Below are 268,192 nucleotides of genomic sequence, written 5' to 3' on the forward strand. Positions count from 1 at the left end.
CATGGTTTCCACGCACAGCCATGCCATTTAGAAAGCGTCACTGCGGCACGCAGGCGTGAGCGTGACATCAGCGCCTCTTCACCTGCGGAAATCGCCAGCGAAGTGAAGTTCGAAAGAGCAATTTTCAAACCCATCGTCATATCGTTTCTAACGTTTCCAGCAGTACGAATTTATCTTTTGGGTTCGCATATTTAGCGACCAACAATGATGTGATTTCCTTTTAAAGAACATGCGTTCCGTCGAGAGTAACTTTACCCTAAAACATCACATACTAAGTCACAAGCATTTTTTTCACACTGTGACAGTTTATTTTTACCCAACCAGAAAACACGAAATTTCTAGGTTACTAAATGACCGACAATATCATTTATACTAAAACTTATATAGCATGCTACCTTAGAGTGCTTCCTTCAAACGCCCTGACGTCAGGCTGGATTTGGCTTAGAGTGATATGCAAGCATATGCCCCCAACGCGGGGATCGGGTTGCGGGCGACTTCTTCATGCGCTTCATGTAAACAGCGATATGACATTGATGTTCATGTGCAAGGTTAGTATCTGCAACAGCCATTGAAAAGTGGCTGTACTGCATCAAAATCGCCAACCGGCGTGCTGTCACCGTAGGGCGCTACAATTACACAAATTGGGTTTCAGGACACACTAAGCATGATCTTCTTTGGAGGCAGCTCATAATAAGCTTTCATTATTCAGCAGTTTGTCTCACTGGAAACACAACTGCTAGAAATGTCTCCTAAAAGACATTCGAAATGCGAGACCACAGCCGGCACAGCAAAGAAAGTGCATGTCACCTCATGAAAAACGTGCCACGTGACATTCTCGCTCGTCCTGCCTTCGCTACTCGCCGTTGTCGCTGCTCCAGCCCATACGAGAAAAAGACGGTCACGTGAGCCCCGTACGACCTTAACTAGTGGGCGTGTCTGTGGGCGTTCCACAGATGTGAGGTGGGAAGGCCGGGGAGGACATGTACGCTGCCCAAGTCTAAGAATAGAAGCGGACGGAAGCCGGGGCACGTTCAGCAGCGTGCGCAGAGGCCACAAACTTGGGGCACACTTAAGGTGATCTTGCGATCATGAGGCGGTAGGGTTAGAGAGTATCCGTGGTCGTTTGGGGGCACCCTGGTGCATCCTTTCGCAGACACCGACACGCTTGTTGCCATCATGCACTGCTTTATCACACATCGTCGTCCTTATTAATTGGTGATGATAAATAATGACCCCAATTAACTAAGTGTTCCTGTAATGTAATTTCTATGCTGTGTGGTGTGAGGTGCTCATACAAAGCTCCCATTTTTCCCAAAGAACGAATGTTTCTCGGTGGTGTAGTGGTAGCGTGGCCCTCTCTCGATCCAAAGGACAGTGGTTTGATTCTTTTTGAGCAGCCTTTTTTCTGTCCAGATAAACTGCTATTCTACGTCACTACACTCTCCACCAATCACGATTGATTTTCTTGTCACACCGATGCCGGGTTTTCCGCCGAACGGCACCTTTCACGCTGTCGCGTCAATATCCTAGTGTGGTTACCGCTATCTATTAGCCGCCTAGAATGCGTCACGCCTTTCCTGTAAGGCCTTTCCTACAATCTGTCTTACTATCGAAAACGAGGTAGACTACACAAAAAGAGTATTGAGGAGATTGCAGTTAGCTTTTCTTGATTTGACCGCTTTTGATTCCTTCAAGACACACTTCAAAATCACATGCTGAGTTTTTCGACGTGGATGGTCTGAATGTAATGATGTTTTCTCTGTATGTGACATGCTGGACGAGTTGTTTTACCGAGTGCGTTGATCAGCGTAACTGAAGCGCGTTATTTTTAGTCGTAATCAATAACCCAGAAAAGTCTGAAATTCCATTCAAAGCGCCATTTATTTGCCTGAACATCACCTATCGCCAAAATGTATTTTCGCTTGGATTTATGAAGTAGCAGGCCGTCACTTCTAACCATACGATGAACAGAAATGGCACATTTATGGTGTAATGCATCATGGTGTTATTTTGCTATAAAGATATGACATTTTACTTCTATTTATTTCTTGGCATGATAGTTCCACGGAGCAATTCTCATTGCAGAGGAAAGTCAGGACAAAATAAAACGAAAAGACAAAATGTAAACCAAACATACCAAAAGCATTCAAAGCAAGGTCAAAGGGAAACGCACGGAAGTTGAGGTATATAAAAACTTACTGACCAGGAAATTTCAGACAAGTAGTCCAAAGAGACGAAAAATGCATTTCCCAAAGAAAACAGCAATAACAGAGAAAATACAGTGAGTTCGAAAATTAAATCACAAAAGTGGGGTATAAAATAAATGCTTACATTACAGATATAAGTTGAACTTTCCCCTAGAAATTTTTCCTCCGCTATATGTCGAGAGCGTGCACTTTGTATTCTCTATGCCGCAGCGGCGTTCGCACTCTACAACGCGTGCATCTCCGACAACGTCGATTCCGCCAGCGAGAGCCGGTCGGTGGTGTCCTTCCTGAAGGAGATCGGCCTGCCCTGGCCGCACTCCCTGGACGCCCGGCACAGGCACGTCCTCGACGTCGTCCTGGACCTGAACATCAACTGGGGCGTCCAGCTCTGGTTCCAGCTGAGCCTGCGACGGCTGCCCCAGGAGTTGAGGCACGTGTACAGAAACTTACGCCATATTCTTGGAAGTATTCGGTGCTTTCCACAGAGAAACGCGATGCCGTGGGAATCACTGCAGGTCGAGGGAGAACTAGGCTTCGTTTCAAATTTTAGCACTGGGGTGCTGCAACACCTAAATGCAATGAGAAGTGGAGCAAATTTGAATTATCAATAATAACCGTCGGTTCTTCACGAATTTTTTTCTATTCTGCGCCACAGCGAGTATGGGCTCTTATGGACTTTACAGCACAACATCATACAACACGCAGCTTTTTCATTTTCGCTTCCAGCAGGGCCTTACTATTTGATAGGTAAAACCATCTGAATTGGCATCTCCTTCGTGACTGTAAAAAGTTGTCTCCTTTAAATTTCTTCCTGGCGCTCAAGTGCAACTAGAAGCTGCGTTTTTTAAACAGCAGTTTGTTGGGCCGGCTGCCAATCCATGCTTTCGAAGGTAAGACGGGTGACACAGCAGTGATGAAAGCAAGGAAGAAGACGAAACAAGAAAAGAACGTAAAAAGCTCCTCATTCTTACGCTCCTCAGTTTAAAAGTTTTCCAAAAAAATATGTTATTGATCATCGCTTCAAGAATAGACACAAAACGGCTAAAGGCCAAAACGGCTGTAGACACACAAGTGTCCAGGGCACTTCAGGTCATAATTCGAGTGGCGTTCAATGACTTCTCCGTCCTGGGTGTGACTAGTTTATAAAACAGCAGAACTGAGAGAGGCTATATTTATATACAATTTCAGAATGTCGTCCTTCGCAGGGGCACACCATCTTTCCCACATGATCGCTGTTGATGCTACTAATAATGCAGCTGCGCTGTTGACCTCCTCGCCAGACGCGAAGCGCGTACCTTTCGGACGTTCATCTTGCGAAGTAGCCGGCGGTACATTTGGCTCTGGGTTCGAGCAGTAAGGCGGGTGTGACAGAGTAGTCGCCATCTCTGTTCTCAGGTAGCAGGACGTGTCTTGCGCACCGCCGCTACCAAAAGAAATTTAGCAAAGATGACATATGTGCAGTGTGTGGTAGATTTGTGGAAACAATTGAACACCTCATACTCAAATGTGATGGTATCCATCCGGATGTCGATGCACGCACAGTCACTCTTTCTGAGGGAAAAGGGTTTGAAGATAACGATGGTCATGTAAATAAATCTGCAGTGGAAGTTAGCAAATAGCGATTGGAGAATTGGTGGCTGAAAAGCAGAGATGTGACATAAGCTTAGAAGTGTAGAAAACAGTTGGTAAAGAAGATGACGAATCTTAATTAGAATTGACAAATACAGTTAAAAAAGAATAGATAAAGAAAAGCTGAGCATGGTGGCAATTGCCACCACCCCCTTTCAAAGGGGGCGCTCCTATCCATCCATCCGTCCGTCCGTCCGTCCGTCCGTCCGTCCGTCCGTCCGTCCGTCCGTCCGTCCGTCCGTCCGTCCATCCATCCATCCGTCCACCCACCCGCCCACCGGCGACTAAAGCATAACCAGAAATTCGGGAAAACCGTATTTTTTCAACAGAAGGTTCTTTATGAACGCAATACTTTCGCTTTTTATAAGATAGCGCCATAACAATCAATACCCCCGCAAATCCGCCCCACTCACGCTTGTAGCTTGCTGCTATTTATTGTCAGAAACTTACCCCACTGGTTTTCTATGGGATCATTAACTACTTGGTGCAATCGCAGCACGAAGTTAAAAAGCAAGATTTTGCTAAGCATCGGAAGGTCAGACCATTCCCGTCAGTATGGTCACAACAGTATCTTACAGTATTCCACGGTTGCCTGACAATTAAAAGTGTTGTCCAGGACAGCTGGACACTGTGTCTCGTCGCTGTTGGAGACCATACTAAGAATTGGCGTGCTGCTAGGGAGAAAAAGAGCCTTCCAAACTTTCAGTTAAATGTAACTCTTCCAGTTTCATCACCGTATAAACTTTTGGCCCAGAAAGAGTGCTCATTCATCGTAATTAAGCTAATACTCCCCTAGAAACTACTCCCTCAGAAATCTAACAATTTTTAGACTTTTTTGAAAAGTTTCTTTGAAAAATTGCCCATTTTTACGCTACGCTGCGTGAATCCCGAAATGCAATTGCAGCGAGTAATTGAGGGGACGATAAGAGCACCACTGGTTCGTCGCTCGGCGTGAACAGTGCGTTGACCCAGTGGCGCGCACTAGTCTATTTGAAGCACTTGTGCGTGTGATAGTGGTGCTGCACCCGTAATCGTTTAAACTGCGCGAAATCAACGAGACACTCCTGCTGGCGAATCTGGATTCACGGTATCGCCCTTCCCTCGTATTCTCTGCTGTGCTTCACTCTCATCCGCGCGGCCAGTTCGATTTCTACCTCTCCTCCGCTACATATTCTGGGCGCCACCGGCAGCCATCTACCCCACGAGAGCAGCAGCGCCATACATCGGCGCTATGCAAGACTACATCCACTGTGCTACGTATGATCACCCGCAGTTGGCATTCCGTAAACAGCTCCCACTAAAAAAACAAAAAAAACCTATTGCAGTACTCGCGCCGCGCTGAGTTTTTAGATGGGATGGTCGGTGAGTTATTTATCTGCACTTGAAAACAAATGTTTGTGATAAAATACAGCTTACTGTTTATCAATGTAATTCCACTAGACCAACGTACTTTTCTTATGGCGCCTTCAGTGACTGCATGGCCTACGACCACTAGGAGACTTTTTACTGCAAGCAGGATCCCGGCTACGCTTCTTTGAATGTGTTGAATCGCTGCCTGCTCTAAAATTTCTTCAGGTTAAGGCTGAGAAAGATAACTGCATACTGGGTCTGACTGTAAGGTAGATTGTAAAGCTCTTTGAAGCCTATATTTCTTGATAGCAGCTTGTGATTTCCGAGACCCGTGAGCTGCTGACAGCTTCCCACGGCGTATCTCTGACTACTTCGCGTAACACCTTTATTACTGAAGAATAGGAGTCTCCAGCAATTTTTAGTTTGTGTGGCATAAACGCATACTATCAAAATGTCTTTGGATCACAAGAAACTGTTGCCATAACTTTTGGACCGTACTTCGGCTGAAAAAAAACTTTCTTGGACTCCTACCAAGCTCCGCAGCATGCAGGTTAGAAGATGTTTCATCGCCCGCAAAAATTCAAGAAATTCCTGGCGTTTTCCACAACACAAAGAAGTTTTCTTGGCTGAAATTCGGTGTACCTGTTTTTGCTCATTCATTTACAGTCAGTACCGCGGCCAACAACCCAACTTTACTGTCACCAAAATATCACGAAAAATACTTCAACCGTGCCAGTTGAAACGCCTAATTTAAAACCAACGACAGCTACTTTGGCCCGACAACCTTCCAAACCCATGCCTTCAATTTTCTTTGATATTTCCTCTGAAGATGCTTCAACAGGTCACACCGAAGGGGGACCATCTTCTGTTGATTCCCTCCCGCACTTAAATTGTTTGTCACAAAACTCTACTTTCTGCTAGAAAGGTGCATCATCACCATATACAGCAATAATCCTTTTGTAGATTTATTTACTCCTATTCGTTTGCAATGAAATTAATCATGGAAAGAAGCTATAAATCCTTCACTTTATTTTCAGTTAACACTTAAACTTGGAAGCGTTAAGAGAATGCATTTATTGAGGTCGGTAGCTGCCGCAAATCTGGACCACGGGAGTGAAATAACCAGGAGAATAAGAATAGGGTGGAGCGCACTTGGCAGGTTCTCTCAGATAATTAGTGGCAGTTTACCAGTACCTCACAAGTTACAAGTATTTAACAGCTGTATCTTGCCGGCACTCATCTCTGAGGCCGAAACGTGGAGGCTAACGAAAGGGGCTGAACCTGAAGACAACGCAGTGCAGAGTGGGTCAGGTAAAAAACGCGAGTTGTGACATTCTAGTCAAAATCAGTAACGATTGGGTATGGCAGAGCGCGTAACGCGAAGGCAACATTACCGATGGTCGTTTAATGGTAGCGGACTGGAGCCCAAGGGTAGGCAAGTGTAGCAGGAGGCGGCAGAAAGTTAGGTGGGCGGATGAGATTAGGAAGTTTGCGGTGACAAGGGGGACGCAGCTAACACAAGGCAGGGTTAGTTAGAGGGTTTATTGGAGATTCCTTTCTCCTGCAGTGGGCGTATTCAAGCTGGTGATAATGATTTCATTTGCCATCCTGTCATATGCAGTGGTTTCATCAGACTAAACTGCTACGGCGTATTTTTCATGTCCAAACACGTGTCAACGCACACAGACAAGGTCAGGTCTTTAACACTGACAGAACATAGCGGGATGGACAGCTTATTGAATACTCCTCGCGTATGTGGCAGATAGCGAAATTAACGGATGGCAGGAACTGAACAAAGGTGCGTAACATTGCCTGCGTATACGGCAGAACGCAAAATTTTCTTGGAATGCAGGCCTCTTGAGTAGCTTTACAACCCCATCGCTCCAATGCGCCGCTGCAATTGTTGTTCCTTTCTTGGCTTCAAGACACTCCGATGAGATCAAGTATTTTAGCCATTTGAAAAGTTGTTTTGCCTAGCTGAAGGGTAAAGCACCATTTCTTACTAACAGAACAGCCGCAATCACATCGCATACAAAAATTCCGCGCTGCAGTGAAGCAAGTAGGCTTATTTAATTGACGTGCTTATTGCGGTTTGGAGAGTATCACGCCAAGCCGTAACGCGCATGTGGCATCTTTCTGCAAAACGCGTTGTACGAAGCAGCTCTAGGCTGCGTGCCAAATGTCCGTGGCTTGGGAAAAAATGGTGCCATTCGCTGCTTCTAGCAGCCCAATCCCCTCAGAACTTTGCAAAACGTTGTAGGATAAATATAAATTATTTAAACTCACCGTCATTCGTCAAGATATAATCAGCTATACTGGGAGCGTTTGCACTATAAAGCTCCAACAGCAGTGGCAATTCGAGAATTCTCACTAGTGCAGGTTTTGTTTTCGACGTCAAACGTGCACCCAGAGATCTGACGAACCCTCAAAGCGCCTCATTTTTCTGGAACATACCAATTTTTCCTCAGGATTTTACACATCACACCGTGGTAACGTGCTTCAACAGCTGTCTCACGGCCTACGTCGGTTTGGCATTCCTAACCTTATCGCAAATCCCTTTTATCGGCTGTGCGAGTTTTCTACAATATTGCATGTCAAATCTCCGTTTATCTAGAGTGGCCATTTCGGCCGCGCCTAAAATAAAGAACCCTCTTGCGTACTTAGCGTAGGCGCTAGGAATCGATGAAATGTGCCAAGGGATCTCACTTCAGCGCACTGCCTCTCCAGGTACAGCCTGCGCGTGATCGCCGTTCCGACGAGCGTGCACTGGCAGCGGTGGCTCAGCTTGACGTCGACGCGTGGCGCACGGCTCCGCTACGCGAAGACCTTTTACGCGCTGTTCAACGCCGACAACACGCCCACGTCGCGGATCGAGGACCTGCTGGAGACTGAGGACGCTGTCAACAACATTATCTCGAGGCACGACTCCGTGTTCATGCGTGTATATGCATGTGTACTTCAGTTATGGCAGGCTTGAACATTTCTTCACCTTACGCATTTCAAACTCCCAAAAACCTAAGGTTCTAAGCGAGCAGGGTATGCTTTGTAAACAGGCTACGATGCTAAAATGAAAGCAGGTATTCACGCCCTACGTGAAAGCAGAATGACATAGTCGCTTAACTAAACTTTTTGCTCATTGCGTTGGAGGAAATACTGCTCTTTTTTATTAACAAAAATTTCACCACTACACGGGAAGGTAGTAACGCGGTGATTTATTTATTTATTTTTTTTTTTTGCAGGAAGAAATACGGTGTTCATACCGCGCTTCGTTATCTATGACTAGGCAGCCTTTATTTTTCGGCATGCCTAGCTTATCCCTATATGGAATTCATGGTGCCAACAAATGCAACTTACTTGAGGTTTGTCGAGTGATCTTATATGCGTTATTTCATTTTCATTACCGAGAGCATTCCACGATGTTTTCGTATCTTGGAAACACAGCACCGGTCCTGTTGTACTCTTTTTCGTTGTCCTTTCGTTTAGCGCTGTTTTTTCCAAGAAACATGTACCAACTAGCTCAACTCTCCGTTTTATTGATGTTTTCGTTAGTGATGCGTGCAGTCGATGTTTTGAAATTCGGCCGCAGACCATCAGACCTTGTTAGTTTTTCTTTCTTTTTTTTATATGAAACGCTAGCCTGATGAAGAAATAAATTCATGTGTTGCAGATTGTCAGCAAAGCGGCGCACTCGAAGGTACCGCAGCTGCTTTAATGAGCTTTAGCGGATAACGCACAAGTATGTACTGATATACGGGGCGTTTACATGAGCTCCATAGACAAATACCAGTGCGACAGGGCCACTGGGCAAGGTGTTATCAAATTCATGTAAACTCTCAGATTCGACAGCCCGGATACCGACTCGACATGCTCATGTCGGATTCATGTAAACTAGGATAAGCACAGGTCGAACTTCGAAACAGGAAAACCCAGGTTCAGTTGTTTATTAGTAGTAGTAGCATCCAGGCGCAACACGTAACCGCCTAAGACGTCCATCGCCTGCTACACGAGTAGGCGCTGTTCGCCTTCACCTTCAGCTGCAAGCCAGTCGAGCCAGGTCCCGGCAGTATGAGAGGAGGCGGGAAATAAACCCGATTTGAGAGCATCCGAGCAGAAGAATAAACAGTGGGAAAGGTTGGCATAAGGGGCAGGGCAGTTGGGACATGGAGGATCACGACGGAATTAGTATAGATAAAGCCACGCAGGTGTGACAACATGTGTGTTAAGTTATATCTGTCGAAGGATGTGAGCCCCCCGCACAGAAAGACAAGGATGAGGGTCAGGGTAGAGTTTACAGTAGAGGCGGAAAGCGTCGTAATACTTTTTGATGGTGGCGCGAAGGGACAGGCTCGAACCGCTTTCGAGGGCCTTGGCCAGGGGATCAACGGTGCCCGGATGAGAGTTTCACGGGCGAGGTGGCTATTCAGCTCGCTGCCGTCGATCCCCGATTGTCCAGGCATCCACCGGAAAAAGACGGGGCAAAGCTGCAGTGAAGTGGCGCGAGTGCGGCCTCAAGTTCCGTGGACAGATGTGGTGGGAGTGTTCTTGATTGAATGGCACGAATGCCTGCCTGGGAATCATTGTAGATGGTATAACCAAGCACTGTCGGGAGCGAATGACAGTGTTGAGTGGCGTGACATGTCCAACATTCTCAGACAACAATTTTGAAAAGTGGAAAATTGTAAGATACTAGCTGTTATGTAAATATTGAAGGTAATGGTCTATTCTTCTGGTATGTAGCAAAATCTTTCTTTTAAAGTGTTTCCATCGATCGCATCGAGCAGTTCAGACTGCCATAGAAAACCAATGGGGAACGCTCTTGTCGATATCAAGAACGTTAATAGAAAAAAATATTACAAGAATGCCCCTGGGTGATCTGCGGATATATCGATTATTATAGTGAAGTCTTACATTATATGAAAAAATTTCGTTCATAAACGGCTTCTCGCTCAAAAGTGTTTTTTTCCTAGAATTGTTGGGTATAGATGAAGAGGACCTCGAGTGAGAGAATGTCGGGGAGAGTAGAACGGACTACAAGTGTGAGTTACAGGGGCAAAAATGGGTTGAAAGAGGACTTGGCTAGTGGAGCCGCGCGGTGCCACGTGAGAGGCATACGTTTACGCCACTATATGAGTAATGAAAGGTGTACTTTGATGAAAGGCAGCAGGATGTCGGCGGCCAGCATGCAAGATTGGTAACATATTGGAAGGAAGACGAAGTATGCATAGGTTAGGTGCCTCCAAAGGGCGGGAGTGAATAAAATAGGAGCCGTCCTAATGGTAGAATAGCAACCTGGTTGAGAAGCCAGCGCCCGTGAAGAGGCGGCCCACTTGTGAATCGCGGTGAAAAGAAAACAGAGTGCGGAGAAGATGGAATAGACCAGGGGACCAAAAGTTGATCGGTGGAGGTGGCTGTGGAAAGGCGGAGAGCAGCCTTATAGAGGCTGTGGAAGTTGTGGCGAGTGTGTTCATCTGCATCTGGGTGAAGGAATCGTATGGTACGAACTAAAATATTTCTTTTAAGCAAGCGCATGTGCCAGTGAACATGCGTGCGCTTCCCGAAGGTCGGAAGACAGCCTCACGACTCGGCTAAGTAGGTGAGGGACAAAGTTACAGGTAGAAACAGCCGCATGGAGATCCTAGACGTACCTGGTGGCACGCAATGGCATGCCAACAGCGCGGCTCTGAGAAACCTTGGGGACTTGGGAACCGGCCAGGGCGATGGAGATCAGTGAGTTGTGTGCTCGTTGATAGGCAGAGTGGATTAGAAGTAGTAGGTCAGATTATTCGGGCGCGGGAGAAAGGCCTGCCTGGTCAAGGAAGGAGGAGATGAGATCCAGGCCCTTTTGAACAGTGTCTTGCACATGGCCAGGAGAGCCGCGCGAGTACCACAGTTGGATATCGTCGGCATAAAAGAAGTGATGAAGATCGGAAATGGATGACGATTTAACAGCCAGGGGAGCCATGGCAATAATAAAAAGAGTAGAAGAAAGAACGTCACCTTGAAGGGTACCCCAGGTGAAACGATGAGGCAGAGAAGTGAGGTCAAATACCCGGAAGCATGTCTTGCGATTAGAGAGGAAAACACGAACGCAGTTATGCATGCGGGAGCCACAGTTAAGTTATAGACAGGAAAAGATGGACTCGAAAGAGACGCAGTCGAATGCCTTGCGGACATCGACTGCGACAACGGCACGAAGTTGAGAGCTGCCGCAGGTGAAGAAAGTTTGCTGGGATGAGAAAGAGGTCCTGGGCAGACACGTGAGGACGAAAGCCGATGCGGGTTTGTGGAAGCGAGTTAGAAGCCTCCAAATGGCGGCCAAGGATGCCATACGTTTCATTGTCTCATCATGTCAGACCTCCACTGGCGACTAAACAGGGTGCACATTTGCATGAACTCGACAACTTGGGCTCAAGCCGGTCTGACGTGCTGAAAATTTCCTATCGGGCTCATGAAAACGCTAACCGGTCGGGCTGAGCGGCCGTCGGGTCGAACCAAGTCGGCCGGCAGGGCTCTGGCTGACTCAGTCCGACCCACCTAGCGAAGTGCACGTTAACTCTGTAGAGTCAAGGAATCGATTTAGCAGGAGGAGAAAGGAGGAATGTCAATCTGTTTTGTACTTATATCTGTTTTGTACTTGCGTATTAGCGACTCCGAGACTCCGGACGCCGCCTTTGCGCCGCTGCAGTACCCTGAATCCAAGAACTATAGCAGCGCTAAAACATGCAACCACAGAAGAAAGAACAGGACACAGGCGCTGACTGTCAAGTAAATTTTATTGATGGAAGGCAAACACCTTAAATAAGGCGAGGAACAGAGGTGAAAAGGAGGTTATCATTCCCGATTGTTCACGCTCCTCCTTTTCACCTCTGTTCCTCGCCTTATTTAAGGTGTTTGCCTTCCATCAATAAAATTTACGTGACAGTCAGCGCCTGTGTCCTGTTCTTTCTTCTGTGGTTGCAGGCTTTAGCGCTGCTATTTTTCTTAGATTCAACATGCACCAACTAGCCCAAAAAGAAGTTTTGATGGAGTACCCTGCTCTAGTAAGGAAGTAACTACTCATTAGCGTCCACCTAAACGCATTCGTACAGCTATTATCACGTGGGTCTATTCGACGTCACCCTACCATCCGCTAGCTGTGCTCACCAGTTAACTTAGTTCGTTCAGCGACGCCCCCGAACAAGCGCAGGTCCAGACTTCGGTCTCCAGACCGGGAACTTTTTTTTCTTTAATTACGAAATTTCTGTGAAAGCTGTAGAGGTTTGCATTGACTGTATCCGTATGGCGGCGCATGGACGCTAATTAATACTAATCGTTTATATGAAATCTTTTCGCCTTGAGAAATTCCCCTTAACACATTAGACGAGCATTGTCCAGCTCGACGCTAGGCGCACTGCGGGCTTTACTCATGAAATTCACGCTCATGTAAACAACCAGTGCTCGACTTCACGCAAACGAGAGCAGTGCCATTTCTCTAGCGGACTGTGAAGCCGCTTCTCGTAGCATCAAACGAAGGGGTGCGACATTGTGCGCAGCGCATGGATGAAGTATAGCTGTCAGAGTCACTGACAGGAAAAATTATTTGATACTTGAAAAACGCCGCACGAATGGCGTTAAAGGTTAAAGGTATATGATACAAGGGCGCTTGCGTGAAGGAGTGAATTACCCGAACTCACATGCGCACCTTGATCGTGATGGTCCATTAAACCTTGCGACACAAGTTAACCAGGGAATGTTGAGAGCAAAAGGAGCAAAAGGTTAATGTTTTTTGCTTAATCGTGCCCTAGCGCTGGTTATAGTAGTTTCCCTAAATATGAGCCACCTAGTACTCCATTTCCTGCTACCGCCGAATGCGCTTACTTGGAATGCTCGATGCGTAGCCCGGAGTCTCTTCCGGACAGTTCTTGATAATGACCATGTTTAGGCCCCAGTGGCCCTAAACGAAACACTTCTGCGGCATTGGTATGTTTCCATCGAAGCCAGCAATTTTCACATTTCTATTTTTATGTTGCAATTGCTCAGGTCTCTACACGTTTTCCTGTTGGGCTCGTGAGGTCCAGTTGGTCTTTCTGAAACCTCAGTGAGGGTCCAAAATGGAAGAAAAAAGCAGGGACTCTGGGTCACTCTTGCCGCAGGTCAGTGCACGGTGCCGCCCGGGAAGTTCGGTCGGTGCGCCTGGGCGCTGTCGGCTTGCACACCCCCAACGTGAGCAGCGCCCAGTGGATGGCCTTCCTGGGGGCCCACCTGCGGCCGCACGAGCTGCGCGCCGACGACCGGATGCTGCTCACGGACGGCGCGCCCTTCGCGGCCCTCAACCGCCTGCTGGCCCGCTTCACCAACCGCGAGCTGCTGCGTTTCGTGGCCTGGTGGTTTGTCCAGGAGCACGCGGACATCGCCCGCAGCCAGGCTCTGCACACCATCCACAGGCTGGGGCCCGCTGCCGAAGACGCGAGGCACGTTTTCCGCGACGTCGCCGAGCTCATGCCTGCGTAAACTCGACCTCATTAAGGAGCACTTGAGGTCAACTAGACCTAATTTTTGCTCTTTGTAAAAAACGGATTCTGTGCCTTACTAGAGAATTTGACGTTTTTTTTTTCTGCTGTAAAGGACGCACTTGTTCTTCCGCAACATTGATTTTAAAATGAAACATTCTTGCTAGCCGCTCGACTCAATCTCTTAACGTCGAGATGGAAAAGTATTGGTGGTATAGTGTACCGTCACATATAGGCACGCAGATGTTTGTCTGAACGTCACCGTTGTTAACCTGCGGAAACGGCTAGTGGTAACGATAACTGTATTTCAATTTTGAACCATTCTAACTTACAAAACCTCCGTTTTCAGTAAGAGTAGATACTTTGTCTTTACAACCCGCTACTCTATCTATCATACAGACAAACTCCAATTCGTACTCAGCATACTCAGCAAGCATCATTGATACTGGATCACAATGGTGGACAAAAGCAGAGGTGACAACAAAAAAAAATAAATGAGGCATGTGGTCCTATGCTGTGACAGTTAGCTCACAAAAGCCAAATAACAAGATGGATTGCACAATTCTCACCGGAATTGGAAGAAACGGAATCTTCTTTTGTCGATAAGCTAAGCGACGTGCCACAAGTTGCTTGATTTTGTGGCTGAATTGCGTGCAGCGATTTCCTGCCTTCACAGTGTTATTTGGTTTTTCGTAGCTTGTCCGACAGAAAGCGCAATACAGGGGTCGGTCGCGGATAACTTCCACATAGGTACATGCATTTAGTTGCGTCACTGCCTACCTACCCGCCGCGGTGGCTCAGTGGTTACGGCGCTCGCCTGCTGGCACAAAAGACTCGGGTTCGATCCCGGCTGCGGCGGCCGAATTTCGATGAGGGCGAAATTCTAGAGGCCCGTGTACTGTGCGATATCAGTGCACGTTAAAGAACCCCGAGTGGTCTAAATTTCCGGAGACCTTCAACCCCAATAAACCAAACCAAACCATTTCACTGACCACTTGTCACCGGCCGTAACATGTCATTATTAGTGGGGGTGGCATGCGTCAAATGCGGCTGTTGTAGGCGCCCTAAGAAGGCCGGCGGCGCGACCGCATTTGGTCGCTGTCCACCACGTTTAATGCGGCTTATACAAAGTTTCCTTAAATCACTGATTTTCCAGCTCTGCTATGTCCTGACTCTTATTGCACTTGTAATGTAGCCTTTCACAACGAATTGTCGGTGGAATGAAGTTTAACCTTGAAAAATGCTTATGACGGGCTTGTTCAGGAGAAACCACAGGTTGTCTCCTCTCGATCGTTTTTAATGAAAATGTGGTACAGGTTTGTTCCAGCCTTTGGCCGTGGGTTTGAACTGAGATGCCATTTTGACATACCTCCATACTGCAGTAGGGTAAAATTGCACTTGGGAGGTGCGCGCAAACGACGGTACAGAGAATGTGATAGCAACAGATCTGACATTATACGACACCATGATTCGCAATTGACATCAGCACCAATGAACTTCCTATCAACGTTTTTTTTTTCTTCGCGTCAGACCTGTCACCTGCTATGCGGCAGCCGAAAGCCGCTACGAGTCGGCGCTGCTGCTGCACCGTGTCGCCTCCACTCTGCAGCAGTCAGGCCTGGACGCGGTGAAGGTTATCTTCCGGGACATCAAGTCGGCAGCGTCTCGCCTGATTGCATCGGCTGCGTGGATGGACGAGGAGGCGCGCAAAGAAGCCGTCGCCATCGTCAGCAGCGTGACACTGGAGCCCTGGTCCTCACTGTTCTTGGGGGGATCACGCCTGGCCAGGGACCAGCCGACCCCACTTCCGCCAGCAGTCGTGACAGAAGACCAGTGGTGGCCTCCCCCACACCGCACGGTCTTCGACAGATGGCTGGACGCTGCGCGGCAGCACAAGTTACTCGAGGCCGACTGGCCCCTGGATGACTCGCTGTTGCAGCGCCACTCGCGCCTTCTGGAGTACGACGCCTGGTGGAATAGCGTGCACCTCGATCCGAGCGTGGTGATGGGGCTGATGGTCGACGCTGGCGCGCCGCCGCCGGCACTCTATGGAAGCCTGGGGGGTGTCATGGCGCAGGCAGTGGTGCAAGCCTTGGACTACAGGGTGACTCTTCTGTAACATTGTTTTCACTCAGAAACGCTCGCAGGGCTAGTCTTAAAAGTTCACTGCTTTGAAATCAAGATGAGCACGCTCCCCGTGCAGAGGCGTATATAACGTAGAGGGGTGCTTTCTCTGTTTCGGCACCGGGATTGCATATGGCGAGCGGTTAGATTGTATTGAGAGAAAGATTAAGTCTTCAGCCAGAGCGATTTTGATTAGAGAAATAGTAATTAGGTAATGAACATTTAAACGTTAGTTACTTTTATGATATTGTGGATGCTAATTACTTCCGAATAGAACGAACAGCTCCTCATACTCGCGCACATAAGGTTACGATAAGGCTGTGGGATCTTAATCAGCATACCCCAAATGAAGGTGCGTGTTGGGGCAGAGGTGTGAATTAGATACTTGTCGTAACTGGCTAGCAATTTCAGTAGCACGGAAAAGGGTAAGAGAGTCTTCGCTCAGATAATAAGGACCCTCCAGAGAGGATATAGACAGTTTGCGTGTTATCTTTTTATATGGATTTCGGAAGGCCGAGCAGCCGAAGAAATCACTGCGAGCATTCCTGTGGCGCACGGCCTGAGTTTAAAGGGGCGCTAAAGGAGAATACTAAGTCAGCCTAGACTTTTAGGTTAGCGTCACGTGATAACAATTGTCATGTTTATTGTTAATGAAGTTTTGATAAGCCAGAAAATTTCGTAAATGCGCACTATACATGGCACCCTACGTGCGGACTTGTACAACTAGTGCTACTGACGTATTTATGCTCTTTCTGGAAGAACGTTATTTCGCCATGAATAGGCAAATTCCGTGGAATCGCGGTGAGCGTACCCATGAATGCAAAGAGTCACATTTGAAACAGTGCAAAACTGACAACGGAGAGAAAGGCTAGGCGTAAAGACGAACGCTGAATCTTTCGCCTCGGATTGTCTGTGTCGAGGGTGCGTGTGACCATTGTACGCGGCAAGTTCAGAATCGAAGGCCTCCAACGGCGTTCACACTTTGTTACGTTGGTTAGTTGGTATGCGAAGCTGTTTTGTTATTCCTTAAGACATCTAATAGGCTACTTTGTGTCGAAATGGGGAGCAACAGCAATCCCCGCCTTCCTGAAGTCTCTCGCCTCGAATTCTCCTTAAAGTAGACCGTCACATCTCGGCAACCTTAAGTGGGCTCGTTGATGACCCCACTCCTGGTCACCGCTTCACTCGGGGGCGCCGCCAAACGCTCGATGCGCTCACAAAACCTGTCAGTTAAGGTTTGATCTTGATTACACCTCTGCCGGGACAGCGCGAGGTACGCAGTTCTCAGACACCTCATCTAATCCAATGTATGACCCCAGTCTTTCTCACTCCAGACTGAGCCCGGCCCGGCGCCTTCTGTGCCTCGTGTAAAGAACCTCTGGCGTGCTCTTATGACGTTCTTCCTAGGTGTGGCAGCGACAGTCTGCGATGTCTGCCCCGCATCTACTGCTTGGACGCATTCAGCACCATGCAGCCCACCTCTGTACCACGTTTCTCCCACGTGATTCCCACTGCTTCTTCTCTAGGCGTTACTGTGGTGCAGCAAACGTGCTTCAATCAACTAACTCAACGGCAATACGGCAAGCGTTCCCAAGCAGGAGTTGTCAAGGACAAGACTGGTTTTGTTTTCGGAGTGTGAGAAGTATTGTCCTAAAGAGACTGCCGCTACAAAAGCAACACTTTTGTGATTTCTTGGCGTTCTACAATTACGAAAACTGTTGCCGCCTCTCCGCCCGGTTAAACTGACATGAAGGCATAAGTGTTCAGCGTACTGCAGACAACTGCCAATTTCTCTCTGATTTCCCACGTTGCTCTTTCCTTAGCATCTTCACTGACTTGAAGTACTTTCATCGCACCACTCGCTTGTTTCTTGTTCCACACAGCGCCGTGTCTGTCCTCGTTTCTCATAGCTGCGTCTGCTGCTTCATCAAGCGCCAATATTGTGTTATCGCTGGCTCTTCAACGAATAGCAGCGCGCCTGCGTCCCGCTCCGATCGAAATGCCATCACTGCGCTTGAATGACTCTGAAGGCACTCGAGATGCTACTATATACACGGGCGCCGCTGCCGCACGCACAGCCAACAAGGCTCTCTGGCAGATTCTGTATCATCGATGTCACAAACGTGATCCTGTAGCACCTGGATACAAGCATGGCAATTCAGTGGGATGACATCGTGCAAAATACCTCGTAACAATCGGTTTGTTGTGAGCAGTGCATTAAGCTCTCCACACCCCTTAACTCGCTATGCCCTTGTATATTTCCGATTGTCCTCCATGTGCCATACTTTTCTTGCTCTGCGCCGGCAGGTGGGCACCTTGCTGGACCACGATCGGAAGTTGCGCGACTGGCTCTCCCCGGCCAGCCGGCGGGCCTTCCTCGACAGGGCGGTGTGCGCCGAACGCGAGGACGTCCTGATGGGCGTTGCGGCCCTGGCGGTGCTTCTGGAGGCATACCGCACCTCCGTGGCCAACGAGAGCGCCTACTACGACGTGCGCGAACTCAGCACCCGCCTGACACCGGAGATGATGCTGTTCGTGGCATTCTGCCGAACTCGCTGCACGCTAGGCCGGGGTTGCAACGAGCTTGTCCGCCACGTGGCCGCCTACTCCAAGGCCTTCGGCTGTGCCACGCGGGCGGTCAAGTGCTCCTTCTTCGGCGAGTAGTGCTAGCACCGAGGTTGAATTGTCATCTTCGGACACTGCTGTCTTACAGCGCACAGTACCATTTTACAAGCATATACGGATTTTGTGGCTGGCTAGTCAGTTGTATCCCGAAGAATGGTGAACTGAATAACCACAAAGAATGACAGATATGAAAAAGCATGTAGTCCGTGTGCTGTTTCACTCTTTGCAGTGTTATGTCTGTTTCAAATATATTCATTTTCCACGTTTTTTCTTCAGCATTTGTTTTGTTTCTTCTTGTACTTCCTAATGCAGGTGTCTGTATCAACAGTTTCATTGATCATTTTTATAGTGTAGTTATGTCAATAACTTCGATTCCTTTTTCTATGTTGCCTTAACAGAGCTTGGATAACTGATTGCCTTCACAACAGTGGTGGCATATTTCACTTTTCGCTTGTCGCATCCCTTTACCGTGGCTACAGCAAACTTTGTTTCACCTTGGGTGGTAAACTTTTTGCTATATGAAGAACCAATTTGCTGCACTAAGGCGTGCTGCCTCGCATTCTTCTGTGTTCGACGCACTCTGCCTTCCAGCTCTTGGCGGCGCAATAGAATGGTGAAAGGCTACTCAGGAGCGAACTGGGTCAACACACATGAAATACAACAAACTTTAATGTGTTTTAAAGAAGTTCGAGTGATAATGGAGGAGCTGTGGTGGTGCAGGTGAGAGTCTCGCTTCAGTACGGTAGAATTAGGGCCCTTTGTTTTGGGGTAAAACTTCGTTTTGCCTGATTCTTGCGCCCAGAGAGTACTTCTTAGAAATAGGTTTAAGCCCGATTTCTCCCCGAAAATAAGCCTTATAGTGGATGTTGGTTTTCTATTTCACAAAGCTGGAGACACCGCAAGAACGTCTGTGAATATCTACTGCTCATTCGAGAGCAGTGTCTTCGGTGAAATAGTGACCTTCAACATCTTTAACGCTCGTTTTCATGGGCGGATAAATTTTAGGATAATTTCGAAAACGGAGATTTTGAAGCCAGAGGCCGAAACATGGCTGCCGACAAGACTTCTTAACAGAGTCTCTGCACAAAGCGTTACCCACGCTAACGACATCCAGACTCAAGGACCTTGCGCGTTTAAAATCGCCGCTATGGTGCTGAAGGTTGTGACTGTACACATAGGTGCAGACTGGTCTGCCTCAGATGAGGGAGTGCTCCGCAGTTGGTGACGTACGCGACAATTTAACTGTAATAGATCGGAAAAAAATTTTAACGTAAACGATTTGTTAGTGGAACCTGTGATTTCCATGTTTACGAAATAATGAGCAAAACATAAGACATTTCAAGTCTACCAGAACAACAAGCTGTTTTAGTAAACTATCGTCTTGTACAGAAAAGAAATGACCCGAAGAAAACTCCCGGAAATGACCCGGAAGTTTTTTTTTTTTTTAATATTGCCACGTGTCATTGTACTGTCCGTTCGTTCGCGCAAGGCCGCAGGAAAGGGGTGTTATCAATTGTGTTCGTGACGCGAGAAGAGACCAGACTAATCTCGATTGATCACAGCCATGCCGAGCTGCATCTACGTGCTTCCTTATTATCCTAGACGATCTCGACCTGTTATCTCGAAGTTTCCTTGCCGGCTTTAAATTGAACGATGCCGCGAGCAGGGGGCATTCGTAGTTCGACGACTGACGAGCACGTTTGTTGCTTACGCCGCCGCCGAGTGATTCAGTTCTTTTGCGGGCGCAAGTCAGCCCAAATAAAGAGCTTCGTTTCCAAGTCTTGTTGGTGTTTTCGCGACCGCTGGACTGCCGTCACTACAACGTGACAATATTCAGGTTTTCACCCGAATTCGAGCTCGAAAAATATCGCCTGATTTTTACCCCCCAATTAAGGGGAAAAAAACAAAGGGTCATAGGTATATGATGTATGTATGAATCTCATGTGCAGTTAAGCTTACCCGCATGTCTCAGATCGATTAGAGGCGTCTATTTTTATATCAGCGGCATTCTTCCGCTCTGTTAACAAAAACGAGAGGCACTTGTGAATTGTAACTGAATTGTAATTGAAAATGAAATCAATAAAACATGCAAAATTTAAGTGAAATATCTCTGAGGCCCGTACAGCGGCAGGCTGAACATCTTTTTAGAGGCAACGGGTATCACTGTGCGATTCGGTAGCTGCAACTAGTCGCGATTTTCGCGACTGACCTCTCCGTGATGATACGCGTAGACGGCAGCGGCGACGGCTTTCAATTCCCAATGTGAAATTTTTTATTCCGCGCAGGTGGTTTTCCTTTAATTCATAAATATAATTTTGAGAACTTCCTTGGTAGTGACAAACTATTTGAGGACTAGTAGACTTCTGTTTTGACTAAACACTTGTAATAGATGAGATGTGCAATGCTCACTGCAGAAGTTGTTGTGAGCCCGCTGCCTGAACAGGGTTGATAAACCAGGTGTATTGTGAGTGGAGAGGACGGGGAGGAAAAATTTTGCTCATTAGTCATACACTCCCGGGAGGGCCCCTTAGTCCAGGAACCCTCTGGCTGCTCCCTCCAGTATGGCCTGCTCGATCAGCCGTAGCTGCCGATCTGAACTGTTCGCCTCGAGGAAGGAAGTTGATGAAGATGACGACGTGCAATGCACAGCGCGAGTGCGAGTGCATGTGAGTGCGTTTGTATCCGCTATGCACCCTGGCCAATCCCCCGCCATGAGTATGTGCCATTCAGCCCGAGGACATCTTCATCACCATCATCTTCACAGCGCGAGAGTGTGTTGCAGTTTATCTGCAGCAAACCCTGGCCAATCCCTCACCGTGGGTATGTGCCGTCGTTTTTGAGGCAACAACAACAACACGAGGCGTAATCGGCCTCGACTTGATGATGAGCAGCGTGCTGCAGTGGAGGGACCTATCACTTTGGACGAAACTAAATGTGCCATTCACAAGCTAGTTGAATAAACATTTTCCCCTTGCCTTGCGCTTGTTCTGCTGGAGGTTTTTCAGGCATCTTATGATGGTTTCTCGCCCCCCACTTTCTATTCTGGGCATACTATATTAATTCTAAGAAAATCAGAGATACTAATCGGTTGAAAAGAGTTGAAGGATATTGTCTAGTTTCCGTCTGTAATGTAGAGTACAAACTCTTTGGTACGCTACTTTGTGGTCGTCTTATCGCCTACCTAATAGGCTCGCATCAGGTCTGCGGTATCCGAGGCCGCGGTATCCAAGCCCATATTCATATTGCGTATTAGATATTGGAGACATAATCACATGAGACTGGCCAAGTCGCTCTTGTTTAGATTGACCTTGCAAAGGTATTTGATATAGTTCGTCACGATTTCTTGTTGACGTTCTTAGAGCATGGAAATAATGGAGAGGTTTTGCTCAGCGGCTTAAGACAGTGCTATAAGGAGACCTATACAAGGCTAATTGTTAGCCAAGAGCTAACCAAACCTATGCCACTGAAATCATCTATTCGCTGAGCCTGTCCATTGTCGCCTTTGTTGTTTGCCCTATATCTTAAACCCTTTCACCTCAATATTATTAACAGCGCAACTATCCATGGTTTTTCTTTGGCTCAATGTGAAATTTAGAATTTAACATCTGCTGGTGACGTCCCCTTCTTTTATTCCGACAAAAAAGGATATTTGAGGCATTACATTTGACGGAACAATTTTGCGAGATATCCGGTGCGGCTCTGAATTTAGATAAATTCTAAGGGTTTTGGCTGGGTCAAGGGGGTGTGAAGCTAAGCCAAGTGAAAACAAAACAAGACAAATATGCGTCAAGCGCCAAGCTAGCACACTGAAAACATGGCGCAGGCAGACGGCGTGCGGCCGAAGAGCTCGGTGCGAGAAAATTTGAGGGAAAGAAAACGATCCTTCTGAGGAAGCTTGCTGAAGTTCGGCGTTTGAGAAACGTCAGGGAGCCAGTGGGGCTTAACTCCGCAGAGGTCGGGTGGGAGAGTAGAGAGATTGATTCCCTAACAACCACATAAGAGGTCGTAGCTAGCTGTACAGGTCAGAGTTTGGTTGTAGAATAGCCAGTTCCTGCTGCTGAGATTACAGAGAGTGAAGACCAGACCGGAGTGTCGCTCCCTCAGTAAAGTAAAAGTGTACCTACTATTGAGGCAGTAGGCACTGAGGAGAAGGCAAGCCTGACGCTTCAGTCAGAGTGCATCTTAAGGAAGTCGTCTTAAGACGATGAAAGAAGTTGGAGCTACACGACAAATCCCAGTGCAGCGCGTTTGGATGTTGCAGTAGTGACCATGGGGGCCGCAGCGGTGGCCTAGTCATTTAAGCATCCGCCTCGCATGCGGAAGGTGCGGGGTTCGATCACCAGTGCCGCCGGGTACCCGCCGGTGACCCATTGGGTGCAAGCTTTCCCTTGTCTGGTGCTCGGCTTCTTTAGGGTGATATGCTTGGCAAATAGGTCTTTGACCCCACTTTGAGTAGAAAAAACAATCTTGTGCCACGGTGCTGTTTGGCCAAAGATGCCCTTGCGCCATAAAAATTCATCATCATCATGAGTAGTGACCGTGAGAAGGAGCGCTCAAACGTCACAGAGTGCGAAAGCTCTGGCGTAATTGCAGCTGAGGAGAGCATGCTCGCTGAAGAACCGCAGACTGCTCCGAGTGAGCCCTCGAGCAGCGGGGATGTCTTTCCCGATGAGGGCGAAGGAAATTTTGCCTGCGAGGAAGGCGAAAGTACAGTGCAAAGAGTGGAGCATGACTGCATTGAAACTGACGAGCTCAAGAAAGAAACCAAGAAAGCAGAATTGAGTAGAAGTGAAAATGAGTCTCGAATGTCTAATAAGCCATCTCTAAGCGCTGTACTCGAGGAAAAGTTCGAAAGAAGAAAGAGAAAAGGAAGGACTTGGAAACAAAAGAAATGTAAATTTATGAAAAACAAAAAAAGGGACTGAGCCAGAAGCTTTATCACGCAAATGCAGCTCGGATGACGTGTGTGAAAATAAACCGGGCTATCTCCACTGAAGAGTAAGAAAGAAAGTGACAAGAAAAAGAAGCGAGGCGAACACTGCCGACGCTGGTGCGATCAAACAGGACAGGCCCTGGAGAAAGTTCAGGAAGAAAACAGGACAAAAGAGAACTAAGCTGACGAAAGCTGACTCGGCTGCAACCAAACTGCATCAACACGGCATAAAGGTGAAAAAAGCTGAGAGAATTAAAACAGGCCAGCTTTCAGTGCGGACTCAGTCTGGAGGCGCAAGCGCAAACAGAAGAGCGGGAACATGTCGACGCACGCCGTCGAACAATCCAGGAGTTGACAGTCATCATGATCGTCAGCCTGACTACACACAAAGCGGGGCCAAGGCCTCTCCCATATCTCTCCAATTAACCCTGTCCTTTGTGAGTTGCGGCCACTGTATCCCTGCAAACTTCTTAATCTCATCCGCTCACCTAACTTTCTGCCGTCCCCTGCTACGTTTGCCTTCTCTTGGAATCCACTCCGTTACCCTTAAGGACCATCGGTTATCTTGCCTTCGCATTACATGCCATGCTCAAGCCCATTTTCTCCGCTTGATTTCAACTAGAATGTGATTAACCCGCGTTTGTTCATTCACCCACTCCGCCCTCTTCCGATCTCTTAATTAACGTTACACCTATCATTTTCCTTTCCATAGCTCGCTGCGTTGCCCTTACCTTAACTTGAGCTGAACTCTCTTTGTTAGCCTCCACATTTCTTCCCAATAGGTGAGTACCGGTAAGATACAGCTGTTGTATACTTTTCTCTTGTGGGATATTGGTAAACTACCATTCACGATCTGAGAGAACCTGCCATATGCGCTCCACCCCATTCTAGTTATTTCCCTCTCATGATCCAGATCAGCGGTCACTACCTGCCCTAAGCAGACATGTTCTCTTACTACTTCCAGCGCCTCGCTACCAATTGCGAACTGCTGTTCCTTTCCTGGGCTGTTGAACATTACTTTGGTTTTCTGCATGTTAATTTTTAGCCCCACCATTCTGCTCTGCCTGTCTAACTCGTTGATCATGTTTTGCGTTTATGTCCTGAGTGGCTTAGTAAGGCAATGTCATCAGTGAATCGCGAATTACTCAGGTATTGTCCATTAACTCATATCCCCAACTCTTCCCATTTCAGGCCCCGAAATACCTCCTGTAAGCAGGCGGTGAATAGCATTGGCGAGATCGTGTCTCCCTGCCTGACAGCTTTCATATTGGAATTTTATTGCTGACTTTGGGGAGAACTATAGTAGCTGTGCAATCGTTATAAATATCTTCCAATATTATCACATAACACTATTCCACAGCCTGATTCCGCAATGCCTGCATGACAGCTGAGGTTTCCACTGAGTCGAATGCTTTCTCGTAATCAATGAAGGCTATATATAGGGGTTGGTTACATTCTGCTCATTTCTCAATCACCTGATTTAAACTGTGAATACGGTCTATTGTTCAGTATCTTTTACGAAAGCCTGCCTGATCATTTGGTTGCCTGAAGTTCTCCTGACTCTATTAGCGATTACCTTAGTAAATACCTTGTAGGCAACGGACAGTCAGCTGATCGGTCTGTAATTCTTCAAGTCCTTGACGTCTCCTTTCTTATGAATTAAGATAATGTTAGCGTTCTTCCAAGCTTCTGGTACTCTCGAGGTCACAAGGCATTGTGTATACAGTGTGGCTAGTTTTCCTAGCACAATCTCTCCTTCGTCCTTCAACAAATCTGCTGTTACTTGATCCTCACCAGCTGCTTTCCCCCTTTGCATTGTTCCTAAGGCTTTCTTTACTTCATCCTTCGTTACTGGCGGGATGTCCCATTGCTGTGCTCGACTGCGTCCCTCAGTCACTTGATGATTATATTCGCTACTGTATAGATTCGTGTACAACTCTTCGGATAATTCAACTATCTTATCCATATTGCTGATGACATTGCCCTGTTTGTCTTTTAGCGCATACATCTGGTTTTTACCTATGCCCAGTTTTCTCCTCACTGATTTTAGGCTACCTCCGTTCCTTAGAGCATGCTCGATTTTCTCCATGTTAAACTTTCTTATGTCGGCTACCTTGCGCTTATTTATTAACTTCGATAGCTCTGCTAGTTCTATCCTGTCTGTGGAATCAAGTTAGATGTCCTCATGCTTTGGCGTTTCTCAATCAGATCTTTAGTCTCCTGAGATAGCTTGCTGGTATCCTGTCGAACCATCCTACCACCTACTTCTGCGGCGCACTCTGTAACGATAGCTGTGAAATTATCATTCATCGTTTCAACACTACGGTCGTCTTCTTCAGTTAAAGCGGAAAATCTGTTCTGCAGCGGCATTCTGAATTCCTCTACCTTCCCTCTTAATGCTAACTCGTTAATAGCCTTTCGCTTCACCAGTTTCCTCCGTCCCCTCTTCAAATCTAAGCTAATACGAGACCTTACCATTCTGTGGTCGCTACAACGGACCTTACCGAGGACCTCCACATCCTCTACAATTCCAGGGTGAGCGCACAGTATGAAGTCTATTTCATTTTTAGTCTCACCATTGGGGCTCTTCCACGTCCACTTCCTCTTTGCTCGTTTGCGGAAGGAGGTATTCATAATCCGTAAATTATTTCTATCTGCGAACGCTACTAATAACTATCCCCTGCTATTCCTAGAACCTATGCCATAGTCGACTACCGCCTGGTCTCCAGCACGCTTTTTACCTACCTTCGCATTAAAGTTGCCCATAAGTACAGTGTACTATGATTTTACTTTGGTGATTGCCGATTCCACATCCTCATAGAAGCTTTCGACCATCTGGTCATCATGGCTTGATGTAGGCGCGTAGGCCTGCACCACCTTCAGCTTGTACCTCTTATTAAGCCTAATTATGATAGCTGCCACTCTTTCGTTAATACTGTAAAACTCCTCGATGTTGCCAGCTATGCCCTGATTTATGAGGAAGCCCACACCTAGTTCTCGCCTATCTGCTAATCCACGATAGCACAGTACGTGCCCGCCCTTTAGTACTGTATACGCCTCATCTGTCCTCCTAACCTCACTACGCCCTATGACATCCCATTTAGTACCGGCTAATTCCTCCAGCAGCACTGCTAAGCTAGCCTCACTTGATAAGGTTCTTGTATTAAACTTTGCCAGGTTCAGTTTCCAATGGCGGCCTGTCCGGAGCCATAGATTCTTAGCACCCTCCGCTGCGTCACAGGTCTGACCGCCGCCTCGGTCAGTTGCTCCGCAGCCGCTGGGGACCGAGGGCCGAGGGTTAATTGGTTTGTTCATAGAATGTTGCGGCCAAGTAATACACCAGGGTGGCCAAATCCTGTTCTGGTGAAGAAGTGCGTTGTCGGTTCTGATCACCAAGATCAGGCCGCACTCCAGGCCTGGTTATAGAATTCCATCGACACGCAGAGTTTTTTTTTAATCCGGTGGAGAATTGCGCGGCACCGAGATTCGAACTCCGGGGCTCTTGCACGCGAGGCGGATGCTCTACCTCTACGCCATCTCCAGCGCGCCATCGCTGAGTTTACAGTACATTATACTTAATGCCGACGGAGAGGGCGCAGCCTTGGCCGCGTAGAGTGACGCCCTGTCCACTTCGCTAGCGCACTGGCGGCGCCGGGTCGCAAGAAAGAACTCGAATGTTCTGGAAGCCTGTCTCCACGCCGGACCAATGGGGACGCGCGCCCGGCACGAGAATGAGAGTGCAAATAAGTTAATTTTGTGTGTACGTGCATGCACGCCTGTCTTGGCGCGAAGAAACGAACAGAGGCGGCGCGCGCCTATGTGTAAAAGACGTTGGCCGCTGTGTCAGCCCGTGCCGCCGCTTAAGCTTCGGAGAAACGCGGCCGCACAGCTTTCCGGTGGGCACCACTCACCCAGCCACGGTCCAGCGAGGCAACGTGCGCCAGTCTTTGGGACGGCCCCGTCGGATCCTGCGATCATCGGACTGTCGCATTGCACCCCGGTGAACAAATTGCGTTTTGTTTATCTCTCTCCTGTGTCAGTGCACTCTAGGTGCGCTAACACAGTTAACGTAACTCGGCCCTTGTAGGGGTCGAAGTAGCGCCGCAGAAGTTTTTCGGAACGACCCCGCAGACGGACTGGGGTCCAAACTTAAGCTTGATCGCCAGGGTGGTAAAGCACCGCCCGGTGATGAAGGTTGCAGCGGTGAGCATCACTTTCTTGCTGGGTACAGGTTCGCTGTCTAGCTAGCTGGCGGTCGGCTTCTACGTGCCGAACGAGCTGTTGAGCGCCAGCGATGGAGGGATATGCAACATCTGGCAGGAACATTGCATCAAGCGTAGTCGGGGGTTCGCGACCGAGCACCGAACGGAACGGCGTGAAGTGGCGCGTCGTCTCTTGACGAGCAGTGTTACAGCAACACCCTCTCAATATACTAAGGCCTCTCCACGAGCCGCGTGACGTCACGCCAAGGGACCGTGCCGGCGCTGCGCTCCGCGATTTCAGCGGGGCCGCGCGCCGCGCCCACCTGCACTATTCGGGTACTGCCGCACGTAACTGCTAAGAAGTTCCTAGCTGTCTCATAAGTGATTCCTTCATTGTTATTTTTTTCGTTGCTGCAGGAAAGAAATGCGCGAGTTTGTGCGCGCCTTAGAATATCATTTGATCAGTCCGTGAACGTTAAAAAAAACACCGTCTACTGCGCATCGTGATAGTTTTATTATGTATTATGTTTTGCTTAAAACTTTCACATACAGGTATAATGACGCTCACAATAAAGTTGCCCTGTTGAAGAGTATTTTACAGCTAGTCTCACTCCTACAATAACAAACGACGAGACACCAGCAATGAAGTGTTCGCAAAGCATTTTTATTGCTTTGGGAATAAAACTTACTTCTTCTTAAGCGTTGCTGCTTTCCGGGCGGCAGCCTTCTGCTGCGCATTGTCTTGTATGGCGTCATTTCTCAGTTTGCAAAAGTTGTTTAAAACAACGTTGGTTGCAACGCGAACCACCAAGCGCACGAGAGTTTGTGCAGTGTGGCCATTTTCACATGTCTCAATGTCATGTTCTTCCAGGAGGGAAATCGTCTGTGAAATCACGACACCACGTTGATTCCTACAGGAGAGAAAATCTTCCGCGTTTGCTCCCAAAGACAACTTCTCTGCAACTAGTTTTGCCATAAGTACCATGTGAACTGTGCATGGCTGGGGAAACTTCAGCCCTCCTCTTGACAGGTTAGCTATCATGGCAGTGTTTTCCGCTTCGATCTCTCGATTTTCAATCACCAATGTGCTGAAGCAAGCAGAACATGAAAGCTTCTTTAAAGCAGCATGAGCAGCATATCCTGCAATATAAACAATAGCATCCATGTCAGAGTGGGCGCGTGTTATATCGTCGTCGCTGACAGCCACAGAAAAGTTGCACGCCACAGGATCCTCATTTACGTCTTCACATTCTGTTTCCTCGCATGGAAATGTCAGAAGTTTTTGAAGACGAAGCTTCTTTTCACATTCGTAGAGCTGACGCACGGAAATGTGGTACTGTGATCCTGCTAGCTGGCGGTAGCGGCCGAACCGGTCTTCTAGCGGATCCGTCTGAAATTTGCCCAGCAGCACGTACTTGAAGTGAAGCTCTTCTAAGCAGTATCGCGAGAGTTCTACCAGGGAATACCATGTCAATCGCAAAGCACTGTGTGTCCCTTTCGTCAATGAGCCACTGGTGATGTTGATTCTCGCCCAAGCGTCCAACCAGTCGACAATGCCACTCAGGAAAGCCAACTGTGTGTCATCAACAGACCTTACAGGGTCTTGCATGCTGTCCCTTAGCCTCTGGCCTTTGCAAGGGGTCTTAACATTGACTATTTGCCACCATCTGAGTATGATGTCAATGAAGAGAGCGGTCGACTCAGCTTGAGGAATCTTGAACGCGGAACCATGTGTTCTGAGGGCATTTGACACAAACTGGTTAATGACGTCGAGAACGAGCTTTACATTTTGCCGCTCCATTGAGGTTGGGTTCACGGCTTTTGCGTTCAGTCTGTAAGCAGCCTTCACAAGCGACGTCTTCTCTGAAGAATAAAGCTGCCGCACACCTGCGAAAGAAGCAGCTTTCATACGAGGAGGCCCTTCAGGCATTGCTCCACTCAAGTCCATTTCAGGGAAATAGAGGCATGTTCCAGGGTTTTTCTGGTTAATCCAATTGTTCCTGATGCACTTCAAGAGATGCACAGGATCGACCACGTAGAAAAGAGGGCGAGCGTTATCGGCTGGATGGGGATAGACAATGCTCACCTGAGGACTTGCAGCAAATAACGACATCATCTTGCGGTTCAGAGCATTGTTGTCGGTTATCACAGCGATAATTTTAAGCCCCATTTTCTCAACGTTAATGATGATGTTTTTAGAATGCTCGTGCAAAATTTCTGCGCTCAGTTTGCTCACAGGTAATATGTGAATGACGTCATTGTTTGCAGAAAGGAGTGATTGCACCATGAACACATGGGCTGTTGTCGCTGGTTCCGTGGAATGTGCCGACGATCCTACGATTGTGCCCCCTTTGTAGTCGAAGTATGGTTTTATGTGGATCTCATCGATCATCAGGGTCACTGTCTTCTCGTGGTCTTTCATTGATTTGACTCGTTCTCGGATGTAGGAGAGAGAGTGCGGTTGATTTTGCTCCAGAAGAGGGTCAGCTTTGTAATTTGAGCAGACACGGCGCAGTGTAGAAGGATGGGGCAGAATGATTCTTGATGCAGCTCTCGTGAAGTGATATGCGTGAGGAGAAATTGAATTCAGAATACTGGCGAATACCAGCAGCTTTGCGCCATACACAGGCTGTTTCGCGAGGAGAAGATCTATCTGCTCAACCAGAAATTCAAGCAAAGCAGAGTGCTCTTTCGTCGTATCACTGTCCTCAATGAGGTCTGCAAGCAGTGAACTGACAAACTGCAATACTTTAGTATGTTTCGACACTTTCGTCACCTCAGGTATATTACTCAAGCCTTTCTCGAGTTCCTCTAGCAGTAAGGACAGGCTGGAGATGTCACATTCTTGAATTGGCAGAATTCTGCCCGACGGAAGCGACAGAAGCTTCACTCCGTTCAGGAAAACAGAAAGTGACAGATCAGGGAGAACTACGAAGGCGCATTTCACATTCGGTGAAGGATCATTCTCGATGAGAAGAAACCTGACGCACTGCTCATCGACAGAAACGGTCCAGAATTTCGTGTTGCAGATCCCAGGCAGCTTAGATTTGAAGTCCTCGTAAGATGAAACTGTTTTTTTCTCTGTTCAAGTTCATTAGACACAAGTGACTTCCTCATAGCCTCCTGCAAAGCAGCGTTTTCCGTTCTTGCTTTTTTTTTTCTCTGGCGATTCACTCCGTCCTGGCGTTGAGGACAAGTATTTTGGACAGTTTGCAAACACAGAAGGCACAGCATCATTCTTCAGCTGCAGTCTATCACGCTTCACCTCTATTGTCTTCCCTGTCAATTCATCTTGGTGAGACAACGTCGTAATGAAGTCGCCTGCGTGGAAGTGCTGTTCACACACCTGCACGAGAAAATGACGCAAGGTCATTCGCCATGACTCTCCATTGCCTAAAACACTAAGTAAAAAGAGTTTTAACAGTGCACAGCTTTTACACATTTGCCACACAAACAAGAAAAAATCGCAGCGCGGAGGCCAAAACAAAAACTTATACCAAGCAGGACAAACATCAAGTTATGCGAGCTAAAACATGAGAATGACGTTCGTCTAAGCTACGGCAGCGAAAATATTCACATCCCTGACCAAATGCATCGCAAGCCTTATGGACATCCACAGAAATAAATGTTTCCTCGACAATTAATACATAAGTTAAAGTGCTAGCATGCCTATAAAGCCAGCATGCCTTTCCCGGAGTCACAGCCTTTAACAATCGCGAAAGCTCACAACTAAGATAATTACCAGCGCCTACTAAGCAATATTTCAGAGTCTTACCCTCGAATGCACTGTCGGTGTGAAATCCTTCCGTGGAATGGCTCGCAACCAAGCTTTTCTTCGTGCTTCGTCTCTTGGGAAGCAATAAACGCGTACTTTTGGGCCATTCTGGTAGTTTCCGCGGCACCCGGGAACACAGCACCGGCCCATGTTTCACGAAGTTGCACTCACAACATGGCAGGCATTCAGCGATTAACTCCAGGCGAGAGCTAGCACTGGTACGCACGCCACACAAGGAACGGCCACACGGAACCGATACAGTCGTGCGAGGACCGAAAAGAAATGAAATCAACGCCAGACTGAAAGACTCTGGCAGCAGCTAGACGCTCACTGCAAGACTGCGTTCGTGTCTGTGCTTGCCCGGGCAAGCGCGAGCACATCGAGGGAGACAACCGAGCGGAGCCGCGCTCGGCGAGCAGCCGGACACTTGGCGTGACATAGCACGTGTGGAAAGGAGGGCCTGGAGAGGCCTTAAGAGTTTTTAGAGGGTGTTGGTTACAGGCGAACGTGACGTAAAGCAAGATCCGGGCCCAGTTCTTACGGCCAACGTCAACGTACATATAAAGCATGTCGGCAGCGGTCTTACTGAGCCGCTCAGTTAGTCCATTTGAGGATGGTAGGCAGTGGACCTACGGTGACTGGTCCAACTGAGCCGCATAACTTCCTAAAGGCTGATGTAAATGTCTTGCCTCTATCAGTTAAAAGAACTGCAGAGGCACCGTGACGGAGGACTATGCTAAAGATGAAACAGTTAGCAATTTCAACAGTGGTGCCGCAGCGAAGGGCTTATGTCTTACTATACCGGGTCAGGTAGTCGGTGGCAACTATAATGTACCTGTTTCACGATGATGGTGTCGGAAATGGTCCAAACAAGTCCAAGCCAACATGAGGGAAAAGGATTCTAGGAGGATCATTAGGCTTCAGTAGGTCGGCCGGCTTGATAGGTGGTGTACGACGTTAGCAGTGGCGGAAATTTTTAACATAGCGCTGGACAACTAATACAAGCCTGGGCCAGTAATACTTGTGAGGTAGCCGTTCTAACGTGCGAGAAAAGTTGAGGTGGCCGGAAGAATGGTCGTCGTGACATGCAGGCACAACTTCGTCTCGAAGCACCGTTGGAACCACGAGCAGGTACAGAGTGTCCGTGGGGCCGTAGTTTCTCTTGTATAGGATGCCACCCCGTAAGCAAAATGACGACAGGCCGCGCGTGAAGAAACGGGACGGCGACGAGGCGTGGTATTCGAGGTTCTATATGAGGTGTCGTAGCTTGGCGTCGTCTCTCTGTTGTTGCGCGAGGACGGATGCGGTTAAAGCGTCAAGAAAAGCGGGATCATCATCTATGTCAGCTAGCAGTGGTGTACGGGATAGGAGCACGGGACAGGCAGTCTCCGTCGTTGTGTTTGTTGCCAGACTTGTACACGATGGTAACGTCGAATTCCTGCAACAGCATGGAGGCTCCACCGTGCTAGCCTCTCCGTGGCGTGTTTAAGGTTCACGAGCCAACAAAGGGAGTGGTGATCGCTCACGACTCGAAGACTCGAAATTGGCGACCGTACAAATATGCGCGAAATTCCGTTACAGCCGAAACGATAGCAAGGCACTGCTTTTCCGTGGTAGGATAATTCACCTCAGATCCCGACAGTGTGCGACTTCCATAAGCACTCACGTGCTCAACATCGTCTTGCCACTGAGCGAGGACGGTACCCAGGGCAATGTTGCTAGCACTGGTGTGCAGTTCCATGTCCGCCTCCTCGTCAAAGTGACCAAGGATGGATGTAGTTTGGGGGCGATTTCTGAGGTCCTCGAAGGCCTCCTGCTGTTCTTGGGCCGAGATGAAAGGTTGCGCGTCCTTTTTCAAGCGAGTTAGAGGCTCGGCTTGTCGGGAGAAGTCTCGCACGAAACATCTGTAATATGTGCGGAGATCCAAAACAAACAGCGCACAGCACGCTTATCAGTGAGCGTCGAGAACGCAGCGACGGCGACCGTCTTGTCGGAGTCAGGGCTAACACCCTCAGCGCTCACGACGTGGCCCAGAAACTTCAGCCGTTTTTAAGCAAAGTGACATTTTTTTCGGGCTTCAGTGAGAGGTCGGCCGACCGTATGGCCTCCAGTACTGCACTCAAGTGTTTGAGATACTCGTCGTAGGTGGCAGAAAAAATGGCAACGTCGTCAAGGTAGACGAGGCAGGACTGCCATTTGAGGCCAACTAGAGCAGTGTCTATCATTATTTGAATGGTGGCAGGAGCGGAACGCAAGCCGAAGGGTAGCACGTTGAACGCATACAACCCTTCGGGAGTAACGAACGCTGCCTTGTCACGGTCCCGTTCATCATCAAGAGGTGAAAAGAGGAATAGTAGCTCGCATGACGCAGCCGGTCGAAAGAGTCATGGATTCGCGGTAAAGGGTACACGTCCTTTTATGGTAATTTTGTTAAGTCTTCGATAGTCGACACAAAATCTGAGTGTGCCGTCCTTCTTGGCAACCAGCACAAGTCCATGGGCTTGTAGACGGTTGCATGATATCATCCCGGAGCATTTCGTCAACCTGCAGCCGTCTCGCCTGACGTTCTTTTGCCGATACTCGATAGGGGTGTTGATGGATAGGCCGTTCATTGTCATCAACAATGATGCGATGTTTCGCGATTGACGTCTGCCTGATCATAGAGGTGGTCGCAAAGCAGTCATGGAAAGAGTGAAGGATAATTTTCAGGCGGCGTTTATGATCAGGGTTCAAATCAGGATCCAAGCCAGCCTTAACTCTTCGGCTAGGTCCCCTTCAGGAGTGTCCCTGGACGGTGACAACGCACAGTGGGCGGAGGGCTCGCTAATTTCATCCAAATAAGCGATGACTATATTTTTTGGGCAAGTGGCGGTATTCGGCGCAAACGTTCGTGACTAAACACTGAGTTCGCTGGTTCTACAGGGCAACGACGCCCGGAGCGCTGCCGACTTCTTGGCTCAGCAGTAACGGCAAGCTTGCTTCTGCGATGCCGTCTGCCGTGCGGGGGTTGTCGCACTCCACAGTAACAAACAAGCTGGCACGCGGTGGTAGAGTGATGTGGTCGTCGGACACGCGAAAAACTGGCCTGGTGTACTGTCGTCGGCTATGAAGCACGGGATGGAGAATGCCACCATGAGTCTCCGGAGGTCGATGATAGCACCATTTTCGCGAAGAAAATAGAGGCTGAGGATAAGGTCCTTCGAGCACTGAGCCAACACAACGAAGCAACCAGTGAAGATCATAACCAGAATCTCTATCCTAGAGGTGCAGACGACGAGCGGCATCACCACACGGCCGCCAGTTTGTATCCGATGCCACGGTGTCAGTACTTTTCTCAAGAGAGTACCAAGACCAAGACTCACAACATAGAAATCGGAGCCGGTTTCTATGAGGGCAGTGAAATGGTGGTTGTCAGCGACGACTGTTATTTTGGCGGAAATAGATCAGTTTCTGGAATGTGCATCGTGGAAGGATCCGGAGTTGAAGGCCGCGCTGTTCGTCGAAATGGGGCATTGAGCAGAGACTGTTCTGGGCATCGGAAGGTGGTCGGAGCAGACGGTGGAAGGTCGGGGTGAAGGGTCGAGTCGGCGATAGGAGCTTTCCCGGTGTTGACTAGAAGACTGCCGGAGGGACGGCTGACAACCTGGGAGAGAAAACCGTCGGGGCGACGGCGACCTGGACTGGCTCTGTGGCCAAGGGCGCAGGGGGGATGCTGGCCGTCAGGTACTGGTCAATGACAAGGTGTTGTTCACCATAACGTGGCCGGGGTGCGTCTGGTGAAAATCCTTGCAGGTTCATCCGGCGATACGGACAGTGGCGCAGTATGTGGCCGGCTTCACCGCAGGGGAAGCACAAGGGCCGGTTGTGCGATGTGCGCCACGCATATGCTTTGCTGAGGGGTGGTCGTGCGTCAGAGAGAGCAGGCGAAGTCGAGAAGCGTTGATGCGGTGCAGGAGGAGCACGGCAGTAAAACGCCAGTGGTGCTGGCGCATAGCTGCGTAACGCTTCGCTGTACGTCATGACCACGGTGATCATGACATACGGCGCAGGCGGCGGCTAGGGACAGGTCATTGGCTGCATCACTCGACGTTGTTCGTCACGAACGACACCCGAAATGGCTCCGACACCCGGGTGTTGTTCGATAGGGCGAAGCTTCTAGAGCTTTTTGCGCACAAGGCTCTTGACAAGCTCACGGAGGGCCTCACTCTCGATGCCAGGCAGCAGCATGTGGGCGCCCATAGCGGTTATGTTTGCCGGACGGCCGTAATGCGTGAACCTCCGCTGCAAGGCGCGCTCCATGCTTGGCGCCTCTCGAGCAAAGTAGAGCACAGTGCTAAAAGGGTCGCGGACAAGTCCTACAAAAAGCTTTTATTTGACCCCTCGCTTTACATGGCGTACCTTCTTCGTTTCAGACAAGGAAGGATCAGCGCGGTTGAAGAGCCGCATCATTTTTTCTACGAACGTGGCGACGCTCCCATTTGGCCGCTGAGCTCGGGACTGCAGGGCAAGTTCAGCTCGCTCCTTCTCAATCTTTGCTACCGAAGGAGTCCAGCAGCTGTCGCCGAAAATCTCGCCAGGTGGTGATGGCGTACTCGTGGTTTTCAAACCATGTCTTGGCGGCGTCTTCAAGGGCAAAATAGACATTCTGTAGCTTGCGATACGCGTCCAACAGGTTAAACGCAGCAGCCTGGTAGTAACTGGCCAACCAGACCTCCACGTCTTCAAACTTGTCGCCATGAAACGACGCTTGAGTCTGGGTGATCTGGCTGGATGGTCTGGCTGTATTGCCTGGCTTGCCGCAGTGGACGTCATTGTGCACGGTTTTATTGTCAGAGGTCGGAACTCAGGATCGAAGCCTCACAATCGGAGGGCTTGCCTTGTGGACAGGTGTCGTGTCCACGGGGCGTAGCTGTGTGTCGTCGGAGGCTCCTGGGAGTACTTCATACATCAAGAAATCACCCCGAACCTCCGCCAAAATGTCACCAAAAGCAGGTAGAGCGTTAGCAAAAAGAGCAGAAGGGCATAGCAGAACTTCCACAGCAGGCACACTCAGCAAGGGAAGAGGAGTAAGACCAGCGGGTGCTGTCGTACCGAACGGCAGCGCCAATAAAAGGCCAGCAGTGTGGCAATATATGCCTCACAATTCATCTTTACCTATCAAGCCTGTCGTTCATGTACAGTAGGCACTGGTAACAGAGTACCTGCCCATTCTTTAGCGTGATATATGCTCACATGTCCTCCGAATATCGCTTCGAGCTTTCACATCCCGTCTGAGTTTATCGAACAGCGTAGCTGAGGAAGCGTCACTGTAAATTAATGGCGTTAAAAGTCGTCAGGAGGCATTTTGTACGCTGCATTTTCCTTTCGTTAATATCCCTGCCATTGGTCATGCCTGGCAGTGGTAAAGGAGCCGGCGAGCCACATTGCTTGGAGATGTCAGCTGGAAAATTACAGGCGTTCGCTACCAGATAAAGAAGGAGAAAAGAAAACAAAATGCCAGCCTATAAAATACGGTTCCGATTCCGTTTCCAATTCCGGCCTGTTAAATCCTAGGTTCGTAGTACCTTGCAATGTGCCGGAGGCCTGACAAAGTCTGTGGTCAACTGCTGAGCACTCTGAGGGCCGATGGTTCATTAATAGGTTCATTCGATGAAGGTAGCTGTGAGGATACTCACATACTAGCTCGTTACATACTGCCTGATGATGTTTTCATCGAACGGTAGGAAAAAATTACAGGTACTCAACCCAAACTGTGAGGAGACAGATCTCCAAATAAGTCATTCTGTGATGAGCAAACCGCCGGTAGGAAAGTGTACCAGGCGTTTCAGGGAAGACTTTAAGCAAGTCTCAAAAATAGGTTTTTTGAGGTCGAGATTTTCTCGGCATAGTATTACCATTGTTATAAATACGAAAATTGGTTTGAGGAAAAGAAATGACGCAGTAACTGCTTCAAATATCTCGGTGGACACTCGAACCGTGCCGTAAGGGAAGGTATAATAGATGTCATATTTCTAGATTTTAAGAAAGCTTTTGATTTAGTTCCGCACAATAAACTTATCCATAAACTTGAAACTATAGGTCTTCCTTCTTTTATTGTTAATTGGGTTGCGGCTTATTTATCTAACCGATTTCAATATGTTAGTATCGATGGTCATTGTTCTAACAAACTTCCAGTCACTTCTGGTGTCCCGCAGGGCAGTGTCCTTGGGCCATTACTGTTTCTTATCTATATTAATGACATTACAGACATCATCTCTCATCCTGTTCAAATTAGGTTGTTTGCCGACGATTGTGTTTTGTTTAATGAAGTTAAAGTTCAAGGCGACCAGATTTTACTTAATGATAACCTACAGAATGTTAGTGAATGGTGCGTTAAATGGGGGATGGAACTAAACGCTGACAAGACAGTATTTATGCGGATCACTAATAAAAGAAACAGTCATTCCTTTTCATATAATCTTCCCACTCGGCACCTTTCAGAAGTCAAAGAATACAAGTACCTAGGAGTAACACTAAAGAATAATCTTAGTTGGAATAAACATATTGAAACCGTATGCTCTTCTTCGTTTCGCAATCTCTGTTTTCTTAGGCACAAGTTAAAACAAGCTCCCCTAACGTTAAGCAATTGGAATATTACACCATGATTAGACCAAAACTTGAGTATGCATGCACTTTTTGGGATCCTCACACAAAGACTAACATTAATGCCCTTGAAAGAATTCAGCGCAAAGCAGTTCGCTTTATATTTTCTAAATATCGCACCACTGACTCACCATCTGCTCTGTTGCTTCAACATAATATACAGTCCCTTGAAACTAGGCGTAGAATACTAAGGTTAAGATTTCTCTTTCTATTGAAAACTAACAAACTGTCAATGGCCCCCTATTTGTGTCTCCAACCGATAACGCCCAGATCAACCAGAAAGAGGCACACTGAATCGTTAAAACCTTACTTTGCCAGAACTAACATATTCAAATTCTCTTTTTTTCACCGCACCATTACCGAGTGGAATCAGTTACCACCATAATCAACAGTTGACATTGATGCCATTGAACAGGCCGTTCATTGATTTTTTTTTTTACTTGCCTCGTACTTTTTGTATTGTGTTTATTGTGCCCCTCCTGCCAGGGCCCTTCACTAGGCCTGCAGTATGTCCTAAATAAATAAATAAATAAATAAATAACAAACGGAGTGAAAGAAGAAAGAGAGAAAGGGGTGCGTACTGGAGGTGTCCTGATTATTTGGACCACCTGTGGATCGTCAACGTGCACTGACACCGCACAGCACATGGGCGCCTTTTGCGTCTCGCCTTCATCGAAACACGCCGCCGCGGTCGGATTCGAAACCGGGTATTCCGGCTCAGTAGACGAGCGCCTTAACCACTGAGCCACCACGGCGGGTTCAGTGTTGGCGGACACCGGACCTCAGAAAACCGGTGAATCGTCGTAAGTAGTACGCTGGTTAAACAATTTTTAATAATTAGCTTTTTAATTATTAGAGTTAGGCACCTAGTTGTAATCAGAGATTTGTAGCCGGTTGTTAGTAATAGCCATATCAGCTTCTAGAGTTTAGAAAACGCGATTACCCTTGCCGCTGTGGCCCGACAATTACGAGCACTGGAAAGGTTTCTTTGCCTGCATGCTTTTCGAAACCGCGTGTATTTTGGCACGATGCAGCCAAAATTTGTTGGTCCAACAGTTGAGGATAATCGCGTTTTCGAAAGTCTAAAAGCCTACATGGCTGTTACTAACGGCCGGCTGCAAATCTCCATTTACAACCAGGTGCCTGTGACAAAGTCAATTATCGGAAATTAGTTAACCAGCTTATTACTTAAGAAGATTCACCGGTATTCCGATGTCAGCCAACACTGGTAATACTATGCCACAAAATCCATAGTTTTACCTAAAAAAGCCTATTTTCAAAAATTGCTTGAAGTCTTCTCTGTAACACCTAGTATAATGTTACAGGAACACGACTGCCCAACGCAGTTTACAGATCTTCGACGGTGCGAGCCCAGATACAGCAGAAATAAACAATTTTGCAGAGAAAAAATAAAATCCCATGAGTGTCGTTGCTGTTGTTCTTGTTCACCTAACAAAAAACGGCACAAACCCAGAGTGCGGGATCGCCCAACGATCAGGAGGCATAGACAGCCAATCAGCTGTACAGTGACGCAGTCAAAAATGAAAAAAAAAAGGTAAATGGCAGAGCACACGGTAGTGCAACACCGGTGGGTCCTAATTCAAGTAAGGCGTCAAATGAAAAGAAAAATAAAAAGGAAAAATAACGAATAAGATTATACCAAACCGCTTCTTCTCAAGGGTGCCGTATGGTCTACGACCAAACTGTATTTCGATTTGGTGAGAAACACTTGCACCGGCAGTCGCATGGTTTTAGGTGCACAACGAAAAAGATTTTTTTGTAAGTATAAAAGCAATAACGCTTCTCATGTCGGGCAATCTCGGGCAAGAGTTTTGAAAATTGGAAAATTGTACGGTACTGTTTTCGAAATATCTAAGGTAATGGGCGATTCTTCTGATATGTATCAAAGTCTTTCTTTTCGAGTGTTTCCATCTATCGCATCGAAAAGATAAAGGGACACTGAGGAGAAATTGAAATTGACTTGCATCGGGAATACCAGCTCCTGATTACAACAACGCCATTCATACTGACAACAAAGCTCTTGTAACGTAGAAAAGAGCAAGAACCAAAATACAGGTATCGCCGCCACAGGCCAAACTCGCAAGTACAAGCTGCATGACGTCATAGGACAAAACAGTGTTGCTAGAACCAATAGTTCTAGCAACACTAGGACACGAGAAGCCATGAATCACTGAGGCGCAGCAAATGCATGCGCAAATCTTCTTGACGTCGCCAGATGGCGCCGAGTACCCGACAGCAGACAGCTACGCGCTCCTGCAGCGCCGGGACCAATCAGCGCCTGCTCACAGCGGTATGCGGGCTCCCGGTATTCCGCTAACGGTAACAAGGTACACGGAATGCTAAAGGTGTCTATTTGCGAGAACTTCGTTGACGACTTCGAGAACGGGATCCATTGTAACGCTGGCAAAACGCCGGTGCAAACGTAAACGAAGCGACGGCCGCAATAGCCGATAGATGCCTTCAACGTGCGGCCGGCGGTAGCTTTCTTTTCGGCTGCTGCTGGGCCGCACTGCTGGCCGCCAGAAATCACGGAGTCTGCGTTACGTCATGTGCACGTCATGTTTCACGTCACTTAGTCCTGTGTCGTCATAGGAGAATCCCAAGTTTGAATCAGAGCAGCGGGAAAAATTTTTTCAACTTCGAATCCAAATTTCTTAGAAATAAAGGCATCTTTCGCTGCCGGCTAAGTGGCAACAAAGCCATGAAATGCCGAACTATCGGATTTTGCTATAAAAAAATATTAATAGAGCTCTCCTCAGTGTCCCTTTAAGATAGCCATAGAAAGCTCATGGTGAACGCTTTTGGCGATAGCAAAAAATGCAAGACTGCCATCGGCTGATCTGCGGATATATCGATTGTTATAGTGAAACTAACATCATATGAAAAAATTAAGTTCATGAACGGTTTCCCACTCAAGAATCCTATTGTCCAGAATTGTTGGGAATGCTTATTAAACATTTGGCCGAAAATTGCTTCTTCCATATCGCAATAAAGAAGAGCGCTAGCAGTTCGCGCGTGCCATTTTGAGACGAAGAGGATGACGTACGACTGCTGGAAAATGGGCAGATCACAGGCGTCTTTGATTCCTTCCGTGGGCGGCCAAGCTCCTTCGCGGGTATGTGCACAACAACACCACAGCAGATCACAGAAGCCCAGCCGAGGCAGTCCCTCTGCTCCCGAAGACTCAGAGATCGGACGCCCAGTCTCTAAGGCCAGAAAATATTTCGTCTTCGTGGTGACAGTCGCCGCCGTGTTGTCTGTGCTCAGCGTCATCCTTCTTGCACTTGTCCTCCACTCCATGACCCCCCAGGTCCCGCAGAAGGCAGACCCGGAAGAAGACCTGACGAGGACACGCGGCTTTTGCTGCGAGACTGAGGCCGTGCAAGTTGCGTCCGTGCTCAATGCCAGCGGTGACCCCTGCAGTGACTTCTACGACTACGTCTGCTCCAGGTCAGGGGGTCCGGACTCCAACTACGTGTCGCCCATGTTCCGGGTGCTCACCAAGTGGCGGCTCGTGCAACTCCTGCGCACGCAGTCGAGGCGCAGCCAAGCCGGCGCGCTGCTCACATTCCTTCGCCAGGCAGTACCTGCAAACGCGCCAGACGTGACACCCCAGGCAGCCGTCGCCAACTTGACGTCTGCCATCGCCGCAACTGCAAGATCTTCTCTGGCCGCAGCGGAATTGCGCCAAATAGTGCGCTTCTTTGTTGAAGCCAGCATAAAGTACGGTCTTCCGTCGATTGTTTCATTTGTTGCTATGCCCTCCTCCGCTTCCCAAGGCTCTTTCTCGACGCAGAAACTGACAAGAAACACGAACTGTGGTCCAACTTTGGCGCACTGGAACATGACGGCAGCTGCTGCCGTGGTCGCCTTCAACAAAATTTGGAACGCTACGGTAACGGTCGAAGAGGTGGTGCATTTCGGCCGGGCTCTCTCCAAGCTTAGCGGCAATAACGGTTCCAGGAACGTTACGGTCGTTACCGTGGACACGCCTGTCTTGCCCCTATCGCACCACGAATGGGATGAAATCCTGAAGGAACTCGTTCTGCCCGTGTACCCTAATGTAAGCGCTGTGTATCAACTACAAGAGGAGGGACTGAGCGATGTTCTCACTGCCATAGCAGACGCCGCTAATCGCCCCGTTTCAGCTGCCTACATTGTCATGTGCATGGCCCTGAACACTTACGAGGCGATGCGACCACTAATGCGCAAATCTACTGTTGTGAGCTACCCGCCATCGTGCGAGCAGCTGGGTGTGTGCGAAGTGGAAGAAGTCTTCAAAGCAGAAGCCATATCTGCGCAGGAAACTGACGACTACATTCGTGATTACTTCTCCCATGTCGTCGATACAGTTTCCACTCAATCTCTGATTTCTTTAACACCAGGCATATTTGCCCGGAAGGACAAAGCAGTCGTCATTCGATACTTGAAGAGAATGAAGTTGATGTTGCCAAAAGAGATAGCGGGTTGCGATATCGTCGTCCCCAAATTTGATCCCAAAAATTCATTCGCCGAAAATCTACTGCTTGCCCGCGCGTACGCTTACGATCTGAAGAAAGCCAGAAACGCTCGAAGCATCCCCAGTTCAGAAGACCTGTTCAAACCAGAAGTTACGAGGCGTGAAGATATTGTCTTCGTTCCTTCTAACTTGTATATGCTACTGAAGGTAGAGGCGAGCCCACAGGACACCATTCACATCCCGACCATCGGTGTGGGGATGGCCGCAGCAGTGTGGTCGTTCCTCCTGCAGAAAACAACGTGGTCGCAAGAAACATCAACGAACATCGAAGCTCACCTTCGCTGTTTTGGAAACGGTGACCACTCGAGCCGCAGTACCAATGGGAGGTGGCTTGGCGCATACAGCACCGCACTGGGACTCGCTTCGGTCATCGACTCGGAGCGCCAAGAAGGCTGGAGCAACAGCTACAGAGTGGGAAGGACGACCTTCACTGAAGGACAGCTCGCGTATCTTCTCTGGGTGTATAACCGCTGCGAGTCACCCGTAAAAGTAATGTCTGAGGAAGATATTAACTTGGTTGTGCAGAACTCTGCAAGCTTCGCGGAAGCCTTCGAATGCCCAAGTGGTTCACTCACGCTATCAAAGAAGAGCTGTCTCAAGCCGACGCTAGCTACAAAGGGACGAAGTACGTTCAGCTAACTGCAGCGTATAGATTTTCTGAACATGAAGCACAGTAAAAGTATTGTCTAATTTCGTGTCATGCGTCCATTTCCAGTCCCTTATTGATTGGCAGTTAGGTAAGGCAGTGGATACTTTTGTCTGCATATCATACCTGCAGAGCAAAAGAAATGTTCATTGGCGTCCGGTTGTATGCGACTATCAGCGTAGAGTAGAAGATAAGCTACGACAGTTTACGGTATTTAGAGCTCTGAAAGACCCCAGATTCAACGAAGCAGCCCTGATCTCGGCCGCCATATCCCATCACCACTTTGCCACAGTGACCTGCCAGTGTGTTTTGGAAAAAGTCTTCAAATATCCAGCCTTGGGTTGTAGCACGCGGCTCATCAGTCACCTCATATGGAAAGACAAACGCAATAGAAAGAAAAAACTTCGAGCAGAGGCTGATGAGGAAGAAAGACATTTAGCAAAAGAACAAAAGGACCCCAAGTCTACTTGTCCAAGAGTCTACGGGCCTGGGCTTCACGGAGAGCTCTGTCCACTAGTCATGCATGGCCAGCTCGTTGAGCAATTCGCAAAGCGGCCTGCCATGAGGAGGGGGATGGTTTGGTCATGAGAGGAACTGCCATGGGTTGGGGCACTTCCACAGGTAGTGTGTGAAGGTGTCCTTGGCTGCTTCACATGTTGAGCAGAGTGGGAGATCCAAGGTGGGGTGGTAGCGATGAAGGAGGTAAGGTGAGATGTAGCAGTTTGTCTGCAGGTGCCACCAGACCGCTCTATATTTTGAATCAAGAGTACGGTGAGGTGGTAGGAGGGTGAAGCGGCTGCTTTTGTAATGAGGGGTGATTTAGAGGTACGTGTATAGAGCCTGTGAGGTTTCCTGCGTGGGTTTCCAGGGCCCGGACGGACGCGCTGATTACCGGGGATCGAGGCATGCCCAGCAACCCACGTGAGGGTTGCCTGTGCGGGATGTGCGGCCCCGCCGTTGGCATGGCAGCCTTGGCAGATGATTCACTCGTCGCCGACTTCTGTAACGCATGTTCCTCGGCTTCACCACAGCACACGAATAAACGAACCCCTACAGACAGAAAGACAAAAGGTTGGTGTCTTTCTTTCTGTAGGGGTTCGTTTTGTGGTGCGTCGTGGTAAAGTTAAACATATGAAACCAACTATAGCTGGACACAGCTGAAGAACGAAGGGGCAGATTCCTGTCAAAGGAAGCTGTCCATTCAATTATGTGAACAACTTTTCGGGACGCCGCGGTTAATCTTATTAAGCCGTGGTTATTCTGAATTGATATGCCACCTCCTGCAATTTCACGCTAACCGGTCCAAGGGGATCAGTCAACAGGGAGACCAGTGGGAGAGAAGAGAATTAGTCCATGCCATCGGCTGAGGCAGCTCTTTTTAGGGACATTTTCCGCTCCGTTCTTGAGCTCTATCTGACTATAACCCAGCAGTTCGCCATGCTGCTCGTGCCTTCTGCAACAAATTCTGCGAGCTTTTGTCTAGAGCAGAGCGACGGCTGTGCTGTTGTTTGTGGCTGGAAGAACGCAGTCGCTGTACAGGCGCTCTTCTCAACTCACAGGAAACCTCACACGTAGTAACTTTAATCTGCCACCGAATAATACCATCTACAGCGAAAGATTGGTGTCGTTTTCAGGAGCCAAGGTATGGAATGCTTTAGCCTCGGAAATAAACTGTCCCGTGAAAAAAATAAAACATTAAGAACATACTTTATGAGCTTTTTTGACCTTGTGACAGTCGTTGTCGGTTTGTGTTTGTTGTACCGTGTTTATGACAGATTTCTATTCATTCTGCTGTAAAATGCACATTATGCACATTATTTTAACATGCACATTAGAATCCAACCGCTCTACATGGCTAGGAGGAGAGCAACAGAAAGTTCTGTGAGTTTCTTTGTGCGTAGTTCTAAATACTCTTGGCACTCCCAAACGATGTCGGAAACGGTCAGCGGGTTCGGCAGCCACGGCGCATCTCTTCGCCAGAGTCATTGTTGGAAATATTTGGCGTAAGGCCGCGGTTAGTGCAGCATTGGTAGCAAAGCATCGGATTAGAGTGTATACGTGCAATCAAAATTGCCGTTTGGGTGAGTTGGTGGAACATGATTCGAAATGACCAGCGCGCGTCCTGTTGTCAGTGTTTCTTCTCTTGTCTCCGTCTGTTGTCGCGCTGATCATTTCGAATTATGTATACGTGCCCCTCGGTAGGTACTCTTGCATAGGTGGAACAGGGCATCTCTGCTCTTCAGAAAGTTTCTCACCTTCACTGAGGAAGTGCTGAACAGCCTTTGCGCTCCGCTTTTTTACGGCTTCTTTTAAGGTTGAGAGGTCCACTGGGGACGTGTGTGTATATGCTAAGCTGGTATGTGCTTTCGGCGCGGTTTCCATATTATATACTGCTTCTCGCGTCTCGATGTAGGCCCAGTCATTTCCTTCGATGCCTGCGCGTGCAGGCACCCACAAAGTCATTGCAGTAACGCCGAGTTTTAGTCTCAGTTCTTGAAATGTAGTGGCTTTATCACCGACGATTCTCGGGCATGTAAGCGGGCGCGCGCTACCTCGGCTGCATGTTTAATTTGTTCGCGAGAAGCGTACATGAAGAAATAATCTGTGCCTGGAGCCCTGTCGTGTAAATATTTGCACGGCAAACTGCGCTATTTGAGAGGAGCTGTAAGCTCTGCCTCCGCAATGTCGGCGCCTTCGACGATGGGGTATCTGCTGCCGTATTCACTACGCGATGAGTGATATCGACCCACGCCATTGCCCGGACATGCTTGAGAACTCCATAATCTCTGGTACTGTTGTCACCAGCTATGGGAAGCACAATCTCTACCATATCGGTCTATATGATAATTGGTGGCCGCGAGGCAGTTTGCTAAGCGCCTGCGTCGCTCCGCCACATCGTGTAGCCATATATTGCGGCAATGGCCTTCCATCTACGAGTCTAACTGCAGCGGACCGTGGAAAATGGAAGGGGCGAACTTCTCTCTTAGGAGCAATCTGATGTTACTCTAAGCCCTAAGGCGTCGTGCAGCCCATATGGTCCCTATGGGCAAGGTTCGCCCCTTCACCAACCTCCGAAAGCAGGTTCATTCCTTCATGCGCACAAAGCACTTTAGGAGGTGTGTTTGCTTAGGCAGAACCGTGATAATGCAGAAGGCTCCACGGTTAAGCTTGCCAAGTTTGTCACGATGTTTTCGTGTGATGCGAGTTTAATTATTTATTGCAGGAGAATCAGTACTTTGAGTATTATATCCCGAGGAATAAACATACTGGAGGACATCCTGTTATAATAATTATTACTTAGCTCAAAAACACTTTCACGCAGCATTTACTATTTTTGTCGGAAATTGAGGGCACGCTGCTTTCTTAAGAAGCTCGGTGACTAATGTGCACCCTAATGAGTTGTTTACGCCTTGCTGCTTTTTTCAGCATTCTTTCTAGTTTATTAATGTTTTTTTTTGTCACAGTTCCGGGGCAGTAATCCGGTCTGTCTCCAGAGAAGTGGAGGTGTTTATATCACCAGGTTCCAATGAGCTCTGGTATAGACACCTAAAGGATGTCGCTGGGGTTGCCGAGCGTGTTCCCGACTGTCGTTTAATTCAAAAGTGCGATTCTCGAGGAATGGCTTGATGGTATTGATGGGGGACTTGAGTACAGCTTGAGCACAGCTCCTTGAGTACAGCTCCAGTCCCTTGAGTACAGCTGCCCACAGCTAAGTCAGCCTAGAGAAGTCATCCCGCTAACGGTACGAAGGTACGCCGAGGCCGGGACCGCACTGCGGCTTCCCAACCGGGTAGCAGACCGCAACCATCCCTTGATTGTTGCCTCTGCGTCGAGTATGACGTGTGGGATGCCTCGGAGCGCGCGCACCACATCTTACTCTCGGCGCGTGTTCCATTGCCATGAACACATTGGATCGCCGTTTGGAAGTGCACCTCGTAGCGGCTGATGGTAGGGTTGGTGCCTTTCGCGCACGTGGCCAACTCAAGGCAGTTCCACTGCAGGAGTGTTGGCGAAGCCACCGTCGCCTCCTTATAGTTGAAAGTGACGGCAGGCTTGTGACGCTGTTGTGCTCGTTCAGTTCATGCTGCTGCCGCGTCGCTCTGCCACACTGTTGGAGTAACAGCTCGGTTTGTTCTATTTGCAGTTGAGTAAAGAAATGCTGCAATGCTTGCTCATGCATATGCGCTTGAGCGTCCTTATAGTCTGGGTCGCAGTGGGATGTTAAACCCCAGAAAGGAACCGCATATGCGCTTGAGCCTAGAGCCAGTGGTTGTCTAGAATATTGACCAGTTTAGAGTTCGTTCTTCTGCTTTTCTTCGGACGTTTCACGTTCTTCAGCCCCTCGTCGTCGTAGTTGCCCTGGCTTCGGGATTGGAATTACTTGCATAGTATTTTTTCCTGGTGTGCAGACTTCGTAACACTGGCGTATTTGGTCAGTTACGAGCCGAAACTTGCCACCGAAGTGCTGCTTTGTGTCTATTGCGCAGGCAAACGAGAATGAACGTTGTGCTTCTTTGTTTGGTTTCTAGAAGGTCTCCAGTTTCTCCGTTCATGGCTACGGGAGCAGTGTTCTGGAGACTGTTTTTTGGTATTATGTTCATGTTGGCTGCGTTTCAGACATTGACGGTCGATTGTTAAGTGTTCTTTACTGCTCCAATGCGCGCCCTTTTTGTGACATCTGCAGGGCATCCGCCGCCTTTCTCTTTCAGTGGGGTATGAGTTTCTCCACGCGTCCTTGGGATAGATGTCTCTATTGTGGCCTAGCATTTGGCGCCTGAAGCACACAAAGGATCGCTATTCGCACATGGTAACTTTTTTTGATGAAATCGCAGTGCTTGAAAACGCGGAGCAGCCTCGGCGAAGGAATGTGATGCACAAACTGTATTTCCTCTCTATGGGTAGGCAGCGAGGATCTTGACACTTTCATTGTCCGTTGTTTCGGACAGGGACCCTTTTTTTTGTCTGCAGACAGCCATCAATAACTCTTAGGCTCATGCCGCCGCTTTAAATTGGGCTGATGGTCACAGGTAACGATGGCGTCTGTTGCCGTCATTTTAAGTACTCGAGCTGCTAGCACCAAATCACACGTCGACACAGACAAGGTGTTCGAGGGTGCTCTGAAGCAGAGAAGCTGACGCGCAGAAGACCTTCAGCAAGCGTTTCTACCCCTTCGGTGAGCGGTAAAAATGTCTGCGCATGTACTGCCTTGGGATATTAAGCCCCACGAACCACACACCAAGCACCGCCACCTGGTCGCATATTACTGGCGCCGAATATCAACGGAATTTAACGAAAAAAGAGGGTTCTAACTAATACTAATAAGGTTGCTTGGCAGCATTCATCGGTAAAGAACAAGCATACATGAGCATGCCCATCACGTGATCTGTTGCTAAATGAGTTGAGCTCCTTTCGGCTGAATGTCGCTGAAGGCAGAGTGGTGCGCATGCATTAAGACTCCGATGCATATTTTGCTCGATTTGCTTATGCTGTAGAAAATTAACAGAGAGTTAAAAAATAGTGTAAAGAGGAAGATGGGCAGCGGCGGCAGCCGCACCGCCAGCGCACGGCGCGAGATCGTTGGGTTAATGCCCCGGAGCTCGGACCGCCATTTTGGCTAGCTGTTCTTAGGCTGTTTCCCCGGAAATCTCGCTACAATAGAAATAAACAAAAACGTAAATATCAGTTCCACACCGTTGTTTCGATACAACAATACAACTATTCAACTCATACCTTTAGCCCCGTTCCCTATTTCAGTCACCGATCTCACAGTATTTGTCTAGCTTATTCCAATTTACACATCAAGATTTGTTTTATTTATTTCCTAATTATTACTATCAGCAATATTATCATTACATTTTTTGCTCATTTATTTAATTGTTTAACATTCTGAGTACCTGCCAGTCGCCGCCTGTGTCTTGGCCAATTCCCCGCAGTGGGTACGTGCCATTATTTAGAGGACAACAACAACAACAACAAATTCCACTGTGAGGATGCAATCTAGTGCGAGCGCTGAAGAAGAAGATTAATCTGTTGCCTAGGCAGGGCGGTTTGTCCAGCAACCACTTGGTCCTGACTGCTGCCGTTCCACCCCATTCGCGAGATTCGGGAGCTGCGTCGGCAGCTAACAAAAGAAAACGTCGCTTTCGGCAGCCAGTAAAGGCGGCCCCTTCCCTACCAGGACCGGTGATGCTCATCTTCCGAGGCGCGGTGACGCAGCACCCTCGCGGCAGCTCGTCGGCGCCGGCCATGTCCCCGCACTTCTGGCTGCCGCCCACCTCGGTCTCGTGCAGCGGTATGAGCGAGGTCCAGTCCCTCCTGACGCCCTTCGCGACGGCCGCACGGCAGCCCGGCGCCATATTTCCGCCGCCGAGCCGCCAGGTCGGCGTGCCGACTCAGGCAGATGCCGCCGGCGAACCAGGAGCCATCCTGAGCAGCGCCTCGCTGGAGCGACCTGCCACCACCAGGTCCCCGAGTCGCCGTCTCGGTTTCCTCGTCCCGGCACTGCTGGCGTTTGGTGGGCTGCTGGCAGCTACGCTCGCCGTGAGCCAGGTGTTGCTGCCCAGGGAGCTGACTGAAGATCCGGGAATGGCGGACGCGGCGCAGCGTCCACTCGTCCAGAAGCCAGCCTCGGCTCGAGGAGTGGGGGCCGCCGGCGCTGCAGTTGTAGCTGCGAAGGCTATAAACCGTAGTCTCACTCTCGACGAAGCAGACCATTCGTCTAGCGGAACAACATCTGCCTTACCCGAGAACCACCCTGTTGCGGGCGAGCGTCGTGGAAACTCTTCCAGTTCCAGACACGGCCTTCGCCGGCGCAGGCGTCCTTCGCCGCGATCCATCAGCGCACGCCGGGGCCACGGAACACCCACTGGTGCTTCAATGTTTTCGCACTCGTATACCAGGCAAAGTCATTTCTCATCGAGAAATGCAGTTAAATCTAACGAGCACCAGGTCCGTGTCAACGCTTCAAGGAGATATTTGCACAAAAACAGGAAAATATTTCGGCGTTCACGCCTTGGTGACCTCCACCCAAGCAGCACGGTGAGCAGGGCTGGTGCGAGTCAAACAATCAATGAGTTGTCCAACGTAACAGAGGAAGTTCAAGGAATTAACGTGGCTTTCCACAACACAAGCACTGCGTTTTCCGAAGCCAATCAAAGCCCAGGAGAGACGGAAGAAGTTTCGGCATGATTTATTTCTCACTGATGCCTGCAATGCTACAATCTTTAAATTCGCCACTACAATGAAACATCATGCTGCTTTGCCTCTTGTACAAACTAGTCAAAGACCTAAGATTTGACGGTGCTGGCGATGTTACCGAATGAAATAAATTATAAAGCCGAAACATGGGAGGCTCTCGGCAAGCTTCTTGCTTTTTGTTGGTTGGGTGTCTTCGTCAGGATGTTATCTTCACATTAGCTTCATAACGCTGAATTTTTCGTCATGAATTCATAATATTCTCGCCCGGGCCTTAGCCGATATTCCCGACCTTCATTTCGTCTTCTATGCAGACGATCTCACCTTTTGGGTCACCACTGGCTCACCGGGAGAGGTCCAAACCACACTCCAACATGCACTTAACACCATTTCCTCACACCTCTCCCAAGCGGGCCTGCAACCCGCTCCGGAGAAATCTGAACTTCTACTCATAACACACAGTAAATATCAACGGACGATGAACCCCTCCATCTCCCTCACCCTTGCTGGAAAGCGCATCCCCCGCGTCGAATCTTGTCGCATCCTGGGTATGCCACGCAACTCCAACACTTTCACCTCTGCCATCAATCAGTCCGTACGCACATGCCACTCAATAACACACTTACTGCGCCGGTAGTTTAAAACATGCCTGCCTCTCCGAGACACACTCCAGCCGCCTTGCTCAAGCGCTGGCTCTGAACAAATTCTACTGCCCACTTACAAGTACACAACAAAACAAACTAACTCGGGCCCTCAATACACTATATAAAGCAACACTAGGACTCCTCCCTCAGGCTTCTACAGACACCCTGTACAGAACAGGCATTTTCCACCCTCTTCAAGCCCTCCTTAACCTCCACCGGGAGAGACAAATCATCCGCCTGTCCAGTACACCAGCTAGGCGGTGGATTCTATCCCAGACTCCCTACGAACTCATCTCTTTCCCAGACCCACCGCAGTCTCCGATCTACCCCCCTAACCTCCGCCTCGCACCCATTCCACGCAACATGTCCGCGCACACACACGCAGACCGCCGCCAAGCATACGCATACAACCTCAAGCCACCTTTGGACGCTGCGGCGGTGGCCTACACGGACGCTGTTTCACGGAAACCGCAGTAAACGGACCGCGGTGGACGAGCCCACCGACGGATCAGGCGGTCAGGGCTTACAAACGCACTGTCGACGAATACTACGCGCAGCAAAAATTGGACTTAGCTGATTTACCACCACCACACCCATCCTTATCGACCCGTGAAGCTCGCATTCTTCGCCGAATGCAGTTTAATCTCCTACGTACACCAGCCAAACTAATTTATCTGTACCGGCGCACTTCCACACCTCAGTGCCCAAACTGTCCACACACATATGCAGACATAGAACACTGCCTTACACAGTGCCACGTAGCCTTCCAGTCCCCCTCCTATTCTTTCCCCCCACCGCCACCGTGGCCCATCTGGCTTGCCTCCCTGGATCTGAGGTTGCAACGTGCCCTCGTCGCCTTGGCCCAGGACGTACTGAACGCCTAGTAGGAAGGATGTTCTAATAAAAGTGTCGCACTACCACCACCCCCACCGCATTAACTGCGCGTGGGTGGCAGAGGGGCGCTTTTTCTACATCAGCATCCGTGTCGTCGTTATTGACATCCTGTAACGCGCAGTTTGACATTAGGTACGTTGTTACACTGTCAAATATTTTGCCGCTGCAGCAAATGAAAAGAAGATAAATGCCATTTCGCTTACGAGCAGCTGCTGTTCCAAGGTCACATCGTAAGCAGTGATTGAATACGCCAGGACGCGTGCAGAAACACTGCTATCGCGCAGTTTCGCACAGTCGGCCGATAAGAAAGCTTGGCGAAGACTCCTGGGGCTGTAAGCGTACTACGATTTGTAAAGAGAATTTCGCGCATCGCCTAACGGAGTCGGATGTGTCATCCAAGTAAAAGAAATGTGAAGCATTCCAGGAACTTAAAAGGATACTGAGGTGGCTTTTGGATCGGCTAACCTTCTAGCGTTTTTTTTTTTCGATTTTGGCTAAAACACAGGCGCAATCATCAATTGAAAGCGCGGCGTTCAAATCTCCCGCGTCCCGCGCGAGCGCAGGAGAGGAGAGCAGCGGAGAGGGAAACCTCGTCCATGCGCATCGGCCCATGTTACGTCACACTGAGGAACCGGAGTACTTCGAGTCACCCGAGAGAGCTTTGAACGAGCGTTGTTTCTCGTGCTGCATGCGTTGTTCCTTGCAATGCATGCGTTGTGGACGCAAGTGCCCAACTCGTCATCTGAGTTTGAGCACCAGGCTCAACTCGAAGTACTCCTCTGCGTTCACGTGCACGAACAAGTATACGGCCGCGATTGTGTCGTCTTCCACTGTTTCCCACAAAATCAAAGCTCGCAGCGTGGACGTGTCAGCTGCTGTGAAGAGGGAGAATTTCAAGCCGATCAAAAGCAAGCGCACTTTCGTCAGAGCGACTGTATGAACAGCTTGTCTCTAATGCGATCTCCAGAGCTTTCTGTCAGAAAACTGGAAGGGGCACTCAAACTCCGCCTTAAGGGCATGACGTGGCAGCGTAATGGGCTAATGCCCATATATGCAGAATTTGTTGTTCTGTTCTTTACATTCATAAATCCCTGAGAGCCGCCATCGCGGTGGCGCTTGTGAGAACCAGATTGCTCTTCCCGAGCAACCCCTCGCGACCAATCATTTAAAATTGAACTTCCACCTGCCACAATGAGCAGTTTACTAACAGTCCGGTGGGCGGGTTGTGGTGACGCCGCAAAGTCACGTGACCTGAGTGGCCCACCTGCCATGGGGCACCTAGGCCGCTTCAAGGTCAAGCAACTTTTTGCAAACCGAATCGAATACGAGTAGTAAGGATAAAAACCAAATCGAATACGAATCGAATACTGAGACATCCGACACGAATACAAATTGAATGTTTTCCATTGAATTGAATTTTTTTTATATTGTTCCTTCTATATTTTCTGCCCACTCCCCTCTGAAATGCCTGCAAGGCCCTGAGGGTAAAATAAAATAAATAAAATAGAAATATGTTGACGAATGTTCGCTACTTGAGCGAGTATTGAATGAGCAATCGTGTGGAACAGAGAAACGCTGCGTTCGCAGTTATAGCTGTATTTGTTAAAAGACGCAACATTGATCTTCATTTTTTTTTTTGGGGGGGGGGGGGGGCGGGGGGTGGAGGGATGTAGTTGGGGTCGCCGCATGGAGTCGGTATATTAGCTTTATCATTGCCCTGTTATACTCATAGGAAAAGTACCTTTTGCTGTTGATAACGGCAGATTATTAATAAACTAGCCCCACATCTCAGAGCATGACACTGGCGAGAGCTTACGTGTGAAGCATGGCCTCCGAGGTCAGGCATAAAAGTCGGGTTTGCTGGACCTGTCTGGGCCCTGCCGCGTCGGTTTGTGAGGATTACAAACACTGGCACACGAACTGGACGCACTGCGGCGCTGAACCCTCCATTCTGCGCATACCGATCGCGGCAGCATGGTAACGAGGTGTGTACGGTCCTTGTTTTTGAAGTAGTCATGGAATAAAAATACGGCAGGCCTTACTCCAACTTCGCGCCAATTATTCGAAAAGCATCCGAAAATTTGGTGGCATATTCTATTCGTTTTGAATAATTTTGAGCACACGATATTTTATTCGTCTGAGTAATCGAATACAAGGATATCGATTCTGTATTCGAAGCTTCCGAATATTGTACACCCCTAGTCTTTGGACAAGTAGTAGTAAAAACATTTATGTCGGAAAAGAAGAGGTAGGGCATAGGGGTTGAGGAAAGATAGATTTGGAACTTCGGTGGTCGGTCTTCCCTAGGATCTCGTTGGCCTCCGCCGCCGCCTTGGCCCTCGTCACCAGCATAAGCTTTGTGCTCGGGTCGGAGTCAGTCAGAAGGACCTCCCACTGCTCTAGACTAGGGCTAGTTATCTTTGGTAGTAAACGGCTTTTCTGACAGCCCCAGGTCACGTGGTACGTCGTGGCGTAGCCCCTGCACTACACGGTCTTTTGCATATATATTCGGGCCACATTTTATGATACACGGTTGTGCTTGGGTAGGTGACTGTTTGCAGTCGTCTGAGCGCGGTGGCCTGATCTCTGTTGAGGTTGTCCCCCGGAGCCGAGCACTTCTCGCGCGCTTCCAACAAGGCCTTCATTACTTCCCCGTAATATTCTGGCGAGCTGAAGGGTTCGACCGGCAAACCCGCCCTCCGGTTCGTGAACCCTCGGACAACGGTGTCTACCGTGACATTTCCCTCAACCATCGAGGATCCTCCATAGTTGCATTTCCCTCAACCAAGAGAATACTCGTGGTTTTGTGGCCGATCTTTCCATCTCGGTATGTCCTAGCTGTCGCCTGATAATCCGTCGCTATCCAATGTTCCTGCTGATTGGCCAGTCAGGGCTAGAGCTATGGCGATCTCTCCCGCTGCCTGTGTTGTGTTTGTGCGCACTGACGCACCGGTGATTATTTTTTCTTTAGCGTCCATTAGCTACTGTTATCGCCTTCGTGTTTCCCTCCGTTCTGTACTTGGGCGCGTCCACATACAAAACCACCTGTTTCCCTTCTTTTTTTCCTTTAGGAACCTGTCCAACTCCGATGATCTCTCCGCTCTTCTTCCTTTGTAGCACGGTCCATGTTTCTGGGCGCCGGTTTAACAAAGAAAGTGCTCCTCGTTTTGCTGTCATTGTTTAAAGGGACACTGAGGAGAGCACTATTAATATATTTTTTATAGCAAAATCCGATAGTTCGGCATGTCATGGCTTTGTTGCCACTTGGCCGGCAGCGAAAAATGCATTTATTTCTAAGAAATTTGGATTCGAAGTTGAAAAGGTTTTTCCCGCCGCTGTGATTCAAACTTGGGATTCGGCTATGACGACAGAGGACTAAGTGACGTGAAACATGACGTGAAATGACGTGATGCAGACTCCGTGATTTCTGGCAGCCAGCAGTGCGGCCTAGCAGCAGCCGAAAAGAAAGCTACCGCCGGCCGCACGTTGAAGGCATCTATCGGCTAATGCGGCCGTCGCTACAGTCGCTTCGCTTACGTTTGCACCGGCGTTTTGCGAGCGTTACGATGGATCTCGTTCTCGAAGTCGTCAACGAAGTTCTCGCAAATAGACACCTTTAGCATACCGTGTACCTTAAAGGGACACTGAGGAGAGCACTATTAATATATTTTTTATAGCAAAATCCGATAGTTCGGCATGTCATGGCTTTGTTGCCACTTGGCCGGCAGCGAAAAATGCATTTATTTCTAAGAAATTTGGATTCGAAGTTGAAAAGGTTTTTCCCGCCGCTGTGATTCAAACTTGGGATTCGGCTATGACGACAGAGGACTAAGTGACGTGAAACATGACGTGAAATGACGTGATGCAGACTCCGTGATTTCTGGCAGCCAGCAGTGCGGCCTAGCAGCAGCCGAAAAGAAAGCTACCGCCGGCCGCACGTTGAAGGCATCTATCGGCTATTCCGGCCGTCGCTACAGTCGCTTCGCTTACGTTTGCACCGGCGTTTTGCGAGCGTTACGATGGATCTCGTTCTCGAAGTCGTCAACGAAGTTCTCGCAAATAGACACCTTTAGCATACCGTGTACCTTAATACCGCTAGCGAAATACCGGGAGCCCGCCTAACGCCGGCGAGCAGGCGCTGATTGGTCCCGATGCTTCAGGCGAGCGCGTAGCTGCCCGGCACGTGGCGCCATCTGGCGACGTCAAGGAGATTTGCGCATGCATTGGCTGCGCCTCAGTGATTTGTGCTTCTCATGTCCTAGCGTTGCTAGAACCATTGGTTCTAGCAACACTGTTTTGTTATATGACGTCATGACGCTTGTACTTGCGAGTTTGGCCTGTGGCGGCGATACCTGTATTTTGGTTCTTGCTCTTTTCTACGTTACAAGAGCTTTGTTGTCAGTATGAGTGGCGTTTTTGTAATCAGGAGCTGGTATTCTGTCGATACAAGCCAACTTCAATTTCTCCTCAGTGTCCCTTTAAAGGGCAACTCCGGCGATTTTTTGATGTGCATCGATTGAAATGAAATTTTAAGTCTGTATTCTTTATGATAGTCTAATGCCTCATGTAAAATTTCGCACCTGAAACCGGCGTAGTTTTTCCGCAAGCGAATTTTGAATACAAGCGCTGCTCGACGCGAGCTGACGCGAGCGGCACCCACGGATCGAGCAACTTCTACAGGCCACCCTGTTCTGTGACGTCACTGGCGGGGCGGCGTGTCAAGCCGGTTGGGCGCGCGCTGGCGCTGGCAGTGCAGGTACAGTGTACTAGAATACTTATGTAGTGCAGGGGAAAACTGAAAATTGATTTTGAGGAAAGTAAATAACGCAGTAGTGGACACCCGAACCGCGACGTAAGGGAGGAGTGAAAGAAGAAAGGAAGAAAGAGGTCCGTAGTGGAACTCTCCGGAATTATTTCGACCGCCTGTGCAATTTCGCGCCATCTCAACGTGCCTGATGTGATGTGTACGCCAGAGTGATAGGTAACGGCAACTTCGGTTGTGTTGGGGGTGCACAAATTCTTGATCTGTGACAACGGGCGTGATCTAGCGTAGGTTTCCTAGCGATAAGAACCTTCGCGACAAGTTGGTGAGAGCTGTCCGCCGTGTAAACTGGTCTCCGAAGAAGCATTCCCGCTTGTGCTCGGAACATTTCGCGCCAGATTGCTATGAAGACAGCGTGTACTTCAAAGAGAGCTGTGGACTCGCTAAGGCTCCGTTCAACTGGCGCTTGTAGGCATATTCTGTGCCAACGTTATTCTAGTACAACCGTCTATCGCAGCGGCCAGCTGAACGAAGCGCGGCCGTCAAGAAGAAGCGGTATGTTGGATTGTAGAACTGTAACTGGCATGAACTCTCTTCCAAAAGCTCGCCGTCGAGACAAAGCTTCGCAGAGAGGACTGTTGGTGATGCATGCCCCTGTAAGGACGTTGTGCACCGCGGCAACGTTCCGGCAGCAGATTCTTTCATTAGGCTGGGTCGGCCGGCACTTTCCACACGAACAGCTGTCGGCGGGAGCATCTCATTAACTTTTGTTCTGACGACTCTGTCACAAATGCATGCACGAGAAATGACTTAAGTAATCACTTCTCCGAGTTCGGGCCTTCTCCGTGCTGCAGGTGACGCGGCCTGTGGTGTTACTCGGCTGGCTCGCGCGGCGGTGGATCATACTTGAAAGGCGACTCGTCCAGACCAAAATCGTCGAATGAGTCGTCTTCTAAAGACTCGCTGGTCTCGGAAAAGCTATCCTCCGCGCTTTCAGTCATGTTGACAGCGCGGCTCAGGGTAGTTGTGATATCTTCGGGAACTTCACAGCGCGGCGAACCCACTCGTGACGTCACAGTCAATACCCCCACGAAGGCACCTCCCCGGTTTCGGTTTTGCGGTTTCGGTTTGGAGTTTTGGGTTTTTGCTGTTTAAAAATTATTTTACGGTTGCTTTTGAAAACCTTGTATCGTGCACATTACAGGAGGTTCTTGGGAACACAAAGGAGGAGGAGGAGGATATAGAAGAGGAAAGGCAGGGAGGTTAACCGAAATAATAATCGGTTTGCTACCCTACACGGGGGGAAGGGGGTGAGGGGATAAAAAAAAGAAAGAGAAAGGAGAGTAACAGAAAATTGAAGTCACTATAAAACGTCACTGTTCGTTAAAGTCACAGCCTATCGTGCAGGCCCCCTCCCCCCGCCGTGATCACCTCACAAAACAGCCATTATAACTTAAAATGGCTGAAAAATCGCCGGAGTTGCCCTTTAACCCGCTTCTTCTGCCGGGTATCCCAGCTTTACCAGTAATACTCTACCAGCGGGCGTTCTTTTAAGTCTTTCTAATTGAGATTTAAAGGGCCACTGCCCAGGGTCCGGACATTTTTGAAAAACAAGTCCACTGCATAGATGAGGCATCGAAGATAACCTCTGCAAAATACTAGAGCCATGCGCGCCCCGAAAATTGCGAAAATTCAAATCAAAGCCCGCTCGTTCTTTCAACAAAAACAGGCCCGGCCCACTACTCTGAACACCGCTGACGTAATGGGGGACTACTTTCGCTAAAGGCACTCCATTGGTGCATCGTTATGACTGACGGGAGAAGGTTGGCCGTAGCCTTGGCGTCGCGTCGTCTGCACAACGCTTTCCGCAGCGCCTTCGTTCTGGCTCATGCCTACAAACCCGCATGAAGGAACAAAAAAAAAACTGCGGAGGGAGCGTGCGGCGACAGCCTTGAACCCTTGCCATAAAAAGTAAAAAATAGTAAAACTGAGGGAGTTGGTTCGCCCCCCCCCCCCCCACCCCCCGCCGTGATCACCTCACGAGACGCTCTGCGTACGCGCTCCCTTCTCAGATTTTTTCTTCTATGCAAGCCCCCCAAAACAAGGTTTTAATTACTAGTGCAGCAGAGCCTTTCCCTCGCTCGCCCACTTGACCGCTCCGCACACACACCGCTTATCTTTCGTGCATCTTGCGTACGCCTTGACTCCAATGAATGACATATGCTTTGTAGCGGAGAAAAGACACAAACACACAGAACACAAACACGCATGGAGAAAAGCAAACGGGCGGTTGCCGGGTCCGCGCTTCGCCGTGTGTTTCGAACACAACCGACTTCCGCCGCACCGCTCGTGAAACGGTGGGGAGGCCTAAAAGAAAATGAAAAGGTGACTCGTTAACTGGGAATGACAAACAGATGTATGAAAGGATGCGCTCGCTAACAAGTCTAGGTGGTCGAGCCGATCGCGCCTCTCGATCGTTCAGTGTGCGGAGAAAATGCAAAAACCAAGAAAAGAATTCTATTGAAGGCGGGGCCATGACGTCGCCCTGTGACGCACTCCACAGACACCACGCCTCCGGCTTACACCGGAGAACGAAGGGGTGATTTTGCCTTGCCGAGCCTACTCGACGAGGAGCGGGAGAGAAAAATTTCGAGGAGGGAATGGAAGGAGAGGAGGCTCGCTCAAAGTGAGGTATAGAGTGTTTGGGACGATGGGGTGGGCAGGGGCCCTTTAAGCATGGTTTCGCTCTGCTCCTCATAGTTGCCGTACGGCCCCATGTTCATCGCGTTCTCGGTCGAGCCGCAGTTCATGACGCCTATAAGCATTGCTTATACGCCTTTCTGATGCATGTTTCTATTTTGTTCTTTTCCCTTCGTTAGGTTGTAGGTACGGGAGTGCATACGTCATCCTCGATATAGTGAGCGCTGAAGTGAACCGCAACGCCCCACGCTCTTTCACCCCTCTTCTCTCGTTCGTAATCCGGCTTAGCATCCTGCGTATCTGTTTTGTTCAGTGTTCTAGAGGCTGGATGGTGTGGTCCCGCTTTCCTTTCTCCTGCAGCCACATTCCCGAGATGCGAAGTTCATTTGTCCTTCTTGCGGGTTGTCCGTCGATTTCCAATTCTATCGTTTCCCTGTCCTGTTTGTTTTTGTGAAGTCTAATAAATTCTGATTTTTCTGGTGAGCACTGCATCCCGCTAAATAAAGCGAGTTGGCGATTTCATTCCCCGCTCTCTGCAATTTTTCTTGCTTGCATCCGGTCGATCCTTTTGTCGTTCACACCGCTATGTCGTCCGTACAAACTGAGTGTTCTAAATTGCTGATCTTTTTCGGTCTCCTCTTCAATCCAATCATTGCTATTAAAAAGTAAAGGTGAGATGTTTCCAGAAAAGGGTTGTAGCGCCGAAAAAGACAACACACAGAAAGCTAGACGGGACAGGCGCGTGTGTTGTCTTTTTCGGCGCTACAACCCTTTTCTGGAAACATGCACCAACTAGCCCCCCAACATGTATTACAAAGGTGAGATGATGGATCCTTGCTCTGACCCTTTGTTCGGCGTTTCCTACGTGATGTTTCTGACGCCCATTATTGCTATTCTGTTAAACAGGAAGGCCTTTAGGTACGCAAAGATCCTCTTCCCATGGTTTGTTGCCTAGAGTTCTCTAGAATGGCTTTGTGGCTGATGTTGTCAGAGGCCCCCTTGAGGTCCGCAGCTAAGATTACGCCTCCTCTAGTTTCGGATATTTGCCTTAGTCCCGTATCTCTTAATTGGAACTTGACGTCTCAGATTTCAACAGTGATCGGCGAAATCGCTGAGTGCAGGCGTAAGTGCCAACGCACTAAAAATGGCGGGCGGTTTCAGTATTGCTAAGCCCGAAATATTGTGCGAAAGTACAGTGGGTCAATCAAATTCTGGGAATGAGTCAAACCCATTCTAATGGTGTTCCAGTTCGGTTCCAAACGTGGGTGAACTCAGTTTTCGAATTTTCGGTTATGGCCGGGCCACCAGAATTTAGGAGGTGGGCACGGGGTGGGCCAATCCGATTATTGGAGGTGGGCCAATTCTATTTAGAGGCTAGGTCAAGACTGTCATTCGCCTGAGCACACCAAGATTCACATGCAGTCAATATCGGCAAAGGTTATTTCAAAGCAAATTTCGGGTGGCCCATGCCATATTTGGGCATGGGCCACGTTGGGGACGTGCCACGGTACCTCTAAAGAACCCACGATTCAATTTTTGTCGATTTCGTCAAGGTCGCTGCAAGGTCAAATTTTGGGTGGTGCCACAAATTCGGCGCATTTATTAAAAAAAAAAACAGCGCTGCGCGAAAGCGATCTCGCCAGCAGCGCCCTAGAACAGGAGAGAAGGAAACCCCGTAAAGCGCCTAGCCTTTGTGTGTGTTGCTTCCCTCTCCGCCATCGCTCGCCGGCGCGGCGCCAAGGAATCACGTCAGCGCATGTCGATTCTTCCAGCATGTCGGAGTATTTTCTACTCAATGCTGACGTAGAGGCCGTAAGCATTGAGTGTTCTAAATGATGCCCTCCCCCTTCACTCGCGCCCCGGCGGCGGCGCTACACAAGAAAGATCTCGAAACATCCCGAAGCCAGTTTTCGCGACTGACCAATGGGTCGCGCGCCCGTCGCGAGAGCGAGAAGAAATTGCACAGATGATACTGTGTATATGTGCGCGCCTGCCTTGGCGCGAAGAACGAACAGACACGGAGCGCGCCTATATATGAAGGGCGTTGACCGCTGTCTGTCAGCCCGAGCCGCCATTTAAGCTTCGGAGATGTGCGCCCGCTCGACTCCCGGGACAACACCACTCGCCCAGCCGCGGGCCAACGAGGCAGCGTGCGCCAACCTGCGGGACCTTTGGTCGTCGGACTGTCGCAGTGCCCGGTGAATAAATTGTGTTTTGTTTCTTTGCCTCCCTCTTGTGTTAGTGCACTTTAGGTGCAATATTTCTATTGTATTGTAATCTCTCTAGAGTGCAACTTTGCACGAATTGCATTGTCTTGTTAATCACTTTGTATGTGCTCGTACGAGTGATTGGGAAATCCTCTGTATCGACTCTTCGCTGTATAAAGTTTGTTTTGTTTGTGAACCTTTGGCTCCGACCCATTATCTGGCTTGCGACCGGCGAAAGCTGGGCACCAAACGACAAAACCCGTTGTCACTTGATAGCTGGTCTCTGGGTGACCTTGCCACGCTGAGTCGAGGGAAGCTCCTTTGAGATCGAGACCGCTACCAAAACACGCTCTAAGGGTGTCTGGGAACGCACGCTAAAGTGCGCGAAGTGGTGACAGGTGGTCCGTGCCATATTTGGGCATTGTCCAAGTACGTTACGTGCCACACTACCTCCTAGAACCTACCATTTAATTTTCATCGATTTATAGTGGCCCATGCCATATTTTGAGTATGAACCATGTCAGGGTATGCCATAATAGCATCCACAACCTTAAGGGCCATTGCCTATCTCTTCAGAGCTGTTTTTACAGCCCCCTCAAATTGTCCCGTCAGGGCTTCACTCATCCCATGGCTTTCACTGAGAATGCAGTTTTCCTCCCTCCATGACTTACTCGGATCAAACTCACTACGCATACATGAAGTTAGCAAGCCGGAGGATTGCTCTATCCAGGACCGTCATGTCTGCTGCGGGCTAATTGACCGTTCTTAGAAAACATAGCGCAAAAAGGACAGGGACGACGCAGAACTGGACGGGACAAGCGCCTGTTCCGTCCAGTTTTGTGCCGTCCCTATCCTTTTTGCGCAATGTTTTTTTAAGAACTGTTACCAACTATCCCAAACCAAGCTACTGTTGCATCTAATTGACCGGCACGCAAGGAAAAGTTTGTTGGTCCGTTTTAGCCGCGTCGAACCTGACAATCTTCAAATCGTACTAGACTGTGCGGCTAGAGGAAGCGATGGTACAGCAAATGCGGCTTGGCAAGACCGGAAACGATATTAACAACAACGCAGTACCGTATTGTCTGCACAGGTGCGCTAAAACTCTAACGCTCAGATCTCCAAAAGTTCACAGTATCAGTGGGCCGGCATTTCGCAACATATAAGGTGCGCTACCATCATAGATTCCTGCACATGATTTTTTTCCACTGGTATAACCATAAGAATAATCCTGTCACCTACAGCGAAAGGTAGACTGCTATCAGAAGAAAGTGTGAGTCAAAACGAATCTGTAAAATGTTCTTGCTTTCTCGCTGCTTCCGAGAGTGTTCTTCGTTTGATACCCACCTGGTTACGCACTTGCTTGAATCACTAATCTCTACGTTTACGAATCCCAAGGAAATTTCTGAAAACCGCTCAGAAAAAATTTAGTACCCACATTTTGTTGTGCACAGCCGTCAAATATAGGAACGAAACTGAAACTGCTGTAAGCGTTTGCCAGAATGGGTAAAGGCAACACTGTGCGAGCGTATTCCCGCGATTCCCGCGGAAACGCGGTGCGCTGGAAGTGGATGAAAGATGCTGAAAGCACTGAAAGCTTGAGTCTACGAGCGAGGTTGGAGACCGCAGAGACTATTGCCATTTTTCTCATTTATTATCCCAGTACCGTGTTATTGCTGGGACGTGCTCCTGGTTGCATTTTCTGGATAGTAATTACACCCTTCAATCTTCAGTGATGGCTCCACAGCGCAACGGCGACATATCTTTGCGGGGAGGTTCCAAGGAGCCGCTTAGAGTTTTCGTGCTGCCAGGTGCGTGGACATGTGTTGCGCTTGTGTACTGTGTATTACTGGTTCTGCTTACGAACCAAAATAAAGTCCGTTGGCTGCGTTTACGAAGCCTAGTCTGAAGTAAGAACAGTTGCGATGCTTGTGTTTTCGTCATGATGTGCCATTGTCATAGCGTGGGCAAAGTTCTCAAAACAGTTGAACAGATCGATAAACCCTTAAATGCACACTGATTCATAGCTGCAACGAGTTTTACTTCAGAGTTAGGCGTTCTGTCATAATCTGAGAAAGACTTGGTTCAAGTGGCCTGTTGTGAAATTGTACTGCGGTTTCCATTGATCGCCATTGGGACCAGCCGCAAAATTCATGACACAAACTGTTCTATACTATTTCGTCACGAAACTAACGTGTTTATTTTTTCACCTTTCTCATCAAGCGCAAGTGGGCAATGCACAATGTTTGTTATGTCATTTCACTTTAGTAGGCATGCATGCTGTGTAACTTTTCGCAAGCAGCGAAATTTGCTTGAAGTGACGCGTCCAAATGTTTGCTCACAGTGTATTGCTGTTACTGTTCGATTGTCGGTTCAGAAGCAGAATCAGAAATAGGGGAGTATCGCCCCCCACCAAGCGAGAAATCTGATGAGAACACCACGCTGATCCCCATTTTTCGAGATTAAAAAAAAGAAATGCATGGTTCAAATGGGGCTGGCCCCTCCAAGGGTTACCCATAGATCCGCTCCTGCAGTGCAGTTTGCCTTCTATTAAGGCTGCGATTTGGGCAAGCTGGTTTAACAGTGAATCAGTTAACATTCTTAACTTCATTAGTGCGCTACTCATGGGAACGAGCAATACTGGCCGCAAAAGCCACACACAAGACAGGGCGTCCAGTATTGTTTGTTCTCCTGAGTAGTGCACTAAAATTAGTAAAATATGTACCAACTAGGCCCATTTGCAGCTTTAATTGCGTTCAATTAGCCTTCCTCGGTTGAGGAGCAGAAGGAAGGTTGTTCTCGAAATGTTTCGCTTGGATAAGGGAAAGGTGGAAGGCCTTAGTCATTTGCAGACTGATCTTTCCTCCACTCCCAGGTTGAAGTCAATACCTTGTAGAGTTAGTGAATAGATAGTCAACATTAGCGCCGCAGTTATGTTACAACTTTCCCGTTTGCTTCGTTTCATTTTTCAGATAAGCACGCAACAGAGGATGGAGAAGTGCACAGTGTGGTCCGGCTGCCACATCCAAAAACTGGTGACTTCATTTTTTCAGTTGGCAGTAGCGTGTGGGCTTTGTTATGCCGTAGGTAAATATGTCTTCGCGTAAACTAATCATTACAGTGTGCTGCATTTGTAATGGATGATTTGCCTGCACAATCAATCTCTTATGATATTTCTTTATTCTGTTTTCTTTTTCAATACCTCTGAACGTGCTTTCAAATAATTGTCACTCTCATGCTTTCTCTTTATCTTTAAGGCCTCCTTTATGTATGTGTAGCATTTGTTTTCTTCCTTATCTAATCAAGTTCACTTTGGTAATTGCATAAACAGTGCCTGTTAAGGCCTTACAAGGTTAGACATGGTGATTTCTTAAACCTTTCGCTTACTCTGTTTTGCATTTCTAGAAGCGTCGTCACTGTACGTTAAGGCTGACTCTGGCGAATACCTGGAGCTGGTCAAGTTTAAGGAGAAACATGCATCCTGGATTGTCGACGATGTTGTGGAACCAGGTAGTCGCAGGCTGCTTGTTGCACGACCTGTACACATCCACGTTTTGCGCATTGCTTTTTTTTTTAGTGCAGAAATGCATTCTAGGCATCCACTTTGTATATTTTCGGTTTGCAAAAAGTCATGCCAATTTCTCTTCGGTTCTCTATTGGCGTGATAAATACTGCCTCTGGTTAATAACAGAGTGTGTCATAAATCAAGTAACATGAAATGTGCCCAACAAGTTTTAAAGGAGTGCTGATACTGAATTTGGGTAATGTGTCCTTTCTGTGTAATTGTGTGCAAGAAATGACATAACGTGTATCACCATGTGAAACTCACTTATGCTTGATAAATAATCTATAATTGAATTTCTTCAGTCAAGGTGAGCTCACGGGCTAGTTGGTTATTCATTATTTTTTCAACAGCGCATGCTACACAAGGACACAAGACGAGGAAACACACACACGAGCTCTGAGCACGAGCGCATCAGCACTCGTGTGTGTGTTTCCTCGTCTTGTGTCCTTGTGTAGCATGCGCTGTTGAAAAAATTATCTTCAGTCAAGTTGCTTCAATTTCACTTTTATCATCCGAACAGTGACTATCACATCAAAGTCAGGTTCATACTGGGAGACATATAAAAACAGTGATATAATGACTGCTTCCTCATTCACTGTCATTCTGGCCTGTGGGGCAGACTGGCATAAGAGTTGTGCTAATTAATACAAGGAAGTAGCTTTTATATATGGCTGTTTTCATGCCTTACACGACCTGAACTGAACTTCGATGTCAAGCAGTTATTTCACTGTTGAAACCAAAACTGAAGCAACGTGAGAGAAGCAACTCAGTTATAAATTACTTGCCAGGCATGTAGTGATGTAGTTCCATGTAGTGATACATGCATTGTAATGTCCAACACAGTATTCCAAAAAAGCAAGCACACAGTCAAAATTTGGTCCCAATGCTTTTTTTTTTTTAAGAAAGTTATTGCATCATTCCTCTCATTTAGAGAAAAAGCTTCTAGCTTATTTTGACAAGCGTTACAAAACAAGTAGTAAGTGACGCTAATGTTTTCATGCGTTTTGTTGAGTCAGCTGTCAGACTGTGCTGCCATGTGTTGTATGTATGTGAGTTACTAGGCCACCAAGTTCCAGCACTGTCCAAAAGAGTGCATAAGATTCCTGAAATGATGTAAATGCAAGATGTCACCCATTTCCGAGCTTAGCTAGACAATAAAGACCACTTAGGTCTTTAGCCTCCTAGCGGACTTGGACAAACAATGGTCGTCATAAGCTGACTGTCATTTCTGGCTCTTGGAGAGTCCAGCTTGTAGTATGTTTTCTGGCACTCTGTTTCCTGTTTAGGGCGAGTATGGCTCATCCGAAGCATTTTTTTGATTTACTGACAGATTGCAGGACGGGTACTAAACGACCATTCTGGCGCGATTTTAAAAACTAAATTTGACCGTTACGTGATCAAGACCATGCACACATAGGTAGGAGGATAAAGTATTCATGTTACCCAGGTGGGCTTTGAAGAATATGAAGAAAGTAGCATTGATAGAATACTCAGGTTATGGGAATTGAGTAAGAATGCATTTCTATGGCAGTTGCACCCAATGTTGTGAAGTTGTGCAGAAAAAGTTAGTGCTGCATTGTTTCGCTACCCGGTCAGCTGGTGCTCACTGCAGCAGATTAGCAGGCATGTCCCCTCATGCGTTGAGTTACTTTGATCCATGCCTGTACATTAACGAATGACCTACCAGCGGGGTGGGTTTGTTTACCTTTTTTAAAAAGTGTTTAAGGGTCCTTTCAGAAAGGCACCTTTGGCCATGCAGCACATGTTGAGCTTGTTTGTAGCAATGCTGCTGCATTTTTCATTCCTTGTCAAACCTACAAAACTCGGAGAGTTCTTGTGGTGAGTTGAACCAGTCGGTTCTTTGCCTCTGGGAACGAGCTTTGGCTAGTTAAGAGTGGTGTTGAGTCACATCAGCAGAACAGCCAAGCAGACAACGATGCAAGGGGCAGTTGTGTGCGCATGCTCATAATCTTGTCCGTTTCGACCACTGTGGTCATTCGCGGGATGTTCAGCGGCCATCTGGTCGACACTGCCATGATAATAAATAATTGGAGAATAGTACATTCGACCTCATTAATTAAGAAGTCTGCCTCTGCAGTTGTGTAACATCTCTGAGACAGCACCTTGCTGTTATGTATCAGTGGTTAGAGCACTAACCAAAGAATGCGTGCGTGGGGTGTGCATTTTTTCTAGACTTTGTTTGGGAAAATCTATATATCAATTCATATTTCCTGTTTCTTTTTGTTTCATTTTGCAATTTAAGGCAGTGTCTTGCGGATTTGTGTGGCATTTTGTTTTCATGTGGCATTAAATTTGGTCTCTTCATTACACTTGATTTCGCTTCAAGTGGAATGCGCATTGCATGTCTGTTGTTTCCTCGTGTAAACAGATGGATCGCTCTGCGTTGCCACTCCGATGGATCCACTGTTCTTCGCTTTGGCCCTGCTCCACAAGGTACTGCAGTCCCATTCTAGACATTGGTTACGCAACAGCTTTCTGCTAGCTTTATGTCGTCAGCTGCTGAGAGAGTTACTGATTCTTCTAGATGATAAGTGAGAACAGTCATTATCTGCACACAGTACATGATACATGGAAACATCATGCTTTCTGCATGGTTGTTAATTGCTGGGGGAAAAAGACTAGGGACATGGTAACGATGGAGTAAGCCAGTGTTCAACAAATGCACCATCATTGCTAATAATGCACAGCAAGTAGCCCGTGAAATGATCAGAGCCCAAAACATTGTCAGATTAGGGAATGATGGCATCAGCATTGTGTTCATTGCATTGACAAAACGTGAATTGGAGTATCTGACTGACAAGTGAATGAAGTGGGACGGTGCATGTGCTTTTCATATTCTTTCTGCCCTTAACGTCTTTTAATGATTGAGTATTCACGTTTTGTTTTTAGATGCTTCTTACTTTTATTGCGTCTTAAGTCCATGCCACACTTTGCCTTCTACATGTTTTACTGCTTTTGTCTTCTGTTTTCCTTGTCGTTGTCACTTACACCTGCTATCAATGTTCATCTCATCAACTGCACCTTTTTGTGTCTGGCCTCTTGTCTTGTTAACTTCCTAACGGGTGCTTTTGTTTTTAATGGTAACAAAATAGTTATTTAGTACTAAAGCTACCATCTATTGGCAAACCAAAACATGTTTTGGACGAGCTCAACTTGCCCTAAGACACCAAATTTTTGCTTGTGTGTTTTCTTATTTCAAATGATGCTTTGAACATTAATTGCATGGATATTTGCCTATTAACACTAAATAATTTATAACTGAATTTCTTCTTGACACTCTTTTGGTTTTCGTTTCATCAACCGAATGATGGCTGGGACATGTAGTTGGCATATAGGTCATGTGAAGCACCGAAAAAAATGGCAATACAACTGCTGATACGTCGATTGCTGTCATTCCAGGTCTTGGCGCAGGCTGGTTCAAGTGTTATAGTAAATTAAAACTGCAGATTTTTGTTTGTGTCTCACGTGACCTAAACATCAACTACAGGTCGTAGGTCACAGCCACCGTTTGGTTGATGAAACCAAAGCAGTACGAGAGAGAAAATTCATTTACAAATTATTTAGTACCCATAGGCAAACACTATGATCCATGTATTCTAATGTCTAACGCATGATTTGAAAGAAGAAAAGACGCTACTAAAATTCAGTGTGCCTGTAGTTTTTTGAACCAGACATAGAGTGCCAGACAACACTCGCCACGCTGGAACTCGTCATGAGCCAGAAATTACAGTCTGCTCATGAGAAGCCTGGCTTACCCAAGCCCTCTTGGTGGTTAAGCGAATGCAGCAGCCCTTTGTTTGTTTTTTATTTGTTTTTTGTTTTTTATAATGTGATAGTGTTAAGGGTTCCTTTTAGTGGGAAAAGCAGCAGCTTCCCATTGACAGCATGCACCGAAATTCGCATGCATCTATGGAGTGACAACAACTAATAACTATGACATGTAATGCGAAGTAAAGGTTGCCACATGCCTGAAATAATATAACTATAAAGTAAATGATCTTCACTTAAAATAAAACTTCAAAAGTTTCAGTCGGGATTCAAACCTGCAACCCTTGGGTTGCAATCCAGGCCATGCAGGCATACATACGGCTTTGGTACAGGCAAGGGTTTAACGTATGTCTTGTGGTCTTTCACGTAAAGTGGTATCTTACAACTGTATGCTAATGAGTATGTGCTTAGTTGGTTAGTTAATGGGGTTTAAAGGTCCAAAGCAACTCAGGCTATGAGGTACACCATAGTGGAGGGCTCCGAATAATTTAGACCACCTGGGGTATGATAACGTGCATTGACATCGCACAGTCAACGGGCCTCTTAGAGAGGTTCTAATTACGGAAATAGTAATGAAGCCCGTAGCAAAGTGCATGCTGGCATTGCATATCCTTCTTGCTTGATGTGGCATAGTGACGCCGGCATGTGGCAGCCACTGGAAAAGCCCTGTGTTCTGATGAACGCTGCTGCCCCAACCAATGACACACAAGCAGTGTAAAAGTATTCGAGGGCAGAACCTACGTCTAAATGAACAGCGTCCGTGTCTGCGAAGTGATATGCAAAGGACCGCAGGCAGCTGAACAGGACAGCAGCTTGGGCATGTTGGTTATTCATTTGTGACGGAACAGCGCTTGTCTCTTGTCCCGGTGTTTTGCGCTGTTCCGTCACAAAAGGCAGCTGAAGAGACCTATGAACACTATCATGTTATAGGGTGTAAAGCCAATACCCTTCATTTTTGTTCACGCCCTTTCTTCTGCCTATGCAGTGCTTCTCCTCAGACTAAAATGATCAATTGAAGTCAGCGTGGTGTTGTTGGTCTCTTGTATGTTCCCGTCTTGTTGAACTGTTTTTTCCATGCAAAACTTGACATTGCTTTAATGGTTTTGTATTCACTCTCAAACGTGCTTTGCATTGACAGAGTGACACAAAGTTCAGGCCGCTCGATGATTTTGTGGAGGACAATTCGTTTCCACATCTCATCAGTCTCATCCGCTCCTGCAGTAGCCACTTGCAGCACATTGCAGATGTCAAAGGTACGTCTTCCTTTTGTCCTACTCACTGGCTGCATTGCTGCTGGGGTGTGCGTTGGGTGTTAGCGGGGGGTTCGTGTGCGACCATGCTTCGGGCATGCCTGACAGTGGAACCTTGAATTTGAAAGATGTGACAGGCCTATGACTGGTTTCTATGTTTATGCAGGCACGGCAGCGTCTTGCTAAATCAGATAGCTAAGTTTGCTGTCTACTCTGTGTTGAGAGTACAGATGTTCATGCAGATATCTTGACTGAAATTTTGTGCAAGTATTCCTTTAAAAGTCAGGGGGCACTTTGTTGACCTAAAGTGCGGTGAGGCGAAAGTCTTAAGCGCAGTGTTGCTGCTTGTGTCACTGATGTGGGGTTAAGATGTTAAGCTTCGCCTCTAAGAGCGGAACGCGACAGCGTCTTGCAACGCTCCCGGGGAGTCCACTGAACGCCATCGCCCGTTCGGTTTTACGCCTTGCTCGTTGGTAAATTGGTTTTTGAGGAAAGGAAATGTGTCTCGCATGCCTCGGTGGACACCTGGCCGTAACGGGAAGGGAGGAAGATGGGAGGGACGAAGACACCGTATTCACTTGACGCGCCTTTGTTCATTCCAAACCATCGAGCTGGCATGGCGAAGTGGTAGCGTGCTCGTCTCGCACTCCGGAGGCCGGGGTTCGATTCCCGAGCTCGACTAGTTTCCTACTCGGTTTTATTTATTTATCTGACCTGACTAGAAAGATTAATTTGGCTAATTAGGCATTAAGCAATTAACTCAACCCATTCCCACTTACTTGGAGCATCACTATACGATCCCTGTGATTGGTTGCATGATTACTAGCCAAAGTACAATTGGCCCCGATTGAAATTCGCATGCTGTGACGTCACGACCGTTTCGACCAATTGAAAAACGTGACATTTCTGTCGACAACTTCTGCTTACAACGATGAGGCATTAAAGGCTTCCGCCTTAATATCAGTGCATGTTTGCGTGCTGCTTTATTTCTCAGTGGTTTGCCTTGAGTGTCATGTGGAAAGAATAAAACGTTTGCCGTCATGTGTTAATTACGGTAGCAAAGAGGGTAGTTTTCGGAACTACGCAGAGTTTTCTATTAGTAAACGACACTGAGTAAAAATTGAACTTGGCATGTATCAAAAGATTACCACATCCTAATGACAGAGATGGTACTGTTACTGAAAATTAAGCTTTTGTAAGCTAAAAATAACCAAGAAGTTCAGTACAGGTTTCGCCGCTAACAGCTGTTTTCTCAAGGAAACTGCGATGACATTTGTTATTTTGCTTTGTTGCCATATCTGAGACTAGGATAAATGCCATTCACTTCATAGGTGATCATGGAGTCCTTTTGATATGACTTAAAAAAAACAGCAGTTGCTAACACTCATTCACGATCCACAGCATCCTTTATTATTTATTATCTATTTATTATCAATACCTCAAATGCCCCAGGAATGGGGTATTACTTGAGGGATGGGCTGAATGTTTCACTAATCAGAGATCGGATAGCAGCCTTGAAATGCAGTGGGTCGGAGTGGTGCACGGAGTTGATTGGCAGGCTGTTCCAGTCTCAAGCAGTTTGCACAAAAAATGAGCGAAGATGAGCTGTAGTCTGTGGTGGAGGAGGGTAGACTGCTTTGGGATGGTTGGTACGGCTTGATAAGCGATGAGCTGGCAAGATAGCTGAAACATCAAGTTGGCTGTGAAAAAATTTATGAAAGAGGCGGAGCCTAAAGATGCAACGTCTGGACTCGAGATTATTAAGATTAGCCTCAGATTTAAGTGCAGTGACGCTGGTGTGATACGAGTAGTCCGAAGAAATAAATCTAGCTGCGCGATTCTGAATTGATTCGAGGGTGTTCGAAAGGTTAGATTGATGAGGGTCCCAGACTGAGCATGCGTATACTCCAACCTCGGCCTGACAAATGTGAGGTATGTTAATGTTTTAATTGAAGCAGAAGCGAGTCGCAAGTTCCTACGGAGGTAGCCAAGAGTGCGATTGGCTTCGTTTGTTATGTTTGTTATGTGTGCTGACCAATTATAAGTGTGTTAGAAAATGTGATGCCGAGATATTTATACGACTTAACAGATGATATTTCAGATGCACTCATTTCATACTTGAAGGGTTGATAGTTTTGGCGCCGATGGAAAGAAAGCAATGACGTTTTATTAGTGTTTAAGGACATTAACGAAGTGTCACACCAGGCTTCAACACGTTTAAGGTCGTCTTGAAGTAAGCGAGAGTCGGAGGTGTTATGGATGGGGCGGTAGATTGCACAGTCGTCTGCAAATAGGCGGATATGAGAAGTTATATTACTAGGCAGGTCGTTAATATAGATCAGAAAAAGCAAAGGGCCAAGCACAGTGCCTTGGGGGACACTGGAAACAACCGGGGAGCAAGATGACGATAGTTTATTAGCATACACAAATTGTTTCCGGTTAGTGAGAAAATTGCGTATCCAATCCAATACAAGAGGGTTAATGTGTAAGCTTGAAAGTTTAAGTAGAAGTCTTTGATGGGGAATCTTGTCGAATGCCTTTTTGAAATCCGAAAAGACAGCGTCCACCGGAATGTTTAAATCAAGATTAGAGCTTATGTCGTTAATGAATAAAGCTAGTTGTGTGTCACATGATAGCCCTTTGCGAAACCCATGCTGATTAGGATGAAAAAAAGTGAAAGATATCAGGAATTTTACTATGTGAGAGTAAAGCACATGCTCCATTAGTTTTGAACAAACGCTAGTTAGTCAAATGGGATGATAACTAGAACGTAAAGCCGGAGGACCTTTTTTCGCAACTGGAACAACCTTGCCTACTTTCCAGCCTTCCGGCACCACTCCTGATGACAATGATTGCTGGAAAATATGGCATAAAATCACACTGACAGTGTTTTTCGTATGTTTTAGTACCTTGGTGTTAATGTCATCGACACCTACAGAAGATGAAAGCCTTAATGAGTCAATGATTTTCACGATGCCGGGAGGATTAAAAGTGATCTCAGGCATAACAATGTGATCATAATGGGGAAAATCTGTTATAGTTTTAGTAGGTTCTTGAGTGAAAACAAAACTGAATGCATGGTTTAGTTCTTCGGCCGTTTGACTTGCAGGAATCGGGTTATTGCAGTGATCGTATAATTCTAATGGTTGGGAGCGTTTAGAGTTTATAGTACTCCAAAAATTTTTAGGGTTCTTTTTTAGCATGGTTGGCAAAATTGATGAATAGAAAATACGCTTTGTTTTGTTAGCAAGTGACTCAAACTCCTTTTCCGCAGTGTAATACTTTTTCCATGAGCATTCGTTGTTAATTCGTTCTTTTTGTTGTTGAGACGTTTCAGCGTGCGTGTGAACCATGGCGATGATTGCTTATTGGTTACAGTGATAGTGGGTATGTATGTCTTTATCAGCTCATGCATTTTATCCTCGAGAAGTAACCAGTTAGTCTTGGCGGAACGTTTTGAAAAGTCCTCAAGTAGCCAAACGGAAAATTCCTCAAGTGCAGTATTGATTGCGGAATAGTTTCTTTCATATAATGTTATTGTTTTCATTATTGTTGGTGTACCCGGTAGATGGCAATGGAGCGAACCGTGCACGATGGAATGGTCACTAAGACCCGGTAAATATGTGAGCGAAGAAAGCTTATCGGAGTCAGAGGTAAGGATCAGATCGAGTGTATTAGATGAATTGCTGCTATGACGTGTTGGTTGGGTGACTACTTGCGTTAGTCCAAAGGTTAGGCACGTGTTTACGAAGTCACTTTCAATGTTATTCTTTGATAGTGTTTTGGCAAGATTAGACCAGGTAATAGCGGGAAAGTTAAAGTCTCTGAACAGTAGAATAGGTGACTGACGGTGCGTTGCAGTTACGCGTTGAAGAACTGCGTGGAATTCGGCAACAAAAGAAGCGTTGGCGTCGGGAGGGCGATAACAGGCGCCGATTATTATAGGTGGGTAAGAGGCGTTGGAAATAACAATTATAATTTCTAGGGGCGATGATATTTTTAATTCGATGCATTGAAAATTTCGGTGGGCTGCTATCAGTACGCCACCCCCACGCTTGTCGATTCGATCCCGCCGGAAAATATTTAAATCGGAAGAAAGCGAGAGAATTTCAGAGTCGGTGATCGATGATGTGAGCCATGTCTCGGTAAGAACAACAAGGTTAGACTCTGTTGTGTGAATTATGTTGCTAAGAGGATCAAGTTAGGCAAAAGGCTTCTGATATTAGTATGTATAAAGGATAAGTAAGAACTCCGATAGGCAATCGCAGCAGGAAACGAAATCAGCTTTTTGATGTTTGACTTTATCGATAAGCCAGACATCAGAATTCTAGAGCTTATATTTTTTTTCTTGTGGTTAATTGCTTGCTTAGGTAACAAGAAAAGTTTTATCGGACTACTTTTTTGTCGTGAAGGAATTCTGTGCGGCGGCTCTGAATATGGGCGCAGCTTCGTTGCATACTTAAGTTGTGTTTGACGTTTCAATCAGTTGGTGAAAACAAATGCTCCATTTTTAAGTCTGATTTAGTTAGTGAGAAATCTGTCTTCCACTCCTGAGCATATGTCTTCTTGTGGTCACAGACAGCCCGTTAGTCAGTTTATATTACGAACAAAGTTTGATTGAATTGTCCTCATTTTAGACCTGTTTCGCACTTGTCCAGAGCTTGGCGAGGACCAAGTGTACCGCTACAGCGAGTCCAAGTGCCTCGAGTGGCTCGCCAAGAAAGTGAAGGCCGTGGCAGCCGCGCTGGAGTCGGCCAACATTCCGGTGGCTGCAGCATGCATGAGCGCCGCCCTGGTGAGAAGCAAGCACGACAGCCGGCCCACAGGAGGTGAGGCTCTCGTCATTTCCTGCCCCCCCCCCCCCCCCCCCTCTTTCTTTCCTATGACTCCCTTATCTTCTGGGAGGGTTTCGCCATCTTGACGGACTGCACTAAAGGAATATTCAGCACGAGAGTAGCCAGGTATACCGAAACCTGATGGGGCCCCCCTGCCTTTTAAATGAGACTGCATGGCAAGCCACGGATGAACTGTGCAAGCTGTTAAAGAGGAAATGAACAAGTTATGTTTATAGCGTGTTATGATAATTCTTAGGATTCACTCCTGAATTCTGCATCTCTGTAAGCTCATTGGCTAAAATCTCTTGCATTGTGCTGATACTCAGCCCCGAAGGCTTCAGTCTTCAGAAAGATAGAAAATGCTTGTGTGTGATTGCATCATAGCACACGAGCAGGCAGATGCACTCTATTAACCACGATTGTTGGTCCACGTGACAGTGGAATGTGCCGGGTAGCTCGTTGCTTGGAAGCACAGTCATAGAAGCCAGATTTTGGAACAGTGACTTCTTAGTACAGAGTGCCTTCCAAACGTTGCTATGCAGACACTCTGTTCAGCAGATAGTGATGTGGTCAGCGCACTGCTACGCATACATACAAGTTGCACTACACCAGCTTTCACTTTCGTGATGCACTTGGATGTCACTAATACTAGGCATGTGGGAATATTCGGTAATTTCGAATATGCAGTCAAGTAGTGAAGTATTTGATTCGATCCGAATATTTGGTATTTGGCACAGGAGCGCATTTGAAACACCCGAAGTTTGTCACAATGTGCACAGTGCGCTTCAGCTAGGAAATTGAACAATTTTGTGTCGGGTTTGATGTTGTCATTGAGATTCTATTGCATTGAAACCATTGTCTTGCGACCTCCTTCGGTTATTGCCTGCGGAGGAAGTTCTTAGTTTTGATCTTTTTAGTGTGTCCAGCATTGAGAATTGCATAGAGGACGAGTGGTTGTAGTAGTTATTGATTAATGGTTACTGGCAGTATACATTTCTGTGTGCATCGTTCTTTTTTTTTAAAGAGCTGAGTCAGTATATTTCAGTTTATTTCATTTGCAAGGACTCTATATTATTTTTAAAAAATAAAAATAAGGACAACAACATCTGTCTATCATTTTCTGAATGTTTTTTTTTTGCATGCTGGACAGTATTCGATTTGTATTGGGATATTTCATTATATATTTGCTCACTCCTAGTTTACAGTAACCTGGTTACTGCACCATGACATCTTGTTGTAACAAATGGCACATGTATTAGCATCCGTTTCACTCTGTGCTCTGATGTGTCTTCTTGCTGTATCCATTTCAGAGGAGTACATGCTGACGGCGCATTCCATTGTTGCCGACTACGTGCCACCCGCATTGAGCTTGCTGCTGAAGTCGTCACTCGGGTACGTAGTCCCAGTAGCAAGAGCCAGAGTGTTTTGACTCTACCACTCATCAGCATTCCTCCTGAGACCTCCAAACACATTTGCTGAGGCGGCTTTCAAAAAAGAAAACTCTTGCAAGTTTTGTTATCAGTGACGTGTGCCTAGGGTGTGTTTACTTAGACGGCCCATAAAAACTGAGTGCCAAAAGAAAACAGGGGTCTAGCAACTAACATTAAGAGTTTTGCCAGTCAGGTAATTGTGGGACCACGTCAAGCGGTTGCATTTTCCCTCATCCAGGCAGCTCTTGTGGTGGACAGTACTATGCACCAGAGAGGTTTATTAGTTGATTCCTGTGACAAATGGTACCATGCCAGCTGAACAGCAATAGGGAGGCGGCTTATGGCCGACGACATCGACGTATGTCAGTGAAGCAGTGGATGGGTGGGCAGAAGAGCCTCGGCAACCTACTCTTGGATGGCATGTCAAGAGCTGGAGCCAAGTATGCAGCTCGCTGTCTAGAGCTTAGCAGAAGAGAGAGCTGATGTGCCACTTCGTCATGAACAAAGTCTTTGATCTATTGCTGCAGCGAGGAGGTGTCAGCTGCTGGCGTCAGACCAGCAAGCGACTCATCCCGTCTGGGGTGCTGACGAGTCAGGACCCTCTGTTTGCGCAGCTCCTCACAGCTTTCAGAGAGGATAACGACTTAGCTGCGGTGCGCAAGTTGCGTGCTAACAGCATCTGAAAGGCAGCGGCGTCAATACCTTTCAAGACGTGTTTAATCTTGTCAGACATGTTGTGGTTTACATGTTTGCATAAGTTAAGGGCATGTTCGATGTAGCTTGTGAACTTTCGCCAACCTGCTCAGACCGTTCATGCTAGCGTTGTTCAGTGCAGAGTTACCGGACAGCAGAACGACTGAACACTTCGGAGAAGGTCGTCTTGAAGGCAGACCAAGTTCAGATGTCCACCTCGTGGTTCCAGTACCACAGGTTAGCCACGCTAGTGAGATAAAAAATTATGTTATTTAGTTTTGTCGCATCGTCCCATTTGTTGTAAAGGCTCACCCGCTCGTAAGACGCGAGCCAGTCTTCGACATCCTGCTGATTGGTCTCGCTGAAGATGGCTGGGTCCCGCTGGCGAAGGGAGCCGGCGCAGATAGCAGCTGGGCCCACTTGCACGGCTTGATGATGAACGTCGTCAGGCATTGCAGGGAGCAGGAGAGTACGGCTGCGGAGTTCCAGGGCTATTGTTACCCAGCACCACGGGGGTTTGTTTGTTGAAAGGAACTAGGAAGACGGGAGTGGTGGCGAAAATAGTCTGAGGTCAGCCAGGTCGAGCACAGACATTCGTACCGATAGCGATACAGCTGAAGTGCATGGCCATCTCATGAATATGCATCTTCTTCTTTGCATAATAAATAAAAATATTATATAGCTATCACTGCAAACCATCGTCACTGAATCTTGCACTACACAGTGGTAGCCACCCTGTGAGTTCTTTTTTGTTTTCGTTTTATGCATAGCACTGGAAACCGTTTTGTTCCTCATGAACTAAATGGTAAACGTCCCACAAGTTCAATTCAAACTGCGAGTAAGGCTCTTGTGGCAAAGGAGTCGTGCCATATGCATTAGGTGAGCATATTGTTCATCTTGAGAAAAACAGCGCTTGCAGACAAAGGACCAGAACGAGAAGGACACACGACTGCGCCAGCTAACAACTTTGTTTCGGAAGGCAGCTGATCCGCACCATTTATACAGAACCGGAGGGAGTGATGCGCACGCACAAAGATCAGCAAAGTGGAAGCACGGAAAGAGCCAACAGATAGGCCGACTATTCTTATCATCACTGATAACCAATAATGCAGCCAAAACAAGCTAGAAAAAAAAGGAAGGGGAGGGTGGAATGAAAAAAGTGGGAGAAACAAAGGCAGAGAGCATAAACAGGGAATTCCAAAAAATTCTAAAAAGATCACGAAGAAGCCAACAACCAATACGGCTAAATGAATGACGATGAACGGTGACAAAGATAAAGGCGCTAAAAGCTGAACTGACTGAAGCATAAAAGGTGCAGGAAAAGCCTGCGGAAGATGTAAAAAATCGGGAACGGCTAAAAGGTGACGGAATTAAAAGCATTAAAACTGATAGAGGCAAAAACCTGAGAAGCCAGTGAGAAGGGAAGGTGGTCACGAAAATGAAATTGAACAGACAACAGATCCCTGAAAAGAAGCGATGAATCATAAAACGTAACGGTGATAAACCTATGATGAAATAACAGAGAAGTTATTACAGAAAAGTTTAGATGGGAAACATCGTAAAAAATGGGCGCCAACAAAACATCACGGGATGAAACCAAAAGAATGCACTGAATCAAATCGAAGCAGAGAGGAATGAACACTCTTGGCCTAACAGGGCAACTGACGGTGTGCTAAGGCACTCATCTTTTAGCTTGCTAATAGTGGCTGCTTCAATGATTTCTCGGGTCAGTTGATTTATGTTTTTCGCCAGAATTTCTGTTTGTTTGAAAGTGGGGGAGATGCGTCGGTGAGGACTGTAATCACGGCAGGGGATGGCCAAATTACCGGACCTTTTATCCTCAGCATTAGCTTTATGTTTGGCCGATGTACTTCCTGCCGCAGGGTAAAGGGATGGAATAGATAACACCCGACGAGCATGCTACGAACGGATCCCGAGGCTTAAACTTGCAGCATTAAGAACTAGAGGTCTGCAGCTGTGAGCACCTTGAGGTCTCGGTGGGTAATGCCAGCAGAAGCTGTCCCCATGGGGAGCGCTTGAACTATATGTGTCTGCCACTTGCAGCCTGGACACGAAGCCAGTGGCTGAGAAGAAGCAGAAGGTGCCTGGCTCACCTCCACCAAAGGTACGATCACGATTGTTCATTTCTCATTCTACTTCCTTGCTAGTGCAGAGCGTACAGAAATGAACTGGGACAAAGCAAGAAGCAGATGTGACGTGTACTGCCAAGGACTTCATTATTCTTTCTGGAAAACCAAGGAAGGCGTAATTGCAGCAGCCAAATCGTGTCCTATCAAGGCACAGTCTAATCTGCAGACTTTTGCGGGATGCCACCAGTAATACAAACTGCGAGAAGGAAGCAAAACGCCACATAGTCTCCAATTGAAAAAGCAAATGGTCTTTTATTAGTCTGTCCCTTTGTTCTATTTGATTTGTCTGGTATAAATTCACCCCGTCTGGTTTTCTCAAATAAAAGTGGGAGCCTGTACCAGTCCACGTTGTGTCCGTTGGCATTTGTTTTCTTCTGCCAAAATTCCTGCCAAAAATCATTACATTAAAATGAACGTGAAATGAGAAAAATGTAGTTTTCACTTTTTTTTTCTTTTCTTTTTTTCAGAAACAAAAGACTGAGCCGGTGGAGCCGCTGGAAGACTACACCAAAGGTGCATCGAAGGATGCCATGCTCAAGACGGCCAAGGTAACCTCAGTTCAGGGCAAGCTTGCATTGCAGATTGAACGGAAACAAGAAGTTTGATTCCAGTTTGGTTCCAGAAGTTTGATTCACTGCTGCCGTCTTTAGCAAGAATGCTCTTTACTGTCATTTCTGACGTAGGAGTGATCTATGCTCTCTGGAGTCCTCCGTGTCATGGACTTCATAACGCCGTTTTCACTTGCTGCATTTCGTCATATCTGCATGATGGGCACCTGCCTAACTGTGTCCATTGAGCTGCGTACTCATCCTTTGCATTGATGTGTATCGCCACACAGAGAATGTTGGCTGTTGAGCTTTGGCTGGGTTCGTCCCTGATCCCCCTTTTTGTTCTGTACATGATGAGCCACAATGACGTGCAGGTACTTTTCATGTAGAGCTGATGCCAAAAGCTCTGCATTGTGAGTGATGAAAGTTCATGCATCGACGTTTGTTCCTCTCATTGATGTGACATGTCATGTCATGTAACGATGACCATTGATGTCTCAAACCGTATTGGAACTTTCAGGATCAGTAGCCAATGCTTAGGAAGTTCAGAGCATTCCCACAGCAGTTTGCAAGACCTGCAATCAGTGCAGCCTTTTCTCTCGTGGATGAACTTTCCCGTGGGACCCACAGGCAGCTTGGCCAGAACAGTAGCCATGACCGTGTGTTGTGCTTGCATAACTTGAGGCTGCTTGGTGCACATACAATATGGTTCCGCATCAAACGTTGTGGTTTGTATCAATGATGATATGGTCCTCACATTTTGCATTGGACATTATGGTGTGGAGGCAGGTGTGTCCTCCATGGGAAAAACACCCTAGATGTCAGTGGACGGGATTTAAACTGGCACGCAAGGACTGTTTACTGGTTGGGCCTTCTCACTGGACTACATGGTACGTGTCGTGCTAAAATAAAAAATACCTGGTGCTACGCCATTTCGTGATGTAACTGTGCACCTCTTAGGGGGAGACGCGGGTCTTGAAATGATCAAAAATGTGAAAATTTCGATTTTGCAAAATGGCATGTTCGAGCTCGTGCTTAAAAAATTTCAAGGCGGAAATTCGACCTCGAACTACTGAAATATTTATATTTCACACCTATGAAGCCTGGAAATGGCGATATCGGGGCGGACTGTGGCAGGACTTCGCACCCATTGCTTCCCACGACCGTGTCCCCAATGGCCGCCATCTTGGTTTTGTTTGAAAGCTGGGCCCCTTCTTCACTACCTGCTAGTACTTGGAACATTCTTGGAACATCTGCATTCTGCAGTTTTTTTTTTTTTTTTTTGAGGCCTCTACAACAATCTCTGAATGGCTGGTGCTCGCACTTCAAGTGCGATTTACTCAGCTTCGTGTCTTTTGCCAGCGTGACTAGCCTTACGGAAGTGTTTATTGCGTTTTTATGGCACAGTTTCAATTAATCTTATACCGAGTAATTCAGGAAGAACAGAACTGTGAAGCTATGCCGTTCTTGTTTGGCTGAGTCAAGCATTTCAAGTTTTGTGAACCATAATGCCACCTACCTATTCTTCATAAATATTTATTTATTTATTTAGAACATACTGCAGGCCTACAGTAGGCCCAAGCAGGAGGGGCGAATACATAATAATATGCAAAAAAGAACAGGTTTAGCAAAATTGAAAAATGTTAAATACAAGTTGTAACACAAAATACAGCAATAAATACAAGGCTCAGATGCAAAATACAAAAAGTAAACGTAGAAATAAATGGCTCTCAAATTAAATGCTGTGAAGAAAACATTGAGTCAAAAGAATCAGCTCTGGTTAAGAGATCTGGCGGACACCTGTTCCACTCCTCAATGGTACGTGGAAAAAATGAGTATTTAAAGGCGTTAATCCTATGGCACTTTGACAAAGCTGAACATTTTTTTATGGTGTTGTACTTCAATAACAATATAAATAGCGTAAGCTCCGCGTGGCAGGTATTTGGCTACAGCTGCATTCCAATTGGAATGCAGCTGTGCAACCGTGTTACTTGTAATGTGTCAGTGTGAAGCCAGATTGGCAGAGCCAAGCACTCAGTATTCAGAGTAAAGTTTATTAAAGAGAGGATTTATAGAAGAGTAAGGTACAAGCTGACCTCTCACCCCTTGCACATTTCACTGTTTTCCACTGAGTTTGCACTGGCATTCATTGCAGCATATGTCTCTTGTTTGTCATTGCAGGAACCAAAGCTTACAGCCAGCCAGAAGAAACTGCAAAAGGCAGACAAGACAGGCATAAAGAGTATTTCAAGTTTCTTCACTAAGAAGTGAAGAAAGACGCCACGTTTGGTGCTTAAGATTAGGACGCGTCCTTACATCACCTACCTGCGGCCCACATAAGTGCTGTGGTCTGTGCACCCCATACGCTTACAGGTCAGCCTTGGGGAACTGCAGTGCACTGGAACATTGGTGGACCTGCATTAGCCTGCTGGCATTCAAGTCCTATTTGCTTCTGACTGCAGCTCTGTACAGGATAAGCCAGCCTGCTGCAAACACTCATTTTTGTTAATTGTCGCTACTGTTGTCAGTTTTGTTACCGTACATTAAAAGTGTTGTCTCATCATTGCAAAGTGCCCGAAGTTGCTCAAGAAGGGATGTGTTGCTCTCGATGATGTTGGTTGTCGCTGGCTTTTTTCAAAAGCAGGCAAGTGTTCCACAGTGTGCCTTGTTTCTGCCCAAAAATCCTGATTTAGTCGTTTTTGGTCTTGAACTAGACCTTCCTGGCAGTTCTGCCGGGGGGAACTTGGTAGCGCTTTTTAGTACGAAAGCACTGCTTCAATGGGTAAACCCCATGCAGGGTCCTGCGATGTTTTGGGTTTGTGCCAAGTGAAGTAAAAAAAAAAAATATATCCGTGACTTGGATTTGAACTCGCAGTGGCACAAACAGATCAGCTTCCCTGGGCACTGCGCGAAAGCACTAGGCTATTGCAGCAGCCGAACACGCCTCGTGTTAAACTGCAGCACTCTCTCACACTCTGCAGTTCACATCGTCTTCTTCATGAACTATAATACTGCTATCAAACTAATATTCACGCTTTGAGCTATGCTGCTGTAGTGACTGACAGATGTGCGCTGCATGCATGCAGGAACAACGCTGTGGTAGAAACACGGCACTATAGAGTAATGCACGTTGGCGTTGACAACATTGCTGTGGAAATGTGGCGCTGGAGTATGGGCTACTGGCGTACATTGGGTAAATTGGCACTGACAAAGAAAAAGTTGGACTTCTATATATAATTGGTTCCCTGGGTCAGTGGGCACTTCAGTCGCGCTTTCAGGTACCCGGTGGTGGTGTCCACTTGCCAAAAAAACTGTGCTTTCGCACAATATTTCGTGCTTAGCAATGCTAAACTGCCAGCCCTTTTTTTTTTCTTTTCAGAACTTAAAGGCATGTGAGTTTCTGAAATCCTGAAAGATGCAAAGGAGAAAGGTGGGGTTTAAGGCGTGAAGCTGCTCTTAAAAAAATATTTTATTAATGGAGTTACAATTCTGAAGTCTGCTAGGAACATGTATATTCTATGTTATTTAATTTCATGTAAAAGTCCTTATGCACTTATCTACTATGCTATGTAAGTTTTTGCCAAGAGCTTTCTTGCTGGAATGCCATTGGTTTGTGTTGACATCAAGGAATGCAGTAACTGTAAAATTATCATTCTGCATATCATAGAACATCAGTTTTGGAGTTTTGAAATTGCCACGTCATGAACAGCAAGAAGAGTTTTTGTATTCGTGTTTCTAGACTGGCAACTTCAAAACCCTATTGCCTATGATTGGCAGAATATTTTACCTTTATTGCATCCCTTGATGCCACAAAAAAGTAATGGCATTCATTTGAGCAAGTTCCTTGCAGCAAGATTTCTTAAATTTCCTCGACAACATGTTACATAACATATTACTTGGGTGTAAAAGCACAAGCTTTACATGAAATTAAATTACATATTGGAATCAGCACAGAGAAACGTGTTCCCTGAAAATTTCATAGTTGCATCTATGATATTAAACAAATTTTATAAGACCGGCTTCCCCTTTAAAGTAGATGCAAAAACTTTTAGTTGTTTTTTTTTTCTTTACAATGATGCGCAGCACACAGGAAACAGACTGCCGCATGGAATTTGTCAACGAGAGGTAAATAATTTTTGAATTTTTTTCTCCCATGCTCTTTCGATTTCGGTTTCAACAGCCGAATGACGGCTGCTTTCTTCGTTTCCCTAGAGATGGAATGACAAGAAATCAACAAGCAGTGATTATATTACAGTTTCTGCAGGCCACGCGTGACCTGAATGAGTCTTTTACGCCACAGCCACCATTTGGCTTTTGAAATTGAAAAGAAAAAGCAAAGAAAATTCACTTATAAATGATTCAGCTTTCTTGGGTAAATTCCACGTCATGACTCGTATACCAGTGTCCAGCGCATCACCCCAAAGAAAAAAAATTTCGTCCAAAAATTTGGTGTCTAAGTAGGCGTGTGTCCAGTTAGCCATCCTGCACATCCGGAAAGGTGACAGAGGGACAGCGTTCATCCTGCATACATTTCCTTTCTTTTTCGTGCGTATTTCATGCTGAAAAAATGCATTTGACATACCAATACCAACTAGCCCGTATTTCCACTCTAACGTGGCCTTGAGGTTTTGCATTGAAGGAGTAGAGCTTCCACTCTTAAAACCAGTTTGCACCCTACAGGGACCATTTCAACCAGTGGCAAACCAGAGGGCTTCCTTTTAGAGCAGATGCAACCATTAGAAATGGGCAGATTCCTGTTAACAAATTTTCACCTGGGTGTGGTACGAAGACACTGTTGATGCATGCGCCACTCCGGTGGCGGCGCAACACGGAAAAGAGTATGTTAACTAGTACACTCTAACCAGGGGTGAAGGAAAGTTTCGCCAGTTTTCCTTAAAGGTCGGCTTCGTGTTGTCTGCACTGGCACAAGGGCGCACCGAGGTCATCCGCAGCACACGCTGGTAATAGGAGATAAAGGCATTTCATGTTAACAGAATTGGTTTTAAGAAAAGGTGGAGTAACTCATTTTGAGTCACGCTGTTAGAAAAGGGAGGAAGGTGGGAGAGAGAGGTACCGTATTGGAGGAGTTGGGAAAATTACCGGGGGGGGCCGGGACTGAAAGCTTGGGCTTCAAAAAATTCGGGATCACTGCAGTAACCCGCATTGGAGTAATGCGAAAGCAATGATGCCTCCTCATTTCAAGTCGCTTTTTTGTTTTTAATTGGTTCCTTATTTACCCACTTCATTCACAATCAATTCATTTTAATTCACTTATTCTACTTTAATTCACCTTCATGTACCACTAATTCACATTCAAATTGCATTAATTCACCTTAATTCACAAATAAAATCACCTTTATTTACAATTAATTCTCTCGACACTTTCATTGTATTTCGATTAACTGCATATTTTCCCTCGTTTCATCTCAGTATTCATTCCGGACTTTCAAATTTGGCGCCATGCGTTGGCTCCGCCCACACTTTCGGCATTTTCAAATTTGGCGCCACTTTTGCCCTAGCTCCGCCCACTTTTTGAACATTTTTTGGTCTAACTAATGAACTATTCATTAGATTTTTTTTTTTGCAGCACCCTCTCGTGATCCTCGTTCGATTACAACCATTCGTTTGACGCTACCTCTTCTGAGTTGCCCACAACTGCTGCCGACACATTTTGCAGACACGACCCCGCCGACATAGCCTATTATAGTAATGCTTTCGCATTAATAAAGTTGCGGTATGCCTAGGATGTTAAAGGGACAGTGAGGAGAGCTCTATTAATATTCTTTTTATAGCAAAATTTGATAGTTCGGCATTTCATGGCTTTGTTGCCACTTGGCCGGCAGCGAAAGATGCATTTATTTCTAAGAAATTTGGATTCGATGTTGAAAAAGTTTTTCCCGCCGCTTCAAACTTGGGACTCTCTTATGACGACACAGGACTAAGTGACGTGAAACATGACGTGCAGATTACGTAACGCAGACTCCGTGATTTCTGGCAGCTAGCGTTGCGGTCTAGCAGCCGAAATGGAAGCTACCGCCGGCCGCACGTTGAAGGCATCTATCGGCTATTGCGGCCGTCACTACCGCCGCTTCGTTTACGTTTGCACCGGTGTTTTGCCAGCGTTACGATGGATCCCGTTTTCGAAGTCGTCAACGAAGTTCTCGCAAATGGACACCTTTAGCATACCGTGTACTTTGTTACCGTTACGTTAGCGGAGTACCGCGGGAGCCCGCCTATACCGCCGGTGAGCAGGCTCTGATTGGTCCCGATGCTGCAGGCGCGCGCGTAGCTGCCGGGTACGTGGCGCCATCTGGCGACGTGACGTCATGGAGATTTGCGCATGCATTGGCTGCGCTCGGGCTCCCGGAACTCAGGTACCGCGGTAACGGGAACACGGTATGCTAAAAGTGGCTAATAACTTCGGCCTGCACTTCAGCGACCTCAGCCCCACAGAACCTGAAGTAGTTGAAGTTGACTGGCACAACCGGGAACGTTTCGCCGGGCGAGCGTACGAAGACTCAGGGTGCTCTTTACACTGCAAACTGCCTTGTACGATCACCGAAAATCGTGCCATCATAGTTTTTCATCGACCATGGCGATCATCTGACCAACATTAACAGGCTCCTTCAAAAGTTAACTAGCATTTGGAGCGGCACTTGGAGTTCCTCTGCTGTTCCGCGCTTGTAAATCGAGGCGTGTCAAAACCACGCGGGCATACAGAGCGCATAGACGCGAAGCGCCATGACATACCGAAACTACACTGGCCGCCTGTGGCGCCGCTAAGTATTGATTTTCTTCGCTTACAACATTCAGGTTGTCTTTTGTCGGTCTTCCTTGTGTGATAAAAGCGCACTATTGGTTTCAAAACAAAACTTATTTCAGTACTCAACCACGCAACCTTCGTTTGTCAGCCTCAGTGATTCGCGGCTTCTCGTGTCCCAGTGTTGCTACAACCATTAGTTCTAGCAACACTGTCTTGTCCTGCGACGTCATCACGCTTGTACTTGCGAGTTTGGCCTGTGGCGGCGATACCTGTATTTGGGTTCTTGCTCTTTTCGACGTTACAAGAGCTTTGCTGTCAGTATGAGTGGCGTTTTTGTAATCAGGAGCGGGTAATTTATCGATACAAGCCAACTTCAATTTCTCCTCAGTGGCCGATTCACAAATATCCTCCAGCAAAAATTTATTTAATGCGTTTGTGGAAGCCGAGTTATCTGTAGTCAAATTATGAATTTACTCGTCTTCGTGCCTTTAAATGTCGGCGCTCCTCCGCCGGCCCCACCCACTCGGTCCCTCCGCGCTGCCGACGCAAGCGGGAGGGTGGTGGGGAGGAGAGGGCAAAGCTTCCGGCTGCGACCATGATGATACCAACTTTATTTTCCACCTGATAAAGAGGCCCCCTACTCCCCGGCACCCAGGCCTGGGCGAAGGGCGCCGCGGGACCTCCGCGATTAGAAGCAGGCAAAAAGGTCTCGACTCCTCGCAGCTTCCGCCAGGCGGGTGGCTTGTTGCTGTGGAGCAGGGGCCTCGCTCCGCAGCAGGGCTTTCTTTACAATTTATATTTGCTTTGAGCGGCGGAGACGCCCGAATAAAGAGAAGAACGTCTTGTCAAGCGGAGACGCCAAGGTACCTCTTGCTAAGCATATCCTGGCATAGCTGAGCTAAGCCATTGCCAATTTTTAGTTTGTGTATGAATCGCATCTCTCCATTTGTATTTCATTGGGCCGTAACAGTACTCATAGCTCAGCAGTACAATCGAGTAAGGCATGCATGTTGATGGTGGCTGTCATGACACATTCAAAATTCAAAAGCCTTATGTCTGCTTACACTCAGTGACAAGTTTTTACAATTTTCTTCCCAAAAGTGACACAAGCATAGTACAAGCAGAGTGACACAACACACAGCAGATAAAAAAAGATGTTCTCTTTTAATGACATGCCTTCGGTTACACATTTGCACGAGACGCCTATGTACAAAAAGCTTTCTTACAGCAGCGAGCAGTGAGAAACCCGCCAAAGCGACCATGACCAAACCTTGTCGTCGATGGAGATGAAATGGCTGTACAATGTGGAGTCAATCTGTGACCACCCCGGAGGCCATCACACGCGCCTGACACCACAATTAAAGATATGAGATGTATGCTGCCCTTTCCCCCAGAAAACCCATGTCTCCCCCTTTCCACTGTTCTTGCTGCCAGATGCCCACCAAGAACAAGATTAGGTTGGTGAGGATGGATTGCGGAAGAGGGAAAAATTCAATTGCTTTCAATGTGTTCTGTTTTATGATTTGAAAAAAAAAAAAAAAAAAACTGAAGTGCATATGTGGTAAAGGAAAGGCAATTTGCTGCACAAGCTGCTGAATTGACATACACAATGCACTAAAAGCAGCACACACATACACACACACACACATCCCCACATATGAGCTATATCCGAACGCCTCACGACACTCAAGAGAGACAGACTGCTGACGCCCGTAGTGCACTTCGCAGGTAGCTGGCAGTGCTCTGTGGGGCATTAATTGAGGTTTGCACATTTTCCTTAGCAGTGCTTGTGGCATTCCACTGAAATTCAGCACTGAAGCAATGCTGGCTACCCGTGACGTGGACTAATAACAACAGCGACGCTTCTGCACCTAATAAAATAAAAGTATGCATAACTTAAGGAAAGATGGTATGTACACAATCTGCAGGCGCTTGCTGAAGCAGTGCTGTAGAGCGACAGAAGCACAAATTGGGTAGGCTGCCACCGCTTCAGTGGTGCAACGTCATGATAGCTTTCTTTTGTTCTAAATAAGGCGAGTCACACTGAAGCATGAGACCGCGCTCTGAAACTGTGGTTACAGTTTGACTTCAATATCGCGAAGAAGCAATGAATTGTGATAAAAACATGCAGTGCCTTCTGAAAAGCAGAAAAAAATGTGAAAGGTAGCCAGGGCCAAAACCTTTTTTTTTTCTTAAGTAGCAACACGCAAGCCGTAGAATCTGCATGACTCCCCTTTCCCCCTTCAAAAAGAGGAACAAAAATAATTCACTATACTACTACCTCTTTCCTTGAACCGACTTTCCTGCTTAGCAACTTTTTCCCTTGCCTTGTGTGGAGCTGTAAGTCTGGACACAGTGCAGATGCCACGGCTTGTGTGTGGCAATGATGCTGCTCGGTGTGAGCTCTGTGAATTTTCTTACATGATCTCAACACACGTTTCATCTTCACCCTGCTGTCTCAGTTCATTATTCTTCTCATGGTTACAAGAGCTCACCTAGAGGAAGGCGGCCACTGGCAAAACCCAGGGAAGTAAAGGTCCCCAACCACCCTTCCAAACTCCTCCCTTCAAAATCGTCACGAGTACAGCACAGCAACATTTCTCAACACGGCCCAGTGCCCGGACAGTGACAAAACGGCCACTGTGCAACAGCACGTGAGCCACACATGCGCACACACACACAACAGTCCTTCCACCCCATAAGCACACTCCACTTCAGCTGTGTGTCCGCACCAGCGATGAAAGCTGAAACACTAGCCGGCTATCAACACACGCACACACAGCTCCTCAATGAGTCCAAAGTTAAGACAGAAAACTGCAGCACGAATGCAGGCTCCATTTGGCGACCCAAGCAAAAAATGGAAAGCCAAGCACCCACCAAAGAGGTGCAATCCCCGCACAGGGAGTGTGTCACTACTCCTGGGTGATGTATGAGACAATGTCTGTGACACTCTTCAGCTCGTCTTCTTCGCCTCCGTCGGCAGCGTTCCTCTGGCGGAGGATGTTGGTGATGGTGAAGCCACCGTCCTGGCCCTGTGGGGTGGCACCGGGGGGTGGTGGGGGACCAGCCCCCGCCCACTGGGCTGGTGGGTCAGGGTGCCCTTCCGGGTAGGAACCACCAGGGGGAGGATGAGGAGGGGGAGGACCGTAGCCCCCTTCACCTGGCGGGGGTGGCCCATAGTAGCCAGGTGGCCGGTTGTAGTACCCTGGAGGCGGTGGTGGATGCTGGTAACCCGGAGGTGGAGGTGGGTGATGATGCGGGTACCTGTAAGGACCAGGTGGGCCTGCAGGCGGCGGTGGTCCTCCACCGTAGTAACCGGGAGGTGGTTGGTAAGTGTCAGGAGGCCGGTACTGGTCCCGGTAATGACCCCCGTCCAGGGGCGTCAATTGGCGGCCCCGACCGGGAGGTGGCGGTGGGTGCGGAGGAAGAGGGCCATCAAGGCTGGTGAACTGGGGTGGGCTGGGTGATCCTCGTGTGTATGGGTCCACTGCTGCGGGTGCGAGTGGCCTCCCGTAGACCCCGTCCATGGGCACGCAGTCACCGTATGGGTCCTGAGGCCCGTATGGTGGCCGGGGACCCATGTAAGGGTATGGTGGCCGCACTGGTGGGAAGTGCCCGGGCGGTGGTGCACTGCCCCGGCTGCTCCCGGCTGGTGGCACTTGCTGGGGCAGTGGAGGCTCTTCCGGAAACCCTTTCTCCTCCAGGTCTTCCTCCTCGGGTGGAAAGCCCTTGGAGTCCTCCTCCTCTTCATCATCTGGGAACCCCTTCTCATCGCCCCCCACCCGAGACGGAGAAGACGAAGCACTGTGGGAAACTTCTGGCACCGTGAGCAGTCGCCGGCTCAAGCTAGGCGAGTCCTGCCTTGGCACAGCTGGTCGCCTGCTGTTTGCTTCGACGGGAGTGCTATCCTGGGGTGGGACAGGCTGGGAAGGAACACGCTTGGTGGGGGTTGGCTTTGTTGTAGCAGGTGCAGACTCGGTAGAGACAGCTGCTGGCTTGCCTGCATCAGCTGCTTCCTTGCCAGAAGCTGGCTCTTCTGCCTCCTTGCTCTCTGCACTCTCCTTAGTCTCTTCCGCCTTCGCTTGCTTCCCCTCATCTTCGCTCTCATCATCGGATCTAATTATGCGGCGGTTCTTGGCAAACTTTTTGTCTCCATCATCGGAAGCGGCATCACTGCTCTCCTCATCCTCTTCCTCCTCGCTCTCGGTCTCCTCCGTTTCCTCTTCCGAGCTGCTTGGCAACCGCTTCTTCAACTTCTGCGGCACTGGCTTCGTCTCGTGCTTCCTGCTCTTCTTCTCTGGCTTCTGAGCCTTCTTCTTCTTCTTCTCCTCCTCGGCGCTGCTCTCCTCCTCCTCACTGGGCCCCTCCTCTTCGGAAGGAGGCTGACGCCGGCCGCCACTCCTGCTGCGCTTGCGCTTCTCGTCCGAGCTCTCCTCGTCCGTGAACTCGGCCTCTTCTTCCGAGCTGGAGCTGGCCCGCCAGGTGCGCCGCACTCGGCCTTTCCGTTTCTTGCTGCAGCGCCACTCCTTGTCACTGTCCTCCGAGCCGCTCTTGGCCCGCCGCCGCCTGGAACTGAAACAGACACACACAAAAAAGATTGGGGTCATTCAAGGTCACGACCCACCATGTAACTCTGCTTACAATGTTCCGATACCACGATCCTCACTGCGCACATGGACTATACTTAGTCTCGCAAGCTTTTTGCAGCACTGTGAAAAGTGGAGCTCTTTCATCCAATCAGGCCCAAGGAAGACAACAAACAGTCCCTCTCATATATCTGAGCAGTGTTGTGACTATGCCTCTAACAATCTTTTGTAGAACGGTACTCTTTAGCACGGAGCTCACGACGAAAACAATGCCTGTTCTCTTGCACCAAGGTAGTTGAGCCATGAGACAATTCACATGGTTTGGCCAATCCATGTAGGAATCAAAAGTTGCAAAATAAGTTGCGGTGTTTCTACCAGCATGAGTACCTTGGCAACAGGATGTGGCATACTGACAGTCCACAAGGCATGGCAATGCTGAGCAACTTTGCACATCCCATCAAAAACACAAGGGTGAGGGGACGCGTCAGTATGTCTGCATGTTTCTGATGCACTGCACGGAAATACTCGGCAACATTATGGTTGGCTGAGCCCAGTGCATTTTTGCATCCAAACTTGTAATCTCTGGAGTGTAAGCTGTGCCGAATCTGAAACCAGAGGGCTGCTTCACAGGATAGTGAGCCAGGCTGCGCACGAGTGTTGAAGGAGTGGAGGATGTGCCATTCTGTCGCCTTTTACCTCCACTTGATTGCATCGCTGTGCATCTCATTGCTCCACGATGCCATCCCATGGGAACTAGTGCCGTATTTACTTGTTTATTTAGTGAGGTGGCATTATCAGGCACTTTCCGATTTCAGGCTTACATACGTACGCATGCCCGAAATCGACCTTCCATCAACCTCCCAACTAGCAGCAACCCTCACTGGCCAAAAAAAAAAAGTTGATTCCAAATATAAGTCGACACACACCTAACCCCTCCGCTTCGGCCACCCCATTATGTAGCAATAAATGCTCACTGGCACAATCACAAAGCCAGTAGTCAGAGGCAAATGGAGATAGAAGGCCATTAGAAGGCGATAAAACAGCTCCCTCACATACTGCTCGGCTGGCTGTCAGTAAACAAACGGTAAACAAGTAGCAAACTGTTTGGTACATTCAAATTCAGGTGCGTGCCGCAGGCTACCAGAAGTTTGCGTTTACAACTGTTTGTCCGAGAAAGCGACCGTTAGCACGAGCGAGCCTGATATATTGTTTGCAATTCAAATTTTTTTTTTTTAAGCAGAGGCCATTTAGAAGTACTTGTTTCTTTTTTTTTTTCACACATGGAACTCCATGTACCCTACCAGGAATGGGCACTGGCACGAGGCGCATACTGCCCATGACCTAGGTGAAGCTATGTTCATCATCATCATCATGAGCCTGACTACGCCCACTGCAGGGCAAAGGCCTCTCCCATGTCTCTCCAATTAACCCTGTCCTTCGCTAGCCGCGGCCACCATATTCCCGCAAACTTCTTAATCTCATCCGCCCACCTAATTTTCTGCCGTCCACTGCTACGCTTGCCTTGTCTTGGAATCCACTCCGTTACCCTTAAAGGTGCACTGAAGAGGAATCTGAACTCGTCTTTTTGCCGCGGGAACTGAATCTGCACGTTCCGAGCATTCTTAGAAACTTCGATTTATTGCCCTGTGTGGCTGATTTTCCTAATTAAATCGAATTAACGTCGGGCTCCCGCCTTTTCTTTTAAATTCTCCCTCGTACAGTAAAACCTCGTTAAAACGTACCCGCTTAAACAGTACTTTCGTTTTAAAAGTAGTGAAGTCAAGTCCCCGACTGAGCACCCATTGAACATAATGCATTTTGCATCCGCATAAACCGTACCAGCTTATCGCGGTCGTATCGGTTAGCACGTACCATTTTCACTTTTCGTCGCACTCGCGCGTGACGAATTCACGCCGGTAGCACCGACCCAAAGGACGGTTCTAATGACAAATTGGCGCCAAAGTTGGTAATCATACAACTAGCGCCATCTTTGGGGGTTTTATTGCCGCGGCAGCAATAACTACCCGTGGCCTCCGCGACGGCGAGCCGCCGGAGCCCATCGCGGAGGCCATAATTCGGAAAATCGGATAACTCGACGCGCACGCGAGGTCCCTACAATTATACATAAGAGTCTATGGGGCGAAACTCTAGTTAATTCGAACAAATTTTGTCGTGCGTCGGTTAATTCGACTTCACTCCGCAGCCCGCAAAGCCGGTGCGCCGAGAGCAAAAAGAAAAAAATACTGCCACGAGCGGCGCTACTGTACTGCTCATAGGCGATCGGTATGGTCATCGTCATCAGCAGCGAGAGAAAGGGCGAGGGAAGCGAGGTTAGCGGCGGCCGAAGCAGCTGGCGTCTTTTTTTTTTGTGCTTTGTTGTGTCGCAGCAGTCGTGCGCTGCTTGTTGCTGTTTTGTTGCTGTTTTGTTGCGACTGAGAGAAGGGTGAAAGGAAATTGCACCCTGCCTACTGGCTCAGCCGAGCCACCACCGCTGCCTAGTGCAGATAGAGGAGAGTTAAAAGATCAGAGGAAAGATAAAGAGAAAAGATAAGACGCGTGTCGCGGCAACAACCGCGAAGCCGACGCTGGCTGAAAGAACAGATAAGCGGCCAAAGCCGCGCCCGCTTCACCTCCTCCCCGCGCTACTTTCGTGCCTGCGCGCCGGACAGTAATGACAGTGATGAGGACGACGTGGAAAGTGAGGGTGATTTGGGCCCAACAGTGGCAGAGGCTGCGCGCGCTGTAAACGTGATGCGGCTGTTCGCTGAAAAAATTGGACTGGCCGAGAAGCTGGCTCGCGGCCTAAATGAGTTTGAGGCTGCTGTTGTCGCTGCCAGAACACCGCGGCGTCAAACGAAGATTGCCGACTTTTTCAGTGCAAAATAAAGGCTGCATGTTTTTTTTCCTTCTTTCAACTACTACTGATCTCTGGTTTTGTTTTTTGGTAGGTAAGTGGGCGATTTTATGCTACTCCTGTTAAGCGGTACTACCGTTTAGTACGTACTTTTTCCGGGTTCCGGCCAACTACGGTTTAACGAGGTTTCACTGTACAGCGGGCGGAGTCGACCAACGCGTGGAGTGCCTTTCAGCCAGTCCCGTGGCGGCTTGCCGCTCTGCCATCGGCGGAGTAATACATAGTAGTCCGTAGAAGCAAATAGTCCGCGCGTATTTTTATTTCTGCGGGCTTATTTTGTGGCTATATTATCTGCGAATGAAACTATTTATTCACGGAAACCTAAAAAACAAAATAAAGCGAAAGCAAAGCCTCCACGGAGCTGGCTGCAAGGCACTCCATGCGTTGGTCGACTCCGCCCACTGTACGAGGGAGAATTAAAAAAAAATGGCGGGAGCCGGACGTTAATTCTTTAATTAGGAAAATCAGCCACACAGGGCAATAAATCGAAGTTTCTAAGAATGCTCAGAACGTGTAGATTGAGTTCCCGCGGCAAAAAGATGAGTTCAGATTCCTCTTCAGTGCACCTTTAAGGACCAGCGGTTATCTTGCATTCGCATTACATGCCCTGCCCAAGCCCATTTCTTCCTCTTGATTTCAACTAAGATGTCATTAACCCGCGTTTGTTCCCTCACCCACTCCGCCCGCTTCCGATCTCTTAACGTTACACCTATCATTTTTCTTTGCATAGCTCGCCGTGTTGTCCTTAACTTAAGCTGAACCCTCTCTGTTAGCCTCCACGTTTCTGCCCCATAGGTGAGTACCGGTAAGATACACCTGTTGTATACTTTTCGCTTGAGGGATATTGGTAAACTGCCATTCATGATCTGAGATAACCTGCCATATGCGCTCTACCCCATTCTTATTCTTCTAGTTATTTCCCTCTCATGATCTGGATCTGCGGTTACTACCTGCCCTAAATAGACATATTCTCTTACTACTTCCAACACCTGGCTACCAATTGCAAACTGCAGTTCCCTTGCTAGGCTGTTGAACATTACTTTGGTTTTCTGCATGTTAATTTTTAGCCTCACCGTTCTGTTCTGCCTGTCCAATTCGTTGATCATGCTTTGCAGTTCTTGTCCTGAGTGACTTAGCAAGGCAATGTCATCAGCAAATCGCAAATTACTTAGGTATTCTCCATTAACTCTTATCCCCAACTGTTCCCATTTCAGGCCACGGAATATCTCCTGTAAGCAGGCAGTGAATAGCATAGGCGAGATCGTGTCTCCCTGCCTGACACCTTTCCTTATTGGAATTTTATTGCTGACTTTATGGAAGACTATGGTAGGTGTGCAATCGTTATAAATATCTTCCAATATTTTCACATAACACTCTTCTACACCCTGATTCCGCAGTGCCAGCATGACTGCTGAGGTTTCCACTGAGTCGAATGCTTTCTCACAATCTATGAACGCTATATATAGGGGCTGGTTATATTCTGCGCATTTCCCTCGCGCATATATGTTTTTGAGTGGTCACTTTATTTGTAAAAAAGAAAACTTTCCCAGCTGCACACGGCAATGCGGCTGCACCGATCTTCCAAAGCCTGTCTTCCGTGAAACCGCATGCGTGCTGGTGGTTTGGCCCAGGAGGGAGTGTAAACGGTGCGAGAATTTCATTTTATTTTTGTTTGTTTTTCTAAACTAGGGTAATAAACTAAGCACACACAAATCATGTGAGTAAATACGATAAGAACGTTAAATGAAAAGTTTGCGACTCTGTGAGAAGTCGACGAAGGGAAGTTGAGCAAGCACGGAATCGTGAAGAACCACATGTCAAAGAACACAGTGGAGGCATACATCTTTCTTTTTTGACTGGTGGGGTGCAGTCGACTTATACGATTTACACAGTGGTAACTTGGGCAAAGTTACCACTGTACTTCTGGAGCACCACCACTGTGTAGCGAATGCAGCAGAAAGGTGCGAAACGGGCACCGTTCATACTTACAGCGGCCACTACCCTTCACCTGAAACAACACGCACAACACGGAGGAAAAAAGCAATTAACACCCTCGCTAGCGTCAAACATGACAACATGAACACGAGAGAGCAGCACAATAAACTGGGCTATACACTAAACAATTTGACTGAATAATTAATTCTTTCCTTACCGCGCCCACTGAGCATCGTTAGCCAGCCCACTAACGATGACTTTGTGCACAGATTTTGGAACCTTGCGTGCCGCTTACAGGTACGCTGCGCGTCTGGCTTGTAGTCAAAGAACCGAAGTTTCGCTTCCGATGTAGTTTTCTTTTTTCCCACAAGGTGACGTTTTTATAACGCACTGCGAATATGTGAAGACGTGGTACCGCACTCACTGCCCGCTAATGACGACTCTGCCGCTAGAATTCAGAGCCTTCCAAGTTGCTTACAGGCACGCTCCATCATATATGGCTTGTAATTAGACATATAAAATTTTGTTCTCGATGTAGTGCTTTTCTCGCAAGGTGGAGATTTTTTTTTAATGCACTCGAAGATGCAGTAGTGTCAGTCTCTTGGCAGCCTCCGCATCTGAGACATGCACACGAAAACGCGGCAGATCTCAGGACTTTCATTTGTCTGTGATTGACGTGTACATCTCATGTCTGTTTCAATACCAAAGTTGGCAATTTTGATAAATGCTGTAGTGGCGTTCTACGGCGTGCTCAAGCTTGTTTTTATTTCTGTTAAATGGACACTTTCGACTCCTGTTTAATGAATGCCGATTGGCCCTCAGTTATGATATCAGTGAAATGTAGTTAAAAGTGCATTGGAGCGCACAAAAGTCCATTCTGGCGTAACTTCGGAGTACCTGATTATTCAGCTCTCAAATTAACTGACTAGGCATGAAATCTGCCATGCTCAGCTTGCAGCACATGAAATTCAGTTAAATAGCATGCTCATGATAATATATCCCATATACTTACTTATTGGTCACAAGCACTAGATTCCAGTAACTGCACAAATTTGTGATTGCACCCACCAAATATGCACCCAACTATAACAATCGCTTTTCGAAGAAAAGGCCACTGCAAGTGCTAATAACTATGAAGCAAAAAAAAAAAAAAAGTAAGACACCATTGGCAAAATAAATCTCCAGTTTAAGGCCAAAAGAGAAATGCACAGCCACGAGTGATCTTGTTAACTATCTGTGGGCGATGTTTTCCAAAAGGATGTACTATCGGGGACAAAAGTTTGCGGGGGGGGCGAGCTCACGGAAAAACGTTTATTGTAGCTTCACCTCGCTACACAGTTGCCTGGCACTGTTATCAGAGGAAGGAGCATTTAGGCTTTCAATACCTTCATACAGTATCAGGCGACTGGGTAGCGAGGTAGAGCTACATAAAACGTTTTTCCAAGAACTTGCGTCCCGCAAACTTTTGTCCCCGATAGTACAACCCGATGAGCCCGCATAAGATTACTGTATGTACCTACATGAGAGCCTTTTTGTTGTCATCATCGCCACTGTTTTCCTTTCAAGCCGAGTTTGAATTCAAGTTAAAACCATTTTTAGACAGCAACCTGGCTGCCTTTTTAATTGATAAATTTCATGTTGGCTTCCTCAAACCTACTCTGCAAAGAAGACACAAGGTATTTGGAACAATTTACCTGCGCACATAGCCATTGAATCTAACACCTCCTCATTTCCTGATCTCATCCGCAGCGACGTTGGCATCTGAAATGGTTTTTTTCCCGTTTGCTATACTTTCACGTTTACTTCTGTTCTTTTTGTGCCTTACACGTACACTGTAGTAGATTTCTGTTATGCCTTACAGTCTTCTTTAAGCCTATAATTTGCGTCGTACTACAGTAAAAGCTCGTTAATTTGAACTCGTGGGGGACTGAAAAATTGTTCGAATTAAGCGGAGTTTGAATTAACGAGCGGGCGGCAAAAAAAAAAAAAAAAATGGCCATTGCATTTGGCTGCTAGGGCCGAAGCCAAAATAGCCATATCTGGGATCGTTATCGAGGAATACGCACTACTACTCTTTGAGGTCGGCGATTGCGGGTATTAAAATCATGCGAGTCCAAACACCAAAGGAAATAAAGATATCCAATCAATTTATGCGCCTGGAACTAATGATAAATGTACCCACGTAAGCGTCAGGCTTAATGATGAAATATGACACTATTTATGCTTCAAAAACATGTTTATTAACAAAAGAATAATGATCGAAGCATATCAACATGAAAAATAATCGGTGATTTGCATTTGTTTGCGCTTTCTTCGCCGCGACTCGAGAAGCATTGTCTGCAGCTTGCCCAACATCTCCAGCGCAGCATCCGAATTCTCATCGGTGGAGAAATAGCGCGCAGCCAGATCGAGTCCCGATGCTGCTTCACATGCGCTCGGAGGAGGCAACGGATCGTCCTCTTTGTTGGACTCGTCGTCGCTGTCAGGTGTGCTCGCCGCGCGTGAGTCTTGCTGCTGACTGGACGCAGCCTCGATAATCTCGGCGTCAGTTAAAGGCCCCGTTGTCTCCACGCTGTTGTCTACGTCGACAAAGCTCTCGAAGTCCACACCCTCCGATAAAACAGAGTAGGCAGGGTCCAGCACGATGGAGCCATCACCTTGATCCACTTGAACATCCAAGTCGGCTGTGACACAGCAGGCTTCTGTGGTTTCACTGAAGCCACACTTGCGGAAACAGTTAGCGATAGTGTCTGCCTTGACGGCGTTCCACGATGTTGCCAGCATGTGGCAAGCTCCGAGCAGGTTGACATCATACGGCTTCCCGCTTTCCATGCATACAAGAATCCGCTCTAGGAGGTGGTGCCTGTACAGAGTCTTTAGATTTTTAATAATCCCGAGGTCCATAGGCTGCAGCACAGCAGTAGTGTTTTTTGGCAAAAGTGCCAGACGAATCGCCTTTAGTCCGTTGATGTCACAATGCGCCGAACAGTTGTCGATGAACAAAAGAATATTTCTATTCTGTGCCGCGAACTTTCTGTCTAGTGTGCGCAACCAGTCCGTGAATATTGCTCGCGTCATCCACGACTTCTTGTTCGAAGTGTACTCAACAGGGAGAGTCTTCACGCCTTTAAAGCAACGAGGCTTCGCTGCTTTGCCTATCACGAGCAAGCGGCACCGTTCCGTGCCCGTCACATTCGCGCACACTATTTATTTATTTATTTATTCAAAATACCTTACAGGGCCCAGAAGGGCATTGAGTAAGGGGGGCAAAACCAATAGATTAAGCAAATAGGAAGAATAAATTAAAAACAACACGTGATACCAGGCAAAAATTAAACACAATTATAAATATACAGGGCAAAACGAAACTACAAGACATACATCACCCACTAGCACGGTAACTCTTTCCTTGCTTCGCTTTCCGCCCGAGCACGTATCACCTTTATAGCTCACAGTCTTGTTTGGGAGCAACTTAAAATAAAGTGTGGTTTCATCAGCATTGAAAACATCGCTGAGCGGGTAATCGGCAAGGTACTCCTTCAATTCACCTGAGACCCAATTTTCGCAGGTTTCTTTGTCGACTGCGGCTGCCTCTCCGCAGACGTTCTTAAACGTCAGCCCGTGGCGGGCCTTAAAACGAGACAGCCAACCTTCCGATGCATTGAAGTCGCTGATGCCCATTTGGTCGGCGAAGTCCGCTGCCTTCGCAGCAATTATGGGTACACTTAATGGAATATTCCTGCTGCGAACATCCTTTATCCACGTAATGACAGCAGTCTCCATCTCGGGGTGAGCCGACGTCCGAAGTCTTTTCCGCGAGGGCTCAATCTCCTTTTGGTAAGCATCGATGATAGAGTCCTTGTTCTTGATGTAGGTAGACAACGTGCTTTTTTTGATGCCATACTTCTCGGCAATCGCTGTCTTCGTTAAGAGACCACGTTCGACCGCCTGCAATATTTCAACTTTAGTCTTTAAATCCTTTGCCGAGTACTTTCCACGGCTCGCCATGATCGGCACAGTCGATGAGACGTCAGCGGCGAGACACCACACAAACGAGCAAGCTGATGCAAAATGCGACAAGACTACTCGTGCATTCCACCGATCGCAGCCGCCTCAGCGCAACGAAAACCTGAAACGGCTTGCTCCGGAGCATCGGCGGCGGCGGCGCCCGCGCGTCAGAGAAAACCAGCTTCGGCATGCGCCGGAGAGTGGTGTGCAGCGAGCGATGAGCGAGCGCGGCTTCGGCCGCTTATCTGTTTTTTCAGCCAGCGTCCGCTGCGGCGTACGTGCGTCTTTTCTTTTCTTTCTTTCCTCTTATCTCTGAACTCTCCTCTATCTGCACGCGGCAGCGGTGATCGCTCGGCCTGAGCCAATCGGCAGGCCCGTGCACTTTCCTTTTAATCCTTCCCTCAGTCGCAACAACAACAACGCCGGAGGCTCCAGCAAGGAAATTGGCGGCTCGCCTCGTGCGTGCAAAAATGCGCGCTGGCTTATTTATTCTCATCGCTGTTCATATTAAAAAAAACAAAAACATTTCAATGCATTGCACTCGTTACGAGGCGACTTCTATTTACGAGAAGCAATGTCGGCTGCCGGCTCCTAGTTCGAATTAACCGACGTGAGTACCGGTATGTTCGAATTATCGGGCGTTCTGGCCCATTGATATACATAGGGCTTTGCAGGGACCCGGGCATCAGTTCGAATTAACCGGCGGTTCGAATTAAGTGATTTCGAATTAATGAGCTTTTACTGTACCGTATTTTCGCGATTCTAAGCACCCCCCCTATTTTCGGAAAAAAATTTCTGAAAAAAAACTTTGCATGCGAATCTAAGCACCCCCTTTTTTGCGCGGAAGAGAGCGTTGCCGAGGCCGCCAAGTGCACTTGCTCTTTTTCGTCGAGCCTGTGCAGTCGGAGTCCCGAGGAGGCGCGGCCTGCGCGTTGTTGTTGTTGTGACTGAGAGAAGGATGAAAAGGAAATTGCACGGGCCTGCCTACTGGCTCGAGCCAAGCCACCACCGCTGCCAAGTGCAGACAGAGGAGAGTTAAAAGATCAGAAGAAAGATAAAGAGAAAAGATAAGATGCACGTCCCCCACCGGAGCGCCTCCGCCACAGGAGCGGACGCTGCTGAAAAAACAGATAAGCGGGCGAGGCCGCGCTCGCCGAAGCAAGGACAGCGGCGTCCACGGCGCTTTTTGTGTTGCTGCGTTCTGACACTACAAGACAGATGGCGGCACAGAACTGTCTGCAGCTATTTTTCTTTTGAATGTTTCCTAAATAAAATGTTTTTTCTCGCGCCCGTTTCATCGAGATTTCGCCACGAAAAGAGGGGCCCGGGGGGGGGGGGGGGGGGGGCGGGGGGTTCAGTTTAGATTTTTCGAATCTAAGCACGCCCTCTCACTTTGGGCATCACGATCGTGAAAAAAAGGGGGTGCTTAGAATCGAGTAAATACGGTAGTTTTCTATTGCCTCCTTATTTGTTTACTCTGTTGCGCTTAATTATTTTCCATATTATACCTAGCCTGTTTACAGTTCTTTTGCATGTTAATAATGTTCCTTATACACATAGTATTTTTTTACACTGACCCCCCTCCTTTATGTAATACCCTTGAAGGAGGGCCTTAGTGGTATGTTGAATAAATAATTAAATTGCTGCCACACTCACTTGCTCTTCTTGGTGCTGGGAGGAGCGTCTTCATCATCTGACGAGAGCTCTCGGTAGTTGACCTGCTTGGTGGCCGCTCGCCGGGTGCCGTAGCCACCGTCGCTCTCCGACTCGTAGTCGTCGTCCATCACTGGCACACCAGGAGAAAGAGCGAAGTGCGCAATTAAGCACCACCAACCCAAACTAACTACAAGAAGACAATGTTCATGCTCAAAGCTATGTTTCTGAACCCACCCCCCAGTTCTACGACGACCCTTCTTGGCAAACAGATGCCCTACTGTCTTGTTCTGTCACACATTTTAGAATCCAAAACACCCACACACACAACTGGCAGGGACCAATGCACCTAGTTAGCGCTATTTAAAAAAGAGAACAGGTAATAACTGAATTGGTTTGGTTTATTGGGGTTTAACGTCCCGAAGCAACTCAGGCTATGGGGACGCCTTAGTGAAGGGCTCCGGAAATTTCGACCCCCTGGGATTCTTTAACGTGTACTCACATCGCATAGTACACGGGCCTCCAGAATTTAGTCTCCATCGAAATTCAGCCCCCGCGGCCGGGATCGCACCCGCGTCTTTCGGGATGCGGGTTCGATCCCGGCCGCGGGGGCTGAATTTCAATGAAGGTGAAATTCTAGAGGCCCGTGTGCTGTGCGATGTCAGTGCACGTTAAAGAACCCCAGGCGGTGGCAAAGATAGTTAGTGGCAAAGATAGTTAGCTAAAACCATTTTTTTTTTGCATTTTCTTCTTTCTTACGCATGCAAACGCTGACTTATGTTCAGGGCAGCTTACACAGTTCACGGAGAATTCCAGAATAGGTGAAGCTGCAGTATACATGAGCATCTGTGGCTGTTTCGCAGTGACCGCTTATATACAGCCTACGTAACTTTTATCTATCAGAACCTTGAAACTGCGCACAATAAAAGCTCGTTAATAAGAAATGCAAGGCGATGCCAATGCAGATCTAATTAACCAAAGTTTTTAACTGACAAAAGTGAACAGGCAATAAGGTACGCTCAATCCGGAAGCAGCTGACTAGTGGGATCACCCTTTCGCCAATGCAGTTCTAATTAACCAAAGTTTTAACTAATAAAAGTCACGAGGCAATAAGGCAGACTGATTCAAGAAGCAGTCGACTAGTGAGGTTATCTTTCTTTTGTTGTTCCTAAAAATTCCGTGACCACACACTTTCTTCCTGGAAGTCAATGACCAACATTTTCTGTTCGAAGGCCCGAACTAAGCTGAAGGCCTCCTCTTTGCCTTCAAAACTGAAGAGCAGACGGCGTTCAGCACCTCCTAACTTGCGCAGTGGAAGGCTGAACGTACCGTATTTACTCGCATAATAGGTGCACTTTTTTTCCAGAAAATCCGGCTCAAAGTTCGGGGTGCGCCTATTACACGGGGTAAAATTTCTGGAAATTTTTCGACTCGCAAAATTGAACATACCGCATAAACGCACTTGTGTACGGGCCGCACCCCGTTTTCCTGAAGAAAATATTTTAAAAAAAAAAGATCCGTGTAAGGGCCGCACCGAAACTTTCCACGACCCACGCGGGAGTAGCCTTCGAAATGCACGCGCCGAGGCCTCCGCGATCAGCTCCAGCTGCGTGCAACGGGCGCTTGATCGCGGAGGTCACACACGCGCACAGGAGCTTCCAGACGCCGCCCACGGAGGGCGCCCGAGGCCAAGCTCATCATCATCATCAACGTTTTCCTCCGCCGCGAGCTTTCGCTATACATATCGCCATCAGCATCACCAGCTCCAGTCTTTTTTTGTTGCTGTCAAGTGCCGGGATCTGCGGTAACGCGTTAGTTCATCGTGGTTTGTGGCTTTGCCGCCGAGCGTTGCTGTTTTAACTTGATGGACAAGCACTTAAAGGGGCCCAGAAACACAATTTTAGTTGACTGCTTTGCCTGTTGATCGCATACAGTGAGTTATAATGGTGGTATTAGCTTCGGTAGTACCGCGCATATTCCGTTTTTTAATATTTTAATGTCCTCCTAAAAACAAATTCATGGCTCTGATGGTGTCGCCACAGAGTAGCGGGTTTTAGCAGCAGATATGACATCACCTGGCGCAAGCTTGATGATTGGACAAACAGTAAATATACTGCAAATTGTGTGAATAAATAGAGACACATTTTGTCACCTGTCTGCGTTTTATATTAGATCAACGAAAACAACTTGTTTGTCTTAGATAAAAGCCCTGCAAAGCAAGCAAAATAAAAATACACCACCAGGGGCTCTGGCATGGAAACGACGCTGCCAGTCTCAGCAAGAACGAGTAACAGAGAGCAGGCAACCATGGAGTACAAACTTCCGCGACGTGCTCTGGCTGGCTGTTTAGATTGGTTGCGCCAGGTGTCGTCATCGGGACAGCGTAACAGGAGCGGGAAGCCCCGCCAAAATCGAGTTGAGGGCAGCGTTTTGTTTGGTTATATTTTGAAATTTCTTCACTGAATAACTCCCGTTCCTGTGCATCGATTCCTGTAGTTCTTTTTAAGTCAGCATCTGTGTGACATAAAGAATCCACCTGAAGTATAGCTGGTATCCCCCCGAGCAGTGTTTCGCAGCCCCTTTAATAGCTGCACGGCTGGGAGTTTGCTCTCGAACACAGCAAGCGTGCGGCAGGTCGGAAATTCGACGTGGCCGAGAAGTGCGGCAGTTACGACTGCGGCGTGCCTAAATTTTCGTACGCGACTCCAAGCGCCGAGGTTTTCGAGGGCCTAAGTCGGGAACGTTTCTGGCTGGAGATGAAGCTTTCCAAACAGACGTTGAAAGTGAGCATCCCTGAAAACTGTGTGCAGCTGTTCTATGCGATGTCGTTGTACGTGCTGTGGGTCCGCAGCAGCACTTGTGAGGACTAGTACTGTATTTACCCAATTCCAACGCGCACCTTTTTTCGGGGAAAATACATCTCAAAATCGCATGCGCGTTGGATTCGAGTGCAAACCGAAACTGCCCCATAGCTGCCCATCGTCATCGCCATTATGCGATGTGGGAGCTCACTAACTGCTGGCAAACATGGGAGCACGTTTGCTCATCGTTTTCTACGTCGCAGGAGCCGTTTTCAACCGGTGTGGCGCTTGTCATTGGTCGCGTGCTCAGCGACCACGGACCATGTTCACGGCGACGGTATCCCATGCACTGCTGCGGGCGGACGCCTCATCACTGCCTTTGCACGATCGAGATACGCGGCTCGAAGACTATGTTGATGAAACAACGGTTGTCGGAAACGCGTCATTTCGGCGGTAAAGTTCCAAAAGCGATGAGAGTCCTTTCTGTTTTGCAGCCGATTCTCTGACAGAGATTACATCGTCCGTAGGCAGGGCACGCCGCGCCGCTGGTGAGGTCGTGCATCATGCTGATCTCACAGATAACAGCGCTTCAGCGCTCGTTTTTACGCTTCTTTTGGCCGTCGAACATCTTTATCTTTCGCTCAGATGCACTGACAAAGTCATGGATGCTCCGCAAGAAGCTTGAAGGATCCAAATGGTGCATCGCCGTTGCCGCAGTTACGCCAAGCAGCAGACGAACCTCCCGTCACCGGAGCTCTCCGCTTGCGCTTGGGGCGTCTTCCTTTATACTGATGCTTTGTCAGGAACTTGCGTGAACGAAAATCTCGTTTCTCTGTCACATCCATAGTGGAGAAAGAAGAAAAACCCGGGCAGAAGCGTTGGTTCACGTCTCGGTGGCGGCAGAACGAAGAGCGTCTGCGTCCGACCGTGCGGTGGAATGCTCGTAGCCAATGGAAGGGCTCCGATCGTACCACGTGATTTTGAAGGGCCAGTCGCGACGCTTGACTCGGGCGGGAAACAATCTTTTTTTCATATTTTTATCAAGAATGCGCCGCTGCCGAAGTGGCTTCTGGTAGAAGATGGGTAGGCCTACTTACTCGCGAAAATTCAAGAGCGGGCAACACCGAGGAGTGAAATGCCACGTTCCCGAAATTCGGTCAAATTCGCACTTTCACGAGCCACCGCGAGTGCTTTAATTGCATTTTTTACTAACTTCCCATTGATTATCGGCTTTGATTTTTTGTTATACATAAAAGAAGAAGCTTGGGGGAATACAAAACGCAAGAAAATACAAAATCAACTTTAACGACAAAAATCACGGTTTTTTCACCCGCATCTCTGCTTAAAATATAGAAACGGTTGCAAATTATTTTCATTCGTGGAAGTCACATGCACGTTAGAAGCGGGGCTTGTAGTTTTTTTTTATTACCAATATCGGGCGCGCGTTAGAATCGAGGCTTGAAATTTTTTATTTTTTTTGGTGCCGTAAATTGGGTGCGTGTTGGAATCGGGGGGCGCGTTGGAATTGGGTAAATACGGTACAGTAGAACCCCGCTGTTACGTTCCTCACTGGTGCGTTTTCCCGGCTGTTGCGTCGTTTTCTTCGGGTCCCGGCATAGCTTCCATAGGATCCAATGTATTGGGAACCCCGCTGTTACGTCGTACTCGAGGAAACGATCCCGCATGATACGTCGCAACCGGGCTCCCCGAACCCGCCCGGGCAATGCGCGCCAACTGCCATTTTGATTTTTGACGAGTCTTGGCCAGGCTTGGCTATGGAACTGGCTGCGAGAAGCCGCAGGCGAGTTGGAGAGGCCGCCACTAGATGGCTATCTGCCTCGCGAACGCCGAATGCCACGATCTTTATCGTGGGAGGTGGTGACGAGGAGGCGCGGCTGCGGTCTCTTATCTGTTTTTCTCAGCCAGCGTCCGCTTCGGCGGACGCAGTTGTTGCGACGCGCGTATTTTCTTTTCTTGCACTCTTTCTTTTTATCTTTTAACTCTCCTCTATCTGCACTTGGCAGCGGTGGTGGCTCGGCTGGAGCCAGTAGGCAGGCCCGTGCAATTTCCTTTTCATCCTTCTCTCAGTCGCAACATCTTTATCGTGCTTTGATGGCGTGATAGCGTTGCGTAAGCGGAAGGCGCTTCCCCTTGAGGAAAAGCTGGACGTACTAAATGCAGTCGACAGGCAGTCAGGGCGGCCTACGCGGAGCAGCGCGGCGAGCAGCCTATGAACATTTCAGTGCTTGACGCTGTGCACAACGTCGCTTCAGCATGGACTGCAGTGAGCGCGTGAACTGCACAGCACTGCTGCATGCGGTATGGCCGCACCGCAAAGCAACGCTGACAGCAATGCGGCCTTTGCTATTGAGAAACGCGTTGTTCTTTCCAGCGAGCAAAAGAAACTGCAATCCACCATTCTCGATTTTTTAAAGTCCTAGGGTCAATTTGCCAAAATAAATTGTTTCAAGTCAAAGCTGCACTGTTTTCATTAATTTTCGGTGCTTTCCTCACTGTTGCGTTTTCCCGGCTGTTACGTTTTTTTTTCCCGGTCCGGTGAAAAACGTATCAACGGGGTTCTACTGTAGTCAGTTCAGCAAAAACTTTGTTAAAATAAAGATTGGGGGGTGGGGGGTGGCGAGGGGTCGGCTTGCAATCGTGTAAATACAGTATTGATCACAGTGCCAAGTTCGGGGTGCACCTATTATGCGAGTGCACCTATTATGAGAGTAAATATGGTAGTTACTTAGGACTGCGATCGCCTGTGAGCATGGTTGCATGGTTGGGAAGAAGAGCAGCGTGCGATTGTTCCGCGACTGCCACTTGTCGACCAAAATGGTCACACAACCTCCACGACTCGCTGATTCACACTTGCGAATTGTGGAGGTTGTGCAGCTGTACAGTACGGTCCACTGTTAAAGGCAACATGCGATCACGTGGCCTCTGCGCTTCGCGGAGCGCTGCCGCCGAGAACTTGTGGGAATTGTCGACACAAGACGCATGCGCAGCAAGAACAGTGGCTGGTCTTTCCAAGCATGCGCCTGATGCCGCATATTCTCGCCGCATCTAGGCAGCAGGGCTTCGTGAAGCACGGAGGCCACGCGATCACATGTTCCCTTTAACAATGGACCGTGCTGTACACGTCACAAAGCGAAAGCTATCAAGGACAGTCAAATCTTGCCCGATTACCCTGCCTTCCGAACCACTAAACCAATGAGCATGTTTTCAGGAGATACATCCTGTTTCAATAACGGACCAGCACCGACTTCAAGCATGGTTCCAATCTTCTGTAGAGGCATTTTAAGACGGTAACTGCTGCAGACAGATGACATTTCTAAATCAGTAAACCATACGAGATGGGACGACTGCTGCAACCAATCGCATGGAACGTGATCCAAGGGCAATGAAAAACCGAGCGAAAGGTGTGCAAGCAAACAGCAGTACAAGCTCCACACGACCATGGTCTCAGAGTGCCGGAGAAGATGTGCGGCTCCATCCAACTGCTGTATCTCAGCACTGGTCATGTTATCAATCGCTCAAAAACAACAAAAGCTAACACAGCAAGCTACTGAAGACTTCGAGATCAGTGACTACATATCTTGGTCACGCAGCAAGTTGCTGCCACCATACTGCTGTTAATACGGAGAGAGCCCCAACCATGTATTTAACGCCTTCGTATCTGCCTCAAAGAGGTGGTGCTGCTTCGCATTGCTTGACTGGTCGCTTGCCCAGGCCGCCCAGGTGTGGTAGCATGTAGTTCGAATTATTGGTGGCAAAACCAATTCGCATTTGAATTACCAGGCTTTGTCTTACAGCTCCAATGGAGCATGGACGGACTAAGTCATACAGTTCGAATTACCCAGAAATTCGAGTTAATGAAGTATCAAAAGTCAAAAGTAGACTGCAGAAGCAAGAGACTTGGAGCCAGCCCAAGTGCTATGTCACGGTATGGTTTTGTTTTTTGTCTTGAGGCATCGCGAGGGAGAATGGGACAGTTCGGTCCGGCTTGTTTTGTAGCCCGAGCTGCTGCTGGCTGCCCATTTCACTTTGGTGCATGACGATAGCAGAACACTGCGCGATGCCTCTCCGGTAGCAACATACTTTGCGGACACTCTGCCAGTAAGGAATTATGTGGCTACATTACAATGCTTTATGACAATTCAGTAAGCTCGTTTCTACGCAAACAGCAAGTCAAGCTGTCATGTCAGACATTTGAATTAAACGCATCGCACATTATACCGGGCGTTTTTTTTTTTACCTGTTTACAGTTCATTATTTTAAACCCTGTGAGAGGTACGTCAGAGCAGTCTGTGCGGGTGGATTGTGTGTGTTGTGCGTAGTGTGTGCAGAGCGTAGTGTAGTGTAGTGTGCCCAATGTAGTGTGCACCGCAAAGTCAACACAATGTAGTGATCACAACGACTCACCAAAGTCGTCCCTGCGGTAACCTGACCGGGTGGTCTTGCCCTTCTTGCGGGCGGGCGCGCCAGTCGTTCCCCGGCGCCGTCGTCTCGAACTGGCCTGCCAGTCCGAGCCTGATGACGGGGGGCCTTCACTGACCACGGTCGACGCACTTGCTTCCGACTGGCTGGCACTGCATACAAACAACGGTGTGACCAGCCTGATTCTGGGCGTAGACAACCGGGCTAGTTTGTTCGGCAGGCCAACAGGAAACAGCACAACAAATCAAGAACAAAGACGAAAAACACAGTGGCTCTGCACACATCAGGAGGAAGAGTACCATTGCGTACCTTGCAGTGAGGCTACTGGTGAAATACAATTTAGAGAAATTTTTGAAGCACTAAAAACTTCCAATCAGGAGCACTTCGACACGATAAAACATTGCATTAGAGGCACTCCACAGCATGTAGCTGTTAGTGTCCAAGCCTCTCATGGTTGGCAAACACTGCTGGAAAAGTCTGAGTGTGATGTAACAGTGTGCAATGCCATCAAGTCTGTCATTAATGGCACCGAACTGAACCCAACAGGCATTCAGTTCCATATTTAATGCTGTATAATTGAGGAGAACAAATCCTTTGCAAAATTTGTCACACATTGCAAACTTGAACAGCAAATACTATGCATATACTTGTGAGCACAGCAACTCAAACGTGCCGGTGCTTGGCTCTCTACCTTTCTTTACAAATCTTGAAAGGCGTTATTAAAGCTTCCTCACAATAAAAACCTCTCTGGTTTTTTCTTTTGTCAGCCAGCTCTGTCACTTTTTTGTACACCTGTGACTGCCTTACACAGCAGCAAATCGTCAGACTGAGTTGCCTCCATATTCTTATCAGCCAGGCCAGTCTTGACCATTCCCTGCGCTGGCTGAAGCATCATTGCTGACAATTCTACCTGGGGTGCGCACAAAGCCTGCACTAGCCATGTGCGATGTATAGTGCTTCACTTTTTTTTACGAATGGTAGAGCGCCGGGGTCACCTTGTTGCACGACTGAAATGAATGCCGAAGTGCAAATGCAGCAACTCCGTGTAACCGCACCCATTTATAATGAAAATTGGCTTAGAATGAATGCCCGCGGATGTGGTGCGAGCTCGGCTGCAACGAAGACGCGGGCATCAGAAGCCCGCACACAAAAAGCAAGCCACGCAGCCATGGTCTTCATCGTGAACGTACATGAACATAAACCATTCTCCATGCACAACATGCGAATTACGGGCATTGTGCGTACTCGACCGAAAACAGAAAATAAATCCTCCACGTGAGCCCCGCACTGCCCTGTCTCGCAGATGTTCTGAGCTCCCTGCAAGCCTACCCGAGTTAGGTGTGAATCTCACAGGACGGATACGGAGTGGAGCGAGGTCCACATATGCTGTCAACGCTTTTTGTCCTTTTCTATTACCCCAGTCTCTGAAACAGAGAAATGTGCATTCTTTTTCACCGGATGATAACAGACCACATTGGGTCTCAACTGGACAGCGAGAAGCGACGTAATATCACTCTGTGTTGGAGCGAATTCGTCGGTACTAGTTATTGCCCGAGCTAGATGCACCGATCACAAATTTCTTCGGACTGAGATAAAAGTGTCGGACAGTTGAAAAAGCTTGCTGCCAAAGCTGCACACCTACATGACTATCAGCCTGAAGTGAATGGGCAAAAAGCGCCTAAAGGCCATGCTGCCTATGAGCTTTTCACAAGTGAACATTACAAGATTACTAGCTAAAATTTATTTGAGCCAAAAATTTGACTGCATAGCATGGAATGCTGTCTACGTATCACTGCCATATCCGCACTAAGAAAATAATTGTAAATTGTGTAACTGTGATTATACATCCTGAAGTGACACATGGTCTATGAAGAATGCTGCAATGGAGGGCTCCTTCTGGATTTAATTTAGACTGTGGTTCCTCGACATGCACTGACATCACATGGCACATGGGTGCTTTTTGCGTTTCACTTCGACCGAAACGTGGCTGCCACGAACCAGGATTCAAGCCTGGTCCTCCGACTTCACTGAGCCACTGTGGCCGGTTTTCAGTGTACACTCTCCCCACAAGCTGTCACTTATCAGCACTTAGCAAGGACAATAATCTGGTAGACACAGTGTGTCGTATACGCGAAAATCGCCATATCTGCCAGTGAGCTATAGCACCAAATGATACTTGCATCATAAATGCAACCTTTGATCGTTCCACTCACGCTAGGCCTAATTAACTGGCCAGTCAGAATCATGAAGACGAAAGGCAGATTCTAAAGACATGCAAGCCTGAGGACTGGCTTCCATCTTGATGCGTGTACTGCTCATGGTTTCTAAGTGAGGAAGAAATGGGCAATGGCTCAAAAATGTGTTTCAGAACTTTGCCAGACCAAATGTGGCTCGCATATATGGCATGAAAGGTAAACTTAGAAGTCCACGCTGCGACGTTCATTTTTATTAGTCCCATAGAGTTTCTTACTATATTACCTAGAGGGAAAGCTGGCGGCGCTGCCCTTCAGCCACCATGGACGCTCAAAGCATCATGGGGCGGTGAGCTACTTGTTGCGGAACAGTCGTAGTTTTTCGGGAACACGGAGTAGCACTACTGAGATGTTTCATTCCGAAAACGCTGTTCGTGTGTGCGCAGACGACTTTCGTGCGAACGCAGTGTGCAAAAACTATAGTAGTAAAAACGCATAGACACACGACGCCAATAAGGTTTCACTTTTCCGAAATGCCATTAAAAAACTTCTTGAAGTATCTAAGCAACAACATTTTTTTTAAAAACATATTTACTTTTAAAAGTGCGCTTGCTAATTACGAAATATTAGTTTTTATAGTGTTCACTACTTGGCCAATAGGAGAGCGAGTCGTCTCTTATTTTGGGCAAACTTTGCACTTAAATGCTTTTCTGCTCGTTTGTTGCAATCATTAGACAAGATTTTGAATGTTAGGACGTTTGTAGTTATCAAACAGCTTTATTTTTCTATTATTTTTTGGCCAAAACTTGCTGTTCCGCAACAAGTAGCTCACCGCCCCATCATGCTTTGAGCGCCCATGGTGGCTGAAGTGGTCTCGAGGGGTCGCCATGCAAACTCCCATAGACGGGCTGCCAGCTTTCCCTCTAGGTAATAGTAAGAAACTCTATGATTAGTCCATTTACTGCAAACTTCGGAACATAAAGAATGAATGCTGCGTGACAGTCACGTTCGTTACAAATGGGCTTTAATGAACTTTGACATTAGGAACAGTTTAAAAGAACGTCTCGCTGGGCAAGTTGGTAACTGTTCATCTTTGGTTGTGCTGTGTCTTTTTTGTGCCTGTAACCAAAGATGATTAGAAACAGTGGTGACAACTAAGGTCACGTCTGCTGGATAGCCGGTGAAAGGCGCTGCTAAATTTGAAAACAGTGAGTTTGGAGCAGTTTGCCGTAGTTTTCCTAATTTTTATCAGGGCAGTGCAGCTTATACGGTTTGGCGCAGTTTGGTGCATTTGGCGCAAGGGGATGTCACCTGCCACCGTTTTTAAGAATTCGACACGAGTCGAAACACCTGACCTAAGGGGTGTAACGAAGACACAATGGGCCCACTGGCAGCTATAACAGCCTCGCACTTGGACTTCCCGAGACGTCAGAATTGAACGCACCAAAGCGCCGCACAAACAGAGCCCTCACCTGGAGCCCTGGTACTCGTCGGTCTCGTCGTCTCCTTCCTCCTCGGAGGTGAAGTCGAGGCTGGTCAGCTTGCGGGGCCGTTTCCGCTTCTTGCCACCGGCCTCCTCCGCCATCTCCTGCTGCTCCTCCTCCTCCTCCTCCTCCTCACCCTTCTCCTCTTCCTCTTCTTCTTCCTCCTCGTCGTCCGGGCCCAACAGGTTGGACATGTCCTTGCCCCGACTCACCCCCGGAGCCCGTGCCGCTGTAACGGAAAGAAGGGCACTTCACTGCGATGCCGCCCCATCTCCCATCGTGGAAACCGCAACCGCTCACCAAGCGGAGTACCGCTGGCACCCACTCTTTACAAAGCAACGCTCTAGTTGACAAAAATTTGAAAACATGGTGAAGCCTCATGTGGACGTTCCATCGCACAAACACCAAAAAGCCTGTGGAAGAACGCGGATGTAAGCAAGAGGAATGCACACAGGTGTTGGAATGGGTTGAGACTGCTTTAAAAAAGGTAAAATAAAGGACCAGCAACGTGCCAGTCGGTGTCCGACAGCTGCTGTCGCTGAGGCTTGCAGCGAGGCTCAGAAACCGAAAGTATGCACCGAGACAGATAAATTTTTCAATTTTCAAAAGTTATGAAATATGCACAGAATAACAAACATATGTGGTTCATACTTAAAATTTTGGACATTCATACACCGTCAGTATTTAGAAAAAGCAAGGGAACAAAAATAAAAATATTCTTTGCTTGCTAAAACAATTCGGTTAACAAGTAAAAGAATGTGTATGCATGGCCAGCTCAAGCAGCGTGTATGGTCAGGACGGGTCATTCTAATTATGGACATCTTGACAACAGCAGTTGTGCAACAAGAGACTGTGCTTGACTACATACAGATAGGAATCACTGATGATACACTAATGCCGGTGCAAATTAGGAGCCAAAGTGCGTGCTGCATGCACGAACGCACACAAAAAAAATAAAGAAAAGATACATAATTCAACAATGCCATAACGGGCTTCGCAGAAAGCCTGGTCGGGTTGCAGAGAACTCCGGTATGGAGGTCATTATTCACATTACACACAAATATTCAGCCATGGGCGAACATTTAAAGATAGCGAACTTTGGTTTCATGAAAGGAATGACAAGCAATATTTGATTCATATTCGACCCCTCACACGTTTGTAGGCCCCCTATCAAACTGACTGACAGAGTCAATGCAAGAAATGAAGCTAGTTGTTTCAACACGACAACTTCTTTCCCCATTCGACCTTTCTACCACGGACTCAATCCCTCATGCCCAGATTTTAAGAGTATTAGCTCTTATTCCTCACATTTTTCGATTTCTTGGAGTCTGCCCTTTGGTGTGAAATTTTCTAAGTCCGACAAATTCCAGCTGGCGGCCCCCGCAGTAAATTGATATAGCAACCCAACTGGTGATTGATTGGTGACGTCATAATTCACTATCCCATGACTATGTTTAATCGCTTTTAACTCAGTAATTAATGAGACATCATAAAACAAATTAGATACTTGGAATCCTCTACATGAGTAGAACAGGTTAGACACCAAAATTAATTAATGAAGTTAATATTTAGTTATGGTTATGCTTTTATTTAATTGCTTACAATTAACTAACCGATGTCATGATCTAACAATGGATATTTGCAATGGGCTTGATGAGTAGGACATGTTAGACACCAATATTGTCTAATTAGGTTAATATTTACTTACGGTTAGGCTTAACATGGCAACCATGTCCTCAGCACTCGGCAGCTCACAATTTCACACCTCATGGCGACCGGCACCTACCGCCTTGAGGTAAGGAAAAATGGCCCTTCAAAGAGTCGAAAAACTTTTTCGGCCCAAAGTGGTAAAAAATTCCGACCTCAATGTGGTAGGCGCCCACCCGCTGGCCGTAAGGGATGGAAAAGTAGCCGAATCACGTGGCAATACATCACATGGACGATAGATGGCGCCACAGAACAGCTAACGCTCGTTACTTCGTCTTCCAAACGGTGGTGGCATTTTTTTCGACACACACGTGCTCAGGCCCTTTTAGCCTAGTGTGCTCGCTTGTATGTGCAGCTGGACTGGCGGGCGAGCTTCCCAACCCACGGATGCGAGTCAGCCGACACACAAGGCGAGGAGAGGCGGGGGAGCTCACCCTTGGCACTCTGCGCGGCGGCCACAATGTCGGGCTGCACGGCCTGGAAGATCATCTCGTCGTACTCCTTGAACTGGTAGCTGATGGCCTTGCGCTTGCGTGACGACCGCTTGGTCAGCAGCAGGTGGTGCCGGCTGTCATCCTCTTCCTCCTCCTCCTCTTCTTCTTCCTCCTCCTCCTCCTCTTCCTCCTTCTTCTCCTGAAAAGTGGCAACACGACCGACGCACCCTCTCGTTGTCAACTGCAACAGAACTCCCCTGGCAACCAGACAGCATTTTTGACTGGTTGATGGGATTTTAAACGTCCCAAAGTGACTCCGGCTATGAGCAACGGTGTAGTGGAGGACTCTGGATAATTCCGATCAAACGGGGTTCTTTAATGTGCACTGACACAAAAATTCAGGGGTGCACAGGCAACGAAGGCCAGAGCAAGCCTGGCTGAAAGGGTCATGCGCGAGAGCGCAGCAGTCTGTGCCCGACCCTGGTGATTTTCGCTGTCCACAATTGCAGAGATTGTGTTTATCGAAAATATTTGTGTGTTCGTGCTCCTCGACTCAATCCCGTATAAAGCTTTCCTGGAGCTCCACTAGGTATGAGACAATTGCCTGACTTGCAACTGGCAGCGCACCGAGACTTCGCCCCCGGTTTTCTTGCAGATTGTATATGTATGTAGCGTTGCATAACTTCTCACCTTTGTATGGCGTGTCAGTGCTGAAAAAATCTTTCAGTGCATTAAATTTGTCGCAACAAGAACTGCAAAACAAACAAAAGCTGGTCCTCCATATACCGGTCGAATGCACTCAGATGCAGATGGTAGGGCTTTGCACAACCCAGCAGATGCATAGCGGTTGCTCTTTAGCATCATTTTTTCTGTCGCATTCATTGGAAAGCACAGGAGGCCTATTCCACAAACTAGAATGGCACACACAATCTGTCTGCCATGTTGGCAGTCAAATGAAGAGCAGATGTTAACACCCAATATCACCACAATGCTTCTGGGAGCTCCCAAACATTACAGTAATACTTTCAATCTAATGATGTCAACAGGTGCTGAAGATTACAGTGATGTGCTCAGCCGAGGTTCCTTTGGTGCAGACTTTAAAGCAGCCCTTTTGGTGCAGAGAAGTGAACGTTTGGCGCAGATGTATACCGTATTTTCTGGTTTATAAGTCACATTCTTTTTGTAACGATTTTTTACCTATGCAATTTATATACAAAGAAAAATAACGTGTCACCAGATGCCATCTTTTGCTGTCCCTAGTAACTATGTCAGAAAAGAAAATCTATGAATAAAGGAGAAAAGAAATTGATTTCATTTGATTTATTAGGGTTCAACGTCCCAAAGCGACTGAGGCTATGAGGGACGCCGTAGGGAAGGGCTCCGGAAATTTCGACCACCTGGGGTTCTTTAATGTGCACGGACATTGCACAGTACATGGGCCTCTAGAATTTCACCTCCATCGAAATTCAGCCACCGCGGCCGGGATCGAACCCACGTCTTTTGGGCCAGCAGCCGAGCGCCGCAACCACTAAGCCACCGCGGCGGGTTCAAAAGAAATGGAGTTATTACAGTTTTAGCGAGGCGCAATCCACTACCGTGATATGCCTATGCCTGCACAGTGGCAGGTGTGTGCTCTTCGTGGGCATTTGCGGTGGATGAGGTTCATGATAATGGTTTGGTTTCATTTATGGAGGTTTAGCGTCCCAAAGCAGCTCAGGCTTAGTGAAGGCCGTAGTGAAGGCATCCCTCATAGCCCGAGTCGCTTTGGGATGTTCAACCTAGAGCTGTGCACGGGCTCGGGCCGGCCCGAAAGCCCGTACCCGGCCCGGCCCGCGGGCCGGGCTCGGGCCTTGCGGAAGTCTATTCACCCGGGCCCGGGCCGGGCTCGGGCCACGGTATATTTGTCTCGGACGGGCCGGCCGGGCTTCGCGATCGCGATTGCTCCTGCGTGGCTCCAGCAATCGGAGTGCCGAAAGAGACGAGCTAAGCGAGTACTTGGCCACAGAGTCGACCCCTTGCTCAGAGTTTGAGCTATCACAGTTTTGGAGAAGCAAGGCAGCGACGTATACCCAAAGCTTTCTCTTCTTGCCAACAAAGTGTTAGCCATTCCGGCTACCAGTTCAAGCAGCGAGAGAAATTTCAGCGCTGCCGGGTTCATTATGCAGGAGCGCTGCACTTGTCTCAAGCCGTCATCAATGGACGATTTGTTGTTTTTACATAATAACTTGGAGTGATAACTCTCTACATGCGCCGTGTTTGCATATACAGTGAACTCTCACTTGAGTGAACTTCAAGGGACCGAAGAATTAGTTCACTAAACTGAAAGTTCACTAAACTGAATATTCACTAGACCAACACAAGACATGGCATAAAGAGTCAAAAGTTTGAAGTGCAATTCAAGGAGCATAAGACATGGCATCCATAGTGTCAAAAGTGTGAAATTTATACATATCACCTTATACAAGGTGCATAGCAGTTAAAACGCTGCCTTTCTCACTTAAAAAATTCAGTAATTTTCTTCTGCACTTGTACATTTAAAGCACAGGAAGTAACAAAACTGTCGAAAGAGTCAATGTTTAGGCTGAACGGAGCCGATGAAAACACACACCACGTGGGTCGTTTGTGTGGACACGCGGAAGAGACGAGACCGGAAAGAAAAAAGTGACGTTCACGACTAGCCGATCGGAAAAGAACAGGCACACCACGTGGTTTGTAGTGTGACACATTGCCGCGTCGCTCCGGCGGTGCTGTAAACGCCAGCGATGTTATTTTGTTCATGGCCTCTGAGATCACTTGCAAGTTTACTATTGATCTCGGAGGCCATGCCTCCTTGCCGTTTTTCTTCCGCACCGCCGCTTTGCCCCATGGGCGCTGTAGCACGAGCGACGTTACACTGCCGCAGGAGCGGCGGTTCGATGAGGGCGGGCATCGGTTGCGCCTGCAGTGGAGGGCTCAAAACTTCGTTGAACTGATCGGAAAAATAAGCCTGGGTCCTCTGAGCGAGTTCGTTAAACTGAAATATTCACTATTCCGAAATTCGTTTAAGTGAAACATTTGTGCATAGAATCTATAAGAAAACTGCCGGGGATTTTTAAAAAGTTCGTTATTCTGAAATATTCGATAAACCGGCGTTCGTACAACTGAGAGTTTACTGTACTAGTTTTCATCTAGACCATGAGAGCCAAGCATTTTAAAAACATTGAAATAAACTGATTTTCCTTAAATTATCTCTTTCTGTTTCATCATCACTTCAATTTCAGTTTTGCATGTCGGGCCGGGCCTTAACTCGGGCCGGGCCCGTGCGGGCTTAGGTTTCTTCAGTGTCGGGCCGGGCCGGGCCTCCGTCAGTAGTTTAGGGCTCGGGCCGGGCGCGGGCTGAAATTTGCGGCCCGTGCACAGCTCTAGTTCAACCCCCATGGAACGTGGATCCTACTACACTAAAACTGTATTTTTAAAATGCTGTCCTATGGCTAGTATCCTATAACCTCGCAACAAATGGACTGAATGCACACCGCATCCAGTCCACAGTCCAGAATGCACAACACGTGCGTTGCGTGTTCTTACTCAATATGATGCTGCCTATGAGGCGAAGATGCTACGATGATAAAATGAAGCCGCGTGCCTTTGAGTATGCGCTGTGAACCGCGCAGTAGAGAGACAGTTCAACGCGAGTTAAAAAAATTATCCTGGACTATCCGCCACTTTTTGAGAGGGCACCAAAGCAAAACCCCAAAATCGACGCCCACTGATAACTTTGTGGTACCGTTCCGTTTCCCCACTTTGGCCGAGCAAGAATGTGGAACTCAACACCAGTGCCATTTGTAAATGTTTGTGCCACGCATATTTTGGCATGCCCTCCTCACCATGGTATGACCAGAGTAAATCCCTCAGTACTGCAGGCCCATTTTGCTTCTCTGTTTCCATTATGCGGGGTGACAACGTGCCTGCCCAGCATAATACCCATTCGCATACATATATGCTAAGGACCGACTGAAGGATTCTCCGAAAAATTGCTATTTTTTCAAGTGCTGCCTAACGCAGAAGTAGAACAACACATGGCACCCAAGAATTTTGTTCGTAAGGAAATACGGAGTTGTGGCGTAGGCTTGGCACAGATTACTTGTACTTTGTCATAATGCAGCAGCATGCAGTAGACTTTGCCTTTCGGTGTAGCTTGGCACAATTGGCGCAGCAATCAGATCACTGAGATTACTTATAATAAATGCACTACTCAGTGCTTCGTCTCCCGGCGCTCCTACTGTGTTAAAGGGACACTGAGGAGAGCACTATTAATATTTTTTTTATAGTAAAATCCGATAGTTCGGCATGTCATGGCTTTGTTGCCAATTGGCCGGCAGCGAAAGATGCATTTATTTCTAAGAAATTTGGATTCGAAGTTGAAAGAGTTTTTCCCGCCGCTCTGATTCAAACTTGGGATTCTCCTACGACGACACAGGACTAAGTGACGTGATACATGACGTGCACATGACGTACCGCAGACTCCGTGATTTCTGACGGCCAGCAGTGCGGCCTAGCAGCAGCCGAAAATAAAGCTACCGCCGGCCGCACGTTGAAGGCATCTATCGGCTATTGCGGCCGTCGCTACAGTTGCTTCGATTACGTTTGCACTGCCGTTTTGCCAGCGTTACGATGGATCTCGTTCTCGAAGTCGTCAACGAAGTTCTCGCAAATAGACACCTTTAGCATACCGTGTACCTTGTTACCGTTAGCGAAATACCGGGAGCCCGCCTACCGCCGGTGGGCAGATGCTGATTGGTCCGATGCTGCAGGCGTGCGCGTAGCTGCTGGGTGCGTGGCGCCATCTGGCGACGTCAAGGAGATTTGCGCATGCATTGGCTGCGCCTCAGTGATTCGTGGCTTCTCGGGTCCTAGTGTTGCTAGAACCATTGGTTCTAGCAACACTGTTTTGTCCTATGACCTCATCACACTTGTACTTGTGAGTTTGGCCTGTGGCGGCGATACCTGTATTTTGGTTCTTGCTCTTTTCGACGTCACAAGAGCTTTGTTGTCAGTATGAGTGGCGTTTTTGTAATCAGGAGCTGGTATTCTGTCGATACAAGCCAACTTCAATTTCTCCTCAGTGTCCCTTTAAAGGACCTCTCCATACTGCCCAGAGGCAGTCAAACATCTCGGTCTATAATCTAGTATTCCAAGCCCAACAAGGCGGATTTAAACCAAGAGGGAACTTCCGCAGACCAATGTACACAATCTCAAAAGAACATGCACTGCAGCGAACTGTCCGTGATGCGGACTTTGCAATAAAGAAGTGAAGTTCACCTCTGTCTCCACACCCTAGTGAAAATTTTCCATTTGAACTCCACTTGTCCTTGATCATAACACCGAGAGTAACCAGGAAAAGTACCTGCAACACTAAACTGTGTTTCTGTTTCTTCCTCTCACAAACAAAATGAGGTCTAGCTGACTGCAGGGCCAAAGCTACTTTAATGTTAAGAAATCTGCAAACAAAATACACAGCGGCACTGAATAATGTGCACGGTTAACTCTCGCGCCAAAACTGTGCTACACTCCCCAAGACAGGACGGGCCAACCACAATAATGACGGCCGGTTTGCGTAGTTAGGCCAAATCTGAATTAGGCTCATTAGCGCTGTATGACCATTGTTTTGCACTGTTTATCGACTATCTGCAACGTAGGTCACACGAAAATGTGACGTCATCAAGCCTGCACATGCGCTCTCTCTCTCGCACGCACGCATGCACGCATCATAAGGACTGGACTCTGCCAGCATTGTGTTCCCCCATGAGGATTTACATTTGGAACGCATGAACACGGGTATACTCACCGGCTTGAGCACATTGTCCAAGCTGATGCCCACGTACGCCAGCCGTTGTTTCCTGCACACAATGTGCCAGCAAAAGGTGCATTAATGTATTTGAGAACAGCTCGAGTGAAACTGCGCATTTTTTTTTTATTCGACTACATTTCCTGCCTCCTTGTACAAAGTCAGGACTGACACTGGGAAAGTAAGCACTGAACAGCTACGAAAGGAAGAAAAAAAACACTCGTTTTGGAGCATGCCCAGGCCATGTGAGCCCGCAGTGGATTGGAAACAGTACAAATGTTGTCCAGGAGCAACAGCTGATTAACATTTCATGGAATGATTGATTTCTGATTTCTGGGGTTTAACGTCCCAAAGCGACTAAGGCTATGAGAGACGTCGTAGTGGAGGGCTCCGGAAATTTCGACCACCTGGGGTTTCTTTAACGTGCACTGACATCGCACAGCACACGGGCCTCTAGAATTTCTCCTCCAAAGAAATTCTAGCCGCCGCGGCCGGGATTGAACCCGCGTCTTTCGGGACAGCAGCCGAGCACCGTAACCGCTGAGCCACCGCGGCGGCTTTTCATGCAATGTATTAGCCACAAATGAAAACATACTGCAATGTGCCTGTGAAACAAACAGCAAATATCGCAGGCCAAATAAGGAACAGTGACAAAATACGTGGGCAGATGTCACTGTTATCACTAATGCATACTGTTTTTGTTGTGTTGAGAGACTAATTACATGCCGTGCATGGATCGACCGCCAAAGAGGAGCCCGCAGAGGAGCCAAAGCAGGCCCCCTTGCTCACCTGAGCTCCTCTCGGTCCCTCTTCTTGGAAAGTTGATCGTAAAGCTTGAGCTCCTCGACAAGTTTTTCACACAGCTTCCTCTGCACAGAGAACGAGGCAGCAGGTGACTGGCAGAAGCAGCAGCAGGAATGGACACTGGAATGCTCACACGCAAAACCAAAGTTTCTGCTTGCGTAGAAATACGTCCCACACCGTGAACTTTGTGCACCGAACACCGCGTTTAATAACAACAAGTTCTTTTTGCTCTATTGCCAGTGTTTGCCCCCTAATTTTACATTGAAAACAGTTTTCACAATCCTCTGGGCCAAGCTTGCTTAAGACTATCATTGGCCCAATTCCCTCATGTTGGAGCTATGCAAAGCCACAGAAGACTGATGAATTGATTCCTCCAATATCTGTGCAGCACCAGTGGCATCACAAAATCCAAAAAAAGAGCTGCCCTCAGAATGCGACCACCTGTTTGCACATAATTTCCATACAAGAGTGCCGTGAAATATCACACCCTACCAGTCAGTTGCAACTTGGGAACGCAGGAAAATCTCAACCCCTTAGCACCTCTCAAAGAGCACTAACACTGCGCACTGAGCAGTTTCGCATTGCTCGGTGTGGCAAGAGAAGTTCTGAATGAACGACTTCAGTGCATACAATGACATTCTATCCTAAATGGTGTAGCACTTCTCATGTTGAGGGGGGACACTGGTCTTGAAAAAAAAATTTTTATTAATGAAGTCACAGTTATAAAATTTTCAGGCGACATGTATTTTTGTGCGCTGATTCTAAATATGTCATTTAATTTCATGTAAAACAATTCCTTGAGCACTTATGCACTTTTTATGCTAGCATTTTGTGGAGAGTTTTGAAGAAAATTTGCTGTGGGAAACTCGCTGAAATGTATGCCATTGGGTTCTCTTGACACCAAGGAATACAATAAGGGTGAAAATTTCTTCCTGCCTATCATAGAACTTAAGTTATAGAGTTTTGAAGTTGTCGCTTCAGAAATAAAAAGGAAAGTGTGTACTCCTGTTTCTGAAGTGGCAGCTTCAGTACCCTATTAGTCGAGTTCTATGAGAGCCAGGATTATAATTTTACCCTTATTGTATTCCTTGGTGTCAAGAGAACCCAATGGCATACATTTCAGCGAGTTTCCTGCAGCTAAGTTTCTTCAAAACTCTCCGCAAAATAGTTGCATAAAATGTGCATAAGTGCTCAAGGAATTGTTTTACATGAAATTAAATGACATACCTAGAATCAGCGCACAAAAATACATGTGCCCTGAAAATGTAATCACTATGACTAAATTAATAAAATTTTCTTTTCAAGACCAGTGTCCCCCCTTAAAACTCTCTTTTCTGGTCCATTCTGGTTGGCTGCTAAAGACATCCCTGAAATGACTTTCCATTGATGGAAAAAAAAAAAAAAAAACCCACATCTGTGCAGATGATGCAGCTCCACGCAGCAAAGCATGAAAACCTACAGTCCTCATTATCTTTTGATGTGGTGATCGGATTTTAATAATTCTTAATGCATATGAAAGCTTATACATCTTTCTGTGCAATGAAATAAAAAGTACTAGCTTTCAATACAAAGATTTAATTAATTTAGCACTTTAATTGAAGAAAAATTTCGGCCAATTCATAAGCATCTTAAAAAAGGCTATAACTTTTACACAACTGCTGCTAAAATTAAGGTGGTGGTATGGTTGCAATCTAGGGTTAGTACAAAACAAATATACATGAAATTTTTACCATTTTTCATTGCCCAAATTATATAAAACTTGGGCACAATGTTCATTCATTAAAAAATTAATATCTTGAAATCTGTTCAAGATAGAAACAAATTGATTGCATATTTGTTTTCAGGGTGCCCAAATGTACTAGACAAGTAAGCTTCATCTCTGTAGGTCTAAAATTAACAAAATTTGTCTAAAGACCAGGGTCTCCCCTTAGGGTTGGCTGCTACAGACATCCCTCAAATGACTTTCCATTGATGGAAAAAAAAAACACATCTGTGCAGATGATGCCGCTCCATGCAGCGAAGCATGAAAACCTACACTCCTCATGCATGCCACCTGGCAGTAGCACAAGTTTTGACGCAAAAGCGTCAGACTTCCCGTCGGAAGCGCTCTCTTGGTCTTTGCGATCATTGTTGCCTACGGTAATAACCTCCATTCACGCTTCTCGGGACGTGCACTGTGGCGCGTTCGTGGCACGACCTGCGGACGTGGTGTGACTCTGGCTCAAATATGATATGATAATATATTACGATCTGCAAACAGAACATGGGAAATGACAAAGTTTGCGATTTTTCAAGCTGGTTTCTTGCAGCAGAGAGATTTCTTTCTAAGCTCACGGAAGTTCCGGACTGTTAGATTATAGTACAAACAATTTTTCTGTGTCCCACAGAGTGCCAAAAATCAGTTGACAACTGTATATCAATTAGTGCCCAGTGCTGCTGGCAGCCAGTCACCAGTTGTCACAAGTACTTTCTCAGGTATGCTGGTAGAGGGTACCCTGACAAAGGAGCACAGGTATAGGAAGAGGCAGCTCACGTGGTCGCATGGCGGGCAGAACCAGTCTCCGTCTGGGATGATCATCAGGGCAGGCTTCAGGCAGGAGGTGTGGTAGCCCGCATCACACACGTCGCACAGGAGGATCTGCAATTCAGGCGTAAACACTGATCGCAAGCTATGGCCTCTGGCACATACTAGCTGACTTTGGCCAACACATTGTGCAAAGAACACCCTCCGCTCATCAACTCCATAGTGTATAGTATTATGGGCCCGCAAATATTAATTTAGTTACTCATCAGACACCTCTTGAACAGCCCCCCCGACAGTGTCAACCAGAGTACTTTACAGAACTTGAAAAAAAAAAAAAAGATGGTCGATTTACGTGGCTAGACCAAACGTGAATTAGATGCACTAGCACTTAAGTTTTCACTTTGGTTCCGGTGTTCAGATCCACTGTTCACGGATGGAAGTTGTTCATACAGCAATAATGGGTGAATGCTCATAAGTGTGGAACTGGTCAATCTCTACGTTACCCCCCACTTTTGTTGTTGAGAATTGATTATTTTTTTAAAGCGTTACCTTTTCTTGGCGCGTTCCTCCATTTCATGCGTCCGTTAAGTGCACACCTTGGCAGCACGCCAATAAGCTGTGTGCCAACAACATAACAGCATGATTACTTTTGATGCGAGCTGCTGGCCAAGTTACCTGACAGAGCACCAAGACACTATGCGCCATTGACAGGAGTGCCGGTGGCATTGGCTACATGCACGGGGGAATAAATGGGTGCATTGCTTTTTTTTTTCTTGCCAGTCCAGATATAATGATAACTGGTTATACCCAATCAGATTTTCCCGTTTCTGGTTTTCCAGGGACATGTTCTGCAGGGAGCTATCAGACTTCGACAGCTGCCTGTGACACCCTGTTTGAACATGCCAATAACAGTCGCCGACTGAAAATTCGGAGCTATGTAAATCATCTCTTGATGAAAACAATGCTGCTAGTAGTTTTTGAGATGATCTACAACTTTTGCACTGCCACCTTGTTCTTCAAATCCATTATTAAACTAATTATTAAATTAAATGAACTAATTTAGCCCTGAAGAACGAAAAAAATACCACAGATTAGGCCATGCGACTCTGAACAACCGTCAGCTGGTCAGGGCCCTTCCGTCTTTCTTAAAAGCCTGGTTACAATTAGCTGGGATGCCTGGTATATACCTAGCAACCTGCCCACTGTGGCAGGTTGCAGCTCACTTAATCACGAGAGGTTGCTCAGGGAGAGCAATGGCGCATCGCTGCCAGAGTGCCAGAAGTGGTATGAGGACTCCCAGGGATACCGTATAAACGCGTGTTAAGGGTGCACCTGTGTATGGGTTGCACCCTGTTTTCCCAAAGGAAACATTTAAAAAAAAAAAAAGATCCCTGTAAGGGCCGCATGCGAACTTTTCACAGCCCACGCGGGAATAGCCTTCTAAATGCATGTGCCGTGGTGTCCGCGGTCAGCTCCGGCTGCGAGCAATGGTGCACTTGATCACGGAGACGGCGCACATGAGTTTCCAGGTGCCGCCCATGGATGGTGCCTGAGGCTGTGGCTCATCATCATTGCTGTCAACTTTCTTCTCCACTGTGAGCTCCCACTATCCATATTCGCATCAGTATGACCAGCTACAACTTTATGCGGCCGTTGTGGCTGTCGAAGGCATGGAAGTTGTGATTACTTGTTAGTTCACTGCAATTGTGACTTTCGTGTGTTGCCACCAAGCATTGCAATTTTAGCACGTCAGACAAGCACCTTAATAGCTACACGGCTGGGAGTTCGCTCTTGAGCACAGCACGCCTGGGATGGGCTGGAAATTCGACATGGCCGAGAAGTGCAAAATGATGCATTGAGGAACACAAGCTGCAAAAAGCGTGTCTCCTGAGCCAAGCCGTGCAAGTTCCCCGGACTAGAAGAAGGGCTGCTCTGCTATGTGATGAAAAGTGTGGAACAGTGACTGCACGTTGACAGCGGACATGCTGCGCGACTTCTTGTAGGTCGAGCATGCACCAGAGCACAGCACCAGCTCAGAGTCGGAAGGCTTTGTGAGTGACAAATGAACAGAGATTTCCTGACTGGTGCTTTTACTTAAAAACAAAATTTTTTTTTCACACATCGCGTGATAGACTGCACCCCGAAAATTGCCACTCGAATCTGGAAAAAAAAAAAGTGCGGCCCTTACACGCGTTTATACGATATATGAATGTAAACTAGAGAATGATCAATTCCGCATATATGTGCACTAACCCATTATCGCTATCCGAACAACTGCCATCTATGAACAATGGTTCTGAACACTGCAACAAAGTGAAAACCGAAGTGCTAGTGTACCTAATTTGGATCTGGCCGGACTACGCAAATCGACCGTAATTTTCTTCACACTCACCCACTCCGGGTGGTCCCCTTTGCCACACTTGGCGCATGGCTTCTCGTCTTGCTCCGGCTCGCTCTCCTCACTGGCACTGCTGCCACTGCTGCCCCGCTCCTCCTCGGTGCGCACTGCACGCATTTGCACAGCACACAGCACTCGCACGCAACCACGGGAGCCCCATAGTTCCGTGCACAAGGCAGCAACACACAGGTGGCGAAACACCGCTCTCTGGCACGGCAAATAGCGCTGCATTCATTTCGGACAACTAATAGCCCGTACCACAATGGCGACAACTGTGGGCTGGAAGGAATACTTTTTGGATCTTCATGGTCCGTGCTGGCATTTATAGCAGGAACTAATGTTTTTAGGCGTGCAAGAATGCTCTGTAAGTTGCACTTGTTCCCAGCACTCCACTGCCTGCCAAAACAAAGAAGTGACAATAGGGGATATTCAAAATTCCGCAAGTGCGCTTTCCCGCATAGCAATGTTGCCCCTAACAAGATGGCCGACTTCGCTATAAAGGAACTACATGGGCTTCACGACAGACGCTAAAGGTGTGGATAGAATGTAAGAAACGTATTTTGGAAGAATCAAACAAAAAACCAGTCTTTCTTGCTTTGTTTCAGCTGGAAACGCATGGCCCGCCATCTTGTTGGGGGCAACATTGTTAAGTGGAAAAGCGCACTTGCGGAATTTTGAATATCCCCTATTGCATACCACACTCACTCACAAGGCCCCTTGGACCTCGCGACCACAGACAGCCCACGCTTGAGGGTGGCTATTCCCCAGCCCACAGTGACCCGGTCGTGCTAGGTAACACTCAGCAAAACTTCAAGCTCAGGCAGATATGAATGCGAGAGTTTTCTATGCACTCCAAAAGCAATGCCAGCGCTGTTTAGCCAGAAGAAAGCCCCTTACCGAGCTGACAGTGTAACAGTAAAAAGCAAACTATGAAGATAATCTGGCAAACATTGCACAGCTTTGGATGCTATTAGCAATCATTGACAACTGATGCCAACATCACCGTGTCGTTACTCACTGCTCAGCACATTGGAAAGCAATCATGTGCCCCCCATGAAAGCCAACAACCGGCTCCCCATGAGCTTTAAGGGGGGACGAGGGTCTTAAAACTAACTTTTTTATTTATGGCTAGAATCTCATGAAATTTTGCACACAGATGCGTTTTTCTCTTCTGATTCCAAATATGTAATCATAATTGAGCTGGTGGTCTTAAATCTTGCAAAGTCTAGAATATAATTTTAGGTAATTTCTTACGCAGCTTTAATGAACTTTCTCATTGCATTTTGTTGCTTTTATTTACTTGAATTGATAGCCAGAAAGTTCCCTTACTCGATGACATTCTTCGTTTTTCTCTAAAGGCATGTCATCCTGACATACTATGTCGAGAGTAAAAGGTCGCAGTATTTTACACTGCAACTCATTAAGCTAATTGTACATTGCTATTTGTACAAGGCCTAAACAGAAAAAGTAAGAATGTCATTGGGTATGGGAACTCTCTGCCTATCAATTCATGTAATTAAAAGCAACAAAATGCAATGAGAAAGTTCATTAAAGCTCCGTAAGAAATTACCTAATAACACTCTAGAATTTAAGATAACTTTTGATCTAAGACCACCAGCTCTATTATGACTACATTTTTAAAATCTGAAGAGAAAAACGCATCTGTGTGCAAAATTTCATGACATTTGAGCCACAAATAAAAAGGTCAGTTTTAAGACCCTCGTCCCCCCTTAAAAGGGACACTCCCACAATGCACGTAGCGAAAAGAAAGCAAAGACTACACTGCATGCAGAGGAGGGTGGAGACTTGCCCTTCTTGACGGTGCGTGCCCTCTTGACCACGACCACCTCGGCATTGGGGTCCACCTCCTCGCAGGCAAACTCGTCCTCGTTGTCATCGAAGTGCAGTTCCTCGTCCTCGTCGTAGGCCTCCTCCTCGTAGGGCTCCTCCTCCTCCTCTGGCTGCGAGGACGAGTCCGAGTCCGACGAGGCCTCCCAGGGGTTGTGGTGCGACCGCCGCCGGTACGTGCCGTTCACCCCCGAGCCGCCCCCGCCGTGCTTCCCCCCGCGGCGCCGCTTCTTTTTCTTCTTCTTCTTCAGGGACTTGCGGCTCTTGCCCCCCTCTTCCTCCTCCTCCTCTTCCCCCCCTCCACCACGGCCAGCCTTGCTGCCTCGCTTGGTCGAGCCCTTGTCACCCTGGTGGGCCTCGCCCTTCTGCACGCATTGCCCCCCAACACAACACCCGAGCAGGCAGGGTTAAGATGCATTGACACTCGCAAGTTGCGGAGGTTGCTCGCGCAACCACAATCGAGTGACACAGTCAAGTGACACAACCGCATGACCCAACTGCGTGAATTAAGAGTTCGTTACAAATGCAGAGCACAACAACCACGATTAAGTCTGACAACTGTGATTCAAAGCTTGCCTACAGTCAAGGTGCTCATTTAACAAGGGCACCAGAAACAACTGGTTTTCACAACACAACCTTCCAAGGTTGGGCACTTTATCTTCAAGCACCTCTCTGAGGAGCTCAGCGAACCAAATGGAAAGCCATGCACCATTCACACAAGAATTATAGAATTGTCTTCTTTGGCGGCACCCCCTCTCCTGTGTTTCTTCGATCCCTCGCCATTATTTGTGGCATTAACACCGAGGAAAGAAAGCCTCCAAGAGCCGCATCACTGGATCAAGGCGCTTCGGAGCCCTTCTGATTCGAAACACATGTGGCATATACCGTATTTACTCGCATAATGATCGCACTTTTCTTTTCCAGAAAATTGACGCAAATTTTTAGGGGTGCAATCATTACACGGGGTAAATTTTTAACTAACATTTTTGAGCCCCGAAAACGCAAACAAGTTCCAGGTCAGACTACCCTTGTCACTCGGATGCGCTACCCGCGGTTATGCCACTAAACGAGGTTATCGCGAACCGAGCTTGGCGATCTCGGCTTACGTTGTTAACCGAGGAAGAGTGCGAAAAGCGCACGAGCTGGCCCGCTTCAAAAACATAATTTCTTCGCACTAAATCACGCTCCAAGAGCAACGCATCAAAATGGGCAGTGTGTATAGTGCTGCGCGACGGCGCTTTTATGCAGCCTTCGATCTCGTCCAATGGCGCAGCAACAGCGTACAACAGCAACGTCTCGCGGCACTTAAGCTACGCATTTTACCGCTGTTACGCCGAAAAAATGTCCGGTCCCTGCCGCATCGTTAAAGTAGGCGACAAATTTGCAATGCTCGCAGCACCAGATTCCGCGAGCTTACCGCAGTGATGCCGCCCGTGAGCGCAGCGGACGACAGCACTCTGTACTCCCTAGTCATAGCTAGGCCTAACTTGTTTCGTATCGAAGCAACAGTGGACGGCGCTTTTGAACTGACCAACGCTATAATGAATGCTCTACTTATGGCGTTGCCTTACTGATAACCTAATTGTTTCGTATTAAAAGAAATATTTAAGATCGATTTCAGCGACACCTTAGCAGCGGAGCTGGCCAAGCAGATCGGGTCACTCTCGCTGCAACGGCGGCAGCTGCTACGCGGCTGCGAACGTAAAACTAGCTTGTATCGCAGTTATTACTCCTACCAGCAGCTCGGTACAGGCCAGCGATCCTCAAGGAGGATTCATTTTTGACGTTCCCGTATCGCAGGGCTTATTATTTACGAGAACAATAAAGTTTAGCTGGATAACCGCGTCACTTCGTCGCACCGCAACCCAGACGATGGTGAGCCTTGCGACAATGGCGAACTGTGATTCGAGTTTACCGCAGATAAGTTTGGTATCCGTGATTAAGCATAATCGCATTTAGACTGCCCGTGTGACTGCAGGTCAGCCAACAGGCGGCTGCCGCTGCAATGCTGATAGAGCAAGATGGTCATCTGCACGTGCCATCTGTCAGACAGATAGCAAGTACGATCATCGTCGGCTAGACTCGACATCGTCGACAAATTGCAGCGACAAGTTCGGGGTGCGATCATTACGCGGGAATAAAAAAAAATAAATTTTGCCGACAAAATTCGGGGAAATTCGGGGGTGCGATCATTATGCGAGTAAATACGGTACAGCATTGCACTGCTTTGCTGTTGAATGCCACGTCTTACCCTTTGCCAACCCTTACAAGCATTCAGTTGAATTCCACGACTGCATAACAAGGGATCAACAATGCTGAAAGTGTTTCTTCTTTCGTTGTTCATGCATATCGGTAAGGAGACAACAAGAAAATGACATCACAGTACGTTAGTGCAAGAAGTTGGGCTAGTTGGTTTTCCAGTGAAGTGAATTCAGCGCAAATACGAGACACAGGTTTGTTTGGTTTGGTTTATTGGGGTTTAACGTCCCAAAGCAACTCAGGTTATGACAGACGCCGTAGTGAAGGGCTCCGGAAATTTCGACCACCTGGGGTTCTTTAACGTGCACTGACATTGCACAGTACAAAGGCCTCTAGAATTTCGCCTCCATCGAAATTCGACCACTGCGGCCGGGATCGAACCCGCGTCTTTCGGGTCAGCAGCCGAGCGCCGTAACCACTGAGCCACCACGGCGGGGCACAGGTCTGTGGTGTGCTTGCATCTTTTCTGATTTATTTATTGCCTTGTCTGCAATAAAGCTTAAGTTGCTAGCAGCACTTGTGTTGTCTGCTGTTCCGTCTTGTGTCCCATTTTTGCCCTAAATTCACTTCAACATCCCAGTACCTCGTAGCTATTAACTTGACCTGCGTGCACGTACATCCGCGGTCACTCTCACCTTTGACCTTCGCTTGTTCTTCACCGGAGGAACATAATCCTTGTCAGCTTGATGACTTCGTTTCTGGAAAAAGAATACCATCACGAATGAGTCCTCAGTGCACCGTCTACCAGTCAATGGGGTACCATGGCATGCAGGTTTTGTTGAAAACAGGAGCAGAGTATGCAAATGAGACCAATGCTAATGTCCCCAGAGGGGCCAATGGAATGGCACGATAGACTGCTTCCAGCACTGCACACATGCTAGACAGGTGATTCACTAGTAGGAATACTGGCTGGGGATAAAATAGAAAGGCTGACTTCAAGGCACCTCAAAAATAACTCTCAACCTCTAAAACAGTTTTGCACTGACAGTGAATTCGACAGCTCTGTCATCTTTTGTGCTAGAGAAGAGTCGCCCTTTAGCAAACAATTATCAATTAAAAATAACTACCAGTCATTTAGACTATTGTGTATGAAGTTTAAACACCACCAACAGGGTCTCACAGTTAAGACTTTAATGACTCTGCTAAAGAACGACATATACAATGAAGCAGCTGAGCTGAGCTTCACATGCAATGTTCTCATGAAGGATAGCAGGAAAAACTGTGCGAGTTGCGCATGTGCACCTGAGCGCCTCTGTGAGGTTTATTAAAAGTAAGAATTGTCAGTGAGGCAATTTTCTCGGTCACTGAGGTACATCTTGACAGGTTCTCACAAGATTTAAGCTAAGGGGTGCGTGAATATTTGAAATTTTCGAATACGAATCTAATATCTGTTCAACACGAAAACAAATTTCCAGCAAAAAATAAATAGCCAAACGGCTCTTTATTTTTTTTTCAAAAACAGAGTATGGTCTTCGCCGCCAGAATCATTTTCTTACAAAAAATTGCGGATGAACCTGGAAAAAAAACTGCGGACGAATGGGGGCATACCTTGGGGCTCTTGGTCTTTCCCTTGGCTGCCTCCTCCTGCAAGATGGTCTCCTCCAACTGCTGCTCCAGCGCCATCTGGTGGGCCAGCTCCGAGAGCCGCTTCTGCTGCTCGTGCTGGATGCGCGAGCTCCGCCGACGGCCCTGGCTGTCCTCGTCCGCCAGCACCCCCTCGGAGGGCACCAGGAGGCAGGCCGCAGCAGCGCCCAGTTCCCTGGCCAGGCCACGACCCCTGCCCCTGCCACCACGACCTCTGCCCCGGCCTCGCGACCTGCCCCTGCCTCTGGTGGCCTCAGGGGTGGGGGCGGGCTCGCTGTCTGTGGGCGCTGCTGGCACATTGTCACCGGTAACGACACCTGCTTCCTCCTCACGGGGTCTCTTGGGAGAGGGTGCTCCTGACACAGCTTGCGAGCGCTTCTTGATGTGGCTCCAACGGCCTCCGCGACCCCGGCTTCGACCCCTGCCACGTCCTCCGCGACCCCTCGCACCGCCGCGCTTCCGACCTCCCACCGCTGCATCCGAAGCGGCCTTCTCAGGCTCCCCTACGGCACTGACCACCTCCGCGTGGCCTTCGTCATTCACTCTTTCAGCCCCGTCATCACAGCCTGGTGCCAGTGTTGGTTCGGCCTCATGGTTGACCGCAGGAAGTGAAGTGACTTCACCCGTGCCGCTGGCCTTCTCCTGCGATGCCTCGTGGCTGTCCTCCACTCCAGCAGTGCTTTCTCTGCTCGCTCTCTTCCCTTTCTCTCCACGTAGCCTCGCCGAGCTTCGCGAGTTGGTTCGAGCCCTCGACTTGCTCTTGAGGTCATCCCTTGAATCAGCCTTGGTCTGTTCGTCTGTGCTACCTGCATCCTTGTGACTGATCTCGGCTTCCGAGCCAGCTTCGCACTTGCCCTGCACTTTTGCGCTGCTCTCAGTTTCAAGCGTGGCTTCTGCGCTGGCATCAGTTTCGTTTTTTCTGTCGAGGCCCGCAGCTGCTACAGTTTGATTTTGACTTCCTTTCGCGTCTACATCGTTAACAGACGCAGCGGAACGCTCACTCTTCCCCGATGGCACCCCTGCAGCAGACACCTCGCACGTATCCACCTTTTCTGTGCCACCCGAAGGCAAAACAACGTCGCTTTTCTGTTCGTGCACCGTTTCCTCAGCACCTTGAGCAGCGTCCGACCCCTGCCTGCCTTTCCTCTGTCTTCTGCTTTTCTTCATTTCGGTATCTGGTGGTGAATCTGTCTTGCCTTTCTTCCTCTTGCCCATAGTGCAGTCTTCTTTCTTTTTTGGTGCCGACACTTCACCAGCCTCCTCGTCACAAGCAGATGCTTTCGTCAGTGGTGCTTCAACAGCGCTCTCCGTTCCTGCAGTACTTGCTCCTTCTGTTTCACTGGGCTGTGACTCATGTAGACCATCCTCAATATTCATGCTTTTATCCTCAGCCTCACATTGACCTGCCTGCGTTTCACCCATGGGACGGGCTTCATCGGACGAGCGCCCACATGGAGCACCACTTGAATCGTCTTTTGCCTGCTTGGTCACTTCCTTTTCAACGCCCTCAGTTTCAGTACTAATGCTTGCTTTTCCGCTCTTTGCACTCGCTGTGCCTGCTGCTTCAGCGACGTCTGCATCTACTTCTAGGATGGTATCCTGCTGCTTTTGACTCGACGTTGGGTGAGGAATGTCCTGCATTTCTGCGATGGCACTGCTGTCTTCTTGTTTTTCATCCTTCTCACCAGATGGCGCAAGCTTTGCCCTTGAAGACTTCTGAGCTTCGTGACTCACACTTTCACCAGTGGGACCAGATTTATTGCCATCAGATTCCTTGCCACTTACTTCACCCTCCTCTGGCCTTGCCATCTTCGTTGAGCCTGGAATGCAGTCACTGTTTCCTTCACTGGTTGCTTTTTTCGAGTGTGACTGTTTATCCACAGTAGCTGTTTCATCCCTCTCGTGCAGTGATTTTCTGTGCTTGTTACTTGTGGTTGTTTCGCTTACTTCGATGTCTGGTTGAGTACTCCGCTGCTCCTCAGCAACTTTTTTCGCCTCACATTTTTCAGCAATGGCATCTACACTTTTAGGCTGGCTGCTGTCTTGCGGTTTTAGTGCCTCCACAGTGGATTCACAGGCACTGTCAACGCTTTGCAGAGCTTGAGGCAATGGCGGAGCTTTGCCGAGACCTGACTTTTCGAGGCACGGTTTTGAAAGGTGCTTAATTGCTTTCTCAAGACGCTCTCGTTGTTTGCACCTGGCCGAGCTTGCTACCACAGCTGAAGATTTCCCCTCCCCTGCACCGGGAAACTGGTGCTGTGGTTTCGCAGCAGCCATTGCAGACGTCTCAGAATTTCCGTGAGCATTTGAATGAGCATTTGGGTCGGCACTTAGCGCAGGCCCTTTTGAAAGAGCTGTGCCCGAAGAATGGGCACCAGAGTCCTTTTTTGCTTTTACCTCGTCAGCTGCACTTCCATGATGTGAGCTGCTCTTAGCACATGTAGCTTCAGCCATGGCGTTGTCATTCTCAGCCCCCGCTCGGTTCACGTCACTTTTAGCGCTCGTAATGTCTCCCTTCTTGCTACATAAGAGCTTGTCAGCAACAGACTCTGCATCTACGGATGACACTGAAACTCCAGCGCTTCTCTTCTCGTCAGCACTGGTTGATCCCTCATTACCACACGCAGACGCAGCTGAAAGGTCAGCACCTTTTGTTGCATCAGACAAAGCAGTCGTTTCGAGTCGCGTTTTTCGCTCAGTTCCTTTATCAGCGCCGCTATTTACTGCTTGGTCTCTGTCGGACTGACCTGCCTCTGAAGGCGGACGTGCACATTCAGATTGTTCCGAGCTCCCAACAGCGACTTTCGCATCGCCGGACTGTTCTGGAGTTGCAGAGGCCTGTTTGCCTGCTGCTTCTTTGCTTTCTGCAGCTGTCTTTCTCACCAGGCCTGATTTAGGCTGGCCGTCGGAAGAAGGCACCTGGTCACTGCTCACGGTCACTTCACTCCCTGTCCTTGCCGTGCTGGCCACTGAACTCTCTGCCCTGGCATCAGGCAGAGCTGTTCTCTCTGCACTGGTTGCAGACGCGATATCATCAGATGGAAGAGCAGAAGACGAAGTGCTCGCTCCACCAGTGCCAAGGGAAGAATCAGTGGAGGCGGGTGCCAAAGCTGAGCTCTTGTCTTTCGCAGGGGGTGAAGGTAGTTTAGATGGTTTAAGGGCAGGAGCATCACAGGCAGTTATAGGTTTCCTAGGTGTGGTGACTTGGGAGGGCAGCCTGCTGGTAGGCAACACGGTCGGTGCGGTCGTGTTGGCCAACGATGCCTCTGGAGTGGCCCGGGTAAGGTCCAGAGCTAGTGACTGCTGCTCCGTGACACCAACGCACTGACTGCCGCCGGTTGTCGTCGAAGACACCACTGGAGGATGCGTCACAGTGCCCTCGTGAGCGTGTGGAATGCTGCCCGGTGACTCGGGCCGACCGTTCTCTTCAGCCACGCGGACTTCCTCGGGCTTCTCTCCGGTTCGCAGGTCCTCGGCCCCAACGTCAACGACCCGCCGGACTTCTGCAGGCGGTGAGACCTCCGCGGATGCGTGCGGCTCATCAATGGGCGCATCAGCGTCATCCCGATGCACAACCGAGAGATCACACGGGAGGGCCTCCAGTGGCCCCGTGCCATTCCCGTTGGTTGTTCCAAACCCGTGAGTGGCAGCTGGCCTGTCGGAAAACGGTGCTGCTGCTCGGCTGGGTGGAGCATGCGCCTGGTTTCGCGGAGGTGATGGTCTGGAAGCGTGTGCCCTCGAGTCGCTGCCGTCACCCATGACCCGCATGGACAAATCCTCTGCATTGCTTTGCTCTGCAACAGAGCCTTTCTCGACCTTGCAGCTGGTGTCTGCTCTGTCAACTTCTATGTTGTTCTCGGTGGGTTGAGTGAGTTCCACTGATCCCTGGGAGCCTTCTTTATTCGTGCACTTTGCGTCCTTGTCTCGAACAATCTCAGCATTCTGAGACAGGTTTTGGTGAACCTCGTTCTCCGTGGCTGTGGCGTTTTTATCCACTTTGGTGCTCACTTCTAATGCCAATTCCTCTTCCGGTGGCTCTTGTTTGATCACAGTGGTCCTACGGACAGCATGCTCTGCAGTTCCAGAGGTGGAGAGGGTGATGGAGAGCGTTTCTTCGTGGTGTGTCTCTATTTTTTGCGAGGACTGTAGTTGCCCCGTGTCCGTTATTGCAGGCTTTTCACCATCCAGCAGCGCTGACCCCGGTTTTTCTGCATGAAGATCATAATGATTAAAATGAAATCAGGGGGATCATTGAGTGCACTGCAAAGAAGACGTGGAGCCTGCGCCTGACCTGCATGCTGGGCCACACAATACCACACGGCTTTCACTTGTGACAATGTCTTGTCTTCCATGTTTTCAGGCTGTCAAAATTACAGCTCTTTACACACTGAAGTGTCGCTCTCCAGTAAGCGAACACATGGTGCACCGACCTCCTGACATTAGCCAACTAATTTCTTGTACATAGTGAAGACATGTTACTGATCAGCAAAAAAAAAAATCAATGAAAAAAAAAGTTTAATGGGCCTACAGTGGATTAAAATGATTGGCTATGCTGTGCAAGATTACCAAAGCTACCGTACTTATTTTTGCTGACTCCATCCACACAGAAAAAGTACAGTGTATTGCCACACATAATTTAAAACCAAATACAAGTCAGCCCCCCAACACACAGCCATCGCTGTCACCTGGCTCCAGTGTCATCTTCGATATGTAGTTCTTGGCGATTCTATCTTTGCTTAACTTCCTTCGTGGGCTTACCGCTCAACTGCAACCTTTCTCTAAGCTCTTTGGCAATGTACTTCCTGTGAGGTGACACCAGCGTGCATACGCACCCAGTTCAAAGCAACAGACGCATTACAGTACAAGTGAAAAGCAAAAGAAATAAAAAAAAACTCATTCTCTGTTCCTTTCACCTTTGCAAGCAGCCCAGCCAACTAGCAAGGAAATCGGCAAACCGAACAGCAAACAGTCCAATAGTTTTGGATTCTGGCAAGATGCATGCACCCACATAACGGAGGTTACTGGAAGTAGCTGGAAGTTTGCACTCGCACTATCTTCTACTTGTCCAGGGAGGAGGCATGGGGCATGTACTACTACTGATCCACAACTCAAGGAAACTGCCCCAGACTATGCAAACAGGTCAGTTCCACCGACAGGGCAACCCCCACCACCTCGATTTCACATGGCCACCTTTGTTAAAAAGGGCCAACTGATACGCGGCAACATACGGTATTTCACCATCAATGAGAAAGAGTGCCTGACTGTGCCTTTCACTGCGGCAGTGTGCAAGCACAGTGATCTGCATTGTCCAGCATGCTTTTTCATACTGCTCAGTGTTATACTCCAAACCTTCAAAGAGGCCTCGAGAAATAGGAGTGATATCTTTATGCGGGTACTTTCCTGGGCACAGTTTACACACTGCTGCATGCTATGCATAACACACTAATAGACATCACAAATCAGATTACTTGCACAGTGCCACAGCAGCAGATACCTGCTTTGTCCAGGCAGACAGGTGTTGACTTTCACTGATTGTGACTGACTTTAATGGTGCAGATGGAGCCAGTGCAACTACGCAAGCTAGCTTTGACAGTGCTGTATGCTAAGTGTGTGAAATGAAGTAGAACAATTGAGGGACTCAAGCTATATTTGTTTCCATTTTTAAAGCTCTGTCCATTTCGTGAAGGATGACATGCACGTTTCAAAGGTCATTCAAAGTTCATTCAAAGGTCACACAATCAAGCAGCAATGACCTACAACACATTATTACAACACAATAATATACAACACATTATTCATGTCGTATGTTAACTACTGTTTCCTTGTTTGGGGCTCTACTACTCAAACTAACCTGCACAAGATGTACATGCTGCAAAAGAAAGCAGTACGTCATATAGCAAATGTTGACTACCTCACACATACCAAAGAACTGTTTAAGAGATTCAAAATCATACCCGCTCATAAGCTATACGAATTTTTCTTAGCCACAAGATATAAAAAATCCATTTCTCACCGTGACAACGTCTTGACAGCATTGTCATCCCTCGACACAAACTCAACGCCATACTCGTTTCGAAAACACGAACGTTGGACCATTCCCTTTTGCCGTACAGAACACGGTCGACAGATGATGCATCATGCAGTTCCAAGGTTACTAAACAAATTCATCTTTGAACGTTTTTCTCTTGAAACATCTAGTACACAAACTCTAAGAAATCATTTTTTGTAAGCCGCTGTATTCCCTTTGTGTGAAAAGTGTGACACGAATGACTTTTGCATCTATGTTAACACCAATTTATTGCGTATTATTGCGTACCAAGAGTTTATATCGATTGTTTTGAAATTCCTGTATTATATTCTGTTAGGTAGCGTGTGTGGATTTTGTACTTTTTTTTTTAATTTTTTGCCCTTGCTGTACGCCATGTAGGGGGGCTCGGGCTCCCTCAAGCGAAAATCGTTCGCTTTTTGCCTGAGCCTGCCCAGATCATAATGATGTAAATAAAACTGACTTGACTTGACCTGACAGCACACCTAGCTAGAACCTTCCAGTAGAGTCGTCCAAAACATAACGCTCCCCCCCCCCCCCCCCCCCCCCCCCCGGCCCCCCAAAAATCCAACCCTTCCTTGTTAAAAGCCAGCCGGACCTTCCGCATGCACTCACCTTCCGCTCTGCCTGCATCTGGCTCGGTGAGGTTGCTCTCCCCCGTCTCACTGTCCATGGAGGAGCTCTCCTCCTTCTTGACCACCGAACAGCCACCCTCGAGGTCGGCAATGAGCTTGGCCAGCTCATCCCGTGTCCTGGGCACACCAGCGCCAACGTTGTTAGTTAGCAGAGGGGAGAAGAGGTTAAGCTGAAATTTCAACTGTCACAACTTTTGCACAGGTCGCAACGTAAAATTTCTGGCCATACACTACAAGGCTTCTTGCAGTAAACTTCAAATCAACCAACTAATGTGGAGACCCACTTACTACTGGGTGACTTTGCTTCACATCAGTGGTCTAGCCACACGTTCCACAGCACAGAGAAAGGCCACCAATGTCTAAAGTGTAGGATGGCAACAGCAATAAGCGATGGAAGGGCTAGAGCCAAAGAACAAAAATGTTACAAACAAAAAAAGGTGCAAACCGTTTCTAAGGCCATGGAGGAATTTTACAAGCCCTACCATGAAAATTCCCGTCCAGCTTGTTGAAAAAATAAAAGTGCGAGCCTGAAACACTTTGAGGTGGGTCACCTGGCATCACTTAGAGAAACCTAGTTCCACTATACCTGCTAAGGTATTGCCACCATATATCTTGACGCAGCTGATGGTTTGATGGCGGCACATTTTCTGGTCAGGAAGAACATTTGAGTGAATGAAACTCCACAGGTCACTGATCAGTTCCATGAGGAGTCTTACAGTGAACAAGGCAGCTGTAGTGCTCTTGAAAGGTAATTTTTTCTCATGGAGCTCGTCAATGCCCTCCAACTTTCATCCACTTGACAGTCAAGCTTACAATATACCAGATTCATTAGGATTAAAAATAACTTCATATACCAATCATTTCACACATAAAGGCACTTTTCTTTTATATATACACTGAGTTTAATTTCGTTGTTTCTAAAATTTTTCTTCCCCTAGTTGACCTTGCGACTAGAGTAGCATGACAACATACTCAGCAGAAGCACACATGGTGGAAGCATGAAGAAATGGTCCCTTCAATACATGATATCTGTGGCTAGATCCAAGTCTGAAATTGGGGTACAGTGCCCCTATGCCTTCATAAAAGACTTTCAAGGGATTCTCTCTTCCGGCAGATGACATAGAGAATAGTTTATGGAGGTTTAACGTCTCAAAGTGACTCAGGCTATGAGGGACGTCATAGTGAAGGCTCTGGAAATTTCGATCATCTGGGGGTTTTTAACGTGCACACACAGTACACGGATCTATAGGATTTCGCCTCCATCAAAATTCGACCACCACAGCCGGGATCGAACCAATGCCTTTTGGGTCAGCAGTCGAGTGCCATAACCACTGAGCCACCGCGGTGCCTCATGACATAGAGAATAATTCGGAATGTCCAGTTCCTATATTAGCAGGTTTGAAATGTAGTTAGTCATATCTGAGTCCCCATATTTCTGTGCAGCCAGACCACTGAATGCTCCAAGATTATACTCCATGGGCCACTGGTTTGACTCGACTGCTTTAGGAGCCCTCTTTTGTGCCCAATTGGCACTGTCCAAGTAAAATACGCTGCAGGGCAACTTGACACATAGCTTGGAGAAGACAAAGCACAAAAAAGAGAGGACATAAATGAGAAAAGAACGACGGCACGTACGCTTGTCCCGTCATTCGTCATCTCACCTATGTGCTGTCTTTCATGTGCTTCACGTTCTCCAATCACTGTCTGATGTCATGTGCATAAAGTGATGCCCCACACTTCAAAAGACATCAGCCCCTGTATGTTGCTTGCTTACCTTCACCGAAAGACACATACAGGAGTTGGCAACATGCCTAATGACTGAGCTTGCAATATGGGGTGGTGAGCACAGGTAGGCTGGCATGATACCACAATTAGATGCCATTTTTGCATTCCTCATCCTCTGTCACTACCAGGAGCAGCGACATGCCTCCACTATCACTGGGCCTGAGCCAGTGACGAATCAGCTAATGCAGGGCATGACGTCGCTTCAATCAATGACAGAGGGTGGGTAATAGTACAAGACTGGAATGGAATCAATTTCGGAACTGCTATTATTACACCAACTCTGATGCCTAGAAGATTGTACTTAGTCACAAAAATTTGGCCTATCCCATCCGCGTAAACCCTAGCTTGCTGATCATGAACACGCTTTTACTGGGGTTAAAATCTGACCCTACCCCCTTTAGTTTTAGGAAGCATTTATGAAAAAAAAAAAAACAACAACAACAAAAAACATGGTTTACCTCCCGCTAAGCCTGGTCAGTTGCGTTAGCTGCGACGCTTTCCGAGTCATGCAGCGCGTTCTTCTGCTGTCTCTCGAGCGCGTTGTCTCTTTCTAGCTTGGTCCTGTCGCCGTTGCTTCTCTTGAGCGCTCTCCATAACGACAAGATTCCACCGAGGCCAAGCGCGCTACCTCCTCACCCTCTACCTCGGCGGAGAGCATGCATCTGACGGAAGCGAGCGACTACGCGCACGGCAGCGACGCCACCTGGCGGAGCTCTGCTGAAATGGTTGCTAGGCAACGGCTGTTCAAGGCCATTCATGCCTACCGGCCACGCGACGAGGCGGAAACCTGCCACAGTGTTGCTAACGCGACAAAAAAAGAAAAAAAACGGCCGGTGGCAAGTCTGCCGCGTGTGCACCCACCGGGAGACGAGTATCCAGGAGCGCTCGTCGTCGGGGTGCTCGCGGTAGAGTCGCAGGTTGAGCTGGGCATCGCGGTGCAGCCAGTAGAGGTGGCCGCGCACGTCCCGCCCCAGGGGCTGCAGCCGCAGCACGTCCGCCTCCTGCTTGTTGAGCTCCGCTTTGAACTTGCCGTTGGCGTCAAACTGCAGCTCCATCAGCCGCTTGAGCACTGCCAGCTTGACGGACAGCTTGGCCTTGCGGTAGCCAAACCGCTCCAGCTCCCAGCCGTCCACATTGGAGCCCTGGTGGCAGAACTGCAGAGAGGGAGAGAAGGAGAGAACACCAGGGAACAGCTTTCCCTCCGATTCTATTCCAGCCGCATGCTCCGACAGTGGTGATTCCGGCTTCAATAGTGGCATGCCGACATTTTAGCTCCCAACAAAGACTTAAAGGAACAGCCCTTAAAGGAACAGCCTTTAAAGGAACAGTGTACCAATTTACTGTTTTCTTTTTCTGAACATATGGATTGATAGCACGTGGGACACACTGTATAAATGCTTTCTAGAAAGTATTATGTGCCAAACACTACTTGCAATCTGTTTTTATTAGTCTCCACAGCATGTGTGCGCAGCTATCTGAAAAGTATACTGCCTTCGATAAGGAAAATTACTGTCAAGAAACACGGCCCCTGTATGCATAGCGTGATGCCCGCTATCTTGTGTGATCCTGAGCAAATTGCGCAGTCGTGAGAATGCGTCTGCTCCTTACAGCTGCTCTGAAATACTGGTACAATGGTGGTGCATTCATGTTACGTCAAACGTTTGACATGCCATGCAACCATCACTTGTGCTTGTGCCTGGAAATGTCATTGCGTACTCAACAATACGTTGCAACTAAAATGAAATCTGGCAATAATAAAGGTCGACTGAAGAAACTTTTGCCCATTTTTGAAATGAAGAAACACTGATGAGCAATGCAAAAGGACCTGGGCTGGGCATGGGAATGACCCTCACTCAAGGGCTTTTTCAAAACAAGCTCAAATGTCCTCACCAATATGCAAAAATAAATAAATAAATAAGCAAAGAAGTGAAATGAGTACCACCCACCCAGAACTTTTTCATGTCTCACCTCACAGAGAGCGGTAAGGAAGAAACACATCTCTTGGGTACAATTTGCAGAACAAGAATCGAGTTCGGTGAAAAAAAAAAAAAAAAAAACTCTAACATGGCGGTTTGACCAAATGCACATGTAGCGGCGCTGATGGCAAAAAGGAAGCTTGGCGTGCAACCTCGCTTGCACAGGATAGAACAGTCTTGGCTACCAGCCTGGCCAGCAGCACCAACACTATGCTCTGGCGGCTCATCAGCCGTGGCTACCGGGCCTCCTTCAATAAATGTGGATCAGCTTCCACACACAAGCCAAAGGGGTCTTAACTGAATGATGTCATAAAGTACTGCAAGATGTTGAATGTGTTCTGCAAGCAGATATCTTCTTCCTGGAAGAGCCCTAAATGGATGTTCAAGGTTGCTGACTGGACAGACATGGAGTGGCACGTTACTAGCGAAACTCAACCAGTTTACGAAATGGACGAAGAAAGGCTGCTCGTGGTACAACACTAACGGGTCAACCCTTCCAGGCTTCCTCACAACACCTGTAGAATACCAGCCCTAACGTAGCCTTCTCAATTAAACTAAGCACCCATGTATCTCTTCAACCATACTGTAAGCCCCAAGACAGGCCCAAAAGCGCTTCCACATCTGAACGAGCAAAAGTGTAGTGACTTTGGCAGCCACTCCTTCGTCTTAGCACATCACGAACGCTGAATTGGTTTAAACCCTTACCCTTGACAGCTCTTTAAAATTGTGAGAAACTGTGCACACACATTTCGTGCCGGTTTTAAACAGTTCACAAGAGTGGTGATCATATCTAACAGCATTAAGGCGTGCTTTCACAAGAATGCCAGCCAGCTTCAGTCTGAGGAACTTTCACGAAATTTTTCAAATGACATTTCCCACACCTACACAGAACGAATATTTTGTTGTACCTATTGATGAAGTCCCATTTTTCCAGTGTGGTTCGTGCATATAACCGAAAGTGCAAAAATTAAACTGTGTCGCGAGTCACTGCTGCAGTTTCCCAGATGGCGAGTGTTGAGACTGCCCCTGTGTGAGTGAGGATATGTGCAGCATATAACTGCAGTGTCTGCCATAAATTACAAGTAGTTGCTGCCATGGCAAACACCATGTGCCTTCACTGCGGAGCTTTCTCCATGTACAGTGGGTTCTCATCTCTGGCCATCGCTAGAACAGCACCCCCGACACCAGTACTGGGTCTTGACAGGGATGCGATGCGGCAGGCAAGGTTTCACCCGTTCCGCATGCCGAAATCCAACCCTGGTAGCGCAGTGCAGCACAGTGACTGACTGACTAAACGAAAATGATAGTGTCGCCAAAGTATTCGTAAATTTATAGGAAAAATGCGCCACACCTGAAAATCTTCTTGAGAGGAAATTTCTTCATTTTCAAACAAATAAATTCACCAGAACTCACTTACAACTGAAAACAATTACAACTGAAGACAATCAAGAACTGGTTGCACGTAGGCCAGCAAAATAGTGGAATGAGTGCTTCACACTTGACGCCCGCCTACTGTGAACTTAAGAATTTTTTTTAGTAACAAAAATCTGACATCTTCATATAAATATATAAACTTTAATTCTCAGCTCCATATTTTTTCAGATTCTACTCTACTATCAAGGCATTAAATAAGTAATGAGAGTTCGTCAAACACTCCATGGCACATTCATTCCATGGCCAATATAACTCCCGTTAAACTCACCGCAAACGGTTATATGGGCAAGCGACATGCTTGAAGTGAAACTCTGACTGCCTGATGAGAGGAGAGGACAGCAAACAATTTCCCCACTTGAAACTACAGGTTTGCACCTATGGCAGTCTACGGGATGTCTCATGGCATCTTCGATAAACTCGCACCAGAATTTCCCCAAAACCACTGCGGGGCTCAAGGACCCGCGGTAGCAGAGCTCCAAGCCGGGGCAACATCGAACACAAACTGAATCGCGCTGGTGCCCGTTCCGAGCGCCGCCTTGCGTGCGTAGGTGGCGTTGGCCCGGAATTGCGAGTAACGTCGTCTGCTTTCTTCGCACTTTTGCAGCGACAGCCCGAGACAACTTTTTCTTCTGAAATGTCAGCGGTAACCGTTGATATCGTTATGGACGGCAAGGCGCATCGTCTTACCATGTCAAATGAGCTTTTAGAAGGGCTGATGGCTGGCGAGTCGCTTTTGGTGCAAGAAAATCGCAGTACACCCTAAGTGGGCACGCTCGTATTCCGGTTTGAGCTATGCAATGTGTGGTTGCAAGACAGCTGAAATCCGCTATCCAGCATATGAATGCAAGTGTACCCAGATTTCATGATGTTAGGGAAATAATATAGATTGCATACGGCAACACCAAATAATGCTTTAACGCGCTGCAGCAACTGCAAGCTGCGCGTCTCGAGCGTATATGTGCTTTACTTGCTGTGGGCCGATATTCCAATAGACCACAGTCGCAGCTCCTACAAGTTTTAAATGAGTTTTAAATTTTATTTCTCCATAAGTTTCAAAACTTTTGGCCGTTCATTGCCTTCATTTTCCTTTATCAATGCCAGTATTTCTTCTTCGCTGTCAGAAGTGACTGAAAGGAAAATATCAATGATCGCGGCAATCAGATCAGGCCTTTCCCGTGCAGACGCCATTTGTCGTCTGCTTGTCTGCCGCAACGCCTGCTGGGAATGCTCCCATGCGCACCGCCGATTTTGTCGGTGCGCTTTGGGGCAACAAAAAAGTGCCCCCAGATGGTGCGCCCCATTTATCGAAGACGTCCGGTGCGCACCGGTGCAATTTATCGATAACACTTCGCACCGATGCGCACCAGTGCTGTTTATCGAAGATGCTATAAGTGTTGCTGCGTACACCTATGCACTCTGAGCCCTGAACTGCTCACAGTATAAAAACATAAAACAATAGTTTCCCACTTTTAGCATTTGGCTTCCACCTGTTCCTCTCTGCATGAACGCAGAAGAAATGAATCTCTAAAAACTGAAATTAGCAAGAAAATAAACAAAAACATACTGGAACAAATTTAGAAACATCTAGAAACAATAAATATGCATGCACATACTCTGGTACAAGTAGCAAATTAATTTTCAACATCTGTTGACTCAGAAGTGTTCCCCATCTTCTCCAACCGGCTAGCTTCCGCAGCAAGCCGGCCATATTGCCACACATGATCTGCATCTGTACAGCAGCTGATACTGAAATTATGCTTACAAATCTTTGTGGAAAACAATACATGGCCTAATATTCTGAAGACCGTTTTTTATTTTTTTTACATGCAAATTAAATAAACGGAATTAGTACTGCCTGCTGCCGTACATGACACAGCTGGATAAGGTTCTCAACATCGTTTTGCTACGCCACTTCCAAGGAGGCAATCAAACTGCTCTATATACTAAGTAACACGGGGAAATGTGGGTGCTTTACGAGAAGGTCTCATCACACATTTCTTTCACTCTCTGACAAGCACATACATCCCAAATACAAAACTCTGCACTGAGGTCAGTTCTTTGCATTCCTGGATTCTGTCTTCGGCTAAACACAGCTAACAAGGCTGCGAAATGAAACCACGCTATGTTTCAAACTTGGAATCAGTTCGAAATAGGATTCAGACTCGCAAATGGGGTTTTGGCGGAAAGCTTGATGGAAGAGGCTCGGGTGCAAAATTTGCGCGAGGACAGTGGCAATGACAGCTAGAGAAGATCCACACACAAGAAGGCTATAGGCAAAAGCAGACCTTGATGAGCGCTTTCTCCCAGCGGTCGCGCTGAACCCTCCGGTTGGCCTTCCGCAGAAGATGCACGTGCAGGTCGATCAGGGTCTGGTCCACTGCACACAGAAAGAGAGACAGGGTGAGAGAGTTAGGACCGTTTACATTTCTTATCACTGTTGTTCTCCCATACATTTGCACGATGGCAGCCTCGTGAGGTCCCTTATCCCACACATACTGCACAGCGTGCTTAATCACCGTGACTTCACTGAGCAGTGTACAGTTTTGTCACAGTAATAATGTGCGCGTGCATCAGCGAAATGGAACGAAGTGAATGTTGATAGCTGCCTCAACGCCACTGCAAGTAGATGCCAGCCGGTGCCTGCCGACAAGCGCTTTGTGTTATGTCAAAAGACCTGTCACGTGCTCAAGAAGGAAAAGCAGATATTTCACTGCACTCTTCTTATCACTGCAGCCAGTGCGGTTCATCTGAACCACAGCTCACAGCTCTCATAACAACTTGCTGACCCAAACGACGTGGGTTCAATCACGGCCGCGGCAGTCGAATTTCGATGGAGGCGAAATCCTAGAGGCCCGTGTCATGTGCGATGCATGTTAAAGAACCCCATGTGGTTGAAATTATCCGGTGTCCTAGTCTACGGCGTCCCTCATAGCCTGAGTCGCTTAGGGACATTAAAACCCCATAAACTAAACTAAACTAAACTCATACCAAACTTGACAATGCAGAATACACAACCTGCACTAGGTGTCCACCAGTACATAACACACTGCGCTGTGGCCGGCTTTGCACAAGATTCTAGCACTCCTGCCAGCACGTAAACTAGGCCACAGCTTTCTTTGCAATGAAAAGATGGCTGCTGAGGTGCAGCATCCATAACTGTGTCATTCTGCCAAATAGTTCGGCCACACGATGGCGCGCTGCTCTCCCCCTGGCAGCTTCATTCCGTTGCGGCATAGCTAACGCATCTATGTAAGCTTTTTGTAACCAAGATCTGCCTTGCTAATTCGCTGCAATCAAGAGAATTGTTTTAGCTTTGACTTTTGAATGTTGAAAGGTGTCAGTGATGTTAGAAATGTGCATTAAATAATGAACATTGCCAAAATATGTTTTAATAGAGAACTATTACCGAAAACCGGGGACTATATTCTAACACAAGGAAGACAGGGTGTTTCAGCTCTACAGCTTCCGCTCCGTAACCAAAAAAAAAGTTTTCTTGGAGCGCTGTCGGTGCAGCAGCGGTTATTTGCGACCGGCGGCATTCATGCAAGCTTCGGCAGCCGACGACACCTCTGTGCCACAGCTACATACAAATAAAACATGCTTATGCTGGCAAAGAACTTTATTTTCCCCTGCAAATCGCACTTCGTGGTCGTCTTCTGTTTACCGGTCGAGGAAAAAGGAATAGACGACCACACATCACATACAACGCTTCACGCTTTGACACTTTTGTCATCAATCGTAAAAGCCGAACAACACAGACCTTAACAAGCTGGCTTCGTCGATTTTTCCGCACTTAGATCAACCGCACAGTACCTTGATTTTCGACGCCGCGTATAAAAACAGTATCAATGCGTGGAACAGCTGTTTCCGTGCAAAGCGGCTTGTTGACGTTTTACCGCCGTCTGCGCACCCCCGCGGTAGCAAAAGTTACCGACCAGGAAATTTAATAGCCTAACTTCTTGCGCTTCTTGTTTTTCTTAATATTTTTTAGGTTTAAACATCATTTTTCGGCAAAATAAAATAATAATTATTTTTATCGCTGTGCATTTCTTTACTCCTTTAGCAAAAATTTAGCAGACGGTCCCTCGTCGTGCAGGCAAATGCTTCGGGGCGCCGCTCTGCTGTAATTGGCTGATTCCTCGTTACGTCAATTTTGCGTCAGGCGTCGACGTCACATCGTTTCGTCATTTTTACGTCACTGTCAAAAACTTTTGACGTCACTACCAAAAACTTTGACAGATTTTTGACAAAGTTCCGTAATACGGGCCCAGAACACGCAATTTACACGCAAGCTGTCCGTTGCAGAGTGACACAATGCTGCTGCCAACTTAATTTACTGGGGCTAAGCTGTTTTTTTTTTTTTTTCAAACAAAATCGTCAGGATGCTGAAAGTAAGCAGCATAATTTATGTGCATTTTCAGGCTGCATGCCTCAGGAAAACCAGCTAAGAAAGCTGCTAACAACAACAGATCTCATCTCAATGTACTAAATTCATCTTAAAGGTGCTTTGAAAGGAGCTGTCAATAAAGATGAGGCATTCCTGGGATGTTAAAAGGATGCCGTTTCACAAAAAATCTCAAGCAAGAATTTTTAAAAATGCGTTTCGTAGAAGCTGAGTTCCCCGTAGTGAAGATTTGAATTTCAGCGTCTTTGTGCCTTTCCCTCTTCTCTCGTCATTTTTTGCATGCTCAAAGGTCGGTGAAGCTTCCTGGCCGGCTGGAGCTATGCGGCTTAATGGCCCTGGCCCTGGTAGCTATGTGACATCCGAAAGAATCTAACCAATAGCCACCTCTGAACAGAAATATGCAGGAGCACGAGACGGAGTGGCATGAGCATGAAAAAAATCGCTGGAGGGGCTCGCCAAATTTCGTGTGCGATTGTAGGCTCCCTGCTGCACATAGAAGTGTATTTTTTGGCTCAGGTGTTCGCGATGATAGAATGTAGTGGTTAAGCGAGTTTATGTGCTCTCCTCAAAAGGTAGTCTGGTTTATTGGGGTTTAACGTCCGAAAGCAACTCAGGCTATGTGGGAAGCTGTAGTAAAGGACTTCGGAAATTTCGACCACCTGGGGTTTTTTAATGTGCACTGACATCACACAGTACACGGGCCTCTAGAATTTCACCACGGCCGGCATCGAATTTCACCACAACCGGCATCACCACGGCCGGGTCAGCAGCTGAGCGCCATCACCAGTGAGCCACCGCAGCGGCCTCAGAAGGTAGTGTTCATGCTTTGCACAAATTTGTGTCACTTGTTACTGATTTGCCTTCATGCAGTAAATATAAGTACAGTATCTTCTGGACTATACACGTTTAAAAGCTGAAATTTCAAATGGTGCAGTCTATCTATGGGTGCGGACTATACGTGATTTAGTTTTTAAAATGATTTGACATACGTGAAGAAGCCTAGCATGGCTGTTGAAGTGAAAACAAAATGGGACCCAAAACTACAGCTGCGACATTTTGCTGTGCTAAATCATCTGTCCCGATATACAATCACATGCTTTTGGCGGTATTTTCAGTGGCTGCTGTTCAGTGCTTGGATTTGTGAGCACATGTGGAAAAACCTCAATGAATAATGCCAGAGGCGCTTTAGGCCTTCTTGAAGAGTGATTGTGATAGCTACGAAAGGATTTGAAGAGCCTTCCTGGCAGCATTCGAGCTCAGTGAGCGGAGCATGTGCAAGCAGTCAAGTCAAACCAAGCAGGAGAGAAAGAATTTGACGTCAATGAAAAAAGTGCATGAATGTTGGCTGTTTCCTTGAAACACCTAGAAGGAAATCTGGAATGCTTCCCTGAAACATCGGCAGACAATCTAAAAAACTTAGGCAGAAATTTGCCCCTGCGAACTATACACCGGGTGTGGACTATAGTCCTGAAAATATGGCAGCCTGGCGTCTCGGGCCGGCGCTTGTTGCGCGTACTTCTCCTTGTCTCCTACTTGCTTTCTGGGCTACTACCCTCAAGTAGCTTCAAGCCGCATGCGACTGGTTGCTTAGACTTGCCACCAGGTTTGGAAGTGAGGCACTGCAGCATAGGTAGAAGCTCACCGGTACAACGCTGCCATTTTATTATTAACTCATGCACATTTTTACAATCATTAGCATTGTGGGATTTAACCAATATTCAGTGTCATGCTACAGTGAAAACCAAGGACCTTGTAACATACTTCCAATGCTGTTATTAGGTAGCATTTACTTCGCCTGCCACAGGGCCTCTCTCGATGCGGTACCATCTGCATCGTTTGGCTGCTTCTACAGCAATTATAAAGTCTTGTTTCATAGCAACTAATGCCCAGGAGCATTGTGAGGTTTGAGGGATGCTTGTTTCTCACTTATGCCATAAACGGTTTGCAGACACTGTCTTTCAACACAACTAAGCTTAACGGGACCGCCAAATGAATTTTATGGGCCTAATTTTTTTGGTGCAGTAGAGAACTTAGCATCTGAGGTGCCTCATTCTGCAACGGTTTTAGAAATGGTATTGAAGATTTTCAGCGAGAATTTTTCAATCAGTAGATGGGCCTGTTTTAATCTATCCCAATGCTAAAAAAAAGACCAAGAACAGCTATTTCACACTGGCAAAAGTGATGAACCAAAAACTAACATAGTCCTAGTTGCCAGACTGTAGTGACACAGTTTTGGTGTACCGTAGCGTATGTCTGAGTTTCAAAACCTAAAGCTGTTATACAATACAGTGGCGTTTCAGTAGACCATGGTTACCATTCTAACCAAGAAGTGCAAAGCACTGCAGGGCACCATCTAGCAGCAGACGCTCAAAGCATCTCAATGGCAAAGTGAAGGAATTGTTGCTTTTCATCGAAGGGAGTGCACTAGAGCGCGCAAACTATAATAAAAAACGGCGGTCACTTATGAAAAAAAAAAAAAACACGACACTATGCACTTAACAGCATACAAGTAATATTTTATCAAGACATGGCCAAGTGGTGGGATACACCAATAACGGCAAGGTTTGCGCTCAGGATGGCACTTCAGCTTGTGCTGTGTGATTTTCAACCACAAGTTAAAATTGCAAATCCTTGTTTCTTGGAAAATGCAGTGCTCAATCCTCATAATATGAGAAAAGACCTTTTCATCTCCAGCACAATCTCGCCACGCATTTATTCCTGTTTTTGTCCCTTTAAAGAACAAATGATGGATCGGCATGGGCCACTTACCTCTCACTGTTTGAAACTCATGGCAATTAGTGTTTTGCCTCTAGACACTTGCCATCGTCATTGGGATGATGCCACTAACGATAAAATATACGCTAGTGGTGATGTTAATGAATGCCCGTTGTGTACTACACAGAAACAATGGCTCACAGCTCACAGGGATGAAGAACCTGTAGGAGCAGAGCTAGAAAACTATGCAAGTATACTGCCTCAAGCCACTGTTAAACAATGCTACTAGCAATGCTACTGAGTATTTCAATATAATCATATATAAAGATTCAGAGGGCTCGCTAGCATCAATTAAAAAATGCACCACTCCATGCAAAGAGACCTTGTTTCACATAAGACCAGTTGTTTCAACAGAGTCATGCCATTCCTGATGGTACCATTATTCATAGCATCGTGATTTACCAGTTTTATTTCTCAACTTTGCCTTCGGTACTAGGTCAACAAGTAGCCAAGTAGCATGCATGTGAAACAGATCAAGCTGGCAACAAAATAAGAGGAATTCTAACAAGACCGAACAAATATAAATAAAAAAGCAGCAAGCAATGTGCATTCACATTAACAAGGAATAGGTTTGCAGTGCCGAAATTATTTTCAAGTCACAAGTCATCAGTGCCGATCATAACCCATGGAAGAACAAGCATACTTAACGATATCCTCACCAAGAGACAAGGCCACGGCGTCATTCCTAACTTCGACTACTAAGCGTAAAAAAAAAAAAAAAAATAACGACAAGGTACAGTACCTTTGCCCACGCACGAAGTAAAGAAGAAATCGTATTCTCCGTTCTGACATGAGATACGGAAGTAGGAACACAATGAAGAGTGCTTTCAGGGTTTTTAAAATCACAGAGGCGGAAGAAAAATGCGAAAATCGCCGCGCAGGCGAAAGGCCCGCACTCCGAAGGCGACGCGCGAAGGAGGAGGCGCGGCGTCGGTGCAGACGACGCTGGCGTGCGCAGACGAGCGCCGTCGGAGCCGACGACGTCGTTACTCAATCCTTTTCGAGAGGCCCGCAGTCGTTCGAGCAGCGCGCGATCTCGAGGCTGTTAGCGGCGGCGATCACGTAGCTGCGATAAACACCGCGGATTCCAGAGGATTTTTCTTCTCGCTGGCGGGAGCGCACGTCCAACTCTTGCCAGCGGGAGGCGCTTCCGCTTATTTTTCTTCTTTCGGCCACACGCCTCGGTGTTCCGGTCAGCTTCCAACAAACAGGTCCACCGATCGGCGGTTCCAACACGCGATGCGCATTCAGTGCAACTGCTAACGCCGCGGCGGACCTAACGACAAACACTACTACTCCAACCGGGAAATTTCCCGAGACGAACTGGCGAAGCGAGGCCTCTAATCGCGCTGTCAGCGCGAATCGCGCGGCGTGCAGCGGCGGCCGCCGATGGACGGCAGCCGCGCTACGACTTCACCAACGTCGCAAACCCGCGCGAGTCAACTGGTGCTGGGCGACACACACGCGTCCTGCTGCCGACCGGCGCCCGAATCGAAGCGAGAAAGCGTGTGCGGCTGCGAACATTCGGCATCGTACGAGCGCCGCGCACCCGACGCGATCGGCACGGCCGGAGCTGCGGCCGCTGCTGAGCCATGGAGGTCGCGCTCGCGAGCTCTGCCGATCGCGGACACGAAGCTGAGTAACGTTGCTTGCAGGATCGACTATTCACAGCGCAGACATCTGCGACATTGCGATTTCGCGATCCACGTATGCCTGTCGATACTGCGCCGTTAAGCCGCAAAACAATACGACGCTAACGGGTCGTAATTTCGAGAGGGGGGAAAGGGGGTCTCTCGGCGGCACTGGGAGGCTGCAGGAAGCCACGTACCATTTTTGGTATCCTCGAGCATGGACTGTAGCTCGGAGATGGAGATGTTGACGCCGCATAATTCACCAAAATTCAAGATAAACGAGCAGATCACCGCAAAGTTGGGGTCATCGTGACAGTTTTCGTCCGCGCTGGTCGCCATTTTCCAAACGCTCTTCGACAAAGGTTGTGTCCATCAATGTTGACAGCTTTGAAGCATAAATCTACCAATAAAACAGTTGTTACATGATACAATCTTTCACTTTTTTAAGCAAAACACTTGTTCAATTGTGGATGCCACGAAACAACAATAAATACCGAGCCACAAGCATTTATTACGATTCGACAGCAACGATGTAACTAGGGTTTTAAGCCCAAAGAGGAGCAAAATACAATAACAATAGTTCATTTTGAAATAACGCCAATCACTTTTAGTTTATAATGATTGTTTTTATTGGTTTATGTATTGTGACTACTGGGCAAACACGTTACATAACGTACTGAGAGAATAAAAAGTTTAGCAGTCTTGCAACCATGTACAATAGTTTATAAATTTTGTAGTACGTAAGCAAAGAACGTGTTTCTGGATGATTTCGAGTACAAACAGTTTTTTTTTGCGCTGTTTCTAAACTTCATTTTCATACATTTAGATATAAAAGTTCCTTTATTGCTTGAAATTAATCAAAAGATATGCGGAGACTTGAAGAGGAATACAATTTCCATGGCTCAGTAGTAGCTGACTGCAGGTCAGAGCTCCACGTTCGCGCACCGTAGTTTCGCATTCGGCTTGCCTACGTTTACCTACGTCTGCTTCCTCACTACTGCGGCTTTCAGCTACGGAAGGTCGGTCGTCGCCGTGGTTGAGTTGTTGAGTTTTCGTGGCGGTAATCGTTCGTCATGGGCACAATAATGAAGCAGATACTGCAGGCCTTTTTTCCGGGGAAATGCTACGATGAGATAATAGTGCGACACAACTTCGCAAACGGTGAGTCCGCTGCCCGAACAGCTGTCTAGTTTTCAGTCAAGAGCGCGCGGTGCCCGTGGGGTCGTCTGCTGTGTCGGATGTTCGGCGAGTGCGCTGGAGGAAATAACGAAGGAAAAAAGTCCTCGGGAGAAAACCCCTGCGCGTGCCTAGATTCGAATCTCTCGTGTTTTTCCTTCCTGTTGACTTCAGGAATGGTTCCGCAGGCTTGGACTGCCGGCTGTTTATTTCAGATGGGACAAGTGATGTACCGTTGACACGCAGATGTATTGCAGCTTGTCGTTTCCCTTTTGAAGCGAGTTTACTTTCGCCAAAAACATGTGCACAGGGAGCATTTTGTGGGTTCCCGGCGGCGAGTTGTTCGTCATCGTAGAGGCAGCAGAATCGGCAGGCGTGTTGTGGAGCGATAACGTATGTCCGAGGGAAAGTACGAATAATAAGCGAAACGCTGTTGTTATCTCTATACCCGATAAGCATTGTTTCCATGCGCGTGCCGATGCCGTTCTGCGGCAACGTAGTATGGTGCGTCTTCCTGACTGCCTCTCTGTTTCTTTCTCGCAGTGGACTGTCTCAAGCTAGCGCTGAGCAAATGTCTAGGCTACGGCATCATAGTTGGATCCACGCTGGGTAAGTGCGCTTGTAGCGGATGCACTGGTTAGAGACGTTGGCCCTGTGTTCGCCAAGCCAACTGCAAACACATCCGCTCGTTTTTTTTTTTTTTGTCGTCTTTGAAACAAGAACTTGTTGAAAAAAAAAAGCGACCAGCTGGCGTGAGAAGCCACATATCATGCACATGTCCGACCCTGCCGCCGACAGACGTTGGACAGCAGTTTTAGCGATCACCACCTGACAACAGTCTGTTACGGAGCGGATTCAACCGTATCTAGTTTTTTATGTGTATCTCGCAGTGCACTGTGTGCGTTTCCCATTAAATCAACTCTCTGGTACCGAGCTCTCACTATCTCTATTTGTCCAATTCTAAAATAGTTGAAGTTCAAACTTTGTTCTTTCTGTCATCAACTTAGATTCAGTATTATGGTTTAGCAACGCACACTTGGGTTCATCAGCCAAATGCCGTACGTGTGCATTGGGTCATCGTGGCAGCTTACCAAAACTTGTGCACAGCATAATCTCCTTGACTGTGGCAGACCAGTCACTGAATGGCTGTTACCATATATTCTTCATGGTGTTTAGTTTTGTGGACACACATGCCCAGGCCATTCATCACTGGCAGACAACTTATGAATTTCTGCCTTAAGCATGTACAAAAATATTTCCACAGTTTTCAAAAAGTAATTAAATAGCTGACCCATTCTTTGTATCTGTACCTGCAGTTGACATTAGTTTAATTTCTGAAAACTACACCGAGGTTGCGATAGCAGTAAACACAGACACAACGAAACACGCATTGGATACATAATATCAGCAGTGACAACTGAAGCGATGCAGGCATAAGCAAGCAAAGTAGGCACAGCTTTAAATTCTGGTTGTGTACATCAGAAGACCTTGCATCAGCTGAAGCTTCTGTGACATCGTTGGGAACGGAAAGATTCCACAGGCTGACTGCGTGGCAGGAAATGGCGCGGTATCTGTCTCACATATCTCGGTGGACACCTGAACCGCGCCGTAAGGGAAAGGAGGAAGGTGGGAGTGAAAGAAGAAAGAGGTGACCTAGTGGAGGTCTCCGGAATAGTTTCGACCACCTGGGGATCTTTAACGTGCACTGACATCGCACTGCACACGGGCGCCTTTCGCGCTCCGCCTCCATCGAAACGCGGCCTCCACGGTCGGCTTCGAACTGGGTAGTCCGGCTCGGTAGACGGGCGCCTTGACCACTGAGCTACCACAGCAGGTGGAAGAAAGAATGCATGTTCACTCTTTACGTGGTCGCATCGCTTGGACACGCAAACCAGCTACTGCATATACGTATCTTTATCTAAGGGCGTTTGATAAAAAAAAATCAACCTCCGATTTACTTTATTAAACTAAATGTGACTTAAAGGGACACTGAGGAGAAATTGAAGTTGGCTTGTATCGACAGAATACCAGCTCCTGATTACAAAAAAAGCCACTCATACTGACAACAAAGCTCTTGTAACGCAGAAAAGAGCAAGAACCAAAATACAGGTATCGCCGCCACAGGCCGAACTCGCAAGTACAAGCGTGATGACTTCATAGGACAAAACAGTGTTGCTAGAACCCATGGTTCTAGGAACACTAGAACACGAGATTCCACGAATCACGGAGGCGGAGCCAATACATGCGCAAATCTCCTTGACTTCGCCAGATGGCGCCACATACCCGGCTGCTACGCGCGCGCCTGCAGCATCGGGACCAATCAGCGCCTGCTCACCAGTGGTAGGCGGGCTCCCGGTAATCCGCTAACGGTAACAAGGTACACGGTATGCTAAAGTTGTCTATTTGCTAGAACTTCGTTGACGACTTCGAGAACGGGATCCATCGTAACGCGGGCAAAACGCCGGCGCAAACGTAAACGAAGCGACGGTAGCGACGGCCGCAATAGCCGATAGATGCCTTCAATGTGCGGCCGGCGGTAGCTTTCTTTTCGGCTGCTGCCAGGCTGCACTGCTGGCCGCCAGAAATCACGGAGTCTGCGTTACGTCATGTGCACGTCATGTTTCACGTCACTTTGTCCTGTGTCGTCATAAGAGAATCCCAAGTTTGAATCAAAGCGGCGGGAAAAACTTTTTCAATTTCGAATCCAAATTTCTTAGTAATAAATGCATTTTCCTCTACCGGCCAAGTGGCAACAAAGCCATGAAATGCCGAACTATCGGATTTTTCTGTAAAAAAATATTAATAGATCTCTCCTCACTGTCCCTTTAAATGCGCTAGCACGGTAACTTCGCATAATTTGGTATCTTGGTTAACCTTGGTCATTGTGCTGCCGGGTTTAAATCGGCGGTTAAATTTAGGGCTATGAATCAGTTTTACTGATGAGGCGAAAATGTAAAACCATGCGTCCTTTCGAATCCGCTAAAGCAGTAGTGAGGAACAAATCGGAATTTCGTTATGTACAAGCCTGTCGTTATATCCGGGTTTTTCGTGATATCTGCTTCTTTCGTCTCCCACCCCTCCTCTACACGGCGAAATGGGAGATTTCCCTCATTCTAATTTGCCACTTGTCAACTGTGGTAGGTGGCTGCATTAACTCCGTGGCAAGACGGCTTTTTCTCCAGCGAGGCACTTATTCTAAATGGAAATGCGGTGCGCAAGCCCCCCGTTTCTCACTCCGGTTTCGATTTTTGGATCCATTGCGCACGGCTGGAAGTGGACGAAGATGGCGACGTACAAAGCAGAGTGCGAGAGACTTTCGGTTTTAGTACGCTGGATGTTCAGCTGCGGCGATAGTCGGTAGGTGGCGCGCCCGAATCGCATCGAGGCGGTGGCGCAGTGGTCGAATGCAGTGAACAAAACGTATCTAGCTGTTCGCGCCGCCCCGGCTCACAAACCCAATCGCGGCCATAGAGTGTTTTATTTTAGTTGATTTGTGCTCCGATGCTTCATCCCCAGACAAGACTACTTTTTCGCTAGTGAGGTGTTTTGCAGGCTATTAGAGACCTTTATAATAGGGCCCTATCGGTTAGGGAATTAAAGGAATAGCGCGGCGCCAGTGCGCAGGCGTAGGGCATTAACGCCCCTCCGGCTTTTGTCTTGAGCGTATACAGGATGTTTCACCTAAGACTTCGCACAATTAAAAAAAATAGGCTTTTTGAGTCTGACAATGCATAGCATTGTCAGTGGTGTAGTACAGGGTCTGTCAAAAGTTCCAAGGCCTCAGGGTTTGCTTTTGACCAGCATAGTCGGGCAGTTGAGGTACCCTCGAAGCTCAAAATTTCTGTAGAGGATAGAAGGAGGATCGTTCTACCATATGAGAACCTGATAGCTTTATCGGAATCTTAAGTGCCAGGATATACCGATGAAAAGCGGACCATGTGGCCTGGAACTTTTGGCCAACACTGTACATCAGAATGTAACTAAGACGCGCTAGCTAGCACGCTGGTCAACTAATACTGAATAGTTAGCTTTTAACTATTACTTTTAGGCTCCTTAATTATCGACTGGCGTGTAGCCCACGGTAAGTAATATCCATACAAGTTTTTAGAATTTCGAAAACGCGGTTACCCTCGGCGTGGTGACCCGACAAATTTGGCTACATCGCATTAAAATACATGCACTTTTGAGGAGCTCACAGGCAAAGCAACCTCTCCAGTGCGCGAAACTCGTCGAAATACCCAAAATCTGTTTGGCCACAGCGCCGAAGGTAACCGCTCTTTCGAAATTCGAAAAACTGATATGGAGATTACTTACGGTCGGCTACACGCCTCTCAATAATTAAGCAGCCTAACAGTAATAGTGTGAGTATTAGTCAGCCAGTAATAGTATTAGTTAACCGGTAATACTATTCAGTATTAGTTAACCAGCCAGCTAGTTAGCACCTCTTAGCCTTGTTCTGATGTTCTACACCGCTGACAATGCTGTGCCGAAAAAGCACTCTCCTAACTCAAAAAGCCTGTTTTAAAAATTGTTTAAAGTTTTGGATGAGACACCTTGTATATTCTGTCGGTGACAAGAAATGGACGGGTCAGCTTGACAGCACAGAACTAGACCGGACAGCTTGGCAGCATGCCCTTCAGGAGGGAAGCTGATGAACTTCAACGTCTTTCAGTGCGAGCGCCACAAGCGTAAACGTCTTTGAGCCTGAGCTGTTGTTGTTTCTTCATGCGGGTTTGTAGGCATGTGCCAAAACATAAGGCGCTGCGGAAAGCGTTGTGCAGACGACGCGACGCCAAGGCTACGCCCAACCTTCTCCCGTCAGTCAGAACGATGCACCAATGGAATGCCTTTAGCGAAAGTAACCCCCATGACGTCAAAGGGGCTCAGAGTAGTGGGGCGGGGAACATTTGTGTTGAAGGAAAGAACGAGCGGGCTTTGATTTGAATTTTTGCAGCTTTTCGGGGCGCGCATGGCTCTAGTATTTTGCAGAGGTTATCTTCGATGCCTCATCTATGCAGTGGGTTTGTTTTTCAAAAATGTCCGGACCCTGGTCAGTTGCCCTTTAAAAGACGCGCTCACACAAGCACACATGAGAAAGTTCGAAGAAGCTGGGGATGAGAGGTCGATGACCGCGCAAAATACAGCTTCATGCATGCACGAAACTTGGATGATCTCTGGATGCGGTAGTCGACGCCGTGTCTCTGCTCTGAGAGTACCTTGTCCGGGATACTCTCCGCAAGACTCTATAAGGACCGAAATAGCGACAAATGAGCTTTCCGGACATGCCTCTCCGTTGAACATGGGTCCATACCCAAACCTGGTCGCCGGGATTGTAGAAGACTTGCCTTGAAGAAGAAAGCATGATAGAGCTGGAATAGTGCGCTGAGCACGTGCCAGCGGGAAGGCTTGTGTTGAAGCGGGGACAAGACAGAACCTTGGGGGATACTCTGGTTGCCAAGAAAGAAAGAAGGAGAAGAAAGTGGACCGTATGATATTCCGGCTCTGCGGTGGGCGAGGAAGGCGGTGATGTAAGCATGGGCACGGGGTCCGACATGGAGGCATGCAGGAGAGAGCGTCCAAAATGGCAGTGTGATTGATGTACAGCCTTTGTCAAAAGTTTGGAGCCCAGGGGGTTTTCTTTTGAGCCGCACTATGCCGTTCTTAATGGATCTCTAGCGCTCCAAATTTCCTGGACATGAGAAGATTTCCCGTACTGCCTCCTGCAAGAGGTAGGACTTCCATGAATGCTCCTGGAGTCTCAGTATAAAGCTTGGAAGTGAACCCCCTGGGCTCTAAACTTTTGACAAAGACTGTACATTGTCGAATGCTTTGGTAAGGTCCAGCGCCAGGATAGCTGGAGTGCGTTTGTGGTGGGAGGGGTGTAGGAGATCCTCGGAACTGGAGCATGACATCCTGGGTAGACAGCTGGGGACGAAAACCGAACATGGAATCCGGATACATATCGTGGTGATCCAGATAAGTCTACAGGCGGGCCAGGATGACGTGCTCGAACAGCCTGCCGAGGCAGGAGGTGAGAGAGATGGGGCGGAGGTATTCTAGGGCAATAGGTTTGCCGGGTTTGGGGATGAAAGAGACACGTGCATGCGTCCACGAGGAGGGAAGAGTGCCAGCCTGCCAATGTGTATTGATAAGGTTAGTAAGGGCTTCTAGGGAGGGGGTATCTAGGTTTCGGAGCGCTTTGTTACTGATGCGGTCAGCTCCCGGGGCCGAGGTGGTGCGGTGCTTGAGTAGCGCCGCACGAACCTCGCCCAGGGAGATGTGCGCATCAAGATCGGGGTTTGGGGGAGCCAGGGTAGCTGTGAAGAGGAGTAGGGGGTCGGTGAAGAGGTAGCGGTTCCTGGGTGCCGCCAGGAAGTCAGTATCGGAGAGTGGGGAGGAGTGAGAGAGGTGGTTTGGTTTGGTTTATTGGGGTTTAACGTCCCAAAGCGACTGAGGCTATGAGGGACGCCGTAGTGAAGAGCCCTGGAAATTTCGACCACCTGGGGCTCTTTAACGTGCACTGACATTGCACAGCACACGAGCCTCTAGAATTTCGCCTTCATCGAAATTTAGCCGCCGCGGGCGGGATGGACCCGCGTCTTTCGGGTCAGCAGCCGAGCGCCGTAACCACTGAGCAACCGCGGCGGGGCTGAGAGAGATGGGAAATATTTTTGCGCTGGAAGGCTTTGGTGTGCGTAGGGCCGAGCAGCACCCTGAGTAGCGACCACGTGTCGCGGAGGCCCAGGTTGCCGGATGCGGTCGTAGATCTGGCCCCACTGTTGCCGAAGAAGAGAGGAGCAGTGCTGCTCCATGTCCGACGCGAGCTGGGTCAAACGGAGGCGCAGGCGGCTATTGTGTTTCTGGGCCTGCCAGTGGCGGTGGACGGCGTGTTAAGCCTCCCAAAGGTGCAGCAGACGGCTGTCTGCCGTAGTGGAGTGTGGTGCTGCAGGGAGTGTGGATGTGGTAGTGCGAGCGTCCGCCAATAGGATCTCAGTCCAAGCCGAGAGATCGGTGATAGGAGCAGAAGAGGAAGTGGAGAGACGGGTGGAGCGGAAGCGGACCCAGTCAACTGTCTGAGTCAGACGAGTAGAGGAACGAGCAAGAGAGGGGAAAGGGAAAGCGGTGCAGAGGACGTAGTGATCGCTACCGAGGGAGGCACCTGTATTAATCCATGTGGGATCGGTAACATTTCTGGCGAGGGCAAGGTCTGGATTAGTGTCTCGTTGGACACTGGATCCGATCCTGGTGGGGCAAGCGAAGTCATTAAGCACAGAAAGGCATTCGTTCTGGATGAAAGTCAAAAGTGAGTGGCCCTTGCGGGTGCTCTGGGAGTAGCCTCAGCTGGTATGGGGTGCATTGAAGTCTCCCAGAATGACCACGGCTTTGCGGCCAGTGCAGGCGAGCGCATTGCGGAGGACGAGTAGGATAGGGGTTGAAGGGGCTTTGGGAAGGCTATACATATTGAGAACGAAGAAGCTTGCCTCAGTGCGACGGCTGGGAAGGATTTCAAGGAGGAGATGGGCGCATTCCAAAATGTCTAGCTCGTGCAGTTCGGCAGTAAGGTTGCGGTGCACCGGCGTTGTAACGCTTGGTTGGCCCTCTGAAGGAGGATGGAAGGAGGCGTAGTCGCGCAGCTTCACGGGAGCTAGGGGTTCCTGGAGGGCTAGGGCGCAGGGGAGACTGTCAGGAGGGATGTTCTGGATATGGAGCTACAAGGTGCTCCGCTTGCCGCGGAACGCCTGACAGTTACGCTGCCAGAGGTTAAGGTGCGGGAGCTGCCTGGCTATGATGGATAGCGAGGTCCTCAGACGGAGTTAGAGTAAGTGCAGGGATTGGTCGGGCGGGTAGCGAGAGGTGCGCGAAGGTGGCCTCACTCGCGCTCTGGCGGGTTTCTAAGGCCGCGACCCTGGTGTCTAGGGCGGTGCGGTGAGGTTCGATGGCGGTCACGCGGGTGTCGATACTGGCGACGCGCTCAAGTTGCAAGCGGGCCGTGATGCGCTGCTCAAACGCCTCCGAGGAGGAGGCTGTTTGGCGAATGCCGTTACGCTCGGGCGCAACGGCGTCTGAGGAGGGGTATCGGCGTTTTTCGGGGGGCTGCGGGTGGAAGAGGAGGCATGCGATGACGCAGCTCAGGGTGTCGTGTTCATCGGCTCCCCAGCTGGTGCCGGCAGAGGCGACGGTTGTTGAGGTGCAGCAGCTGGTGTAGAAGGAGGAGGAGCGGGCAGGACAGACGCGCTAGCGCGGCCTGCAGCTGACGCGACAGCTTCTAAATTTGGAGCTGCTGGGCAGTGATAGTGGCCTCGAGGGCCGTGATTTTGGGGTCCGGCGTGTGGGGCTGCGATTTCCAGCTTACCTGTGATGTGCTGGTGGTGGCGGGGGCGGTGGACGCCTCGGACTTGGGTAGAGGCGGGAAGGACACGGAGCAGTGGCGACTGGCAGACCAGGCACCACGGGAGGCAGAGCGGGGGCGGGAAGGCCGGGAGGTCTTGAGGATAGGCCCGGTGGGAGCCGGTGTTGGGGAGGTTGGGGCTTGGAGGTGGCTGGGGGTGACGACGGGCCGTTCCGGTCGAATCGGTGCCTGCACGAGCGCGAGCCCGTGATGTGGGCCCCCTTGCACAAGATGTAGGAGGGGACGCAGGTCGGAGGTTCGGCTGCCTTGTGGGCCTGGCCGCAGCGGTGGCAGAGGGCAGACTTGGGCTTCGTACAGACGTCCGCGCGGTGGCCTGAAGCCCAGCAGTTCGTGCACGCCTCAGCTTTAGGGCTGAACGGGTGGCATCGGAAGATCCCGCAGTTAAAGACGATGGTGCTGGGGAGGGTGGTGGTACCGACAAAGGTGAGGATCGATTTGGAGCGCCCCATACGATGCACGTTGGCGATGGCGTAGGGGGTGTTGACATTCATGGATTGGAGGTCTTGAACTATTTCTTCCCGAGTTTGGGAGACCACGGCGTTGTATATGATGCCGCGGAGAACGTTGTCAGGTGCGGCTGTGTAGACACGCAGGGGGTAAGAAATGGGACCCAAGCGGAGTTCCGAGACCTGGAGGTAGAGACGAGCGCGTGGCTCAGATGGGGTGCCGACAGTGAGGGAGTTATTGTACGGATTGATCCGTACACGGTCGGCGGTGCGGACGGTGGCATCGTCGATGTTGGCAAGGGTACAGAGGACTTGCAGCACGGCTCTGTTGGTGGTAGTGCGGAGTTCGAGCCCCACTCCCGGTCTGAAGGCGATTTTGAAGTCCTTTGCTGGAGGCGAGGGAGGGGAGCGTGACGACGTAGAGTGGCAGTACAGGAAATGGTGTTGTGCGGTGGAGAAGAAGTCGTGGATGCGTTCGAGGCAGGCGGTGGCGAGACGCGAGTAACGCTGGTCTGGTGTGCCGCGGCTGAACCGTGTGCCTTCACGGCACGTACCCAGTGTGAGTCGGCTGCAAGCTCGGCAGGGCTGGTTGAGATGCCTTCGACTTGGTAGGCCATATTGGCTCCTTGGAGGTCTGTGAACAGCAGCGACTCAGGCGTCGAAGCCGGGCCGTGATGGCCGCAGGTGTGGCGAAGAGTGCAGCAGTGCGTCGTGCACTGGCTTAGCGCTTCGGCGGCGTGGTGCAGCAGAAAAATGAACCAAATGAGTCGAGAGTGGTCGGAATCGGGCTCCGAAGGTGTCAAACGGATCCTCTCACCTTCACGGTTGCCTTGGTGAAGTTTCGTAAAGGAAGGATGAAGAATTCTGGCGAAATGGAGTCAAGAAGCACGGAGCCCATGCGAGGCACGTCTGTTCAGCTCCGCGTCCGAATAGCGTTCCCCGTGAGGTGTGTCGCCTTAATCGGTTGCGAACAAACAGCGATTTTAGAGCGCAGCTCTTAGGCACCCGTTCCCAGAGAGTGAAAGCGCAACCTCCTCCCCTCCTTAGCAACCGGCGCGCCAGTGGGGGCCGCAGCTGCGGGGAGCGCATGCAGCGCGCGTCGGCGGTGGCAGCTACACCGCCGCTCCTTGGCTGGACGTCTCGTCGCAGTCGAGTGAGTGAGACGCATGGCTCCGAAGCGGCCCAGTGATACCGCGCCAAGCGGTTCGGAGAAGCGGCTGTGGGTTGACCACAAGACTTTCGCCAAGCACACTTTGGAATTGCCAGTGTCTTCGGTAATTTTTTGAGGAAAGGAAATGCGCAGTATCTGTCTCCCACAGCTGCGGAACCAATAAAGCGGGGGCTTGGAAAGCAGAGGGTAAAATTTGTAAATTGGTTTTTGAGGAAAGGAAATGCGCAGTATCTGTCTCACACATCTCTGTGGACACCTGAACCCAAGGGCGTCCGCAGAATTTTTTGCAGGGGGGGGCCCCGTTGGTGCCCCGGGGGGGGGGGGGGGGGGGTATGTTCGTAGCAAAAAGGCGCTATTTGCGGAGTAAATTTATTTATTTATATATAAATAAAAATTAAACAAAATGCACACATGAAAGAAAAATTACAAACAGCAAATTAAAGCGCGGCTAGGAGAGGTACATTGGAGTTTATCAACGAAGAAACAACTAAAATTAATAAAAAATGCAAAAAGATGCTATATCACTTCGTGGAGAAGAGTGCTCAGTCTTCCTGCATACGGGTTCTCGACTCACCCGGATTTATGACCAGCACACAGCACAATATGTTCGCAAACACGCAACTACAGTCACTCAGTCAGTCTTCCTTGAACAGCAACTGTAGGCGCCTCGGATGTTTCTGGGCGAATTGCGTAATTACACGTGTGATAAATTCACTTCTGTGCTTCATTACACGCTCTCGGTGCACACTCATCATACACATTGATTGGAAAAACTGTTGAACGCGTAAGTTGAAAACAAAAGATGACTATATATACAACGAAAACTTATTTACAAGATAAATGCACGCTCGCAGCTTCATACACCTCGCTCCATCTTGCTTGCGCATCCGCACAGTCGAGCCACCCCACACACACTGCTCGCCGCTCGTCGTTTTCTCGTCCGCTGTCTTGGTTGTTCTCAGCTTCGCTGACAACCGGCCACTAAAAACACCCAAGCACAAACACAGAGGCGCGCACATGTGCGAGGGCTTACTTGCCGCAGTATCCCCGAATGCGCACTTTGGGGGTGAAAGGAACGCCGCGCAACTTCCGAGGGGAAGGGACACTCGCCACTCCGGTCGGAAAATTTGTTTTTGTGTTTTTATGGGGTTCAGAGCCCCAAAACGACTCAGGCTATGAGGGATGGAGTAGTACAGAGTTCCGGGTAATGTCGACCACCTGGGTCTCTTTACCATGCACTGACACGCACAGTACATGGGCGCTGTTGTGATTTGAGGCCCAGCCAGAGGTGACAGGCGAGCCAGGCAGGCGCCATCGGGCTGCGTTGACCAAAGGCGCTGGTTTTCACAGAAGACGCAAAGAACGCTGGTGTGGGGGCGCCTCGGGAGACTGCGTCGCCGTGAACAAAAGCAGCTAATCCCCTTTGCCGGAGATTCTGAAAGCGGCGCTTCTACCGAACTGCGCTACACGTGGATCGGAGGAGACAGCGAGCGGCGGCGGCGCCAACTCATCGCCCGCTTGCCCCTGAGCAGCCCGACAAAGCGGGGGTGGACACGGCTGATTTGTCCTTCCCTCCTTAAGAATTCATCGGTGACCAGCGTAACGACATAGGCGAAAACAAGATGCCCCGTGCACTGTCTGCCTCCGTGTCGCTATCTCTCTAGAGATCAAAGAAACAGACACCCATCTCAAGGCGGCTCGAAACACATGCTCGCCGGTGCCGCTGTATGTCTGGAACAGGTCGCCCTTCAGTAGAGCTAACGATGGCGTGGTTTGAAAACGGCGGAACGACGCACGCCCGGACGCGGCATTTCGCAGATGTGACCATGCGGGGCTGCTTTTACCCTTTTGACTGAGCGCACCACCGCCCCTGGTGTGCGGCCATCACTCACGGTTCGAGTGAGTGATTTTCCAGGGGGGTGCAACCGCCCCCCCCTTGCCCCCCCCTCCGGACGCCCATGCCTGAACCAGTGGGAAGGCGCATAACTGCCACGTAGCTTTAAGCTGCGTGGCGGTAGTGGCAGATGTGCGCTGCATGCTTTGGCATTGACAACGTTGTGCCAGAAACGCTGCACCTGCCAGGGTGGCAGGGTGGATGGGGACTTTAATGTAGATATAAAGACAAGCGGGAATTTCTTACCACTTATGCCAGAGAACATCCCGTGCCTCTCGCTCGTAACGGCTCCCACAGCTGTGAAAACCTCGCGAAATGCTTGCGAAGACCTCGTCTTTGAGAACCAGGCATTGGTGCAGCAAGTCGAGCATATATCCATCTATTTCTCCGCCCACAAAGCTTCCTTCATGACAATCACGAACTGTTAGTGGAGTGTTTCTTGAAGAAGGAATATGTGTGAAAAATAACAAGTTGTCTGCAATTGTGCATACATGTCTTGCTCGAATTCTTTGCCTAAATCTATCGAAAAGCTGAAACAGCTGATGAGCTGCGCTCAAATTTCGCATTATGAAGTAACGTAATCGTCGGGAATTTTTTTGTAGCGAGACCTACATTGGCTGTATTCTCGCCGTTTCGCTGTGCGCGGTGGCCACACCGCGAGCTGAGCCGTTGCCTAGCAACCGCCGCAGCTGGCAGCGCCGCTCGCCGCGCCATCTGGCATGATGTCAGAGGAGGAGCCGGCATTGCATCGTATATATATAAGTGGCGGCACGGTGGGATTCGTCGGCAGATATAGAAAGTGAGTCGGAGAGACTGAAAGAAGCCAGGCTTCGTCTTCGGAACGAAACCAAGAGTAGGCAGCGAGCCAAGCAGACGGAGGAAGAATGAGCCGCACGCCTCGAGAAGCGCCGTAAGTACGAAGCGGCCAGGCGAGTGGATTCAGATGAGGATGGCTCGTCTTCTTGTTCAGCATCTCGTGCCAGGGCCGACGCCAGTGCTGTGTCAGGGCCATTGAGACGGCTGCTTGCTACTTCACCGACCATCGGGCCGTCTTTGTGGCAATTGAGAAACAACAAGATGAAGACTTTGAGAATAAATGCGTTACACGATGTCTAATCTTTAATGTAACCATATCTTAACGATTGGTAACAACAAAACCTAAACACTGAGATGCACCAAGCTAAACGATAATGTAACCTTAGAGATAACCAAGCTAAGCAATAAGATTAACCGTACCTCTCGCTACGCACATCCAGGCATAACGGAGTTAAGCCACAGCCAATGTTTTAGAGGTTATTTCTAAACTATAGGGTCCGCGCAGAGCTTTCAAATTTGACTCGAATACCCACAAAGTCCACCTCTACAGATCTATAGCGCTACAATATGCCCATCGAAATCATTTCAGGGTCCCTTTAAGACCAGCGAGGACAGTGTCCATCATCCACTGAAATGTGGCAGGCGCGGTACAAAGGCCCAAAGGTAGAACTTTAAAATTCGTAAAGGCCACGGGAGTGACAAAGGCCGTCTTCTCACGGTCCCGTTCATCTACCTCAATTCTTCCAGTAGCCTTGTTTTTAGGTCGATCTGCGAATAATACCGAGCACGCCGAAGGCGGTCGAGAGAGTCGTCATTACTTGGCTACGGGTAAACGTCCTTCTTGGTGACTGCGTTCAGCTCCCGGTATTCGACGCACAAACGAAACATGCCGTCTCTCTATTTAACGAGGACGACCGGCGAAGACCATGGGCTGTATAACGCCATCTTCAAGCATCTCCTTAACTTCCGACTTAATGGTTTCGCTCTCTGTCGACGAGACGCAGTAGGGCTGCTGACGGATTGGGTGTACGTCATCGTACGTCACTATGTGGCGCTTGGTGAGGATAGTTTGACGCACTCTCAACGAGCACGCGAAACACTATCTGAATTCTAGCAACAGCGCACATAGCTGTTCTCTTTGCCTGTCTGCAGCGCAGAGCTGACGTCGAGACTATCGAGGTACACGGGAGGAGAAGCACTTGGAAACATCGGAGATGCGTTCGGCAAATGCTGCAGAAGTGTCGCGAAAAAGGTGCCGATGCTTGCGTGTAAAACTGGCAACAAGTGTGTGTGACTGTTGGATCAGACTGCGGGCCACGCTCAAGCCTTGCGTCAACAGTAATGAAATGTTGGTTTCGGCGATGGCGTCACCGCCCTGAAGTGCATCACACTCGACAGTAATGAAGGCGCCGGTTTGAGGTCTGGCTTGGTCACGTCGCTTTGCTGAGGGCGGCAGCATTCTCAGCTGAAAACGTGACCTTGCGATCTCCGAGGTCAATAATCGCCCCATTTTCACGTAGAAAATATACGCCTAGGATAAGATCTACACACCGAGACAGCTGTCCACAAACCTGGACTCCTTGATTTGCACTCGGGCGGTGCGCATGTCGAGAGGGGTAATCAGATGACCGCCCGCCGTGCGAACGTGTGTTCCAGCCCATGGCGGGAGAACCCTCTTGAGAACGGCGGCCAGCTGGCTACTTAGAATTGAATAATCAGCACCTGTATCCAATAACACTTCAACGTGGCGACCATCGAGTGTCACGGTAGTATCGCAGTGAACAAATGTATTTGCTCTGTGGGTAATGTACAGCTTGTGCAAGGTGTCGGTCAAGCATTCTTCGAATACGACCGGACTACGTGCCGACTGACACATACAGCCTTTGTCGAAAGTTTGGTGCCCAAGGGGTTTACTTCTAAGCCGTGTAGCGACTGTCGTAGCATTCGTGGAAGTCCTAACTTTCGGAAAGGTGAATACCACAGTTTGTCGCCCCTTCAGGAGATCCGGAAAGCTGTCAGTGAGGCTGTGAATTAAGTGACCGCAAGGCAACTGTACCTTGCAAGCCGTACTTGGTGCCTATTGGTCTACGGTATAGGGCGCTTTCGTGCGCCAGAAAAAAAAAAAAAGGTTTCTCTGGGACCGACAGTTTCCTTGAATAGTGAGTAAGACAGTATTTGACACGGATCGCAGCGTAGAATTTTCTGGCGCTTAATATTTTGTAATTAGGTTTCTTCTTCAGTCTAGTTTGTTTTAGTTTGTTTTCGACTGCGGAATGGCAGCTGTGATGTCTCAAGTAAGGTTAAGGTCGCATGAGGCGCGCAAAAAATGCAGCATAATAACTGTTTATTCACCGGCTGTCATTCTATCTTCTAGTCAGTCTAGTGAAAGGGTGAGATGTCGAAGCAACGAAAAAAATTGCAGTTTCTGTATGCACCTCGTGATCTCAGCCTTACTTACGACGTGATAGCCAGCGTTCGTCTTCAGAATCCGAAAACGAAACTACGCGGAAGAAATTAAATTTGATATTACTTGCTGGGCATAGCCGAATTACTCTTTGTGATCCATGTCTACTAGTGTCTTACGCATCATTCCAAATAAAGCACGCAGAAAAAAATTTTCGTGCCTGCACACCTTTAAGCACGTTCCAGTCGCTAAAATTGGCAGATGTCTGAAGATAGTGTTGTAGGTTATAAAATGAGGCATCGGCTAATTGTGTGCGCGCACTTCGCAAGGGAAAAACAATGGAGTAGCCAGTCTGGATGCTAAAATGGTTTTGCAGCCGTGCATGCTCACATTCATATGATGCGTGTGACGTCACCCTCAATGTTTTGTGTGGCAGAGCGTCGTTTTGCTGCTGACAGCGGCTTCTTTCCTCCTCATCCCCCTGTGTGTGTGTGTGTGTGTGTGTGTGTGCAGTGAAGGTGCCCCAGATCGTGAAGATCGTGCAGACGCAGAGCGGTGAGGGCATCAGCGTCACCTCGGTGCTGATGGAGCTGATGGGCATGACGGCTACGGCTGCCTACAGCTACGCGATGCGCTACCCCTTCAGGTGAGATACCCATCACCACTAACCGGTGCGTGCGGCAAAGGTCATGTGATCACGCTCAGGCGGGGAGGATAGTTCGCGCCATTGAGGCGTGAAGTAAAACAGCGGCAAAGTGTCGGGAGAATCTAATCGCTGGTGAAAGGCTCCGTATATGCGGCGCGCGTATAGTGATCGAAATACTGAGTCCATATTATCCATGGAAAACTATATGCTGCACATTATATTTTCCGTGTGGCTTTATATAATCTTTTCGAAAATGCTCCTGACATAATAAAATTCCCCGGGGCTTACCCCCGCTTAAACCGATGTGCGACGTGCGAAAGCGCGATGACGTAGAGGGTGACGCCTCAAGCAACGCCATGGCAACGAGATGGAGCGAACCTGCCAACTGTGAACAACTCTTTGGAGTGTGGCCCGGAAAGAGTTTTTGAAAATGGCACGGGTCAAGTTTGGAAGTCGCCATTGTGTCGGGCACGCCCAATTATGGTTGGACATCGATTTTGGTCCGAATCGGCGAGGGTCAAATTTCGGGGCTCGCCAGGGCCAAATACTTCTTGTCGCGTGGCGTCACAGTTGCCATGGCAACGAGCGATGCACACGCAAGATGCAGAAGTAAGATTTTTTGCTCGGCTCGGCCGATCGTATGAATGCTCTCGCACCAATAAAGTCCGTATGAATTTCGACTTTTTCCATACGCGCTAGCCTTGTAAAGGCAAGGTAAAGAACCAGCAATGCATGACGCGTTCACAAGCGAAGGAGTGCTCATGGACGGCACTCGCTCACTTCCTTGTGAACGCGTCCTGTGCCGCTTGTTTTTTACGTTGTATTATCATGCACCAACTGGCCCAACAAGCTGCGTTTCATGAGCTGCATTGAGGCGTATGTTCCACATGGTAGTTGTGGGAAAAGCATACATAATTATGGGAATCGTCAAGTGGTGCGTACGTTTCACTAGTGATGGGGTATTCGGGGGGGGGGGGGGGGGGGGGGGGGGAGTTAAGCGAGGCAGACAAACAGAGCAAAACGTATTCAACTGGCAACCAGCCAAGTCCTGTGTGCTATCGCTGTGTTGAAATTAAGTTCAGCGCAGGGCAACGAACTGTGGGAAGGAACGCCAGGAGACGGGAAGAGAACAGAGCGGGCTAGGTAACAAACGCGAGGTAATGACATCCTAGTTGAAGCCAAGAAGAAGTGGACATGGGCAGGACATGTGATGCGAAGGCGAGGTAGTCTATGTTCGTTAAAGTAACGAAACGTATTCCGACAGACGGCAAGTGTGGCAGAGGGCGGCAGAATGTGTACGTTGCCTGGATGAGTTTGGGAAGAATAAGGCGGTTTGGTGGGGTCGGATCTGGCGCAGGGCAGGTTTAATAGGCGATATGCGAAATGCGCGGCGCCGACTCTCGGCGCTCTGAGCACTATGCCGGCCATGCTGGTTCGGTAGAGACAACGAAACCGCTGCCTAACGTTAGGTTAAAGCGGCTGCGTTTCGTTTCAAATGTGAAACTTCGATGCACTGTTGCTCGACGTTGTGCGCACTCTGCGAGGACACTACCATGAGTGCGGGAACCAGGGACGTTTCAGCTTCTCGCTTTAAATTTTCTCTTTTTTTTTTTTAACTCTGTGCCGACGTTTTAGTAACACCAAATGCCACGCGACGTGTCATGTGTCAGCTCGCCGACCGATGCGCGGCTTTCGCTTTCTGCGCTGATTTTTCCTGAAACTTTATGGGTGATTTCCGTTTAAATTAATGCACAGATCGGGGTCTTTGTTCTCTCTGATCAAAATTAGGAGCCTATTTCGGCCGACCTACGCCTGCGTTGCTCAAGCATGTACTCCAGTCGCGAGTAAGCGGTTTCGTTAATTCTCCACTCAGCTACAAGAGAGTCCGCGCAGAAGCAGGAGCGGTCCCGACGGTGTTTCACAACAACGATCGCGGGTGAGCAGCCGTCGCTACGCTCATGTGTGAAACACATACGGCGCCTGTTATGAGGCTAGAAACAAATCCTTTGTAATGTTGCACCTAGCCATATCACCGCGGCTGTCATTCAGTGTTTCGTTATCACCGAATTGTTACCTCTGTCCTCGACCTCTGTCCGAGGCAGCTCGCAATGTCTGGAAACTGAAACAGCACCGTCACCTTGCGTTTATGTTGTTATTTCCGGGCTGCAGTCCGCGGGGGTCACCTGGAAGGAAATTTTAATCGCATTTGTTCCGAGGAGCGCGCTACGCTATTCTTTTATGAGGCACTGCGACCTTGTTTCTATGGCACACTGACTTCGCTATCTTTATGCCTCCGGAGCGAAACACCCGGCAACAGGTTCTGATAACCGCTTCTGATATTAGCTCTTCACTATGCCTGTGGGTTATGAAAGAAGGCGCTTATCGTGTGCTTCGTTCTCCCTCCGGCGATTATCTGTCCCTATTGAGTTAATGGTTGATTTGGATTGCTGACGGCTTTGTCATTATGGTAGTAGTAGTAGTGGCTTTTATTTACATTGAATATGGAAGGTAAAAGAATTTTTTCTACCCCGGCATCTGCTATCGCTGCTGGAAGCACCTGAGCTGGGGCAGCGGAAATGAAGGATAGCAGGCAGTGTGTAGGAGTGAAAAGAAAGAGGGGAGGGGATAGTAGAAAGGACAGGGGGAGGACTACACTGTCAATAAGTGTATTTACATATATACATGATAAATATAAATATATACAGGTCGCACGCGCCTGAAGGTCTGGTAGAACGCAGTACAAACACACGCGCACACAACAAAGCACAAGACAGCTGGAGTGGGGGCGTCCAGCTGTTCATCGTCCAAGGTAGCACACGCGGAGCGTTGGATCACTGCACTTAACTAACTACCTGGCGGAGAACAGGCGGGACCTCAAGCCTGTCTGTTCGAGGAATGCACAGAGGCTCAGCATTGTTCGCTTACGGGTGCGCGCACTGCCCTGCGGCCACAATAGCGTGAGCATCTGGAAGAATGCCCAGCGCCCTGTAGGCCGCAAGCGTGTCGACTTCATTTCTTGCAGTACGCAAACAATAATTTTAAGTACTCAAGAACCTTGAATCAAAATCGAAGCTCAGGCGCGAGGTCCCGGAGAGCTGCTTCGCGTGACGTCAGTGACGACGACGTTGGCAAGCGAACCGCATGCGCCCGCTGCCGCCCTGCCTCGCTGCGCGAAAATCGAATCGCTGTGAGTGCACCATGTCGGAGGAAGCATCGAAAATCAGCGAGGCTTCATCACTGTCATCAGGCAGTGACATCGACGATTCGCTAAGCTTTAGCGCAAGCGGTTCCCCATTTGCCGACGACCCGCCTCGACGACAGAGGCCCGACCGTGGCGATGCTGAACGAACGCAGCGCGTCGCGTTTCGACACGACTGCGGAGGAAGTTCTCGCTTCAATTTCGGATTATAAAACGGTCCGACGAATTAATATTAATAAATCCTACGCTACCCTTACAGTTTCACATGCGGCGAATGTCAGCCGTCACTAGGAGACGAAAGGCTATGCTACCGGCAGATCGCCGCTGTACTACATAATCTACATCCCAGGGACTCTTGCATCCGTCACACGGCTGTTGCCCATGTTGTGCCTTGACCGCGAGATGGTGGACATAAACCGACGCCAGTTGCAGTTTTAAAACCCCAGTTATCTTTTAACACCCCGATGAGTGCGGGTATGCGCACTACCATGGGAGCTAAAATACGGCCGCAGGAAGCATATTAGCTAAAATTTTGAAGACATTTATGCGCTTTGACACCTTGATGCAAGTGGGATATTTCGTCAAACAGCAATGCTGCGATTGAACGGCGACCGAACGTTACTGCTAGTTCATATTCACTTTAGTGCGTCGATATCGACTCAACCGCGTCCTTAATTGCACTCGAATATTTTGGTTGCGGTTCGTTTTTTTTTTTCAGTAACTTTAGGACGTCGGGTTTAGATAACTAAAAGAAGACACTTTCTAATCTGCTTACCTCTGCTCGATTCCTCTTCATTACTGATCCTACGGGAAGAGCATCGGCACAGCATTTCAACCACCGTACGCGACAGATGGATTCATGCTATCCGGCGCCTTAATTGGTCCCGGAATTTGCGAACCTGTGTGTGTTCGGAACATTTCACGCGGGACTGCTACCAAGTGAAGATGCTTCTGATGAAGGAGCTCCTCCAGCGTATCCAGTGCCGATGGGGCCCAGCGTCTTCGACCTGACGTTATGGATGTGGGCTATATTATAGTAGGCAATTCATGCTTTACATAAAGCCCGCAAAAAAAGCACGGACTGGTGAGGGCCTGAAGAGGTGTTTGCTTGCTTGTTGTCTTCAATGACCCGTGTCTTTCTGCGGGCTTTATGTCGAACGTGCCTTCGACTACGCTATCACAAAACATTAGGGGTGTGCGAATATTCGAAATTTTCGAATATAATTCGAATATTAGATTTTTGCTATTCGTATTCGATTCGAAATTTAAGTATTCGTGTTGTTTCGATTATACGATCTCATGCGAATATTCGTATTTAGCCGAATAGTTTATTGCGAGCACCGGCGTACATTTCGGTGAGCAAGTCCAATCGACATAGACATAACAACATGGCGGCGTCCAGAGCCATGCGTAATGTTGGGCCATACCGTAGCTGACTGTGCTTGTGAGCTTCTTTGTGGCTATACCTGCGAAGCTGGTATAGTCAAAGCTGTGCACGAAGTACCTCGCAATACCTGCCACTTCAGTGCCAAGCGAGAGGGAATTATCTGTGGCTGGAGAAGTTGTTTCAGCTAGAAGGGAACGACTCCTACATGACCATGTGGAGCAGCTGGTTTTCCTTCACAAGAACCATTAATGTTCATCCCAGCAACGCGCTTTTGTGCTTATGGCATGCTAGATGCAATCAGTGCTGTGTACTAGCCATTTTCTGTGAAAATTCCACACTACTAAGAATAATGTTCTAGACTTCGATTCTTTCTGTACAGCCACACACACCTTTTGTGTTCATTTACTTATTGATAGTTGAACTGTGATGTTCTTGGATGCTCAAATAAATGTTTTGCAGTGGTTAAATGCGTCTTTCCTTGATTATTCGATATTCGATTCGATATTCGGAACTAACTATTCGTATTCGATTCGTATTCGAAAAATTTGATATTCGCACACCCCTACAAAACATGTCTAACGACTTCCGTCACACCGTACGGCGCAGCACCAACTCATCTGTTCTGGGAGTGCACAACGGATTCGCATACGTCCCGTGCACCACCTTAGAGGTAAAGTCACTGAAACTCTGAAAGTACCGCAGCTGCTTTCTCTTCGCCGCCGCGCCGCCTATTGGCCAGTTGCGATCACGTGATTAGGCGCCTCCATAGATGGTCCACTCGCTCTAGGAGCCGACGGGGCGCAGTGCTTCCGATGGGGTTGGACTGCGTGTTTTACGAAGTAGCACGTTCAGTATCGCATCTGTGGGCGTGTGTGTCTGTCTGTGTGCGTGTGCGCGCGCGTGTCTGTGCCTCTATCTGAGCGTATGTCTGCGTGCGTGTGCGTGTCTCTGTGAGCGCGCGTGTGTCTGTGCGCGCGCCTGTATCTGTGTGCGCGCAGTGTGCTGCGCGCGCGTTTGTCTGTGTGCGTGCGAGTGTCTGTGTATGCGTGTCTCTGTCAGTGCATGTGTCTGCGTGCGTATCTGTGCACCGCGTGTGGCTGTGTGCGTGCGTGTGTCTGTGTATGCGTGTTTCTGTCAGTGCGTGTGTATGCGTGCGCATCTGTGCATCGCGTGTGTCTGTGTGCGTGCGTGTGTGTTTGTGCCTGTGTCTGTGTATGCGTGTCTCTGTCAGTGCATGTGTCTGCGTGCGTATCTGTGCACCGCGTATGGCTGTGTGCGTGCGTGTGTCTGTGTATGCGCGTCTCTGTCAATCCGTGTGTCTGCGTGCGTATCTGTGCACCGCGTGTGTCTGTGTGCGTGCGTGTGTCTGTGTATGCGTGTGTCTGCGTGCGTATATGTGCGCGCGTGTCTTTGTGCACCGCGTGTGTCTGTGTGCGTGCGTGTGTCTGTGCATGCGTGTCTCTGTCAGTGCGTGTGTCAGCGTGCGTATCTGTGTGCGCGCGTGTCTTTGTGCACCGCGTGTGTCTGTGTGCGTGCGTGTGCGTGTCTCTGTGCGTCGTATGTCTGTGTGAGCGTGACAGCTATAAATGTTTTCGGAGACGTTGCTTTACGAGATTTCGGAGAGCTCGTCGACTTTAGGGTCGCCCAACTGCCTCCCACAAGCCTCCGACCGGCTACTGACCACACGGAGGGAAGAACAGGCGGCAGGAAACAATAAGCGTAAAGGGAACGTTTTATACGCAGCAGACTTCCAGGTGAACCGATTTACTAAACGTTTCGTTATATACCGCTGGTAAGTACGCAGCCTGCTGGCTTTAAAGTTTTCCGGGTCCCGAAAACATGCATTTCGAGCCTCTCGCGGAAGCGATAGGACAAGCCTGCTTCTTGCGTTGTTAGCTCGCACCCATGGGCTCAAGAATACGAGAGGCTGCGCAGCTGTCGTGCGACGCTTTCAAGGTTTTCGAAACCCTCACTTCATCTAAGCTCTCAATCATGAATACTTTCATTAATTTTTGCGCAAAACCGATGAACAAGGCTGCCGCAAGGGAGACTTTCTTCGCCTAGCAGACGACGCGCTCGCCGCGCTGGACCACCTCTGGCAACAACACCCCAATGTTGCCTGCGCGCCGCCCGCTGGTTGCGGTACTTTCAGAGTTCCAGTGACTTTACTTAGAGGCGCCACTGAAAGGCACCTAGCGGCCGCTTTCGACACTACGCCCCGTACAGCAGTTGCCCTCTTTCATCTTCGAGCGTGGCCGACTTTTGCGGCTGCGATTTTGAGTTTGAATCCACCAGTGCAGTCTACGTTCGCATCTTCGCGTCTCCATGTCTGCATATTTTTGACCGTTCGCACGACTGCAAAGCTCCTGGAAATAAAATTTATATAAAAAATCTCAGGGATTAGTGAGGTTCGAACCTGCGCTCCTTTGGTGCTCAGCCGGAATCGCGTCTGCCTGAAGCCTTAAACAACAAAGCTATTGGCGCAGCGCTGCTGTTAGTTTTCGTGGCTGGCATTTGCACTAGCAGAAAATTAGTTCGCCTCGTTGAGCGTGCGTAAACGATGGCTTCAGGGTGGAAAAGCAGCGCGCAGAAACTAGGAACGGAGCCAAGAAACGCGTACACACAGGACAAGCGATATATAGTTTATATATCGATAATTCGAGATATAAAACGGCAATAGGTAAGTCTATTGTAAACAGCATCGCCACCATCATCGGCCACGGTGAAAAAAAAGGAAGTTAGGCAAGGTTTAACCACGGTTATATCCAAAGGTCGAACCGCATTTTGGCATGCCCTGGGCGGTTGTCATCGTGTCGGCAACGCTCAGTGATGGTTGGGCAGTGAGTTTGGTCCAAATCGGCCGAGGTCCAATTTCGGGGCTGGCCGGGGCCAAATTATTAGAAATGACCGGGGCCAAATTTGGAGGGTGCCATCGTGTCGGGCATGGTTAGTTATGGTTGGACATCGGTTTTGGTCCAAATCGGCCGAAGTCAATCTGTCAAAGTCAGTCTGCTGCTTTGCTGCTTCTCAATGTGAAACTGTTGTGTCCCCTTATTGCTTTTGTGTGTGTGCGCCCCCGCATCCTCCTCCTAACGACCACTCGCATCCTCCTCCTAACGACCACTCGCATCCTCCTCCTAACGACCACTTGCCCCTCGTCGCACGCTGTCGCCAGATGCCCCCCCATGGTGCGCCCCCGCATCCTCCTCCTGTTTTGGGAAGCCACTCCCTCCCGTGGACGCTTCTCCGCTCCCTCCTTTCTTCGGGCGGCCAGTTCGGCTCCTGCCTCGGTCGACGCTGGTCGCACCCTCATCGGCTTTAAATAAACGAAGTCTTAAAGTACCGTGTGCGTCTTTCGCTGCATTCAACACAGCGACCGGACACGACAGTGGCGACGAGAAAGTGGATTCGACCCGCGCTACGCAACGCTATTGACAAGCCATGGCTACGCGAGGGTTTCCCAATCAGATACCAGAGTTCAACGGCTCATCGTGGTCATCGTGGGTTGGACGCCTTCAGTTCTACTTTGAAGCTAACAACATCACAGACCCAGCCTTGAAGAGGGCCAACCTGCTGACGCTGTGCGGGGAGCAGACCTACGATACTGTCTGCGCCCTTATTCAGCCAAGCACACCAGCGGCAGTGTCTTACGACGACATCGTAAAAGCGCTGCAAAAGCACTACGACCCAAGGCCATCCGAGGTCTACAGCCGGGCTCGCTTCCAACGACGAGATCAACTGGGAGGAGAAACTGTGAGCGCCTACGTAGCCGCGCTCAAGAAGCTCGCTGCCGACTGCAATTTTGGAACGCTGTCGACAACAGCTACCGGGCAGGAGGGAGACGCAGCTTCTTCTGCTAACACCACCATGCTTCCCTTGGACGTGATGTTACGCGACAGATTTGTGTGCGGACTGAGTGACGAGTCACTGCAGCAGCGCCTGTTCGCTGAGAAGGACCTCACATTCAGCAAAGCTTACGACATCGCCGTTCGAGCGGAGAGCGCCGGTCACCAGCAGAGAGGGATTCGCCGGAACACCGAGCCGGTACACCAGACAAGCAACCAGGTGCGCAAGCCTTCTGTTGTTGTAAAATCGGTCAAAAAGGCACAACGCTGCTGGCGGTGTGACGACCAACACAACCCCCAGGGATGTCGATTCCAGTCAGCCACGTGTAATTTTTGCCACAAGCGAGGGCATATCGAAAGAGCATGCATTACGAAACGGAGACTTGCCAAGATAAAGTCACCTTCCCAGCCTAATCACAGCGTCAACGCCTCAGAGAATACGCCGCTATCTGATCTCCATGGAGCAACATCAGCAACACCATCTGTGTTGTACGACCTGAACACCATGAATCTCGGCACGCGACCGAAGATTTTTACAGAAGTAAGCGTACATCACCAGCTGATTAAGTTCGAGGTGGACTCCGGCGCAGCCTGTACTCTGATCAGTGAGGACACGTTCCGAACTTCATGGCCATCTGACGCACCCGCCCTGCAACAAGACGACACGCACCTGCGAACGTGGTCAGGACAGAATCTGCCACTATTGGGCTCTGCCAACGTGCAGGTTAACTACAACGGCCAGACCCATACGCTACCTCTGCTTGTTGTGAAGGGCACAGGATCAAGCCTTCTAGGGAGAAACTGGTTTTCTCCACTAGGCGTGATGATATGCGGCATACACCAGACGCCGAGCCAGAACATGGTTGAGCAACTGCAAGAGAAATACGAAAGAGTATTCTCGGAAGAGATTCCAGGAAACGAAGGGCCCCCGGTCACACTGGAGTTGTTGGACAACGCGCAACCCAAATTTCTGAAGGCCAGGCCGGTGCCGTTTGCTCTCCGAGATTCAGTTGAAAAAGAGTTGGACAAACTGGAGCAGCAAGGTGTCATCGAGCCGACGCAGCATTCAGAATGGGCCACACCACTTGTCGTAGTTCGCAAGAAGAACGGAACCATACGCCTCTGCGGAGACTACCGGAGCACCGTCAATCTTGCGACTAAAGCGTCCTCTTACCCGCTACCGACACCTGAAGAAGTATTCAGTGTACTACGTGGCGCAAGAGTCTTCAGCACATTGGACCTCACCCAGGCGTATCAGCAGCTGAAGGTGAGCGAGTCAACTGCTGAATTATTGGCAATTAACACACTGAAAGGCTTGTACAAAGTCAAGCGACTGCCTTTTGGCGTAGCTGCAGCCCCGGCCATATTTCAAAAATTCATGGAGACAGTGCTTCAGGGCATCCCAGGAGTTTGTGTCTACCTTGACGATGTCATCATCAGTGGCACTTCCACTGAAGAGCATGCAGTGCGCCTAGAGCTCGTTCTCGAAAGGCTAGCAAACGCTAATTTGTGCATAAGCAAATCGAAGTGCTGTTTTGCGGTGCCAGAGGTGCAATTTCTGGGACACCGAATTGATGCGGAAGGCATTCACCCTACCGAGGACAAAGTGCGAGCGATCACAGAAGCACGAGCTCCAACAAACAAGCAGGAGCTACAGGCTTTTCTCGGACTCTTGACGTTCTACGACCGGTTCTTGGAACAAAGAGCTACCGTGGCCAACGACTTATACCAACTCCTTCGGAAAGATGTGACATGGACATGGTCGCCACGCCATCAGCAGTCATTCGATGCCCTGAAAGACCTGATTCGAAGATGTACAGTCCTCCGCCACTACGACGAAAGGAAGCCTCTGCTTTTGGCTTGCGACGCATCACCGTACGGAGTCGGCGCGGTTCTATCGCAAACTGACGAGCAAGGAAGGGAAGCTCCCATCGCCTTCGCCTCACGTACGTTGTCGCAAGCAGAACGCAACTACGCGCAACTTGACAAAGAAGGGCTAGCCATCGTCTACGCGGCGACACATTTTCACCAGTACATTGCCGGCCGGAAGGTGACCTTTATAACCGATCACCGACCGCTATTGGGCATTCTGGGACCACAAAGGCCTATGCCACCAACTTTGTCTCCGCGAATGACACGTTGGTGCATCAAACTCTCAGCGTACGACTACGCTCTGGTCTACCGCAATGGGAGTAAACATCAAAACGCCGATGCGCTAAGCCGTCTGCCACTAGACGCAACTGTTGACGAACCATTTCCACCAGGAGACGTTCTGATGTTCGAAGCACTGCCAGAACCTCCGCTTACAGCAGGCACAGTTGCAGCATCTACGCAGAAGTGCGCAGCTCTCCGGCTAGTTTACACAGCTGTTCAACAAGGCAACGTGCATAAACTCAAAGGGGACAACTTCGACGCTTACCGCAGGCGAGCTACAGAGTTGAGCACCCATCGCGGCTGCATCATATTTGGGTCCCGAGTTGTGATGCCGAGAGAACTACGCGCACAAGCTATGTCTCTCATCCACGCCGGACATCGGGGCATCGTTGCAATGAAAAAGTGTGCCAGAAGCTACATGTGGTGGCCTGGCATTGACAACGACATCGAAACAGTGGTGCGAGAATGCAAGCCTTGCCAGAGCAGCCGGAGCGCCCCGCCGAAAGCTCCTGTCCCAGAATGGGAAAAGCCAGACACACCATGGCACACACTGCACATTGATTTTGCAGGACCAATTGAGGGCTGCACTTTCCTTGTGGTCGTAGATGCCTACACAAAGTGGCTTGAGATAAGGCAAATGGGACAGACGACTTCGGCAGCAGTCATTGACAACCTCCGATCACTATTTGCAACGTTCGGCCTGCCGCGCAAGGTAGTGTCGGACAACGGAACACCGTTTGTGTCTGCGGAGATCCTCAAGTTTTATCGCGACAACGGGATCTCATCAGTTACATCGGCCCCCTACCACCCAGCGACAAACGGACAAGCCGAGCGCTACGTAGCCGAGCTAAAACGCGCCCTTGAAAGAGATCAGACAGGCTCGCTGCAGCGCCGCCTTGCGCGCTTTCTCTTCAAGCAGCACACGACGGTTCAGAGCACAACAGGCGAGACCCCCTCGAAAATGATGTTCGAGCGTGAAATGCGAACCCAGCTCACAGCCATCCTCCCCGAGCCAAAAGCAGAGACGTTCCGGGAAGAAAAAGCAATTCCGCGCTGCGGCACGCTTAATGAGGGGCAGCGCGTCCTCGCCCGACAGTTTCTGAAAAAGCCACGCTGGGAGGAAGCTACAATTGTCAGACGCATAGGCCTGCGCTCTTGGCTCGTCAACATACATGGCACAGTAGCACGCCGACATCTCAACCAGCTGCGTAGATTTACGACGCCGTCTGAGAGCTGTCCGCCAGCGGAGAGAACACGTGCACCATCTTCCCACATAGCCTGGCACCTCTTCCCGGAAGAAGAGACTTCGCCCAGGACAGACCTAGGAGACACAGCGAACAACAGCCAGCCTACAAGGGTTTCTCCCCCGAGCGCACAAAGCCAGCGCGCCTCCACGCGTGAGCGCCGACCCCCTGCACGATACCAGGCAACTTTCTAAGGGGGAAGGAAGTGTTGTGTCCCCTTATTGCTTTTGTGTGTGTGCGCCCCCGCATCCTCCTCCTAACGACCACTCGCATCCTCCTCCTAACGACCACTCGCATCCTCCTCCTAACGACCACTTGCCCCTCGTCGCACGCTGTCGCCAGATGCCCCCCCATGGTGCGCCCCCGCATCCTCCTCCTGTTTTGGGAAGCCACTCCCTCCCGTGGACGCTTCTCCGCTCCCTCCTTTCTTCGGGCGGCCAGTTCGGCTCCTGCCTCGGTCGACGCTGGTCGCACCCTCATCGGCTTTAAATAAACGAAGTCTTAAAGTACCGTGTGCGTCTTTCGCTGCATTCAACACAGCGACCGGACACGACAGAAACGAAGGTCAAGTCATGCACGGAATGGTGGGCCACTTTTAAGGCGCAACCCTTTAATGGCTCATCCTCCCGTCCGTCCGCCCGGCGTTACATCCATCGCCTGGGGTGACTCATCGACGAGCGCAGCTGCCAAAAGGTGACGTCATCTTCGTCGACAGGTGGAGCTGTCGGTGCGGTGGCGTCGAGCACTGCTCCGTCGTCCGTCGTCGCACGGCAGCTAGTGGAGGAGGATGGCTCCCAAGCGGTGCAGCCGTAACAAACATAGACAGTCACTGGCAGTCGAAGTAGCGCGACAGTGGCTTTCGCCTAGCTCACTTTAGGCTGCCAAAGTGCCCACATAGCTTTTTCGTTGAGTGGAGCTAAAGCGGTCACGTAGTCCAGCTTGGTGCTTGTGCACGCCGCTCGAGCACAGAGGGAGGTTTTCGGCCAGGTCCTTCGGCTGAGGGCCTTCGGTTGCCTTTAGGCCTGCGCTTTACGCCTCCGCAGTATTAATAGAACCCGTTTGGTTTATGTTCTCTCGGTCTTGACTCATTTCGCACGAACACCGCACCTAGCCTTCCACACATGAATACTGTGCACCGACGCTATAGAGTCGCGCTTCTTGCAGCGATGTGTCGCCCGCCGACTACCTGGCATCATTACGCCGCTTGGTATGGGTCGCTAGGCTTTGCGCGCTTCGCATTGCAGCACCAGGAGACGGCATTTTGGAAATAGCCACCGCCTACCATAAGAGGTCTGATCCTGCTCTCAGTACACTAACACACGACACCCGCTGATTAAAACTGAAGTGCAGCTAATTCCCGCGAACAATTCGGCAGCGAAGCGAACGAAACAGGCCAGGTGAGAGCCGCCACTGCAAGCCTTCGGTCAGCTAGTTTGGCATCGTAGGATTGCGATCGGTGCAGCGAACGCTGGTCGCCCCTAACGACAGCGGTATCGCACGCCAAAATGAAGGCTGTTCATGATGAAAATGCGGGCGCAGACGAAACGGAGACCATAGGACAGGCGTCGTTTTCACAACTGGTTTATTTGGAAGGAAACGACCACTTAAACAACAACAACAATAATAATAATAATTGTTTTTCCATCAAAAGATGCAGGGGCCCGTGGGTAAAAGCTGCAAAACAGCTTGACAGGAGCCCATGGTCCCCTCTACAAGGCGATACAAAGGCACACATGAAACACATACACTGCAAATGTATCGTTTAGGGCTGGAGAAAAGGGTGAAAAGAAAAAGTTATTTACATTCATAGCAAACAAAGTGGCGTAGCTCACGAACCGTAGTGCAACGTGGATCAAGTCTATTACCGTTTAACTCATTAAGGAAAGCAGGCAGGATGTGGGACAGTTTTTCCTTGCAATAATTGGCACGAGGAGTGACCACCTTCCAGTGTTCAGGGTGACTCGTACTATAGGAAGCATTTTTTATTTGCATCTGGGCTATGTTGTGGAAAAAGAAGCGGTTTTGCTATAATTAACGCTTAAATGCGACACTTAGCCTATAACGGTATAATTTCCAGACATAGATTACATCCGCTTGCAGGAACAGATAATTAGTATGAGCATCATATGGGACATTAAAAATAAGCCTAAGTATCTTTTTTTGGAGGACGAACACCTTTTCTAAGTTTGTTGCAGTGGTAGAACCCCACACAAAAAAGCATAAAAAAGGCGGGATAAAAAAAAAAGAGAATCATAGATAAGCTTTTTTACGCCAAACGGTAGTATTGTGCTACATCCTGACAGCACCCCAACAACACTTGACAGTCTAGCGCAAATGGTATCGACATGGATATCCCGGAGCATGCTTTGAGAAAAAGTGACCCCAATAATTTTAGTACTGGTTACTGTTTAAATTTTTGTGCTGCCGTACATAAGATCCGCGCTTAGATCAACGTGTTTTGATTTCGGTCTGAAAAGTATGGCTTTAGTTTTATTATACTCCTAACTGGCTCGCGTCACACCATTGCCGAAGGAGTTGAAGAGCAGAGTTTGCTATGTTGCTGAGCACACACAGTCTGAGACAGAAAAAAAATATTCTAGAATCACCGGCGTATAGTATGTATTTGCCTTCAGTGCACGTATTTACAAGATCATTTGTATACTATATATATTGAAAGAAAAGGTCCGAAAATACATAACATAACGATACCGAAGGCAACGACACATGGTTAACATATCAAGGTTAAAAAAGAAGACTAAGAAGAAGAAGAAAAAAGATGAAAAATTTAAAACCTGTGCAGATAGCCTATTTCCCTCTTAGAAAGCGAGTGCGAAGGTTTGTTCACGCAGTTTCCACACCAGGCTGTGTGAAATGCCCCCATAACCTCTCTGGTTCTTTGTTGCAGATGACGATAGAAGGCCTGTGTGGCCTCAAAGATAGGATAGCAATTGTTGCATTCTTGGAGATGCTCCGCACCCCTGAAGAAGTCATTTTTGTGCTCTTTACCGCGAATGTTCACACATCGCCCGATTTGGCCTATGTACGCGAATCCACAGAGGAACAGAATTGCGTACCGTACACCAGTTTCACAGCGCACAAAGTTCACTCTATGCTTCACATTGCAGGAACGGGAACTACTATCAACCCTTTCCGCCTTTCTTTGCACAAGAGGGCAAATTCTTATTTATCTCAAGGGGCCAAAAAGGGCTACTCCGACATCGTATCTTTTTGCAACATGCCTTAACCCATGAGATAAGCGGTGAATGTAAGGAATGACAGCGAGCTTCTTCGAGTTCGCTTCAGGGGGGGAAGGGGGGGGGGGGGGGGGGTTGAGCGGCCTTTGACCCACTTCATAGCTTCACGCAAGACTGCGGAAGGACATTACTAGGATAGCCTGCTTTTGTCAATCTGGGAACTTGGGCATTGCAGCTGTCGCATAGAACATGTATAGGCAAGTTTTTGCTAGGCTGGATTTGAGACCAGAAACAGCTATTCTGTTCTTCATTAGTTTAGAATATGTTCGGAGCAATAATTGAGCAGTGTTTTTTTTTTTTTACCTAGGACAATACTGCCAACAAACATGCCTAGAACTCCAGAAACTGTCCAGAATCTAGAGATCGAGAAACTGTAACTCATTTCCTTTGGGACCTCTAGGGTAAATTTGAGACCAGATCCGCGCTCTTTCAAGGTTTTCAAAATGTTCACCATGCTGTTGTTGATCTCCTGCATTATCAACTAAGACCAAAAAATCATCGACATAACGAAAGGTGCCTTTGTGTAAACCTTCCAATCTCTGGCAGAGAAAACGATCCACTTCGGTCAAAAAAATACTACTCAAAATGGGTGCCGCAGGCGACCCGGTGCAAATTGCCGACCTCTGCAGTTATATATCTTATCTCCCCACCTTACAACTGTGATGCGCGGTCAGATTTCCAAAAAGCATTCTAAAGAAACACCTCAATCATCCGCAAACTTCACTTCATTATTATCCTCCGTGATGCACGATTTCACGGAAGACAAAAGCGGGAGCCCTCCACTGCGGTCATGTACAGTACGGTCCATTTTTAAAGGGAACATGCGATCGCGTGGCCTCCGCGCTTCGCGAAGCCCTGTTGCCTAGATGCGGCGAGAATGGGCGGTATCAGGCGGATGCGCGGAAAGACCAGCCGGCATGCTTACTGTGCATGCATCTTGTGCCGTTAATTCTCGTACGTTCTAGGCGGCAGCGCTTCGCGAAGTTCGGAAGCCACGCGATCGCGTGTTCCCTTTAACAATGAACCTTACTGTACGTACTGAGCCAATTTACGCCTTCCCTCATAGCCCACGTGTCGCTTCGGCACTTTAAACCCCACAATTCACTACAATTCGGCGAATATATGCGCAGCGCAAGGCACAATGACAAGGGACAGGAACATTGAAAGTTACACACGAGCGCTGACTATCAAGTGGATTTTATTGCGGAGGCACAAACAATATGTAGTCGGAGAAGGGGGATGAGGCTGCGCGGTCACCGAGTTTCAGTCTAGTCAGGCCAGTGAATAAAGCATTAGGTTACGAATAATGAAAACGATAAAAACAATAAAAGCCGTGAAGAGTAAAGGGCCGCCACGCAAACGACAGAAAGCCAGTAAAATAGGAAGGTGGTGCTTACTAGTGGCCAAAACGGGCCAAAAAAAAATGTAAAGATAGTGTTCTGGGTAAAACACTTGTTAAAGTCAATAAACATCACGAGGCAGGTGACCGCTCTCACAACAGATACTCAGCCGCCCCCAGAAATTCCGGCTCTTTCTTAGACAAAAATAGAGACGGTGTGCTAGAGAAGAGCTTACTACCTTTCTATTCTCTTATACGCTTATTCGTGTTTAGAGTGTGAAAAGCAAACTATGCAGCCTGGTTACTTTTGACAAAGACCGTACGTGATCGACTGCACTACTGATGCTTTAAATTTGGCTAGTGCTTACTGTTCGCATTGATTGCAGCAATTTTTCTTGGAAACTGGTTCTCTCCAGTTCCCAAAACAAAATGAGGCCGGATGATCAAGCGGCAGCAGCCGCGAAGCAAGATTAAAAGTTCGGCCCAAGACTGGTGCTTCGAGAGTCGTTCGAAATTTCCGCGCCTGGCATGTGCGTAGCTGGAAGCGCCGTTTCGTGCAGCGTCCGAGAGATGGCGGGGCGTCCCCGCGATCGAGCGTCGTTTTGCGTCCATGGGCTGAGCTGGGCGGGCGGGGACGCGCTGTGAAGGAATGCAGGAAAACTGTTTTCCACGCACTGTGCCAGTCCGGACACTTGGCACTTGGGTGACGGTGTTGGGGTGAAGTAGTTAACGAGTTAGGTAGCTCTTTCCATGGAAAGTAACTCAAGGAAAAAGTTGTACCGTTTGACTGAGGCCCTATGCGCTCGAAGTAGAACGGGGCACTTTAGATTTTAATGAGTATTCCAGCAGTCCCCTTTTGAAGGAGCAAAGTCTTGCCTGGTGTTTTTCTATTTCGTTCGTTGTCGCACTGGTGCAAAGCCAAGGCCGAGCCTGTAGCCGGGTGCGTTACCTCCTGACTATCTCTGGTAATGACGCTGCTCTTTACGAATTATAGGCGCGTGTTCACATAAGGACAGCAATCGAGGTCCCGTGACTGTGTTTGCATTTAGTTAAATTTTTACACGTGATGAGCAGTTGTGTCGACACATGGGAACGGGCCTTAGTTTTGCAGGAAACGATGTAGTTTTCTGGGTGACAGAAATCTTGTATCGCAAAGGTAAGAAACTTCGCCTTTGCGATTTTGCAAAATTCAAGCTTCAAGCCATGTCGAACAAAATTTTATGGAGCCTCAATCTTTTTTCTTTATTGCTTATGTGCGAACCTTTCTGTTTGAGTGAACGCAGAAACTTTTCTCGCCGTTTGAATTTAGTGGCGAAAAGAGCGCAATCATTGCCCCAATAAATCGTGCGTTCCAAAAAAAAAAAAAAGCATTTCAGAATGGTCATTGTATAGCATGGCGAAGTTCTCGGCCAGTTGGTGCGATATATTAAGGGGTAAAAAGAAGCGCGACGGGAACAGGATGTGGGAAGAGAAGTGGACAGGACGAGCGGGTATTAGATTGAGTGAGAACTTGACACTAAAACTTTCCCTCAGTGTCCTACCGAAGAATGCGTACAGCTTAGGATTGGTCAGCAGATGGGATTATGGCACATTTAGTTTGGTTTTATAGGTTTACCGTCTCAGAGCGACTCAGGCTTTCAGGGACGCCGTAGTGGAGGGCTCCGGATAATTTCGACCACCTGGGGTTCTTTAACATGCACTTATATCGCACAATACACGAGCCCTATATCATTTCGCCTCCATCGGCAAGCGACCGCCGCGGCTGGGATCGAACCCGCGTCTTTCATGTGCTATTCAGTGTGAATGCACGTTAAAGATCACGAGGTGGTCGAAATTATCCGGAGCCGTCTCTCATAGCCTGAGTCGCTTTGGGATGTTAAACGTACAAAACCAAACGTACTGTCCGATGATCCTATTTTCTGGCTTATTAAAACTTACAAATATTTTTCAATATGGTATCATTTCGTACTTTCGACTGCCGTCAGGAAAAATTAGTCCTTCTAGACGGGCAAGTTTTTTTCAGTTGCGTGTTGAAATTCTTCGAAATTCCAAAATTGCAAAAATGGCCAACTTTGACTCGCGCATGTCAAGAGAGGTAAATTGTTTTGTTTTATAAGTTAACTGCAGAAGATACGTCCTCTTTTTTATCATTACTGGATATTGTCCGTTAAACTGAGTCAAGGTCCCAAGTTTACCTTGAACTGATGTGTTTTTATTTTAGTGACCGCAATTATAGAACCTCAGAAAATGCTTTACAAACGTTCTTGCTTGTTAGCTTCGTTAATAAGTGGAAACATGAATGCGTTAATCGCTACTGCGCGCGGCTTTATGGGCTTCGCTAATGCGAGCTGATTTTTCCTGTACATCTGGGTACTTTAGGTTAGTACCGGCATTTGAGCTAGCTGGTATTACATCATCTTTGAAAAAACAGAGCAAAAATATGAGAGCCTCTTATTTCCGCGTCCGTCGTCTTATTGCACTTCATGGTAATTTGGCTTGGGATCTGTTTTATGAAACGCTTAGATCAAACTTTCACATACTTTTGACCAATCAGAGCCGCTTTAGTAAAAACAATAAAGGATCACGTTATCGCTGGTCTAGAATTACTAGGTACTGAAGGTATTTGAGGGAAATTTTAGCGAAAATTAGCAGTGATAGTTCTTCAAAGGATGCAAAACAGAGTCGGCCATATTTTACAAATATTGAATTCCGGAAGAAGAAACCCGTCTAAAAAAAACAACGAATTTTTCTCTTACGGTAGTAGAAAAGAGGGATGAATATATGGGAAATAATTCAGCCTTTAGTAGTTGTTCCAACTTGTGCCGTTATTGCCCTAAAAAGTCCTCTTTTTGGAACGTATAATTTTTTCACAATGCGATTTTTTTTTTGCGAAATTTTAAAAGCCGGAAAGGCTTTTGCGCGATGGCAAACGCAGCAGTTGGCATAGAATTACTTAAAAAAAACTCAAGTTCAACAAAATTTTGTTCTATTCTACACGTATTGAAAGCTACAATTTCGCGATATCGAAAAAGCGACTTCCACTTCGACTTCCTAATATACTTTTTTTCTAGAAAACTGCAGCAGTTCTTGCAAAACGACGGTCCATTCGGTGATGTAGACACATTTGCCTGGCCATCACACGTAAAACAATCAAATTGTAAACAAAAAATGGTCATGAGAGCCAAATTACCGCCCTTGTGTGAAAAGCAGTGAAGAAAAATTAATATAACGTGAAATTACCTTGAAATACTCATGTTGGAAAGGCCATGATTACCTTTTTTTTTTTTTGTAGCATTCGTGAGACCTGGAAGATGTCCAGGGTCAATACTTCTTTCACTCTAAGCACGAATACGCTTATATGGGAGTTTAAAAGGTAGTTAGCTGTTCTACAGCGGCGTTCCTTTTATAAAAGATAGTGCTCTAGAGGACAGCTTATTCCATTTTGTTCTCTCCTTTCTTTTTTGTAGTGTTGCTTGAACACGCGAACGGCATGGCTGCGCTCTTTAGAGAGCTCGTGTGTCCGTTGCCAATGTGCATCAAGGCAAAGTGGGAGACGACGAGAAGCACCGCCTCTGAGTACCGCTACGCCTACGCCACTTTCCTTCGATGTGTGGCCGTGTCGGACCCAGTGGCCATCCGAAATAGTGCATCCACACCACCTTTCGCGTGTTCAAGCTAGGAGTGGGTGGCCCTGTATACGTGAAACTGGAATTTGTTGGCGTTAAACTTATTAAAAATGGGGCTAATAAGATAAAGTAGGCTTCTAAATTAACTACTGAAATTGCGATATTCTGCCATTGCGCTGAGATGCAACCACTCTCAGTCAGTGCGAAACCAAACTCGCGACCGTTGCTCTATCTAGCGGGCAATATCCAGTAATGGCAAGGGAGCGAAATGTGATCTGCATTAGGCATGTAATTTGATTGCGTCAAAGAAAATAATGCAACACCTTTTGTAGCTCAAGAATTTGCAGCTGCTGAATGTCTTCCATGCAAATTTTAAAGAAAATGTAATGTAATAGTGGATATTTTTTTAATGAGAGTCAAAGTTGGCGATTATTTGCAATTTTCAAAATGCGAGTATTTAAAGAGGCAACTAAAGAAGTTTGTAGAGCTATGCTTAAGTTCTTATCGCATGAATCGTCGAAAGCTGTTATAGTTTTGCTTTAACCAATTAGCCCTGCATTTGGCTGTGGAATCTGCATTATCAGCCGTAAGGCAAGCCTAGCCGTGCTAATGCGAATCAGCGAAATCTTATCTGGCCACCCGTCGCCTCTCACCCTCTCTCTCTTTCCCTCGCACTTTTCCACTCACTCATCTCACCTAAAAGTGGAGAGGGGATTTCCTTCCTTGCACTTTGCCACCTGGTGGTGGCCCTTGAATTTCATTAATTAATACATTAATCCACCAAGTAATTAAAGGCCTTATGGCTGGCGCCATCGATTCCACACAAGAATGCAAGGCTATACCTAAGCATAGCATCTTTCTCTGTAAAAGCTTACCCTTCTAAAAGTGTGAATTTCCCCACATGGTGCGTAGCGCCGCCGCGGTAGCTCAGGGGTTATGGTGCTTGTCTGCTGACCCGAAAGACGCGGGTTCTTCCCCGGCCGCGGCGGTCGAATTTCGATGGCGGCGAAATTCTAGAGGCCCGTGTGCTGTGCGATGTCAGTGCACGTTAAAGAACCCCAGGTGGTCGGAATTGTCCGGAGCCCTTCACTACGGCGTCCCTCACAGCGTGAGTCGTTTTGGGTCGATAAACTCCCATAAAGCCAAAACCAAGTGTATCAGATCCTGGTTTGCACAGCGAGTGTTGTGGCCATGTAGATATACACAGTGTTCCACCTAAGATTTTCTGCATTTTTTAAAAATAGGTTTGTGAATTGGAAGAGGGCTTTTTTCGACATAGCATTGTTAGCGGTGTAGCACATTAGAATACGGCTAAGTTGTGCTAACTGGAAGGCTGGTTAACTAATATTTAGATTTAACTCTTTAAATATTGCTGTTAGGCCACTTAATTATTGAGAAGCGTATAGCCCATCATAGTATTATTCATATAAGTTTTTAGAATTTAGAAAACGCGGTTACCCTTAAATATTGCTGTTAGGCCACTTAATTATTGAGAAGCGTATAGCCCATCATAGTATTATTCATATAAGTTTTTAGAATTTAGAAAACGCGGTTACCCTCGGCGCAGTGGCCCAATAAATTTTGCCTACATCGCGCCAAAATACATGCGCTTTCGAGAAGCTCGCAGCAAAGGATCTCTCCAGTGCACGTAACTCATCGAAATAGCCAAAATAGCCACACCGCCGAGGGTAATCGCGTTTCCGAAATTCTAAAAGCTGATATGCATATTACTTAACGTAGGCTACACGCCTCTCAATAATTAAGGAGCCTAACAGTAATAGTTGAAAAGTTCCCTCTACAATATAGTTTATCAGCCTGCTAGTTAGCGCGTCTTAGCAGTATTCCGGCTACACCTCTAACAACGCTGTGTCGAATAAAGCCCTTTCTAACTCACAAAGCCTGTCTTTAAAAATTGCAGGAAGTCTTGGGTGCAACACCTTGTAGTGTCGCGTCACCGGACAGGGTTTTTGGGCTTGTCTGAGAAGGGTTCTCTCCTGTGGGATGCAAATCGGCAGGGGGGGTGGAGTTTTCTGTTCCATATTTTCATTAGGAGTAGGTTTCGCTTCATTCGGAGTTTCTTTCTTTGATTTTTGGAATAAATTTGTCTTCTAAGAGAAGGACGATGCCTGACGTTGGGTCGGGGGCGAGGCCGTGGGCCGGTGCGTCTGCCTCGTCGGTCCTCGTGTCCACGGATCCGTGGGGTGTTTCCCATGAGGTGCTCGTTCTTTTGGAGCTGTGCGATTGGAAGCCCCGCCTCAGCGGCCCCTATGCAGTGCCGTCGTGGGCAGATGAAGAAAAACCGACCCTTGCGCATCGCTGTGACCGCACACTGTTTTATGATGTACTAGAGAGTAAAAGAAAAATAAAACGATCGCTAGTGTGATATCTCGCTCCTTGCACTTTGTACTCTCGAGTACATGCCGCAGAAAGTGCGGTATCGCGGAGACTTGCGGCGCCGTAATAACGGTGCCCCAATAAAGAGCAGTGGGAGGCTGCACTGTCCAGCACTATAGCCTGGCTGACTAGCTCAAGCTTGTTTATTTATTCACATACCCTAAAAGTCTCGGGGGGGGGCATTACATAGGAGGGGGGGGGGGGGGGGGGTAAAATATAAGACATGAATAAAAAACAGTGATAAACGCCAATAATATAAATAAGCAATGCGGCGAATGTTTCACAGTTCAAAAAAAAAAAAAGCTTCACTTTGTGAACAATTTCTTCGGGGTTCTTAACTAAACCAGGAGGTGTCCCGTGGAACACCTTGCTACAACTTGGTATTAAAGGCAAAATATATTTTTTTCGTCTAAAAAAAAGTACGGGATAAGCAGCGAAAGACGCTTCCTGGGCTTTCTCCGCGAGGTGAACAGTGTCGCTGTCGGGTGCTGTAAGCGAAGGCTTCAGCGCTGACGCGTGCGGCGGGCTGACGGGAACTCGGCTGTCAAAGCGATCCGGGAGCGGCCCGCGTCGAGAATGTGCTGTGCATGGTCTTGGGGTGCGGTATCCCTCCCTAGTCCTGTAGGCCTGCTGTTTACCTACACGGGCGGATGTATATGCTTGCGAGATATTTGTTCTTGCTAAAACTGTGCCGTGAGTGTGTGTGTGGTCGTGGAATGTAGGGGGTACCGGCAGCGGATGATGCTCTTGTGTGAGACTGACCTTGTCTCTTATTCCTTTCCGAAGCTGCCGCGGTGGCTCAGTGGTTATGGCGCGGCTGCTGGCCCGAAGGACGCGGGTTCGATCCCGGCCGCGGCTGTCGAATTTCGGTGGAGGCGGAATTCTAGAGGCCCGTGTGCTGTGCGCTGTCAGTGCACGTTAAAGAACCCCAGGAGGTCGAAATTTCCAGAGCTCTTCACTATGGCGTCCCTCATAGCCTGAGTAGCTGGGGATGTTAAAAGCCCCTTTAACTATTCCTTTCCGGCCCGTAAGCTAACTAATCGAGAGCTATGATTTCTGAACTTCGTTTAGCTATTGGTCTTCAAGGTCATCTGACATGATTTCTAGCATGGAGGAGGTGGAGAAAGAACTTTTATTGGGTCCATAAAAACGGAACGTGAGGCCAGGGTGTTAGGGGGTCAGAAGCCTGTGCTTCTCGACGACCTCTCCGGCTCGCTCGATGGCCCGACGCTGATTGGCCAGGTCCGTGCTGAGCAGGGCGGCTTCCCACTGTTCTGAAGTCTGGCTTAGGTGGATCTTCGGGCCAAACACGTAAAATATCTGCGCATTGACCGCAAAGAGCGCAGTGGCAGCTACCGGGAAACGGCAGCATACATAGAGTTTCTTACTATTACCTAGAGGGAAAGCTGGCAGCCCGTCTATGGGAGTTTGCATGGCGACCCCTCGAGACCACTTCAGCCACCATGGGCGCTCAAAGCATCATGGGGCGGTGAGCTACTTGTTGCGGAACTGCAACTTTTGGCCAGAAAATAATAGAAAAATTAAGCTGTTTGATGACTACAAACGTCCTAACATTAAAAATCTTGTCTAATGATTGCAACAAACGAGCAGAAAAGCATTTAAGTGCAAAGTTTGCCCAAAATTAGAGACGACTCGCTCTCCTACTGGCCTAGTAATGAACACTATAAAAACTAATATTTCTTACTTAACAGGCGCACTTTTAAAAGTAAATATGTTTTCATAAAAGATGTTGTTGTTTAAATACTATAAGATGTTTTTTAATGGCATTTCGGAAAAGTAAAACCTTTTATTGGCGTCGTTTGTCGTCGCGTTTTTACTACTATGGGTTTTGCCCACTGCGTTCGCGCAAAAGTCGTCTGCGCACACACGAACAGCGTTTTCGGAATGAAACATCTCAGTAGTGCCACTTCGTGTTCCCAAAAAACTACGACTGTCTCGCAACAAGTAGCTCACCGCCCCATGATGCTTTGGGCGTCCATGGTGGCTGAAGTGCAGCGCCGCCAGCTTTCCCTCTAGGTAATAGTAAGAAACTCTATGGCAGCATACTGCGCTGGTGTAGGGATGGATAGCGTTTGGAGTTGTGTCCGTATGACCGTTTCGAATTTCAAGAGAGATTTATCACCTGGTCGAAACCGGTGCCTCGCGTGTCGGTAATGTGGTGTAACGTCGTGGTACGAGATCTGGCGGTCTTCGGTGGAAAACCTCACCTGGATTCCGGCTATTGACCCGGCTCGGTCGACGAAATCTCGAGTTGCGTCGTGTGCTGCAGCCTTGTTTCCCAGCGAGTCGGTGGTATGAGCTGGAACGCAAATGGCAGAGATGGGTGGAGAATTAGGTTCAACTGTCACTAAGAGTGAGCAGCTGCCTTTAGCGAAATTTCGCACAACTGACTGTGAGCCACTGGGAGTAGTTGTTCATTTGGTAGATGCTGTTGGTATGGTTGTAGCATACTCTATCCCTTCTTCGGCGGTTTGGGTGGAAACCAGGGCGGCCGGTAGGGGGATAAGGCGGCTGTGGAGAAGGCTACGTGTTGAGTGTATTCTGCGCCATATACGTACGCTTTGAGTTCTCGAGTGTGGCAGTTTTTGTGGAGAGCCTTGGCCCGGGCGTCTCTTCGGTGGCAGTTATGAATGGGGGACATGTTCTTGAAGGCCGGTGGGATAGTGAGCTGACTGTGGATATGGGAAAGGATCGACACCTTTTCTGTGAAAACGAATTCGTGTGAGGTATACAGGGTATCTAAGCTTTTGCGACCCGTCTACAAACGAATCCTTAATTGGGAAAATTTACTTGCACAGTGTATGGGGTAGTCTTTTATTGATGAAACTGTCGCCACAGCAAAGATCGAATATGCGTCAGTTTAAAGAAATCCTATGCTTTGGTATGAAAAATATGTAAAGCAGTTTCCTCTTCATGGTCAAACACAAGTAAATGTCACACTTTCTGCGGTGGGGAGGAGTTCTCGAACGCCATCCGGGAAGTTTTCAAATATGGGTCTTTTTTATGAAGCGATAAGAGGTGCAGTTTTGGGTCTTTCACCGAACTATAGCTAGGTGGGTCTATTTTCTAAAGCCTCAAAAACGTGCGGGTTGGACCAGAGAGCATACATTTTTGCCTTAGGATCCAAAATAATTACATGAGGTACGTTTTTGTGCACCCGCGCATTTGTGTATTCTCAGCTGTAAAGGGTTATGGAGCCTGTGGGATAATTCGTGAAGCACTCCTCCTCGGCCAGAAGCTGCTCGAACTCGCCTCGTCTGAGTACTGTTGGCTGAGCGCTGACGGCTTCCGCTTATTCGGCTGGCTCGCGCCCGTAACGAATCCCTGTGGCCGAATTTATTTTCGGAGCTGATGCAGCGTGTGTGGGTGGAGCGTCTAATAAAAGTAGGTGAAACGTCCGGTATATAGTTTCTGTGCTCGCAGTTCTTGTGCGTTCTTTCGCGGGACTCAGGGGCGCGTTGTTGAGGCTCGCCAGGCAGTGAGTTCGTACACATCTTCCGGCTTCACCGTCCGCGGTCCGCTTTAACCAAAGCGTTGCCTTGTGGTAGAGCATCCGCCTCGCATTCGGGAGGTGCTGGGTTCGATCCCCAGTGCCGCCGGGTACCCACCGGTTTCTTTAATGGGTACAAGATTTCCCCTGGCCCTGGTGCTCGGCTCTTCTAGGATGAGATGCTTGGGAAAAGGGTCTTAGACCGAACAGTTGCCTTGACGGATGAGAGATAAGTTCCCCCGTCAAGCAACCCTAAATCCGCCTCGTGGGGTAAAAGCCCAACTTGTGCCCCCCCCCCCCCCCTTTTTTTTTTACTGCTACTGATTCTGCTGCCGTGAGCCAGTCGATCAGTGCGAGTGTAAGACGCTGAAAAAGTCAGAAAGGCTGATTTGTACTCACGCACGAGTGAATGGCCGTTGCGCATCTCTGCTGGCATTCGAGCCGCGTTGGCCGAAGGGTACCACGCCCGAAAGCAAGGGTGCGAAGGTCGTTCGAAACTGGGCTTTGCCTGCGATGGGAGCAGCAGGGTTTACGGAGCTTCTCCCAAACGTACAACCCTAAAGAAAGCCGGGCGCCAGGCCTGGGGACGCTTGTACCCATTTTTACCGGTGGGTGTCCGGCGGTGGGTTTCGAACCAACCACCTTTCCGCTTGGAAAACCGGCCGCAGGGACCAAATGTACCTTGTATCTCCGCGGGGCATCGTGCGCGACTACGTGTAGTGGGAAAACCGCGTGCGGCGGTTGCCAGCGCGAGCAACAACGGGTGCAACCCCGAGCGCACCGCCTCGACTCCCACGTCAGTGTGCGGCCCGACCCCGAGGGAAGCCTCCCATCGTCATCGGGCACGCTTGGCCGCTCTTACGCAAACAGTGGGTCCGCGCCGTTCCCTTAACCCCATAACAAATTGTCGCTCCTCTTCGCCTCCCTTTCCTCCCGCCGGCACCGCCAACTTTGGGCTGCGGTGCGCCTCTGCGGGATGTCGCTGTGGAGCCGGCGCCCGGGGTATCCATCAAACTGTGGCGGTACGCATATATCTTCACGCGGAGACGACTTAAAGTAAGAAAAGGAGGCGACGAGTTGGCTATACACCCTTCCCTCCGTTTGTAGGGTTGAGCTGCGCCGTGGGCACTGGTGCGTTCCCGATTCGGGGCTTTAAAAAAAAAGGGGGGGGGGGGGGAGGCGGTGAAACCGCAAGAACAATGACCGCGTGGCCAACGACGCGCGAGCGCGGGTGTTGAGTGTGTGTGTGCGTGTCTATGCAGAGCGGCGGCAGTGGGGAGATTGGGGAGGGGGCGGAGGAAAAGCGTAGGGAAAGCGGGACGAGTTTTTGCCGGAGAAGTGCGGAGGCGGTGGTCGCCGCACGATACCCATTACTGGAAGGGAAAGGGCATCGGGGCGCTTTATGTAAGAGAATCCATTAGCGTTGGGAGCATAGGGTGGGGGAGGGGGGAGCAAAAAGGGGGAAAAGAACCCCTTTCGGGGCGCCGCGCGCGCCACCCTTTCCTAACCCTCTCTCGCTCGGTGGTAGGGTGCGCCTCCGAGCGGGTTGCGACGAACTCCGCGGCGCGCCTTTATTCTCCTTCTTTTTCCCGGCCGCCTAGTCTCGGGATAGGCGGAGGGGGGGGAGGGGGAGTGCTGAGACGGGGAGCGCCTTTTTCCCGCATCCCTAATTGCATTTCCAGAGCCACGGCTCATTTGCCGCGCGTCTCGCGCGGCGGCGTAGTCAGTGAGCGCCATCTACGGCGGAGACGGTTTTCCCTTCCTTTTCCCCTTTTTTCTCTGCTTCCACTTCCCATCGGGGCGCACGTGCGGCCTCCGAGAGTGTACTAATTACGCTCCGGCGGAGGGAAAGACAGAGCCCCGGAGTTGCCTAAGTGCAGCCATTCGTAATAGGGACGGGTCCGCGTGCGCACCGCCGCCACGTGACGCGGACGAGGCCCAGGGGTTCCGCCCCGGCCGCTCCTTTCTGATGCGCGCGCTTCGATCTCGCTCTCCTCCAATCACGGCGCCCCGTGCGCGCGCGGTGGGCCGTCGCGGTGCCTCGGTCTCTTCCACCGTGGGCGCACGGGGGTCGAGCGCCGGTTCCCGGCGGCGTTGTCCGTCTCGCCCTCTCTGTGGTGCCCGCGTCTCTCCGCTGACCGCTGGTCTCTGGCTCCTCGCTCGGACCCCTCGGTTGTGCCACCGCGGTGGCTCAGTGGTTATGGTGCTTGGCGGCTGACCCTAAAGACGCGGGTTCGACCCGGCCACGGCGGGTGAATTTCTATGGAGGCGAAATTCTGGAGACCCGTGTACTGTGCGATGTCAGTGCACGTTAAAGAACCCCAGGTGGTAGAGATTTCCGGAGCCCTCCACTACGGCGTCTCTCATAGCCTGAGTCGCTTTGAGACGTTAAACCCCATAAACCAAACCAAACAAGCCCCTCGGTTGTGCCACGAGCGCGTATACGTGATGCGTGCCGCCTTGACAAAAATTAGGATGGACGAGTAAAAAGAAATAAAAATAATGGTTTCGTGATTGCATTGCACAGTCATTGATAGCTGCATTTAAGGTATTCCTCCGAGGTGGGGTGCATTGTTCGCCGCCTCTGAGGAACGGTGTGGAAAGAAATCGGGCTGAACGATGGAATATTTTAATAAAAATGTGATAAAAGTCACATGGTGTGCTATGAGCGTATTATCAGCCCGAAGGTGTACGCGCGCTTCGAGGATTCGATCCCGACACCCGGTACTCGGTCACCGACGTCACAGCCACAAAGCCACTGCCATGCGTGAGAGAAATCTGAAAAAATTGTGAACACTTGTAACCTGCTCTCATGTTGACAGTTGAGCTAGTCTCTCGGGTTGGGCTTACCCTTTTAGCTTGGGTCATGCAGCGAAGCAATCTTGCCGTTGCCGCTCCGTGCTGTTGTCGCCACGCGGTGACCTGTTTATTGCCATGATGAGAAAAGACTCAAGGTAGCGACTTGGGCTAGTTAGTTAACTTTTTGTCGATTAAGTAAGGAAAAAGTTGCAATTAAAATCGTTATTACGCAGTCGAAGGTACACGTTATTTATTCGTCATAGCCGTATGTCGACTTGGCAGCAACTTTAGCTTGTGGACGGGCTTGCCTATCAATGTGGAGACCCAGAACAGCATAGCAGACGTTCAGTTTGTGTGCCGGGTGACGGTTGAATCAGCGCAGTTATGCGCGCAAACTTGAAGCTCTATCGAAAGCCATGCCTGACGGGTGTTCACAATGGAATTGCTGCCGCGCGCCCGCCTTTACAGTGGTCCGTACCGGCCTCTAAAATACGGAGCCAGAACTGCGGCTGACTTTTTTTCCTTTTCCTCTAAAACATTATATCTCCGAGGTAGTCTTATACCCCTGTCACACTAGCAAATTTAATGTCATTCGAACCTAATGGCATTCGGTGCATCGAATGTCATTTGGTCTCTTTCGGTGCCACACGGAAAAAAATAATGTCATTCGAAAATGGTGGCATCGACGATCAGTGAAGAAAAAGTAGTCCAACTGAACGACATCAGCGCGCATAAAAGATGTTTGAAATTGTTGTGCAGTGTTTCAAAAGCGAGTCAAAACATTTGTGTGCCGTATTATAAGCTTAAAATAATATTTCCGGCCATTTTGCACCACTTTAGCCATCAAAAGCCAAGCCAGGTACAAAGTTAACCACAAATCCGATAAATGTAAACAAACAAAATGGCTGACAGGACGGCGCGCGGAGCTTGGAAATGACTTCCAAAAGGTGAACTGCTCAGTTACGTCTTTAAGTACCTTCGAGCTTAACAAACATGGCACGCCTACCAGCAAGAATCACGCAACCCAAAATGACCGACGGTCGCAGGAAAGACGCTGCTTCACGCTCGGCCGCTGTTGTTGGCTGCTGCTGAGACCGAGAGTAATAGCTATCCACGACAGCCTGTAGTGTGAACAGATTCACACCAACATTACCTTTTTTTTTTATCAGAACTAAATAAATGCACTTCCTAAGTTTGGTAGTGTGCACATTATTTTTTCGCGTCGCTTGTTCCTGCTGCGTATCTGGTGTCCAGAGTATGCATTCGGTTCGAGATCGAATGCGAATGAGTTCCCTTAACTCATTCGATAGCGAATGTCATTCGAACCTAATGGCATTACATGTTCCCGTGTAGCAGCCGATTAATGACAAGGTGCTAATGTCATTCGATTCGAATGTCATTAAATTTGCTAGTGTGACAGGGGTATTACACACTCCACCGAGCGCCCCCTTACGCGGCCGAATGTGGGTGCACAACCGAATATGTCAGCCGCCAACGTGCAACCGTTTCTTCCGCTTTCCGTTTACTCTTCATCGCCCAGCAAACGGATCTTGCGAGAATAACCTTTTGGGGCGTCATTTTTTGTTTACGTTGATAAATATTTTTCCGCCTAACTAGTATATCCAGGCCCCAAGAATGACTATTTATTGCCATTCTAGCGCAAAATACCAGCTGATAATTTTTTAGAGCGACGTGAAAAATTTCCTATGTAGTTGATGGAAATACCACTTCTAAACACCCGAATCGTTGTGGAATCGATTTCTGTTTTGAAGGTGTACATTGCTCTTGAAATTATGAAAAAAAAAACATTTGACGTCAATACTGGTGGAAAAATCGGTCTCCATAAAATTGGCAAACATCATTCTGCCCCGTTCGGTGTTTCTCATAGCATTATCCCCTGTGTTCGCTAAATCGCACAAAAATCATCTTATTTGCGACATAAAGGGTGCTAAATTTACCCGAAACAAAAAGAAAAGTACTGGCAGGTGCACCGCACTCTCAGAAAAATCCTCGATTGCTGTGCACACAGTTGGGTACAAAGCACCCTAAAATGTTACTACGCAGAGGACAGAAAGACATACTCTGAGTGCTTAACGTTAACCTGTTGGCGCCGAAGCCTTTAAAGGCGCAGTAAAAGCGGGCTCGTCTTAGCTGCCTTCCCCGCACGACGCACGAGCGCGTGGGTCACAACAGCGCCAGTGTTCCTTGGAAGGGTGACTTCACCGCATTGCAGAGGTGTTAGGAGAATGGCACACTTTATAGGTGGACTTCACCACACCCGATATTTCTGTTTGCTGGATTAGTGGCTTCGCCGCATTGGAGTGGTGTAGTTAGGAGAATGGGTACGTCAACTCGACAACTGGCCACTGTCACGGCTTCACCGCATGGCAGTAGTGTCGTGCGGCGAAAATGGGAACGCCAGGCCGAAGGTTAACACTACTTTGACCACTATCGCCCCCTAGTCTACGGAAATCGTCTTGCGCTTTCATTTTCCACAGTTGTCACTCATGTTGGCTTTGTGAAACCAGCGTTAGTTCGGTACCAGCAAGCACGCCGAACACACTTCCAAACGGTCGAATCACACATCGCAATCACGCCGCGGAAACTGAACCTAAACTGCACACGGCCCTGAGAAGTGCTGTGCACGGCGCTCTCGCAGCGGGTCGTGTGCAGCGAAGACGCTTAAAAGAAGAGGGGAATCCCCGCGGAGGCGCAGTTCGTCGTGCTCACCGCGCTGCACCCGAATTTGGGCAAAGACTGATGGGCCAGCGTAAAAAAAGAAAAAAATTGCCGTACCGAAGCCGCTGGCGACGGATCGTGTGGAGGAACACCCCGTGCGTGAAACGTTTTAACGCGATGGCGTTATGGCGCCCGTTCGTCAGAAAATCTGGCTTCGTCCTCGGCGGCGTTCTGAGCGAAAAATCGGCCGGGCGGCCGCCATATATGCCCGTACTGGGGCACATGGTTCTGCTCGGCCTCGCGCAACCAGCCGTGGTCGAAAGATGGGCCTGTCACATGACCTCGTGGCGTCATCACAACCTGCCAACCGTGCCAGGTGGCAGTTAAAGTAATGATTGGTTGCGAGAGGCTCCACGGGAAGAGCCCCACCGGTGACAGGAGCAGTTGCACATTGCTTAATTAACCGCTGCACCATTGCCCCACGGTTGGTATGAGGACTACCAGGGATCTACGAGTACAAATGCAAATGCGAATTCCTTTATTTTCAACATCGCGTGATGTTAGGAGGTGCGCCCAAATAGCCTTACATTGGCTTGACAAAGGAATGCTCCGACTTACTTCAGAAAGCAGCGGCCGCAACAGTGCACAGATAACAACAGCAAAGGGTAACGAAGGTTGCAGTAGAATTTGTTTTGAGAACAAAGTAACAAGCATTGAGATGACACAAGTGGTACACAAAATGGAACTACTGAAACGTACATTTTGGTATAAGGAGGAAGAACGTGTACAATAAATAGGAGGTGCTCGGCAAATAAAATTGAATGTCAGGTTTTAAAACTGCGAGGACACTTTGGCAACTAAATTGCTGAGAGGCGAAAGCCGAGGACACTATGCCGTGACGACTTCCGGTGGATGTGACGTCACACCGTTCCCGTGCCTGTATCGACGTCTGCGTATTTCGACGCAATTTTGACATTTTTGACTGTAATTGATTAAATAATTACTCTACAGTCATCAAACGTGGCTTCTAGATTCATTTTTTCCTCCTCCACCTGAAGGAACCATTCGTTTTCTTCTTTTTTTTTTAGTTCACGAGTTAACCTGGCGCCAAAGGTGTGACACCCTCTGCTAACGAACGACAGTATGAGCCATTAAAGGCTTTCGCCTTAAAACTCGCTGTAAGAATTAAGAAGGTTGGGGATTTGAAAGCGAAGCATTTGATGACCGTAATAGGTCCTAAAAGGTGGAATATACCAGGTGTCGTTGCTTCATGTTTTGTAATATTTATTTCTTGGTTGTACGTTGGGTAACCGATCAAAAAAAGGAATCGTGTATTTTTCGGCTTCTTTCATAACGGTGACTGAGCAATGCATTGTAGAGTCCCGTAACTTGTTTTGTTTTCAACGATGAAAAAAGAAGTTGAGTATCAGCGTAAATAGGTACATTTGCAATAATGCGAACGGCTTTTTTCTGCATTTTAAGTAATATTTGTGTGTTTCATGTTGTCGTTCCCCACACCAAGGGGGAATAGGAAAGGTTAGGCAAAAATAGAGCGTTATAAAGTAAAAGTTTGATAATAAGTGGTAACAGGAAAACCTGCACAGCATACCTGCGCATTTGGCAAGTTTATTAATAAGCGTATCAATATGCAAATCCCATGACATATTGCATTGGAGAATCACGCCAAGACACTTTACTGAGGACGTTGTTTCAATCTGCGTTGAACCAAGCGTCAGACTGGGTAGATGATCCAGTGGTTTATTTTTTTGGTCTAAAAAAATTAATTTAGTTTTGGTTGCGTTAATTTTCAGTGACGATACGGTACTCCATGCGGCTATTTTATGTGACGTTTCATTGTCCTTCAGTGTTAATTCATTTATTTTTTGAGCCGTTGAAAATATAGTCACGTCATCTGCATACATAACAAACCTAGCGTTACTGTCAGTGTTCACAATGTCATTAATGTAGAGATTAAATAGTGTGAGTCCCAAAACACTGCCCTGCGGCACGCCTGAGCGAGTGGGTTTTAGGTGCGACGAAAAATTGTTAGCTTCTACCAATTGCTGGCGGTGCTGTTAATATGTTCGGATAAGCTGTAGAAAGACACTGCGAAAACATAATGCTCATGTTTAAGCTCATTGACATCCACCCAAGCGCAGCCAGTAATTGATTACTCACTCATTACAAATCTACTCCACCTTGGGGGATTCCCCTAAAACATTTGACCAACACAGTTCCCACTTCGAGTTATTGATCAATTCGCTCTCGCCCTACCATAAGGTTGCCGTTCCGGTTAGCTCAATTCGTAGAGTGGCTGCTCCGGTGAAGCGGTGGTCTCGGGTTCCAACTCCGGACCAGGACGAACTTTTCTTTAACTGCGAAGTTTCTGAGAAAGCTGTATAGCTTTTCTTTGTAGCCATGTGGCTGCGCTCGGGTGGTTGTCAGTGAGTAATTACTCCCTTATTATGCCTTCATAGGTGCGCTGTCAAATAAGGATGATTTGGAAAGCTTGGAATGTATGGGCCGCGCTTTCGGCCAGTGCCCCTACCCAGGGATAACTCCGGCTCGCACAGTTGTGTTGGTTTAAAAGCACATAGTCTCTGAAGTTGCGTTCGATAATTTCTCATCATCTTTAAAGCTTTTGTTAATGAAGGGACGACCTCGTATCGGCACTGTGGAACCGGAAAGCTGCTTTGAAAACGCAAGTTTACTTGCATTCTTAAGGGCCGTATACCTCCCGCTGCTACCCCCACCCGGCGACCGCAGCGCCACCGCATCTGCTGGTTGCTCTGTGTGTATTTCTGTCTCGCTAGTTGCGACACTGGCCGCGTGACGAAGCGTGAATCGAATGGCTAATCGACCCCGCAGTCGCCGTCTAAAACTCGTAAAAAGAGAGATCTCAGGTACACACTCATGTAACTGCGGGGCACCAGAACGTAAAGATATGGGCGTGAAAGCTTTGCGTATACACACTGAACGGCGCAAAGGCGACAAGGACACAGCGTGGAAACGACACGGGGGTCCTGTCAACAGAATGTTACTGAACGCTAGCAATGATATGGACGAAAGAACGATATGTGGGCTGTGATGTTGCCACGAAAGTGTCGGGTTTGGTCGTGCCGACATGTGCCTTCGCTCTGTGTCACGTGTTCCTGCGCGCACCTTTCTTTCAGCGATGTAAACAGCTATACGCTGTTCAGTTGTGCTGATGGGATTCGTGTGTTGTCCTCTCGCTGTTCGCCGCGTCTTGAAAACAGCACCGTTTCCTTGTTACCAAGCCGCGCCCGCCCCGCTACCCGGCCACATCTGAGCTGGCAGGCAGAATATTTCTATAGCTGGAATATATTTCCGGTTGGAATTCAATGGGCAAATGCAGGCGCGGGCGCTGGGTAATAATTTGTGTGCCTAATGAGATTAGAATGGCGTGTGTTGGCAGGATGTGGGCGAAGGAGAGAGTCGTCGGACGGTAACAAGCCGGAGGTGTTTGTCGCAGTGTCTTCCGTCACAGAGTTGCATTAGTCGAGTCTTGGCGCCTGTCTGCCTCCGCTTTTCGCGGGCAGGTTGTCTTCGTGGACATTTGCTGTGATTGTTATTGGACTGTGCAGCTGTTTGCTTTCAGTGCGAGAGCACTGTTCCGATGGGTAAACCCCGAGCAAAATCTTGCCATGTCTGTATGCTTGCGGTGTTTGCGGGTTTTTGCCAAGTGAAATAAATAAACATCAGCTTCTCGACTTGAGCTTACCGTCGGACGTAGTATTGGATGGTGAGCAGGATGTATTAGGTATTTTTAGCATAGCGCGTACCGCTACCGCGTACCGTGCCCCGCCACTGCGCACGCGCTGATTGGTCTCGACGCGGCAGGCGGGCGTGCTACTGACGGGGACGTGGCGTCATCTGGAACCCTCAACGCCATCTGTGCATGCGCAGTGGCGCTTTGCTAAACGTATCGATTTATTGTGAATCATGGTGGCGTGTGTGTGAAGGGAAGGGGGGTGTATTCAACGATCGGTCGGATGTTAAAAGCGATGAAGTCGCGCTGGTTTCGCTTTCTAGTAAAGCGCGGATGTGTACCTCGATTCTTTCAGCTTTCTTGCAATTTACCCATGCAACAGCGTCATCGGAATTCCTCTTACTGGATGTTGTGGTTTCATGCGTGCGCCTGGGCATACTTGCCCTCCCTTTTAGAGCGCAGCTGTTTGGCGCCCGTTCCTGCGTTTCGCGGCGTCGCCGTTGTTCCTCGTAACCAGCTCCGCAGCCGGCGCAGCGCCCACTCCTGGCGCCGTTTCTCCTGCACGGCCAAGCCGAAACGCATAGCCGCCGCCGTTCGCCACTGCATGTACCCCCCCCCCCCCCCCCCCCCCCTCGCCGTTTTCCTCCGTGGCGGCGACCGCGCGATAGCTCGCTGTGTTCTCCGGTTGCCGAAGCGCCGGCTCGGCATCAGCGGATCACGGTGCGTGCATCCCAAGCCGAAACGCAGAGCCATGACTGTGGCAACCTCGCGAGATACTTGCGCAGACCTCGTCTTTGAGAAGCAGGCATTGGTGCAGCAAGTCGAGCATATATCCATCTATTTCTCCGACCACAAAGCTTCCTTCATGGCAGTCAAGAACAGTTAGGGGAGTGTTTCTTGAAGGAGTATGGGTGGGAAAAATAATAAGTTGTCTGTGCTTGTACGTACATGTCTTCCTCGAATTCTTTGCCTCAGTCTATGGAAGAGCTGAAACAGCTGATGAGCTGCGCTCAAATTTCGGATAAGAATATAACGTAATAGTCGACAATTTTTTTTCTTTCTCCCCTTCTGTTGTCACTACGATGTGCAGTGACACGTCGGACATCGGTACTTACCGGACACTATAAATGTAATCCCGCCGTCGTTTTGTAAGGATCAGCCAAACGGTCTCTGAAAAAAAAGGAAAGGTCGGTCAAGCACCCAGTGTACTTTTGTCGCCGTCCACGGAGCTAGTGGAATGTGCTACTCCGCCGCTGGTTTTTGTGGGTTTCCTCGTTACCGGGCAGGTAGGGTTAGTAGTGGTGGTGGTGATGTAAATATACAGGCGGGATTAGTCTTACGGAAACGTGTCGGCAATTGCTCCGTGTGAGTCATTGAATTAGGAGATTGAGTCCCTACCACTGACCCACAAGGCCAGTGTCCTCTAAAAACTTCAGCAGTGATCGTGACACTAATCGTCGCTCAGTTCGGGAGCCCTCAGGGTACACGATCCGTGAGACGTCGTCGAAGGGAACGTTCAGCCTCCCCAGGCTTTCCTGGAGTCTCACGCTCGGCACAAAAACTCGGGCACCAGTTTCGCTCAGCTGGAGGAACTCTCCGTTTCGTCAGCCGGTTTTGCAGGCGATGGCGGTTTCCCATTTCTGCGGTACGAACCTGACGATTACCGGTGTCCGATGCCGTTACTGATCGCAGCAGGTGTCAAGATGCGTCCTCCACTTCATACCCGAGGGCGAAAAAATGAGCACCGTAGAGAAGAAAATAATAAAAAAATATTTTCTTTTTCTCGGGGGACTCTGCAGCAACGATAACGCGCCTACTCTTGGTGTGCATGCAGTGCGTGGGGCGAGGGCCTGTTCCTGATGCTGGAGACGGCGCTGATCGCGGCCCTGGTGATGCGCTACCGGGGCCAGGGTGGCCAGATGGTGGCCTTCACCGCCTCCTACGCCTGCCTGCTGGCCCTGCTCATGGGCAAGGTGGTGCCCGTGCCCGTGCTCTGGTCGGCGCAGCTGGTCAGCCTGCCGGTCATCATCTGCGGAAAGGTATGCATGCGCCCTCACCCTCCTGCCTTCCACACTGTGTAGAGTGTGGCAGCTAGGTGCACGCTTCTCCAGAATGCTTAGACGCATGCAAGTTTGGTTTGGTTTGGTTTTATTGGGGTTTAACGTCCCAAAGCGACTCAGGCTATGAAGGGCGCCGTAGTGAAGGGCCCCGAAGGTTTCGACCATCCTGGGGTTCTTTAACGTGCACTGACATCGCACAGTACACGGGCCTCTAGAATTTCGCCTCCATCGAAATTAGACCGCTGTGGCCGGCAAGTGAGCTCATTCGCAATATGCCCGCGTCAGCGTTAGGAAACTTCGTATAGTTGGGAAAGCTTCCGGACTGAAACTTTTATACCAATTGATTAATGGCCGTTATAAGAATGACATAACTAATATCATATCTTTCTTGTACGGATACGCAACTCGCCAAAGGCATAATCTATTACCCCGTTTTCCTTGCGTGTCATTCTTCCCTCGCACAATAGTTGACTGGAATCAGCTTGAAAACAACGTCGTCTCTGTACCGCCATTAACTGCGTTTTTATCAAGTTTATAATAATGCTATTTCGTCTATTATTTACTAGTTTCGTTCTTTGCTGTAACCTTTGAGTGATAATTTCACTTTCTATTTATTTGTTGTTGTTGTGCCTGGCTGCGCCTTTTGTGCTTATTGGGCTTTCTATTGTATAAGCAGTGCTCAGTGCATTTATTTTCTTTACATGTCATTGTTTTAAATCAAGCTTGTACCACCCTGCTAAAATCACCGTGTGGTGATTGCAATATCTACAAATAAACAAATAAATATATATACCATTTGTCCAGCCTGAGCAGACGCCAGCGCCAATTGCTGGAATAGCGGCCTGAGGAAAGCCAGCGTCCTGTCGTTGTCATGGCGACGTCATCCAGAAGAAAAAGAAACATCTCCGAACGGGATTCGAACCACCGCCGCAGTGGAAACAAAGCAGTTTCATTTCCCGCTGCCTCAACCTATTCGCCGTCACCGCATACTGTCGGGCTGCGTGCTCGTGTGCGAATGATTAATTTTTAAACATTGTTTCCTCCAGTCGCCAGGTGCGCTGATGTATTTGAAACCGAAACTAGCCGGAGTTTCCTGCCCCCGTCTGCATCTCGCTGAGACCGAAAAGCGGCGTGCGCCTGCGTCGCTATTGCCGCTTGTAGGCAATTAAAGCGGCTACACACGTGTGTGTTTCGCTTGCAGTAATGCCACTGCTTGCCGGTCCCGCAAATCATTTTTTTTATGGCCGTATTCTAATTGCATTTGTGACTACCCTTGCGTCTCAGCCGATCGAGTCTCGCGGGTGGCCGCTGCCGTGACGTGCGGCGGCGGTCGTGCAGTTGGGCTAATTGCCGCCACGAGAGCACATGAACGCTAGTGCGCGGGCTTGCGGCGACTGGAGGCATCTTTCGAAATTCCTTCAGCCGCCTCCATGCGCTTTCTACCTCTCGCGGCCCGGGGGCGGGGGGGGGGGGGGGAGAGGGGAGGGGAGGGGAGGGAGTGGTTTGACGCGCGGAAAAACAAACCGCACTTGCCTCCTTTCGGGCGCGCGGCTGAGCTCGCAGGATTCCGGCGCTGTTATCGTGCCGACTTTCTCCCGCCGCTGGTGGATGCGGCATCTAATTCGCCCGGGTGCACGTGGAAGCGCATCCGCTTGCGGGCATTATACGAGCCAAACTTAGCCCGCACCACACTCCGTTTCTCTCGTTGAAAAATGAGACATTAACTCCTGCTCGGCAACGCAGAACCGGACGAAGGGCAGTGCTGAGGAGGCTTCCAGGGAGTCCTCAAAGGGGCGCTGAGGATGGCTCCGTGGAATTATTTTTATTAAAATTTTATTCTCTGGGTCTTTCTGCCTATGTTGAATGTTTGTCCGGCAGCAACGAAAAAAAAAACGCATTTACTGCTCTGAGAGTTGCATTTACCTCTGCTGCACGCCGGCTTCACCGGAAAAGCCGAAGTCGTGGTCCCCAGCAGATAGGTCATATCAATTCCCGAAATGCCAGCATGCTGACTTTGCGACATGGGATAATCGTCGGCACCGAACGTAAACGCAGAATGGATGGCGGCGCCACGTGTGAGCAATCGCCATTTTGCTCTGCTCTTTGCCTATTCACGCATTTGCTTCGGGATATATGCGCGCAAAATTACCACCGCACCCGAAGCCGCAAGTTCGACGTTCAGCAGACGCGCAAAAACTCGGGGTGCGTTTGTCTCGCCGGCTTCTTTCTATCACCAGAGCGCGATTCTTCAGGCAGAGGTCCTGCCTGGAAGACTTAGGAGGCCGGGGGCACGAAGCCTCTGTGTGGGCTGAGGCCCTGCCAGAAGCCACGCCGTTGTTTCCCTGCTTACGTGTGCACTGTCTTTTTTTTTTTTCACAGCATTAACTGCATTGGTAGACGGCTTAACCTAACACTGGAGCATTCACCCCCCATCCCTTGTTGGAGTCATCCTGGTGGGCGTTACCGGCCACGTGCACCGCGGAGTCGGCGCCCTCCACTGGGTGGACCTGGAAGTAAACGCGTTAGGGGGGGGCGTAATGTATATGGGGCAGCGAATGCTGCACCATCGCCACATGGAACTCTCTTCATTCCCCAGTCCCGGAAATCGATATTGCGATCAGCTCGTCATATTTGACCTTGCATGGCGGAACCCGCGCCTATAACAAACTAAACAGCGCGCGGAGATTTGTCCTGTGCATGCATTAGCGTAGCAAGTGCGTGGCCAAATTGGCTCATGTCGACTTTTGCCAGAAGTTAGGACCGAGGTTCTCGTTTTCTTCTCATGTCAGTGGCTATATTTTGTAAGCATTCTTTGGCCTCTTTGGCATTTGCAGCTCCTCCTTTGGAACTGAGGTTGCAAGTGGTATCAGTACCGACATCAGAGAAATGTTAACGAGTTCACATTCCTCTCTCTGCCCCGCGCTCAGTTTTCTCTTTTTTTTTCGAGAATTAAGGCAGTCTAGGCGAGCTTTTGAGTTGTAGGTGTCCTATATGTTACGTCTTGTAACAGGACAAATGCCAAGAAATATAAGAACTCGCAGTGGCAGTGTAGGCCGTTCTGCACTTATGTTCAGGCCACCGCCACGTCTATTCTGGCCAGATGGAGGTGCAAGGTGCAGCGCACGGGTTACTTTCGGCGCGCGACGATTCGACGTCATCACCGACACCGCTTTACTACGCTCGCGGCCTGAGACGCATCGCCGTGCCGCGTTGTCACACTCTTCGCGGCCTGCGCATAACCGCCCGCGTGGGTTCCAAGCGTGTCATAAATCACAGTGTGTCTATAGAGCCCCGTTTGTCCATATTTTTTCGTCACGCGGTCGCTCTTTGGCCGTGCCTCCATAGCTCCGCATACAAGGTGCTCGGCCCCAACACTGATGCCTGTTGACACTTCACCGGCTATCGACAGCCTGCATTGACCGCCAGCGCTGGACGTCCGTGCTGCGAAGGGGCGACGCGCGACTGCGAGGGTCGCCCTGTGGCCGAGGAGGACCGGGCAGGGGCCCGGAGGAGGCAATTACACGCCCCTCCATTAATTACGCCATCGGACGGGGCGGCCGCGGGGCGTGTTCCGGCCCCGAAATTGGCCGCGCCGCGGTGATCTATGGCCGCGCCGGCGGCTGCCCTTAGCCGCTTGCCCCTCGGGCTGCCTCGGCGCGAGCGTGGCCGGCGTTGCTTCCCTTCGGGATCTCGAAATTCTTCGGCGTCGTGTTCGGGTTGGATGCGGGGCATTCGGGGTGTAGCAAATGTGACAGTTGTTTACGAGCTTGTTTTAGTTTGGGCTGTTCGGCGCTTCAGACAAAACCGTACTGTCGCCGCGGAAGCCAATGCACGGCGTCTGCGACCAGTGTGCGCTCTGACTCGGTATAGGTGCAGCCGACTACGGCATTACAAAACCCTTTCTCTCTGCGCCAGAGCAATCAAACGTATCTTCAGAACGCTGAGCCTGTCAGCCGATGCTCTTTAACAGACCCACAGACCATGTCACGCGGAGAATTTCGGATGCTCACATCGATTCTGTGGTCTCCGAACTCGATTGTGGTTGGCCGGTGCCACACGGCGGCTTTCATTGACCGTTGAATTTCGTATCGGGATCGACTAGGTGGATGTTCGAGAATCCCATGGGCTCTTGCTGTACACTGAAAAAGAATCAACAACAGACGTAACAAATCTGGAAGCAAGCAAAGAAATTCATTACCTTGTATTATAAATTACAGACTACGTTGATTCCTTCAAGGTATTTTTTATTGGGTAGTCAGAATGACAGCTCAGCACACTGATTAAACAGAGGTGGAGAAATGAGAGGCCCCTTCTTACATTACTAACTAAACCAGGAGTCACTGCAAACGTGAAACCAAGGAAAAACATACACATACATACGTATGCATCGACTATTGTTCTTCAGTGCGATGACACTAATATCCTCAATCTCAGATGTCGATGTTTGTCTGTGTGGTGCCTCTCTCCGCGACCTTGAGGTTGCCGGGAAAGAGCTTCCTGTGTCTCACAAGCCCTAGCATCTGCCATCACAGCGTAGTGCCTGCCTTGCTAGGCGCTTACATTTTTTTTAATTCCTGTAGTAACAGCCGGATACCTTTCTCGGACTGCGGTAGTGTATGAAACCTCGACAATTCAATTCTGACTATCGAAAGAAGAGGTAGATTAGTTCAGCGACTAAAGCTTACCCAGCCCACACATGGAAATAGATTTAAAAAAGGTCTGAACCATAGATGGTAGCATACTGAATGAGCGATCGAATTTGCCCGTGTAATGTTTAAACGAGCGTTTCACAATCCTTACAAAATCACTCCACTAGATGAGTCGTACAAGTGAATCGATACTGATTATGCTGAGCTTGCGTGCAGCGTATGCATAGCCCATCTGTGTAATGGCAACGCAATGATGCGGTGCATATTCGCTGACTAGTCTTTTGCGTGGCATACATATGAAACCAGTGATACTAAACCTGGACATAAAAGGTAGACGCAAAACGGGACGAGCATTGATCGCCAACTTTTCATCAAGAACACTGGACGGCGTGAGCCAGTCGCACAGTGTGATGAAAACGCTTCGTTTGGTCTCAGTTGGAAACCAAGGAAGAAAAGTAAATAATGAAAGAAAATTGCAGAAGCGACATTGCAGCACCACCTACATGCAGACTGGCCGTTAAGGCAAGCAAAAGGGCTAAACTTGCAATCGGCTCGTGAACTCGAAACCCAGCAGGGACCTCTGCGAATACGAAAGAATAGTGCTTTTGTGTGCTAAGCAGTTAAAAAATTACCGACGATTACGTTACTTCCTAATGCGAAATTTGAGCGCAGCAAATAAGCTGTTTCACCTTTTCGATAGTGAGTCAACCCCAGCTGCGGAGTTGGTTTCAGGGACAACGCCGCCGATGCCGACACAAACAATATGATACCCTCGCTTCCGCAGCGCTAAGAACCAGGTCTAGCCGTGGGAAGGTGGTCACGTATTCGTCGACGTGCCGGGGCCTACGTGAAATAACCGGCGCGTCGGCAACTGAAGAGCACCCTATCCGCCACACAAGAACAGGGGGGGGGGGGGGGGGGGGGACCCTTTCCTCCTCTTTCTGCATGGCGGCGACGGTGTTCTATGCAGTCACGTTATCTTGACTCTCTAGCGGCGTCAGCGGAATCCAGCGGTATCAGTCGGTCGCTGCTAGCGCTGGGGGGATGAAAGGGGGGCGGAGCTGGTTACGAGGCCGACGACAACGCCGACGACGACGCGAAACCCAGGAACGGACGCCAAAGAGCTGCGCTCTAAAACAGTGACGCAAAAGGCGCTGTCGAGAAGAAAGCCTAAAAATGAGCATGGCTCACGGCTGAGGTGAAAGCAAGAAATGAGAAGAATGATAGTGATCGGTGCTTGATGTGAGGAAAGAAGAAACTAAAAACCTGCAAAGCAAAAGCAGCGTCATTGTCAGTAAAAGACATGGTAAATTTTTTTAAGTAAAAACGATGTGCAAAGGCAAAGCCAACTATAGTAACACGGGAAAACGGAAAAGAAAAAAAAAGCGATCCTAAAGGGCTTAAAGAAGACGAATATGTAAATGGACTGTAGTAAAGCAGTCAAGTTATGAAAGCACAAGCAAGAAGTCGAACTGTCGAGAGGTCCAAACTTTAGTTAGGCCTTGGTCTTGAACACATTCAACCCCGTTCCAACGTCGTTCAACCCCGTTCCAAGAAAAAGCATTTTCTTTCGCAGCGAAATCGACGGGCTACTGATGCACGTCAGCTGTCTGCTGCGCAAAACGCCAGTACCTTCGCTTTCTGGTCTGCTTTTTAAGGCGAAATCCTTTAATGGCTCATCGTTGTGCGTCCTTCCGTCCGCGAAAACTGTCACACTATAGCTGTCAATCATACTGATGACGTCATCGAGGGTGTAATAGGCCGTAGCCAAAAATCATTGAATTCATCGTGGCGTAGTATGTCAAATTCAAATTCTTTATTTCTGCCTTGTAAAGATACAGACAGCGGAGGCGCAGAAAAAGCTGAGAAACAGCTTGACTAAGCCGCAGCCCCCTTTCGTCGTAACCATTAATTTGTTATTAGCCACCAGCAACAGAGTCACACTATAGCTGTCAATAATACTGATGACGTCATCGGGGGTGTAATACGCCGTAACCAAAAATCGTTTAATTCATCGTGGCGTAGTATGTCGTAACCATTAATTAGTTATTAGCCACCAGCAACAGAGGCAGTCAAATCGGTGCGAAAAGGCTTTCGCCTCGTGCACTTCAGATCGTCAAAGTGCCCCCCTAATATTTTACCATTGCTGAAAGATTTCGTGTTTGCGAATAAAGGACGACATTTTTGCGGCATTGACTGCAGTGCCGTGAAAGATGACCTCTGCTCCTGTTGTGTACTCTCAGGCAGTGTTCCTTTTCCCTCTCATTACAGCGCCGTCCGGTCTGCCCGATGTATACACTACACTTTACGACACGTCAGGGGGATCTGGTATATCACTACGGATCGGCATTCGGTGTTCTGGATCGCATGTTCCGTTATACAAGCCACCTGCGTCTGTCTGGTATCTACCACGGAGCACATTTTCGCCAGTTTGCGGGGAGCAGAAACCACCACACTGACATTGTGGCTTGCTGCTACGTTTTGACGTTGTGCGAGACTTTGTGAAAGCACGGTACGACTGTCACGCGGTTGTTTTCATTTGGCCTTCTGAAGCATTACATCACTGGAATAAGAAATGACGGAAGGTGTGTAGATAGCAGAGTAAAGACGCTGAACTTTATTGTCAGGAATTGATTCTGCATGTCAAGTGCCGGCGACTATGAAGTGTGCCTAAGTGTGCCAGTCACTGTCGCTCGTTTAATCGGTTTTGAACGCGCACTGTCGAAAGGTAGAGACTTTATTCCGATCTTTCTTTGTGCACAGGCATACGTGCGCTTCGCTAAAAACGAGTCTTATCTCTTCATATGCAAAGGCCAAACTCTCAGATGAGCCCTTGAACACATTGACAATGCCGCTGACGTCTGCAACACTGTCCAACACTACAAAGTGTTGGACAGTGAACACTTTTTACTCTCTCGTGTTGGACAAGGGAGAGTAGGGCGCTTAGCGTGGTGTATGACAGGCGCCGTCTCTTCGCCGCCCGCCATCGACAGGAATACGATGCGATTGACGAGGCGTCTCAATGCCATTCAGCTGCTCCGTAGTGGGTTGTAACGTGCACGCCACTTTTGTGTGCAAACGCCGCTGTGCGCCGCTGCGATTTGATTGCGGGCCCACGCAGCATTTACTCGAAAGCGTAAGGGCCCCGTGTCGCAGAAAAGCCGGTGTCGGCGTTGCCGTTGGCATGACGGAAAAGTCCGGATTGGCAGAAAAGGTAAACTGTTACAAGAGGCTCTCATAGATGGCGCCAGCGGCGCATCGGATCTCCAGTGATCGGAGCAACCGCGAGCAGCGCGCCAAGCGCATGGGCCGTAATGGGCCGTCTTCCTCCTCACCCTCATATATACGCGGAGCAGACGCCGACTCAAGTTAGATGCGTGGCCTCTCAAGCTGCTACGCAGCAGACATGTCGCTTTGTTTCCTGGTAATCGCACTTATGTAACCTATTCAGGAATCGAACCCGTGACCCCCAGGTTGCGAGTCGCTATCGCTGCGCCACGCAGGCTCGTCCGTGCGCCTTGGTTAAAGCGGGGTTTTATATCTATGTCGTGTGGCCTTTCTCATCACGATTGTGGTTGTAAGAGAGGAAACAATGTCCCTGTCTGAGTGGGCAAGAGGAACCGCTGACGCGTCATGCCCTTAAAGGCGGACCTTAAGTGTCTCCCCAACTTTTTGACCATGTGGACGTACGGACGCTGCGCTATTGTGCTGCCGTGTAGTGAAGCCAGTGTGCTGAGGAGTTCCGCCTTGCCTTCGAAGCAAGGGAGGATGGGCACTTATTGTCTGTGTGAATCTTCGTATTCGCTCGGCGCTCAGGCAGCCGGAGTGCAGTATTCCAAGGGGATCCGGGAACAGTCGGTAATTTGGGGTTGTTTGAAATCTTTTGAATTAACGGTATTGACTTATCCATAGGCAGCTATAATGATGTTCAGTGCCTGTCACGAGCCATATATCGAATCGATGGCACGTGCCTGATGGAGGGAGCCGATCTTGAGCGATGACCTGCATGGATCCGTGTTTTCGGTGCTGATCAACCTCTGGTGGGAGGGCGAGTTGCCGGTCGAGCACATTCCTCGCTGCCCCTTTTCCCTCGGCCACTTTCTTTTTTGCCTTTCGCCGCGTTTTCTCCGGCAGTTGGCGGAATTTCCTTTGCGACGCCGCGCCCCGCGCGCGGTCCTTCCGCGGGTGGCACGAGGCCGCGACGGCGGCGGCGCCTGAAAGCGCGTCAGCGCCGAATGTCTCCGGTGCCGTGGAATAATAATCGTCAGCGAAAGTGGCGGCCACCAGCCCCGATGCGCCTGTCGCGCGACCGCGCCCGCAGTTTATTTCTCCTATCTTTTGTTATTTTATTCCTCGTCGGCACCCGCGCGACAGAGGCGACCATCGTCTTCGGCGCATGGGCGACGCCGTGACGAATCCCGGAAAACCTGTCGCGGCGGCGGCCTCGTTAGGCCTAGCGAGAGAAGCCCCGCGCTGTGGTGGCGGCGGCGGTGTGCGATGCCTGTCGTGGGCGGGTGACGAGCCGCTGCCGCCGGCTGGCAAACACCGCCGCCGTGGGTGGAGGAAGGAGGGGGCTCGCGCGACCTTGACGTGTGACACCCGGCTCGCGACGTGACATGGGCAACCGCGGTGGCATCGGCGGCGGACACCAAAAGGGACACCGCGGCCGAGAGGTCAAAGTTCGCGGGGCGCGCGAGCTGCCCGTCTCCTTCGGCCGACCTGCAGACGGGGACGTCGGAAGAAGGGGCGCGCTGAACCCGTTCGGCGGCGGCCGCCACAAGATCGCCCTCGGACGCGAGGATTAAGCGCGCGAGGACGACCGCGCCGCTCTCCGCGCCTTGTCAATCAAAGCGCGGCGGCCCCCTTACCGGCTCGTTGCTGCCGTGGCGGCACGTGGTCGCCTCCTCCGGTGTGTCCCGGCTCGCGTCCGGCGCTCGACCGGCCTTCCCTGCGGCCACCCGGGATTAGCCGGCTGATGTGACGCGCCCGGGCGCCCCTCCGGCCGAGCCGATTAACGGCGTTCGCCCTCCCCACCGCGGTCGTGGCCGTCGGCTTTGGCTCGTTCACGCCTCGTTTCTCGCTCTGAGCTGATCGCCTCTCGCTCGAATGTGCGTGCGCGACCACGGCCCGACTCTCGTCCCACGACGCCGGACGACTGCGCCCCGCTTAGACCTTATGCCTGCCGCTCGTGCTCATCGGTGGCGTCGGTTTTCGGCCGATTTAGAGCGGGCTTTGTCATGCGACGTCGCCAGCCAGGGTAGTTGTGTGCTGCTAGTTAGCTACGTAATATACCTGTATACATATTACGTTTGTCGCGTGCTTGTTGTTGCTGGAATGAGCTACGCTGCTCAACCTTTCCCAGCTAGCTTAAGAGGGTCCGAGATCCTCACCCGTGTGATCCCTGAGGTTGCAAAGGCAGGCTCCCGGCTTAAATCTGATATCTCTGCATTTTAAAACGTTTTGTACCCTTTGCAGTGGCTCTGTGGTTATGGTGTTCGGCTGCTGACCCGAAAGACGCGGGTTCCATCCCGGCCGCGGCGGTCGAATTTCTTTGGAGGAGAAATTCCAGAGGCCCGTGTACTGTGAGATGTCAGTGCACGCTAAAAAACCCCAGGTGGTCGAAATTTCCGGAGCCCTCCACTACGGCGTCCCTCATAGCCTTGGTCGCTTTGGGACGTTAAGCCTGTATAAGCGTAAACATAAAAACGTAGTCTCTCTTATTGTGATGCCTCTGTTCGTGATTTGCTTGGTGAGGTATCTCTCTTCCTTGCCCTCTCAGATTGAGTACTCCCTTCGTTACGAGCATATTTTATTTGCATCTTGGTAGGTACCACAGAGACCACTACATAGATTAGGGCCTTTCGTTTTCGGTCAAAAGCCTATTTTACCTGATTCTTGCACCCTGGACATATTTCTGCGGGTAAGGACGCCTTTAGAGAGCGTGCGTTTTCGAGAACAGAGTTGAAGACTGCACGAAAATTAGCGCAGATCTTGAGCTTATTCCGGAGGGGTGTTTTCGGCCAACTGGCAATCTTAAACCTCTTTGACGTTTGTTAACCATGGTTTGACTTAACCGGAAGTTAAAAAAAATAAGATTTAGAAGCGTGAGACCAAAACACAGGTACTTACCAGACGTCTTATTGGCATCACTGTATCAAGCGTTATAGGCCTGATAAGGGCGTCCTGCTCCAATTTTTTTGAGGCTTCAGAATGACCGCTGTAATGTTTACTAATATTTTTGCAAAGTACAACAAGCCAGTCGGGTCTTGCATGGACGCGGAACTGAGGTGCAGGACATTGGTAATGCGCGGGATAAACTGATCGTGAAATATGAGGGGAAAAGTGTAATTAGGCAAACAGTTATTTTAGTTATGCCTGCCATTTCCGTGTGAAGCGAGCCTAGCAGTCACTGAAGCCAGCGACTGTTCTTCTGTTTCATTGAGTGTTCCATCACATTTTTGTCGTAACCAGCCCCTGATTTTCTTACACTTGTCTGTCATTTGCATGTTGTTTAAGCAATAATGGACAACAAAATACAGCATTTTTACCCCACACAAAAAAGAGCTCTTAAAGTAAGTAAATTATCTTTTGCTAAAAAAAAAGGCCCGAAAAAAGCTCTAATCTTGGAGCTTTTTGTTGAATAACCCGATTGGTGGCTGAATTTGACCTCAGACAATATCGGCTGATTTTGACTTCCGAATTCTGAGAAAAACCCGGAAACGAAGGGGCCAGAAACGTATCATGTTGCGAAAACTACTCACCGCACCATCTTCGACCTGAAACTTGCCGCATAAACTTGAAAGGGTCGCGCTGTCTCGTATTCAGGTTGATTTGCACGTGAACGTAAGTACATCGCCGGTGTTTCTGCAGTGCTGGGCATTGAATTCGAAACAAGCGGAGCGTGCAGTGTGCAAGGGTCCATATCAGGCACTGTCGCCATCTCAAAGACGTGCGACATAAACTGTCGGCAACAAAAGCTTACTGGATGCAGGTTCTCTGATAAAAAAAAAGATACTGTAGCGCTGCCTCACGACCCAGCGACCTGGTATAGCTACCAGCGGATGTAGCATGCACGTTTCTTAACATCGTCAGACATTTCTAGCGATTCTGCTGCAATAATTTCTTTTGCAGACATGTGCATCCCGTAAACTTTTGCCGATGGTTTTAGAGGAAAGGAAGTGGCGCAGGGGCGTAGTCCCGGGTAAAAGAGGGCGGGGGGGCTTATGGGGCTTGTTCGTCCCGAGCATTCATATACCACTTCGGTCAAGGAGTTCGCCGAAGGTGATGGGCAGGCTTGACGTGTTCCGTCAAGAGAGCATGGGCGCTGTGCGGTGTCGCCTGCAGAGCACACACCGCCGTGTTTGTTGCCTGCCTTCGTACTTGACGTTGCGCTCGGTCTGGCAACATGTTACCATTGGCATGGAACGGAACGACGCGAGGCGAGTGCTTCCAGTGCTGCGTGCTCTGAGAATAGCATACCCGTGGATTCCAGAAGTGGGCAAATACAGGCTGGTTGGTACATGTTTGAAGAATTATAAAAAAACAGCGCAACAGAACAAGAGAAGGACATACTGTTTGTCCTTCTCTTGGCTCGTCGTCCGTTGCGCTGTTTATTCCAATACCCGTGGAAGTTTTCCTTCCATTGCGAGCAAGTTGTGCGTAGGAGGTTTTGCTGACTGACACTGTAATAGGTTGACACGGTGGAAATGCTCCGAGTGCTGAGCCGTCGTCGTCGCGCAGGGACACGGTCCCTCTGTCGAGGGGGTGGGTGGGCCGGACGGGTTGCGCATGCCTCGTCTTCTCTCGCTGCCGGCAGCGCCGCGTGCCTAATGAGGCCCGACGACGACGTGCCACGGCCTCCTCCCCCCTCCCTCGAGGCTTCTCAGCTGATCCGATTGTGCGGGGCCGCCGCGGGGCCATCCATCAGGGCTCGTTTTGAATGCGCGACTGGCGCGTGCCGCGCTCTCTCTCCGCTGCTGCGGCACCCAACACGCGCGCCTCTGTAGCCGCGTCAGCGCCGCCGCCGCGGTGTGTGTTGGTTTCTGTGCGTGGCTTCGCGAACTCCTTTCGGTACGTGTGCGTCGCTTGCCTAGCTGGCAGAGCCCCGCCGTGTGCGGCTGTGCGGCAGCAGTCCCGCTGGCGTCGCCCTGTCTCCCTGGCCCCCTTGAGCCCGCGCTTGGCGTCCGCCAACGTGGTTTTGGACGCCGGCTGCGGACTTTGTCGCTTTTTTCGAGCCTCTACGGTGACGGCTGTCCTTCCTGCGCCATCTAACGGCCGTCCACCGCGCTTCCGCACATTGGCGATTTTGCCGGCGCGGGTGTACTGTGGCCTCAACATTGCGGAGCGGTGAATGCATGCACCTCCGGGTGCAGTGCACGGCCGGCGTCGGGCAGAGAGAGAATCGGTCGAAAAAGGGTCCACAGGTTAGCGCGGTTTGTGAAGTTGTGACTCATACACGTATCACTAGTCTTTGTAGTAGAGTGGAGAAGCTGCTTCAAGCGAGAGGCGATGGCTTTTCGAAGTGTGGGGTTGGATAATCCTGTGCCTGTGTCTCGTCTCCCCTTTCTGCGTCCTTCGTGAAGTTTGCGCTGTTTTCGTGTGTTGGCAAAATCAGTGCGCGATGGCAGCTCACTTGTGCGATCTGTCCCCTTGTGCTGAGTCGGTTGTTAGGAAAAGGGAGGCGCAGTATCTGTCCCACATATCTCGCCGGACACTTCAACTGCGCCGTGATGGAAGGGAGGAGCGGGGAGCGAAAGGAGAAAGAGATGCCATTAGTGGAGGCCTCCGGATGAATTTTCGACCACCTGGGGATCTTTAACGTGCGCTGACATCGCACAGCACACCGGTGTTTTGCCTTCGAGGAACTGTTTGTAAGAAGCGTTATCGACGGCGGCAGGAGGAGAATGCGAAGAAAAATAAGAGAGAGAGAGAGAGGTGCTCGCGTTGTTGACAGACCTGACCTGCTTATCCTCGTGTTCCCACATGGAAACGCTCAGAACGACGCTTATCTCCGCTCGCAAATGGCCTTATTCGTGCGGAGAGTTTGCGGAGAGTGGCAACTTTCATTAACGCACCATGTGACACTTGTGTGGTCCGCGTGCGCGGTTAATTATTACTACTTAATAATACCTGACAGGCTCTATTATGTGCCATATTCAGAAGGTCCATAGAGAAAGGCGCCCTACCCGATGACTGGCGAATTGCCAGAGTTAAACCATCGCATAAAACTGATGACAAAACACACGTGCAAAACTATCGCCCCATTTCATTTACTTGTACAGCATGTAAGACACTACCTGGAAGTAGATTTGGAGGCTTTTGATATTCTCACAGGAAACCACTATTCAGCGAAGCAGCGTGGTGCGATTCAGCATTCCTGGAGTCTTCGATGTTTCGTCACCGCGTGCGGTCTCCCATGTCGTGGCGCATAGCGCAGCGGCCAGCGGTGTCTGTATCGCACGTCGTCCCGTAAGTGTCCCGTAACCTCACCAACGTAGTTTACCTCTCGCTGTCGAGTGTCAGCCTGCTGCGACCCTTGGTCCCGAGGTCGTTGACTGAGAACAAGATTCCCGGCGTCCCCTCTTCTGGCCTTCCGAGTGTTCGGCTGATTTTCAGTCGTTTACCGCCGCGGCCAAATGGCGCTTCGTGCTGCTAAGGGCAAAGAAGAAAAAGCTGTTTTGGGTCGTCTTCGTGGTCGTCATTTTGCGTGGGTGGGCCCCGCTTTATAATAATGACGTCCCTCCGAATGGTCCTCCGCGGACACGCTTTCGGCTCCGGCGAAACGTCGTCCGGTCTCCGTTGTGGCGGTGTGTTTGCGGGCTGTTTGTTGCCCCTCGCTCACGCATCGTCTCGCCGTGTACGCGCAGTTCCGTGCTGCGGAGCTGCTGCTGCTGCCGCCATGATGGCGATTGAGCGTGGACGTTCTGCGGACGTCCGCGGGCTTTCTCACCGCTCTTTCGGCATCCCTCTGATGGGCTCCTAGGACTCGCACGCTTACCGAGTCGCTGTGCCAATAAGCCGAAGAGACCACCGCCACGACCACCGTGATGTCCTTCCGCTTATATATACGAGCAGGCTTGCCCTGTGGCGGGATCTGCGGCGCTGTCGTCACTTGCTGCGGGTGGTCGGTTTCGCGTTCGTCTAATAGGCCTGGACCATGCTGTACGAGCGGGCACTGCCGTCGCGCCATGCGCCTGTCTCGTAGCAAGTTGTCTGAGCCACGTACCGGGGACGCCTGCAACTCCTGGCTCTCGCTGTTCTGGCTAGCAGACCCCCCCCCCCCCCCCCCTCCTATTTCCCGCCCTTTTCTAGAGCCAAAAAAATAATAAGCCACATTCCTTTCACTCTCGAAGGTACTTTTCAGTTAGCTCTGTATCGTTTGCCGCACACTGTGCTTAAACTGTCATCGTTTAATGCGCGTCAGGTCACACCATAGCAACTTGTCAATTACCTCTTGTCTGCAGCATATATGGAACTCACTGCCAAATCGCGAAATAATCTTCGCTCAAGAATTGCGCAGCTTTTTCGAAATGGCATCAGACGCATCTGTAGTCACAGATACCGTTTCGCCCACCTTGATAGAATACATTACATTTTAGCACAACTAGCTTTAACCTGCTAAACGTTAGACGTGCTGTGAAACATAGCCTTTGGATCATAACACGCGTTGCTGACGCGCAGCGCCGAGTAAAAAAACAAACAAAAAAAAACACGCAGGCCAACCAAGATCAGAGGCAGAAGCCGGTTTAAAGGGTCGAAATTATTCATCGCTGTCGATACCCATTGAAACCGGTTTCAAAACACGGGAAAGAGGAGTATTTCAATGTAGCATTTTCAGACTTCTTGAATATTTCGCAGAGGTTGGGGAAACATTTTTTCAACCTGAAAACCGCTCCATCTCCACTGTATCCGCGAAGAAGAGAGAGAGAAAAGAGAACTGCTGCTGCTAACGTGTCAAAGTAACATGCTGTCGACATTTCAAAAACGACAGCAAAATAACGTCATTTCAACCCTACTCCTGCCCCTCATCTGGTTCCAGTTTTAAACCGTTTAGTGTGACCGACGATTGCGGTTGTAATCTTCTTTACTAGCGGTCCTCGACTTGCGGCGCGACCTGGAAGGACGATACACTGCGCTTACCAAATAAAGTTTATTAAATCATTTCAGATCAATGGGTTCACACATGCTCCACGGTCGCCGCGACCGTTCCATCCGGTCGACTTCCAATCTTCATTTGTCGCTGGAATTAGCGTTACAGAGTGGTAACTATTGTGTCAAGGTTTATTTTAGTCTGTGTGCAATGTGTAGCGTTTCGTCGTGCCGTATCCGTAGCAGTTCCCGTTACTTCGGCTCAGTCGTCGGGCAGCTGTTGTTGCTGTACTTCAATAATCACATAGCTAATGTTATTGATTGTAACGTCGAACACTTCTGCAGATGGATGCATTATTTTCGGAATGTTATACAGTCACATGGACCACATGTCTCTAAACAGCTCACTCGAGGAACCGACCGAAAGGTGTAACTTAGAACGGAGTTGTGCGCATTATGCATTATTTTCGGAATGTTATACAGGCACATAGACCACATGTCTCTAAACAGCCCATTCGAAGAACCGACCGAAAGGTGTAACTTAGAACGGAGTTGTGCAGATTATGCATTATTTTCGGAATGTTATACAGGCACATAGACCACATGTCTCTAAACAGCCCATTCGAAGAACCGACCGAAAGGTGTAACTTAGAACGCAGTTGTGCAGATTATGCATTATTTTCGGAATGTTATACAGGCACATAGACCACATGTCTCTAAACAGCCCATTCGAAGAACCGACCGAAAGGTGTAACTTAGAACGGAGTTGTGCAGATTATGCATTATTTTCGGAATGTTATACAGGCACATAGACCACATGTCTCTAAACAGCCCATTCGAAGAACCGACCGAAAGGTGTAACTTAGAACGGAGTTGTGCGCATTATGCATTATTTTCGGAATGTTATACAGGCACATAGACCACATGTCTCTAAACAGCCCATTCGAAGAACCGACCGAAAGGTGTAACTTAGAACGGAGTTGTGCAGATTATGCATTATTTTCGGAATGTTATACAGGCACATAGACCACATGTCTCTAAACAGCCCATTCGAAGAACCGACCGAAAGGTGTAACTTAGAACGCAGTTGTGCAGATTATGCATTATTTTCGGAATGTTATACAGGCACATAGACCACATGTCTCTAAACAGCCCATTCGAAGAACCGACCGAAAGGTGTAACTTAGAACGGAGTTGTGCAGATTATGCATTATTTTCGGAATGTTATACAGGCACATAGACCACATGTCTCTAAACAGCCCATTCGAAGAACCGACCGAAAGGTGTAACTTAGAACGCAGTTGTGCGCTTGAAGTCCTCTGACATGGCAGAGGGCTGTCGTCAGTACAGACCTCATACGATGAGTTACATGTTCAAGGCTAGAGGGACTCTTTAATATTTAGCCAACAAATGCCTTCGCTGTCTCGGTAGCGTCGTTCGGAACTGATAGGCTGGCTTTGTTTAGCGCGGGAAAGGCGACGCTATTTGTCTCTTACGTATACCGCTCCTTTCTCCAGCTGATGCAGGTGTGGAGCAACTACCGGCAGGGCCACACGGGCCAGCTGTCCGTCATCACCTCCGCGCTGCTGTTCCTGGGCGGCCTTGCGCGCATCTTCACCTCGCTCACCGAGACCGGCGACTCGCTCATCGTGCTCACCTTCAGCCTCGCCACGGCCGCCAACGCGCTCATCTTCGGACAGGTGGGCAGGGCCAGAGTATACGGTGGCGAGGGTCCCATTGGCGTTGCCTGTTCCTGCACTTGCTGTTGCATCCTCCTCACTTGCTAGTGTGCATGCCCGTGAAAACTGAGCTTCCGTGTTTTTTTGGGGGGTTAGGGGGGGGGGGGAGAGGGAGGGGGGAGTAGAGACACTCACACACTTGTCTAGAGCTCTCGAAAGTGTAGTGAGGAGTACACTGACGTCATTTACGAGTGTCTTAATGCTCGGTCTAGACAATTGGGTGGACATCTGTATGTTCCAGAGGCGCAGGGCAAAATGCGAGGACCTAGTAGGGTACGTAGACAGGCTAGTTGGTTGCTGGACGTGGCCTTCGAGACTGCGCTTAAATGCTTGTGTCGTTTTCTCTGCGCCTCATTTCAGAGCGGTTTTGTAATGACTACTACTGTAGCTTTCGCTCTCTACTTCGTATGCGGCGTGGGAACTAAGACCAGCTAGCGGACGTTCTAACAATAATTTAGCATTTTTTACTAACACTTTACAAGTGAACAGGGTGTACATATCGGGCGTTAATCGTGAAACCGGTTCGTCGCGGTGTCTTTCCATCGACGTCTGAGCCAAAAAGCACTCTTAACAATTCTTACGGGCCGTATGTACGGGACGGTCACCTAATTGCCAGGAAGAGCTGAGCGTGATAGGCGGCGGAAGGTGTCTCATAAAAACTGTCGTTGCGAAACATTCTCAGTTCACGAGTGAGCAGGACACTGATACGCGTGACGCATTTGTCATTCGCAGGTGCTGTATTATTGGGAGGTCACCAACCAGCGACTCAAGAAGAAGATCAAGTAGTCTTGCCAGAAGCAGGGACGAGCGGGATCCGAGAGCCTCGGCAGCGAGACGAGGAAAGCGAGAAAGCAAGGGCGGATAGCGACGGAGGAGGCGGTGCACGCTTCCCTCAATTCGCTTTTAAGGCCCCCGAGCAACCGTTGCTACTAGGTGCAGTTGGGCGGCCTGTCCGTTTTCTGTGGCCAAGGCGGGCGCACAAGTTGGCGCCCAACGTGGGATGGATCGGTTGTCGGCGCTCCCAGTGAAGACTGGACTCGCGCCAACTCCCACGACGGTCAGCGGCGGCGCTCGTGGAAAGAGCGATGTTGCCAGTCGTGTCCTGCCTAGAGGGCGCTGCCTTGTTTTCCTCATCGTCGATTGCTAGGTTATTTTGATTTTGTTTAATTAGACATTGTTGCTTTGTTTGCCTTACTTTCATTTTCTCTTTGTTAAATGCACGTACCCATGCTTTGCCCAAAAATTTCCTGTTGTGCTGTCTTTTCTTATGCGCAGGACACCTTACCTCAGGGAGTCACAAGCTGTGCATCTATTAAATTTAGCCTCAACTCTCTTTCTCCCTGCACTCTCTCTCTCTCCCTTGCCCCGTGCCAAAACCTCAGCTATGTGCCGAGCGGTGGCCAATAATGTTGAACTTTCTCTCCGCAGCAAACCCTTTCAGTTTAAAATACGTAGATGACAGATACTAGGACGACTGCCATTCTGTGCACGACTGAGGCCTGTGCTACACCAGGCACAATGTGCAGAACATGAGCGAGGCCCATAACTGTGCTGCTCGCTCGTCGCAATGCTTGTGTCGACTTGGGCGGCACCCATAGAATGTCCATGTTCACATTCCAGTGTGTAGTGATTATGCACCTTGCCAAGCAGCATATCTTTGCACTCTAGTTTCGGTTGCCTCCTGTCATTTTGTTTGGTTTGTCAGCCTGCATGTATCTTTGGCTTGAGAGCGACAATGGCGTTACCTTGTTAGGGTGCTTATAAAGGCACGCTGTTATGGCATTAATACACTGAGTATGGCATTCATGACAACGAGCAGGTCCAGCGCTGTCTACTTAAATGATGCTTGTTGAAGTATGTTTTGCTTTCACGAAATTCCTCTACAGTTGCGCCCACTAAAACAGTTCTCTGCATGAATGACACCAGAACTTAATTGGTATTTCTGGGTGTCCTGTTTCTTGAAGAGCACTAGCTGTGCAACAGTGCTGCTTTCTTTTCTTATGGCAAGCAGCAGTTTTATAAGTAGTGCCATACAAGGACAGACAAGCAGCATCATTCAGATGAGTGGTAGAAAAGAAGGAAAATGCGCAAGAGTTTTCAATTTCGGTGTAATAAAGGTCATACACTGACTGAAGGTCGAGAATGGTGTACCAGAGACGGGGCACCCTCAGCAACCTCATCGGTGTTTCAAGCACGTGGTTCCCAGAATGAGTTGCTAAAGGCATTGAGCATAGTCGGCTGTCACTAATGCATGCCAGGTACAGTGCAGCAGTGTAAGCAAGTACAAAGATTTGATGTCCAGGCCTTCATGTTGTCTTTGGCACCTTCCTTTTTCACCATATACCAGTACAACAATGTGCGGTTTGCTTTTGTTGCAGTTGATGTGGAGCGATGGCCCTTCATTTGCAATGTATCAATGAATAGTGAACTCTTCGAGATAAAGAAATGGGAAACTATCGGAAGCTAGCCAAACTACATGTATGTAAAAGAAAGTCTCGGGGAAGCTTAAACAGCCCAGCAAGGTTTGACTGTAGCTTGATACTGAGGGACACGGCATCTTTTGGGTGGCATACCCAAAAGTCAGGAAGAGAATCAAAATACAGCAGGTAACTGTAGTCAACAGCGCAGTGCTGTTGGCATTAAAAGAGGCTGCGGCATAACACTAAGCCCAACCGTCGTTGAATTTTTCTTTTTGCTTTTTATCTGACCATTATTTCCTCTTTTACTCTGTGTGCTTGTGTGTGTGTGTGTGTCTGTGTATCTTGACCAATTTTGGGACTAATAATATTTTCAGACTGTTGAAATGTCTTCAGTGTGTTTATTAATATTTTTAGGCCTTTTTTACACTTTAAGATGTTCACTGTCCGCTGCTAGTTTTGAGCTCAAGTGTAGAATACGACTGAGGTAGCAGTGCCTATATCACCGTCCATTTAGAGGAGGGAAGGCGGGGCAAAACAAGGCAGATTTACTCTGTGTTACTTCTTATTTGTTCAAACAATAGATGGAATAATGATGCGACATTTTTCGCCTTCTTGGCAGTGTGACCAGGAAATATTGGGCATCAAAGCACGAGACTGTTTGATAAAATCTGCAACTAAGCATTGTCTTATTTTCTCCCGTTTCAGGTTAACATGAGCCTCTGTAGGGCAAGATGAAATGTCTGCCATTTCAGATTACCATATAGGATTTGCAGTTCAAGCATGTTATTGGCACTGTAAAACTTGACATCTCCTTCTTCCCACTGTTGTCACTTTTGTATCGATACAACATCTGAGCATCATTTTTTCTCCAGTATTTGATGTGGACTGGAATCACTGCCAGTCATTTTTTGCATAGTTTTTCTGCTCGATGAGCAGTTAGTTTCAAAAGAGATGTTGCTTGGTTTACTCATCCGCCGTTTTTCCCTTTCCTTTGCTAGTACAGAACTTGTCTTTGGCAGGCTTGCACAATGTCATCTCTATTTTGTGATAGTATAAAGTTAGCATTATGCTCATCTCAGAGCGCCTTTTTATCCTCTGCAGCACTTTGGGCATAGAAAGAAATCTCCAATCCGAAGGATGAAACCAGTAAGGGCTGCTTTGTGGAGCACTTGGGCACTGCATATCTTGTGTTTCTTGGCTATTCTTAGTAGAAGTGAGCTAGTGTGTCAGGACATAACGATCATATGGCTGCTGACGCATTCAAACTATCCATTCAGTATCACCTGGTGTTTTTTATGCGAAGCATATTGCTAGAGCTACCACTCACGCCGTCGCCGTGGGACCCCCACGTGACACCGTGACGTCACACCACGTGACATCGGATGAGAGAGCCGGCCTCCACCTCGCGCCGTCGCCGTGGGACCCCTAGCCGTCACGCCACGTGACACCGTGACGTCGCACCACGTGACATCGGATGAGAGAGCCGGCCTCCACCTCGCGCCGTCGCCGTGGGACCCCTAGCCGTCACACCCGCGTATTCCCGCGCATTTCGAACGCGCGTTCACACTCAGTGTAGGTGAAACGCTCGCTCCACCGGGCAGGCAGACGCGGCTTCCGTGGCAATCCAGGCGCTCACCCAACGCGCGTCTCGGAGTTAGTCGGCGTTCCGCTGTAGCCATGCCGTTGTCTTCCCTCACGACGAAGGCTTCTAGTGGTTGTATTAAAATGACCAAGTATTCAACCAAGGAAAGCCATGTATTACCAAGCCTAGCCACTAATATGCTTCGCATTCCCCAGGCTTAGCCAAGCTGAGCCTCAGCAATTTTTTTTCTAGTGTGTCAGATCGTCACGTCGAACGGTGCACCAATATACTCTTTCTTTGATCTAACTAACGCGATGTGACACAGCGCAACAACCGCAGCAGTTTCTTGCTTCTGTCTACGCATCACGCTATAGTGATGGGCGGTTAGCTTTAAAACACTCAAGGCCTCCACACAATCCTTGTTGCACCTTTTACGCCGTGTATCCTCCCTTAACGAGGCTTTAGAGGAAGCGGACAACAAGAAAGTAGTGCATGCATTTACGCTTAGCCACATTCTATACGCTACCCTCTATCTCAAATTGAATCACACGGAAACCGAACGCATAACACCATGATCCTCCTCGCAACTAAGGCAGCCCTAAACCTACCTCGAAGCACTAGCACAGCCAAACTCCTTCCACTAGGCATGCATAACACCCTTCAGGAACTAGTTGACGCGTACCTTCAGACACAGTACATGAGACTTGCCGCGAGCGCCACTGGCTGGCATATACTTTCCTCCCTTCGCATCAACATACCCGCTAACCAGTCAAACTTTACAGCCATCCCTCGACACATCCGTACACCTGTAGTTGTGAAACCCCTTACTGAAAATGTCCATCCCCAATATCATATCCCTCGCCACGCAGCTCGCGCTAATGCCCTTCATCCCTTCATATGTATTACGAGCAAGACCATGACCCCACTTGGGTAGACGCTGCATGTACAGCGCATGAAGCAGCAGCAGTTGGCTACAATCTGACCCTACACCACCTCCTAACTCACCGTCGTCCCTCTGGCTGTACGCCGGAGGAGGCCACCATTGCCCTAGCCCTTGTTCATTCGGACACTCACTACATCTTTAGCAACTCCAAAACTGTTCTGTACAAATTTACCAGAGGCAAGATTCACACCCTTGCCTGGCACTTGTTGAACACCCCTACCCAAACATTACCACGCAGGGTAGAGCTCCAGCGGGTCACCGGCTCACTCTGGGAACCCTGGAAACGAGGCTGCCGATGAACTGGCCCGAGGTTTGATTTTCCGGGCTGGGGACAGTCTCGATCCGGGATTCTCGAGGGAGCGGGCGCACACCTTTGCAGAGCTCATGCAAATACCCCGTTGGAACCATCGGACTTACCCCCCACCCCTCCCTTACGCATTTGCAACAGATCCTCTTCAGACGCCTCCAGATCCGCTCTTTGTCGTCCCCTGAGCTGTTATCCCACTATTGTGGCACCTCCTCTGCATGCTCCCTGTATGGTGACGCTCATGCCACACTCTCCCACATCCTTTTCGACTGCCCTGCTGATCCTCCCCGCAGGTTCAGCACGTCATCTCGAGCTGGGAGGGCTGGGAGGTGCTGCTCACCTCTGCAGACCCGACATTGCAGCCTGCTGCGGTGACTCGGGCTGCCGACGTCATGACATGACATGACCAATCTAGTGCCGTGTGGGGCCCCGCAGGGCCTCAGGGACCGAGTGGGGACTAAAACTCACTTGCAGCAAAAAAAATTGAGATCACTGCGGTAACCCGCATTGGAGTACCGCGAAAGCAATGACGACTCATTTCAAGTTGCTTCACATTCGCCACAGGCCGTTACCTTATTTGGCTGCCGTCATGTCTTTCACGTGATTGTGACGTCGCGTTTTACGATCGAATCACATAATTCACCTTGAAGCACAATTAATCCACCTTACTCTTTAATTAATTTGCATTTAATTCACAATTAGTTCATTTAAATCACTTCATTCACTTAACAATTTCGTCAATTAATCCATAATCCATTTGGTTCACACTTAAATACTTGATTTAGGAATTGATTCATTTAATTCACACTCAGTTCACAATTAAACCAAGTTAATGCACCTTGCTATGTAACTGGCATTTAATTCTCAATTAAATCATTTAATCTGAAATTTATTCATTTAATTCACGCTTAATTCACAATTTAGTCAGAACTGATTTACTCTAATTCACTTCTAATTAATTTCGATGTATCATTAAGTCACATTATAGGCACATTAATCCACGTAATGTATAATTATTCCACCTTAATTCACTCTAATGCACCTTAATTCATCTTTATTTACTACTGGGGTTTCTATAATTTGTTAATTATTTATTTGATTTGATTAACTCCAAAGCACGATTGTTTCACCTACGTTACTGTATAATTAATTCGCACTTAATTCACACTTCATTCACTTAAATCACAATTCTGACAATTATTCCACAATCCGTTTAATTTACACTTATTCATTTATTTCTTGATTCGTTCAATTTGCACTTCATTGAAAATTAATTCACAACTGATTTACTCTAGTTCACTTTTAGTTCATTGCATTGTATCATTAAATCACAGTATATCCACATTAATCCACGTTAGTTTATAATTAATCGACCTTAATTAGCTCTAATGCACCTTAATTCATCTTCATTTACTACTGGCGTTTCTATAATTTGTTAATTACTGAATAGATTTCGATCAACTCCAAAGAACCCATCGTTTACCTCTGTACTCATTTCGGACATCCAAATTTCGCGCCGCGCGTTGTCTCCGCCCACCTTTCGGTCACGTAGGACAATAACGTGGTACATCTCATGGTGTGTCAGGTGGTACTGCACTTCCGGCGATTCACATTTCGCGCCACTCCTGGGCCGACAACGTCCACTTTTGGTCACTGTTTGGCTCTAATTAATTAACTAATGATGCGATTGGCACCAAAATTTTTGCATCGCATCCTCACGTCATCCTCCTTCGATTATAACCACTTAACGACACAGCCTAGCGACATAGCCTAGTAATGCTCTGGCACTCATAAAGTTTTATGTTTATCCGTCCTGCGCCATTCGGCTGCAATCACGCTGGCTTCGACCCTCTCCACTTTCTTCCTCGCGATTCCGCATGCTTTCCCAAAGTCAACTCTCCTACTTTTACTGCACCCGTCGCGCTCTTTCCAGCCCTTCCTATGGTCGAACCCGACCGCGGCGGCCGCGTGTCGATGGAGGCAGAATGTAAAAGGCGCCCTTGTGCTGTGGGATGTCAGTGCACGTTGAAGATCCCCACATGGTCGAAATTACTCCGGAGCCTTTATTCCACTACGGCACCTCTGCCTTCCTTTTTTTATGCGAAGCATGTTACTAGAGCTACACTACAGCCCGTCGAGCGGGGAACGCCGGTGGCAGGCAGCGCGAGCGGTCGCACGCCACGTCGGCTCTACCAATGATCGCTGTTATTTGCGGTCCTCAACTCTTTCCCGTAGAAAGCTTGGCACCATCGTCTCCGGCAACCTAAGCGGCATCCGTGGACACCACATTTGCCAAGGTGCGCTGAATTTTGTTCCATTTTCAGTGCTTTGAAGACCTCGCCCCAGCTCTGCGGCGCTAAGCCTGACGGTGGCAAGGCCTGCGCCGGCAGCGTTCGGGGTTTCCTCTGGGATTCCTCGGCAATGGCGGTCCAAGGCCAAGTCACCGGATACGATCCCACCTCCATAGGGATCGTTAACATGGAAACCGTTCAACATGAAGAGCCTCTTCCCAGCGATGAGGAATACCTCCAAGACATGGTCCGCGTATGGCGCGGACGCAAGCCCGACCCACATGGAGCGGTTTTCTCGCGGAAAACCTGCGTACGGCCGCCCGGCGGCGGCCGCTTGGCCGCCGGCGGCCGTTCGCCGCCGACCAAGCAGTGCTAGATACGTTCGCCCGGCGGTCAGCCGCTCACCGGAAGCGGCGAATGCGAGCTGTCAGCGCGGACCAATGAGGGCGCTCTCTTCCCGCATCTAGCTTCCGCCCGCGCGCGGCGACAAACATGGCGGCGCCTTTCGAAGCCGGACCCCTCGCTTCGGGCTGAATTCTCGTTGTTGCTGCCTTTTTCACTGCGTTCACTGGCCGTAAATGGAGCACCGGTCTTTCGCTTCGTCTCGCCTTGCCTATAATAAAACTTATAAGTGATAAATTTGGCTTATTTTTTTATTTAGAGTGACGATTCTCCCACTTCTAGGCTTAAGAGGAGAGCCGGTTAGTTTACAATAATGGTTCCGGTCCCGAGAACCAGATGGCGCTACTATAGGCTGAGTCTATTTTTGCGTCTCTGCTAGCAGGAGCTGCCGGTGGCTCGGCGCGCAGGGTGAGTGAGTGAGTGAAGAAACTTTATTTCCGCCAGAAGAAGACCCGTGCCCCTCCGGGTCCGCACGCAGGCGTCCGGGGAGGGGCAGCGTCGCAGCTGGAAGACTAGCAACGGTATAGTCGCGCAGCTTCTGCTGCCAGGCGGGTAGCGTATCGTTGTATGCTAAGGTCGGCACTTCTGAGTATGGTCTCCCATTCCTCTGCATTATTGATTCTGCCATATCCTGGGGCACTGGGGCATCTCCATACTATGTGTTCGAGTGTAGCGGTATGCCCGCAGAACTCGCACACCTCCGCATCCTCCCTCGTGTCACCTCCTGTCCAGCTCCTCCAGAGCGGGGATGCGAAGTTTCTAGCTTGGAGTCTTCTCCAGTCATAGGCCTCAGCCGAGCTAAGCGATCTATCCGGAGGAGGATAGATCCTTTTGTTCTTTTTCTGAATGTCTGTGATGCTATTAAAGGTATTGGTTTCCTCTTTAGTGCTGAATTCGTATGAGGTGTCCACGGCTCCCCGAGGTAAAGAGGAGCGGGCGAGCCTGTGGGCGGCCTCGTTTCCAACCAGACCCGAGTGGGCTGGGGTCCAGATAATTAGAATATTGTGGGCTGGGATAAAGTCTTTTAGATATTTAGCCGCCATTTCGTGGATGCGTCCCTTGCTGTAATTTCTAATTGCGGCTTTGCAGTCGCTTACTACGTATTTGGTACCTGGCTGAGTTAGAGCGATCGCTATTGCAACCTCCTCCGCCACAAGGGGTTTTAAGTCAAGGTGTCTTACAACGCGTAACGTTCTGCCTGAGTCCCCGACGGCTACGGAGACGGTGTCTCCTAGCGTGCCTACCGCGGCATCAGTGTAGGCCACGGTTCCCTGTGGCATCTTGCCTAGCTTAGCAGTCAGCTGTGCGACCCTGCTTTTCCTTCTGCCTTTGTCGTGGATGGGATGCATGTTTCTAGGTATGGGAGCGATAATAATATGCTCTCTTATTTCTCTTCCCAGATCTGTTCTGGTGTTCACTGTGCTATCTACGGTTGCCCATTTCGCTAGCTCTAGGTATTTCCTTCCTGCGGGTGTGGATGTTAGCCTTTCGATTTGCGATGTTCTAACCGCTTCAGTCAGTTCAGGGTGAAACCGAGTGGGGGTGGAGTGGAGAGGGGAGATAGCATACGCTGAACTAAATAGTGAGAATGCGCCCTCCAATAAACAATGGCTTTTGAGTAAGCTTACAAATCTTTTTTTTTGTTTTTGTCGGCAGCGGTTTGGCGGCAGCCGCCCGTTTTCCGCCTCTTGTGGTGCGGCACAGCGGCGGTGCGTCCGCGTTCCGCCGCGCCGCTCAAAATCCGCAGCGCAAGTTCGCTCCATGTGGGTCGCCCTTAAGGCCTCCAGGGACGCCAACACGGACGCCGGCCAGCAACGGGTGGCGGGACGCTCTGCACATGTGCAGGGCGAGAACGCTCAACATGCAGCTGTGCAACAAGCAAAACAGCCCCGGTGGCGGCCGCAACACACGCCCCGCATCGGGAAAGACGAAATCATTGTGGTGCTTAAGCCACGAGAAACCATCGACCTGAAGGCCACCTTAGGTCCCGGACAAGCCGGCGCTGCCGTTCGCAGCATCCTCGGGGACGCCGCAAGTGTGGGGCTTGCAGTGTGGCCCGTGTGGGAGCAAAATGTGCTCGTGTGCACACTGAAATCAGTGGAAGCTGCGGAGAAGCTGCTCCGGGACGTCATGCTGCCGGTCGGAGGCCGCACGCTGCTATTCCGGGGCCACCCTAAGCTCTCCGGCGAATTCTGCAAGGGCGTCATCACCGTCTCCCCGGACGAGACATCTGAGACTGTCAAGAAAAAACTCAGTGAGGACCCCAACGTACTATCCGTGCGCAAACTGGGCAAAACGCAGGTTGCTGTGGTCACCTTTGTGGGGACAAGGGTGCCGCGGACCGTGCTTTATAGTTGCGAGCGTCTCCCCGTCCGCTTCTATAAGAAAACGATCCCTGCCTGCCCTCGCTGTGGCACGGTGGGGCATCGGGCCGACGCCTGCCGCGGCCGCAGCCTGGACGCTGTGAACGCTGCGGGGCTCAGGTTGCTGCTGCTCCTGACGGTGGCCCAGTTGAACATCAATGCTCCCCGTGCTGCCTCATCTGCGGAGGCAGCCATCCCACCGGAGCGCCTGGCTGCGCGGGCAAGTACCGCAAGGTCGTCAAGCCGGGACGCCCACACACCCCAAAGCAGAAGCAGACGCCGGGACCCAAAAAGGCCCAGACGCCCACGGCCGGACCCAAGCAGGCCCCGGGGCCCAAGCCCGAACCCAAGAAGGCCCAGTCCGGGCCGCCAAAATTTGTGAAGTCCGGGAACCCGACGAGGCCACCGGTCCTGAAAGCCGAGGATTTCCCACCTCTGGTACCGCGCCAAAATCAGGTGAGCAGTTGGAGTGGGTTAGTCTCTGGGCCCACCCTCCCTCCCTCCCCCACCGAATCCGCCCTACAGCGGCAGGTAGAGGAGCTCAGGCGCCAAAATCAAATTCTCGCCCGTAAAATTCAAGAATTAGAAGCTAAGCAGGCCGGGCAGTCCGAGCCCATGCAGAACGCTGAGCCCGAGGATAGTGATGACGGATCCTCAGTATCATCTTGCCTAACTAGCGTCTCGCGGCAAACCGCGGACACGGTGGTCGATTCGGCCAACGCGGACGCCGGCCGCTTCGAGGCCCTGGAGCGTAAAGCCGAGCAGTTGGAGGAGCGGGTGGCAGCGCTCCCGAACCAAATTATGATTGCGGTCCGCGAGTCCTTTCAGGACATGTTCAGTTCCGCATTTGCTACAATGCTTCCCGACATTGCGGCCCAGGTGACCGACTCTGTCCTTAAGGCGGTGCAGCCCTGGGTCAGCTCCTAAATAAAATATTATCTCTCCTGCGACTCCCCGCAGCTAAAACGTAAAATAGCTCCTCGACAGGCAGCGGAAGAAAGCGGTTCCGGGCCGATAGCCGCGGCGTTGATGCAACCCCTACCTGGGGCTGCGCCGGCCTCCTAACTGAGTGGCTACCCAGCACTGTAAAATAAAAACATCAATATGGCTGGCAAACCTTCTCAGAAAGCTAAAAAATTAGACCAATTCGAAATCATTCAATGGAACTGCAGGGGTTTCAGAGCCTGCAAAAAACGGTCACATCTCCAGCTCTACCTGCAGTCCCTTGGTGACATGCCGGCGCTTCTTGCTTTGCAAGAGCCCGGCAATGATGCTAAATTCTCTGGGTATAGCTCGTTTCAGGGGGGCCCCTCGACCTGCATCCTGGTGCATAAAGCATACACCGCGATTCAGGTCGATCTTGATCTGGAGACTGAGCAAGAATACACCATGGTGAGGGTTCTGCCTCTCAGGCGCCGCGACCCGTCAATACATGTGCTTAATGTGTATTGCCCCCCGCATAAGCCGCGTGTTACTTTCAGCGAAATTTTCTATCGTGCTCTCAAGTCGGCTGACAATGAACCCCTGGTGATCATTGGGGATTTCAACGCACCCAGTCTACATTGGGGCTATCACTTCGAGAAATCCAGGGGACGCAAGCTGGCGGAGCTCATCTCCACCCTTCGTCTTACGTTGCTCACGGATCCGTCTTGCCCCACACGTGTGGGCAACTCGGTCACCCGTGACACGTGTCCTGACTTATCTCTGGTTAGGAACACTACAAACGCCACATGGGAGAACCTGGGGGATACCCTGGGCAGCGACCACTGCCTTCTCCGCATCACGCTTTTGGCGAAGGCAGCCCGTAAAAAAATGGGGCCAGGCGAAAATAACCAATTGGCACCAATTTCGAATTCAGGACGTCCCTCCGGTACTATTCTCTGACGGCTATGCGGAGTGGGCAACACAGGTCACCAACATACAGAAACAACACACGCAAACACTTCACACCACCGACGAGATCCCCGCAGTGGACAATCACCTACTGCATCTGTGGGAGGCGCGCCGGAGCTTAACAAAACGATGGAAGAAACACAAGACGAATCGCAAGCTTAGAGCTCGTATTGCACAACTTACGGAGCAGGCTGCGGCATATGCCGCCCAGCTCACAGACACCAATTGGATAGAACGCTGCAACTCGGCAGCGCGTCAGATGAGCTCGAAGGGGACTTGGCGTCTCTTGCGCAGCCTCATCGACCCTTCTCAAACGAAAGGGGAGACGCAAAAACAGCTCCGGCGGGCTCTGCACGGGTACCAAGGTACGACGGCGCAACTTGCGGACACTTTGTGCGACAGGTATCTCTGCCGCACAAACGACCCGGTTGGGCCCGAGTACACGTACTCCGGCAAGCCAAATCAGGATTTAGACGCCCCTTTTGAGTTGCATGACCTTAAGGCGGCCCTGGCTAAAATGCGCCGAGGTGGGGTACCGGGTCGGGATCGCATAACAGTGAAACTGTTGGCGAACCTCTCCGACTGTGCATATCTCCATTTGCTACAATACATAAATCAGATCTGGGATGGGTGTCCGCTCCCACTCGAATGGAAAACATCCCTTGTAACGTTCATCCCCAAAGCAGGTAAAGCCGTGACTACGGACAACTTGAGACCCATCTCATTAACCTCGTGTGTGGGAAAGCTCATGGAGACGATGGTTCGGGATCGCCTCTCTCCATACATGGAGGGTAAGGGCCTCTTTGCAGACACTATGTTCGGGTTCCGCCCGCACATGTCTGCACAGGATGTCCTACTCCAACTACACAGGGACATAATACGACCCACAGCCATGCAACAAAACGACAGGGCCATTCTCGCCCTCGATCTTAAGGGGGCGTTTGACAATGTTAAACATGCCACCATACTCTCTAACTTGAACACCACTAACTGCGGGGCGAAGGTCTTCGCCTATGTCAGAGACTTCCTCTCTGCGCGTCAGGCACTCCTCCGGATCGAGGACGAGGAGTACGGCCCGTACTCTATGGGTACACGAGGTACACCACAGGGGGCGGTGTTATCACCGCTCCTTTTCAACATCGCCATGATGCACCTGCCCGGCCGACTGGCTCAGGTAGATGGCATAAAACACGCACTCTACGCAGACGACATTACAATCTGGACCACCGAGGGGAGCCTTGGGGAGATAGAGGACCGCCTTCAGCAGGCCGCCACCATAGTCGAAGCATATGCTGCCGGCTGTGGTCTCCAATGTGCTCCCGCCAAATCAGAGCTTCTACACGTCAGGACAAACCACAAGGACAACACGTCTCTACACATATCTCTGTCAGGCGGTCCCATCAGAGAAGTGGCGGAGCTCCGGATCCTGGGTCTGTTCATCAATAACAAACTTAGGCCGGACTCTACTATAGCGAAACTCAAGAGCATAGGTGAACAGGTAGGGCGCATGATCCGCCGTGTTTCCAACAAGCGGGGTGGCCTGCGGGGCAGGGACGCGCTACGGCTCGCCTATGCCTTCGTGACCAGCCGGATCCTCTACGCCGTGCCGTACCTACGCACCACCAAACAACAAGACGAGCGCATTGACGCCATCATCAGGAAGGCAACAAAGCGAGCACTGGACCTTCCGGTGGCTACCTCCAACGCCAAACTGAAGGCGTTGGGAGTGGTAAACTCCTATCAGGAGTTGCGGGAGGCCCACCTCGTGAACCAATATACGCGGCTATCGCAGACGGTGCTTGGGCGCCGCCTGCTAAACCGCTTACACATCCAACACACATGCATACCAGAGGGGACGGAGAACATCCCGGTGCTGTGGCGCCACATGCTCTTGGTCGCTCCGCTCCCGCGTAACATGGACATGGCTTCACATGAAGGCAGACGACAAGCGCGGGTTCGCACGCTTGAGAGGCAATATGGGTATAAAGAGGGCGTCTATTACGTGGACATCACAGGGCCGTCGCCCGCGGGATTCTTCACGGCTGCCGTAGTCCACCGGGGAATGAATGTCGATGGGCTATCTTTTCGGGCCCCAAATTCAACACGAGCGGAGGAAGTCGCAATAGCTCTCGCTGCCGCCGATCCAAAATCGAAAACGGTTATTACAGACTCTCGCCGGGCCTGTGAACATTATCTTGCAGGCGAAATATCACCTCTGGCCTCGCAAATTCTAAGACGCGCTCTCGCCGATCCAACTCGCACAAAAGTGATCTGGGCTCCTGGCCACCAGGGTCTACGAGGCAATGAGGCCGCTGATGCGGCCGCCCGAGCGCTCACACACCGGGCTCCTCATCCTAGCTCTCATGGCTCAGAAGCTCATAAACCGCTTCTGCGGTTCCGCGAAATCCTAATTTATTATTGCGACAGCCACCGTCTCTACCCGGCACCTGCCAAGGGGCTGAGTAAGGCGGAGGAGCGAACTCTGCGGCGCCTGCAGACAGGAACCCTTCTCTGTCCTGCAATAGCAAAACACTTCGATCCGAACACAGATGGGCGCTGCCCGCACTGTGGAGAGATCTGCGATATCTTTCACATGGTGTGGGCATGTACTCAGAATCCTCACCTGCCCCCCTCCCCCACCCCCACCCGAGAGGCATGGGAGACTGTCCTCCTCAACTGCTCCACACTGGAGTCCCAAAGGGCTCTGGTCAAGCGGGCGCGAGACGGGGCCTCGTCATGCGGTGTCCCGGACTAAGGATACCGACCATGCAGCAGGGTTATTTATTTTTTTTTTAACCCTCAAGCTCTCTTTGATTAAAGTTTTTCACCACCATCACCCGTCGAGCGCGGCGGTGGAGCTACCATTGACCTTTAGCGTGACACCACGCGACAACATGACGTCACAGCAGAGGAGAGATGGGCTGCCGGCTCGCGCGGTCGGCCGCGGCGGTGGAGGCTCCACATCAGAGGCGCGGCGGCTGACCACGTGACAACATGACGTCACAGCAGAGGAGAGATGGGCTGCCGGCTCGCGCGGTCGGCCGCGGCGGTGGAGGCTCCACATCAGAGGCGCTGCAGCTGACCACGTGACGCTACAGCAGCGGTATAAAGCTGAGCTTGCCTCGCTCTCCGGGCACTTACGAGGCGGCCAGGTGTTGGGATGCCGCCTAGAAGCAGGGCTGATTTGAACGAGAAGCGAAAGCTTCAGCGTGCCACAGAGACCGATGAAGAGCGGGATGAACGTCAACCAAGGAAAGCCATGTATTACCAAGCCTAGCCATCAATATGCTTCGCATCTGACTAGGCTTAACCTTAGCTAAGCCTCAGCCATTTTTCTCTCAGTCCCTCCTTTATACCTTCCCTTACAGCGCGGTTCAGGTGTCCACCGAGATATGGGAGACAGATACTGCGCCATTTCCTTTCCTCAAAAACAATTTCCATCCATCGCATCTTTCTTCCTCTTCCCTCGGTGCGCATCTCTCTTTTTCTACGCTTTCCTACTCGCGCTCCACCGTGCGGACGCCGTTACGACGACGCCGAGTGTTCGTGGAGCAGGCCATTTCTAGCTGTCGCTGTAGAATCCCCCCCCCCCCCCCCCCTCTCGTGTTAATTGCTTTCTGCTACGTACCTACATGGGCGTCCGGAGGGGGGGGCAAGGGGGGGCGGCTGCACCCCCCTGGAAAATCACTCACTCGAACCGTGAGTGATGGCCGCACGCCAGGGGCGGTGGTGCGCTTAGCCAAAAGGGTAAAAGCAGCCCCGCTTCCACGCTTTGGGTCACATCTGCGAAATGCCGCGTCCGGGCACGCGTCTTTACGCCGTTTTCAAACCACGCCATCGTTAGCTCTGTTGAAGGCCGACCTGTTGCAGACATACAGCGGCACCGGCGAGCATGTGTTTCGAGCCGCCTTGAGATGGGTGTCTGTTTCTTTGATCTCTAGACAGATAGCGGCAGGCAGTGCACAGGGCATCTTGTTTTCGCCTTCGTTACGCCGGCCACCGATGAACTCTTCAGGAGGGAAGGACATCATTTCCATCATTTATCATTCCCATTTGTTTATCATTTCCATTTGGAAATGATAAACAGAATGCTACCACACTTGTTAAATATCTGTTACCGAAACGGTATCACTCCCGAGTTAACTTCAAAAAGAGAACTGAAATTACTGTTCATAGACAACAATCGGTTCATATGATGGGGTATTTCTAGCATTCTGCATATGCACGCTGTACCCTTCCTTGAGCAACGCTTTTCTGTTATGCGCATTGTTTTTCTTCGTCTCTTTCCTTTACTTACGTAACGTTCTTGTTTTTTCGGGCTTTTTCCGACATGTACTTTCGCTTATCACCGGTGTCTCATACAGTTCAATTAGAATTGTTTTGTTTATTTTCCTTGCACAAGCCGATCTGACTTTGTAAACAACGCATTTCTGTATTTTGATTTGTGCTGTTCTTATGCCGCTCTGCCATTATTTTATTTTTTTTCTTCTCCTCTCTTCTTTTGTTTCTTGAATTTTTTGTACTCTGGGGAGCTGGGAACTAGTCAAGCTGAATTTTCAGCTTTTTTTCCCGCACTCCCTCACTTCATGAGTGAAATAAAGAATTTATTATTATTATTATTAAAAAATCAGCCGTGTCCACCCCGCTTTGTCGGGCTGCTCAGGGGCAAGCGGGCGCTGAGTTGGCGCCGCCGCTCGCTGTCTCCTCCGATCCACGGGTAGAGTCTACCACGAGAGAGCGCAGTTCGGTAGAAGCGCCGCTTTCAGAATCTTCGGCAAAGGGGATTAGCTGCTTTTGTTCACGGCGACGCACTCTCTAGAGGCGCCCCCACACCAGCGTTCCTTGCGTCTTCTCCGAAAACCAGCGCCTTTGGTCAACGCAGCCCGATGGCGCCTGCCTGGCTCGCCTGTCACCTCTGGCTGGGTCTCAAATCACAACAGCGCCCATGTACTTTGCGATGTCAGTGCATGGTAAAGAGACCCAGGTGGGCGACATTATCCGGAACTCTGTACTACTCCGTCCCTCATAGCCTGAGTCGTTTTGGGGCTCTGATCCCCATAAAAACACACAAAACAAATTTTCTGACCGGAGTGGCGAGTGTCCCTTCCCCTCGGAAGACGCGCGGAAGTAAGCCCTTGCACGTGTGCGCGCCGCTGTGTTTGTGCTTCGGTGTTTTTAGTGGCCGGTTGTCAACGAAGCTGAAAACAACCAAGACAGCGGACGAGAAAACGACGAGCGGCGAGCAGTGTGTGTGCGGTTGCTCGACTGTGCGGATGCGCGAGCAAGATGGAGCGAGGTGTATGAAGCTGCGAGCGTGCACTTTTCCTGTAAATAAGTTTTCGTTGTATATATATAGTCATCTTTCGTTTTCAACGTACGCGTTCAACCGTTTTTCCAATCAATGTGTATGATGAGTGTGCACCGAGAGCGTGTAATGAAGCACAGGAATGAATTTATCACCCACGTAATCACGCAATTCGCCCAGAAAAGTCCGAGGCGCCTACAGTTGCTGCTCAAGGAAGACTGACTGAGTGACTGCGTGTTTGTGACCATATTGTGCTGTGTGCTGGTCATCAATCCGGGTGAGTCGAGAACCCGTATGCAGGAAGACTGAGCACTCTTCTCCACGAAGTGACAGTATCTTTTTGCATTTTTTATTAATTTTGATTGTTTCTTCATTGATAAACTACGATGTATCTCTCCTAGCCACGCTTTAATTTGCTGTTTGTAATTTTTCTTTCATGTGTGTATTTAACTTATTTTTTATTTATATATAAATAAATAAATTTACTCCGCAAATAGTGCCTTTTCGCTACGAATATACCCCCCCCCCCCCTCTCCGGCGCCAACAACCAATGAGGCCCCCCCCTGCAAAAAATTCTGCGGACGCCCTTGCGTACCTACACTGCTGGCTGCTAAGATCACGCAGAGCAAAGCAGTGCGCGCACAGGTCAAAATATGACACCTCTGCCCAACCTTGAGATGCGATCCGCAGCACCTGTCTCTCTCGCACGTTACGCGGACATAATGCAGGCTGCGTTCTGTTGATTCTATGCTGTAAGAGCGCCTGCTGTCGGGACCTGCACACGTTCAGTGAGAAGCTGATGGGAGCTAACGCTGCACGAAGTTCGACCCCGGTGTGGCCGCAAGCTTGCATAGCTCGAGAAAGACGGACGGCAGTCTTAGCTACCAGGCTGGCTCTAGTCTCTGGAAGCAGCTATTCCAGTGGGTTGGACTTTGTGTCCAGCTGTGCTCTTATCTCAAATCAGTGTTGTGGCGTCAGCAAAAACAAACGTCTTAGCCACTTGAGCTGCGTCGTTTTTCCCTCGCGTCGACAGCCTCGTTTCCGTCTCCGCTAACCACTAATCTCCTGAAACCTGACACACACAACCGACTCTACGAGTAGTGTTTTGCAGCGCGTCCGCTACTTGAGCAAGGCGAGAGTATAAGACTGGTTTCAGTAGAGATTAAGTGCATATGCAGCGTCCCGGTGTGTAGCCGCACTACACGATCCGCCTTAGAGGCGACGGTAAGGACAGAAAAGAGGAACCACGTCTCGGTTGGCTAGTCTCCGTGCCATTGGCGTTGTCTAGGTGGCATCATGGTAAGTGGCATCACTGCTGACGCAGTGGTATGAGGAACCGCAGCGCCACTCCTGGCGCTGTGGTGCAGCGGTTAAGCGATGCGCCGCTGCCCTGCGATATGGCAGGGGCTGCCACCGGTGGGGCTTGTGCGAGCTAGGTTGCTCTTCCCGAGCAACCTCTCGCGGCCAATCATTAACTGCCACTTGCCACGGTGGTCAGTGTGCCCACAATCCGGAGGGCAGGTTGTGATGACGCCACAAAGTCACGTGACCCAGGTGGCCCAATTAGGTTTCTTCTCCGGGGACCTTTCGCTTACGACGACGTCGGATTTTCTGTCCGAAAGAGAGCCTTAACGATATCGCGTCTAAGTTGCAACCTTGGCCTTGACATGCTTGTGAGTTACCCTCAACATGCGTAGAGAGCAAAACAAGTGAAAGTAATTGTTTCATAAAAAGAACTCATCTTCAAATCTGCTGTCCGGACGCAAAACATGAAACACGGACAGATAATGACGTTCAAGTCGCGTTCCCAGGCGAAGATGAACTTTTTAAGCCTCGCGCTAAACGTACGCACCACAGTTCTGCTGGATGAGTGCGTGCCTGGGTAGCTGGCGCGCGTAAATCCGGTAGACGTGCGTCGCTATGGTAGAGCTTAAGGTAGAGTGTACCATGTCACGTGAGCACTGCGTGGTTCGTAAGCTTTTCATACTGCTCGGCAGGAAAGCGTGCTTGAACGTAATGATCTGTCATAATTTAAAACTCACGAATGGGGCAGAAACATGGAGGCTAACAAAGAGGGTTCAGCTTAAGGTAAGGACAATCCAACGACCTATGGAAAGAAAAATGATTGGTGTAACGTTAGGAGACCAGAAGCGGACAGAGTGGGTGAGGGAACAAACGCGGGTTAAAGACATCCTAGTCGAGATCAAGAGGAAGAAATGGGCTTAAGCAGGGCATGCAATGCGAAGGCAAGATAACCGCTGGTCCTCAAGGGTAACGGAGTGGATTCCAAGAGAAGGCAAGCGTGGCAGGGGTCGGCAGAAGATTAGGTTTGCGGGGATACAGTGGCCGCAGCTGACAAAGGACAGGGTTAATTGGAGAAACATGGGTGAGGCCTTTGTACTACAATCGGCGTAGTCAGGCTGATGATGATGGTGATTTTGGATGCACGTAGGTTCTGAACGCCTATCAGCCAGTGATCTACGCTGCGAGCGTTACGCTATTAGTACGGAGAGGAAAACAATTGTCTAGAACGCCCGAGCTGCTTGCTTCAAACTGCGAAAGCAGCTTCCAAACACGTGGCGACCACCGTTGCAAGAAAAGGCGATTCAATCCCGTCAGTGTAGCCGCCCAAGGTAACGTTGAGCCCGTTTCTAACTACGGTTTGGTTTGGTTTGGTTTGGTTTATGGGGTTTAACGTCCCAAAGCAACTAAGGCTATGAGAGACGCCGTAGTGGAGGGCTCCGGAAATTTCGACCACCTGGGGTTCTTTTACGTGAACTGACATCGCACAGTACACGGGCCTCTAGAATTTCTCCTCCAAAGAAATTCAACCGCCGCGGCCGGGATCGAACCCGCGTCTTTCGGGTCAGCAGCAGAGCACCATAACCACTGAGCCACCGCGGCGGCCGTTTCTAACTACGTGTTATCGTTAGATGTGTTTGCAGTCAGGCGCAAGTCCAGAGTACGCAGCTATTGTGTTCTAGATAAGCGTTTTGCACTCTTTACATTTCGATAAAGTGCGATTGTCATTTTGCCGCCACACACCCTTGCGACTTTAGAGCTCGGGCGCTGCTGCAGCTGGACGAAGCACCGCACAATACGCGAGACACAAGTGCTTTTTCTCTCGTTCGCCCTGTGAGTGTCCCTTTTATGAGCCTCAACCTACACACAAAATTGTGGGTGTTCTGTGCACCAGCTTCGTCCACCTATAGGTAGGCATTCAAAAGGCGACGAAGGACTGAAATGACACGCTTTCGATACACACTAGGCGCTGATTCGGGTTGTGTGTGTGACGAGTATCTGTGTATGTCGTAGGCTTCGCGCTGTTTTTATACCTATCGAACGCGCACGCACCAACTATAGCTCTGTTTGCAATTCTTATAGGGCGATTCCATAGGTTTTCACGCCTCGTATTCAATGAAAGCGGAGCTTCGTGCTGTACTTTGGCATCCCAGATGATACGAAGCACAGCATCTACAGTGGCGTGGTCTGTTCAATCATTCAGCCTCCCACGCGTGTACGTCTCTGTACTGCTTTCATAGCCCAAATTGTGTGGAACTTACCAAGGACTTTTGGCGTCGGCAGGACAGCGAACGAATTTGCAGGGGATACCAGAACAGGTTGGTAGCCAAAAGATAGTGCATGAGACAGAGCTGCTTACAAAAGCTGTTCCTCGTGTTTAACTTGGTGTTCGTTGTGGATATGCACCCGAGCAGATGCGGCAAGGAGCAGTGCTGGGGGTGGGGGTTGGTCGTCCCCTGCTAGCTGGATTTCGTACCAGAAATATCGCGGACGTCCCGTACGCAGGTTATTCTGTCGGCGCAGTGCGAGCGAATATGGCCCGTAGTTTATTTCACTCGATGCATGAAGCACGCATACTGTTCCTTTAATACCTGGTCCACCACACCGCGCTGACCAGCCTGCCGAGATTGGAAATAAAACAGCGGAGCAAGCAAAGTATGCTGCAACGGCAAGGATTGCGCCAATCATCTGAGCGGCCGTGATTGCGTTTCCCGCGCCCGTGTGCAATATGATGGCCGGGCCTCCCTCCCCCCCTTCCCCCCTCGTTCTGTAATGGCTGCGGCTTCGCGATATATGACGGCGAGGTCGGGGGCATATAGATCCGCAGATGAAGGGCGCGGTGAGCCCGGCGCAGACGGTGCCGGCCGACTTCTCGACACGCGTGCTGTACTACACACGCTCGCGCAGGGGTCTCCGAGGAAGATCCGTGCCGGCGGCGCGCCGAGGGCCGTCGCGTTAGCGGTGATTAAGCGAGCCCCGCTGCAATTAGAGTCGTGCGCGCAACGCGGGGAGCTCGCCGAGAATGTTAATGGCTGGGCGCGCCGGTCGGCTCCCCTAATGAAGCGAGTCTCCGCCGCCTGATGGGTCTATTAGGAACGGGAACGAGCCGGTGTTGCTCTCCGCCATCATCCCATTGCGAGTGGCCGCCGCTTCTGGGTCTACGTGTACGTCGTGGCCGACGACGACAGTCACACGCGTGTGTGTGTGTGTTTCGCGTTGGGGTACTTAGTCGCGTGGCTGCACGCTTTCCTTATCATCGTATTAAGACCCTCGTTGGGGACGTCGCCTCGTTTACATCAAGGTCGAGGTGGGGAGGTCGGTCGCGAGCGCTCTGCGACAGAGGGAGCAGCAATCGTGTTAGAGACTTCAGGTACGGAAGGCAAAACGTAAGAGGCAGCACCATAGCTGGCGTTTGATGTTATGGGACTCCGTGTGGCCTGTTTTGTTTGCGGACAAGAAGCGCGGAACAAAGCGCGGCTACCAAGAGGAGAGTTGCGGAGGGCAGCGAGGCGCTCTGGAATAGTTCTGTTTGTGCGATGGGTTTCGTCCGAAGTAAACACGCTGTAGTTTCGTCGTAAGCCAGGCTGCCCGAAAATAGTCTCACTCCGGTGGACTTCAGTCAAGAGAGATATTCTTCGCCGAGGATGCCGCCGCGGTGGCTCAGTGACTATCCTGCTCGGCTGCTGACTCGAACGATGCGGGTTCGATCCTAGCCACGGCGGTCTCATATCGATGGAGGCGAAAGGCTAGAGGCCCGTGTGCTGTTCGATGCCGGTGCACGTTAAAGAACCCTATAGGTGGTCGAAATCATCCGGAGCCCCTCACTACGGCGTCCCTCGTAGCATGGGTTACGTTAAACTGCAGGATATGGGGCGCTAAACGTTAACGTGGGAAGTTAAACTGTAGGAGATAGGGCGCGGGATACGTATGCAGGATAGAAAATTTGCGTTTTTTTTAAAGCATGAACTGCTTTTAGCTGCCATTCTCGACAACATAATGCGAACATCGTACGGAAAGTGCGGCGAACCTGAAGCCTAGCATGAGGCAGAGTTTATCCGAAATATTCCAAAGCTTTCCATCCCACTTTTATCCAACAGATAAAAATCTGTACGACATTATAGCCCTTCCCAATTAGGGCTCCCTGGAAGCCTCCACATTGCGCTCTCAGCTGTTCTTTGCACCCCGTGTCAGTGCAGTAGGAGCGGCAGCGGAACCGGTTTGCAACAGCCCAGAGAGGAGGCATTACGACATCTTCCTCGCCCGATGGAAAGGTCTTAACACCGATCGGGGTTCGAACCGGCACCGCCACAAACAGAGCAGCTTCGTGTATCGACGTCTAAGCCTCAAAACGCTCAGCCATAGCCGCACCCTTTCGTGGTGTGTACGAGGTCTGTTAGAAAAGTATCCGACCTTTGGCCGTTGAAAAAAAACTTGCATAACTGGAGCGTTGCAAACCTAGTCATCTTTAAAGTAGTCTACTTGGGACTCCACACACTTCTCCCAGCGGTGCTGCCATTGTGGGAAGTATTCCGAAAAGGCCCTTTTCGGAATGGAGTTTAGCTCAGCTGTCGTTGCAGCCATAATGTTCTTCCTTGTCTGAAATCGCGCTCCTTTCAATGGCCTTTTGATTTTGGGAACCAGCCAGAAATCGCAGGGGCCATATCAGGACAGTAAGGAGTCTGTTGAACTACAGGAGTATGGTTTTTCACCAAAAAATCTGATTCGAGTGCGAGGAATGTGCAGGAGCATTGGCGCGATGGGTGCGCCAATTTCCTGTTGACCTCAGCTCCGGGTTCTTGCGCCGCACAGCATCACGTAGGCAACGGAGGACATCCCTGTAGTACTCTTTGGTCATTGTTTGACCCTGTAGAGTGCGTACTCGTGGTCTGCCACTCAGAGGGTGTCAAAGAAAGCAGTCAGCATCACTTTCACATTGCTGCGCAATTGGCGGGCCTTCTTAAGTCTTGGTGACGTGGAATGCTTCCACTCTGACGACTGGGATCTGGTTTCCGGGTCGTACCTGTACACCCAAGACTCGTCACTAGTGATTATGATGTTGATGAAGTCGGGGTCACTGTTTGCGGAATCCAGCATGTCTTGTGAGACTTCAACACGAAGCTGCTTTTGCTCCACCGTGAGCAGATTCGGCACGAATTTCGCCGCAACTCACTCCATGGCCAAATCTTCGGTGATAATGGAATGTGCGGAGAAATTGCTCATGTCCACCTCTTCCTCAATTTCTCGGATAGTCACGCGACAGTCCCGCATCACCATAGCGTTCAGTTCGGCAATGACCTGGTCATTTTGGCATGTTGATGGCCGATTGGAGCGTGGCTCGTTCTCCACCGATGTGCGGCCATCTTTAAAACAATTGTAACACTGCTTAAACTGTGTGCTGCTCATAGCATCTTCACCGAAAGCCGTCTGAATATTTCGAATGGTTTCCACTCGGCTGTCGCCAAGTTTATGGCAAAATTTGTTGCAGTAGCGCTGCTTCTTTCACTCCGCCATTTTCCTTGCAATAAAAAACCGACGAGAGCACTGCACACTGCCTCACTCAAACGCTGCTTCCCAGCGACTGACGCTATCGGCAGGCGGGAAAAAATTTATGCATGTGCATGAAGGTTCAAGGTCGCCTGATGCAAGCGCGCTTGTCTCATATCCATCAGGTGTTCGCAAAAAAAAAAATAAAGTCGGATACTTTTCTAACAGACCTCGTATACAGTGACTGGTGGCCCGCTGTTGTTGCCTCCGCGTAAATGGAACATACCTATGCCAGAGGATTGGCCAGGGTTTTGTGCAGACCCTAAAAGAAAATGACTACCCACGCTAAGTTAGGTCGAATGGCACTAGAGAGACGAATGAGGAAGGTGGGAAGATTTTCAGTAATAGGTTAGCATAAGCCTCGCATTCGGGAAATGCTGGGTTGAACCCCCACTGCCACCGGGTACCTACCGGTTTTTTGATGGTCTCATGATTTCCTCCGGCCTGGTGCTTGGTTCTTCTGGGGTGAAATGCTTGGAAAAAAGTTCTTTGGCCGTCCCCTCCTCCACGATGGACCGTCGATCTTCCGGTGACCGAAATCTTCCTCATGCGGTAATGCCAACTGTGGCCCTTTTTCTTTGAACTACCGCCTTGTTTAACAGCAATGTTGCCCTGTTCGGAAGACGAGGCTTGAGCTATGGCTCATGTAGTAACGATGTAAATGTAAGACATTGTGACGTATGAGGACTGATAATTGGAAGATAAAACGCAATCAAGAGCGGACAAAAACGTTTTCTGGATTAACAAAGAACTCTCCCGGTTGCAGTTAGGTAGCTGTGGAGAAACTCACGCACTGGCTTCAGGGCGCGCCCTTTGACGTGCTGCGTGTTGGAAACCATCGTCTTCGTCGCCTTTCATCTGTCCGCTAAGGCCGCTGAAGTGCAGGCAGCGCTATGGCTCTTCAGACAGCGAAAGAAGCGAGATACGCAGAGCGCGCTGTCCACCACGATAAGCACGTAGATCGAACTCCAAAAGCCGCGAAGGATTCCAAGCGTGGTGTCCAGTTAAGAAACGGGGCTTTTGACGGAGACTCCTCAAGCACCTAAAGCGGTCACGGAGACCACGGGTGCTGCCTAGCTCGGAAAACAGAAGCGGCCTAAGGAGGGTGCACGTTCGGCAGCCAATGTCCCAGCCAAAAGCGGAATGCGGGCATGCACCATTTGTGAATCGTCATAGGATGCGCTATGTTCACCGTAAGCAGAAAGGAGGAAAAAAGGGAGTAAGCAGTCCTCAAACGCACTGTCTTTTATAAAAGGGCGTGGGCTAGAGGACAGGTTACTCACTTTTTACTCCCATATAGGCGTATTCGTGTTTGGAATGTACGCTTTTCCTGCAGTGCATTTCCTGCTGACATCTACCATCAATGACGAGAAAGGTAATTTTTTTTTGTTTCTTTGATGCTTTCGAGTCTAAGGAATCCGTTGATGGCAGCGCAAGCGCCAAGGAGCAATATAAAAGACAAGAATTTGGCAGGCCAACTTAAGGAATGCTTGTGGAAAATATATGAGATCGTCACCGCAGTCACCGGCTTAACAAAAACATTGACTTGAAGTGTTCCTTAGCAAAAGGAAGCATGTCACTCCCGAATGATGATGAGGATGATGTCCTCAGGGTTCATGGCACATACCCACGGCGGGGGATTGGCCAGGATGCATAGCGGATACAAGTATGGAACCACATTTCGTTCTGTTCTTTTTTTTCTCTTCTTCCCTTTGCTAACCGACCTGGATGACGTTTCTCTAGGTCGAGGCTGCACCGAACATCGCAAAAGTGTTAGGATTGGCACAATAAATGGCTCGTATTTTAATGAAAGAAGTTGGCTGAGGTCTTCTCGACGACGTTCTCCACCCGTTCAATAACCAACTCTGCGCGGTCTAGGGATGGTGCAAGGTCACCTTTAATTCCAGGATTCTTGTACATAACCTTTAATTGTGAGGCAACTGTGGAGTATTGTCAGATACTATTATAAACATATTGAAAGCAATGGCTAACCTTCCGATCCAAAACCTTGCTTTTAAAGTTTGTCCTGTACTTGCATTGAGTAGATAAGATAGACAACCAACGAAGGGAGTTTGTGAGAGTAATTGAGGGAACTTTGAAATATTGGAAGATACTATTTGAAGTGTGTCTCATACACTTCAGGAAGGAGGCCAAAAGGCGTGGTGCCTGACGAGGGCCTTCCTCCCTCGTCAGCTATTATAAACATGAAGCTATTATAAACATGATGGAAATAGTGTTCTCTATGCTTAGCAAGATATTGCTACATATCTCCCTCCACGGGTTTTTCTATGCCACTGTTAACTACTCGAACTGAGCGCAGCAAAGGCAAGATTTTGGTATGGTTCTGAAGGTTAGAGCATTGAAATCAGTGTCTTCATAACAATATTTTACAATATTCCACAGTTGCCTCACGATTAAAAGTGATGTGCTTGGCTTGAACGAGGCCTTGCACCATGACTAGACCATGGCGAGTTTATTATTAAGCTCGCACCGAGTATTTTAGACTGCCATAGAAAACCAATAGGGTGCGTTTTTGACTATAAACAGTGGAAAACTACAAACCTCCCCAAGGAGGATTTGTGGATGATGAGGCCTTCCTCTGCGGGGCAAAGACCTCTCTCATATCCCTCCAGTTACCTCCGTCCTGTGTCCCTGTGCTCTCTGGCTGTTTTTATGCTGATGAAGAGGTGTTCTTCTGCACTTCAGAAGTTTCATGATTTCCTCCATTTTGAAGATTTACTAACACAGCATAGCCAAGAATTCGAAAGGCAGTGACTGATATTGAAGTTAGGTTTTTGAACCCCAACAATTATTTAAGCGATAGAAAAAAATAGATGCAACACTTACTGATTTGTTGCTATTGCACACGTTTCTGATACTACGGTAAGCGAAGCTAGTCTTTAGCTCAGGAATAGCTCCGCATTGGCAATATTGAGACAGACGTTATGCAGTGCCTACGTTTTGGTACTGTCACTCACAGAGTGCACATATTCATGCTACGTGCAGGAATCGTGTGTGAACACTTCGTCACGAATAGCGCAGTGTGATTATTAGGTAATGCGCAATTTCTAGGACTAGAATACACATCCCAGCGCTACTGAGTCCTTCGGCGAAGTCGACCGAAAAGATGCACGACGACGTCGCACCAAACCGCGGCTCGCAGATGAGGAAACGGCTGGGGTGTCAGAACGGAGTTTCCTGTACTGCGGCCGCGGTGGAGTTGTCGCCTGCGTCGTCCGCATCTCGCCCCAGAAATCTGCTGACCATGATTCCTGCTCGCTGCTTCCGGCCGCCGTTCGAGCCATATTTGACTCGTTTTTCGCGCAGCTCTCGTACGGCCACGGCTACATCGTCTTCAGGAGGCACGGTCATGGAGTCTCCTCTCCCAGCGCCGCCACCACGCTTGCCCGACATCCCCATGAGGCCAGAGAGGGCAATGCCAGAGCTGTCGTCGTCCTTCACTGCGTGCAGTGCCCACAGACAGAGCAGCGAAACGACCGCGAGCATGAGGAACAGGGGCACGGTGTTGACGCAGTTCGAAGCTGCTGTCGGGCGCTCCACGGCCTCGTTGCACGGATCGCCCTGAGGCCCCGCTTTCGCCACGGTCGTCTTGCTTGCCGCTACACTGACTTCGGAGTAGTCCGTGTGTTCTTCATCTCCGGTGGTCGCTTCTTCAAGCAGTTGCAATGAGCTCTGCAGAGCGGCGCTGCGGGCGTCCCCTCCGGTCGTGTGTTGTCGGAGGGAACAGCTAACTATAGTTTCCGCAACGTCATCAGCTTGGACGAGGGAACCCTGCAGAGGGGGCTCAGTGCCCTGTTTGGCCGTCATCGTAATGACTGAAGTAGCGATAACTGCAGGCATGGTACGAGGCAGAGCGTCCAGCTTTGCTGCATTCTCCGCTTCTGGCGCGGCTCTAAGTCGAGTGCGATTCGCCTTCTTCTTGCCGGTACCCTTTGGCGTCCGTTTGGCTTTACGGGACAGTAGTTGGGGCTCGGGCGGTGAGGCATCCAGCGGGATACCGGGATCTTTCGCGTCCTCCGCCGTGGGTCGGAAAGGCAAAGCCACCGGCACACTTATCGGTATGCGCCTCCTGGCCATCTGCATCGGCGTCCGTGGCTGGCGGGGCGTAATGTCCTGCGACTGCGTGGCTCGCGTTGAAGCCGCCGTGAAGTGGGCTACGGCGCCAACTTGCCTGAGTCTGTTCGGCAGCCGTGGCTGCGTGCTTTCCCATGTCGTTGGGTGAATGTTGGGTAGCGAGTGGAAGCGGCCACATTGCTGCCGTCTTCCTGGCGGTATCGACTCAAGGCCTGGCGATGTTCCGAAAATGGGAGAGTTGAAGCCGCGGCGACGACCGGCCATTTTTGATAGCTGCGCTGGTCTTCTTTGTTGTCTAGCACTGCTTCGTGAACGTGCGAGCAAGCTTTTCAACTTCATCGCTTCTATTTGTCCATACGGGCAAACCGGCTATTTAGTTATGTTAGCATGCATTTACTTGAACTTCAGGGCGTTCCTGCATATTTCATAGTGAGCTGGCTAAGAGACAGGGTATTGGGGGTACATGGAAGAAGGGGTTCTTCGATACCGGGCAAACTGCATGATCACTAGGCATGACGCTCCTCCATGACTCCCTAGATCCAGCATTGACGTATGATCCTCATATAGGTGTCTAAGTGAGATGTAAGACGTGGCAAGGAGTAGTTTTGCGGTCCATTGCCTGTCAACAGTCTGAACATGTTGCCAACGTCACTTGCAGTACTCTCACAACACACAGTGCAACTTGGGACCATCTATAAGAGCACGGGAAGAACTGCAGCGTATAATTGAGGGCGTAGGCATACAAAGGAAAACTGCAGGCTTAGAAACTAATGTAAAGAAAACAAAAGTAACGATAAGCAATGTGAGAAGGGAACTACAGTTCAAGAGAGGTAGTGTGGCATTTGAAGTTCTAAAGAAGTACATGTGTCCAAGACAAGCACTGAGTTGTAAAGAAGTACTACACATGTCGAAGCCAAGCAGTGATCGTAAACCCGGACCATGAGAACGAAGTGACCCGTGGGAAAAAATTATTTCGTCCAAATTTAAAGCCCTCTCAGGCCATAAACAGCCGGTTTTGAACATCGGATTACCAGAATACCTCAAGGGACAACTACACAACAATGAAATACAGCCAATAATCTCCTCTTTATAGAAAAGGGCCAAAGCAGAGGCTTAAAAAAAAGCTCGACATGAAATTGGGTATAGGACAGCGAGCTGTGGAAAGGAGAATTCTGGAAATAATGTTAAAAGAAAAAAATGGAAAGCCAATGAATGCAATTGATGTGGCGAGGTATGTGGTAGCAGCAGCGCTTCCTGTGGACGGAGCAACCATGGCCGCTGACGGTTTCAGACTGTGCGAGCAGGTGACGTGATCCAGTCCATCGATCATCGTGTGGCTCGCCGTACCTACCCCACTCTACCGATCCAATCCAACGATCAGTATTATGCTCCGCATCCCCTCTCCACTCTCCCCACCAGTCGAACCTGGCGACTGCGGTGTCCTTCTCTTCCTCTTTTCCTCTTCCTTTTCCTGCTTTCTCTCTCCCTCCTCTCTCATGAAAGTGGGGAGAGAAATTCCTTCTCCGCTTTGCCTGCTGAAAAACCGAGGCTTCACATGCTAGCGCCGAACACTTTTAACATTATTGGGCGTTCTAATGCCAACGAATTAAAAAGAGCAGCGTGGATTAAAGAAAAAAGTGTGAATGATATCCTAGTTTAATTTAAAATGAAGAAATGAAGTTAGGCAAAACACGAGCGGAGAACAGATAACCACTTCTCTCTTAGGGTAGGGGAGTAGATTCCAACGAAAGAGCGAAAGGAAGTCGCAGCCGTGGTGGCAGAGAGGTTTGGAGATGAGATCAGGAAATCCGATAGCGTGGCTGCTGCTGACACTGGACTGCGCTAACTGGCAGTTCATGACAGACACTTTTGTCCTGCAAGGAAAGTAACCGCGCTGATAATGGCCGCCGCCGAGTTCACCGCAGACGCTCCATGCAAACAGACGTGCACAGAAGAGCTTCGTCGCGCCGAGCAAACCCTAGTGTGTTTGGCGGCCAGACTTTAGCCTGCCGCTCTTGGCTTTCTTCGAAAGGCGGCGGCTGTCGGCCAACTAGGAATCTTTTCTCGGAGGATAATGAAGAAAAGTAGATAAGCGTGACAGGAAGCCCTTACCAGCGCTGCTTATCGCGGGAACACCGGTCCCAGCGTTTGTTGCTCATCTGTTACCTTTGTGACGTTGACCAGCCTTTTAGCCCCGCCCGCGGCTTCTGCTTCGCACCTGGTGTCATCCACCCCAGACCTTGTCATCTACTCCAGGATTATTGCTGAGTACCAGAAACCCTCGTACCCCGCCTCCTTTAGCCCAGTTTCATTTCGTTGCCGCAAGGTCGCTCTGACTCCCCACAGCTCTACGGGCTACGTAGCTTTATGAGCTGCTTGTGCTGTTGCTTTTCTGACGGATCCTCACAACGCCGACACTGAGGCCGAGATTCAAAGATCTCGGAATATTGCACTTTTCATTTACCAGCATGACTCATTCGCACAGGTTACACAACTACGTAACTGAAATAACGGGTGCGCACAAGAAATATCTGTCTTCGTGATCAATCACACTTACACCGACATTACCACGGCGGAGCTTTTGGCCAACTTTTAGGCCCCTGGTTTTGCCATCCTGTCAGCAGGCGTGATATGAAAGCCTGAAATGAAACAATGGGGGCCTTTCACAGAATCACCATTCCCTGCGCTGGAATTTAATGCGGAGAAAGGTATCGGTGCAAGCACCTCTGCCTCACGCTTCAGCAGTGCACCGTCTTCACGGACACGGGCATCAGAACGGAATGTGCCCTACAGCTAATAGACTCCTATACACTTAGGCCAGCTTGTCGACCCGGAGCGACTTACAGCCATGCACGTCGAAATGGGCTAAGTGCGGGCGAACGCACGCAACCACATACCCGACTTGCCCTTTCACCTAGAGCTGACCTCTTCAAGCACCCATTCCTGCCGAAAAGTATTGTTGAATTTAATAACCTGGATCCGCACGCTTTTTACAACAATTGAAAGCGTATTTTGAGAAAGGAAACTTGTATTTTGCTAGCTATAATGTGCCTGTCTTCAGTATAAACCTCCTTTTTTCCATATAGGATCCTTTCCTCTGTATTTGTTTCCCATCCTCTAACAGCCCGCAAAGGTATTGAATCATTATAATTAAATAAAGATAAATAAAACACCAAACTGCAAATCGAGCCCCGGGCCGCACGATTTTTCGGAACTCAGCTACCTACCCTATCTGCGCCACAACCAGCGCTATCCACTAATCTTGAGACAATTTAATGCGCCTTTATTTTTCTCAAAAACCAATTTGCTAATTAATCTCGCAGGACATCATGGCCGACGTGATCATCGCACGTAATACCCTCTGAGGCCCTATCCGAGTAGTAGCGAGGGCTCTCGCGTCCTCCTCAGATGTCCGTCAGGGCGGCCCGCGGTGTTGATGGGGCGGACGCCGTGGTCAAACCGGGCACCGATTGCGTTGTCCTGTTAAATGCGGTATTGAGCGTTTTTAAGGTGTGCTATCCGTAGAACACAATATAATCGGACTCTGGGTAATGGATTTGGTATAATTTCCCTCCAGCTTTCTCTTTTTCATCTAATTTAGCTTAGATGCAATATGCTCAGCACAGTCTTCCACCCCACAGCTGTTTCCTTCTCTCCGACAGGTCGTTTCTAGCTCTAATTGCGGATTGACACCTTCCCCATTATATTACTAATGCTAAAGCATGGCATTACCCATCACTCAGAAACTCCGCTTTTCCATTCAAGAGAAACGGACCCAAAACCCATGTGTACTCATGATGCCATCATCTATGCCTTAACTGCCATTTTTTCGCGCTGAGTTTGAGTATTGTCGTCTTTACCAACTTCCTTTCGGGTGGGGCGAACAGATCAGCTTCGCTGCTCATTGCATTAATGCAGATCGCCACCGCCGCAGCCGAACAACCCACGTGCATGATTTCGCATTCACAGCACATAAGTAGTCTTAAGTGCCCGCTATAGTGTTTCTACTGCTATACCTGTACCTATCCCTGACGAGCACCGTATTCCTTTCCGTATCGCATGCCACAGATAGACCATTACTAGCGAACATCGCAATTCTACTGGAACCATTACAGACATTTAGCTTAGTGCAGGTGCCTACCGCTTACCGCGTACTGCGCACTACCAGTGCGCACGCTGTGATTGGTCTCAACGCGGCAGGTGTGCACACAGCTGGCGGCCTCTTGGCAGGCTCCTGGTGCCCTCAAGGTGACCTCGACATGCGCATTGTTTGCCGCGCACTACGCGGTAAGCGATAGCGGTACGCGCAATGCGAAAATTCGGGGGACACTTAAGCTCTTCCTTAAGGATACGACACGATAGCGTTATTTATTTGTTTAATTATTTATACAATACTGCAGGCCGTTAAGGCCCAAGCAGGAGTGGGATAAACGTACAGAGAACTCCGACGACCAGCAGAAGACGACGCTATTGGTCGTTTCAGCGGCCTATGGTCCTTTTCGCATATCACTTCGCAGACGGGGACACGGTTATTTAGTTTCTTTGTTTTTCTTTTTATTTCGTTTTATTTTATGCTTATTTATTCTTTTTCCCCACAAGGCTCACAACACCTCCCTTTAACCAAGTCGATCGAACGTTCCGTATTGGTCGGGGGGTAGCGTGCCTGGCTCACGACCGAAGAGGCAGCATTTCGAGTTCCGGCACGACCATTTTTCTCTCAACTGTTGTGGGGTGTTTGAATTATGCGCGCGAGGTAATGTGGTTTTGAGGTCCCGATCCTCTAACCCAATCCCGACTTCCTCAACCCGCCTACGCAAACTGCGACGCCGAGTTCCCCGCTGAAAGGTCCGAAGTCTCCAAAGTGCCAGTCCTGTTGTTTGTATCTTCTCTTCTGTCTCTGTTTTTTTGCACTGCATATACTTTTACTTAAGACGAGCCACCGACTAGCCCATACTATGATTTTGATCTCCATTACATTTTGTTAGGAGCGGATGGCTGGCCTAAGGTAAAGGCGGATTCACACGACGGTCCGTTCGTCCGCGGTCCGCGCATTACGTGTTCATGCGTCCCCACATTGAGAGGCGCGCTGTCGGCCCGCGGACCGGTCAAGCAAGGTGCCTCTGCCCTCGTGGGAATTAGCGGCGGCCCGCGAAGATGCGCGCACTAGCTCTGGCAACTGGGCTAGCAAGACGGCCCAAGGCACTGAGGAATTGGACAAAGGGCCGCACCCACTCTGCAGGACTACCCCTGCAGTTCAATAAAGTTTTTTCTTGATTAAATCGCCCATTCATGAGTCGGGAGGAAAAACCGGTTCGACCAGCCTTGCCAAACACTTTAAAATAATCAGGCAACTGTAATAAACCCAGCGCGTCGTCTTTTGTTTTGATCTGTCGCGTCCGCTTGATGTCATTAGATCGCAGGCCAGTTTTTAGTGGCATATGAACATGTGATGTGTGGGCCGCGGACGAACGGACCGTCGTGTGAATCGGCCTTAAGCGATGCTAGCGGAACGGGCCGTGGAAGTAGCCGCTACGCAAGGCGCTGCGGAGTCCGGACTAGGAGCCACACCGAGCAATCGTCACATAGTTTGCAGAAATGAAGATATGAATTCTCTCACTCAACATCGCCATAGTCCCGCTGCGTATGCCCGTGACAGAAAGATATGCGCATGCTCTGCTGCAAAAGAAAAAAACAGCGGTTTGCGGGACATGCGAGTGGTGAAGAGGGATTTCGCTTCAGCTATCGCATGTGATCGGAAATGAAAATGAGCGGCCTGCGCTTATGGCGGGAACACTGCACATCGCCCGTCATTTTCTCCACTGTGCGCAAGGGCTCAGCAGAAATTTTTCCAGTGACTCGCGTGCCCGATAAGCTTTCGGTCCCGGTTGTTCCATCTGCTGCGAAAGTTTACAGTCCATCGTGTCGTTCAGATGAACGGCGCAGTCTAAACTGGACTGGAAACTCTTGCAACAGACTTTACAACTGTTAGCTTGGATTACACGTTTTTGGCGCGCAAACACAAAAACTCCCAATCTCAGATTTCGCCGATGTTTGTGTCCGAAGCCTCTCTTTGGCAACCTGCCCAACGGGTTTTGGGCGCAGGCTTGATGGCAAACTATGAGAAACGTTTTATTACAAAACACTCTAAGGCCGTGAGTGGGTTTCGAATCCGCGGCCAGCCTTCCGCGTTGTGCTTTGAATGTCGTCGTATTCGTCAACTTACATCTGTCCGCAATGGACCCAGAGCACTTCGTTATCGCTATTCCCTCATAAACCGAGCCCCGAACCGAAGCCGAAACCGAAGTTCAAACCGAAGTGCGAGCGCACCTAATTCACATTTGTCCTCATAATGCCAAATTGTCTGTCATATTTTTTAAAGGACCTTCATTCCCTATGCTTGGATTTAATATGGACATCCCTATCGGCCCACCAGATGTAGCCATTTACGCGATATAGGTCTACACTTGCGTCACTCGTTGATAATAGCAGCTAGAGGCTACTGGTAGAAAGGCGCATTATGAATGATCGTTGCAGCGGCTTTATTTGAAACGCTGGAAACATTTACAACCAAATACATTCGTCTAAATCGAAGAACCTGCATACAGTATTCATTATTTTGCTGTTTTATACCTTATCAAAGGGGGGGGGGGGGGGGTTGTACTTGCGAAAAGAAGCTATAAGAAGAAAGAAGTTAGAAACTACTCGCAATGACATTAACTGTTTTCCCTATACTCGGTGTATGCACCAAATGTAATGCTTTGTCTTCCGAAGGTCTACGTGCGTCTTGGCAACCTTAGGTAATCATATTGGAAATGTATAAACTACACAGACATCCGCATTTGGCCTTTGACGTCGCTTTATAAACTCGTCCAGTTCAAAGTTATAGAAATCGCAAAACGCAGCTGCTCCTGACATCAAGAACCATTGCCGAGTGCGTTTAACTTCAAGCTACAGCGCGCGTGGAGCCGGAGACCAGGCGATCTTAAGCACCCAGCACCCATTCGAAAAAGGCACCAGTACAAAGGGCATGGTACATTTACTGCGAAACGAGCGCAATTTCGTGGGCAAGTGCCGCAAACTATTCATTCCAGGGACTCGAAGATAAGTCGGCTGCATCATGCGAAGAGCTCGGAGGAGAAAGAAAAGATGTTTTCGGACCATCAGTTCTCCTGCACACGACTGGGGCCCTGTTAGAGGACATCACCGGGGTTTGCATCCGCGCTTGCGTTGTGAGAATCGCCGGCGCCATCGGTGACTCCATCGACGCTGGCGTCTCGTGCCAGCAGCGTTGTGGGGACGAAGCCATCTTGGTCAAGGCGTTCATGTTGGTCCTCAGCTGGACGTTTCCCGTGGAGCCTTCGAGGGATCGGCTTGAGGTCGTCCTCGGGAGGTACGGTCAGCGAGTCTCCGACGCCGCCGGGCGGCTTGTGCGCATTGCCACCGAGAATCGAGTAGGCAACGCCACTGTTTTTGTTGGCTGTCAGTGCGTGGAGTCCCCAGAGGCCCAGCAGGCAAAGAACCGCGAGCAGAAGAAAAACAGGAACAATGTTGAGGCAGGCCGACGCTGGCGTCCTCTGCTTCGTCGCTATGCCACCGGATTCGTCGCTGAGCGATTTGACGAGGCTGCTGTGGCTTTCCTCACTGGCTTCGGTGAAAACGTCTCTTTGCTCTTCCTTATCACCGACGGATGTCTTCCTCCAGACCTTCAACGGGTTGCGGAGGACCACGGCATGCGTAGGAGAGACGACAGCCCCTCGTTCTATCCAGCGGACGTCATTCGATCGCGGTGACTTCGGGCCGCCTTTTTTGCGCCAGTGGGAACCAACAAGTGCCTTTTTCGCTCCCCTGAAATCTTCACCTCGGGAACGGTGTGAAGACCCACCGCTTTGTTCTTTTGCCACAGCGACGACAACAGGAGTGGAGAGTGCTTGCGGCACAAGGCGCAGGGAGGCCTCCAGGTTAACGGTCTTCACCTCCGTAGACCAGGCCTTGGGCCGCATGAGGTCCGTCGGCTCGCAGAAGGCATTCCTGTCTCCTGGTTCCTCCTTCCGCTGAAGTGGCTCCGCCGACAGGGCATCGGAAGGTGACCTGCACGCAATCCGTGTGCCCTTCTCTGTCCAGCACAAGGGCAGGGAGACGGGCGCTCGGGTGAGTCGGCGCTCGCTGGCGATCTGGAGCTGTGTCCGCAGCCGCCGCGACTTCGCTTCCTGCGAGTCACTCGTCCAGGATGATTCAAGACGCTGCTCTCCCGTTGCAGTGGTGGCAGCATCGTCGGCGGTCGGTGAACGCAGCTCCAGGAGGTCCCATGGCTTTGGACGAACTGCGGGAAGTGAATGGAACCAAGTTCCCCGCTGCTTCCCGAACCTGGACGTCTCCAGGCGTCCCGACGTGCCGGGAACTGGAAGGGCAGGACTGCTGCTGCCGGCCATGTTGCTTGCAGTGATTCACTTCTTTTTCGTGCACGACTCGCGACACCGTGTGCGTTCTCGTCTACTTCTTTTGCACCTTGTCGGCGACCAGTTGCGGAGGCTGTGTGATAAGTATCCCTGGAAAAGATTATTCCTTCTACGAAACAGAAAAGAATATGTAAAAAGAAAACCTAGTAGAGAAGGAATATGGTCAGAGCCTAGACGTTCTGTCTCGCCTAAAGGTTTTTTGGAGCTCTTCATTCGAAACGGCACCCGCTCGTACAACCCGCGGGAGAGCGCCTCAAAAGTAAACAGAAGACAAAGAAGGTGATTTTATAGCAAGAAAGAAGAAATAACCAGCTAACAGCCATTCAGCACGAGGACATCATCATCATCATCAACTATGCACCCTGGCCAATCCCCCGCCGTATGTGCCATTAAGCCTTATCATCATCTTCCCTAGGCCATTCAATTAACTGCCTGTGTCTTGGCCGCTCCCCCGTAGTGGGTATGTGCCATCTTTATTTGAAGCCAACAACAACAATACCCCAAGAAATAAGAGAAGAAATGCAGTGCATCGAGCAGCCTAAAGATTAGGATTAGCATTATTGCCTTGCCAAAACCACGAGCCAACACCAGGATTATTACCAGAGTGACCAGCAGAAAGAGGGGACACAGAGAAAGAGACCCTCTGCCTGGTCTGAGCTCTGGCCGTCAGCAGGATCACATATAGCCTGCTCTATCACTACGTCACTGGAAGAGACGTCGAACAAACGGATGTACTCTTAAGGAAAGCATATAGATGGCTCTCGGCCTACCCACACGCACTTTCGCTCAGAAGTTACTGAAGTTAGGCATTCACAACCTTTCTGCCGCAGGCGCTCCTTTAGCACAGAAGGAGCACCTAGTCTTGTCCGCTACGGGCAGGACCCTGCTGGCCAGGCTGGCTTAGCTGACAGTATTCGGAAAATTCAGGAAACGGCCATGATCCTAGACGGGCTTTGTAGGACATTTTCTGCTAGGCCGCTTCACTGGAACAGACACCCCAGAAATACACAAAGGCCGTAGGGAAAACAAGAGTCAGAGCAATGGAGGAACGCCTAGTCGGGAAGGAAAATTTAACAGGGTCTACGTAGACGCGTCCAGCTACCCAAGAATAAGAGTGGCAGTAACCTCGGTGGTCGACCACACTCGTCGTGAGGATGGATGGATGGAAAAAACTTTATTGTCAATAAATTGGTGTTCGTGACCCTTACGGGTCACTGGGTGCCGTGGTCGATCCTTGGTCCAGGATGCCGCACTTGACTGCTGCCATTTTGGCTCGGCGCACAAGGAATCGTTGCGCTTCCTCGTCCTCGCTGGCCAGCAAGTGCCCCACTGCATCACACTCGGGTTTATTCTTGGCTCTAAGTCTGCCATAGGGCAGGTCCATGTGATATGTTCTAGTGTAGGTTTACCCTGACACCACGGACATTCGTCTGCATATTGTGTAGGGAAAATCTTGTGTAGTTTGTGATCATCAGCTTCACCGTCAACTATGACAACCGAATGCAAGCAGAGGAAGTTGTCTTTGCCCTCGTTATGGTCGAAGCTCCAGAAGGAAACTTCCTGCACAATAGCCCTCCAAATCGTACAACAAGGCCTTACACCCGACATCGGCGAGCACGAAGTTATATGGGCACCAGGACATGCCGGCTTGGCTGGGAACTGCGTGGCGTATACCGTAGCTCGAGAACACACTAAACGGGCTGTGGAGGGTCCGCTAGAGCCCAGACGAGTGGTGGAATCCTAGAATAACATAACACGTATAGTGCAATCCTAGAATAACATCGAGGGTGGAAGAAGGCCCTATCCTACCTTCACAGGAGGAGTGGAAACCCGTCACAGGAGGAGTGGAAGGTGAACCGGCCTAGAGCTGCTACATTCTGTTGGGGCATTGGATTAGGGGCTCTACGCAAACGCCAGAGAGGTCTTCTCTTCAACGTTTTTCGTTCATCAATTTGTAAAATCAATATCGTGTGTATTCTTTCGCGAACGTGACTACAGACACAGACGTACTGGTAGATAGAGTAGCAGTCTCGCGCAGCACTCAAACTGTTTACTTGGTGAGCCTGAGCCCTGAAACAGGAGCAGTTTGACAGTAGCCATAGCAGCAAGTGCACTCAGTGATCATCAGGTTCAGAATGACCACAGCTCTCGGCCTGCTTATGGATACAGACGACTGGCAAACTTCCAGATAACGCGCCTAAACCACCGTGCTGTATCCCGAATGCACACTCGCGTGTTGTTACGATCTTTGCAGAGCTGTGTAGTGTGTAGCGTGGTAGAGAGATAAGGCTGGGTGCTGAGTGTGACAAATAAAGAACGCTAAAAAAACAAACTTAAGGGCGATTACTAAAGTGTTAACGTGAAGTGCTAGATTCAATGCGATAATCATTATGTGCAGAAAAATGCAACTCATGCGGGGCCCCACTGTCTCCTCCCCCCTTCCCCTGCTCCAATTCTGAGGTCATACCGTCTCCAGGGCCGTGAAATGAGTACGGACAAAAAATGTTTTTTGCGGGACTCTTTGCCCTCTTTGTTTCGTAACAGTCAGGGAGAGGAGCAAGGCACTGGCTATTTGCACGGGTAAGTCACGTGATTGCATCCGCATGGGTGACATCCCGCTCTGGGTGCCCCCTGCATCCATTCTTGCCTTCATGCTCAGCTGCACGAACGCTCCTTGACTGTGCTACTGCTACGATGACGACAAATGCGCTTTGTCATGGAGCCGTCGTATTAACAGGTAGCGCTGCAAAACATAACATGGCTTCACGTTATTGACCTCCTCTTAGGTAAGTACCACCCCGATGCTTGAAAAGAGAAGAAAGGCCGGCAAAAGGAATACAAGGAATGCGAATGCTAGCATCCTCTAGCACGAATAAGATGGCTTAAAGCGCGCATACACTAGTGGGCGCAAGCCGCCGCTTGGTTGAAGTCGGTCGGTCGGGCGCGACATCGAAGTCTCTTAATTGTTGGCTACAAGCCACAGGATCCTGTACACGGCGAATTAATGCCGCAGCTGTTCTCACTAAGTCCGCACACGGCGGACAGGTGTCCACAACTAGACGCAACCACTGGGTTTAAATGTACTGCGTGCCTCGTCGCAGTCTGCAGTGTCAGGCATTAGTAGATTGCTAGCCTTTGATGCGTAACCGAACGGGCTGTCGGTTCAATGAAGCTAGGCAGTACATTCGCCTTGCTCAAACTTTCCGGAAACAGAGCGCAAGTCCCCAAGATAAGCCTCTTTGCGTTCGTGTTCCTTTCGTGCCAGAACTGCCGAGTGTGACCGGAGGGGTGGTAGCTGGGGCCCTGCACGGGCTGCATCCTTCTGTGCGTTATTATTATCGCATGCCAGCTAACGCTGGTTTTCCGCTTCATCAGTTGTGTAATACACATGCAGGATTATCACAGCGAGCGCATTAGACCCTTGTACTTAAGAAATTTTACAAGGGCTTTAGTAGCACACAACCCTAAGCAACGTACACTCTAGAGCCCAAGTACATTCGCCGGGTTGACGGTATTGTCCTGTCGGAGACCTAATACTGTTTTTAATGTGCGGAATGCAAAATTACTGCAGCTGCAGATCAAGTGTTCAGTGCTTTCTCGCACTTTCCCAGTAATCGTTTACTGAGGCGTTAAATTTTGTGTAAGAACTAAGTTTATAGAAGATCAGCGCGAATCCAGTGACGAAATGTAGGGTCATTCCTATCTAGATTACGTGTTACGCGGAAAAGGGACCAGATTGACGGTCTGGGTCAAGCCACAGGAGGCGTTGTGAGCGTTAGACTATGGCAGTCACAAGTCTGACTCCAGCACTCTGCGAAAAGAGAATGGGGATCGCCTCGGAATAACTACTCTTCGTAGATCTTGTCGCGCTGTCTGCGTAGGCATTTTCTGTGATCCCGCGATGTGTAGGCAACCACCGCAGCACAACGCTGTGGTATAATTCATAGGCTTCGGTATGCAAACTGTTGAGCTCGACAAGTTGCTCCTAGTGCGTGATGATTTCCTCAAATGCAGTTCAGCTTGGGAATCACTGAAAATAACACGTGCAGCAGGCGATTGCTTCCGAATATATGCATGCAAATGTGCTCGAAGAACAGCCAGTTCTGCAGAAGCAGCCGGTGTCCTGTGGCTGAGTGGCACCGAGACGCGTGGGTGGTATCGAGACACCTACTGCCGATGATAAGGACGTCACGGAGCCATCGGTGTAAATGTGCCGGCGCTGATTATAGCATCTAGAGATGTGCTCAACAGCGAAGTACGTTAGTGCTGGCCGAAGAGTGTTAGCTTTACTCTTAATTCCAAGAAAACTTCCGCGTTGGTAACTATACTTCGTCTCACAAGATGTTTGCAGCACTACGGAAGGTAGAGCTCTCTCGTCCAATCAGGGCTGCAGAAACGCAGAAAATAGTCCCTCGAATATTTGAGGAGTGTATCACTATTAATCAAAACAATAAGCATTGCAACTAAAAACATGATTTGGACAGGTATATTTAAATGGTAGGGAGTGTTTCAATCACTAGTGAAATTACCAGAGAAAGCCCGTACGGACACAGCTCTGCGGAGGCCTGCTGCGAGGTAGTGATGCGTCGCCACTTTCCAACATGGCGTCGGTCGAGTCTGTTGTGTCTCCTGTGTGCTCTACACCGACAGTGCGCTTTTTCCCCAAGCAGGCGAAGCAGGTGGCTTTAAATGTTCTTGAAGCGCTTCGCGTCGAGTGCGGGGGCAGTTGGAGTACAAATGCGCTCATCAAGAGGACGGCAAAACTCACGCAGGTGAGCGAGCGAACGCTTTACAAGTGGACAACAGACGTTGAACGCGGGCCGAGTGTTGTTGAACGCGGGCCGTTTAACGTGCTGTTAAGAGTGGACAACGTGGTCCTGGGAGCCGGGTGTGACTCATCGCGAAGCAAGGGATATGACGAGGCCTGGCGCCGGCGGCAGTAGCATTGACGACGACGGACGGGGTTGTTGCACTCCAAATCTCCGAACCGATCGAAGGGCGCTGTGTCCCACGGACCTGGGAGAAATTACTGTCAGACGAGTGTCGTCGTTAGGCAAAGATGCGGCGAGAGCTTGCGACAGCAGCAGCAACGGTGAAAGCAGAGATGCACAGGAAGCACGGCGGAAGCAGCGGTATACGTTGGCCGAGTCGGCCTTCGGGTCACCGGACGGGATGATGCTACGCAAGGTCACGCTGAGCGAGGCTGCTAATTGAAAGACGCTGTGTCGAAGGGGTCTCGTGCTTCGGCCATCCGGCGGGGGAGTTCGAGTACGTTCAACCAACTGCGAGAAGACTGCGGGATTCTGCTTTCCCACGGAGGCAACGCACAGAAAACTTGCGGCAGTGGTCAAGGTGACGCATCTGTGTTTGATGACTGTCTTCCCCTTCTCATCCCCCGAGCTGTGAGAGAGCGAGAGGGCATCAGCACCGCCCTGCCGTGGGTGGTACCGCCAGCGTCATCAATGGCCCATCCGATTGGACAACGTTATTCGAACTAAGTTCCCCAGTCAGGGATCTGGGGAACGCGAACCGTATTTAACGGGATGTCGTTGTGTGATCGGAGCATTGCATTCGATTCGATTCTCATCTGTAAATATGTAGAATAAACCCTTCTGTACAGTTTCCTCGATAACGCAGTCCGACATCGTCATTCGGAGCCGGTACCTGTGGGGCTAAACGAGTTAGTCATCTCCAGGACCCCTCCGTCTTTAACACTGGTTCCAGCGGTGGGATTGTGGCCCGTTCTTAACACTGGTGGCAGCGGTGGGATAGAAGCCCCATCTTTAACACTGGTTCCAGCGGTGGGATAGCAGCCCCATCTTTAACAGTGCGTTGCCTCTCGCGCAGCACATGGGCTTGTTTTGCATTTCGCCACCATCGACACTCGGCTGCCTCGGCACGCTGGAGTAAATAAATTTATATGCACATGACACGATTACTGAAATTTACTGCGACGCGACAACAGAGGAACTGATGAGAACAGGTTGCGACAAAAAAAAAAGTGGGGCTAGTCCCTTTGGAACGGGCGTCCGCCTGTCCAAAAACAAACCAAAAAAATTATAAAAAGACATCAAGCGCCACCTGCTATAGTTAGAAAGAAGCCACCTGGACATCAGGTGGATCGAACCACAGGCGCGTAGGAACATACTAATGTAGTGCGCGCCATCCTGATTGGACGAGAGAGCTGTACCTTTCGTAGTGCTGCAAACAGCTTGTGAGACGGAGTATAAATCACTGTAGAGAACTGGTAGTGCGACTGGAGAAAGTTGGACACTTAGACTGTACAGCCCCCGTCAAAAGTATACAGCCCAAGGGGTTTGCTTCTAAGCTGTTTAGCGTGGCTCCCTATATCTACCAGTCCAAAGCTTGGGAGGACTAAGTACGCAAAGCCATTACTCTTTCAAAAGATTACGGTCACTGAATATGCATAACGCGGCATGCTACAGGCCTCACAATCAAACCCCTTGGGCTGTATACTTTTGACGGGGGGTGTGCATCATGCAGCAAGCGGATGACCAGGTTCATGAGCCATAAACTGCACTCGGACACTAAGTAGCCCCTCTGTGAGCAACCCTGGTAAGGAGGGGCGTCCTCTTTCTGCCAAAGTGCCCAGCAAAGGTGTTTTTGGGATCTCCGAGGCAGGATAAGAAGGCGTTAGCTTGTAATTCGTCCAGCAGCTATAATGGCTTGCGAAATACCCTGAAGACTGGTAGGCAGTGAAAGAAACCCACTGGCCGGCTTATCTCAGCGCTGGCAGTAGCCGCAGCGAAGCGAGAACAAGCTGCTGATTTTCAGAGCAACAAAATTACGGAGCATACAAGTGAAGAGAAAAGGGGTGGCATAAATGACGGTAGCCAACAGCCACCGAAACCAAGCAGCAGAGGGGATGTCTTTTTTTTTTAATTTGTAGTTTTTCATCAGTGGGAGATTAATAAAAGCGCAAGAAAAAAACAACCACCAGCCG

At 49.1% G+C, this 268,192-nt stretch overlaps 4 protein-coding genes and 1 pseudogene across 8 annotated transcripts in view; 3 read left to right on the forward strand and 2 right to left on the reverse strand.

The window, feature by feature from the left end:
- Positions 1-18,535, forward strand: part of LOC149344177 (uncharacterized) — a 19,573-nt gene extending 1,038 nt beyond the window's left edge. Inside the window, exons 2-6 of the mRNA XM_089547162.1 lie at positions 2,418-2,637; positions 7,914-8,105; positions 13,319-13,636; positions 15,206-15,779; positions 18,107-18,535. Coding sequence (XP_089403288.1) covers positions 2,418-2,637; positions 7,914-8,105; positions 13,319-13,636; positions 15,206-15,779; positions 18,107-18,463 — 1,661 coding nt within the window. The 3' untranslated portion in view covers positions 18,464-18,535. The remainder of the gene's footprint in view (positions 1-2,417; positions 2,638-7,913; positions 8,106-13,318; positions 13,637-15,205; positions 15,780-18,106) is intronic.
- Positions 18,536-63,072: 44,537 nt separating this feature from the next.
- LOC149344178 (ribonuclease H2 subunit B-like) lies at positions 63,073-82,538 on the forward strand. 5 transcript variants are annotated; one of them, XM_089546196.1, is made up of 11 exons: positions 63,073-63,175; positions 63,294-63,371; positions 64,533-64,595; positions 64,966-65,070; positions 67,515-67,579; positions 70,053-70,167; positions 74,802-74,993; positions 76,310-76,391; positions 79,187-79,247; positions 79,740-79,820; positions 82,002-82,531. In XM_089546196.1, the coding sequence occupies exons 2-11, from the start codon at positions 63,296-63,298 to the stop codon at positions 82,089-82,091; spliced, it is 930 nt and encodes a 309-aa protein (XP_089402322.1). In that variant the 5' UTR covers positions 63,073-63,175; positions 63,294-63,295; the 3' UTR covers positions 82,092-82,531. The 5 variants fall into 5 exon arrangements, with proteins under 5 accessions (XP_089402322.1, XP_089402321.1, XP_089402323.1 ...); XM_089546198.1 differs by having other exon boundaries at positions 63,101-63,175; positions 64,533-64,647; positions 82,002-82,538; XM_089546195.1 differs by having other exon boundaries at positions 63,092-63,371; positions 82,002-82,530.
- Positions 82,539-87,728: 5,190 nt separating this feature from the next.
- LOC149344179 (uncharacterized) lies at positions 87,729-153,020 on the reverse strand. The gene is made up of 16 exons (XM_089546200.1): positions 152,863-153,020; positions 146,140-146,231; positions 141,306-141,598; positions 138,640-138,776; positions 131,943-136,186; positions 131,030-131,092; positions 128,098-128,500; positions 126,282-126,394; positions 123,899-124,003; positions 121,351-121,430; positions 120,562-120,613; positions 114,738-114,936; positions 112,585-112,825; positions 108,906-109,072; positions 101,683-101,812; positions 87,729-91,155 (listed from the first exon to the last, which is right to left on the reverse strand). Exons 1-16 carry the CDS (start codon positions 153,002-153,004, stop codon positions 89,496-89,498), a joined length of 8,121 nt encoding a protein of 2,706 aa, XP_089402326.1. The 5' UTR covers positions 153,005-153,020; the 3' UTR covers positions 87,729-89,495.
- A 629-nt stretch (positions 153,021-153,649) lies between these two features.
- On the forward strand, positions 153,650-227,129 carry LOC149344180 (mannose-P-dolichol utilization defect 1 protein-like). The gene is made up of 6 exons (XM_089546202.1): positions 153,650-153,826; positions 154,385-154,450; positions 169,496-169,628; positions 206,624-206,828; positions 224,104-224,286; positions 225,058-227,129. Exons 1-6 carry the CDS (start codon positions 153,739-153,741, stop codon positions 225,109-225,111), a joined length of 729 nt encoding a protein of 242 aa, XP_089402328.1. The 5' UTR covers positions 153,650-153,738; the 3' UTR covers positions 225,112-227,129.
- On the reverse strand, positions 161,179-168,184 carry LOC149344181 (uncharacterized; annotated as a pseudogene).
- Positions 227,130-268,192: the final 41,063 nt, after the last annotated feature.

This window comes from Amblyomma mixtum, chromosome 5 (assembly GCF_055824585.1).
Source record: "Amblyomma mixtum isolate Tamu chromosome 5, ASM5582458v1, whole genome shotgun sequence".
Classification (NCBI taxonomy): domain Eukaryota; kingdom Metazoa; phylum Arthropoda; class Arachnida; order Ixodida; family Ixodidae; genus Amblyomma; species Amblyomma mixtum.

Bases quoted from the DNA above. Each gene is read 5' to 3' on its own strand.
- LOC149344178 (XM_089546196.1), top strand. From the start codon at position 63,296: ATGGCTCCACAGCGCAACGGCGACATATCTTTGCGGGGAGGTTCCAAG. The intron at 65,071-67,514 runs GTAGTCGCAGGC...TCGTGTAAACAG, and splicing joins CGACGATGTTGTGGAACCAG to ATGGATCGCTCTGCGTTGCC. The intron at 79,821-82,001 runs GTAACCTCAGTT...TTGTCATTGCAG, and splicing joins CCATGCTCAAGACGGCCAAG to GAACCAAAGCTTACAGCCAG.
- LOC149344179 (XM_089546200.1), bottom strand. From the start codon at position 153,004: ATGGCGACCAGCGCGGACGAAAACTGTCACGATGACCCCAACTTTGCG. The intron at 121,431-123,898 runs GTGAGCTGCCTC...TTCTCTGTGCAG, and splicing joins TCTGCCCGCCATGCGACCAC to AGGAAGCTGTGTGAAAAACT. The intron at 109,073-112,584 runs GTGAGGGCTCTG...GTTTGTATGCAG, and splicing joins GACGAGTACCAGGGCTCCAG to TGCCAGCCAGTCGGAAGCAA.
- LOC149344180 (XM_089546202.1), top strand. From the start codon at position 153,739: ATGGGCACAATAATGAAGCAGATACTGCAGGCCTTTTTTCCGGGGAAA. The intron at 154,451-169,495 runs GTAAGTGCGCTT...GTGTGTGTGCAG, and splicing joins CATAGTTGGATCCACGCTGG to TGAAGGTGCCCCAGATCGTG. The intron at 206,829-224,103 runs GTATGCATGCGC...TCCTTTCTCCAG, and splicing joins CGGTCATCATCTGCGGAAAG to CTGATGCAGGTGTGGAGCAA.